Here is a 255,999-nt window from a genome sequence, read left to right as displayed (position 1 = left end):
GACTCGAGACAGAACAGCTGGGTTTGGGAAGAGACTGAGAAAAAAAAAAAAACACCCGATGTGTGCAGATCTATCGGGTGGTGAGTACTTACGGTGTCTGTCCACTCATGGCCCCTGATACAGCGATGCCCGATAGCACTCCTTTGGACGGTAGAAAGCAAAATACTGGAACTCACATTTTTACCTATTTTTAAACTCCTTTTGAATTTCCTGTTTTCACGTGTGTGTGGCAATGTAGACAATATACGAGTTCAGTAGTATCAGTTACAAATAAGTTAGTATGCCTGTATGAGGCGTCCAGTCTCAAAAAGCTTTTACTGTGACCGGTTCGTGATCAAAAACATTCAAAGAATCTTGATTTCGAGAGCCTACTTCCTTTTAAAGAGCAGGAAGGAACACCAAGCGATTTCACTTTTCAATAAAGAGAAAGGACTGAGCATATTTCCAGGGATGAATTTTGGGTATTGAAAAGCCACGTTAAGTAGGAGAAAAGAGAGGCCAGATTTGGCACGTCATCAGAAAGTCATTAAAAGAAATTAAAGGTGGGTTACAATTCACTATCAAGGGAAAGAAATTCCTAAAGGTCAGTGCTGGCCAGATGTATCTGTTGGGGTCACCCGGTCAGCAGCCACAATGACAGGCTGGAACAGCTGTCATTATGCGTTGAAGTTCACAAGTTCAGCTTTGAAAAGGCTCCATCGTGGGCACAAAAGTTGACCTTTCCACGGCTCTAATTTAACAAACAGAAGATTAGTAAGTATGAAAATTTAAATTTTGACCACTGCTTAACCTAACCCTAGCTTGGTCTGAGATAGCTCAAGTTGAAAACAAAAAACAGGGGTGCCTGGCTGGCTCAGTTGATGGAACATGCGACTCTTGATCTCGGGGTTGTGAGTTCGAGCCCCATATTGGGTGTAGAGATTACTTAAAAAAATAAAATCTTAAAAAAAACCAAAACAAAACAAAAATAAACCTCTTTGAATTGACCCTGAATGTTCAGAAATCAAATCAAAAAGCTTCACGGAGAGTCGTGGTCTGGGCAGAATAAGGACACTCTCCCCACTTGACCTGTCTCTCCTGCAGAAGGAAGCTATAAAAAACCTGGGCAGAATCCACGGAGCAGCTATTTGAGGACTGTGGCAGGCAGACCCAAGATGGCCCCCAATAATCCCCGCCTCCTGGTATTCATGCTCTTGTGTAATCCCTCTCCTTCAGTATAAAGCTGGATCTAGTGACCGACTTCCAGTCAATAAAATACAGCAAAGGTGTTGGGCTATTGCTTCTGTGACTAGGTTATAAAAGATTGTGACTTTCTGTCTTGCTAGCAGACTCTCTCTATTGCCTTCACAACTTGTGCGCTTTTGAGGAGGTAAGCCACCATGTTGGAGAGGCCTATGTGGCAGGACTGAAAGAAGTCTCTGACCAAAAGCCAGCAAGGAATGGAGGCCCTCAGTCGGACAGGCCTCAAGGAACTGAATTCTGCCAACAACCACTTGAGTTTGGAGGTGGACCCTTCTCCAGTTGAGCCTTACAACGACTGTAGCCTAGCCAACACCTTGATTACAACAGCTTGTGAGGACCCACGGAAGCCACGCCTGGATTCATAACCCACAGAAGCTGTGAGATCATAAGTGTGCACTTTAAGCTTCTAAAGTTTTGGGTAACTTGTTGCATAGCAATGAACAAGTAACACAAGGACCCTGAAAAGTCAGCAGCAGAAGAAAGACTGAAGAAGATGGTCAGAGTTTGAAGTACCACAAATCGGTACCATTTTTTCCCCCCGTGGTTCCCCTAGACTGGATTTGAGGAGGCAGAAATTCAAAGGACAGCCACTGCACACCCATTAGGAGAGTTAAAGACAATTTAATAATACCCGGCACTGGTTAGGGTGTGGAGCAACGGAGACTCTCACGCTTTGCTGGTGAGAATGCAAAAGGGTACATTTACTCTGAAGAAGAGTCCGGTAGTTTCTTATGAAGTTGAACACACACTCACTTTATGACATCACAAGCCTACCCCCGGGCATTTACTTTAGAGAAATGAAAGCTTATATTCACACAAAAGGCCTGTACCAACAGGCTCATATGGTCGAATACTGAAAACAGCCCAAAGGTCCTTCAGGGGGTGAATGTATACACAAACCGTGGGGCAACTTAACAGCTAAAAGGAGATTATCGACACGCACAACCTGGATGAATCTCAAAGGCGTTATGCTGAGTAAAAGAAGCCGGCTTAAAAGACCACGTACATTGCTATGACATTCTCAGAAAGTCAAAACCACAGTGATGGAGAACTGCTCCGTGGTTGCCAGGGTTTCTGGGTGCGGGAGGGTGTGAGTACAAAGGGGTGGCAAGAGCCAGTTTGGGGAGGCAGTGTTCCGTATCCTGATTGGGGTGGTGGTTACACTAACCTATCCATGTGTCTGGATTCGCAGAACTGTACAGGTCGATTTTACTGTACACGAATTTAAAAATTTTTAAAAAGCCTCAGAGTTGGCTCTGGTCTAGTGCCTTAGGGTCTGCAAGATATTAAAGTCCCCACGGACTGATTTTGCCAAGGGCCTCCCTAAATCACAGCCAGAAGCAGCGTCTTCCTACAATGGACCACGGGCACTAAGGAAAATGCTTGCTCTTCCCTCTGACTTCACTTGTAGCTCTCCACCCAGGGGCAAAACTCGAAAAACAGAGATCCCCGTGAGAAAACATAGCCCACCCATTCTCTATTCGACAGGTACTTCCCGAGCGTGTTCCAGCTACGAGGCAGGGATAAAAAAAATGAATACATTCTGATCCATTTCCCTTCCAGGTTCACAATTGAATGAGGGACACGGGTCTGTCCACAAATAATTTCAAGACAGGAGGCACAGGTACAGAGATATGCCCACGTACCGCTGGAGTGTAGAAGGATATTAGTTCTGCCAGGGCAAGTGAGGAAATACTTCACAGAACGTGCAAGATGGGAAAAGGCAGTCCAGGGAACACGGGAGCGCGTTATATTTGAGTAGTGCTTCCTGAGACTAGGGGAGAGGGGGTGTGCAAAGCTGAGGATGGGGAGGTAGGTTGGTGCCAATCATAACAAGGAACTCAGGGTTTTACTCATCGGTCAGGGATTACAATTTCGAATGCTTGCATGGGCTGGGGCAGACAATATAAATGAACAATACAACCTAGGTGGAAGTGATGGAACATTCTAGAGAGTTTTTTGCCTAAATGAAGCAGCTGCTACTTACTGGTAGCTCCCTCTTAGGCTGCCATCCAGAAATCCTGGCCCAGCGCTGCCCGGTGTAATTTTTCAAGAGAAGCCGAACATATTTTTATGTAAAAGTCTCCCTATTTTTAAATGTCACAATGGGTCTATTTCTGCAAATTTAAGATGCCATCGATTATCAGGTACATCATTGTTTTATGTACCAATATCAGAAAGAAAAAAGCCACCCATCGAACCATGACACCCCATCGATTTTAACACACATTCCAATCTCAGAGGTGCTAAAGTGTGAAAAACATGTACATCTCAGAATCAATGAAATGCAGTGATTCTCATCTTCTCAAAACACTGTGCAGACTCCATGGATTCGGTGGGAGGCGGACAGACTGTAAACTCGGTTTAAGTGAAGGGAAGCCTGAGGGTAATCTGATCAGATTCCAGCTTCAGGAAGATCACCCCGAGGGGCGGATGATGATGAACTGGGGAAAAGCCAGCCACAGGAAGACCAAGGAGGAAGCTCCCGCAACACCCCAGGAGATGCTAAGGGCTGGATTAAAGCGGTGGCAGCGGGGATGGAGAGGAGGGGCCAAATGTCAAAGCTTTTCCGGTAATAAATCCCACAGGTCCCAGCCTGGGTATAGGAAGTGAGGGAGGCAGAGGCATCAAGAATGATCCCGAGGTTTCTAGTCTGAAATCAGAGACGCATGAATCACTCCTTCAATATTTATTGGGTGTCTACCATACGCCAGGCATGACACTGAGTGCCGGGTGTAAAATGGTGGACAAGACAGACACGGTCCCTGCCCTCTTGTCACCTAGTCTGGTGGACAGTGCCATCAACTGTGGCAGAGTATTAACGGGGACAAGGGCAGGACACGAAGGGGAGGTGGAGGAAAATAACCAGTTCGATTGTCCCGTCGGCAGCAGAAGCCTGGGTTTAGGGCCCAGGAAATAAATCAGGTCTGCAGATTTTCATTAAGAGGTCGTCAGGTTACAGATAACAACTGAAGCAATTAGAGGGGATAAAACAGCCAGGGAGAGCTTGTAGAGAAAGAAGGCAAGACGGGTAAAAGCAGAAGCCCATTTAAAGGAAATGAGGAGGAGGGGGAGGGAACAAAGGAGACTATAAAAAAGGAACGATCTGGAAAGGAAGAGGCCCAGGAGAGAGGGGTATCTGCAAACCAAGGGAGCCAGGTATTATCATATAAGCCGACATACTTTTATCTATAATTACTGAATAGAAGTAATTTACCTTGGCAGTGTTCAATTCAGATCCTTCAGAGTTAGGGGTGTCTGGCACGAATGCCAAGTAGGCTTATCAGAACCGCTTCTTATTTAGAGTTGTGATATTTTTAAATATTGCCACAATCTGTTCCTTTAGCTTGTATGTGCTTGCGTTTTGCGTGTATCTCAGTTTGACATCTAGCATGAGTCAATGGCAGAGTAATGGTAATTTCTTACTTCTCCTTCTTTTCCTTCTTCAGGAGCTATAATCTGCCATTCGAAGACAAAAATAAAACAAGAATATACATTTATGCAACTCCCTTTCATACCAAAGCGCTGGGAATTGGGCAAAACTGATCTAGGCACACAGCGGAGTCCCCTCGCAAGATCATCGTGAGGCTCGCGGCCCAGAGCTCTGTCACAGGTGAGCCTGTGATGTGGTAAGGTCCTCTGGTCCTCTGGAGTTGTTCAGAAAGTTGTTCCTTCGTTCCATTGGACAGGAAACAAGGCCCAAAGAGGTTGGGTGGCCTCCCCAGCGTTACAGTCTTACGATTTGGTGACTACTACTCCTCCTACATCAAGGTGACCCAATTCTACCCTATAAAGATAGCCCCAATATAAATTAAAGTATGTAAATTATATGAAAGTATGTATAATATATATTAAAGTATGAAAACCACCATACACAAAACATAAAGCCTACAAGAGTTGGCGAAATAAACAGAGGAAGGAGGTTAACTTTCAACCACACGTTCCACACCAACCCAGATTTCATTCGACTCATCTGCTCCATTAAGAGATCTTACCCTTCTCTCCAAGTCCCGTCAGTTCTACACGGGTTCAAGGAAAACAGACTCCTAGATCTTCACTTTGTTGGCCACTGAATCTTTCAGCCTGACCTGCAGCCATTGTCACACTTAAAGGTCTTACTTAGAGAGAATTCCTCAGCCTCATCTGGAATTTTCCAGAGGTAGATTCTAGAATGATTCTTCAATAGGTTGTCCTGGCAACCCCACAATGTCAGATGCAAATATGACAGTACCTGCCAACAGAACATGAAGAACACAACCTAGATGAGAGGACCACTTCCTGTTTATTGGGAAGACAGCTTCCAGGTTCTTCAAGCTTTCTTTTTGCCACCATTTGCCTCGCTGTCAACCATTTTTGTGCTTATGAACACAGGAAACAAAGAACAGTTGGTTTCCTGGGGGCACGCTGAAACTATTAGCTAAAACAAAGCCTGGGAAAGATCCATGGCTTTCTTTTCAAAACCCTTGCTACTGGGGCGTCTGGGTGGCTTAGCTGGTTGAGCGTCCGACTTCGGCTCAGGTCATGATCTCACGGCCCGTGAGTTCGAGCCCCACGTGGGGCTCTGTGCTGACAGCTCGGAGCCTGGAGCCTGCTTCCGATTCTGTGTCCCCTTCGCTCTCTGCCCCTAACCCACTCGCATTCTGTCTCTGTCTCTCTCAAAAATGAATAAACATTTAAAAAAAATATAAAAAAAACCCTTGCTACTATTGCCTGAGATGACCAAGGGCTCATTGTGAAGCCTTTAGAAAAGTTTTTAGGGAATTGTCTTTAAGAGCACTTCTTCTTTTTTTTTTTTTAATATTGAAAATCTTTTTTATTCTATTTACTTATTTTTTAAAATATGAAATTTCTTGTCAAATTGGTTTCCATACAACACCCAGTGCTCATCCCGACGGGTGCCCTCCTCCATGCCCATCACCCACTTTTCCCTCCCTCCCACCCCCTCAACCCTCACTTTATTCTGTTTTTAAGAGTCTCTTATGGTTTGCCTCCCTCCCTCTCTAACTTTTTGTTTCCTTCCCCTCCCCCATGGTCTTCTGTCAAGTTTCTCAGGATCCACATAAGAGTGAAAACATACGGTCTCTGTCTTTCTCTGTAGGACTTATTTCACTTAGCATCACACTCTCCAGTTCCATCCACGTTGCTACAAAAGGCCAGATTTCATTCCTTCTCATTGCCACGTAGTATTCCATTGTGTATATAAACCACAATTCCTTTATCCATTCATCAGTTGATGGACATTTAGGCTCTTTCCATCATTTGGCTATTGTTGAAAGTTAAGAGCACTTATTCTTGTCTTGGTTTCATTCGTAGACTCATTCAACAAACATTTGTTGAGCACCTCTGGTGTGCCAGGCACTGTTCTAAACCCTAGGGATATATCAGTTAACAGAACTGGCAAGTCCCTTCCCTCGTGAAGTTTATAGCCTAGTGGGGGAAGTAAACATTAATTAAATAATCATAAAAATAAATGTGAAATTGCAAAGGAGAAGTACATGCATCATGAGAGTGAGTCAGGAGGTCAAGCAAATGCTTATCAGAGAAAGTAAGCTTTGAACTGACATCTAAAAGACAAATACTGATTAATGAGGTAAAGGTGTTGATAGGGGGAAGAAGTCAGGCATACACTTAAGACTAGTGACCTGGACTAAATAACTGAAGTCTATGATTTGGGAACTTTCAAAGGAGAATCTAGAGTTTAATATAGGTAGGTCTTAAGTTTACCAAACCTGAAGTTAGTATTTTCACCAATATTCCAAAGAGTACAAGATCTGTGAGTCTCATCTACAGAAAACCCTTAGACAGTGCTTCTCAAACTTTAATGTGCTTATAAACCACCTGGGATTCTTGTTAAAACACAGGTTCCTGGGCCCAGCCCCTAGAGGTTCTGATTCAACAGATCCGGAGTGGGGCTCATGAATCTGTGTTTCTAATAAGCTCCCAAGTGATAGAGAAGCATATGTCGAGTGGCACTGTTCTACAACACAGTATGATTTTTGTTTGTTTAAATCTCTATTTCTTTTTCAATCCACTCTTTCAAAACTTTTTTTTTTTTAATATTTATTTTTGAGAGAGAGAGGGACAGACACGGAGCATGAGCAGGGGAGGGGCAGAGAGAGAGGGAGACACAGAGTCCAAAGCAGGCTCCAGGCTCCGAGCCGTCAGCACAGAGCCTGACTCAGGGCTCAAACCCACGAACCATGAGATCATGACCTGAGCCAAAGTCAGAGGCTTAACCGACGGAGCCACCCAGGCGCCCCAGTCTTTCATAACTTTTAAAGTCAAACTACATCCTACCATGTTCTCGTGCTTCTTATGGTCAATTCAGTGGTTATTACCAAAACCACAACCAAAAAAATTGTGATATACAAATAAAACAATGCCATGAGCTAAAGATTTCAAATACTTGGAAAGAATGAGGAAAATAAAAATTAGAAGCAAACTGAGGTGCCAGTAATGTGAAATTTCACTGATTGACCCAAGTGAGGCGGATTGTTATTCTTACTTAGTGAGAAGTCCACTTTACAAAGCAGTTTTAAGGAAATGTCATATAAACTGACCTGATGTAACTCAGGACAGGAAATTTCTATATGTGTCATGGCCCTTGTACTTTAACAGGTACACTTTCATTCTTGAATGCAGCTCAGGATTTTGCATCACATGAGATGAAAGTAACCTTTGCAGAGGCCAAAGGCAGGCCACCCCAAAGCGTGTCACTTTGGCATGCAGATTTCCAGCTAAGAACAATCAAGGCCCAAAAAGACGCAGGAAGCAACTTCGGCCTTCCCTCTAACTGCAGAAAAGAATTTAGACAGAGGACCTGCTCCAGGAAGAGAGCTATTGCCATAGTAACTATAGCATGATATGAACTAGGTATGGTAGACGTGAAGGAACCTAGCAAGACCCGTTTGATCAAACGCCTCTCTATGTCCCATTGCTTCTGAGCGGCCAGCCAACATTGGTTTACCAACATTTTTTTCTTTTTCATCTTCCTGTGAATTGTTTCTCCTTCCCTTCGAATTCCCAGACCGCTTACCCCCTTCTCCTTGGTTCAGGATGACATATATCATATACCCTATCGTGCCTGTCTTTGGGATCTCATGTGGATTTTCGGCATGTTGTTATTTTCTCCTGCTAGTCTGTTTCATGTCAATTCAATTCTTAGACCAGCAGGAAGAACTTTGAGGAGCATAGAAAAAATTTTCCCCCCCAATACCTCCCTTTTAGGTGTGTTTCTTACTACCAAATACAATTCCTGCTAATATGTCATGTTCCCACCGGCGTGGCTATGTGAAAAGGACACTATGAAAAACAAGTTGGTGAGAGATCCAAGATTTCTACGGATTGTTTTCCCTGAGAAGGTTGTGAAATTAATACAGGGCCTAGAGCAAATTATTGCCATTTTTTAAAAAGTAAAAATGAAGTCTTCCATGCATGGAAGAGTAAAAGGATTAGGAAAGGGAACCAGGAGTCAGTTCTTGTTATTTCATAGAAATATCAGCTCTGCCACTTAACAGCTGTGTGTGAACTTGGGACAATTACACGACCTCTCTGTGCCTGTTTCTTAGAAAACTGGGATAGTGGGGCGCCTGGGTGGCTCAGTCGGTTAAGCGTCCTACTTCAGCTCAGGTCACCATCTCGCGGTCCGTGAGTTCGAGCCCCGCATCGGGCTCTGGGCTGACGGCTCCGAGCCTGGAGCCTGCTTCCGATTCTGTGTCTCCCTCTCTCTCTCTGCCCCTCCCCCGTTCATGCTCTGTCTCTCTCTGTCTCAAAAATAAAAGCGTTAAAAAAAAAAAAAAGAAAACTGGAATAGTGATAGTACCACCACACTTGGTTAAAGTAAGGAATAAATGATTTCACATAGACCATGGCAGCCTAGTTAGCTACCTAACCCATATCCATCCTCCCTTTCTTCCTTACCAATAAAATCTCAAGTTTGTTCTAGGTGGCAACGGGCTTAGCCCACAAGAGTTGATTGGCTAGGTCCCCTCGCAGTTAGGGGTGGTCATGTGGCACAGCTCTGGCCAAGATATAAGCAGAAATCTCCTGGCTGAGGCTCCCAGAGAAGCTATTTTCCCGATTAAAAAAAAGACAAGACTCGGCTAGCGTGAGCCCTCTCCTCTTTGCCCTTCCCCCACTCCGCCTGGAACCGGGACACGGCGTCGGGAGGAAGGGGCAGCGTCCTGTGAGCATTAAGAAGGGAGCCCCATGCCGGGAATGATAATGCAGAAGGGCCGAAGGAGGAGCCCGAGACACGGATGATACCGTGAAGTTGCTTCTTGCCTAACTTCATAGGACACGGGATAGAAAACAACCCCTCTGGGCCAAGTCCTTGCTGTTTCATTTGCCTTCTTACATGCAGCCAAACACATTCTCTAACCAGTATACCTATAAAGCAGTTTGAGTAGTACCTAGCTCATCATTAGTATTCAGTAAGTGCTAGCTGCTGTTTATTATTATTATTATTATTTGCTCAGCATTCTGTTCCTTAACCAGATGGCTAGTAAGTATTCCCCTTGCTTCCTTGTAACAGTACCCCAATTTTCCTTTTTGAAATCAGCCTCTGCCTATTCTCAGCTCTGCGACTTGCATGGGATTGACGGCGCCCCCTACTCTAAGTATAGGCCCTGACTGGCTTAAGCAAATGAGCGGGAGCCCACTTCCCAAACACCAGTGATCGTCAAGGGATGGGCCCATAACTCAGGCCCAAGGCGGCGAGCACAGCCCCTTTTCTTGGCAAGACGGAGTGTTTGGCTGGGCCTGTAGCTTAAGACTGTGGTGCTCTGAGCAAGGCTGTCACCGTGACGAGAGCCGGTGAGAGGGGCACAAGCGTTATCTGGAAAAGGGCGACCAGAGAAGGGCAGGGAAACATAGGGGGAGCCCTCCATTGTAAATCTCCACATGAAATGTTACCTGTGGAACCTTCAAGGCAGATTCATTGGAGACCGGTTTGGCTAACTTGGTTTGGATTCAGTCCTCTATCACTTGCAGCCACGAGATCCCTTCTGACACTGTTAAATGGGTGGGTGGGGGGAGGGGGTGGAGAAAAAGAATAAGGTAACCTAAGGGTTACGGACCTAAAAGAACCTTTCCAAACTCTTGCCTAGGACATCTAGTTAATCAAACCTATGGTCAAACACAATGTAAATTCATAGCCAAATAGTCTTTCCGAAAGAAAAGAACAGCGACGAAATCTACAATTTGCAATTGTGTAAATTCACTCGTATCTCTTTTCCAAAAGAAAAACTCGGCCGGTTGACAGTATCTTACTTTCGTTTTTTGTAAACATGTCCGGGAGAACTCCTTTAGGAACAGATGTGCATCTGGGTTTTAGAATGAACGCTGGACCCAGAGGCCGAAACTGGAAACCTATGACTAATATTGAAGTAATATTCACAGACAGTTGTCATGGCAGCATGCTCGTCCTGCACAAAATAGAAGCCACTGCATTTCAACAGCATTTAGCACAGGGAAGCTGCTCGCCTGCAGACAGCCTCTGACTGAGTTAAACAACCTACTAATTGGTTTGGGTTTTATTATTATTACATCAGCTCTCAGACTATACTCTAATTTTATCCCCCCCCCCATATCGCAAATATTTAAAATCACTAATTAAAAACCCATAATATAATTTCTGTTTAACACCGGCATCACTCTTGAAATCTTCCTGCCAGACGATGAGGAACAACTTAGAGGCGAGTCCCATTGTGCGCACCGTTGAATCTCCTTGCAAATCTAAAGGAGACAGTAAGTGTTGGGCAAGTAGAGGGAGTGTAGCCGATTTCATTTCCATCACCAATTGGCGCTGGCTAGATGCCGCTATCAGACATTTCCTTTCAAGTGGGGTTCTGTAGGAGCGGGGAGTGGCCAAATGGTTCTGTGCTCGGTTACAAAGTCCCAGGGGAGTGGCTTTAGAAACGAGTGGCATCTCAAGACATAAACGAGGGAGGTAGAGACAAAGTATTTTGAGCTGATCTGTTTCTCTCCTGGGCGGCCATCTCTATCAAATTTAAGCTCACCGGTTGTGACAGTGGGGGATTTGGGAGCCTAGAGATAGCTGCTGTTGAGAGGAATACCACACGAGACCATCTTTACTGTTCGAAAGGCTTTTGCACATCGTCCCGCCCGCCCCCCCTTTCCTTCTCCTCTGTTGAGTATCTTCTTTAAGAGAGAAGAGACAGGGTCTATTAAAATCCAATAAAATCCCGAGCTAGGAAAACCACATCAAACCATTATCCTCCATTAACAGGTGGGAACAAGTCAGTCCTTGGGGTAAATTAATGTTCTTCGAACTCCTTGAGATGAGGCCATGCCATACACTTTAAAAAACAAAACAAAACAAAAGAACTCCCACACTACCCAACACTGTGCTCCTAGACGTGTTGCAGCCATGTGATAATAGACAACTTGTATCAAGGGACTGCAACACGGGGAGTCCTTCGGGACGCCTTCCGCTGCAAGTACTAGTAAACCCAAATCCGGCTGGCCTAAACAAAACCAGGAATGCATTCTTCGAACAACTGAAGAGTCAACAGGTGTACTTAAGGCACGGCTTGGTCGAGGCTTTACAGGACAGCACCCAGTCGGTCTCTTTCTCAGCTCTAATCCCTTGCTCTTGGCCCCATTCTCAGGCTTCAGCAGGCAGCAGATGTCTCTCGTGCTTTGTGGTCACCCACCAACTTCTCCATTCGCCACCTTTGACTCCACTCCCACCTCCTCAAAGGAGAAACAAGAAAGTCGCTTTTCCAGCCTCTGCCAGAGACCTCAGCTACGAGGGCGACGCGAGGAGGCAAGGGGTTGCGAAAGCCGTCTTGTGACAACATTAGTGGCTCAGGGGGCCAGTTTTCAGAGACTTGGTGTCCCGTCACTGGCTCGAGTGTACTCCGTGGGGCAGCAGTGGGTGTCTCTGCCCGTGCGGCCCCACGGTGAGGTCAAGACACTATTCCTGGCAGGGCGCCTGGGTAGCTCGGTTCGATGAGCTTCTGACTCTTGATTTCGGCTCAGGTCATGATCCCAGGGTCATGGGACTGAGCCCTGTGTTGTGCTCCATACCCAGCGTCAATCCGCTGAGGATTCTCGCTCTCTGCCCCTCACCCTTCTCCCCCTCCCCCCCTTCCACGTGCTCTCTCTCTTAAAAAAAAAAAAAAGACAGCATTCCTGGCTTTGGAGTCTCCAGGGCCTTCTTGGAGATCTGCGAGCTACCAAATATCCTTTAATAAACTCATTTTCTTTTTAAAGTAGCAGGAGTATTGAATCCGCTTAGGTGATGTTACGCTCTGGTAACAATCGACCCCCGAATCTTAGCGGCTCACACTCATCAAGGTTTATTTTTCACTCCTAGGCCATGGCCAGTGCAGGCTGGCTGCGGTTCCATCTCGTGGGGTCTTCTCTCTCTCTCAGGCCAACCTCCCTCTCAGCGTTGCCGCTCCCACAGCAAAGGGGAAACGCTGAAGTAGCACATCACAAGCTGGCCCTTCACACTTTTACTCGCAAGTGATACACCTCACTTGTGCCCACATTCAGCCGGCCAAAGCAAGGCACTCCGTCGAGCCCATCCCTGGGGAAACGGCGTAAACCTCGCACATGGGCAAGAGCAGTGAGTACTGTGGACAAGAGGGCTCTGCCATGCACGCTAAGAGTCCGGCCTGAGGCAACGCAACAGAGGAGGGGCGGCAGAACCTCCAGCCTCTGGATTATCTCATGTTCAAGTCAAGGGTGAACTAGGAAATGTCTCTTGTCACGAGCGTATGCAAAGGCCCCAGGATTAGCTCTGATTGGGAGCAACTGACTTGGCTTGAGTCCTCCCCAGCCCTGAACAGATTCATTCAGGACGTATTTATTGGACACTTACTAAGCATTGGGCACCACATAGGCTCTGTGGAACATACCAGTGAAGAGAGCCAGATCTGGGCCTTCGTGGAATTTTCATTCTAGCAGATGGTGGGGGACAAGCAAATAAAGCAAATAAGTAAATATCTGGGAAATGAGATGGCGAGAAGCGTAGCAAAGAAAAATAAAGCGGGAAAGGGGGATACTGAGTTTCCAGTGTGAAGGAGAGAGGAAAAGGGTTAATTCTAAATAGGGCAGTCAGGAAAGGCCTCGCTGAGAAGATATTTGGGCAAATACCTGAGCAAGGTGAGAGAGTTAACAATGGGATGGCGGAGGGAAAGAGCATTCAAAGCTGAGAGAACAATGGGTTCAAAGGCCCTGAGGCAGGGGCTCCTGGGTGGCTCAGTCGGTTAAGCGTCCGACTTCTGCCCGGGTCATGATCTCACATTTTGTGGGTTTGAGCCCCACGTCGGGCTCTGTGCTGACAGCTCAGAGCCTAGAGCCTGTTTCGGATTCCGTGTCTCCCTCAATCTCTGCCTCTCCCCTGCTCACGCTCTGTCTCAAAAATAAACAAACATTAAAAAAAAAAAAAAAAAAAAGGCCCTGAGGCAGAGGAAGCCCAGCCCAAGCAGGCAAGTGTGGCTGGAGTACAGTAAAAGAAAAGGCAAAGTAACAGGATATATCATCAGAGAGGTAATGGATGGGTGGTCAGATCATGCGGGGCCTTGCAAGCCCCGGCTTTCACTCTAGTCATGGTGAGGAAATATTGGAGGTTTTGAGCAGAGGAGTGACAAGATCCAACTTGATTTTATTTATTTATTTCTTTTAATGTGTATTTATTTTTGAGAGAGAGAGAGAGAGAGAGACAGAGAGACAGAGCATGAGCGGGGGAGAGGCAGAGAGAGAGGGAGACACGGATTCCGAAACAGGCTCCAGGCTCTGAGCTGTCAGCACAGAACCCAACATGGGGCTCGAACCTACAGACTGCGAGACCATGACCTGAGCCGAAGTTCAACGCTCAACCGACGGAGCCACCCAGGTGCCCCTACTTAGATTTGAAAAGGATCACTCTGGCTACCGTGTAGAGAACAGTCTGTAGGGGGAAAAGGGCAGAAGCTGGGAGGCCAGGAGATGAGGTTTTTGGCAATGATGCAGGCAAAATGTGACGATGGCCTTGACCAGTGTGGTAGCAGAGGAGGTACAGAAAGTGATTAAGCATATTCTACATAGATCTTGAAGGTGAAACCAATAGGGTTTGCTAGTAAGCTTAGATCTGGGGAATGAGAAAAAGGAGAGTCAAGTGTGATTCTACGTTTTAGGCCTAAATAAGTGGCAAGGTGAGGAAGACGGGAGCAGATTTAAAGGTTTAGCTACAGATATGATAGGTCTGATATGCCTCTCAGGCATCTAAATGGACATGTTGAGTAGGCAGATTCGGAATTTGGGAGGAAAGTTTTGACTAGGGGTATAAATTTGAAAATCATCCAGGTTGTTGGTGGTGTTGCAAGCCTTTCAACTGAATGAGGTCAGCGAGGTGGTGAGAATGAATCGAGAAGTCGAAGTGCAAAGGCGACTGAGAAGGGGCAACCAGTAGGGTAGGAAACAAAAATCAGGAGAGGGCCGTACCCTGAAAGCCAGGAAGGGAAAGTGCTTCCGACAGGAGACGAATTGGAGAGAGTGTCTACAGACACATCTAAGAGGTCAGCTGTAAAGGAGAGCAGCAAAACAGAAGCAGCTCGAGGCAGAAATGGGATTAAGGTATTGTAATGACGGGAGAAGTCCCAGCATGTTTGTATGTCCGTCGGAACGATGTAACAGAGAAGGTGGATGATGACGTAGGAGAGAGGAGGCCAAGCAGGCGGAGGGCTGGACTCGGGTGGGTACGCAACCAGTCCATCGAGGGCAGGATCTCTCAACCACAGCACTCCTGACATTTCGGGACCGGGTCACTGTTCGTTGTAGTTGCCGTTCTGAGCATTGCCGCATATTTCACAGCATCCCTGGTCTCTCCCCACCGCGTGCCAGTCCTATCCCCAACCCCTGCACCCCAGTTATGACAACCAAAAGTGTCCACCGACATTGCCAAATGGCCCCCAAGACTTCACCCCCACCAGGGGACATTTTGGGTCGTTACAAGTCAGGAGAGGGGTGCCGTGGACATCGGGTGGGTAGAGGCCAGGGATGCTACGAAACATCCTACGGTGCACAGGACAACCCCCGCGACAAAGAGCTACTCGGGCCCAAATGTGAACACAGCTATGGTTGAGAAGCCCTGATCCACAGGAGGGGCCCTGGTCTAGAATCCACAAGGACCCACTGTTCTCTTCTGATGGCTTCCATCTCTTCACTGAAAAAAGCAGCACGTTCATCAGCGGCAAGTGAGGCTGGAGGAGGAGACACAGGCAGCTGAGGGAGAGAAGGTACGAAACTGCCCTTCAGGAGAGGTGGAGAATGAATGGACGGGGGAAACAGACACGATTCTGGGCCACATTAAGGGTTCGCTTGAGGTAAGTGGTCAAGAATCTAGAGAGTGAAACCAGTTGGCCTGGATACGTGTTCTTCTTGGGACCACAAACAGGGGCAGAGTCGGGAGAGAGCCGGATTTCAAAGACGGTGGTCTTGCCAACAAGTACAAGCAAGACGAGGGCAAACGAGTGGTAAAAGTGACCACAGAGTTTGAGCTAGGGAAGAGGACAGAGGGGTACCGAGGACTACGAAAAGGTAGGTGGGCAAAAAGGGCAACAGGTAGCAAACACCCATTCCAGTGGGCTAATTGCAAATGTTTTGAACACGAGCTGCAAAAGGGGGACAAGAAGGTAAGCTCTGACCTGCTAAGGTAGGGACTTATTTTCTCAGTAAAACTTGGGCAGTGGCTTATTTTTCTCAGTAAATACTGAGCACGCTCCTGAAGGACCAAGCACAACCGTTTCTAAATGAAATCGGATAAATTGAGCTTCCTACGTGAGGTCAGTGTTCGGGGAGGTGGTTTCTTTGCTTGAGCTGCTTTCCCTCGGCGAAGCCAGACCCTGGGGAAGCCACCTAAACATCTGAGAGATGACAAGAGTCAAAAGTCTGTCCTTGTTTACTAGTTTGTTGAGGTAGTTGCCTCACAGTTGCTCGGATGCTTACGGGCATCCCCGGCGGGGTGAGAGGCCTCACACATCTCACTGAACTGCCTGAAGTGCCCGGCAAAACTGTGGCCAAATGAAGGGATCTCCATGATGGGGACAGTTTCAAGGTCAAAGCCATCAACAGTTGTTTCCGGCAGGCTTTTGGTGCCTGCTTTCGAGGATTTCATTTTATTTCTTTATTTCTTTATGTATGTACGTATATATGTATGTATGTTTATTTTTTAATTTTGACAAAGAGAGAGAGAAAGAGAGAGACCGAGCAGGGGAAGGGCAGAGAGAGAGGGAGAGAGAGAATCCCCACACTGTCAGTGGGGAGCCCCACGCAAGGCTTGAACTCATGAACCATGAAATCGTGACCTAAGCCAAAACCAAGAGTCGGATGCCTAACTCACTGAGCCCCGCCATGTGCCTCGAGGATTTCATTTTAACATGACAAAAGAAAGAATAAAAGGGATCCATTTCCTCCCTGCATACACATGAAATATTATCAGAGAGCAACGGCACTCCTCCGGGAACAACGCATAGCCTTCACGCGGACATGGGTCCCGTAAATCACTTTGGTATCATAAGACTGAGTATAAGCCCGGCCCTGCTACTCACTGGCAGAAAGGTCTCAAGCAAGGCCTTCAAACTCGTCGGCTTTAACTTCTTCAGCTGAAAAGCAGAGATGGTAATACTTACCATGGCTGCCTCACGGGAATGTCTGCAAAAGTGCCTTGTAAACCATCTTGGGCTTTACTAACAACAGAGATCGTGACTACACTTGTAAGGGCAGCGGAGGAGTGGAACAAAAGCCTCCCTCCTCATCAGAATGGAAAAAAGAAGGGGCGCCTGGGTGGCTCAGTCGGTTGAGCCTCCGACCTCAGCTCAGGTCACGATCTCGCAGTTCGTGAGTCCGAGCCCCCAATCGGGCTCGGCGCTGACCGCTCAGAGCCTGGAGCCTGCTTCGGATTCTGTGTCTCCCTCTCTCTCTCTGCCCCCCACCCCCACTCACGCTGTCTCTCTCTCCCTCGAAAATAAACAAGCATTAAAGAATGTTTTTAAAAAAGATACTATAGAATGGAAAAAAGGAACAAGAGTTCCTCCCGAGGGGCAGAAACCGACGTGACATGCATCAGAGGTGAACCAGCTTCTTCTCTCTGTGAGGTAAGTGTGGGAACTTGGCTAAAGCCTGCACTCCCTTTAGAACGAGGGCAGACAGAAAGCTGGAGGGTCAGCAAACCATGCCCTAGAGAGAAACCGAAACACAACTCTGAGTGCGGTTTCAGGCCCAATTCGTGGCAGCCTTTTCTCGGGCATCCTGGGAGTCATGGTTCGCTGACTGGCAGGAAAACGGAGCTTTCATGAACCCAGCCTCCTACCCACTCACGGTCGTCTGCATCAAGCGCTCAAGAGGCCTCTCGAGAGGGATCCGCAAAAAGGCATTCTGCACCGGGCCCCATGAGGAATATCACAGGGAGCTAACTAGGACACGGGAAACCTGGCACGGGAGAACCCAAGCACTAGCTGCAGGCCTCCCTCTATTCCTGGGAAAAAACTTCCGTGGCCGTAACTGCCTCCTGCCTCCGTTTTCCCACGGGGAAAGCAGCCTTAACAGTGGGACTCAGAGGGGGAGTGGGGGCGTCTAACCCAACCCATGCATCTCACAAAGGAGGACACTGAGGCTTGGGAGGTGGCCCGAGGGTACTCTGCTAATGAGTAACCAAGGTAGGACCAGAATCCAGACTATGCCCCTCTCCCCGGACTTCCACCCACCTGTTTCTTCCAGGGGTCTTCCCAGGAAGACAGGAATTGGCTGAAGGGGTTGCTTTCAAACAATCAGTACCATTTCTCCATCATTCTGCCAGCTGCAGGGAAAGACACGGGTGGGGGGATGGGGGGAGACAGCCGCAGCCTTCAGCCATGTTCAACGTAGCACTTAAAGATCCACCACCCCCCCCCCCCGCCATGGTTTTAAGTAGGTTTTCAAGTCCGAGGATGGTGAGCAATCCTAGGACGGTGAGGAAGATCCTTCCAAAAGCACTGGGGAGGGCAAATGGCACTGACGATGAAAACCAAGAAGCGAGACCATACAGGAGCCCTTCGTAATAGCAGCGTTTGGTTACAGCACCTTCTCAGGCCCGCAGTCCTGGAAGCACAAGCACAAGTTCATGAGCCACGACCTGTGCAGTCGCAGGGACCTGCGCTGGGTTCAATGCTCTGCTGTCACCGTTTGGGAATTCTTAGTAACTCATGAACAGGACACCTGGCATGTTCATTTTGCACTGGGCCCCTCAAATCTTGTAGCTGGTCCTGCTTCATCACCCTCAGCCTTAAAGGGGTGTCCCATCTACACCGCCCCTCCCACCCCCACCCCAGCCCAGCCAAATAGGAGCAAACAAAAGCCCTGCGCCTCTCGGCCCATGTGGGCGCGGAGGGTGGGGGGGTGTCCGGGGTTCGGGAGAGGAGGAATCCTGTGACAATGTCAGAGGAGCATTAGGAGCCTACATCCTCGGGGAAGAGGCCCACTAACCAGGGGTCTCTTCCAGCCCTGACAACATACACGCCGCTATGACAATGACCCCCAGCCCACCCCCAAACCGCGTGCTGCCGGAAGCTTTGGTTCCAAGTGATGCTCCCGTCCGCCCTGCTCCGGACTCAAGGTCCCCAGTGCTGCCGGAAGCGACTCAGCGCGCCCGGGGGGAAACGGGGAGAGCACGCGTCCCTCCTGAGCTGAGGGAAGCTGCCAGAAGCTGCCAGGCCCGCAGCCTGGTCCGCTTCCGCCCGCTGGGCGGTCCCGCCGACGTCGCAGCTGAGAGAAAGTTTGGGACGGGTGATTAGCGGGGCGGCTCTCAGGAGAGTAATCCCAGCCCTGGCCTCGCCCTGGTCACAGAGGCGACGAATGTGGCGGGCAGGCTGCCCGAACTGCCCCAACGCCGCAACCGGAGCGCGGGACTCCGCCGCGAACACCCTGTCTTACAAGCGGGGCGGAGCCGCGGCGGGGGGTGGAGCTACCGAGATGGGGAGGGGTTTCAGCAGAGGCGTGGTTTCTGATGTGAGACTATGAATAAGCTAATGATGCCACTGGTCTACTGCGAAGGTTCCATAGTGTAGTGGTTATCACGTCTGCTTTACACGCAGAAGGTCCTGGGTTCGAGCCCCAGTGGAACCACGGGTGGAAGCGTTCTTTTTTTTTCTCTTCGACTTTTAATATCCTTTGAGTGCCCAGGTGAAAAAGCGAAAAGCAAGACAAAGTTCTTTTCTTTCCCTTTAAAAATAATAATTATTTTACTTTTCCATAGGGGACATTAATTTTCTTTCTTAATTTTTTTATTTTTGGGGAACAAGGGAGCATGCTTTATCGCAGAAGCGTAATGACAAATACCCTCTCCTCCCATCCCCGCCTTCCTGAGAAACCCCAGAGGTGGGAGCCCGGCCGGCCGTGGCGTAGTCGCCGGGACGTCCCCGCCTCGCCGGGGCCAAGGCAGCCTCGGAAAATCCGGAGCCCCTGGGAAGCAAGATCACCTGGCGAAGCCCTTTTCCTGCAAAGCCAGGACAGACCTGCCCCACAAAGCCTCCAACTGAAATATGGCCATGCAAAAGCGCTTAGGCTGCAGTTGAATTATTACAGGTTTATGATTATTATTATTATTAAAGGGTTAATGTTTCATTAAACTCTGAAATGCAGAGCAGGGGGAAAAAAGTCCTTTTCTTTTTAATTCGGCAGTAAGGTTTGTGGAATGTGACCTTCGTCTGTGCAATGACGAATCCATACACAGTATAGAATAAATGTCAGGCTTCTGGACCCCCAATAAATGCTGAGTAAATGACAACGTTTCTCTAGTTCCTGTTTGTTCCTCTTTAGAGTCCATGACAGTTTCGTTTGGGGGTGGGGGTCATTGTTATCCTTTTGTATTGGCCTTTTTCATCTTTGACAAGAGGAACGAAGGAAAGGTATCTGGGACCCTGGGGGCTGGAATAGTGGCGGCCAAAAACGAAAAAGGGAAGGGGAAACTCAGTGCTTTTCCCTGCATTTTTCCACATTGTTTTGCTCATACACTGTGTAAATTTGCGTCCTTTTCTGAGTCAAGAGTATAACACATGATTGTCCCTGTTATCACCATCGCTTCATTAACTAAATTTTTTTTATCATTATAACCATTTTTAAGTGTACAGTTCAGTAATGCTAAGTATATTCACATTGTTGTGAAAAAGATCTCCAGGACTTTTTTATCTTGCAAAACTGAAACTCTGTAGTCATTAAACAACTCCCATTTTTACCCATCGAATTTATTATTAATGGCTGTGTAATAATGAATTATGTCTAGCACTGCTTTAAGTATATACGTAATCGTCCCATTTGAACCTCTAACTCTATGAAGCAGGCATTGTTATCATCATCTTATAGATGAGAAAGTTGAGGCATAGAGACCTCAAGTGACTTGCCTAAGGTCACATAACAAGTGGTTGAGCTGACATTTGCACTCAGTCTGGCACGGGAGTCTGTGCTCTTAACTCTACGCTCAACACTGAACCCCCTAATCTTGGCCATGTAGATCGGTTCCTATTTTTTGTTATGATAAATAACACAGCAAGGTACCTCTTTGTGGGTAACTGTGTCCCCCCTCTCAAACTGAGTATTTTCCCGAGTGAGTGGGTCTGAACGGGAGGCCAAGTTGCTTTCTAAAAAGGGAATCCATGTCCCTTTTATAGAATTTGACAATGTCAACGCTTGGTTAGCAGGAAATTGCTCAAGGTCACCCGCTAGAAGATGATGGCAAAGAAAGGATTAAGACCTGGGTCTTCTGATTGTAGTTTCTATTGCCCTCCACGGCTTCCCTTAAATTTAAAGGTAGCATAAAATACCAGTACCTTCCTTTGCTACACAGCAACGTCAGTTGACATTAGCTTCTTCTCTGAGACTTCCTTGTTGAGGCAGGTAACTGTGTGGGTTAACTTAGTAGGGCTCAGCCAAATCCCTAAGAACTAAATGGAATAAGATGCTTAATGAGGCCAGTGCTCAAGTTAAGCTCCTGCTTCTGAGGAAACCCTCCACTTGGATAAGGTAGAGCTACAGCCAAGGACAAGGGGAGAATGCCACGCAAGATAGAAGGTTTCTTGTTCTTACTTCTCTTTGGCTACGAAGGTATGTGCTGCCCAACCATTAGCATTTATCGAATACTTAATAGTACAATTGAATGAATAATTTAGCTGGTTAATAGCAATGCAACCTGAATAATTAAAACATCATTAATTAACAAGGCATGTTAATTAACCAAGATGCATTGTTAATGAATAACGGTTGTCTTTATGTGGAAGTGATTCTCTTAGTCTCTCACCACTGGCTTTCTGGTTCTCCGAGGAGCCTCCTAAAGTTCAAGGGATGCTCTAAATGGGACAGAAAGAAGGAAGGGTCTCAGAAATCATAGAAAAGAGCTATAAATTGCCACGATTGATAAGGAAGTGTGGTGTATCCTTGAAAATTTTGAGGAGTCAAAATTAGAGTGATTGTAGAATTTAATCTTCCAAAGTAGGACGCCATCGAGAGTGGAAGACGATGCTATTAATAATTCTGCTGGGACAACAGGTGTAAACCAGGGCTGTCCCGGGCAAATCGGGACGTGAGGTCACTCTCGTTTAAACATGGATTAACATAACACGCCAAGTCCCACTGGACTCTAATAGAAAACATAATCCAACTGAGAGTCAGGAATCTCCAAAGACTCTGTAACACTCAGTCATTTTAAAATTTCTAAATATGGCCCTGGCAGGAGTAATATGCCTAAATAAGAAGAAATTAAAAGCAACTCTCTAAAATATCATCCAATTCGACGAGGAAATTCTCTCTCAGTCTTTGAAAATAACACTCTTCCATGCCTCTCTCAGGTCTCAAGGACCTGTTAGCTGAGAATTCCTTTTTAGGTTCATTCTGGACATTAGCAATTGGCAGGATGGCTTCTTTGGGTCATTGTGTATTTGTGTGTGTCACAGGAAGTAAGTAAGGAGGGCAGGAAGGAGGAGGCCTCTCCACTCTGCAAATGACCGGATACACAGTCATGATGCAACTCACGCAAGTAGAGTCAGGATCCCTGGTTTAAATCGCGCTCCTCTCTGCCCTCTCATTAGATGTTATTGCTAGAGTACGTCCTTTCATATCTCCCATTCTAATGACTTTTTTAGTCACCTTTCTCAGTATTTGGAAAGATCTGTATGAATATAATCCCAAGGTCATTTTACAAACCCAAATATATTTCTTTTTTTTTTTTAATTTTTTTTAATGTTTATTTATTTTTGAGACAGAGAGAGACAGGGCATGAACGGGGGAGGGTCAGAGAGAGAGGGAGACACAGAATCCGAAGCAGGCTCCAGGCTCCGAGCTGGCAGCACAGAGCCCGACTCGGGGCTCAGACTCACGGACCGTGAGATCATGACCTGAGCCGAAGTCGGACGCTTAACCGACTGAACCATCCAGGCGCCCCACCCAAATATATTTCTAAGTAGGGATCGTGTAGACCAATTGTCTGGGGTTTTTTTCCTCTCTGCAATGAAGAGTCAGTCAGCAACTTGTCCCAGTAACTCTCAACACTTGAAGGTGCTTCGGGCGGTTTGTTGCTTTTCCTTTAGTCCTTGCCCTTTCCTCAGCAAGAAAAATCTAAACAGAGCCTTGCAAGGCCTAGATTCCAATACCTCTGGTTGTCTGAGGGCCGTAGGCCTCCCCCTCAGATTTCTGTGTGATAGGCATTGAGATTCATCCATCCATCAATCCATCCATCCATCCATTCACTCTTTTGTCGGCTCCTTAAAGAACCCATCCCTGAGTTCCTGCTATAGGCCAAACATCGTGTAAGAACGCGGGGCAGATCTTTGTTACTTTCCCAGTGCTGAGCCTAACAACTGTGCTCTGTGACCCCCACGTGAGAAGAAGCCCTATAAAAGTTTACCAGCCCATTTTTATATTAGACCGGCCCTTTCGGGAGATATCTGTACTAAAACACACACTGTCCCAAGGCACAGAGCACAACATTAGTTCCTGTCCTAGAGCTTACCAATCTGTGTGCGCGGCTGAGGAGCTCCAGGAATTTCCACGAAGAGCAGAAAATACCATCTGTCTAGGCAGAATGGCATGTGGTCCACTGGGTGGTCTGGTGACCATTTTATGGTCAGTGTGGCTTGGCGACCTGTGCGTGCTCTAGCCCGAACTAGAGGGGTGCTCGAGAGACAGAGAAAAACTACAGGATGCGGTTGCTGTATTTAATCAGCTCACCATCCAGATAGAGAATCGAGGCCAACGCAGACGGGAAAGATGTTTTCTATTGCACAACTGGGAACCTGAAGACAAAGGTTCTTTGTCTCATTTATTCTTCACTGTTTCTGTTCCACGGTGGCAGCGGCTCCTTATTACAGTGAAATAAGATAAATAGATTGACTCCACTTAGGCGTCGGACGAAGGTTCATTTGGGAATGCACAAATGATCACAGCCCAAAACTCCGTGCATCTTATAACTGAGGCAGGCTTCTATTTATCTTCCGTTGGACATTTTGGATTCATTGCAAATGACGGTTTTTAAAAATCCATCTTATTACAATATATAGGTCTATCACTTGGTCGTGTTCATTATATATATAAAAAAATCAAGCCTCATCTTACAGGTGTGTCAACCATAAGGGACGTAGGGTTTTTTTTAAGTAGCTTTATTGAGATGTAATTCTTTTTTTTTTTTAATGTTTATTTTTTTTTCAACGTTTTTTTTTGTTTTTTTTTTTTTATTTATTTTTGGGACAGAGAGAGACAGAGCATGAACGGGGGAGGGGCAGAGAGAGAGGGAGACACAGAATCGGAAACAGGCTCCAGGCTCCGAGCCATCAGCCCAGAGCCCGACGCGGGGCTCGAACTCACGGACCGCGAGATCGTGACCTGGCTGAAGTCGGACGCTTAACCGACTGCGCCACCCAGGCGCCCCAAATGTTTATTTATTTTTGAGAGAGAGAGAACGCAGGAGAAGGACAGAGAGAGAGAGGGAGACACAGAATCCGAAGCAGGCTCCAGGCTCCGAGCTGTCAGCACAGAGCTCGACACGGGGCTCGAACCTGCGAACTGTGAGGTCATGACCTGAGCCGAAGTCGGACGCCTAACCGACTGAGCCGCCCAGGCACCCGGAGAGATGTAATTTCTATACCATTAAATTCACGCATTTAAAGTGTGCGATTCAATGGGTTTTAGTATATTTCTGGATGTGTGGAGCACACAATCCAATTTTAGAACATTTTGTCACCCCCCCAAAAGAAACCAGTAGACATTAAGCCCGTCTCCCCCTCTCCCCAGCCCCTGGCAACCACCGATCTACTTTCCGTCTCTGAGGATTTGCCTATTCCGGACATTAGGTTTAAATGGAATCATACAACATATGGTCTTTTATCTTTCACTTCGAAAATGTTTTTGAGATTCATCTGTGTTGAAGCATGTACCCATGAATATGCCTGTAGCCAAAAATAGCAACATTTTCACACCAGAACAGTTTCCTTCTTTCTCCTTCTTTGAGAGGGACATTGCCGCAGCCTGCCGTTTTCTTCCCGTGTCTTACCCTTATTTCTAAAGTAGATGGGAAGCTAGTTACTGACACTTTTTGTCATTCGTAATCTTATGCTTTTCTCCTCAGCTTCATCTGTTTCCAGGGGAAGGAAGGCTCTGTATTTAGTGACATCCATCAAAAGGACTAAAAGAGTCTTTCCTGCGCGTGTCTAATGCCCACTTTTCCTCTTGAGCTTGCAAGGTACACTTTGAGAAACAGCAAAGCCTCGAATTTTCTTGCTGTGGTAACGGGTTTCCCCACGGAGTGGCCCTTTGGGCAAAAGGGCGGCATGAGCCCCTGTTGCACACACCTAAGGTCGGTGCGTGGGGGACATCTCAGGCGCTCTAGTGGAAACCCGTACCATGGGGAGGAATCTCGAGAACAATCCACGTAGGGAGAAAAACATACAACCACATAATCAAAATCTTTTCCTCTTTCTCCTTTAAAGGCTGACCCGCTTTCTGTCGCTCATTCCAACAATGCTATTTTCTGGTATTATAAAATGTTGCAGCCAAACAGGCTTTTGCTTTGGTTTGCCAGCGTTTCGGTGATCAAATCATATTGGGGGCCACACAGCCGTGTCGCTGCTCCCTTGGGGGCAGCTTTTCCTGTCAAGCGCTTGTTGTCCTTTCTCTGCTCATTTCCGTAAGGATCCGGTGCCTCAGATCCCCAGCCTGTCTATAGACAAACACATTCCGCTTTCCAGGGGGTGGAGGCTGGGAGGGAAAACACATCAGAAATCTGCCCGACATCTGACCGAACACAGGAAGTGGCTCTGAAACCAGGTCTGCCTCTTAGGACTCTTCGTCTCCACAGGCAGACGGTGGCAGTACGTCCCCCTCCCTTCTTTTCGGCCTTCTCTCTTTCTGCAGAATGCAGAACCCAGAAGGCTCTTATCTGAACCCTGGGTTTGCTGAGTTGCGGCTGCTTACACCCACCTCAGTGACAGACGCAGCCTCTGGGCCAAATTGATCTGGTTATCAAGGCCACACTGTCAGTGACCCACAGGCTTTGCCTTTGCCCCCCCCCCCCCCGCCCCGGCCCCCAGAAAGAGGATCTTGGCACGACTGACATTGGCCCCACTGACAGGGCCTTTCTGTACCTCAGCCACGCCCAGCTTCGCTAGAAGGTGGGGTGGAGCCAAGTGTCTCCTGGATTAACAACCCCCAAATCGACTAGATGCCAATTGCTCGTGCGCTTTGCAGTTCTTGGGGAGCAGCTGCGAGACTAAGGCGGTGGCTTCACGTGTGCATTCACTCCAAGGGCCACGGGGCGCCACCGAGCCTGTCTGGGCTTTCCAACCAGCTGCCCGCTCAGCCTCAACGAATGGAACATCTTCGCGCCATTCCCCCCCCCTCCGCCCCCCTGTTCCTCCTGGAGCCTTCCCCGCGCCCAGTAAACGGCAGGTCTATCCTCCCAGTGCCTCAGGCCTTGAACCTCTCTTTCTGTCACACCCACGTCATCTGTCAGCAAGTACTCTTGGCATTGCCTTCCAAAGACAGAAGCCAGCCACTTCTCATCACCTCCATTGCCACCACCTGGGTCAAGCCCCCATCATCTCCCTTCTGGATGACCGCTGCTTGCCCCCTTAGGCTCTCCGCTTCCGGCCTTGCCCCAGACCATCCAGTCTACACCCAGCAGCCCGAGGGAGCCTCATAAACCATGATCTGTCTTGGGGGCGCCTGGGTGGCGCAGTCGGTTAAGCGTCCGACTTCAGCCAGGTCACGATCTCGTGGTCCGTGAGTTCGAGCCCCGCGTCGGGCTCTGGGCTGATGGCTCAGAGCCTGGAGCCTGTTTCCGATTCTGTGTCTCCCTCTCTCTCTGCCCCTCCCCCATTCATGCTCTGTCTCTCTCTGTCCAAAAATAAATAAACGTTGAAAAAAAATAATAAATTAAAAAAAAAAAATAAACCATGATCTGTCTTGTCCCTCCTCTCCTCGAACCCTCGTGAGGGCCTACTCAGGCTAAATGCCAAAGTCCTCACGTGCCCACAGGCCCTGTACTGATTGCGTCCCATACCCCCTCTCTTCATCTCCTAAAACCCTCTTTCATCCCCTGGCTCCAGCCCCAGAGGCTCCTTGCTCTCTCTAGAACACGCCAATTACCCACCCACCGCAGGGTCTTTACACTTAGTGTTCCCTCTGCCCAAAATGCTTTGCTCACAGGTGTCTCACTTCTTTCGGGTCTTTGCTCCAACATCACCTTCTCACTGCAGGACACTTCATTCATTCATTCATTCATTAGCCCTCACCACCCCCAGCCTAGTCTATATACACCCTATGAAGGTGGGTACTTTTCCCATTTTGTTAAGGGCTATATCCCCAACGCCTAAAGCCAGGCCTGGACTATAGTAGACACTCAATGAATATTACTTAATGAATAAACGCTTTGGGGCCAGTCACCATCAAGTATCTTCCATATCAATTTCTATAATCGTACAAGTGCTTAGATAAACCTGTGCACAAGAAAGGGGTGGGGCATAAAGGCCAGAGCAAGTGGTGAGTTGTACACGGGGGACAGAAAAAGTCCCCTTCGCGGGGAAGGGAACAAGCTGGCAGAAAAGTTGGGAGACGAGGGCCTTTAAAGCCAAGAAATCATACAAAGGCACGGAGGCATGAAACAGCCTGGCACGTGTGATGAGTTGCAGGTAGTAGAGAACGCAAAAGATGGATCTGGAGAGGCAGGCAGGAGAGAGATGATGGAGATTTCCTTGAGAGACACATCGTTATCATACTCATTTTAGGCATAAGGAAGTGGAGAGATGTGGCCATACAACCAATAAATGTCACAGATGGAGCCTGGACCCTTGCACCGGGGACCCGCCAAAGGGTTTGCAGCAAGAAGGTGGCACCATCCGGTCTGCGTTTCGCCCCACCGGCAGCGTGAAGGGTGGATGAGGCAAGGTCTCTCTTCAGCAGGGAGAGCATCCAGGGAGAGAGAGAGAGAGTAGGAGCCCAACACAGGCAGTGGCGGCGGGGGCAGAGAGGATAGAGGCCCCTGGGAGACGTTGGATATGGGGGTTTAGAGAGAAAGAAAGGGGACTAAGACACATCCCAAGTCTCTAGATGAGATGCTAAGTGAACAGGGAAGCCACTCAGTAGGATAAGAAATAAAGGGGAAGAACAATTTGAGGAAGGTCGTAATGAGCTGAGGTATAAAACAGAGTATTGAGGCAAGATATACATACAGAAAAGTACAGCCCAGTGAATTGTCACTGTCGAACACACCCGTATAACCGCACTCACATCAAATAGCAGAATATTGCCAGCCCCCGAATGGCAACCGTGGGCTTTCACCTTGCTGCTCCCCACGCCAGATGTGACCAAGACCCTGACGTCTAATGACATAGATACTTTTAAATGGATCCCTATGGTGTGTCCACTTGAGCAAGGGACCCTCCACTCAGCCCTGCAATGTGGTGGCCCACTGTATGAACTTGCCACGTGTACCCATTCTACTCTTGATGGGCATGCGGGTGTTTCCGATTTGGGGTTACTACAAAGACTGCTGCCGTGAGGAATCCAGCACAGGTTTTGGTTAGTTGGAGAACATATGCACGCGTTTCTGGTGGGTACTTAGGAGCAGAACTGCTGGGTCCTAGGGCGCATATACATTCAACCTTCCTATAGGCTGCCACGTAGTTTTTCAAAGAAGGTAGACCAACTTACATCCCCACCAGCAGCACAAGAGAGTTCAGGTTGCTCCATGACCTTGTCAAGACTTGGTTGTGTCCAAGTTTAGGTAGGAAGAGACACCTATGGGGAGATGCCCGGTAAGCCATTCAAAGCAAGAATTGTAATCTTGGGTTTAGCGACATTTATGAGGCGGGTAGAAGAAGCAGAGCTCTCAGAGAAGACTGACAAGGGTATTTAGAGTGATGGGAGCACCAGGTGAACTGTGTGATGGAAGCTAAAGGAAGAAGGAAGGGACCGAGAGCATATTGGAGCATGAAGACATAAGGTCAGTGTTGGAAAGAGTCCATTGGGTACGAAAATAAGAAGTCATTGGTAACTTCTTTTGCTAGCACAGGGCTTGGCCTCCAACCAAGATGGCGCTCCTAACCTTCATTGCTATCTGAGAGGATTAATTCTGCCCATAGCAGGTAGGCCAAGGAATCTCTAGGAATGAATAACCGGTGTACGAGGGCCCAGGAGAGACAGCAGTTTGGGGCCGCAGGGGAGGGGTAGCCCTCAACTGCTCTGACTAAAACATATGCTCCCCTTAACTCCCATTGCAGCCTATGCAGAACCCAGTGGAGTGCTCACCGTGTGCATCATCCAGTGGTCGGTCTTCTCATGGGTCCTCAAGCCCCTTGTGGGCAGAGAGCAAGGCTTCCATTTCAGAAGGCCCAGGCCCTGGGGCAGTGCCAGGCTCACAGTGGACACAAAAAAAAAGGGGTTTGCAGGAGAAGTAAACATGTATTATTTAAATGAAGGCACAGTTTGAAAAAGATAGCTTTTATAATTGTGATACAAAAGATGAGACCATTTCTCTACTCTCAGTAACAATCTGAAAGGGATGTGTGTGTGTGTGTGTGTGTGTGTGCGTGCGCACGCGTGGGGGGGGCATAAGATTCAACTTTTAGATAGGAAAGTGGTTGAGGGACTTTTATTTCCTATTGCCTACACTCCAGTTTTGGTCAAGATTTTTATAATAGGTATGTGCTGCTTTTGTAATCAGAAAAGAAATGAAGATATCCATTTTGTTGAAAATGGAAAACGGAGCTTTGGTACTTTAGCAAGCACTGCCTAATGGAATCTTCTGCCGTGATGAAAATGTTCTGTACCTGTGCTCTCCAGTACATCAGCCACTAGCCACATGCGGCCAGAAGCACTGAAATGTGGCTGGTGTGACCGAGGAATTGAATGTTTAATTTTATTAATCTTAATTAATTTGAACGCAAGTAGCTTCATGGGACTAGTGCTTATGCATTGGGCAGCAGAGTTTAAACAATCAGTTTATGCTAATGTATACAAACTCTTTTCCTACTAAATTGTGCATTCAGGGCACTCACTCTTAAGCGACCGACTTCAGCTCGGGTCATGATCTCATGGTTTGTGGGTTCTAGCCCCGCGTTGGGCTCTGTGCTGACAGCTCAGAGCCTGGAGCCTGCTTCGGATTCTGCGTCTCCCTCTCTCTGACCCTCCCCTGCTCGTGCTCTGTCTCTGTCTCAAAAAGAAATTTTAAAAAATTTAAAATTTTTAAATTGTGCATTCATTCTCTTTATTCGTACTTCTATAAAGATACTTTATATGTTAGTTTTATGTTAAATTTGACATAGTTTTCCCACATTACTTATACAGTATTTACACTTTGTGGTTTGATATTTCCTGTACATTACAGACAAACCTTAACAAGATTTTCTAAACAATTTGTTAATCCTAAATAACCTAAATGTGTCAAGTGCGGGGGTGCCGGGGCGGGGGGGGGGGGGGGGGGGGGCGGGGACTAGGAATCAGCTCCCGAATGGCACATAAGGCAGACCCTAGGGATCCTGTTGCTGCTGCTGATGATGAAGAAGAAGTAAGTAAAGGAAGAAGGTAGCACTTAATGTCAAATTTAACAATGTAAATTGTAAACATTGTTTAAATACTAGGTTCTCAAGTACGTTTTAAAAAACACACATAGAAAAAAGACTGGAAAGATTGATATGAAAATGTTAACAGTGTTGCCTTTGGTGATAAGAAATACGGGTGCTTCCCCACCCCTCTTTGCTACATTATTTTCCAAAATTCTATAAAGAATGAAAATAATACGGGCACCTGGCTGGCTCAATCGATGGAGCATGTGACTCTTGATCTCGGGGTCTTGAGTTCAAGCCGCGTGTTGGGGGTAGAGTTTACCTAAAAAATAATAATAATGATCCTTCTCTGTTTAATTTTACTGCCCCTGGTTTCTCAGGATCTGTGGATGTTTTTCCTGACATATATATTTACTTAGTTTGACTTCTTCCCGAAGGGGCTTTGTTAACTTTTATGTGACTATTTTCATTTCACTTCTCCTTGTTGAATTTGTTTCTTCTTTTAACTTGATTTTCTCCTCTCTTGTCCTTTTGCTTAGCCACACTGGGACTGTCGTCTACTGAGGTATGTTACAGTAAGAAGGCTGGGATTTACATGGATACTGTTCTTAAAGATTTTCCTAGCTCAAAATAATGTTTAGGATTATCCTTTTTTTTTTTTAAAAAAAGGTACTTTTTAAAGGTACTTTATTCTGGTGGTGGCAAGAGCCCATTTTATATGGGCAAGTTCAAGATTGGTGTTTTAATGAGAGAATGCAAGTGAACCAGGTCTTAATTCAGGCGGTGTGATCATGAATCCATTACCTTTTAAAACCGGATCCCTAAAAGGGACCTCCAGAAGTAAGCAGCCTGACCGTGAACCGGGCCCCGCCCCCAAACCCTGAAGGTAACTATAATGGGGTGAGCGGTGCTCCCCACTCGGTGCGTCTGTGAGATCATTAGCTGTCCATCCACAGTGGCGGACATTTGTTTATCTGGACTCAAAGATGAGTGGCAACTGTATGTCTTAAGCCTGGATTAGTATGCCAGTTGTGCTGCTCTTGTGCAAAAGCGGCCACAGAATACAGGTAATGAATGAGCAAAAGGTTCTTGAACACAAACTCTTCCAGTGGCTCTGGCCACGGTTGCCTTTGCCTGTGATCTTTCTTTCTTTCCCCTGAAATTTTCATACCTGGAGCATTCTCTGTATTTTTATAATTTTTTAAATGTTTATTTATTCTCGAGAGAGAGACAGAGCACAAGCGGGGAAGGGGTTACAGAAAGAGGGAGACACAGAATCGGAAGCAGGCTCCAGGCTCCGAGCTGTCAGCACAGAGTCCGACGCGGGGCTCGAACTCACAGACCGTGAGATCGTGAGCTGAGCCAAAGTCAGATGCTTAACCGACTGAGCCTCCCAGGCGGCCCTGCCTGTGACTTTTCTGACACTCCTTCCCCTCTGGCTTCCCGCAGGATGAGGGTGAGGACCCCTGGTACCACAAAGCATGCAAATGCGATTGCCAAGGAGGTGCCAATGCCCTCTGGTCTGCTGGCGCCACCTCCTTAGACTGCATTCCGGGTGAGTGTCTCCTCTGCTTAGGGCACCGGATCCTCGCGGTGTCCTGGGGAACGTTGTTTCTCCTTTTCCTTTCCGCCTGGCCGAGTTAACCCCCCAGCACGCTAGGCTCTGGGTTTCCTGCAGTTGGCCTCCGAACTTCAAATCCCACAACGGCCACTGCTCCAACATACCACACGGATGTCATTGTTCCGAAACAGCTTCCTGCCTCTCTCCCTGGCCTGGGTGAGACGGTGAGATGGCGCCTATTTTCAATGAAATGGACTAACGGAATTTGTGAAAATAAGTCAATGGTAGGAGGCAGGGCGTTCTGACAAGAGGACAGCCTTTTGAGTCAGAGAGTCCAGAGCTGGAATCCTGCCTGCCTCCCTTCTTAGCTCTGGGACTCCCCCTTGGGCCTTTTTCTGTCAAAGGGAGGTAATAGTACTGTGCCCGAGGGTTTACTGCTCAGCGAACAACCATGTTCTCCCCCACGTTCCAGCCCCTTTAGAGTGGCTCCAGCCGAAGCGAGCCGCGTCCCTTCCAAAATGAACATTTAAGGGCTGGTACTTGACTCTCCGGCTTTCCCTTCCCTGCTTGAGAAATGGTTCCTCCTCCAGTGTGGGTCCCAGGAAATTGAATGGAGCAGAAACCCTGCCAACCCATAACGGACAAGTCACCTGAGTGAAAAATAAACCGCTGTCGTGTTAAGCCTCTGAAATTTCCAAGACAATTTGTTCTGCAGCCTAACATAGCCCTTCCTGGCTAATACGAGCGTCTTCCTGTAAGGTTCCTGCCAGCAAACTTTGTAAAGGACCAGATGCTAAATATTTGTGGCTTTGCAGGCCCTAGGGTCCCGACTCCTCAATTCTGCCTTTGTAGTACGAAAGCAGCCGCTGACAATATGTAAATACGTGCGCGTGGCTGTGTTCCAATAAAACTTTATTTACAAAAACAGGCGGTGAGCCACATTTGGTTTAAGGGCCACAGTTTGCTGACCCCTGCTCTTAAGAGTTGTCACGAGGAATAGATCCTCGTAGGCATGCGGGGTACCCAGCAAACTGTAGCTTACGAAAGGTCCGCTCCTTTTCTTCCTGCCTCCTGAGAGCTCACACTCTGACTTTCAGGGACTTGGGGGCCCAGAAAATCCTTGCAACACTCAGTGCTTTGCACGGCTCAGAGCCTCTTTTGCTCAAAACTGTGCTCGTTACCCTCTGCAGGGTACATAATCACCTAATAATAGCTCCGCTAGAGACAGTATGTGTGTGCGTGTGCGAGCTTCTCTTCATTATTTCATTAAATTTGCATTAAAATAGCATATTGTGGGGGAGGCAGCGGAGAGTCTCCGACGGCCTTTGCTGCCTCCCCTTCCCTATTTACCGAAGGGGTAGGAAGTGGTTTGTGAATTCAGTCTATCGGAAAGGAACAGTGGGGCCCCTGTCATGAGGAAAGCAGCAAGTGCTGTGCAGTCTGGTGGGCTTCTACTGGATGCCCCACTGAGCTCCGCGGCAGGAGCTCCTGCAACCATTATATACTGGTGTGATCTGCCCAGTCAATATTGAAGCACCCTCCTTAATAATCCATTTAAAATTCAGTTCCACCCTTTCTCATCATGTGTCTATTATGTGCCAGGCACTGATGGGGAGGCAAAAAAAAAAGAAGGCATTATCTCCTCCCTGAAGGAGTTTCCCATGCAGTGGAAACAAACGTTCTCTTCACTAGAGACACGAAGACCTTACTGGAACTCCATTCCGAGTTCTAAAAAAACCCACCAACTTGAAAAGAGATTATTTATGCAGATTGATCCAATCAACTGTGAAGTTGAGGAGGGCTGTGTGTTTGGGGAATGTGAAGTCAACCGGGGTCCCCCGAGCTCTCTCCCCTAAACACTTGCCGTGCACTCGAAGTTCTGAAATCGGAAATTCTTTTAGTTCACGTGTTCTCCACTCCCCACCATCTTCTGTTTGTTTTTCCTCTCATTTTATTTTTTAATGGCACAGACATTTCCGGGAAGAAACAAACACAACCTAAGGGTTACACGGTTGATTCATTGGCGTGAATTGGTTTTTTTCCATGAAAGAGATGGTTCAGGGCAGCAGGACTAGACGCCCATCAGTGCCTCGGGTCCTCAATGGAATCTTAAGAACGCTGCTTGGTCTCTCTGGATCCTGAGACTCACTGCTTCCATCACAGGCCGCCTTAGGAGGGAAGAAGAGCCTAGAAGATACAGAAGGACGGGAGGGAAGGTCACTGGGAGCTGCCCGGAGGTACTCTCGGGTGCACACTGGCTGCTACTGTCTAGTGGTCCCACCCACAGAGGAGAAGGTGCATTCTGGCCTCCTTAATCTTCATCTTAACACTATCAAAACGACTAAAAGGTCTGTCCTCCACAGTTAGCTAAGATCACCTTGGCCCTCGGAGGGGGAAGAATAGGGTAAAGAAAATATCCAAGCCTAAGAAACCCAGTGATTCGTGAATGCTTTGCCTTTACTCTAGATTTTATACCTCTATATTATCTTCAAGTTTCTACTCCATTCTATAAACATTATTCTATGTTCCACTACATTGTCATATAGGTTCAAGCCTAATACATGTGCATGTTAATATTCATGTCTCTCTTGTCAAGAACGTCCCTGAACTTCCCTTGTGTTTCTCTAGGTAAATGTTCTTTATAACCATGTCTGGCTTTCACGCCTCCCGACCGCGAGATTATCTACTGAATAAGAAAGGCTAGTATGCTACGTATAGTTTGGATTCGCAGCACATTATGAACACGCCTTTATCCACGTAATATCCGTGCTTTATCCACTTGTACCACACACGATGTAGGTTTCTCCTTAAAATGAATGTACAAACGTTCTTTTTCTACTTAAGATGAGCATACCAACAGGCTTCAGAGCTACCCTAACAAACTGGCATTGGGCAGAAAACGTGGGAAGGACATATTCCGTGTAAGTCTGACGAGGATCCCCTTAATTCCTCCAGCAACATTATTCGTGCGGCTTAATCCTAGTTTATACTCAATTGACAGTTTCCTATGGCTTAGAGCAGTAGGTGTTCTCTGGGCTGGGCGACCTCGATTTCCTCCCTGAGCTTTCCGCTTCCTGTTTCTGCTGTCTTCTCTGCTTGCTCCTAGAGGCCACCCGAGACGGGCGATAATCTGTGTTTATCCCTTCATTCACCATCCAGTCAATAACTATCGAGTGCTTAGCATGTGCAGGCATTCTGCTCAGCTCAGAGGATACCATGGTGAGCCAGAGAGCCCAGAGGAGCCGATAAATAATGACAAGGATGGGGAATAAGTGAGAGGAACAAGGTGGCCGGCAGAGATCTGAAGGAAGAGCAGAGTTGGCCGGGGGAAGGGGGAAGAGAGGGGACGGGAGTGTCACGGGCAGAGGGAACAGCCTCAATGGAAGGCCTCCAGGCCCGCATGAGGACCCAAAGGGAGCCCAGCCAGGACCGTGGAAGGAGGAGGAGAGGGGAAAGGAGGAGTCGGGCAAAACAATAACATAACTTGACTGCAATTGACCCCACAGTCCGTAGAGCGTGAGAAATGCCACATTTTCTATTTTTCCAAGTTTAAATAACTCCAGTTTGAGTCCTCCTCATGGCTAGCGAGGAGTCTAAAGACAGGACTGTTAAAGGTCCTTCCTCTCTCCTTGGACTGCATCAAACTCCCGTGGGTTTGCAAGGGCTGCCTGGGGGCAGGGCGCAGACCCAGGCTCAGGCTCAGGCTCAGGCCAGGTGGCAGGCTCCCTGCCTGGCCCACAGCCCCACTTGAAGGCCAACACCTCACTGGGGGGGTCTTCTCCCTCTGAACCAAGCTCAGCTCAGTCCCAGGGACCTTCCCAAGTTTCCTGAGGGTGTCCAGAGCTCAGGGCTCCCTGGCCCCATCTGTGGTCCAGCCCCCTCAGAGGAAGCATGTCCCTGCTGAGCTCAGGCCCCTACCATGAGCACGCCCCTTTCCCCCAAAAGGGCCAAAGCCCAGATTCTCCAGTCCCCTCCTGTAGCACAATCAGCTAATTCCGGTTGGCACCTAGACCTTCCAAATCCATAAATCTGAGAGATGCTATGTGGTCTACAGCCTCTCCTCTCTCAAATCACACACACACACACACACACACACACACACATGAACACGTGCACACACAAACCCAAGAAGAGCCCCAACCCTTAGGAACCCTCTTTCTTGGGGAGATGTACAGGGGATGATGGGGGCAGGGCAGAGTGGGAGGGGGGGAGTTAGATTTCTTCCCGGGTGAGTCTTCGCCAGAAAGACAAACATGAAAAACTCAAGAAGACATCAATGTATTCCCACGAATTCACCCTATTACACCGATAGAATCTGTTGCTCTTGGCCAGCGACATCGTGGAGGCAGGTACTGCTGTGGGTCCCCTTTCACAGATAAGGAAATTGAGATCCAGAAAGGTTAAGCAGCTTGCCTAAGCTCACACAGAGACGGGGATCCGATCCCAGCTCACACTGACTCTAGACAGACATTCTTGACCTTGGCTGCCCATTACAATCACTTGTAGCTCTACCCCTCACCCGGGTCCTACCCCAGACCGATGACGTCAGAATCTCTGAGGGAGTGACCCCAACATTAGCACTTCTGTAACTCCCCCCCCAATGATACCCAGGTTGAGACCCATCAGAGAGTCTCTGCTTTGTGCCCTGGGCCACACCACTGGTTTCTGGGTTAGCAGCTGGGTAGCTAGAGGCACCAATACCTGACAGGAGCACTGTAAAGGGGCAGGCTTGGGGCTTGGATACTGAAGGGTACAGTTTGGAACATGTGGGTGTGAAGCATCTTTGGGTCACCCGGGTGGAACTGTTCACCTGGAAAATGGACAATGGGATAAGGCTTGGGGCCTGGGAATCAGGCACTGACTCCCAGACGCCAGGCAAAAGCCATGGGGATGGTGAGATCATCACTTTCCTGGAGAGTGTGGGCAGGGTCCGTGTCTGGACAAGCCCTCACCAGCCTCCAAGGCCACTGCCACTGGCTTCGTCTCCCTAGGTTTCCACTCTTAACCGTTAGATGGGCAAATCGGAAAGAAATGGCAAAAGAGATTTAAGGGAAAGACACAGAAAGAGCAAAATGCCAAGAATAAAGCCATCAGGAGTGGACTTTTCCTTCCCCTCTGCTTTTCCTTCCCCTCTGTTCCTTCCCTCCAAGCTGGTGGCCCTGGAGCAAGAAAAGGAAGGTTCAAGAAGGAGGGGCCTCAGAGACACCCACAGTTAGCATTTAAGTGACAACCTTGGGCCCAACTGAAAACCAGCTTTCTGATGCTGGGGCCTTGGCCCACCTTCTAGTGGCATGGGCTTGTCCGCCAGGTCGGAGGGAAATTGAGGAGGTAGAGGGGCCCCCAAGGCCATGGGCACCAGGCCCCTGAACCTGCCAACTGACAAATGCCTTCTCTCACAGGCCAAAGTTTCCCCAGTGTGCTTTGAAAGTGTGCTTGTTAAAGATGAGGCTGCTCTGGGGGTGGGATACTGAAAACTGCATCCTTAACAAGCCCTCCTGACGATTTGACCACATAAGGCACGATTGAGGGGCCCGTAAATCACTCCTGTCCTCTCTCCCAGGAATTCCCGTGATTTTAGTAGGCTCCATCAGCCTTGGGGACTTGATAAACCACAAGTGCTGTCCCCTCACTTCCAGCTCCACTGAGCTAAAACTAATGGCGGAGGTTGGACCTTTTCCTTTGGTGCATCGGGCAGAAAGGCAGTGAAGCCTCCCTGGTCAGAGGCCTGAAGCTGTCTTTCTGTCTTCACTCTCTGAGGACAGGGCATGACTGCCTCTGCGGGCATTCTGGTCTCAGGATGCATGGCATTCAAGCTTTTGCATGCTTCGTTCAATTTTAGTGACTTTTGGAAGCTATCCTCCAGAAAGACCCCAGCACTCGTTTCACTGTTGGAAAGGGATGATGCCCCAGTCAGCATGTTCAGCTCTTTGATCTGAACTCAGATTTGCACATGGACAAAAAATAATTTCACTTACTTGAAGTTTATTCTTCACAATCGGAAAACTAAGAGAATGTGTAAGTTTACCATTTGTTTTTTACAGAAATATAGCTAGACTTGTGTTCGGTTGTCAATAAGGGATCCCCTGAAGAGTGGCTTAGTGAATTACTTTTGTTTTGACTCCTGTAGTAAAAAGAGTAGGGGTAGGGAGTTGCTTAAGGATATCAGGGCTGAGGTCTCGGCGCTTCTTTTGGCCTTACCCCCGTTGTGCAAGAAGCCACTGCGCCAGCCATCAGGTCTTCTTTCTAGACAACGGGAAGAAAAAAGGGTTGAGCAAAAACGGATCAGAAATCCCCAGCAGACATCGTCGTATATCTCAGTGGTCAGAAATTGTATCACGTGGTCGCTTCTAACCGCGAAAGAGGCCGGGAAAAGATTTTTTCTAGCGCCTACACTGCTGCCTGACAAAGTTAGGGTTCTTTAGTCGAAAACAAGGGGAGAACGGATGCTGGGCTGGCAATCGGTGGAAGTCTGTGACCAGGTAACCCAACACTAAATGTGTTTAGAAATACGTGAGAAGCAGCCGACGGTTGACACGTAAGAACCAGCTTTGGCTATTCTTATTTGGAAAAAAACCAGTTCCTTTCAACTGTACCTTATTCAATAGTCACTCAGGTACATTTCACCCCCCCCCCCCACCACACACCTTTTTTTATTCATCAGACTAGTGAGAAGACGGCACTTTACGAGCGAGAAGTCAGTCTCAGTATATAATTGCCCTTCTTGCCTCTGACCATTGCTTTGTTCCTATAATTAGCATCATATGCTGCCCGAAGACAGCTGGGGCCCCTGACGTCATCACGCCGGACGGCTAAAAGTGTGTTAATGAGGAAAATAAAGAGTATGGCATTTAACTATGATATTTCCCTGGGAACCTCTTGGTTTTGCAAATGTCTAAGTTTGTGGAGGAGGTGAAGTATTTCTCCCTCCCTCCCTCCCCCACCTCAGGTTGCCATAGAGCCCCTTTCCTCTGCTTTTGCGAAGGTTGAGTCTCTATGGCAATCCTTTGACTTCATCTTCACTCTCTCTCATAAGAGCAGCGAATAAGTTGAAGACCCATTGTGGAGTGCGCTGACGAGCAAAACATTCTCCACCTACCAAAGCACGAAGGAGACGGTCTGACTTGGCACGTCAGTCATGTCGGGTTTGTGGAGTGTTGCGATGTGATATGAGTGTTTTGAGGTGCGTTGTTTTTCCCTTTCCAGAATGCCCATATCATAAGCCCCTGGGTTTTGAATCGGGAGAAGTTACACCAGACCAGATCACCTGCTCCAACCTGGAGCAGTACGTGGGCTGGTATTCCTCGTGGACCGCTAACAAGGCCCGGCTCAACAGTCAAGGCTTTGGGTAAGCAGGGCAGGTGGCTCAGGCGGTTTTTCTCATGTGATTTGAAAAATGTAGGTCTCTGTAAGAAAAAAATGGCAGAATGCATTTATTTATTCAACAAATATTGACTGAGTGCCTTCCGTGTGCTGAGGACTGTGGGCAAGGTGGCGGAGGTCCTGGCCTTCAAGAAGCACACAGTTTAGATGGGGAGAGGGACTCTACCTGAAGGGCACGGATGGGGATGGTAAAGGTCAGCAAAGTTAGGGCACAAGTGAGATAAGGCCAGAGCTCTGGTAGGCAGAAGTCAGATCTCAGATCGTGAAGTCACGTGAAGAATTATGGTAACTATTTTAGGCATAATGAGAGGACCCGGAATGTGCATTAGTTAGAGTACAAGTTTGTACTGCTGTAACAAAGAACCCCAAAGTACAGAAACTTAAATAACATAAAGGTTGATTTCTTGGTCATCTAAAAGTTTCACTAGGCCATGTAGTTTCATTGTTATGACGGCTGATGGTATCAGGGGTCCAGATTCTTTCTACCTTCTTCTGTCATCCTTCACATGAAGCTGCCATCTCAGGGCCCAAAATGGCCACCCTAGCTTCCACTAGCACATCACATTCTAGCCAGGGGGGAGAAAAGAGGAGCAGAGTGCACAAGCATAATCCTATTGGCTACTTCTGCCCACATGTCACCAATCAGAATTTAGTCAGGTTGTCCCACCTAGCTGCAAAGGAGACTGGGAAATATGAACTTTTCTGGGTGGCTGTTTGCCCAGATAAAACATGGTGGTGGTGGTGGTGGTGGTGGTGATGGTGTTCTATTGCTAAAAGAAGATGGGAAGAGGATACTGGAGGACAATTAGCAGACTCTAGCAGTTAAAGATTTAAAGCTGGGGAATACCACAATAAGATTTGTGTTGTAAGAAAATTCTGGCTCAGGACGCCAAGGTGGCTCAGTCAGTTGTGCATCCAACTCTTGGTTTCAGCTCAGGTCATGATCCCAGGGTTGTGGGATCAAGCCCCATGTCAGAAGCCATGTTCAGCAGGCCGCCTGCTTAAGATTCTCTCTCTCTCTCTCTCTCTCTGCCCCTCTCCCTTGCGCATATGCGCTCTGTCTCTCTCAAATAAAAGAAAAAAGAAAAAAAGAAAAGAAAAAAGAAAAATCTGGCTCTTGTGAGGAGAACTGTTTAGTTGGGGGAAGTAATTAGTGAGGTGAGCTAAAGTAGCAATCCAGGCAAGAATTGAGGATGATGTGGGTCAGGGCAGTGCCAGTGAAATGGAGAAAAGTAAATGACTTTGAGAAACACTTGAGATGGAGTCAATAGACGGATTGGATGTTTGAGGCAAAAAAGAGAAAGGGACAAAGATCTCTCTCGGATCGCTGGCATGAACACCCCAGAGGATGGGGGTAGCATTCTGAAAGATGAATATTGGAAGGAGGGGCTGGAGACAATTAGGAGTTTACTCTTGGACATGTTTCTTTGGGGATGCTGTACAGCACCTAGAAGTTGTCTAGACAGCAAATGATTCTCAGGTTTCGGGATTTAGAAAAGGTCTGGGATGGAAGTTAAGATTTCAAGAGCCACGCAAGGAGCAAGTCTGGAATTAGAAGAGAAGGCAGCCAAGGACTGAGTCCCGAGAAGCTAATTAATATGCAAAAAGTAAATAAAAACCTCAAAGGGGAAATTATAGGTTTCCACAATTCATGAGAGACATAGCTAAAAAACAAATCAGTTCCCTCACTTGTTGGTTTGCTTTATAATTGCCAAAAGCTCTTCCAGAGCCACTTGGATCAGTGTTCTGCACATGGGAGACACTCTCTGAAAGCCATGAATGACAGCACTGGAAGGAGACGCAAATATGTATAAAGGGACTGAAATTGGGGTGAGACTCATGGAGAAAGAGACATCAGGAGAGACTAATGAAAAGGGAAGGGAGCTGGTGAGTGCAAAAACCATGCATTTTCATGATTTGAAGACAGACATACTCAACCACACCCCAAAGGTGATTTCAGCAACACTCAAAGGCACTTCTTTGACAGATCAGTTGAATCTGGCCATTGTTCTTTGGTCAGTGGAGATGCTGGGAGAAAGAGAATGATACAAGTATGACAGAGGCTGCACACTTCTTGGAGACAGGCCTTTTGGTGCTTAACAGATTGCAGCTCAGACTGCCCGCGCGTTGCAGGGGTTCTTTAGGCACTGGCGACCCCTCAAAGGGCCGTGCCTCTCAGCTCTTTGGAGGCTCTCATAGGAAAGGGCTCCTGGTGATTTGCTGTGTTCCTGGCAGGTGCGCCTGGCTGTCCAAGTACCAGGACAGCAGCCAGTGGCTAGAGATAGATCTGAAGGAGGTCAAGGTGATTTCAGGGATCCTCACCCAGGGGCGCTGTGACATTGATGAGTGGATGACCAAGTACAGCGTGCAGTACAGGACCGATGAGAACCTGAACTGGATTTACTATAAGGACCAGACAGGAAACAACCGGGTAAGTTGGACTTACCCCAAACCACCTTTAGCTCATACTCTCTGGGACTTCCCTCCCGTTCCTGCCCTGTCACGCCACTGACTCCATGGCAAGGGAAGTCATCCGTGCTTCTTCCCCACAACATGGTCTACTCTCTGACAGGGCAGGGTCTTTTCTTGCTGTATCCTGGATGCCCAGCAGTTTGTGAGTGAGCACCACTCTTGCATGCAAAAGAAATCTTTGTTTGAATTCTCCTACCAGCTTATAGTTGCTCAAATGATCAAAACTGGCCATTTGGACTATTCCAAACTCCGTGGGCCATTGAACACTTTGCTGCATACATGTGACTTGACCTATTATTGATGTGGCTAGGCCCTTGTCCATTTATGTAGATATGGCCTCTCCTTACCATTGAGACTGACTTCCAGGAAGATCTGGACAATCCAGCAAGTTAGCCACTGAACTATGTAAATGATTAAAATGACTCCAGCAATGAAGACACAGAGGAACTTGAACCTTTGAGCAATTTTATATCCTACTAACCTCTAAAGGCCAAGCCCCAAGTCTTGTTCACAGTAGGCTCTTGATTAAGTGTATATATATTTATATATATATATGACCAATATTTTATATATATAATGTCTATTTGCAATGAATTAAAAACTCACTAGCTGTTTGGAACCGTTAACTGTCCTTTTGCCTGAGAGTAAGGACTTCTGAGGCTAATTTGGACAATCAGATTAAGCAGACACGTGTGGCTGAAAATCAGAAGGCTTTGTACCCTGTGATGACAAGTTGTACAGTAAGACAGCCACAGGTTGAGATTTCAAGGAGTTTGAATACAATAGGAGAGACCATCTTGATACTTAGACATTTTATTTCATTTTTGATCTTGTTAGCTGGCTTTTCAAAAAGAAACGGAGAATTCATTTTCAAGTCCTGCCTGCATTTCTGAAGGCCTTGACGGTTCTTTGCAAAGAGGTACTCCACTCAGGCACTTGGGCAATCTGCAGGAGCCTGTTCCAACCTCCCTCTTCACCTGTCCCAACTTGAATAGATTCAAGGGCAAACGGCAGAGAGAAGGGGATGTGGGATGTTGCTATTGGGAAGAAAGGCAAGATCATGGCACACGAGGTCCTTCTTGTTTTCTAGATAGATGAGGCCAAAGTGGCAGCCAGATTTTTTGCAGGAGATAATCCCAGAAAGAAATGAAACGCTCCAGTGTCATCAGGCAGAGCTCTACGACTCTAGAAAGACTGCCAAGAATGATTTCTTTGGAAACGCAGCCGAACAGCCACGGCACCTTTTTCCATCAGGGCCACTGCATCATGCTATGCTGCATCCCAAAACACATGAAGCAGGACCTTTTCCTCCCTACTTTGGGTACTGCACTCCCCCTTCCAGAATCTTCCCTCTAGTTTTTATGTCTTTTCTTTTCTAAAAGCAGTCTTCCAAGTCTAAAAAGTATTTGCCATTGGTATGGAGGTAGAGATACACACTTAAGCTTTGGCTCACAACTTCAGGGCCAGCTCACCAGTTTTTACTCGAGCCTCACTTAGGATCCCTTTGGAACAGAAGAACATTCCTCCTGTAAGTGCAATGCGGTCCTTTTCAAAATTGGTCAAAATGCAAAGAATCAGAACACAGAATTGGTGATGAGAATCAAGAGGCATTTTCCATCAGTGCCATCCAATAGAACCTTCTGTGACAATGGAAATGTTAGGATCTGCACTGTCCAATATGGAAGCCACTAATCACACACAGCTATTGAGCACAGGAGCCATCATCAGCGCGGCTGAGGAAGGAAATTGTTATCTAATTTTAATGCATTTAAATTTAAATAGCCACGTGTGGCTAATGCTCCCATACTGGCTGGGGAAGCTCTAGATGTCCCCAGAGAATCACTCGGAGATGCCTAGAACATGCAGGCCCTAACACACAAGTTCAGATTTCGGGCATATGCAATTCTCTGACCTTTGACCACTTTCTGAGATTTCCCATACTTCAAATTTGGGGCCAGCTTCAGATAGGAATTGTTCTTCCTTTTCCCTCCCCTGATGCGATAGTGATAAGATTTCCTCTCTCTTTAGGTCTTCTACGGCAACTCAGACCGAACCTCCACGGTCCAGAACCTCCTGCGGCCCCCCATCATTTCCCGCTTCATCCGGCTGATCCCACTGGGCTGGCACGTCCGCATTGCCATCCGGATGGAGCTGTTGGAGTGCGTCAGCAAGTGTGCGTGACGCCTCCTTCAGCTCGGCACCTGCCAGGTGGGGTGGAGGGCGCAGAGCAGCCTGTAGGGGAACATTGACGCGACCAGGGCTTGAACAGGGTGACAAACAGGGCTGAATTTTACAAGCTCTTTTCAATGAAGAGCTGGGCAGAAATAATTTCTTTTTTTTAAGACGTAGTTTCCAATGTCAATGAGAGAGAAAGAAAAATGAACTCATTCCCCACTCAGGGCCAAAGAAAATAAGAACAAAGAAAATGTCCCTAAAGACAATGTTCATCAAAAGCCTAAGTAGCAGGGGTAATTTTCTGCTCTCGGGTTTTTGTGTTTGGCCTGACAGTGTGAAAGGTGTGGTCTCAGGGAACACAAAGGAGCCCAGATAATTTAAAAACCCTTTTGCTTCACCACCCTGAAAACAGGAACAGAAGTTTCATAAAACCTTGATTTGAATGCAAATGGGTAGCAGGCTTGCGGTCTCTCCGGGGTTTTCACCAAATTAGGGCCTCTCACAACTTTAGAGCACCGTGTATGCAGACGGAAAGGATTTGGGGTGACTGGGGGGCCGAAAGGCATAGTCGGGAGCCTGTGTCCTGGTCTCCTGGAGGCTGGCACCATCACCCCAGGTAGGAGGGCCTCCCCTGCTCTGCGCCTTCACCCCCACGCACACAAGGACTGTGGAGCCACAAAAGCTCTCATCACATACAGATCCATTCTAGCAAAGTTTTCCCGTCTGTGGTCACTATTTGGGTAAATACATGGGACGGGCTGCATGTGTAAGTAGCAAAGTTTCTCTGTATTTAGGAACCCCACATGACCGAAGCACACCAGAATTTCCCTTCATCTAGGGCTACCATTTTTCAGCAGGATTCACATTTTAAAACCAGTTGGCACAGGAGCTAGATCACTGGCTACACGGAGGAGGCCCATCAGCTAACCACATGCTTTGCAGGAAGTGGGCAGACCGCAAGTCCTAAGAAGGGATGTGGATACGTTTCTTGTGACCCACGGTTAAACTTCACCCCTTGCCTTGCAACACACAAAACAGGCCTGCTCCTGAGGCTGAAACCTCCTTGGGAAGGACCGGGCCTGGCATGGGCCTGGCCTTCCCCCTCCTGGAGGAGCTCATGAAGCTGGGACCTTTCGGGAAGAGTCTCAAGTCTCCTGAGTTTTCAGGCCCTTCCCTGGGGAGAGGCTGATGACATGGGGAGTGGGCAGGAGAGGTATATGAAAGTAGGAGCTGAGAGGGGGTGAAACTGGGGGATGAGGGCCCTCTGACAAGACTGGGGAATCCGAGACTGTCCTGGCCCTGACACAGCACAGCCTCTACTAGAGGCTTTCTCCTGAGTTACTTTCTGTTTTCAAATGCCAAGCCGAGTGAAGACTCACACTAACATGATCCTGGACATCACATTCACCTTCTCTGTGAGGGGGAAGCCTCCTAAAAACCCCAAATCTCTTCCCTGGTGTTTTGTGCTTAGAACAGCTCTATATTTAACCCACCATCCTTTTTTTTTTTTTTTTTTTTAACGTTTATTTTGAAAGAGTGAGAGAGGAGAGAGAGAGAGAGGGAGAGAGCATGCATATGCACGCGAGCAGAGAAGGGTCAGATAGAGAGGGAGACAGAGGATCCGAAGCGGGCTCTGCGCGGTCAGCAGTGAGCCTGATGTGGGGCCGAACTTGTGACCTGTGAGATCATGACCTGAGCTGAAGTCGGACGCTTAACCGACTGAGCCGCCCAGGTGCCCCTAACCCACCATCTTTTTAATCCCCCAACTGTATACTTGGACCTGGAAAAATGCTTCCCTTGCTCAGTATTCTCTCAAATACAAACATATCAAATTCAAGGTAGGGAAAAAAAAATCCTTCTCTGGCCTTTGGACACATGAATAAATCCATTTAGAGCAGACGCCTCATCAGAGCCCCTTACTGAAAAGCTGAATGAACTTTCATCATGACACGGATTGTCAGAGAAAATGGTGGTAGCCTAAGAGCTCAGGTCCTCTACAGTGGTCACATCAGACACAGGAGGCGAGTACGGTTAAGAGGAAAGAAGAAAAGAATGAAACTGTGAGGCAGTGATAAAGGTTCTCCAACTAATTGTTCATGTTGGAAATGTTTGCTTTGTAAAGGTTTAATGAGATAAAGTCACATACCGTACAAATTTCAACCATTTCAAGTGTACAATTCAATGACTTTTAGTAGACTCAGAGTTGAGGAACCATTATCACAATTTTAGAAAAATTTCATCACCCCACAGAGAAACCCTGCACCCATTAACCATCACCTCCCAACCTACTCGTCCCCGCAGCCCTAGGCAACCACTGATGGACTTTCTGTCTCAGTAGATTTGCCTATTCTGGACATTTCATATAAATGGGATCATTTTCTGCCTGGCTCCTTTTGCTTAGCATAGTGTTTTTCCAAGTTTCATTCAGGTTGCAGCATGCACTTAATTCCTTCTTATAGCTGAATATCATTCCGTTATATGGATAGGTCACATTGTATTTATCCGTTCATCTGTTGATGGACATTTGGGTTGTTTCTACATTTTTGGCTATTGTGAATAATGCTGCTATAAACACCTGTGTACAAGTTTTTGTTTGGACATATGTTTTTATTTATCTTGGGCATATACCTAGGAGTGGAATGCTGGGGTCATATGGTAACTCTACGTCTAACCTTTTTAGGAACTGTCAATTTTCCAAAGGGGCCACACCATTATGCATTCCCACCAGCAACATATGAGAGTTTCAGGTTCTCTACATTTGTTATTATCTTTTTGATTAGAGCCGTCCTGGTGTGTATGAAGTAGCATCACTCTGGTTTTTGATTTGCATTTCCCTAGGACTAATGATGCTAAGCATCTTTTTTATGTGTTCACTGGCCTTTTGAATAACTTCTTTGGAGAAATGTCTTTTCCGATCCTTTGCCCATTTAAAAATCAGGTGGCCTTTTTATTAACGAATTGTAAGAGCTCTTTAATATTCTAGATACAACCCCCTTAGGAGATACATGACTTGCAAATACTTTCTCCTATTCGGTAGGTTATCTTCTTACTCTCTTGATGGAGTCCTTTGAAACACATTTTTAAATTTTGATAAAGTCCAATTTATTCTTTTTTGTTGCATGTGTTTTTGGTGTCATATCTGAGGTACCATTGCCAAATCCCGATCATGAAGATTTACTCCTATGTTTCAAGAGTTTTATAGTTTTACTTCTTACATTTAGACCTTTGATCTATTTGGGGTTACTTTTTGTATATGGTATGAGGTAGGGGTCCAACTTCAGTATCTGCACGTGGACATCCAGTTGTCCCAGCACCATTTGTTGAAAAGACTTTTTCCCCACTGAATGGTCTTGGCATCCTTTTTGAGAAATCAATTAACCATAAAGGTGAGAATTTGTTTCTGGATCCTCAATTCTATTCTATTATAGGTCTATCTTTATACCAGTACCACAGAGTTGTCATTACTGTAGCCTTTTTAGTAAGTTTTGAAATTGGAACAGGTTAACTCTCCAACTTTGCTCTTCTTCAAGGCTGTCTGGGCTGCTGAGTCCTTTGAATGTCCATATGAATTTTAGAATCACTGTGTCAATTTCTGCAAAGAAGCCAGCTGAGATTTCACATCGGAAATAGCTCCATACTTGAGAATTTAATAAACAATGAGATACTGAGATCCATAATACGTTAATCTGTAGGTAACCTGTGTATAACAGCATATTAATTATTTACTTCATTTAATTTAGAACAGAAAGTATAAAAACAAAACTTTTATTGAGGGGCATCTGCAGCCTAACAGAATCTTGCTATTAAACACATGAACTGTGTTTGGAGTATGATTTTTCTTTTTTTTTTTTTTTTTTTGGTGGGGGAAAAATCTTGATTAAATTACATATAGTGTAGCACAAACTCATTATTTTACCTTATGTTAACATGTTTACTTTTATTCTCACAAATGCTAGAGTGTGGTCTACACTTTCAGGAGATTCTTTTTGTTTTTTGTAATTTTTTTTTTTTTTTTTTACACTTATTCGTTTTTGAGAGACAGACAGAGCACAAGTGGGGGAGGGGCAGAGAGAGAGGGAGACACAGAATCGGAAGCAGGCTCCAGGTTCTGGGCTGTCAGCACAGAGCCCGACGCGGGGCTCGAACTCACAAACCGCGAGATCATGACCTGAGCCAAAGTCGGACGCTTAACCAACTGAGCCACCCAGGTGCCCCGTGGAGATTTTTTTTTTTTAATTACGGTAAAATATATATAACATATTGCAGGAAAGTTTTAAACAACTAATAACGTGCTATGAACAAAGAAGTAGCATTAAGGGTTGCCGAGATGAAAAACAAAAATCTGAGCTGATTTTGGTATGGAGTGTAGGAGAAGGTTACTTGGACAACGCAAAGGTATTTCAAAATAAAGGTACCACTATGAATTCAGTGTCCGAGGCCAGAAAATTACACCCCTAAGGTAAGCCTCTGAACAGGTGCTAACAGAAGCCCATCTTTTTGTTTACCTGGAGCGTGGGGTGCCAAGGCCTGCTGACAAATGTACAGCTGTAAGGGCTGTGGCTTCCCGTGACCCCAAGAACAGCTCCAAGCTGGGTGCTTCTTAACCCTGACAATTTTACAAGGCTGATGTAAATATCAAATAGGATAAATACATGTAAAGTGCTTAATGAGCTCTCTAGAACTGGCAGTCAAGGTTCAGGGACATTGCTTCTCAACTTCATAGGGCTGCCAACCGAGGCACAAAAAATAGCTAGCTAATATTTACCTAGAACTGATTAAGTGCCTTGCAGGTTATCATCTTGTTAAATCCTCACAATTCTATGAAGTAGGTACTATTATTATTTCCATTTAAAGATAAGGAAACTGAGGCACAGAAAAGTGAAGTAACTTGCCTACGGCCACCCAAGATCTAGGTGATGGAGCTAGGATTCTACTTGGGCAATCGGACTCCAGAGCCTGTGCTCTTAGCCACTTCACCGGGCCCTGGACCTCCAGTGACTTGTTTCAATGAAATGCTCGAATTCTCGAGTCAAATCAATTACCACCTGCCAGGAGATGAGAGGAAACATGCGTTGCTCCATGTCACGAGCCCCACGTCAGTTTTCTACACACGGAGATGCCGGAACTGCACGGCTTACTAGTTGTTTACGGGCGTGGGTTTCACAGCGAGCACACTAGGCTTCAAATCCTAGCCAGGGGACCTGGGGCAAGGTAACGTAAAGTCCAGCCTCAGTCTCCTCGTCTACAAACTGAGGATACTACTCGCCTCACTGCACTGCTGTGAGAAGTGAATGTAATAATAAAAGTGAAACCCTTGGCATTGTGCCCCGCCACAGTAAGTGCTGCAAACAGAAAAATTATAAGGCCTGCGTGCTTTGACTCAGTCTTTATAAAAATTATAGTTGAAATCACAGGCCACAATTTTCTGGGACAGTAAGGAGAAATTTGGGAGTAAAGAAGTTGGTGACACAGTGCTTTTAAGAATGCCAATCACTGGGTTTTAGCTCCTACCCTCTGTTTAGAAAGATAAAGAACACTGGAGAATATTTATACATGTTCTCACACAAGTGAAGTTCTTTCCCCCATTAACAATAGGACCCACTGAGCAAATGCCCAAAGACAAAAGCGAGGGCCTAAAATGGTCAGTATATCTGCCCCCCGCCACCTGTTTTTGTAAATAAAGTTTCACTGGAACACACCAGATTCATTCCTCTGTCTACTGCCTGTGCCGCTCTTGTACCACGACGGCAGAGCCGCGTGGAGGCAGAGTTGAGTAGTCAGAGACCTATGGCGCACAGAGCCCCAAATGTTTACTATCCGGCAAAAAGTTTGCCAAGCTCCTCCATCTTTGCTTTCTCCATCACACTGAGCAGGAGGCACACATCTTCCCATCCTCCCAAACCACCAAGCGAGCGTCTAGCAATGTGCAAAGGAGACGACACAACACCGAAGTGTGAAAGAAACCAGTTTTCAAAATGCCAGGAGGAGAAAAAAGCTTTATAAATCGGAAAAAAAGAGAATATCATCATTAAATAACAGGATTTGCCCTGCTTTAACATTACTTTCTGTCCCTTAAACTGCTTCCAACTTCAAAGGCCCATTATCCCCCATTTGAAATCAAATGAGTTCTTTACAAAGAAGGAACTAACAAGGAGCTGCTTGCTGTTCAAAAGCGAGGGACCACAGTGCTCAAGATGGGGACGGCCTGGCAATCACATCAGTCAGTGCAAAATCTGCATTTTATTAAAGACATTTGGGAAGATCCATTCAAAAATACATTGTGCTCAGTAAAAATTGACCATTTCATGCTGATAATTAAGGTTACCACGGAATAGATATTTGTATAATATTTACAGCAACAATAGAAATTTTACAGAAGTTTAGAATGGAATACATGCCAGAAAAAACTTGATAAGATGTACCAACACATGATACAAAGAGTTATATAAACACTTTACAAATGGTTCATAATTAGCTTGTGAGGAATTTAAATATTCAACACTTTAAATTCAGTTTGGATTCAAAAATTAAAAAGGTTAACACCACGTCACACCCTTGCCACAGTAAAAAGTATGGAATTACACTCTGTACTATGGATTATAAAGTCTGTGCAATTAAGAATTTCCACTGATTCTTCATCTACCACAAATTTGGATGTTACATCATTCTGGCTTATCCCTATTTTTTATTTCATGCATGAGTAGGGTTCTCGAAGTCACCCTGCCCTGTCTTCCCAGATACCCCCTTTGAACTTCCTAGAGATTGAAGAAGCTCAGAACAGTCTTCTAAGTATATACAGAATAACTACCTGAATTCAAAATGGCACAAAGCAATTCTTGGAGATAGGAATTAGGGGCAACTATTTTGTTTGGTTTTATTGTTTCTGTTAATCAATCCAAGTTTACAGTGAGAATCCACTTTTTGCGATCATAGCTTACCCCTCCAGCCTGACTCAATCAGTGACCAAGGAGGAAACAAGGAGAGGGAAAGAGACTGAGAGGACTCTACTCACTTGTGTACCTCTAGTGAAAATGGAGTTCATACGAGCTTTGCTTTCCATTTTGGAAAATCTAAGCCATGGTGGAGAACTTAAAAGTTCTCCAAGAGAAAAAGCTTCATTTTTTTTTTTTCTTGAAACTCTGAATGCTTTATAACTAGAGCTTTTGACGACTCTGGCGATAAACACTTTAATCCCTCAACAGGGACAAAAGTCAAGGCATCTACCTTTTCTATTCCTGGGCTTTGTCCGATTAGCCCTGAAGCAGGGCACTAGGACAAACTTGTCTATGCCTGAAACGAATCAGATCAGGCTTTTGGGAAAGTAACATCCCAAACCAAAGGAAGTCCTGAGGAATTCTTAGCAGTCTGTCAAAACGGAAGGGCTGGAGGAACAGATAAGGCCTCTTTCTCCCTGATACTCTGTGCTGGAAGAGTAGCAAACAAGGCAACTTCTAATCTGCATACAACATGGAAACTGATTTTTTTTTTTTTTTTAAGATTCCAAAGGAGGGTCAAAATACGACCCGAGGATCAAATGGGGTTCAGAGAGCGTAACCTTATGGGTAATGGAGGGCCTTAGAAGTGAAACCAGTTTCACTGCCGCAGTTCTCTGGCCCTGGAAATCCAACGTGCAGACTACTACAAATTTTTTCTGGCAAAACAAAAGACAAACTCCCTCAAATCTGGGAGTGAACAGTTATTGAATGAAGATACAATGTAGGTCATGATCATCTTTAATATCCTATAGGAAATACACAGAAAGGTGGGCCAGTGCCTGGAGTAGAGAAAGGTGGAGTCAGGACCAGGCCTAACGCTGATGAATCAACAAAGCACTAAGAGAAATGAATATTTACGTAGTAACTGACTTGGCACAAGTCTATGATCTTTTATAGTACATTCAGTTAAAAAAGAATAGAATAGAATAGAATAGAATAGAATAGAATAGGGCGGCAGGCCCAGAGTTTCCTCGCCACCTTACTTCTACCACATTGTGTGTATACAGACAGACAGACAAGGGACTCGCCCTGTCACGGCCTCATTTTCTTGCATTTACTTATGGTTTCGAAGACAGAATTTTTTACCCAGCTGATGGGTCACACCTCAAGATATTCTATATATCTCAGCTGGTTAAGATACAAAATGAAGAAATCAGAACCACTTACAAGTTTTTGTTTTGTAAGATGGTTCTTTAAGTCTCTGAGAGAACGTTCTTGTGAGATTCTGGCCCTGGAGATTAGCAACAGGACACTTTTCTGCAGGCCCTTTTAAAGAAACCATTTATTTATTTATTTATTTATTTATTTATTTATTTATTTATTTATTTATTTTTTTAAGTGTAAATCAGTTTTCTCTGCCTACACACTTTAATAGTGATGAACTGAAGGAGGCAAGGAAATATTTCAATATGCTCTGACTCGGTTCAGTGTATCACATACCACATCCCCAGCTCACAACAGTATGAGTCTGTGGATCTCAGTGCTCACATGGAGCTCAATATCCCACTATAATGTAGGAGTTAACGAACTTCTAGATATAAAAGCAGTGCTCTCCAGAAAAAATGTTGTGACCAGGAGAGAATATGCAGATTTCTGAGTCCCAGCTGAACTCTGGGAATAAGTCGCAATGAGCGATTGATTGCCCTTGCTGAAAGTTGGGTCACCACCAGGACCTTGGTGAACAGAAATGGACAGAGCCTTCTACACACTTGAAAAGTAACCCTCTGGCCGTTAAAAAAAGTTGTACACTTATTGAGTCATTCTCAATACATAGCTAGAAGAAAAATAAATGGCTTTTTTTCCTTATTTACTCTAAAAACTAGTTTAAGAAGTGAGGATACTATGACGTTAACTAAGATAAGGGGTGCTGGGAAGGGAAAATGGGATAGCATTTCCTAGCGAAGTCCACTAATTTTCAGATTAGGAACATGCTAAACTGGCTAACTCTACAACCACAACATACTTTATAATACATGACACGACTAGAAACTAACCAGCACAGCTCTGAGCTTAGAATTAAAGCACAACTGCATATGGCAAATCTTAAAGCAGGTTTTAAAACAGATTTAACCAAAGCGTACAGCACAAACACTCCTGTAACAGCCACATCACAACCACCAGTAAAGAGTTTTTTGCTTCTAATCGGTCTGTCATACGCCAATATTTGTAAAGAGCTATTAAATGACTTGAATAAAAAACAATGACATTTTCTTTTGGGAGACACAGCTAAAAGCCATGGATGCCTTTGAGCAGTTGGTAAAAATCATGCCAATCTGCCAGGCTGCTGCTTGCTTCTAAATATAAGCCTCATGGCTCTGTGAAAGATTTTCTAAAGATGGTGACCTAGAATTTAAGTTCTCAAACACCTATAAAGCCACTCTGGTCTCCTCCCAAAGAATGCACCGTTTAGCAGGCCCAAGACAATGAAAACAAACAGGATTCCAGGGATTCAAAAAGAGTGGTAGAAGATTCTTTCAGAGACTAGGATACTGAAGAATTCATACCCACGGTTTCTCCCGTAGCCTGGAGAGAGCCAGGACAGAGCCAAGCTCTGCAGACGAGTGGGCCTGGAGTACAGTAGAGCAGGGTTTCTCAACCTCCCCACTACTGACATTTGGGGCTCATCATGCTTTGTTTGTGGGGGGTCCTGTGTACACAGGATGTTCAGCAGCATCCCTGGCCTCCACCCACTAGATGCCAGGGGCCCCCTACCACTCCCAGTTATAACAACCAACCATGTCTCCTGACATTGCCAAACGTCCCAGGGAGGCAGAATTGGCCCTGACTGAGAACCACTGCTACAGAGACGACTCACTGGAGCTCCTTAGCACGGAGCACTTTTGATCTTGGGCTCTGAAGAGGCTAGCCCTCAGACTGAGACCAAGCAAGGTTCAGTAAAGTTCATCCAGGACTTCAGAGAAGAAAAACGAGGATGGCGACAGAGCAAAAGTAGAAAAAGAGCGAAGCAGAGTTTCTTTTCAAAAGGTGATCAGCAACACTTCTCTAACACAAAGTGATTCATAAGCCTTCATTCAGCCATAGTCTATCCTTTAGGAAGTAAGGGCAGAGAATAGAACGTGGACATCGTAACTTTCCCTTCCTAAAGGGAATGTAGACTTTCGTGACTTTAAATCAAGTCCTTCTCATTGTGGATGGCAATTTTTGTGAGGTCAATGATTCATCAACCGGAGGAAAACAACAGTTAAAAGCTAAGAGAGGGCCCATTAGATTTGAGAGAAAACTTGACCATCCCCCACAGCGAGCAGGAAGAGAATTATACATGCCAGAAGTGTGGATTGTAGTTCACTTATTACAGCTTACTGAGGTCGATGAAAAGTCAGAATGGACAAAAGCTGAGAAGAGGATAAAAGAGCTACCTCAAAAATACTAGTTGAAAACACTGTAGATATTTTCTGGCTCAAATCTGGGAATGTACGAAAAGTATGTATTGACTCTTCATCAGTTAGGTTTACTTTGCTCTAGGTAGAAGGCAATTATTCTAGCCCTTCTTTGAAGAACCATCATGAATATAAATGTTCTGCAAACATCTGAGATCCCAGTGTTAGCAAGGATGAAAACATGGGAAACCAGCCCCTAGGTGACAACGAGCCTCAAATGCCACAGCATGGCAATGTGACTGCGCAGTTCCTAAGCGCACAGCACAGTGAGAAGTCTTTCCGGAGGAAAAAATGTAGTTTCTGGTCTGCAAGGGGGGATACAAGGTACAAATTCAGTATGAAAAAGAAGAGTTACACACCCTTTCAGAGTCATTAGTGTCCAGGCGAAAACTGCTAAGGTTCGCGTCACTTATATAACTGAGCAGCTGCCTGGGAAAAGCCAGAATTCAGAGCTACTTCAACAGTACAGAACTGGTGAAAGAAACAAGATATAAAAAGAACTGAAGAGCATGCAGACTATTGGTTGGAATCAACTTGTTTTAATGATAGTACCCAGTTGAGTTTCATTTTAGTGCCTATTATACTTATTAAAACCAAATAAAAAGCACCTTAAAATGACCTCTATATATAATCAATACACATCATTATAGTAGTTATATAAAAATGTAATATGCACACAATTTAAGCTTCAAAGAAACGAAGACCTTTTCATTATAATCTTCATAATCATCAGAGCTGATTCTCAAAATCTCGGGGGAGGGGGAACAGTAACTCAGCACATTTCAATTATCCTGACTTGATTCAGGGGCTTATGCTCTCAGAATCCTGGGACAAGTAATAAATATTGAGAAGTTACCCCTTTGAGGGGTGTGGGATGGGGGAGCTTTAGAAATATTATTGCTAAGAGACTACTTCCAAAAATCTAATTCTCTTGATGGATGGCGTTGAGGTGATTTCTGTCAAGGATGGCCCAGAGACACTGGGCTATAACCCTTGCTGGCGAAAGGCCTTGATGACGCTTGGGGGTAACTTGGGAGTTGAAGGAGATCAAATGAGGAAAAGAAGTCCTGTTCTGACCGTGTGTGTGTATATACTGATGTACATGCTAACCTTGTTATAAATGGACAGTCCCAGGAAGAAAGAGTGAATACAGCAATTTTCTCTATATCTGGAATTGCTTCCGGAGCCTTTGAAATATACTGGAAAGAGCAACAGCAACAACAACAACAACAACAACAACAACAACAAAACACTTAGAAATAGAAATGCCGCACATGTATCTCACACCCCACCAGCCAAAAGTCTCCGGTACAGTGCACAGGATTCAGGAGCATAGAGCTGGTCTGCAAGACCTGCAGACAGGTGCCTCTTACGAACTTGCAACTAGGAATGTTCGCTGGCAAATCTTTGGTCTACACTCTACACTAACGCGAAGGAGAAGAGTATATTCTCTCTACGAAGACCCATGAGTCACCCTGGATCTGTTCTCCCCTCAGGTACAGGGATCGTCCCTGGATGCGAACAGGAGCCAACCGTGAGGACGGAGACGAGGCGTGCTGAGCTCTCACTGGCCTAGCTGGCTTTCTTGCCTGTGGGTTCGGAAGGAGATGCTGCATCTCATCTGCTACCAAGGACCACGTCTAGAGGCTACTGCTGGGGCCTAAAAGTTGAGCACGGTTCCCACTGTTGGTCACACAGAGCCACAATTCAATTCCCTTGATTAGAAGTATAATACTCACTTCATATCACAAATGTATAAAAATATGGCAGATAGTGTCATAACGATACTTTCTTTAAATGATTATATTTAGAAAACAGACAGATATTTACCATATATATATATTTATATATAGAATAAAATACTCCTGATGCAATATATAAATGTTACTGTTTAGTTTTTATAGAAACTACTGTAGCTGTCCCACTGCTTCACAATGTTCCAAACAGCTCAAAATAACTTTACATTTAACATAAAAGGTATGATTAGAACAGTACAATATTAATTATAAATAAATGTTACAAATCCTATCAAATATGGGAGTTTAGAAAACAATTTAAGACATACAGTTAGTTCATCTGCTAACCCTTCAAAGGGATATGCTTGGATTACAATAAACCCCACGTTTAGTTTAGGCAAAAAAAATCTGTGGTAAGGGCATCGGTCAACATGAATTCTTCTATCCCTTGCAGTACCAGAACATGCCCTGGCTTTCCCAAGTTCAACAGGGATTGCACTAAAGCTGGAATGTACAGGGGAGAAACTGGCAAGAATGTCTTCTTCCTCAGTGGCACATTCTATCCATTCTCACACGAGATCCGAGGGGACTGGTGGTCCCTAAGGAACTCCTGTGCCTCTGAGATCCCTGACTAGCATTTGTGGCCGTGAGGAGCCAGAGGGCTCCACACATACAATATTGCACTCACCTTCATAAAGCTGAAAATACTGGCTGACCACCCCAGCCCAGCCCAGCCCAGCCCATTCCCCACCCACCCACACCCTCCCGTCCCCTCTCCACTGGCTTACCTACCCCCCCATCCCCTACCCCAGCGCACACTACAAGGCTGTCTCTTTTAAATCATTCAGATTTGGCATTCGAGACCGATTTGTTCTGTTATAAGGGTGCCCGTTTGGCCCACTCTTGGCACCCAGCTGTTCAGAGTAGGAGGGCCCCTCTGTGGCACTCCGGCTCACAGAGGACACGTGCCAACCAGGGTCCATCTGACCTGGCAGCTGGAGGGCTGGCCGGCCCTTGGGTGTGGGCTCCTGCCGGATGTTACTGCTCCCGCCAGAGGCCTGGCTCAGGGGGTGGATCCGAATTTCTGAGAAGGAATTTTTGGCTTGTTGAGTTGTTAAGGGCTGGAAGCGGGGGTCTGAGGAAGCCGGGTGATTTGAGGCTGAAGAGAGATGTAACAGCTTGCGCAGTGATTTTAACGGCTGGCTCTGGAAGAAAAGAGGAGAGCGCACATAGGAGTTCATTTAGAGTAGACTGGAGAGCTGTGAGAAGTGAGCACAGATCTGAGATGACTGCTTGTAGCCAGCACAGAGGGCATGGGGAAGGAGGGGCTAAATCCAGCCTTATCTGTCTTTCTGTTCATTTTCAGATAAGATCAAAATTATTTATCTTTAATGACAACTAGCTAAGAAATCTAGAGCTGGTGTGGTGCCGGATCAAAGGCTTAGGCACCTTCTATCTGGCTGCATCCCATCTTCACAGGGAAAGGATCTCCTGCTTCAGCCAGCAGGGAGCAGCAGAAGGAACATGCCTCTCCCTTTTTGAGAAGACTCCCCAACAGCTCCGCATAAAGCTGCCACTTATTTTTCACAAGCCGGGACTCAGCCATTCAACCATATCTAGCGGCAACAGAGAACTGAAGAAATGTAATGTTTCAATTAGGTAGCAGCGTACTCAGCTACAAATTGCATATCCCCCTTCTGTTCTTATCTCCCCGATTTTCCCTTTCCCTTGACATTGCAAAAATCTAAACGTTCCCTTTCCACACTTTTACCTTTTGGGGGGTAGGGTAAGATTTGAACACTGAAAAGTGAGCAAAGCAGAGAAAAAGGAGCAAAAGCCCTACAGACGCTAAAACACAGTTCCCTCACAGGAGGTTCTGGATTCCTAACATGGGCTTAAGAGCTGCCCTGCTTGTCTGCTGCGTGGCTGGAACCCAGACCCCACTGGTGCTGTACTGCGGAGGGGGATTGTGCTTCAAGGCAGAAGGGAGGGTCCTGGCAGCCATCTGCCCCACACTGGCCAACTATTCTCAGGCAACTGCTGAACTGTGGGCTTCCCCACTGGCGAAAGGTGGCTCACTCCTTCTCCTCCTCTATGTGCTGTGTGATGAGGCTCACCATCAGAAGAGGCATGTGAAAGCATCCTGAAATTCAAGGTCCAGGGACCCTGCCATCAGGATGTAGCCCTAGCCTTGGGGCACCTCTGGCTGCCAACCTTCAAGGGCCATGCGTTTAAGGGCTCAGCAAAGTTCTAATAAAATGTCGATGATCTCAAGGAACAGAGCACTGAAATCAAAGGGAAATTGCTTGAGAATGGACTCAGGTAGAAACTGCTCCTGAGGAAGCATCCTCCGTGGCCATTCCAAAGTCTGCCTGAGAAAGCTCTGTGGTCCCCAGGGAAGGTGGCACAGTACGGTACACACTGTGTGTTTTTTGTTATTGAAATTGGTATGATAACACAATGAGACTCCTGGTGATTTTTATGGCCCTGACCACATGTAACTATCGAGCAATTACAATAATTTGGGTCCAGCTGGATATATAAGGTAACCTGAAAAGAGCATCTTAGCGAAACAAATGGCTACACAAAGAAGGTTCTAAAGCCCCACGTTCTTTTTTATAAAACTGGGAAGAGGATGTCAGGCCCTCACTCAGAGCCCTGTGCTCTTAATTCAGATACATGTCCAATAACATGGATATCTGGTTCCCTACACCTTCTCTGCCCCTTCCCTCCTCCCAGCCTATACTATGTTAGAAGCAGAAAATATAAAAGGTTGGGCAAATGCAAGTGAAATCTGGGAACTTGTGTCAGTGGCTCTAAGTAACAGTTAAAGAAAGTAAACAAAAAACCTATGCAAATAGACCCTCTTCCTCCGAATCACAGAAATCTGTGGCCATCTATAGGTACAAGAAGTCCTAGAGCCTCAAAAGCTCATAGAGGCTATCAGAAATTATAGTACAGAGGAATACTGGGTTTATAAAAATATTAATATGATCAAAAAACTAGTTAGATTATGTTACTGTGCTCATTATGGGATACTGAAAAGATGCAATATTAAAACACTCCTAATCAAAACAGTTGTTCAAAGGAGATAAACCTCAGTTACCTAAAAAATTTACTGATTGCATTTTCTGTTTATTCCCCCTATGGCAGATAAATGTGATTGCACAATACTGTCTAATATGCAGTTCCTAATGCAACTGCTCAATTTCTATCAAAAATAGTATTGATTTCATAAGTTTATTCTTTCAAGAAAGGTTATCATGTCTGTCTTTCAAGGCCTAATTCATATGCTACCACATTTAATGAAACCTTCATCTTCCCACTCTCACCTCCCCTGCATTTGATGGCATGTCTCACTTTTTACCATGAATGATGATTATTTATAGATTCTCTCTCTCTCTTCTAGGATATGTAGTATTTATGGGCTGGGACCACACCTTAATTATCCCTCTTAATCCCCTCCAACATCCACCCACCACGCCCAGCCTGGGCTAGCTGAAGGCTAATGGAATCTCACTTTTTTTCCCATGAGAACATGGGTCACTGAAACAAGATTCATTTGGACTCCCGAAGTGCACCTGGCTATTAGAGAGGGTATATTCTGAGGAGGCTCTCAGCCTTGTTGTAACACAGAGGCTAAATTCCTCAACCCTGCCCTCCACTCAAGACAGACAGCCACTGCAGAGTCTAAGAATCTAGGAGTGAGGCAGGCACCGCTCACTTGGGTCTGTAAATCAGAGATCTTGTCAGGACGCCACTCCTTTGGTCTGCTGCCCGGGGTGCTAGCAGAGTGAATGGCTTTCTGTAGTGTCAGAAGATCAGGGCCATCAGGATTGGGTACCTAGAGCAGAATATGGACAAAGATTCAGTAAGAACCCCAATAAGCCTAATTAAGATATGCAACCACACCCAAGAGGAGAACAAAAGCAAATCAAATGAAACCGAAACTCGACCCCGCCGCCCCCAATAAAAAAAAAGAAACCAAAACTCTCCCGACGTTCACAATGCAAGTGATGCCAGTTAAATTCTGCTGCCCTCTTAATAATTTTCCCTGCATTAGGAAAAATTGGCAGATGTCATGCAGCTTTGTTAAAACCTCAACCCTTAAAGCATTCCCATGCTGTTAGTTTTAGTCGCTGTAAGAGAGAGCAGTTAAATTGGGCTGTACCAGGAACTGCTGTCGTATCCTCATTCCATATTGCAGTTAGGTTATGAACCAGTTCAATAAAACAAAAATTTGCTCCTGCTGGGAAAATGATCCAAACACTGTATTTGGCGGTGCCCAAAGAAGGCTAGCAGGCTTTCAAGGATACCAAAGTGGGAAAAGTATGGTTTGAATCATATTCCCAAGACACCGCCCAGTAAATCTGGGTCTAGCGTTATACACTATAAAAATGTTGGAAATTTGTGCCACAAATTCCAGATGAATGCAATTGGTCCATTCACCGATTTTGGTGAACACAGAATAATGCCAAATGCCAAGCAAAAGCCCTGGCTTTACACTAAGTGACCAGCAAAAGCTAGAGCCAGGCAAGGAAAAAGCAAATCACCAACCAAGAGAAGGTGTTTTCATGGAGCCTGCTAGCTCACTCAATTTGGTCAACTCAACTTGGTTTCAAAGAACAAACTGCCAACCAAGTGTTAACAAACTTTGTGAGTCAAATGAAAAGACACTGTTAATTGTAAATGTTAATCAAATTCTTTACAGGAAATAAGGGATTTTATGAATGCCATCTGCCGACAAGTGGGTAACCAGACAACCCAAACTAGTTCTTCCACTAGTTTGTTTAATAGCTTTTTATGCTTCAACTTCCTTAACTGATTCAGAAAATCCAGAATGGCGAAGAATTGATATTTCAGTGAATTTATGGAACTGGCTCAGGTACTTAACTAGCACAAAGAGAATATGACCCCATGAAAATAAGACATGCTGTTGTCATCAGTAAAACAAGTTTACTGGAGCAGTTTTCAGGGCTACCATACATAAAAATGGGTACCATGGGTGGAGTGACTACAGGAAGCTTTTTCAAAGAAGAACTATGCTTTAAATGATTCTTTGAATTAAAAAGAGGAAAGAGGGATTTCTTGATGCTTGGATTCTCCCCGTTGGTGGAATCTGTCTGCAATATAAGATACAAATAAACTAATTGCAAAAAAAAAAGAAAAAAAAAGAGAAAAGAAAAAAGACAAGAAAAGAAAAAAGAAAAAGCAAAGAAAGAGAAAAAAAGAAAAGAAAAAAAGGTGTTCTTACTGAAACTCCTAGCCCTTGGAAGCCCTGATACTGTTAAATATTGATAGTCACTTAAGGAATCTCTGTGCTGTTGTGTGCACCTAGAAGTTCTGTGTCATTTCTCACTTGGACATGAAGATGCCAACAATGTAAATTCAAGACCTACAAAAACTTCAATGTATATAAAGAACATGTGGTCATGATCCTTACCTATAGTAGGAATGCCTAGAAACTTACAGATATCTATTCACATTGAGCTTAACAAAACATTTAAGGATTTATTTATTATCAGAAATACGATTATTATAAAGAACTATGTTTAAAGAGCTACTGATGAACTTCAGTCTTTTCCTAATTGCTAGAGAGGACTTCAGCAACTAAATAATTGACCACGTAATCTGCCTATAGGGGGAAAAAAAGAGAAGATACTGCAAACCCTTCTGAACATGGTCTATTGTTGAACCAGAAAACATCACTTGGAAGAGGAATTATCACTGTTACAGGATTCTACCATCGAGGAAGAAGCCTGGTTCCATGCTGTTAAAGAAATATTTACCCCATGGAAACTATGTGGCACAATTCAGAATACAGGTTTTCAAAGTGAAAAAACAAAGTTCAATCTTTAAATTGACGCATGATTACCAGTTGAGATACTAACTAACTAGGCTACAATTACCAAGTTGGCAAAGTCACCATATGCTCTGAGGGCTTATGCAACTCTGGATGTGGAACTGAGGCCAGATTTCCCAAGGCGGCTTCCAGATTTGCTTGAGTCAAAGCAGGCACCTTTACAATACAGAATTATTTTTTGGCACCACTCTTCCCTGTTTTGGATAGCTCAATTGTCAGAGATTGAGAATATATATGAAGGCATTCATACCACCTTGTATGAAGCCATTCAAGGAAGACAGCCCATGAAGGATTCTGTTCCCATGATGGGATCCCAGGGAAGAATTTAACTCACATCGCTAAGGAGACCACAAGAGAATTCCCAGGAATCAGCGGCCAGAGGCTCTCCACCAGAGATGGGCCTGTGGCATGGACTGAGTCTGGGCCTGTTATTTAGAAGACCCCACCTCTAGTTCTCCCAACTGATTATGTGGCTTTGGGCAGGTCACAACTGGCCTGGGTAGTCTTCTACCAGTGAAATAAAGGTGTTAAACTAGATTTAGGACCCACTGAGGTTTTAAAATGTCCTGTTTCTCTATGTGCACTGGGCATTACATTTCTTTTTTATTTTTTTTTTAATCTTATGCAAATGCCACAAAGCTTTAAATCTTTCAAAGCTGGTTTACCTAGTTTCCTTTTGCTGAGTCATAGAAAGTGAAAAACAAAACAAAACAAAACAAAAACAAAACAAAACAAACTACCTTTAATTCTGTTTCAATACTCACTTGAAGGAGACAGAGTTAACATAATGCCAGGCTTAGGAGCCTGAGATCTGGCAGGATATAGAGGGCTCTTTGGAAATCTTACTCTAGATACCAAAGTCCTTAAAAATTTTTCTTTTAATTAAAAAATGCAGCGGCACAAATAATTTTTGACTTGGAAGGCTTAAAGCATAGTGGCCTATACAGAGATATTTTGCAGTTACATTACATACCGAAAATGAAATGTATAAAAACCTAAAAAAAGTAAGTTCAAGTGGAGAGACTGTTAGAAAATAATTTTCTTATTTATACTAACCTATACTTTTTGAAAATCTAAAATTTAAAAATCTAGAATTTGAACCAGATCCTGAATAACAGAGTCAATCAACATATCAACTCAGGCCGTAGTAGGCCAGGGGCTTTAGGTTTAATGTTAGTCTAATGCAGACTGACATCAAAAGCCAAATCTATACACAAAACACCTTCAATTCCTTGGTTCCTGCTACGTTCTTCCACTTAATTACCCCACAGTGGCTACAGACCTGAGGTTAAGAACAAAAACAAAATCCTCAGAATAAAAATAACAGTGGTGAGGAGAGGTAGCCTAAGTTCAACGTTCATGATGGATAAGTATGTTCTACAGACAATGATAAAAGTTTTACTTTATTAGCACTTTAAATATTTTAAGCTCCTCTACTTTAAATAAATCTGGCCTATTTTATTCATCCAGTGTAAATAATAAATGTAGCAATATTTGAGTGGCATTTTGATTTAAGTGAATTTCAGTTAAAGGCACAGGTAGTGTTTTTTTTTCTTTTTTAAACACTTCAGGAATATTATGCCGCGATTAAAATGAAGATAACAAGATCTGTGTAGTAAAATATATATTGTGTGTATGTGTGATTGATAGATATATTTACTATTAAAAGCCAGGACACAAAACTATACTACAAGGATTACTATTATTTAAAACAAACTTAAAAACCACCTTCTTTCCACAAACATGCATAGGGTAAAAGCTAGGAGAAATATACCAAAATCTTAATGCTAGTTGTAATAGGGTGATAAGATTAGAAAGCATTTTTTTCTCAATTTTTCTACAATGAGCTCATTTATTTTACAATGAAATATATCAATTTAACAAATAAGCAAATGAAAGAATAGTCTAGAAAGGTAATCTAGAAAGATCTTTATTAATACTTCTAAAACATCTGTGATCCTTACTTTGGGTGTTCCATCCTTTTTCCTACTATCATCTATCTTGTTACTTACCAATGAGTCATAGTCCTAGAATCTTTTTCCCTTTTAAAATAAATGAAAGTCAATCATGTAAGATGTAGAAATAGAAACAAAATCATTTAAAATAGCTGACTCAACAAGCAAAGGGGGAAGCAGGCCTCACGTGGGTGAAGAAAGCTCCCGCTGGCCTGGAGGCCTCGCTTCCCCATGTTTCCTCACGTCACTAACCAGCAGAATCCTTGCTTGGGTGGTTCAGTGATGTGATGTGCACGGTTCCATGGAGCCAAACCTTGGTTCAGGCAGCGGGCTCCCAGGAGATAAGACTCGTTCCATTTCACAGTTCAGTCACAAGATAAACATGTCTTCCTACTAAAGCAAGCCCTGAAATGTCAAATACTATTCTCCTCTCTGTGATTAGGCAGCCCAGAAATGCATTTGTCAACAGGGGAACTGGAAAACCAGCCAGGGAAGAATAATGAATGATGGGTAGTTATAAACTTCCAGGATTTAAGCATAAACCAAAACCATTTCCTAAGTTTTCACATATCTTTACTCCCCAAAGAAAACTAAATCCTGTAGCTTCATAGTTTTTTTTTTTTTTTTACATGGATAAGGTGTTTACTGAGAGAGGTTTAAAGTGTTCTCTGTAATCCAAATTAAATTTCTTCTATTCTTAGAGATTCTGTGGAATCTGGAAAAGGCTCTTTGAGAGGAAAATAGTTGTACAGAATTTAGAAAGACACATATACAATGTATGTATGTCAAATCTCAATAAGAAAATAATTCACTTTGATTGTCACATACAAAATGTAAAGTACCCACAGACTAATGCAGACTCGTGTGTCACTGTATATAGAAAGTACCCATCTACTTACTGTTTGAGATTTCTTCTTTTTCTTTTTCATTGACCTGAAAAAACCTTGTTTTTCCTTTTCCTTGAGTTGTTCAGAATGACTAATGTTTTCAGGACTTTTCCTAAATGGGAAGACATTTTTATCATATTGATCTTTCAATCGTTCTCCTGCCATTATATGACAAATATAATGAAGACTAAAAAATGCATGAAACCAGATTCAAACAGCCATGAAAAATCAAGCACGTAGGTGAAGAGCCTCTAAAAAGCACAGGAGGAACTGAATCTAATCAACCATGGTTAATGATTAGCCTTTAGCACAGGCTCACTTTGAGCTATTATTACAAATGATCTGGTAACTGTGCTGCAGGACCATTTTCATGCTGTTGAAAACCTCTGAATGTGAGAGTCTGAAAAGCACACAGTTTAAAGGATGCCTTTTCCATAACCCTCCAAGGGAAATAACTGAAACATTTTCAATATCTTCATTTTTCTATTTACCTTTTAAAAACCAACTCAACAAGTTCATTATTAGTGGCTTGCCAAGATATTAAACATAAAAAACAAAACAAAGCAAAAAAAAACAAAAACAAAAACGGTGGTACAAAAGCATTGTAAATAAAAGCAAAAATTGCCTTGAACTGGAAAATTCCCTTATAAAAATGTTGTATTTATTTATTGAAACTAAATTGAAAAATAGATCAGGTAAGAAAAAAATATAGACAAGATGAATGCTTTAATACAAAGCACTCTTGGAAAAAAAAGCTTCTAACTGAAAATACTGACAACATTAAGCTTCATAGCACTGACACCACCAGGTATTTTAATACAAATAGAAGGTATGAATAGACAGCAAACGGGACATCTTGGCCCTAATAAGTTGGTGACTTGTATGTTAATAGGCCCTGTATTATTTAATTTACAGTCTTTAAAAAGCAACCCAACTGGTGTTGTTCAAAAAGACACATTCCATGGGCTCTACTTAAAATGTTAATATATGACTGTGGAAAGCCATTTTCTAAAATGATTGAATTCCTTCTATTAGCTGTTCCCTAAAATCAAGAGTAAAGCATTAAAGGCGAGAGTGCATTCATATTTATGGTTTTAGAACACCTAACGGTGAAGAAGTTACTAAAACTTCTAAGATAGTATGAGCAAAGCAGCATCCTTTACTTGATTAAATCTGTGTGAAGGCAGAAAACATCTATACAAACTATTACAGAGCCACATGATAAAAAATACCATGAAGCTATCAAAAATAAATCACATCTTCAAAGAATTTTCAGTCACCTAAAGAAATATTTAAACTATAATACTAGGTGAAAACCACAAGATTCAAAACTTCCTACATAGTGTGAGCCCAACTGTATTTTAAAAGGGGGGCATATATGTGTCTATACACACATTTTTTTTAAGGCAGGAATAAAATAAAATCTTAATAGCTATCATCTCTGGGTAATAAGATTATTGGTGATTTATTACTCTTCTTTTTAGTTTCAACATCAAACATGTACTACAGATATAATAAAAAGGTTGGACAAACCACAGAAAATTTATTTGAAAAATCAAAAACTCAAGATCTAAGACAATAAGGGAAGAGATTTAAAAAGAGAAACAGATAAAAAACAAAACAAAACAGGAAAACATGACTGAAAGAGCAACGATCATCTCTTCTTGTTTAGCTTAAAAGTTAATGGGAATACCGAGGAAGTAAAAACCCGTACTGTACGCCCAAGTGTTCCTGAAACTCATTAGGACCTGCAATTTTAAACATCAATGAGAGAGTTCCAAGCTCTGAAGTAAAACTTTCATAATACAACACAACCGATAAAAATAACTAGCACCGGAATTCAGAATAATACATTTACAATTTGAAAGCTAGAAAACCTCACACGATGGAATGGGTAAGGATGGAATAATGAAAAGTTTGATTCTAAGTAACACAGTAAAACAGTGTAGTTTGCTGGAATCACAAAAGTACAACTCTCAGGATTGAAAGGAACCTCAGAGAGCATCTAAACCAGCCAGCAATACAAATATTTTTACTGTCCTGTAACTTCCAGAAGTCAAAGAACTATTTGCTTATGATATAGCTTATATCCTTCCATAATGGGGGTCTGCACCCAACCTAGAAGCACAGCCAAGTATTCGGATTAACAGGCAGAATTTTTTACCAATCAGAATGTAAGTCTAACAAAACCTCAAAGGTATGCCGGGTAGTAAAAGTGCTTTCAGCCAATCCAGGAAATCTTTAAGGGGGACATGTTCATCATGACTGCAAGCTCAGGACAGGAATGGGCGTTACAGTGAGAATGTTAATGCTGGCATGAGAGCAAGAGAAGGCTTGAGACACTAGGCCCAGGAGGAGCAGATTTGGGAGGGGAAGAAGAGTCTCTATCCAGTAAGATGAAAGTGAAAGGGCCTTGTAAGGGTAATGAAAGAAAAGAAGGAGCAGGACAAAAAGCCCAGGGTTTGCAGTTCCTTGTGACCACAAAAGGCAGGGAAGATGAATTAGAGACCCTCTGCAGGGTCTGTCCAGAGACACTAGATAAACTAGAGCCCAGGGGAAGGGGGAATGATGAGGAAAACATCTTCAGACTGAAGCTGAGCAGAGATGGTGGGGCCAAGATTTACGCAGAGAAAGATTCCAGAGACCAAAACAGAAAAGGAAATAAATTACTCTTGGACTAGAAGATGAAAGCTAGGAGTGAAGCATGAGTGTGCATGCATCACAAAAGACACAAAAAGGAAGTCAGAGAGAAAGAAAAAGAGCACAAGTGTGTTGGGGGGAGACAGAGAGAAAGGACAGAGAAAGGGAGAAGCTACATGGAAAGACACACATGGCAGAGAATTAGAGAAACAAGGGAGAAAGCCTGGGAGACAGACTCAGAGAAGGGTGGACACGGACAAAAGCTGCCTGGAACATAGGCACCTGAAAAGCTGTGTGTTGTACAAAAGAATGAAGACAGAGACTTCATCATTTACAACCAGCACTACTACAAATGAGTAAGAGTGTGTCCCCATAATTATCTCACTTGTGAATTCTAGATCCTATGATACGATTCTGTTGGTACAGGCAACAGACAGGTCCAAGAAGAGCAGTACAAGGGAAGGGTAGGTGGGTGGTCACATCCATATCAGGGGCAGGACCGTTGAGAAGGACCACCCAGCTAGTCACCTGGCCCGTTATCCAGGGCTGATTACACAGTTGGTGGGGGGCAGCAACCTCCCCTTGCTCTGACATCATTTAACACAACAGTTGTTTTACAGGGGGTGAAGAAGAAAGAGAAAATTCAAGAGACTCTCCTAAAAAAGGAAGGAATGAAAGCTGACTGAATCAAAGTCAACCAACATTTACGAAGCACTGTGTAGGTGGTAGGTCTGGTGTCAGGTGTTGGGGCCAGAGAGAAAAAGAAAACAAGGAGTGTGACCTCAAGCTGCTCACAGACTCAAGGCAGGACACTGGCAGGTTGGATAGAGGGTCAGAATCCTGGCTCGTCAGTAGAATCCCTCTGGGAGCAGCATGATATTCCCTGCTACCTCCCCTCCCCTGGCCATGGGACTAAGGTGATGTCTGAGAAGAAAATAATCAGTGAACAATTTTCTGAGTTATGGTAGCAAGCAATAATGGATGCCAACATATTCCTAACTTAACCAGAAGAAAAAGTTTGGGACTGTGCAAGCAAGTGACAGCAATCCTTCGCTTACCTTAATCACTGGGTCTTCAAATTAATTTGGTTTACCATATAAACATTACTTTTAAACCCAATTTTGACAGTAGTCTTTCCAAATGTATTTATACACTTTGTCTTTCTTAAGCAAAGTAAGAGCAGCCTATTTTATAAATATATATATGCTATATGCATTATCTATTCTACATGTGAAACCAGAAGGGCTAAAAATGATACTGCCACTGGGAGCCCGAGAAAAGGCAAAAATACCCCTCACCTCTCCCTGGCTATTATTTGGAATCTTTCTCCCTCTTCACACTGTCTTGTTACCTGGCATTATTTCTTGCCTGACAACCTCCAGGGCCAACTGCTAAAACTGTGCATAAGAGTAAACAGGCTTATAGGGAGAGTGAAGGTGTTTTCTCATTAGTAAGGATGAATCTGACTGCATTAACCCTGTTTTTCTTGTTCTGAGATATTCTGGCTTATCTCCCAGTTTGTAACTGGATTCTGGATAGCTGAGATGGCCAAAATAACTACCCTGGATAGTATACTATGATATCTATTATTTCATGATTATTTTTTAAAAATTTCTTTATTTTGAGAGAGAGAGCATGTGCATGGGCACACAAGCAGGGGAGGGACAGAGAGAGATTGACATATTGAGAGAGAGAGAGAGACAGAGAGAGAGACAGAGAGAGAGAGAGAGAGAGACTGACTCTCAAGCAGGCCCTGCATTGTGAGCTTGGAGCCTGACGTGGGGCTCGAACCCACGAACCACAAGATCATGACCCGAGCTGAAATCAAGAGTCAGACACCCCAACAATATCTATCACTCTAAAATATGATCTAGTAACTCGATTCTTCCATTGCACGAAGCATGTCCGCTGTACAAATATTCTCTTCCCAAAAGAAATGTGAAGTACCACTGTCAAGGAGAAACAGACTGCCCTTAGGCAAGTGATAATTTAGAAACAGCGAGTCACTATGTTACCATAACAAGGCTCGTTCACGTTTTTGTAAGTTATCAAGCTGCGTTTCTCTCAAATATACACAGTATGGTGAACCAATGACATATCTTGTTCAAAGACAAAAAAGTTAAGGTAAGTCTCCCGAAGGACAAGTACATAGCAGTCTTAACATGAGGGGCAATGGAAACAAGAGAATACTGCAATTCAAGCTGCTAATTCTGAAATTCTCTGAAGCCTCATAACAGCAGAATCAGAGTAGGGGTGACTCGTTGAAGACGTGTCTAAAGTCTAAAGTTCAACGTCCCAATTATGTCTCTAATTGTTTTTAAAAAAAAAAAAACATCTGTTTCCAGGTTTCTACATATACCCTGGTCTAACCAAGCTCTACTCAAATGGACTATCAAAAAGACAGAAACAGGGGCGCCTGGGTGGCTCAGTTGGTTGAGTGTCTGACTTTGGCTCAGGTCATGATCTTGCGATCTGTGAGTTTGAGCCCCACATCAGGCTCTGTGCTGACCCCTCAGAGCCTGGAGCCTGCTTTGGATTCTGTGTCTCCCTCTCTCTGCCCCTCCCCCACTCATGCTCTGTCTCTCTCTCTCTCTCTCTCTCTCTCTCTCTCTGTCAAAAATAAATAAACTTAAAAAAAAAAAAGACAGAAACAGTATGTTGTTCATACTGCCTATCCCATGTTTGGTTTTGTTTTGATCTGACCTACCTAAGGTTGATAGAACCATGTTAATCTTTAATTGATGCTCTTTTAAACCATCACCACTCCATCATGCAATAACCAAGAGGAAAAACCATTTCTTCTCTACTTCCGTATTCTCACTAATGAGAGACACTACACTCATGGCTTGTCAAAGCTGGTAACTACAAGAAGTTGTAGTACAGAAGAGCTGGTCTACAGTCACATAGAAAACGTACCAAAGTTTATCAGCAAAGGAAGTGCAGGGGAGACACCTGACAAGTCATACCGAAGTCAGAAGACATTAAGGATATAAACTACTGCAGCTAACAGTAACAAGTCACGTTGTGCCACGCACTGCTTTAGGTGCTTTTGATGTTCTCCTTCATTTAATGATCACATTAATCCTCTGAGGGAAGTAGTATTCTTAGCCCTATTTTACAGATGAGGAGACTGAGGGACAGAGGTTCAAGTCACACAGACAAGAGTCCAACCTCTTAGCCATTAATGTAAAGACTTTCATTTAATAAATAAGGCAATGGACGTAAACTGTGCTTATAAAAGTATTTACAGCTTTAAAACCATCATTTTTATTATTATCTTAAAAATAATTAAATTGTTTTCACCATAGGGCACAGTAACACTAAGACCTCAATACAACCCTGCCAGCAGTGTGAAAATTATGCAACCACCTAGGGTCAGGAGTACTGAAGGACCTCAGACCCTTCTAGGCTTCTAGCAACAAACACCAGAGTTGAAATCTGACAGGATCGTCTACATTATTATTTTTTTTTTAAAGGTCCTTGGGGTGCCCGGGTGGCTCAGTTGGTTAAGAATCCAACTCTTGATTTTGGCTCAGGTCATGACCTCATGGTCTGTAAGTTCGAGCCCCGCATATGGTGCTGTGCTGTGTGGAGTCAGCTTCGGCTTCTTTATCTCCCTCTCTCTCTCTCTGCCCCTCCCCTGCTTGCTCACCGGCTCAGCTCTCTCTCAAAGATAAACATTAAAAAAAAAAAAAAAAAAAAAGCTTATAAAATAAAACAAAATGTCCTTATTCCCCAAACACATCTGCTGATGAGACTTAATACACAAAATAATTCTCTCCCTGCCTTTTTACTACATATGACGCAAAGGACATAAAAGGATAAGCAAAGCTGGCACGTCATTTTAACCTTTGACTACCATTATGCTTTTGTGGTGGCATAAAAGGTGTTGCCCTATTTCTATCTTTTCACCCTGAATGAAAGACAGGTGGCATCGAGGTGAAAGGTACAAGCTTTGGAGTCAGACCTCATCTAGGTCTAGATCCTGGCTCCCCTCTCCCTGCAATGGGCCGTCCAGCGCCAGGCAAGTGCTTTCCTTTTTCTAAGCTGCAGCTTCCTCACTTACAGACTGTGAGCCACCCCTGTCTCAAGGGCTAACTGTAAGAACCAAGCGAGATGGTGCACACAAAGTGCTAAGCAAAGTGTCCGCTATGTGATTCAACGGCAACGAAAGAGACAGTGAAGGACATCATTCCTATCAGAAGAATGCAATGGAAGATGTGAGGCATTTATTGACCCGGCAGATTTTTCTTTTACATGACATTTAATATAAACGCTGAACTTGAAATAAATCATTACAAATAATGGCAAATCATCATCTCCTTAACAAACACTCTCTCTTGAGAAAGAAAGCAAGCTAAAAAGTGTATTCCAGATTTCTTTGAAATCTACAATCTACAATTGGAAAAAAGAGTAAAAACAAACCAGAATACTCACCATGGATCGAATGCTGGTTGTCTTTTTGAGTGGTTAGTTCCAGAACTACTCTCTGATGGTAGGGAAGACACTCTGGTTGATACATTATTTTCATGGAAAGAATTGTCTGGACGAGGAGATGGCACTGAATAAAGAAAACATCAGTCACTGAGGTACTTTTTTGGCCAAAGCAGTTCTTAATTGATTCGATTGCATTGTCTCTCACACAAATAAAATTAAATAAATAAATAAATAAGTAAGTAAGTAAGTAAGTAAGTCAGTCAGTCAGTCAAAATCCTTCTCTGCCCTTTATATAACTTTTGTGTTTTCTGAGGGTGGAGGCATTCTAGGGAACATTCCCCTCCCCACCCCAACCCCACCCCCCTGGTAATTATCACATTAACCCACATGGGTCAGTTAATGTCAGGCAATATACATTCAAAACAGAAACTGACCTGTCAGCTGATTAACCGAGGAACATCATAGGATATTTAAAAGTATGAATAGGACAGCCCCCCCACCGCTTCACTGTTTTGACATTCTTTGAAGTGGAGGCTTTCTTACATCAAGACTCAACTATGCAAAATCTATTCTTAGTCTGAAGTGACTCTTAACAATATGTGTGCTGGAATATACTAACTGTGCTTTAAGCCTTACACTTGGGAGGCAGAGTCAATTTTGTATTGTTTAAAACTAAATTCCAAAGAAATTCGGTTATTTGCAAAAAATACTATTTTCCTCTAAGTTCTTAATCCAGGAATGAACAGAAAGACAAACCATAACATACATGAGTAAATACTTTCCTGCCCTTTGCAGTGGGGGTGGGGGCGTTAGCATCTTTTTCTGTCAATTTCTAAGCTTGGTCATAAATCAAAATATATTGCAAATTTCATCACAAAAGAAATATGCAGGCTGAATATCAAGATAAATGACACCATTTCACTTGACTTTTGACCAGCAGGACTGAAAACAGGAAGTATTCTGGAAACATCGGTCATTTCAATGATACCACTAAATCTTCATCCAGTTAGATTTAGTAGAATCATTGAAATGACAGATCTCTCCAGATGTTTCACCTAGTTAAATCTTTTCCTTTTACTTCTGGACTTTATAAAATAAAAAAAAAGTTCTACCTGCCAAACCCTGAAGTAGATTATGAGGAAGACAAATGAGAGGCTTTGCTGATATGAACCAATTTAATTTACTTGCAATCAAACTAAAACTGTCTTTCCTAATTAATCAAAACTTTGTGAACAATTTATATTAAAGTATATACCCCAGACACCTATAGAAATAACAAAGGTATGCTCCATTTTGGAAGTAAAACTTACAGTGAAAGAAGAAAAGGCATTTGCTCATATACACTAGAATATTTTAACTCACTTTAACCTGAATTAAAATTTTAGTCCCTTAAGATTCTAAAGTAACCATAGCATGAGAAAAAACAGAGTGCATTAAAGGTATATTTATTGCCCTATGCTCTTTTCAAATGCGGAGGTGGGAGGGAACAAGTAGCCTAATCAACATACATTTAGTCCTAAATAACACTTCCATACACTTATTTAGCTCAGGTTTTGAGTTAAAATGACCAAGCAGCTGTCTGTGTTCTCCCCCAATTCCTGCCCCTTTCCAGCTGTCTTCCCAAATCAACAGCATAGTGAGAAGCCAAAAGATGTGGGTGGGGGCGACTGTAGAAGGTCATGATGACTCTTGGAGGCTTTAAGAAGCTGAGCCTCTGGAACACCCAGGACCTTGCCCCTTCCCTGGTGGGCTTGCTGTTAAGTCTCCCCACTAGGGGCTAGGGCTCTGCATGGGCTCTCATTCTATTACTGCATAGCTCTTCAAAGAGGATCCCTTTCTCTGTCAACATCTCCTAAATCCATACAGCCTCCAAAGCATCTGTTTTAGTTGCCAGTTAACCATCAAAGTATATTTAAAAAACTTTTTTTTAGTTTTTATTTATTTATTTTGAGGTGGAGGGCAGAGAGCGAGGAGAGAATCCCAAGCAGACTTCCGCTGTCAGTGTCAGCTCGACACAGGGCTGGAACCCATGAACCATGAGATCATGACCTCAGCTGAAATCAAGAGGTGGATGCTTAACCGACTAGCCACTGAGGCACCCCTAAAGTGCATTTTTTTTTAATATTTATTTTGAGAACGCACACGCAAGTGCGGGAGGAGCAGAGAGAGAGAATCCCAAGCAGGCTCCACACTCAGCACAGAGCCTGTCTTGGGGCTTGATCTCATGACCGCGAGATCATGACCTGAGCAGAAATGCTCAGAAATGCACGAGCAGAAATGCTCAACTGACTAAGCCGCCCAGGCTCCCCTCGAAGTATACTTTTTAAGGCTGTGCAAGTGCACTTGAAGATTTTCTTTCATTCAATCAACAAATATTTATGAGGGGCATCTGGGTGGCTCAGTCGGTTAAGCATCCACTTCAGCTCAGGTCATGATCTTATGGTTAAGTGGGTTTGAGCCCCACATCAGGCTCTGTGCTAACAGCTCAGAACCTGGAGCCTGCTTCAGATTCTGTGTCTCCCTCTCTCTCTGCACCTCCCCCACTCATACTCTGTCTGTCTCTTAAAAGTACATAAATGTTGAAAACATTTTTTTAATTTATTAACAACAACAACAACAACAAATACTTGGAAACTGCTAGGCAGTGTGCTAGTCAATGAGGGTAAAAGAGGAAAATATGATAAAGGGGCTTGCAACCTTGTGAGAGAGAAATGTAGACAAAGAATCAGTACCATGTAGTCTGTGTCATGTTAGAGGCCTAGACAAGGAACCATGGGTAGAACAGAGAAGAACACACTGGACTTTGGGTGGAAAGGGAAGACATCATACAACAGAGGACTTCAAAGGAGGACCTTTAAAGGGACAGGAACAAGCGATCCCAGCACGGGGAGGAGTGTGTTTCAAGATGGAGGAGCAGCAGCTAGAGAGGATGGCAAGGGCCAGGGCATGGCATGTCTGGAAAGTCATCTTAGGGAATTCACATTTTGTTCTGATGTCAATGGGAAACCACCAGAGGACTCTTAGCAGGTAAGAGGTAGAGGCCTGGGGGCAGGGCGGGGGGTAGGGGCAGGCAATGAGTTGCCTTGCTCTATTTTTCCCCCTGTAGCATTTATTACCCTTTACTTTCTACATAATTATTACATTTAGTGTGGTTCTCTCCTCATTCTCGCGTAAGCTCCGTGAAGGTGGAGACCTTTGGCTGCCTTGTTCATTGACATGTTCTAAATTAGAACAGTACCAGGTACACAGGTGACATCAATAAATATGACTTAATTGAATGAATGAGTGGTATGGTCAGAACACAACTTCAAGTGGATCATTCCAAGGACTGGTTTGATGGCAACCCTGGGAGACAGGGAGATCAGGTGGGAGGCTACACAAAGAACCTAACTCAGAAGCCATGAGGGCCTGAACTAAGACAGTGGGACACAAAGCAGAGAGAAGTGTTGGAAGGCGGCAGTGCAGACAAGAATGGCACTGACCTGAAGTCAGGGCAGTGAAGTGTTGTGGAGGCCATGGGCTGGAGGTGTAGTGAGGGGGAAGGGAGAGAGGACCCCAGGGGGTGCTAGGGGCTGGGCTTACCTCGGTAGAAACTGCCAACTCTCCTCGGAACAGGATCATTGTACAGGTGTCTATTTTCTTTGGGGGCGGTGCCATCATCAGAGTGGGGGTCATGATATGCTCCACCCTGAGACAAGAAACAGGTTTATAAAAAGTAACAACAGAGCGATGATGATTTGGCCTATGAACTTACAACAGTGCCTAATTGATCCATAACTTACTCCAGCATCTTTTAAAGAGAACTCAGAATTATGGCATGAGGAAGACTACTTAACTTTATAAGCCCTTACATTATTTGTGGGAGAAGGACTATGAAGAAATTTGAAGAAATTTGAAAAGATAGGCTGTAATGATGTCACATGACCACTCTTTACAGACAAGTTTTAGGGTAAAAGTTAGCAACTGTGGAGAATTCAGACCTCAGACTTCTGCCTTGCGTGGAATGAAGAGGTGCCTTCTCTGGAGGATTCTTTACCGGAAGATCGAGCCACAGTCATCTCTGGAGGGAGCTGTTCTCCAGGCTGGAAGTCAAATTTAAAAGGATTTATAAGAGTGTCCTGTTCCTAGGGATGAAAATCACCTAACTCGCCATGGGCTTTATTTGGCATAATTACTACCTTCACCAGCTAAAATAAAAAATGTTAGTTGGCTAAAATACAAATTGTCCCATAAAAGAGTGAATCATCTGATGAATGTAAAATAATTCAAACAAATGTCACACAGATGGAAAGTGAAATTCTCATTAAAGTTAAGGCAAGCAGGGAAAGAATTACGCTGAAAATAGTTCAATTAATTATTAAAAACAAAATTATCTTCCCAATATCTAGTCATATTTCTGTGCAGCACTCTAATTAGAGATTCTATTAGTTAATCCAAAATTTCTCTAGCAGATCCAAAATTATTTTTCATGAAGAACTTAAATGGCAGATTCAGATATAATCAAATATTCTTTGGATATATCAAGGAATAGAATCAGCACCCTTAATAATAGGGCTTAAAATTTCCTACCTACTGTAATGTATGTACTTAAATTTTCTTAATCTTCCGTACGATAACGGTATTTGTATTTCGTGTATTCTCTTAATCATAATCATGACAGCACACATCTCAGGAGACACTACCTATTTCTCTCAAGGAAGTGAGACACAAGCTAAGAGCAGCCTTGGTCCACAATGGTGTGTACTGAGGGGAAAAGTAGCATTTTCCACCCTTGAAGAAAACAAGATTAAGGAACAAAATTACCAAGCCATGAGGAGGAGTTGGCTGCATTGTGTATTTGCACAACACACACACAGAGTATTATCTTGAGCCTTACGTGATGTATCAAAAACACTTTACTTGAATTTTAAATAGGATTCTCTCGGTCTTTGTCTCCCTCGCTCCCCAAATATACTATGAAAGAATATTTTGGGCAGGAAAATCATCCAATGTAGCCCTTCTTCCTACTTTGTGACAAGATCTCTTTTGAATTTTATCACCTGTATTGTTTACAAAGTCCTCTAGAAAAGTTTTTTTATTTATTTTTTTAATGTTAATTTTGAGAGAGAGGGAGTGACAGAGTGCAAGTGGGGAGGGGCAAAGGGAGAAAGAGACACAGAATCTCTAGCAGCCTCCAGGCTCTGAGCTGTCTACACAGAGCCCGATGCAGGGCCCGAACCCACAAACCGTGAGATCATGACCTGAGCCAGTGTTGGATGCTTTAACCAACTGAGCCACCCAGAAGCCCCTAGAAAAGTATTTTAGAAGACAAATGATTTACATCTAACCTAAACTCTTAAGTGACAGTGCTAGTTCAGTCCCCTTCCTCTTGTAGGTGGCTGCAATACTTTGTAAGAGAGCAACTCCCATTATTTACTCATGGCTTTAGTTACTTGTCAAGCCATCTGCCATCTTTGTGCCTTTAAACTTGTACTGTCTTGCAGGTTGGCACTGTACCTCCTGAACTGGAGTTAAAGTTCTGTAACAGTTGGATCTGTGTTGAGTCCACAGTAACCATTCATAATTAGCTCATCTCCACCAGGTTCACAAAGTCGGGGTTTTTTGTTTGTTTGTTTGTTCTGGAACTGTGAGAACCACTCCATTTGTCTTTTCTCCAAGTTATAGCTTTCTGTTTTTCTTACTTCTTCTCTATTTACACTATGCTTAGTGCCAACACACTTTACCTGGTTTTGACCTCCATCTAACATCTAGGGGAGGCTGCCACATTCTGGAGATCTTTCTAGGCCCTACAGATTCTCTCTAGGTGGACTCCTCTGACCACTGCTCTGACTCCAATCATGGCATCTCCCACCACGTGCCATCTCTTCCACGTGCAAGTGTGCATCTCTTCCTCCCCCTCTCACCTGGGCACCAGTCCTTCCAACCTCATGCAGAACAGCTTTGCTTACGGGCCCAGGGTCACTTCAGCCTCAACAGGTCAGCACAATGCAGTGCTAAGAATGCTGGCCCTGGGACCTAGACACTGTTCTCATGATCCCAGCTCTGCCCTGGACTAGTCGGGTAAACTTAGGCAACCCATCTAACTTCTAGGAGCCTCAGCACACTCATCCACGAAATGAAGGGACTGAATTAGGTGACTTCAAAAGTCCTCTCTTGGGGCGCCTGGGTGGCTCGGTCAGTTAAGTGTGTGACTTCAGCTCAGGTCATGATCTCGCGGTCAGTGAGTTCAAGTCCCATGTCAGGCTCTGTGCTGACAGCTCAGAGCCTGGAGCCTGCTTTGGATTCTGTGTCTTCCTCTCTCTCTGCCCCTCCCCTGCTCACACTCTTTCTCTCTCTGTCTCTCTCTCTCTCCCTCAAAAATAAACATTAAAAACAAAAAATAAAAATAAATAAAAATAAAAAAGTCCTCTCTCCTACTCTGAAAAGGAGTTCCTAGGTAAGGAGCCCGAAGGCTTCCTTCTTCCTGTATTTAATCCTTCAATTCACACATCCTGTTGCATGTACTTCTGAGGAGTCCTTAGGACCCATGATTTCTGTTTCCCACTGCAGTGACTTTGTCTAGAACATACTCCCATCACCTCATACTTGAATTATTGCAAAAGCCACCTCAAATCTTGCATTTTTCACTGCAGCAATATGGAACAAATTGCAATCCCCAGAGCACACCATGCTGTTTTACGTCCCTTAGCTTTTGTCTTTTCTGCCTTCCCTTCCATCCTCTTTCCTAACATCAACTCCACTTTCTCCCCCTAGGTAAGCCCCACAAATCTCTTCTTAGATGCCACCTTCCCTGGGAACCTTCCACAACCCCTGCCTAAACTGGGCCGTGCCTGTGCGTGGCACACTCACCTCTAGCACAGTGCGGGCACACAGCCTCACAGTTATTGCCATGACTGATCCCTGGCAAGTGTGCCCTAACATGCACTCCAAGAGGACAGGGACCATACCTTTTTCCTCTTTCTCAGGAGAGCCTATCATGGTGCCTCGGTCACTAAATACTCGAACACCATAAGAGACTCTTAAATACAGAGAACTAATTGAGGGTTGCTGGTGAGGTGCTGGGTGGGGATGGGCTAAAGGGGTGAGGGGCATTAAGGAGGGCACTTGTTGGGATGAGCGCTGGGTGTTATATGTAAGTGATGAATCACTTCATTCTACTCCTGAAACCATTATTACACTATATGCTAACGTGGATTTAAACAAAGTAATTAAAAAAAAATGTAAAAGAAACAAAGGAGAAAGAATATACTTGAACACATCCTCATTCTTTAGCCATCAAAAACTTCTCTCTACATCCTAGCTCGGGGCAAGACCTTTAGTTGCTCCCAAAGCCAATTCTAACTGCTCCTGTTCATGATCTTTTCCTGTTCTCAACTCCTATTTATAGCCAGTGCCACAGTAATTTGCTTCTTAATTATTTCATTGTTATTATGTATCATTTAATCTTCCCTGAAAGAAGAGAAGTTTCTCAAGGGCAAGAACCCCTACCTCAGACTCTTTTGAGTGTCTGAGAACACCCAGAATAGAGACAGTGTTAAATGTCTAGAAAACAGGTCCCACCATCACGGAAGTAGCAACAACTAAATTTGTTCAAAACCCTGTGCCAGCCACTGGACACGGTGCTTTATACACCATGTTTCAACCTCACGGCACCACTCAGATGAGGAATCTGAGGCAAAGAGAGATTATATCACTTTCCCAAATTGACAGTCTGAAGCAGACCGCAGAACGAGGATACAAACTCAGGTCGGCCTGGCTTCCCAGCCTGAGCCCTTGGCTATGCAGACTGCTCATTTACTGACAATCTCCACCCCACCTTCAGCACCCATCTCGCTAAGCCCCCCATTATATATTCCATCCATATTTTCTGGAGTTCTGACACACGCTGATGAACCTATTTTCACATCTTCTAAAAGGGGAGTACAGTACTTTCCCTCCATGAAACGCTTTTGTCCTTCCGATATTGGCTTATCTCTACTCTCATTTCTTTGATGCAGATGAATGTTTCATAGCATGAAAATATAATTGAAAAAACATGTGTTCTGTTATAAGAATGCTACTTCTCTTAAGCAGGTTAGTGTCAGCAGTTCTAGAGTCTGAAAATCAGTAAGATGGAGGAAGCATTATGATAAAAATATTGCCTAGAGATTTACAAAAAAATCCAAAAGACTGCAAATTAACATTTACCTTGGTCTGAAGTCAAATTTACCTATAGTTCTAGAAAAAATTGAAATTTTTCAATTCAGTGAAAATGAGTAAGGTGGAAGTAAAAAGGGTATGTTTTAAGCAAATGTGGTCTGGAGAGACTGAAGAAAATCTCCACAAATCACACTAAATTTTGAGAAAATTAAAAATGAACCCATATAGCTGATGAGTTCTGTAATAAATCAAAACAGGATTCTCTCAACAAAATATGCCAGAAAGGAACACTTAAGAATAGAAGCAAATTTCTAAAAACACGGTTTGTTTGTTTTTTTTTTTTTCAGTTCTCTTGAGTACTCAACAATTGGCTTAAATAACTAATTATTTAAAACAGTCCTTTAAGTATCGCTTCCCTAAATGCATTTTATCAAAAAAGTACAAGCTCCTACAGTAGGGAAACTTGCACTGACCCCATTCACACCCCTGCACCACCTTCCCGTGATGAGCCAACAGATCCAGTCAAGGTCCTAAGCTGTACCTGAGGTGATAAGAGCTGCAGGCTGTTGGCCCTGGCCGCCATTCCTTGCCCTACGCTCAAGTTTCCGTCCAAGCCTTTGGCTCTCACTTTGTCCCGGGTCACGTACATGGAATGCCTGTGTGGACGCTGCTGGGAGGAAAAGGGGCTAGTGTAACCCAGCCCATAAGAAAAAGATTCATGAGGTGCGGACAGAGAATGGGAATGGCTGCTGTCCATGTGCTCTGGCAGCTTTAATTCCTCCATCGTTTTAGAATGCCTGGTTGTGGTTCGGCGGGAGTCAAGAGTGCCCTCACTTCGATTATTTCTCCCCGAGGGGCTCAGCAAAGTTCTCGTGTCGCTGTGCCTGGTGGGGGTCGGGCTGGTGGGAGAGTTCAAGTCCAAACAGCTGGATGGGAAGTACCTACTGGTACTAGACTCTGCAATTTGGGCCCTGGCTTCAGAAAGGTTGCTCACAGACTTGGAGTCACTCAAAGCCCCGTGGCTTTTGGCCTTGGTCCTGTAGGAGGGACTCCTAGAGGACTGGGGAATAGTGTCAATGTAGCTATGCCGGCTCTGTTTTTCACTGGGCTGCAGCGTCCCGGCTTTGCTCTGAGAGCTTTCCATAAATGAGTGCCGGTTCTGCTGAGATCTGCTGCTTGACTTGAGGTACTTTGTGCCTGGGCCTTCCGAAGGCTTCGGGTCAATATTAAAATCAAACTCTGTCTTTGACTTAGCTTCTTTTGGGCTGAGAAGATGTGGTATATTGTTGTTGGTAAGATCTTTGCTGGTAGACCCAGGTTGGCTGCTTCCTTGATAGGTTTTGGTATGCATGGGACTAAGAGTAGCTCCAGCAAGATTTCCGTTTAGGAAAGTTTCATTGGCGGGAAGGCCTTCGTCAGCCCGGGGCAGACCCACACTTAGGTTCTGGATATCCTTGCTGTTGGATCTGTGGTGAGACTGCAAAGCAGTACTTTTACTGGCTTGATTTCTATGTTAAAAACAAAAGAAATACATCAGTTTCCTTCAATAGAACACACACAAAAAGTATTGTTTAAAAAAACACCTCAAAGACTAAAAACGTTAACTCACTCAAACGTGTCAACAAATCACAAGTAACCATAAGAAGAAAGCTGCTTACATCAAGTCAGTCTGCAACAAAGCACTGGTCCTGATGAAATGATTTTGGCATCCTTAAATGGTCAAGTAACTTGTTGCCAACCTCCTCTAACTGATAATCTGGGAAAGCATGTTTTTGCTATACTGGTGTTCACATGAGTGTTTGTTATAAGATGCCCGATAGGGAGAGAGCTAAGCTATAACAAACTCTTTGTAACTCTTTGCTTGAATATCAGAGGCAACGTTTAGATTTGAAGGTCATGATGTTCCATCCTTTTTATCTGTAAAACTTATTGCCTGCTTCAGACATAAATACTAACAGCACATACAGACATCAATATCTCTTTTTTAAAAAAAATATTTATTTATTTATTTGAGAGAGTGGGCGAGGGGCAGAGGGAGAGAGGGAGAGAGAGCATCCCAAGCAGGCTCCACGCTATCAGCACAGAGTCTGATGCAGTGCTGGATCTCACAAACCATGAGATCATAACCTGAGATGAAATCGAGAGGCAGACGTTTAACTGACTGAGCCACCCAGGCACCCCCATCAGTATCTCTCTTGTGTTTAGTCTGTATCATCAAAGACTGAAAATTCTTGCAATATACTCAATAAAATAAACACTCTAAAAAGAAATGTAAACTTTGCTGGAAAACACGATGATCAATGTTTGTTTTAGAGAAGTGGCAATACTTGGGGTACTTAGATAGCTCCTTTACACTAAACAAAAACGCGTCTCCAACTGGATCACAGGGATCTGGAGAGTTAATTTCTCTCTAGAAGACATAATTTATTCTCTTCTTCATCATCTCACATGTCATTATTCCAAACCGACTGAGACCTTCTTTAGGATTTAAAGCTTCATTTCCTATTTGGCTTAAAATACAAAATATGAATCCACAGGAAAACCTTGTCCTCCACTGGAAAGCTGAAACTGACCGCACAGCAAGTTCAGCTTGTTCTACTGTAACTATTTAAAGAATCAAATTATAGTTTAAGGTAGGATGTTTTTAAATGAAAAATAATTTACACAATTCCCTTTTTACTATGCATTCAGAAATTCTGCTGCAAATATTGCTATTGCTAAAGATGGTGTGATATGGGGGAGTTTTGTTCCCATCACATAATAACTGGAAGAAAAGTCAAATTTTTTGTCTGTATAATGGTAATCTGTGAAACTATGCCTTCCCATTTTCCCAGAGAATCCACTGCTCAGGCATCAAAGGTTAAGGGCTTTTTTCCTGTCCTCCCACCTTTCAGAGTGTTAAAACAAAAAACAAAAAACAAAAAACAAAAAGGGTATCTGATATCAAGCAAGTCTAGAACAGTTGTAGAAGGCTTCATTTCCTAAATGCACTCACTAATCTCTCCCAGTTCAGTCACAAGAACTGCAGCAGAAAATAAGGTCCCTTAAATATGAGCTAACTAGGGGCGCCTGGGTGGCTCAGTCAGTTAAAGTGACCAACTCATGATTTCGGCTCAGGTCATGATCTTGTAGTTTGTGAGTTTGAGCCGTGCTGACAGTGTGGAGCCTGCTTGGGATTATCTCTCCCTCTCCCTCTCCCTCTGCCTCTCCGCTCCTTGTCTGCTTGTATGTGTGCTCTCAAAATAAACACATAAACTTTAAAAAAATCTTTAAAAAAAATTCGCCAACAGCAGATCCCAGATCTACAAAGAAATTATAAAGAAATGAAAATTTCACTTTCTATTAAATGATGTCAACAGACTCTATCCCCAGATCAATAAGGGGCAGTTAACATATCCTAAGGGCATCAGGTTTTAAACCATCAGTGTCATTTGTCAACTTGTATCTTGGTAACTAAAATATCTTAGCAACTTTTCAAAAACCCAAACAACAATACACAAATAGTCTAACCCATAAATAGATCTACGTGCGTTGGTTATCCTCCATTTACCCAACCTCCAATCTGTTCTCCATTTCTCTCTGCCCCATGCAAGGCCTTAGAAGTCTAATGCTGCCTACTGCATAATCCCGGATCCCTTGCCACCTAACTCCCAGTTGGGCTTAACAGTGCAAGGGGCTGGGTGCTGTCTTCCCTACCCCTTCCCAGCATCAACACCCTAACTCAGATCATAGCTGTGTCTCTCCACATTATAGCTCTCATGGGATGGATCCTTCTGCCTAGCTGCCCTGGGCTCTCATACTCCTACTTCCTCCCCTTTCTCCTTCAGGCCTAAAGATGGTAATAGCAGAGGTAACACATGCAGATGTTAGGCAATGTCCGAAGCTCCAAAGAAAACCAGAAAAGGAGTGAGAACAGTGAAGACAACCGCTAGAGCTTTTTGAAACTGTTGGAAAACACTGCTCTCGAAGTAGAGCATAAACCTACATGTTAGGAAGAACCGATTCATAGCAATGTAAGATACAATTTCTAATGTGAAAAGGAAGGCTATAATGTTAAGGTAGAAACATTTATGAAAGAGTTAGGTTTCCCATAAAAGTACAAAGAGCCTAAACTGCTATTCTGAAAGCTTCTCTTAGTATTAATTTGAAGCCATTGAGCTTTGCACATAATTCTCAAGCAGAAAGGGCATCAAATTGTCTTCAAATTGGAGTTCTGCCAAAGCACAACAATAAAAAACTGCTCTGAAAATTCCATAGATCTCTTTGGCACACAACTGTAAGGAATCTGTGTTAAACTGCCAAGCACTTAAGAGGATTTTATATATAAACCCTTCTGAGATAGCTGGCAGGATAGATAATCTCTTTAGTTAAAATAACTTTTCAAAATAAACATCAAAGATGCAAAGCTACATTTTTATGGAGAAGGTTGGTGAGGCAGAAGTAGTGAGAGGGCAGGGCAGACTGAAGTACCATCCCATCATGTCCAAGGGAAGCAGAAGCTCAGGACAGTCTGAAGGAGACTTAGGCAGGGGCAAGGTAATGCATGGGTCCACTGCCTTTTCTACAGAGAGATGAACTTGGACAACAGAAGACAAGGTGTGTCAATGTGTCTTGGGGACGAGGCAGGGGAATGCATAAGTGGCAGCCAATGTGCTATGATGCTGTGAACACCTCTACAATAGTGCTGGGAAGTCCGAGTTAGCCATGGTTTGGGTAGAATTAGTGTCCCCAACAAGAAGGGATTCCTTAGTGAAAATATGAACCATAGACAAGCGGAGAGAAAAGGACATTTCCAGATACATGCAAATTGAGCTGAGATCATTCCTAGAGAAACCACTTAGGCCCTTTTCTTTAAAATTCTATACAATGTTAAGATCCAAAAAAAACAAATTCTTCCAGAGATTTTATTTACTGCTAATTTCTATTCTGGTCTACCTCAAAAGAAGATTTGGGCAAACTCCTTAAAGACCCATATAAACCATATCCTCATCACCACACACATCCTCCTGGACAGATTCCTAAAGGGGTTTCCCAAGGACAGCCTCGGATCCCCACCGGGGATCTCTCAAGGCCATGAGAGGACGAATACACAGGCCCCCTTTCATGGTATGGGTTATACCACTAATTACTATAGCATGAAGCAAAAATTTATCATCTGTCTACTGAAATTTACATCATTGGGGTCCTTTTTCTTTGGAAATGTAAACTAGGGGAATCAAGTGATAATTAAGGTAGAAGAAAGACAAAAGCACCTGAATGAGGAGTGATCCCAGATAAGACACAGGCATAATGTGAACTTCCTAAATGCAAAGGAGCAACTAAATGATGAATATTATTCCTTAGTGTGCTAAAATCTCATGGAAACAAACAACAAAGTGAACACAAACTTGATTAAACAGAATTTGAATCTGCTCTCAGGTCTCCTTGTGGGGGGGGGGGGAACAATATAGGATAAGTGGTTACTGCCAATTCATGGATATGCTCACAGATCTTGAAAAAGTAGCAGGTTTGGGACTTCCAAAATTCCAATAGATTAAGAATAATTGTTCTATGTGGAGAGAAAACTGCGGTAAAATGAGAAAAATTTATATTCAAAAAGCTTCATATTAAGAATTATCATTTTCTGTTTCTCTTTTGACAGTAGATGGGATAAACTATTTCCTATCTTCCAGAATCTGAACAATACCAGATGACAAGACCAGCTTCTTGGGAGAGGAAGGAAGCTATCCCCACCCTAACTCCCTACCCCATGACACCCGGAAAATAGTTTCTTTTTAAAGATTATGCTAAAAAAAATTATTTTAAGAAGCACCAATTTTAATCACTATCTACCAAACTGACTTTACTATTTCCATATTCTTATTCTTATGAAAAAAGAACTCTTCAAGTCAACGATTAAAAGAGCGACAGGGGCACCTGGCTGGCTCAGTTGGAAAAGCGTGCGATTCTTGATCTCAGGGACATGAGTTTGAGCCCCACGTTGGGAGTAGAGATCACTTAAAAATAAATAAAATCTTTAAAAATAATAATGAAAAATAAAAAATAAACAAAAGAGCAACAAAAACACAAGACCCTTCTAATAGAGTAAAACCTACTTGGTTCCGTTGCAAAGACTGTCCTAGGTGACTTCCTACCCACTTGTGTTTGGCATCCTCTTCTCCCCGAGATCCCTTTACCCTCACCCACTCTTTTTCCTCCAAGCATCACACCTGAGTCCCAGATACACAGACTCTTGTAGCTCACGAAGCTAGAAATCCTCTTAGTTGCTAACCCATGCTATCTTTCCCAGAAAATGCATAGGTTTCCATAATATACTTGGTTAAGAAAGTCTTTAAGACCCACACAACTCTTTAATTGTGGTTCTGAATCATGTAATAAGCATAAGGAAGATATTTTTGAATAAAGAGGGCTTTCCTTCTTTTCTCTAATTGCATCATTTAAGCAGCCACCTCCTCCACCTACGTGTAAGACCAACGCTGCATCTGTATTTCCTTAAAAGGGAATATTTACCTATTAGACAAAGTGCTGCTTTCCACGTGGTAAGGTTTTCTTTTTGCTGACCTTGAAGGGGAGCGATCCAAAAGCCTCTGGGTTTGAAATGTAGGGTGATTCAAACACTGTTCTGTCAGGTATCTGTCAGCTGGGTCCAACTTCAGTAAATTCTTAGGAAATAAAGTTAGGATTTAAAAGAACATTATAAAGTCAAATTTAAGTTGTAATAAAAACCTTATTTATTTTCTTATAAAAGAAATGCATGGTCATTGCAGAATATCTAGCAAACACAGTTTAGTCCAAAAAATGTTTTTAAAAATCTATCTAAATTACCAATTAATTTTACTATTGTCTTCTGGGAATAAGCCTTCTCAGCCCCTGTTTTGAATATCATACATACATATTTTTTAAATAAAATCTGGCTCATGTTATACATATAAGTTTTGGATCCTGCACTTTTCAATTACTAATAAAAAACATTCTTTAAAACATAATTTAAACATTTTTAGTATATTTTGCAAATATATATATTCACATGAAAGAATATACATTCATTTTTCTCCTGTCCCTCTCCTGGGAGGCAGCCCATGTTACTGGTTTCTTATGCATCCTTTCCATAGACACAGTATCTCTATATGTTCCTTTTATTTTACCCAAATAGTAGCAGACACACAATGGCCTATACTTAGCTTTACAATGGACGTTAGATCTTAAGAGGTCATTCCATATCGGTTAAAAGCTTTAACTCTATGGATATACCTTAGGTTGTTTTTATCAATTTCCTAATGATAAACATTTTGGTTGCTTCTTTTATCTTATTATTATGAACAATACTGCAACAAATAACTTTACAATGTTTTTAAATGACTGAAGAAGTTTATGGTATGGATGGGATGTACCATCATTTATTTCGTCTCCTCCTATTGGACATTTAGATGGCTGCCGCTTTTTCACTATTATAATTAATGCTAAGATAAACACCTGAAATCCTTGCATTCATCCACGATCTCTTTCATAGGATACAGTCCTACAGATGGAATTAGTAACTATGCAAACTTTTAAGGATTATTTTCTATGTGTTGACAAATCGACCCCTAGGGAGGTTGTCTAAAACGATACTCCTCAGTATGTGAGAATCTACCAATTTCCTGGCACCTGCATCAACAATAGGCATCATCCTTTTTTTCGTTTTTTTTATTTTAAGTACTTGTAAACTAGAGATTTAAAAAATGGTATCTAGAGCCACCTGGGTGGCTCAGTAGGTTAAGTGTCTGACTTTGGCTCAGGTCATGATCTCACAGTTTGTGAGTTCAAGCCCCACGTCGAGCTCTGTGCTGACAGCTCAGAGCCTGGAGCCTACTTCAAATTCTGTGTCTCCATCCGCACCCCCCCCCCGACTCTCTCTCTCTCTCAAAAATAAATTAACATTAAAAAAAATTTTTTTAAGTAGTATCTCATAGTTGTTTTAATTTACATCTGTGATTACTAATGAGGTTGAATATTTTTATGTTTTTTTGGTTATGTATATTCCTTCTTTTCTTACTTTTCTATTTGTATATCTATCCTAATTTGTAAGTGTTCTTTATATATTACGGTAGCTAACCCTTTTATGTTGCACATAGATGTTTTAATAACTAAAATGCTTTCTTCTAATATTATTTATCTAATTAGTAATTGGACAAGCTTTTAAAAGGTGAATCATTATAAAAACTGATTTTTGTTGGCAAATTAAGCAATTACATAAAACATAAACCATAATACCTAACACAATTCAATAGAGTACACTGGAATTTGCTGTGATGACATTCTTACAGCAAATTTCAGCAGCAGCATTCTCCCTCAGATACGGGAAGAATGTTGAAATTCCAGCATTCCCAAATCCATCTCTAGGCTACTTTCATTGGTTTTTCCCACAGTTAATCTCTTTTGATTCACTGTTGAACAGTGAGAGCAAACTCAGATTTGCTTCCAGTAAGCCAAAATTCAATTTCAGACAACCGTCTTTAACCTAGCACCACAGAAAATTTGAATTCTGATCCTATCACACACTGAAATATTCACTTTGGGTCAAAAGATTCTAGTAACCCACACTACTGCTTACATGCAAGTGGACTGACATTCATGTTAACTCAGACACAATTCTACAATTATCTCAATTCCTTCTTCTTCTTCAGAAAATACAAAAACTGTGGAGGTATATAAAATGATTTTGGTCTCACTGGCAGTTAAAACAGTTAACATCGAAGTTGGCTCCTGAGCAGTATTTTCAATTAGAAGTAAATATGACTTTTCACAAACCAAATATCTACTAGCAACAACATACTATTTTAAGATTATCAACTGTAGAAATTACTGCATATACACACAAAGAACAAATTTTATATTTATAAATACAGCTGTTAATTTTCAAATTACCCAAAAGGAAGAGGTCATCAATAAGAAAGTATAAAACTTACTGAGTAAATAGTTTCAAAACTCAGTATTTGGGGGTAAAAAAACCCAACATTTTTAAAAACTAAAATAGAGTCCACATAAATTATTTTAGGTTAGATTAATTCTGGTAACTTGTATCTCCCCTAAAATGGCTAATAGGTATAAACAGATGCAGGATGAGATGGCCAAAATGAATAAATCTGCTTTAGGGAACAGCATAGAGGATATAGGTCTTCATGAAAGGATAAATGATGTTATTTACTTGTCAAATTCACTTTAAAAATAGCTAAAAGACAAAAGGAATAATTGTATTTATATAATACTCAGTAACAAGGTGATATCATTCTTTGCTACAAGAACTCAGAATTATGGTTCTCAGGAGTGGGGAGGGGCAGGAGTATAGAGACAGGGAGAGGGTCATGAAGAGGCTTCTGGGTGTTAATAATTTTCTATACCTCAATCTTGATGTGGTTACATGGATATGTTTACATTATAAAAAAATAACCGAAATGTATACATAATTTGCATACCTTATGAATATACATTCCAATAAAAATATTTACTTAATGTTAAAGAAATCTGAGGCTAAACATATTAAATAAACAGGAATTGGGCTGTTTAACTTCCAAATTGGTACAAATACAGAAAGATTCAGGTTTCCTTTGTACTTTTATCTGCTATATTTTAACAGGTACCAGACGAATATTTGGTAATTACATTTGGTAACGATTTAACAAAGTTCAATTATTTTAAAAAAACAGACAAAAGCCAGACAACATGAAATTATATTTAATTCAGTTCTTCTACTTTATCCTATTTACATTTTTTTATTAAAAAAATTTTTTTTAAGGTTTATTTTTGAGAAAGAGAGACAGAGGCAGAGCATGAGTGGGGGAGGGGCAGAGAGAGAGGGAGACACAGAATCTGAAGCAGGCTCCGGGCTCCCAGCTGTCAGCACAGAGCCCAATGAAGGGCTCAAACTCAGGAGCCTCGAGATCATGACCAGAGCTGAAGTCGGACACTTAGCGGTCTGAGCCACCCAGGCACCCCCTATTTACATTTTTTAAGTTACCAAATCATTAAGCCCTGGTAAATAAATACTGATTGTGTCAAAGAACATATTGACAAAATCCGACTGATTTAAGAGACAATTTATGCCTAATTAACGTGAAAGAGACTTGAGGGCTATCTTTTTTTTTTTAAATTTTTTTTTTTTCAATGTTTTATTATTTATTTTTGGGACAGAGAGAGACAGAGCATGAACGGGGGAGGGGCAGAGAGAGAGAGAGGGAGACACAGAATCGGAAACAGGCTCCAGGCTCCGAGCCATCAGCCCAGAGCCTGACGCGGGGCTCGAACTCACGGACCGCGAGATCGTGACCTGGCTGAAGTCGGACGCTTAACCGACTGCGCCACCCAGGCGCCCCGAGGGCTATCTTTTTAATAGCATCTCTCAATCGGTGTTCAGAAGAACAGCAGTACTGTAGAGTTGTAGTTTTTTTTTTTAAGTATTCAGCATTTAATTAAATTTGGGAAATGTTGAGCGAGACAGAAATGCTTCTTCACTACGAGATTTTTGAAAGCCTTTATAAGTTAATGAATGTTATCTCTACAAAAGGTTATGTGGTATGTGACCTTTCCAAAAGCCATGCCCCCCACCCCACAGCCCCCACACCAGTCTGTACAGTGTTCCTTAGGAGAGAGATGAACATAATTTAAAGCACAGCAAAGTTCTGAGAATGCTGCTCAGCAATTTTCAACTGTGCTAAGTATACCTTTAAAGACTATGCACAGTGTAATCTTTCTGATTTTGAACAGTTAAGTAAATGGGCATAAAATAAAAATGATCCATTAACAAATGTTTTTTGAAGGTCTACTATCAAACAACCAGCACCTGCTTATGCACTGGCTGGCTGCAATGAAAGCTAGAGAAATAGGAGAAACTAGTTCTTGCTCAAGGGGCTGTCTACTGGGGAAGAAAACCTTGAACAAAAAACTGTGAGAATGCTTCCAGGAGTCCAGAGCAGGAAAACCTTCGGGACAGGGGCGCAAGCATGAGAAGGCATGCTCAGGTGTGGTAGGAGCAGTGATCCTGGTGCGTCAAAAAGGGTCAGAAAGAGCCTCTCCATCAGGGACAGAAGAGGCCAAATTTGAAAAAGGGCAGAACTACGTTCACTGACAAAATAATCTTATGAGAGGCCTTAAAGATCACGTTAAAAAAGTCAGAACTTCTTTTCTTTCAACATTCATTTTAAAATTTGTTTTGAAACTTTATGCCTGAGCAGCTCTTCAATGCTGAATAAATCTTTACATTATTTATCATTTATATTTAAACTGTTTTTATTCTATGGGCGCCTGGGTAGCTTAGTCGGTTAAGTGTCCGACTTCAGCTCAGGTCACGATCCCTCGGTTCGTGGGTTCGAGCCCTGCATCGGGCTCTGTGCTGACAGCTCAGAGCCTGGAGCCTTCTTCAGATTCTGTGTTTCCCTCTCTCTCTGCCCCTCCCCTGCTTGTGCTCTGTTTGTCTCTCTCAAAAATAAATAAACATAAAAAAAATTAAATTGTTTTTATTCTACCCATTTTAGGCATACGATTGAGGTATCTCATGGTCCTGTCTAGATGGAAAGTTACAATACCGGGTACTGCTGCTATTTTAAATAAACTGCATGTTTTTAACATAACATAGTCCCCCATGATTCACTATTATGCACTATTAACAAAATGTATGGTATTTCACAAAAGCAGGCTCCGGTCACGTGCAGACACAAAAAAAACCCCACAAACCAAAAGACATTTTATAGAGACATCAACTTGTCCCACCTTCATTAAGTCAAGTAAGACGCTATTTAAAATTCCAAGGTATCTTCTCTCCAATGTCTGAGGATGGTTAACAGCTGGAAACTGTAAGAATGACACAAGAGGAGAGTTAGCACAGGGAAGGGAATGTGTGTGCATGTGCTGTGAGCACCGGCAAAGGCAGCAAAAGAACAGGAGTTTCTGCCCTAGTGCCAAAGTCAAGTTTATTTTATCTATTAGTTTTGTGTCTATGTATTTGAGGTATGGGTTAATAGGACCAGGTGCTAAATAATGGGAAAATTCGCAGGTGAAAGACGGTATTAAATCTAGTCAATGAAGCATGTAAAATAAACCTAACTATAAAATTTTGAGACTGTATTTATACAGTTTATACAGTACTGTCTGTTTATACAATTTAGTTACAATATAGTTTATACAGAATTTGCTTACATAGACAATTCTTAAGCCTTTTTTACAACATCATTTACTCCTGAAAATTAGAGAAGTTAAAAAAAAAAAGAAAAAGAAAAAGAGGAAAAGGCAGAGAGGCCAGGGCCTGAAAGGCCACAGAAATAAAAATAGTGAATTTGGACCCACGTTCTATCATTGCTTTTAAAATACTCTTTTAATGACCTGTTTTCAATTCCTTCCTTTATATAAGTTGGAACAGAAAGCAAAGAGGCTCCTAAGTTAACAAATAAATTTTTAAATAAAATGAGGGAAGAAGTCACATTTATTTAGGTGCTCTGTCCTCTCTACCACCTCACATTCTGCAATATCCAACTGGATGAGAAAGTATTAGAGCCCAATACCATGTACTCTCTTGCAATGGGAAGGCTACTTTGCTTTCAATACATATTTCCTTTATACCAACATAAGAACATTTCAAAGTACTGGAATCTGTAAACATGTTAAAATAAGTGGATGGAAAGGACTAGTTATGGAGGAAAACTCAAACAAGGCACTTAAGTAGTGATTATGACATTATCTGCATACTGTGCTAGGTACGGCAGGAGATACAGCATATGGGTCAGAACTAAACCTCGCGCTTAAGCAACCCACAGTCTGGCTGGAACAGCACTCAGCACTGAAATGTGCAGCCAAAAATTCTATTTGAAGCTCAGAGAAAGGAGAGACCAAGGTGGTTTGCAGTTGGAGGAAAAAATGAATCCACAGATAATATTTGAAGTAATTTCTGAAAGATAAGAAAAATGGGAGGACAGAGAAAAGTAGGACAGCACCCCAGATAGAGGAAGTGGAAGGAATAACATGAACTTAACACAGACACACAGGCAATAACCTATAAGTGATTACGGAGGGAAGTGATGCTATACAAGGCATTTTAGCAATTCTTATTTTAGAGATGAAGAAGGTGACACTCACAAAGTTCAAATAACTGGTTCAAGGCAAGTTACGTAATTAAAAAGCAGAACTAATATTTGCACCCAGGGCTGTAATCCAAACCCACACTCTTTCTGAACCTAGGCACCTCTCTCAAGAGAGGTACAGAGGTTCTTGTGGATGTTGTTGGAACATTGAATATCAGCCCAAAGAGAGACACACCTGTCACGCTGTGATAAACAACTAGGTACTGCTACATTTTAGTTAATATTTTGCTTATGAGGTCTATCTTATGCTACCAGATATCCCTTTTTTTCTCCAGAAGTAACATTTCACTGGTAAGAAAATTATTGCAGAGTCAAAAGGTATAAAAAATATTATGATAAAAAAATGACCAAACTCCTAAGTTTAAAAAATTACTTTATGTGCTTTTGAATGAAATCTATTCTCATGTGATAATTTCACAAATAACCAAAACCCAACCATAGAAGTTTAAATTATATCCCAATGAGTAGCCAGTCTCCCTCCCTCCCTCCCTTCCTTCCTATTTGAGTACCTCTTTCCTGACCACTTACTATGTACCAGGCACTGGTATGCGCATTTTACATATAACATTTCATCTTCACAACAGCTCCATCGGATAGTACTTCTTCTATCAGCATTTTATACATGAAGAACACAGGCACAAGAAACTTGCCGAAGTCATTCATGTAGTAAATATGGAGTCGGGCTTTGATCCCCAGCAGTCTAACTCCAAGAGTCTATGCCCTAGACTATGGGACATCAATTGCTAACTTTTTCAAAATAAAGCATACCATTAGAGCAATATCTTGCCGGCTTTCCCATCTCTACACAACTGAATCAAAATGCCAGTAACAGCAGACTGGTCACTGGTGAGTTTGTTTCAAGGAAGTGACAGGTCACACGCCCTACATGCTTAGCTATCTGTCACAGATATTCTCCAACAAAATGACATTTCCCTCAAATTGCTAAACCTCCAAAAAGATTAAGCTAATTTAGCTAAAACACCACAAACACTTTCAGACTAAATTGTAAAAATATTAAGGTTTATTTAAAAATGTCACGGAAGCAGCAATTTCTCTGAAGGTTATTTATAAGCAGTGTTGTCATGTGCTATCTAGCATTTTACAGATACTATTTAGGGAGGAGGTCTGTGAACAAAAAGGACCACACACAAATGAGGAAAAGATATCCTTCGTTTGGCCTATCTAATCCAAATGCTCTTCATTCTTCAGTATCCATTACAAATTTCAAATCTTCCATACATCTTTCTCTAGTGAATCCAGACAACTATGATTTCTAACTTGCCAGAATGTTTAATACTCTCATGGTCTCAACTATCTTGAGAGATGTATCAGGAAACAGTACAATGCAGTAAGAATGAGGTACTTTATTATATACCATGCTTTATTATAAGTTATGCTGCTTTCCAATTATTTCATGCACAAACATCTTAATTCTTCAGCTAGTCTGTAAGTTATTAAGGCCAGGTACCATGACACATCTGTTTACACGCTCTTTGGAAAATCCAGCAAGGAGCCTCTTTAACCAGGCAAAGACCAGGCAGCCAGCAGGCCAAGCTTGATGTTCCAGAAGTTAATGTTAAAATCCCGAGGTCAAAGATTCAATCGTTCAATACCATTCAACCTTGTAGGCACTATGGTAGATGTGTGGTGAATATGATGGTGGATGGCAGAGTTCGTTTCCTCGAGGAGTTCATCAGGTCAGTGAAGATACATTTTTTTTTTTTTTTGAAAACAGCTATTTAAAAGCAACTGCAACAAATGCTACAAAGGTGACACGACCACAGTGCTACCGCAGTACAGAATGGGGAGTCACCCACTCCCTGGGGGGGTCTAGAAAGGCTTCCCGTAGGGAGAACACTTGACCTCAGTCTCGGGGAGGGAGGAGGAAGAGCTGCGTAGGAAGTAGAGCAAGTACTGGGAGCATCACAGAAATAAAAATACAGCACTGTAGAAGCAACACGTCAAGGAATTGGTGAGAAGTTCAATATGGCTGACAAGTAGGGAGCAGTGGTGGAAATGAGTTGGAGACAAGGCTGGAGGGCTAAGAGCAAGGGGTTCTTAATGCTACCCTAAGGAGTTTAAATGAAAGCAATCCTGTAGAGGCTTCTTAACACCAAGGAGAGAGAACTGAATGTGTAGCTTGAGGGAAGATTCTTCCAAAGGCAACGTAAAAAGACTGAAGGGAAGACGGAAAGCCGGAGAGACGCATTTAGGAATGGTTGTCAACAGTGCAGGTAACAGATGCTAAGGGCAAAAGAAGCATTAGAGATGGAGAGAAGGGAAATACAGTTGAGCTTGAGATGTGATGACACAAACTGGCTCAATCGATTGATCAAATATTCACTCAGTCCCTAACAAGATGTGCTGGGCTCTGCTATAGGTGCTGGAAATACGGGGATAAAATAGGTAATTTCTGCCACTGGGGAGCTTATACTCCAGTAGTTGAGAACTAGCCAGATAATAATTAACAAGTAAACAACACGACTACATCCTAGGAAGATAAGTGCTAGGAGGGAGAACAGCAGGATTGTGTGCCATGGGAGACACTAGGAAGAGGGAGGGGCAGTACGTTGGGGGCATGAGAGAAGGGACATTCTTGGAGCCGAGATTTACAAAGTGAGAAGGGGCCACACAACAGAAGCACCTTCCCAGATGGAGCCACAAATCCCAAATTCACGAAGCTGGAAAAATCTTAAAATGTTTACAGAAGTCAAAGAGAAAGAAAGACAAGCGTGGTAAGGATTTGAAGAGAGAGGAGAACTGAGAAAGGTATGAGCTGAGGTCAGGGATCTAGAAGGGCACGGATCAAGCAACGGAGATGGACTATAGGAAGGAGTTGGGATGTATCCTCAATAAAACAGCAATTTGTGAATTATGACTTTTTTTCTGAATAGATTTCACTTTCGACTGGACTGACGATAAGTCTTATTTATTATTTCCAGCATCTAGTATAAAGAATGTTCAATAACTTTTGAAGTATTTGCATCCTCAATTAACGGTTATAATTTGGGTAATTTTCACCTCACAAAAGCAAAAATAAAAGGAGAAAAGAGAAAATTGCCTCAGAGAACTCAGACATATGAGAGACAGAGAGAGAAGAGAAAGCAGAAAGGAGACGAGGAAGTGTATATGCTCTGTTCATTCATTTCTTCCACAATGAGCCTCACAGGAGCGGGTACGATGTCGGGCGCTCGTGTGCGAGGAGGGGTGCTCTTCAAAGTGAAACGAACCAAGGTCCAGAAAGTCAAAGGACAAAAGGAAGCGCTGTGCAAATATCAAGGAAACATGGTTTGAGAATCATGCCTTTGAGAGAAAGAAAGGAAGTGGTGGCAAGCTTATTTTATAGTTGTCACAATGGTCACCAACTGGCATGTCAGCCCTGAGTAGCTGAAAACTTACAAAGGAGCTTTTGGGGTGGATAGAAGAGAGAAGCAGCCTCTAACACACTACTCTAATAAGGTGCCTCTGCAAGTTGGCGGTCTCTCATCTGGGGAAAGTTTATACTTGAAGACCCTTTTTAGCATATTCTCCACAAACAAGCTTTGTAAAAAGTTAGCAAGTCTAGAAAAGGCTGCCCAAGACAATAGACTAGTTTGAAAAGAAGATGTGATGTTTCACTGTCAACAGACAGACAAGAAATACTTGCTAGAACACAACCTTCAAATCTGTGCAATGCAGGTACTCATAGTCTTCCTCAAATCATTACAAATTTGTTTGCGTAAATAAGAATCATTTATACATTTGTATATCTTTGGGGGATGCTTAATATTGTAGACAAACATTCTGAGATAACCAAAGTTTAGAATATAATAATGCATATGCTAGAAGAGGTTTTAAAAATTTGGAGCTTATAAATTAGGAAAAACATTAGCAACTTCCACTTTCAGACTACTTTAAAAAATTCACAAATATTATATAAGTTTCAAAAATATTATAATGGGGATTATAAACATTGTAATGGGAAAGGGAATAGTATTCAGTGGATGGCTTAGCATTCCACTGTGTAATGAACAATGATTTAAATACTGCTATATTGATTCCATCTGGAGTTTTAGTAAAGCCTCTTACCCGGAGCCCATGGAATCGAGGATTACTGTAGAAGAGCTTCATCTGCTCAGATGGAAGTGGTCCTAGCACCTTCTGAATAGTAAAAAGTTGGTCGATTTCACTTTCTCCAGGAAATAAAGGCTGTCCATCACTGAGCTCCCCAAGAATACAGCCCACTGACCACATATCTACGGACTTTCCATAAGGAGCTCTGAAAAGCAATTGGAGAGATTATTTTGGAAAATGAAGAAATATGTTTTAATAATTTCCAAATTATTATGAAAAGATTCATGACTTAAAGCACATTTGTGTCTTTTAAGGAATTAAAAGTGAGGGTGACAAAAGGACTTATGGATATCCAAGTAAAGACTCACAGCACAAGTAAATAAATCTATGCTAATAAAACCATCAGTTTAATAACAATTTAGTTAGTATACACCAAGTTGAAATCTATTCACATCTGGGCATATTTTGAACATGAATGGCTTAATAAACCCTAATACAGTGCACATGTCTGATGAGTTAATACTTCACTTGGAAAATGAAATGCTCCCAAGAAATGTATTTAATAGGTAATTATCCTGTAGCTCTCGAAATGTTACAAAGTTAACACCTCATCCATCTTTTGAGTTCAGTCTATTAAAATGTACTACTGACTTACAGGTCTTCTTGAACAACAAACACAGAATAACCTCTGATTGCACAGAGTCACGATTTCAAATACCTAAGAGTGTGCTATGCTCTACTGTATTATTTACCTGAAACTATTTGTACCCTATGTATAGGGGGCTTTATGTGATAACTGTTTGTCTCAAAGCATTTTTGCCCCCATTTCCTTAGGGGTTTACACCTCTCCTCTAGGATCTGAGTTTACCAAAGGGTTTTAGGAGTGTTACTGTTATTAATAAATGGAGGCTATCCGTGAAAATCTAACTTTTCCAAAACAATTTTACATGTATCTATAGCCAATATCTACAGCCTTAAATCAAATTATATGTGGCAAATTAAGAAACCATATTTTCTTTAGTTTCAAACACAAATAATCCAAGTTTTAAGAAGGCAAAGCCAAAATAAAGGATCTGAAAAAAAATATGGATGAAATTCTAGAATGCTATAATGATACGGCAGTAATACAAAACTTTTAACAAATACTCTAAATGAAAGCAATGTTAACCCCACACAGACTATGTTGCTAGGACAATAAATCATTATAACTGTAAGTTGGTATTTTATTTATCTCATGTCCTTCCCACAAAAACCTAAGGACCATATTAGGAAACTTCACCTAGATTTTTTGGGTAGCTTGTGGGGGAGGGAAGGATACTGACCTTTCTTTAAAAGTGCTAGATGAAGAAACCTATGGACAATCTCTACATAGCCAAATTGTGCTATTTTTCTTCTGTCAACGAATTTGAGTAATTTATGCAGCTGGAACTATTTTGAATGTCAAGGACAAAGTTTGAGGAGGTACAAAAATATAAATTCTTAATGTTACCCAAAAATCAACTGATTTCAATGGGACTTTGACACAAATAATATGGTTCTTCAACTAGTACCTGACAATCATTTAATTAGCAATATAGAATTTGGCTCAAATTAGTTGGGAGTCCCCATCTACTTTTGGTAGCTCCCACACATCTCTAAACATAACTGCAGTTTTCTGACAGGTATTATTAGGCAACAAATACTCTCTGAAGGTCTGCCCTAAGGCTGTCCTCAGAATGAACTCCTTGGGGCCATCTTATAGACAAAACTATATTACAAAAAGTCCTCTAGCATACTTGAATCCTCAGATGGTGTTCTAAGAACAATCTACTTCATACTCATTTCTTTGGCAAATCTGTCCAGTAAATTCAAATTTCAATCCCTCCCAAAAGAAAATGGACTATGCATCCCCCAATGAGTCCAGACAGAGGTACACAGAAAAAGGAACAAAGACAAACATAAAAGAAAATCACTCCTAAAACCAAGTTTAAAAATTAGCACAGAAATCCTAGGGGTGCCTGAGTGGTTCAGTTGATTAAGCGTCCGACTCTTGATTTTGGCTTAGGTCATGATCTCATGGTTCATGAGATCAAGCCCCACATTGGGATCCACGCTCAGCGAAGAGCCTGCTTAAGATTCTCTTTCCCTCTCCTTCTGCTTCTGCCCCTCTCTTGCTCTCTCTCTCTCTCTCTCTCTCCAAAAAAATAAATAAAAGATATTCTAAAATCTACCTACACAAAGAGAGATAATAAAGTGACTAACCATCATTTGTTTCCCAGGATAAAGCAAGCTTTTGATTTCAAAAAAAGAGTAAAGCTTTCCATAACTGATATCAATAATTCTTATAGGCTCTATGTCAGCAATGGATCAAGAATCACAACCAGATGGTTGATAGACAGTAGGAAATCAATTGTGAACATAAAAATAAACCTTCAGTAACTTAAACATATAGTCATCATGATCGTCAACAAAAGAAACATAGAAATTTATATTCCTACTATATAAAAAGTAACTTTTAAAAATTAAATTTCTCATGTACCCCAGATACATGTACAGCACACTAAAGAGATGAAACCTATAAATAGTGCACCAGTCACCATTACCACCATTTCTAATTCTATTTGTAGAGTGTGCCTTCTCTCTCCATTCTTGGATGGTCCCCAAGAAGGAAATACATCTAGGGAAAATAAGAAAATGCTACAACAAAGGTAAGTAGAGGATTATTAACATAACTATGTGATCGAGTTCAGGAGGATAGGCTCCTTCTGAGGCTCTCAAGTTAAAACAAACTAAAAAGAAAAGAAGAATCTTACCAGAAACCCTATCCTGGTGTTAACAGATGAATGAAAGAGCACTGAAAGTGGAAGGATGGGCACAAAGTGGGTGGATGTGGAGATATTGCTGAGAAAATCAACAGTGCAGTGTGTGTTTGAATAGCCATTTACCATCAAACAGGATTTCTCTATTCAGAAGAAAATTGGCAACTGGTTCGATATTTACATCATGTTTTTAGCAAAGTGGTTACATATAAGAGATACTTGGTAAGTGTTTGTTGAATAAATGAACGAAGGAATGAACAAACCAACCGACAGGCAGAATGTGAAACTCCTCTTAATGTGGAAGATTATTAGCAAAGGTGGAGGCAATAATTCCCCCTATTTCTGTAACTGTGCCACTCCTCCCATGAAGACGTGGAGTTTATTTCTCCATCCCTTGAATCAGGGCTTGGCCATGTAATGTGTTTTGGTCAGTGAGGCAAAAGTCATGCAATCAGAGGCCTGAAAACCACTTTTGCTTTGGGGCTTGCCCAAAAACAAGCAAAATTCTTGCTGCGGGGAGTTTTTCTGTTCTCACATGAAGAAACTAGGACTAGCCCACTGGACGATGAGCCTCCATGGAACAAAGATGGTCTGTCCCAGTTGAGGCCTCCAGATGATCTGCTGAGTGACGGTAGCTACCTGAGCGACTCCCATGGAGACCGGCGAAGAACAATTCAAATGAACTTCAATTACTGACTCTCCCAAATCACTGGCACCCAGAATTGTGAGCAAATAAAATGGCGTTTTGTTTTACACCATTAAGTTTTGGGGTGGTTTGCTACACTGCAATAGGTAACTGGTATTTAATTAAATAAAGTTCTTATCTTTCATTGATGACCCCAAAGCTAATGATATAGGATCAGCAGATACATAAATGGCATTTTATTTGGGGAAGGTAACTCACCCAAGTAAGAGTTCTGGAGACCGATACCACCTGGTGGCCACATATTCTGTATAATTAGCATTATTGCCTTCTGATAGATTCCGAGCAAAACCTGAAAGATAGAAAAACCCAAAGGTGTAACTTTGAAAAAGAAAGAATTTCATATTGGCAAAGTATTTCAGTGCTAGTAATATTTTATTTATTTATTTTTTTTCAACATTTATTTTTTTGGGACAGAGAGAGACAGAGCATGAACGGGGGAGGGGTAGAGAGAGAGGGAGACACAGAATGGGAAACAGGCTCCAGGCTCTGAGCCATCAACCCAGAGCCCGACGCGGGGCTCGAACTCACGGACCGCGAGATCGTGACCTGGCTGAAGTCGGACGCTTAACCGACTGCGCCACCCAGGCGCCCCGCTAGTAATATTTTAAAGGAACATCAAAAGAACATAATAACTGGTACTGAATGGGTTGTTTATTAATGGTGACTTCGTAATTTTCAAAGGTTAGTGTGTGCATACGTCACTTAAAACATGTAGTGTATTCACTAAAAAAAAAAAAAGTCTCCCCTTACACTGCAGAAGTCCATGTTTTTGAAGTTATCACATGGTTTTATAAGCATTCAGAGCCTACTTTTAAGTCAGCTCTCTCAATAAATGCAAATCTTAGAAACAAAATGAAGTCCCCACAAGAGCCCAAGTCAAAGCTAAAATACTTTGTCACAGATGGTCATCATATTCTGACACGTGGGACTTAATACAGTATTTGTATATCTACTGTTGCTGGTCAGTTCTAGCCATTATATAAGCAACTAAATAGTTGGTGATGATGGAAACTAAGCAGGCCAAAACTATTTTCATCTCCTAATGTGACTGAGAAGCATATTAGGGGTATCTAAATTACTTATACAATCTATCATTATTTTCCCTCCAAACCCTTTCAAAAGTTTTGGGGCCAAAAACTAAGCCACTAGGTAAGCTAATTAATTACCCACCTAACTCACCAAAAACATTATGGATAGTCACAGAGAACCAGAACATTAAAATAAGGGATAAAAATTAAGGTGTATATCAATTTTGAAAAGTAGAAAAATCATGTTTCTTAAAACAGAACTGTAAAAAATAAAAACCACAGCAAAAATCAAAGCCCTAACTCCAATTAATACTCCTTTGTAAGACATATTTAAAAGAAATATTCCTATTTTTGAATGGAATTCTTCAAGCCAGACAAAGGAGCTCATGTTGTGGGAAGAAAAGCAGTTCAGAAATTGTCACTGGGGATGCACAGGGCACAGAGTACCACACGCAGTGCTGCCATGTGAAACTTCCTCACCGCTAAAAATTGTCTTTCCTTTACAAAATGAGGCCAGACCAGGAATACTCTTTTCCTATTATTAACCATTCCACTGACATCTCTTTTGTAGTTATTACTTGTTTACAAATTTCAGTAATTTGGGGTTTTAAGCAGATCACCAACCCATAGAATCATGGAGGCATAGTCAAGGGTGCATGAGGCACACAAAGTGTCAGTATTTGGTGGTAGTCACAATTATGGATAGGAAGCCAGAAATAGAACCACAAATACTCCTTTTAAATAACTGTATTTCAGTATTTCTTTTTTATTCTCCTAAACACTTCTTAAGATGCTTAAAATATAGCAGGACTCTTCTTTGTAATATGCCTTACAAAGTATGAAGAAAAGTAAAGCTACCTGTGTTATATTAAAGATATTAATATTCAAATTCTTTGAAAGCACTGGGTGAAAACAGTTACACATGCTTCTAATAGCTACACGGGACAAAATTGGTCACTCACACAGTGAATTCTTAGAATGCTGCCATTTCCCATTTGTTTGATTCACCTTGGAGGTACCAATCTAACTTCTGCTTATGAAAGGACACAGTCTCATTTACATATAGAGGTTTACATTATATTTTTGGTTATATTTGAATACATGAAAAAATAACATTAAAAAAAGTCAAGTTGTTATTTTTCAGCATATGGATTAGAGAAAAGAATTTTTAAAAGTGACCTATAACTTAAACACCCTAATTTATAGTTTTATAACCTTTCTGAATTATTGTAATGTAAATTTTTAAGAGCACTTAATACATTTTTATACATATATGGAGAACAATACCCAATTTTATTTATTTATTTTTTTTATATATATGAAATTTATTGACAAATTGGTTTCCATACAACACCCAGTGCTCATCCCAAAAGGTGCAATACCCAATTTTCTATTAGGAGATAGTACAACTCAAAAGCTTCCTAATACACTCAACCAGGAGCTGGAATGTTAGACATCAATTACTAATCTCATTCACTCAACATTTAAAGGGAATAAATGGAACTGTTCTAAAAATGTCTTTGACCTGTACAGGTATGTAACTACTGTGTACACATGATACACATGTATTTACATAGGCATATTTTTAGTGTTTATGATTACACCTAAGATAATTTCTATCAACATTTAAAAATATTTTTAAAATATTCTTTTATCCTACCCAATACAGAAGGCCATAGTGGTATTTCGTAGAAAATTCTTTTTCTAGAGTCATTAAGCACTGGGCTTATGAATATACACACATGCTCATATTTGCTTTGCATTCTCATTAAGCAAATACTGCATTATGACTTTTTAAAAATGGTAGACAATACCATGCAAAGAGAGTATTCTCCCAACAATCAATTTTCCAATATATGACTGAAAAGAATATTCCTCTAATTTAAGTCAAAACATAAGAAATACTTTTAATAAGCCTTTAAAAAGCTACCTATGTGTTATATTAAATTAATTCTACTTATAAGTTTCCATTTCTTTTTAACTTACCAAAATCACACAGTTTCAAAACATCATTGTGGCTGATTAAGAGATTTTCTGGCTTGATATCTGAAGTATGAAGATTAAGAAACAATTGTTAAAAACTGTTCCATGTACTGCTGACTGACACTCTTGGATCACTATAACAGCAGCTAATTAGAAATATCCAGAGTAATTTGAATAGAAACCTGTGGCAGCAAAAAGCAGAGTAACACATTTTATACTGGTACATAAAAGTTTCAATTTGTTTTGGAGAAGCATGCAGACCACAATTTCAAAAATATTTTTTTGCTTTAAATCTTAAAGGTATTAATGGAATCTGTGAAAGGAATTTAAGAATCATTGAATCTAGGCCACCATGTCTCAAGGAACTATCTACTTTATAAAATACTAATGACATCAATTTTGGGAGTTTGAATATTAATTTTTTGGAGATAGAATATACATACATATATATATATTCTATATATGTATATTCTATATATGTATATTCTATATATATTCTAAAGTTCATGGGGTATCTGGGTGGCCCAGTTGGTTGAGCATCTGACTCATGATCCCAGGGATGTGGGACTGAGCCCCACGACAGGTTCGTGCTAAGCGTGGAGCCTGCTTAAGATTCTCTCTTCCCCCACCCCCCGCCCTTCTCCCCTGCTTGTGTGTTCTGTATTAAATAAATACACTTTAAAAAAAAAAAAGAGAAATCATTTCTCTTGTCATTTTCTATATAATTTCTATATTTATATCTCTCTTTAGCTTTCCTGTGTAGTTCACAATTATAAATGTCTAATGCTGAAGCTATACTGGATGAGTCAAGAAAAGATTTCTCATTTTTTCCATGGATGTTCTGAAGATGTGGTGGGAGCTAAGTAGAAATACACATAAAATGTTATTTAATTCCTACCCTGGGAGACATCTCACAATTCTATTTTTTAGAGTATCAATCATTTATATCATATGGCAGAGGTGAAAAAGGAGAAAGGGAAGACGGAGGAGTAAAATCTGTAGATTTCAGAATCATGGTTTCTTTTTTGTGTGTGTGTTTTTTTTTTTAATTTGAGAGAAAGAGAGAGCAAGGGAGAGGGGCAGAGGGAGAAAGAATCTTAAGCAGGCTTCATGCACAGAGTGGAGCCCAACACAGGGCTCAGTCCCCAACCCTGGCATCATGACCTGAGCTGAAACCAGGAGTCAGATGCTCAACTGACTGAGCCACCCAGGCGTCCCTCAGAATCATGGTTTCTACTGCGAATTCATAACCATTGATTTACTGTATACTTAACCAAATCACAGCAATACCACAGAACTGCAGCTAAATCAGTTCCTTATTAATATCCTCATATTGCAGTATACACTGTTATTAGAATCATTACCCCAGACACTAGATGTGCGGTTGGCTTGAAGACATACCTATACTACCAACAACCTTTTTTTTAAAATATAATTTATCGGGGCGCCTGGGTGGCGCAGTCGGTTAAGCGTCCGACTTCAGCCAGGTCACGATCTTGCGGTCCGTGAGTTCGAGCCCTGCGTCAGGCTCTGGGCTGATGGCTCAGAGCCTGGAGCCTGTTTCCGATTCTGTGTCTCCCTCTCTCTCTGCCCCTCCCCCGCTCATGCTCTGTCTCTCTCTGTCCCAAAAATAAATAAACGTTGAAAAAAAAAAATAAAAAAAAAATAAAAAAATAAAATATAATTTATTGCCAAATTGGTTTCCATACAACACCCAGTGCTCATCCCAACAAGTGCCCTCCTCCCTGCCCATCACCACTTTCCCCTCTCCCCCACCCCCCATCTACCCTTAGTTTGTTCTCACTCCTTAAGAGTCTCTTATGGTTTGCCTCCCTCCCTCTCCGTAACCTTTTTTCCCCCCTCCCCACCCCTCCATGGTCTTCTGTTAAGTTTCTCAAGATCCACATATGAGTAAAAACATATGGTATCTGTCTTTCTCTGCCTGGCTTATTTCACTTAGCATAATACCCTCCAGTTCCATCCACGTTGCTGCAAATGGCCAGATTTCATTCCTTCTCATTGCCAAGTAGTACTCCATTGTATATATAAACCACATCTTCTGTATCCATTTGTCACACCAACAACCTTGATATGGTAACTGGTATGAAAGTCAAATCCAAGAGAAATATAAACTTTTTCTAGATATAATTAATAGAAGTTGGCATTCTTCACATGACCTTTAAGCTATTCTTAAAGTGACACTATTTTTAAAGGGATATCCTTGTATGTCTGTACAGGTAAATTAAAAGGTAGTATTCATTTATTTGATAATTCAGAGACAAGAAGGAGATACTGTAACATTTTCCGATAAACATCTTTTAGCTTCATTATTTTATCAATATGTGTCCCATTACTGTAAAACTCTAGAATTCAAGCAAGATTATCAGCAGAAGATAAATGGTGTAGAGTCAAAGACAGTGCTGAACAAGTAATTTCCCTTTTATTACTATAAATCACTCACCTAACAGCAATAAAGGACAAAATAAAACAGTTTATGGAAGCATAATCATGACCTTTATGCAAGGTTGATCATGCCTACAACTTGCAATGGGCACTTTCCACTCATGGGTAGGGCAATTCAGGAGGTAAAGGTACATACCAGAGGTTGTTGGTCTAAGAGGGAATGAGAGGTGACAGTCAATGGGGGAGGTCAGTAACTTAGGGACCACCTTTAAAGCCTGATTCTGAGTGGTTTCACATTACCTGGTCTACCAACAGGACCAAAAGGCAATGGAGACTACCCCTTTGCTCGTTTCACCCCAAGTAAGCTTCAAAGTTCCCATTTGTTGAATTCTTTACATCCCAAGGCATTTCTAAAGTTGAGAATAGATCTGGTTATACAGAGATCTCACCATAATATCCAAATAAACTTGCAGTCTATCCTTTTGATAATTCAAAAGGAGACTTGGAAGGTAAACGATGTTCTCATATCCTGTACATTGGAAATGTACTTAATTCAAAGGGAACATCAGCACCCATGGAAATATTCTTAAGAGAGTAACATGTAAAATATTTCATTACATTCGATGTTTTCTTAATATTGTCCATTTCAAAACTTCCATACTTACCTCTATGTACAATATCGTTCTTATGGCACCAGTGAATAGCTTTGATTAGCTGATAGATATAACTTTTAACTTTTTCAGGTGGAACTCCATTTGGCATTTCTTCCAGCAGTTCAAGCATATTCTAAAAATTAAATAGGGAGCCATTAATCTCCACAAATTAGGCAGGCCATAAATCATGTAGTAACAATTTAAAAAAGCATCTTGGGGCACCTGGGTGGCTCAGTCGGTTGAGTGTCCGACTTCAGCTCAGGTCATGATCTCATGGTTCGTGAGTTCAAGCCCTGCATTGGGCTCTGTGCTGACAGCTCAGAGCCTGGAGCCTGTTTCAGATTCTGTGTCTCCCTCTCTCTTTGCCCCTCCCCCCCATCTCTCTCTCTCTCTCTCTCCCTCCCTCCCTCCCTCCCTCAGAATAATTTTTTTTTTTAAAAAGCATCTTGGATGATAATTCATCCAATACACAGCATGCATTTTAAAAAGCTGTTTGTTTTCCATCTACAACTTTTTTCATGAAAAAGCAGGATACTCTATTAAATCAAAGCTCTCTTTTAAGAGAAATTCCATTTTTACTATTCCTCAGTGCTGCCCCAAATAATAACCCTGGTACTTTCCACTCTCCCTAAAAATGTTTAAGGCATCATTTTAGAATATTTTCAAGGGAAAAGCAATACAAAGTAGAGAGAAGATGCTGTGATGTATAAAGGAGGGGGTAAACAAGCATTTTTAACACAGTGCACTGTGCATGTTTAATAGCACCTTGCAATAAAATCAAGCCTTGAAAATATTTCTGGAGGACCTGGAAAATATTCTTAAAAGAAAATGATCCTTAATTTTAGAAGTGATCCATGCAATCGGTACAAAAATTAAGATAGGCTAGAAAATGCTGTTGAAATAAACACAGACTTCCAACAAATCAATTTCTGAAACTCTTAGCCTGGAGTCAGAGATCATTCTAAAACTCACACAAAATTTTTTTACTAAGGAGAAACCCCACTTAACCAGTTTCACTGAATTTCCAGATTAACCACACATTTTCCATTCCCTCTGTAAAGCACCACATTAAGGCCCATAGCATTAGAGTTTATTGTTTGTAGACGACCATCTAGAAAAGCAGTTCTCAAAGTATGATCTGTGTGTGTCTTAGGGGTAGTTACCAGATCTTACAGAAGGCCCATGAAGTCAAAACTACATTCATAGTAACACTCAGCTTTTTGGCACTTTTACTATGTTTGCATTTACACTGATGACTCAAAGCAAGGATGGGTAAGCTGGTGGCACCCTAGCATAAATCAAGGCATTGGATTCCTCAATGCCACACTCTTACAGTTAAAAAGGAAGACAAAAAACCAATTTTTTGGTTTTTTTTTTCAACGTGTATTTATTTTTGGGACAGAGAGAGACAGAGCATGAACAGGGGAGGGGCAGAGAGAGAGGGAGACACAGAATCGGAAACAGGCTCCAGGCTCTGAGCCATCAGCCCAGAGCCTGACGCGGGGCTCAAACTCACGGACCGCGAGATCGTGACCTGGCTGAAGTCGGACGCTTAACCGACTGCGCCACCTAGGCGCCCCAAAAAACCAGTTTTAGTTAAGGATGTCTTTCTTGGGGCGCCTGGGTGGCTCAGTTGGTTAAGCATTTGACTCTTGATTTTGGCTTAGGTCATGATCTCACAGTTTGTGAGATCGAGGCCCCCCACTCCCTGGGTTGGGTTCTGTGCTGTCAGTGTGGAGCCTGCTTGGGATTCTGTCTCCCCCCGTCTTTGCTCCTCCCTGATATGGGCGCATGTTCTCTCTTCTCTCTCAAAAAAGGATGTCCTTCTTTGATTAAGCAGTAAAAATTATTACTTGTATTAAATTTCAACTCGAGTACATGTCTTTTTAGGAATCTACATGATAAAATGGGGAATACACATAAAGCACTTCTACTGCATAACAAAGCATGATGGTTATCTTAAAGAAAATCACTTGGGTGACTGAGTTGAAAGCTGAACTAGCTGTTTATTTTTGATAGAATACCATTTTTTATTTGAAAGTATGACACATAAATGTAGTTATGTTAACATGTGATGGGATTCTTATTGTTATTTTTAAATGAATTAACTTTATATTGTTCAGTTCTGACTTGTAATATGATAAATATTAATAGATAAAGCCCAAATAAATAATAAGCTTTTAGGGTTTCTAAAAATGTTAACAGTGTAGGAGTCCTAAGGACCAAAAAGTTAGAAAACCTCATACTTGCTCTAATACAACCTCACAATTTTGTTCCCACCAGTCAAGCTGCATATAATCAGTTATTCATAACACTCCCATACCTATTTGTAACAGATGCACTTCTTTTAATACAATTAAATATCATATAAACCAATGAAATAATGTTTTAAATAAAGAGATTTGCTGTTTATAAGAAAGCAAAATTTAATACTTTGGAAAGACTGAATGAAGGACAGCCACTAAACATACTGCTGTCTAATGGTATGTGAGTGCAGCAACTAAAAAATGCTGGCAAGGGACAGGTGGTGATGGTGATAAGGATTCTGCACTGAGATTACTTTTTAATGTTTTTAAGCTTTAGTTTGGGTTTACAGAAGCTCTCACAGGCTATCATAGTTGATGCATTATGGGTATGATGTATCTAAGAAAGACTCATCAGAACTCCAATCAGAAGATCAATGCTCCAAAGGCCCTGACCCTACCCCTAAGGAGTAGGAAATGAATATATACTGATATATTTTAAGTTAAAATGTTTCAAGTATGTATGCATGATTTTTTAATGATTCTCCACTCGAGTTGCCTTTTTCAATTAACAAATGCATAGGAGCTCCTAAATGCACATGAAGAATAAGAGGGCTTTGCAATACAGAAAATAAATCGTATGTCTCATTTCATATCATGTTCTAAATCTGTCAGTGGCAGATAGGAATGCCCCTCGATAGCCATTCTTCCCTTTAGTCCACAGTAATACAATTTGTAAGTCGATACATAGGTGCTCAGAATGAAGAGTATATTTCCCCTCTGCCTTGCAGCTTGAGACGCCATGAAAGTAAGTCCTGGCCAAGGGGATGTGATAGCTGGAGTGTGATCTTGACCTTGAAGACAAGGGCCACATCTCAAGGGTGGCAGAATGGAAAGGCAGAAGCAACCTAGGTCTCACACAGCTGTGGAGCAGAGTTACCGTACCAGCCCTGTACTGCCTACCTTTGTATTTATGTGAGGAAGAAAGAAACTTCTATTTTGTTTAAACCACTGTAATCCTGTATGTCTGTAACAACCCCACTACCCCTTAAGAGCATCATTTTCTTGCCCTCTTGAGACTCTTTGTTAATCTTGTTAGGCGCTGTTGCTGATGGGAGGTCACCTTCCACGGAAAAACCACAGGGTCAGGCCAAGAACCCCAGGTCTGGGGGACACAAGACAGAAGGTCTGGTAGCAGCTCTGCCACTTATTGGTAGAGAGATCTCAGACACGACAAAACGTCTGGTACACAGAGGTGATTTCCCCATGTGTTCATAGCAAATTGTTATTAATCATGAACCATCACCATGAACAGAACAGAAATAAATAAGACAAACCGAAACAGATCTGTCAGAATTGCATTACTGGCAGTGAAAATGGTAAACTGCATGATTATTCTTGCAACTAAAAAATAATATAAAGAGCATCCGATTTTTACAGGAATCCTTTTTTTATAACTTTTTATAAATATCAAATTTCAATTTTGGTAGGGAAGGTCCTTTAGGAATATACCTAAACCGACAAAGAAAAAGAAACCTTTAAGCAGATTTTGGAAAAGAAACACAAAACAGCGTTTTATTTTTATTTTAAGTTTCTTTCTTTGTTTTTGAGAGAAGGAGAGCAAGCAGGGGAGAGGCAGAGAGAGAGAATCCCAAGCAGGCTCCGAGTTGTCAGCACAGAACCTGATGCAGGACTCGAACCCACAAACTGTGAGATCATGACCTGAGCTGAAACCAAGAGCTAGACGCTTAACCAACTGAGCCACCCAGGCATCCCCATGAAACAGTGTTTTAAAATGACAAAGAAACTTGTAATACGTTTCAAGTTTTGCTTGAATTGAAATTCCTATGTATATTTATTTTCATTAGAAAAATAATTTGTAGGGGCACCTGGGTGGCTCAGTCGGTTAAGTATCTGCCTTTGGCTCAGGTCATGATCTCACAGTTCATGGGTTCAAGCCCCGCATCAGGCCCTCTGCTGTCTGCGCAGAGCCCACTTTGGATCCTCTGTCCCCCGCCCCCACCCCCCACCCCCGCCCCACACTCTCCGGCCCTCCCCACTCATGCATTCTGTCTCGAAAGTAAGTAAATAAAAAATTATTAAAAAGAAAAAAAAAAGAAAAAGAATTTGTAAAGGCTGAATTAATTCAGAAGCCACACTCCTGGGTCATCTTGGCAACACTGCTTTCTATTTTGTGATGATGATGGTGGTGGTGACACTATCATTTATGACATAGAAGGCATCTGACAAACATAACCCTCCCCAGCCTTCATGTTCATTAGAAAGCCTCATTTTATCATGTACAAATTCCTGATTTTATCATGCAGATTCCTACAAAGACATGTACTCAAGAAGTGAAATATAATAAAAGTAGTAATTTTTAGTGTTGTTTAGCTATTAACAGGAAATCAGGAACCACATATTTATTCATCAAGGAAACCTCTAAAAGGTCCATCTGGCACCAGTTTATTCTACTCCTGTAAAGGTACTTATTTAAGTTTTGGACAATAACCAACCACTGTAGGGCAGCTACCCTCAAAGAAATTCAAAGGCCCACCTATTGATTACTGCAGCATACATTAGCCCCTAGGCCACACATCATTAAAACTGTCACTAATCATTACCAATTAAAAAAAAAAATACCAAGGCAAGTATACAGATAATTTGAACCGTGTGTGCTTTTCTTCTTTTCTCCCATGCTTCCAATTCATTATCTGTGGCCTCATCTACCTCCTCAAGCCTCACCTTATGCCTCCTGGCACATCTTCTTCCCTCAAAGCCAAAGCACTGACATTTCATAAAAGGTTGCTCCATGAGCCCACTCATTCACCACCTTAGGTCTGATTTAGGCAGCCACCCTAAGCTCCCAGGCTGCCTCACACATACCTCTGTCATCTTATGCCATCACTGTCAACTTACTTGTCTCTCCCTCAGAGGCCTTGCCTCGGTTTAATTTAAATAAAGTACATCTAAAAATTACCTGTTGAACACAGATTCTAAGATTTTAGAAGCCAAATCAATACACTGTTGAAATTTAAGATGAACTCCGTACAGTTAAATTGCGCAAAACCCTTCAATATATTTCAGGGCTTCTAATGATTATGGATAAAAAATTCATTTTTAAAGTACTGAGATTATGAGTACACTGACAAATCATACTAGACAATAATACTTCCTTGAACAGTGTCAGAAATGACCCTACATAAAAGAATCAGGCAAATTCCATACTATCAATTAGTGACTTACTTTTTCAACATATTCAAACACCAAGTACAATTTCCCCCTCCGACGAAAGGCTTCCTTCAGCTCCACGATGTTTTCCTGCTTGAGAGTACGCAGCATTTTAAGCTCTCGTAAAGTCGTTTCCTTGACTTCTTCATTTTCTAGAATGTAAACAATGGTGGAGAAGAGTAAAATTAAAGCTTTCAAACCACTGTTGAAAAAATTCTAAAAACAATGAAAACATACCAATTTTACTTTCCACTTTGAGTACTTTCTGCATAAGAAGTTCAAGGATGGAAGAATAAATATCACATTTTCTTGTTGAAAGGATCAAGAACTAGCCACTTAAAGAAGAAAAGGCTTACTTGACCAGCATGAACCTAATTTTCCCCTTATGTTTTCTTGTACTCCGTATTGCAGAGGGTATGTGTAAACACAGACTTACAGATACAACATATCAATCTACTGTCATTTTAATTCTAACACTTCCTACTGACAAAGGAGGAGTTTAAAAGAGTAAAAAGGAATCGATGGTATCAGTGTGCAGAGCAGCCTCTAGGCAGCATCTGTAGCAGCTGATGTTTTTAACTCTAGCCGGAAGCTTTGGCTTAAAAGAACATTTTATTTCTCCGGCTGCATGTGAGTCACCTCAGTGAGCAGAGGTCATATGCCAGGCACCCACCATGCAGCTCGTAGTCAAGTTGCAGGGAATTCTAGGAGAGTCTGATCTCTCTGAACAGCAGCTGCTATAGGTTCCTGCTGTCCTCCTGTGGCATGTCCACCTGTCCATCCCAGATGGTGTAGCTGTACTGGGACGGAGAACTTATGCTGAACCAATATAGCCTTCCATATGATCAACTTCACTCACGATAACCCCCACAGGCATGGAGGAAGGACAGAAGTCACATTAACTCTAATGGATGAATTGGCAGGGGAGTAAGGAAGGTAATACTTTTCTTTTTTAGTGAGTTTTTATGATACCTTTAGGTGTAGCCTGGAAATGCTAACTACCATGTTTACATATATACACATATGAATGTGTACACACACACACACACACACACACACACACACACACAAGAATACAGGTTCATAATTCTTTTATCTGCAATTTCAAAAATCCATCTAAAAACTGAACACTTTCTCCAAGTATATGGCAAATCTCTTTAGAGGTAAAATCTAAACTGACATGAGACCACCTAGTCTTTGTTTATCCCACTTAGTAAGAACATTCAGGTGCTTGCTTCAGAAATAGTGTCTTACTGGGGCGACTGGGTGGCTCAGTCAGTTAAGCGTCCAACTTCGGCTCAGGTCATGATTTCATGGTTCGTGAGTTCAAGCCCCACGTCAGGCTCTGTGCTGACATCTCAGAGCCTGGAGCCTGCTTCAGATTGTGTCTCCCTCTCTCTCTGCCCCTCCCCCCACTAATATTCTGTCTCTCTCTCAAAAAAAATGAATAAACACTAATAATAAAAGAAACAGCATCTTATTACAGGGTGCTAAAGTAGCATGCCATATTTCCATTCCAAAACCTGGAAGTTGTGAATTCTAAAACACATTTGTCTCCAACATTTGGGGTCAGAGTCAAAATCCTAGCTTGAGAATCCAAGTTTTATGACCCTCAGGTTCAGGTATATTCAACCTCCTTCAGGTTCAGGGAAGAAGAAAATGAGAGTTTGGGGATGAGGATGAGAAAGATTAAAATGCCTTCTAAGAAGAAATGCCTCCTAAAGCAAGGTACACAAGAGGAAAAAGGCTGATGGGGCTAAATGGGGAGAGAAGATTCTAAATTAGGTGCCAGGAGTACTTCTCAGATTATTTTCTATCCCAGCCTATCTCCCAGCCCCCATTGAAACGGAGTTTAAAGAATCAAGAGACTGTAATAAACGCAAGGGCTTTGTAGCACAAGAGTATCTGTAATAAACAGGGAACAGAAAGTCAACACTCCTTTGTGAACTGGTTACACAAGTGAAATATTCTCCCTACTTCACACACACACACACACACACACACACACACAAAAAAAAAAAAAAAACACACAAAAAACACAACTGTTGGGGAGCCCTGGAGCACAGATTAGGAAAGGACATAGAAAGATACTATCAGAAAGCAAGAAGCAGCAGTAGGATAGGTTGACAGTGGCATAAGCAGTGAGCCAGCCCAGCCAACATCAGGAGGGGGGACGACTGGGAACTAGGGACTCACAGGGCCCCCATGAGGGGAAAAGAGTATGACACCATGGGGGTCACCTGGCAGTAGGGGGAATGTGATCAGGGGACCTCCCAAAGTGGCTTACAGGAATGTGGTGGGACAGAGGTCCAGCTGTTCTGCAAAATGGGGCTGAGCCAGATAAGTGGTATTTGGTGACTTTTAGAATTACTAAAACACTAACAGCCTTTAGTCTTATGAGGAAGGCTACCCCATCTGGGTTACTTTTGAGACTGAGGTAATCAAACCAAAGTTCACCTATCTCTAAGACACAGAATGCCACAAAGGTCTCGATACAAAGCAAATGATCTTCTAACTAAAGGAGATAATCCAATACAAATATAGTGATTACTCACAACCTGGTTCCTGTCTGCTTTTCCATTCCCCATTTCATATCCTTCCCACCCCACATTAGTCTTTCAGTTCTCCAAATAGCCCCAACTTAGTTTTTTCAACCTTAGGGCCTTTTAACTTGTTCCCTCTGCTTGGAACTCTCATTCTACAACCCAGACTCCTTACAGGGCTGGCTCTTCTTCAGGATTCAGTTTGAACAGCACTCCTCAGAAGCTTCACCCAGATCACTAAACCAAAGCAGGCTTCCACCCCTATTATTCCTTACCACACTGAACCTATTCTTTTGCAGACCAAGAGCTGCTATTCTTTCTGTTAAACCAAGAGCTCTAGGAGGAGAGGCCCAAGTTCTGCTGTTCAACAATACACACTCAACCACCTAGGACTGCACCCGGCACAAAGAAGGGATCAATAAATACTTCTGACACAAACACATCCACTGATGTCATGAGGAAATCTTCACTCCTATGTGGCTAGCCCTCATTCCCTTAAGACGTGGGAAGCAGCGATGTGATGGCAAACAAGAGGCACTTTCCCTCTCAGTTTTGAGTACGGTACTTTCAATCTTCTCTCTAGAACGTTGAGAGGGCAGCTTTTCGGGCAGTAAGACAAACCAAATTTCTTTTTCCCTATATACCACTATGCCTGGTTGTCTTCTACAATATGTGATTATAAAAAATGGGGCTCCAGAAAACTTAAAGTACTAAAAAGGGTCACGAACACATATATATTTAACCATTCATTAATAACATCCGTAAGCTATACTGGAGCTGGGTACAAAAAAATCTTGCAACTAAGTCAAAAGTAAATACAGCTGGTGTATCTTTTCTAGTCAACTGCTTGGTGAATTCTTGGCACTCGAAAAGCAACTGAAAAAGAGAGCTTTGAATTATTAGCAACTTGTGGCGATTTTACTTTGCTAACAGATAAAGCTACCTCAGAATGGCTGAAGTAGAATGGTTTTAGAAGAAGGAACACTGGAGTAGGATTTGGGAGACCTAGAGTTTGGATCCCGTTAAATAACCAACACTGTGACATATGATGTTGGGCAAGCCACTTAACTTTTCATTCATAAAATAACAAAATAAATGGGCACACTCCCCGTCTACACACACCCTAAAAAATCCCATGGCTTTTTCCAAATCTAATAACCAATGATTTCTTTCCATTAAAATCTCATTGATTATGAGCCTAAACCTCACCGAATTTTGATGCTTTGTTATATAGACATCATTCAAATCTATACTGACTCTACGTAAAAATGGCTAGAGAGAAAAGAGAAATTAATCTTGAAAAAGAAGTTCACAAAATCACTTAGCATGTGGGGCCAAAACCACCTCATTTGAGCTGCCTATCTTTTTTAGGAAATGAAGGCTTTACTCTAATTTATGCCTGTCATAGATATCCAAAGTTGAGGTAAGCACTTCAGCACTAAGAATGTAATGAATGGGAACAGACAGGAAGCAGAATTATTAATTCCCTAAGTGCAAGTAAAATGCACACTCGTCATTACTTGGTATATCCTATCATTTTTGTTTCTCTAAGTACTTTTAAGGTTCCTGGCTTACCCTGTACTTTGATGAAATTGCAGCACTAAACGATCGGATGATGAAGAAAAGGAATATACTTTCCACTTACACATGCTTCTCACCTCAGAGGTTCAGAAAGTAGCCAAGCTCTTTAGTGAGGCAATTTTTTAAAGGTGCTGGCACAGCCTACTCAAGTGAGCACAAAAATCCCTGCCTTCCAGTTGAGATAATCCTGTGGATTCTTTACATAGGCAAGGCTCCTCCAGTTTACAAATGAAGAACCCAAGTCTATAAAGAATAGCTTCCTCGGGCTGAGGGAAGGGAATGCCACACTAAGTAGAACAAAGGGACACAGGCAACACGGTAGATGGTAGTGAGCAAGCTTTAGAGAGTCAGTCGAACACCCAGGTCCGGGTCTACACTCTGCTACTGCTTAGCTGAGTGGCAAAGCAGCATGGTATGGATGGAAGAAAAACTCAAAGATCCTGAGGCCTGCATCTTTCCCAGTTAATCACATACTGACTGTACAGCTTTGGACCGTGGGTTCCTTGGCTATAAACAGGAATTGGGCTTCTACTAGAGGATTCGAAGGTCCTTGCAGCTCTAAGACCCAGTGCATCCGAGCAAGTCCTGCTTATGTGCATGCTAATGGGCTTGGTCGTCAGTTTCCACTGAGGGTGTTTACCTTAGCACAGGCAGCAAGTCTGACAATGTTACATAAATTTTTTTGACTGATGATTAAATGGCAGGGTAGAAGAAGGACGTTAAGTAAGAAAAAAACAAAGAACTAACCTGCTTTTAGCTTGCCAATTAGGCAAGTTAACACACTAAGAATCAAGAAGGGAGATTCACTAAAGTTAAAAGAAAAACAATTTTTAAGAAAAAAAAGTCACAGGAGCAAAAGTAATGCAAAGTAATAAAAAGAGAAAAACCTAAAGATGAACAGAAACTCTATTGTAACTCTATTTTTAAAGAACTGTGGGCTTGGAAAAGAAACCCAGAAATAGCTGTAACCTACTTTATGAAATCATAAACCTGACATTCTTGTATAGACAAAGAGGCCCCCCAAAATGGACCTTTAAACAGGTACAATGGGAGGGGGAAAAAAAGCTAACCCATCCTTGTACAAAATCATCAGGATACCATAAGGGTTGCCCTGACTGAAGAAGGAATACCAACAAGAGGGCGATTAACACGGCCAAGGGGGTTTGAATGGTGGTGCTGCTATCATATATACTAAAAAAGATGAATTCAGCAGAGACTGGGTAGAGCACAATGGAAATGTATTAAATTATGAAGGGTGCAAATGTTCATCAAATCCTAGAAGAACCCCTGAAGCTTGAAAGAGATCCATTTTGGACATTAAAAGAAAGTCTGGTGAAATCATGACTGGCCAGAATGTTCAAGCTTAGTTAATTGAATTCTGTTTAACCAAAGGTGGGAAAATTTGTTTCAAGGCCTCTCCTACAGAGAAATCAAGTTCTTGAATTTAAGGAGCAAAGACTATGAGCTCTTGTTTTATACCATTATGCAAAAATGTGACCAGAATTCCCTCAATCCAGAAATCAGGATAGAGCTTTCTAATGTCTGAGTAGAGATAAGGATGAAATAAATTGGAGGAAAGAATGGATGACCAATTACACATTCTCTCATGTTTAAAAAGAATATGTCCGGGGCGCCTGGGTGGCTCAGTCGGTTAAGCGTCCGACTTCGGCTCAGGTCATGATCTCACGGTTCGTGAGTTCAAGCCCCGCGTCAGGCTCTGTGCTGACCGCTCAGAGCCTGGAGCCTGTTTCGGATTCTGTGTCTCCCTCTCTCTCTGACCCTCCCCCGTTCATGCTCTGTCTCTCTCTGTCTCAAAAATAAATAAACGTTAAAAAAAATTTTTTTAGGGGCGCCTGGGTGGCGCAGTCGGTTAAGCGTCCGACTTCAGCCAGGTCACGATCTCGCGGTCCATGAGTTCGAGCCCCGCATCGGGCTCTGGGCTGATGGCTCAGAGCCTGGAGCCTGCGTCCGATTCTGTGTCTCCCTCTCTCTCTGCCCCTCCCCTGTTCATGCTCTGTCTCTCTCTGTCCCAAAAATAAATAAACGTTGAAAAAAAATTTAAAAAAAAAAAAAATTTTTTTAAATAAAAATAAAAAGAATATGTCCATTCCAAGAGAAAATGTATTTATTTACAGAAAAGATAAACAGCGGGATATGAAATGCAAGCCTTTTAATTTGATATAAAAGCAGAGATACAACCTAAATTCCATCTTAACTGTGGACTGCTATACAGCTCCCTGAGAATCAGCTTCCTTGCCATGTAACAAGTAGGGAGGATCCCTCCTCACCCCATCACCCGTACTTTTAGGGAAAGACTGAAAAGTCCTAAGAAGCAAAAGATGTTGTCACACCAGAAGATGCAAATATACATCAAAAATAAATCCTAGGGGTGCCTGGGTGGCTCAGTCAGTTGAGTGTCCGACTTTGGCTCAGGTCATGATCTCGTGGTTTATGGGTTCGAGCCCCGCATCAGGCTCTGTGCTGACAGCTTGGAGCCTGGAGCCTGTGTCAGATTCTGTGTCCCCCTCTCTCTATGCCCCACCCCTGCCTGTGCTCTGTCTCTGTCTTTCAAAAATGAATAAACATAAAAAAAAATTTTTTTTAATAAAAGATAAATCCTAGATCACAGGACCTCCTCAAGTAAAGGATGAGCAGACAACATTTTTAACTCTTGTTCACTCAAATCTATCTTTTCTAAATCACTGCTCTTGGATTATTTAATAAATTGAGAATGACAGACATCTGTACACGTGTGCGCATGAGAATGCTGGTCCAACAGTGACAGAAGATTATCATTCGGACATCAAATCTCATTGTAGACAATTGTAGTTATAGGAAGGGGAGATGAATTAGGCTAAATCTATCATTATACATAGTCCAAAATGTATCTTTTAACTAAATAATCTCTAGTACCTTTTTAGTCTGGGGTCATTTTTCTCTTCTCAGAAAACCCAAATACTGAATAGAACTAATCCTTTGAAGACTTCTGGTTGGTTAGGTGTTTATAGTTAATGTTTCTCTGTGAGAACTTACATTAATAGACAAACTCATAATACTATATCACTCAGGGTATCATTAAGAATTCATTATCTGAAACTCTGCATTTATAATGATGTATAAAGAAGCAAAAGTCAGGGCACCTGGGTGGCTCAGTCGGTTAAGCGTCCGACTTCGGCTCAGGTCATGATCTCACGGTTCGTGAGTTCAAGCCCCGCATCGGGCTCTGTGCTGACAGCTCAGAGCCTGGAGCCTGCTTTGGATTCTGTGTCTCCCTCTCTCTCTCTGCCCCTCCCCCACTCCCTCTGTCTCTCTGTCTCTCTCTTTCTCAAAAATACAAACATTTTTTAAAAATATTTTTTAAAAGCAGCAAAAGTCATCAAAACAAAAAACTATTAACTAATGAAGTGATCTCAGATAAAAGTGTCATCACTCACACAGTACTCATTTTTAACATGAGGTTTTAATCCCTACCCAGTATGTAGGAGAATCATAGACAAAAGATATGGATATTTATCCATATTGATAGAGTTCTAATAGCTAACAACTAGAGAGCAAAATACTGACAAGGATGTAGTCAGAAAGACAGGGACATACAAAAATAAAGATAAAACTGACAAAGCTTTTTGTATATTTTTTAATAAGCCTCTTTTTATCATTATGAAAGTCATTCATTGTCCTAGCCTATAATTTTACTGCAAAAATTACCCCTCCCTCAAAAAAGTTAACACTGGATTCTTTTTTCTAAGAAATAGCTATTATAATCTAAATTGTGTTAACTATAAAATGAAGTAAACGTATTTTCATAATTTTTGTTCCATTTTCTCAACTTAAAAGTCCCAATCTAACCTTTTATTTACTATTTAAGGTTAGTTCCCATTTTAGGTAGTGATCTATTATCCTGGGATAACAAGGACAGCTTGAACAAAATACTGGTCCTACCTTATGTAGTTTCAAAAACATTTTATAAAAATGTGTTGAAATATTTACAAATTTAACAAGAAAATAGGACATGATCATAATCTTTTAAAGCTAACAGAAAGTAATATATACTCATAAAATATCCCTTCATATCATCAGTATGAGAATACTGGATTAGCTTGAATGCAAATCAGACCAAGTTCAGATCCTATTTCAGTGTAACAATGTTTTTACAGGATTATTTCATGACCTTCACAAAAATTTTTAAACACTGGGTTTTAGAAGGGTCATAATAATATCAACAGAATATTTTCAGAGAAACTAATAAAAGAGATTAATGAGAGCTATATGACATTAAGGATATTCTGATGAAACTCTACTTTTTATTAGAATTTTCCTGATTGAAATTTAAGGTGATAGAATGGTTCAGAATTAAGTGGTTTACATAGGGGTTGAATGGACATTCTCATCTGTACTAAACTATCTACATACACTTCACATTCCAAAAGGATTTTTCACCACACATATTCCACTAAGCAAGATTCTACTCAGGCAGTGGGGTGCCTGGGTGCCTCAGTCAGTTACGCGTCAACTCTTGGTTTCAGCTCAGTCAAGATTGCACAGTTTCTAAGTTCAAGCCCCGCCTTGGGCTCTGTGCTGACAGCAGCACAGAGCCTGCTTGGGATTTCTCTCTCCTTCTCTCTGTTCTTCCGGTTTGCCTTCTCGCTCTCTCTCAAAACAAACAAACAAAGAAACAACTATTTAAAAAAAGCTCTTGCTTCCATGTTAACAACAACAAAAAAAGATTCTACTCAGGCAGGAGGGAAAGGGTTAAGACAGAACAGAGAGTATGATATCTCCCAGGGAGAGCTAGAAACAGTTGAAAAGTGTGCCTAGAATAGAACTGGAACTAAAAAGTTATGAATAATTGCATGTCTTTAGATTCTATCACAGTAATGTTTAGGAAGTATCCAGAAGTATATATGGGCGTACCTACAAAGGTGTCCATCTGCAAGGTGGATGGGTGACAAGGCTGCAATGCCTGTAAGGTATGGTAACTGATAATGGTCTGGCAGAGAGGAGGGCAGAGGGGATTCATGCTTTGTCAGTGCACAGCAATAAGGGCTGATCAAATGTTTCCTATAATGTCTACACTATTCATACATTCCCAGGATACCACAGCTAGAAACAATGTCTCTTGCCTCAAAATTAAACAAATTCATTCAGGCACTGACTGCTTTCTACTCTGTTTTACTGCTATTTACTTACAGGTCTTAATTCTACTAAGCTTCTTGAAATCACCCTGATTTATTCTTCAGGGCTTTCATAGCACCTGTCTCAGGGCTCAATACATTTAAACAGATGTTATTGATTACCACTCTGAAGATATCATCACAACAGGTACAAACACATTATTTAACTGAAGCTAAGAAATGGTATGAACAGAACAGAGATTGTGAAGAATATGGCAGGTTTTTTTTTCTTTAAAGCAATGGCATACGTGGCCTAGTTTGTACTGCTTTTCAAAAACTTCATGACAATTATTATTTTTGGTGGTTAACTGATGCTTGACGACGTGCCTTACAAGATGAATGCACAGCCAGAAGTCTTTACATGAAGGCAAAGGTTATGCTTTGATCTACTGTTGCAACCACTCTTTTTAGTAGATCACCATTTGTCTCTTGGACACCTGTGGTCAGCCCAAAGCCACTGCTCAAAGAGCTCATTTCCAATGGTCTCAGAGTGGACTGGCCTGGGGCTATTGCTTCCTGTCAGACTACAGGTATATCCTTTGAAGCAAGTCCCCCCCCCCCCCACCGCACTTTAGAACAAGCTAAAAGCTTTTTTTATTGCATTCTCTTTAAGGCTGGCAAGACAACGGCTGCTAAGGTTTCCCAGATGATGCGTGTGCTCCACATAACCAGCACATCAGAGTTGGGATATATCAAATACTACTGAATCTACACCAGGACATTGTTAGTGAGCCCTTTTTGTTATTTAATGTTTGCTAAGTGTCTAAAGTATGGGTGATGAAACTGTTCACAAATATAGAGGCTTACGGTGTGTAGTCAATGTGTGCTGATAAAGGTAGGCTACGACTGCCATTGTCATACTTCCAATTTGATACAAAAGTTAATGCTATGCTAGTGCCTCTTACCCTGGGGCACTATTTTCCACAAGGCAGGTTATGATTCAGTGGTAAAATCGATGTTATCTGATGCCACAAATAGGCATTTATGTGAATTTATATGAGCAGGAAACAACAAAAAATGAAGAACCTTCCATTAGTAAAATAGTTTTGTGATACTTTTACTTCAGTTATATATAGGACATTATGTATGTGGATACTGGATTAGGATGTAAAAAAAATATTTCTGTGGATCTCTGTAGGAAGAAAATTGGCAAAATGCTGCCTAGAGCTTCTCAAAGGCCATGCATGTCTTCGTGGTAAGTTTTTCTACTAGGCTATCCTTAGATGGCCAATAATCTAGATTTAAAACCTAATCAACTACTGAAATGCTTTATTTATTTTTTGTACATTTTTTTTTTTTAGTGCTTTATTTAAAATTTTCTTGCCCAGCATAGGGTAACTTTTTTAACGTTTCTTTCTTTTTTAAAGTTTACGTATGTATTTTGAGAGAGAGAGCTCGTGTGCATGTCCATGCAAGCTGGGGAGGGCCAGAGACAGCGGGTGAGAGAGAATCCCAAGCAGGCTCTGTGATGTCAGCGCAGAGCCCCAGCACAGGGCTTGATCCCACAAACTGTGAGATCATGACCTGAGCCAAAATCAAGAGTCAGACGCTTAAACAACTGAGCCACCCAGGTGCCCCAGCATAGGGTAATTTTAGTACTCCATCTGAAATGGTCTGGACGTGTGACCAAGAACCCCAACTATGGTATTTCTTCTTGAAAAGCTTTTATTCTTCCAATGAGTCATTTTAAATACAAAATCACTTTCTTGATACCATTTACATACTACTTATCCTTGTATTTCTAAGAACCGAAGATCATAGTAATCAATACCAAAGCCCTTCACACAGCCCTTCCTACTTATGTGAACTCACAAAAATATTTATTTCAAATCAGTTTTCTCATTTTAATAATATTTATAAATAGCATGCCTTCTACCTAGCATTTGAAGCAAGATTTCCAGTGCTGACTGTACCTTAAAATACATGATAAATTTTCTTTTTTTTTAATTTTTTTTTTCAATGTTTATTTATTTTTGGGACAGAGAGAGACAGAGCATGAATGGGGGAGGGGCAGAGAGAGAAGGAGACACAGAATCGGAAACAGGCTCCAGGCTCTGAGCCATCAGCCCAGAGCCTGACGCGGGGCTCGAACTCACGGACCGCGAGATCGTGACCTGGCTGAAGTCGGACGCTTAACCGACTGCGCCACCCAGGCGCCCCTACATGATAAATTTTCTAATATCATGAGATTTGATTTACACAGGAGGAGCTAGATGTTTCAAAGCAAAGCATGATAATAAATATGCTATATTCACTTTCTGAGATGCAGATGTTAAAATTTCAGGAACAAAGGCTAATCAGCTAGATCCCATCTCTTCTACATTCTGTTCACAAGGACTAAATACAAAAAGAAAAAGACAGATACACACACACACACACACACACACACACACACACACGTATACCTTCACTGTCCTTGAATTTCTTGATTGCCACAATTTCATGTGTTTCCTGCAAAGGAAAAAAGAGGCAGAAAGTCATTCCTCAGTGTCTTTGAAACTGGGAATCCCATCAGTGTCGGGGTATATTTGGAGACTGAGGGCAAGAAACCAGAGAGTGTAAAAAAAAAAAAAAAAAAAAAAAAAAAAAAAGATCCTCTTCTTTCCCAGCCCCTCATTTCCTGGTTCCAAAACTCTCTTTCTAAGCACCCTGCAGACATTGTCAGAGAAGGGAAAAATAAAGGGAGAGAGAAGGGAACCGAGAGCAGAGATGGCAATAGACCATGAATAAACCATATAAGTGTTAATGTCTGGACGCTAAAAAAAAAGTGCCAGGATGACTGATATAATATAATATTTACCATCATCTGTAGTTCCTTCTGAAACTCAGGGGCACATTTTAATTAGGCTTCTATAGCAAAGAAAAGGCTTCTACAATACTTGGTAGTTGCGGGTAACAGAGTTCCCCTTCTGAGTCTCCGCCCTTCACTTTACTTTTCCTAACAAGCCTAGTTCCCCAGTTCTTCTCTATGGATAGTCATTTCAAACCCAAAGAGAGACAAACATCTGCTGCCAAATACCAATCACTACCCCCACTCTTGCCTTTATTTCCTTCTCCTGAACACAAGTGGGTTGTGAGCAAAACCCCACTTTAAACGGAAACATTGCAAAAAAATTTTTGTGTGTCTTTTTTGGTTGGAGAAGAAAATGAAGGCTGGAAAGGAAATAAAAATGCTCAGAGCTAAGTACCACGAGGTTAAATAACTCATGTGTTATTCTGGTCTAAAAAAGGAATAAAAAAGCTTTTGGCAAAATAATATATACATTCTTCAAAGCCAATATGTTATAAAGAAAGGTCTTCTGAATGACTCAGGTCTGCTCTTTTGTACTCTAAGTGGCTATACTTTCAGATCTGTAGGAGCAAATCTTTTAATAAAAGATTGTCACTGCATCAAAACAAAGTCTTTACAAATGCATGCACTAGCAGGCAATAACCAACAAGGTACAAGGTATAAGGGAAAGAACACGCCCTATTGGGAAACTCTGCTCCCGGCACAAAGAAAGACGCAGCACTATACACGCATTCAGGGAGAGTCAAAATGCTCGCATTGCAGGGCAGAGTTCTTCCAGGTCATGCTTCATCCTATACTGCACTCTAAATGGAGACCCACAGGCATCATTTTGTTGCATCCTAAGTATTACCTTTGTCTGATTTTATAAAAGGTCTCACTTAGTTCAAATTTGCTTATGATAGGACTACAAATTTAAACTGACAACGAACTTATTTACATCACCTTGAAGAAAGAAATGCATTAATTTCTGGCATCTCATAAATAGAATTCACTGTATAAAAGTTACTCTTTCACCAATATCATGGAAATCCTCTCAACTCTCTCTCTCTCTCTCCCTCCCTCTCACTCAATACAGTTTATATATTTACTTAAAGAATGAAGCCAAAGAGATGAAGTTTTCTATATAAAATCACTTCGATGTCTGGTGGAAACTTACATGCACTTAAGAGCAGAAGGTGCTGGAAAGAATTTAACATTTCACTTTTATTCAAACTGCTTATAAAAATAATGCAAACTCATTACAGAAAACCTAAAATATAAAAGGCATAACCCTTGCTAGTATTTTGGTTTGTTTTCTTCCAGTAAAGTTTTCTCAAATTGGAATTGTAATATTGTATATGGTGTTACATGTTGCTTTTATTTCACTTGATACTGCATGAGGTACATTTTAACCTGTCATTGAATAATTTTTAAAACCATCATTTTTAATGTATCGTTATTTAACTGTTTGGTCAATGAACATACTTTAACATCTGCTTCTTTATTTTTCATAGAGTAAATTCGGCGAGTGATATAACTGGGTCAAATGGTATGAACATTAAAGGCTCCTGATACTGCCAAAACTGATACCCAAAAATATATCATTTCACAGATCACTTCAGCAGTATATAAGAATACCCATCCTATGACCACAGCTAACAGTAAATACAATCATTGGAAAAAGTCTTTAGACATCAGTGAGGTCAGAGAAGTTTCCTTCTATCAACTGGTAAGTGAAAAAAGGTCTACTAAAGTTAATATTTTTCTTGTTGATTCATGGATGTGAACCTGTTGCCAAATTTTGTTACAAATATTTTCCCTAGACTAATGTGATCATTGAATTATTTAGGGCTTGGTTGTTGTTGAAAATAACTTATTATCACAGTCACATTTATTGATATATGCCTTTATGTCCACTACTTTTGTGTTCAAAGTCCTTACTTAGCCTCAGTATGGTTAATATTCATCCACAGTTATGTCTCAATATTCTAATGATTTCTTTCCTTAAGTCTTTATCCACCTATAATTTATTTAATCCACCTGTAATTTAACATAGTGAGGGAATCTATATTCAACAGAATTCTAAATACTGAATCAATTTTCCCAATACTCTTTACCATGGATTTTTAGTTCTTTGTTGTTTCCTAGCATTCTTACATACATGCTCTAGATTTTCTTTCAGAGTTTTCTAGTCTAGTCTACACTATTGATCTGTTGATTCTTATATCAGAACCAATTTAGACTGTTGTGACCTGAAACTGTTTTAAATTAATCTGGGATTATAGACCCTGGTTCTTCTTTTACCATTTTGTTAAATTTATTTTTGAGAATAGATTTGGCTGTTGTATTTAATTTGTAATTATACACACATGAGCTATTATATGTAATCTGTATTTCTTTACATATTTTATTAGCTTCAATCTTTACCTCCAGTCCTTTTCTACTGTGGTTTTCACACTTGTTTAGAGCTCAATTTGCATGAAGATTCTGCTCAGTGTGCATCTTTGAGTAGCTTTCTGAGGAAAGTCATGACATATGTCCAAGTTCTCTCACACACGAATGGCAACTTGGCAGGCACAGAATTCCTGGGAAGGCGACCTTACGTTCTCCACCATCTTCGGGGTCCCTATAAAATCTTATGCACTGCAAAGCCCTGCAAAGTGCCATGCACATCACAGACATTGTACGTTTGTACATTTATTAAAGCAACTTTCCAGCACATAGGAGTAAAAAGTCTCTAACAAAATCCATGTACTTCTTCTCCATACACTTTCTTCTCACAAGAAGAAGAAAATAAAGTCAGGGGCCAATTTGATTTTTAACATAGGTAACTTTGTTTCTGCCTAGATCCTGTTAGGACTTCTTTTCTTTGGAATAAAAATTTTAAATTAACCAAAGTATGTCCAGAAGACAGTATCGGGGGGGGGAGGGGGAGGGGGAGGGGGAGGTTTTGAGCTAGTATTACCTGGAAATCAATGAACTTAGAAAAGTTTTCTTCTAGCAACCTTAAATGTTGTTTCTAAACCTATTTTCCTAATATTTTTTCACCAGAAACCTTGTAACTTTTAGGTTGGACCTTTCATAATTGCCTTGTATGGTTTATTCACTACTGCGTAAGTGCCTAGAATAGCAGGCACATAGTAGGTTCAATAATATTTCACGAATGACTATTTCACGAGTGAATTAATCAAAACTGTTGCATCAATTTTGCTCTTTTACTTTCTTCATTTCTGGTTTATCTTCTTATTTCAGCTGGCTTTGATAATTTTTGCCTTGTTTCAACTTGTTCTCACCATAGAGGTCATATCCTTCTGGCTCTCCCTCAGGAGTGTTCATCTGCTTGTTACAAAAAACCATTTTTAGAACTACGTGTTGCTTCTAAATCTTCAGAGCAGTGTTTTGTTTGTCTTGCCCTATCTTTTCATAAGGTACACCTCCCTGCCTTTTTTTTTTTTTTTTTTTTTTTTTTTTTTAAAGATTGGAAGAGATGCACTAGGCCTGGCATCTGACAACCAAAAAGTTAGTTGGGTTTTTCAGCTTCCCGAGCATCAAAAGGCCGACTGATGCAACCGAGCCCAATTTCAAAACCTGGGTTCCCAGCAAACACTCCTCTGGTTGTGTTGGCTGCTCTGAGGCTGGATCACCTGGGGAAGGGCTGCCAGAATAAGTTGTTCGCTGGACCCACACTTCCTAGCACATCCCGTTCCCTCTACTCTACACTCACTACACCTTGCCATGGGAGTCTGTGAATCCTACGACTCAACTTGCTGCCTCCAGCCCTTCTCTGCTTCATGCCATACTGTATTTGGGGTGCTTCGTTGCAGGAAAATTCTGGCAATACAGGTACTGATGTAGGCTAGTTGGGGGACAGAGAACTCCAGCTCCCTCAGGGTCAAATGACAATTACCACCATGAGACGGCTACCTGTTTCCAGCTCCAGCAGGCATGGGCGCTACCCAAAAGCAGTATGTGTCCCACTCCTTTTTGACAGTTTGCCCTATTCTGGTTCAGAAAGTAGAATAAGGAGCATGATGTTCAAGGCTGTGTTTTTCAATCCATCTCCCTGGACTTGGCCAACAACCAATTTTTAGCTTCTTAACAGAAATTTTATCAGTTTTTGGTTATCTTTTTAAATCTCTTCATGGGTATGTAATGGAGAGGTAAGAGGAGACACACCAAGTTTTATTACTTGTACTACCACCACCCTGAGATGCTACACATCATATAGGTATAGACAAAGAAGAAAAATATATGAAAAATAGCTCTGAAAAACTGTTTTAAATTCAATTTATTCACAAAAGCATGCCATTGCCCCCACAACGTCTGCAACAGAATGTCACCAGCTGTAGTCAGCATGATAGGCATAATTTGCTACTTGTTTCAGTATCTCACTTTGTTTAAACAAGGAGTTAGTTAAAAGCTGACATTTTGAACAACAAACTAAGGATGTGATAAAATATATAAGTAAGTTATTAATGGTAATTCCATACCTCACCCTTAATTTTGTCTCAAAATTACAATTATATGACTCTGGAATGCAAAAAGAAAGAGGTTCCTGAACTGTACTGCTATCTCCATGTGTGAACAAGCTATACCAAGGCATTTAACATTTACCAAAATAAATTTCCTCCGTTGAAAAAAATTTAGAAAGAGAATGAAAAATAAATTTTATGAGTAGTAAAAAATAGAAAAATATCCAGAGGGTCTATATTTCTTTCATCATTCGCAAGATCTCTACCCTACAAAAATCATGCCTCAATCACTGAACAACCATCCTGAACACAGAGACTTGTAACCCAACCTTACTCCTGCTAGTGACTCTCTAAGGCTCCCTAGTCAATGGTTTATGGCCAGAATCAACTGTTCCCTCAGATGTTGGCAAAACATGGGACACCTGAGTGGCTCAGTAAGTTGGGCATCCAACTTTGGCTCAGGTCATGATCTCACAGTTAGTGAGTTCAAGCCCCATGTCCGGCTCTGTGCTGACAGCTCAGAGCCTAGAGCCTGCTTCGGATTCTGTGTCTCCCGCTCTCTCTGCCCCTCCCCCGCTCATTCTCTCTCTCCCTCTCTCAGAAATAAAAACATTAAAAAAAGATGTTGGCAAAACAACTAATTGGTATTAACAATCATAAAATTTACTAAGTTATTTAAAATATAGTTACATAACTTGATTTAATTATGCTCTGGAAAACTGAATTCTCTAAATTGGTAATATACTTTATAAGGAAGCATCGGGAATCTTTTTTTTTTTTTTTTCCATTTTATTTATTTGAGAGACGGGGGAGAGAGAATGGGGGAGAGGAGCAGAGGGAAGGAAGGAGAGAATATCAAGCAGGCTCTATGCTCAGAGTGGAGCCCGAGGCAGGGTTCAGTCCCAGGACCCTGGGGTCATAACCTGAGCCGAAATCAAGAATCAGGCACTCAACCCACTGAGTCACCTAGGTGCCTCAGAAATCATTGTTTTAAATGTTTTGCTCTGTAATTTAAATACCCAACATGCATTATAAAGGAGAACAGAAAAAAAAATAGCGATTTGATTTTACTATTCATGGATTCCAAAGGTTATACTCTACAATTCATTTTGTAATTAATTCTTCCCTGAGGAAGCCATACCTTGGGAAAAATTCTTTATTTCTTCATCCAAATAGCAGGAAATACAACTTGATACTTAAGTATTTTAAAATACTTCAATCCACATTTTTTGTATGCAAATATCCCAAATGTCCTAAGTGCTTTTACACAATGAAATGCTCCTCCTTCAACAGAAGCAAAACCCTACAAACACAGACATTGTTACAGTATAGACCGATATGGTACCTGAAAAAGCAAGCTTTATTTTAGGCTATTTAAGTATTTTTGTGCCAGGCCCTGTGCTAAGTGCTTCCCATGTATTTAATTCTCAAATCACACTCTGAAGAGGATCTTACTTACTTATTACTTACTTACTTTTTTATAGATGAGGATATACTGAGCTGTGTGGGGTGGGGGGTTGAATATAGTTTGACATACAATGTTACATTAGTTTCAGGTGTACAACATACTGATTCAACAGTTTTAATGAGGTTCTTTCTATATTTTACCCCAAGATCATACAGCTGAGAAGTAATAAAGCTAAGGCTTTAAACCCATGAAATCTGATTCTGGAAGCCATTTCTCTCTCATCCATGGTCATGCTCTACCACCTTTGCAAGCCATGTATGTTAAGTTCTGTTGCTAAGAAGGATATATTTTGAAACATACACACCTCCACAGTGGGGAGACATCATTATTTCTCATCTGTGTTTTTCTCAAAAATACATGCTATCACCAATAAAAATTTTCTAATGGTTTCCTAATGTCTGCTCTATTTTCATCTTTATTCTGACTCTTATTTCATAGAAACCTTCTAAAATAAATGATTAATTTTTACATTATGAGCACACATAAAATAGGAGTAAATTCAAGCACAGGATACATTCCATGGCAGGTAGATACAATGGAACTAACATGTGTTTGCCAAGTACCATAGAAATACACATTTTTAACCAGGATACACAAGGATAAAAACTAGACTGCTTTCCAAGAAATCTCTTTTCCTATATTATCTATCACCTATAAACTACCATAGTTTGCCAATATTAAAAGTTAGATCAACTACTAAATTGAAGTACTTCAGACCATATCAGGAAGGAAAACAATCTATAGCCAATAAGAAGAGCATTTCAGTCAGTCATCTAAGAACAGTTTATTGGGCCCCTGCTTTACATGAGGTTTTATGTGACATCTTAGGTTTGACATGAGTAAATGAAACATCTCACATACACAGAAGTGTATACGTTGGTAATAATGTATGTCAGTAAATTAACGTTTATGAAAATAGTTTAAAAGTACAACAAATGTTAAATGATAGGCCGCAGGAGTTCAAAGCACATTGACCATGTAAATATACAGAAAACAGGTCAGATTGAAGTCGATAATATGTTGGTTTATTTGCTTCTGATCACTCTCTCGCGCTGAAATGTAAAATGTCATACATATACCTTCATTCATTCCCATTCCTTCTCTCCTCAGAGGGAACTTCTATCCTGAAATTGTTATGTAGCACTCCCATGCATGTTTTTATTTTTTTTTAATTTTTTGAAACATTTATTCATTTTTGAGAGACAGAGACAGAGTGTGAGTGAGGGAGGGGCAGAGAAAGAGGGAGACACAGAATCCGAAGCGGGTTCCAGGCTCTGAGCTGTCAGCACAGAGTGTGATGTGCGGCTGCAACCCATGAACCTCAAGATCATGACCTGAACCAAAGTTGGACACTCACCCGACTGAACCACCCAGGCATTCCCCCATGCATGTTTTTATTATCACAAATGGATTTACCCATAAACGATTTTACTGTTTTGAACATTGAAAATCACGTAAGTGGCGTGTTACTGTGAGCATCTTTTTGCAACAGCTTTTTGTTATTTATTTATTTATTTATTTATTTATTTATTTATTTATTTAACGTTTATTTATTTTTGAGACAGAGACACAGCATGAACGGGGGAGGGTCAGAGAGAGAGGGAGACACAGAATCTGAAACAGGCTCCAGGCTCTGAGCAGTCAGCACAGAGCCCGACGCGGGGCTTGAACTCACAGACCGCGAGATTGTGACCTGAGCCGAAGTCGGACGCTTAACCGACTGAGCCACCCAGGCGCCCCAGCTTTTTGTTTTTAAACACAACATTGTGTTTCTGAGATTTAAACATAAACCTAGTGCAGTGGCACTCAACTGGGGACAACTGTGCCCCTCCCCTTGCCTGGGGACATCTGGCAATGTCTCTAGACCCTTTTGGTTATCACAATGGGGTAGGGTAGGAGGCTATTGGCATCTACTGGGTAGAGCCCAGGGCTGCTGCTGAACATCATACAGTGCATAGGACTGCCCCATGACAAAGAATTACCCGGCCCCAAATGTCCAAAGTGCCGACAATGAAACACTCTGCTCTAGTTTATTCATTTTAACTGTTTTGTGGTGTTCCACCGTTAACACTCCCCCTTAAAAGAGACACTGGCCACTTTGAGGCGATCAAGTAAAGCTTTAAAAAAGAATTATAGGGGCGCCTGGGTGGTGCAGTCGGTTAAGCGTCCGACATCGGCCAGGTCAGATCTCGCGGTCCGTGAGTTCGAGCCCCGCGTCGGGCTCTGGGCTGATGGCTCGGAGCCTGGAGCCTGTTTCCAAGTCTGTGTCTCCCTCTCTCTCTGCCCCTCCCCTGTTCATGCTCTGTCTCTCTCTGTCCCAAAAATAAATAAAAAACGTTGAAAAAAAAAATTTAAAAAAAAAAAAAAAAAAGAATTATATAGGGGCGCCTGGGTGGCTCAGTCGGTTAAGCATCTGACTTTGGCTCAGGTCATGATCTCGCGGTCCGTGAGTTTGAGCCCCGCGTCAGGCTCTGTGCTGACAGCTCAGAGCCTGGAGCCTGTTTCAGATTCTGTGTCTCCCTCTCTCTCTGACCCTCCCCCGTTCATGCTGTCTCTCCATGTCTCAAAAATAAATAAACGTTAAAAAAAATTTTTTTTTAAATAAAAAGAATTATATACCGTGAAAAGAAATTTTAGGTGAAAATGAGATGATTAAAAGACTAATTCTTCAAAAACTAGTAAAGCTATTAATCATGGGACTAAAATGTCTGCACTCATCTCATTTTCACAAAATGAGATTACGTTTACTTTTATAATAACTTTTGTAACATGGCCCCATTTAAACATTATACAGTGAGATATACCAAAAGATAGATGAAAATATATTATTTACTTTTTGTTAAAAATTCAGTGATGCTTTTCAGTCGGCCAAAAGCAATTTAGCAGTCACACAAAGTCTACACCAATAACTAGCAAAACTGCTACAAAGGTTTACATTATGGGGATACTGTCACAGGAAATACTGGTGTAAATTCTAAACTGTCTATGATTTGTATGCTAAGAGTACTTCACAAAAATGCTTACATCTTAAAAAGTATTACAAGGAAAACTCATAATGAATTTACTTCATGCTTAGCCTCTAGAAAGAGGACTGTCTCATGAAAATATTAATACATTATCAAGAACACAAGACAGCAAGCAGCCAAAAAAGGAAGATGGGGGAAGTGGAATCTTAAGACTCACATAGAAAACAACTGCCTTCAAGCCAAGTCAGTAGTAAAATTCCTCTGTAACAAAATCTAGTTTCTCATTTATTTCCATAAAAAAATTATTTCCATCAAATCCCCTTCTACCCCCCTCTGTGCTGGAAATGCCCTCCATAAATCTTTATTGAGATATAAGAGGACAATAAATGAAGTATAAAATATCTAGGAAGAATGCCTAACCACTCCCTCTTTTCCTGGTCCTGGCTCCTGTCCCCACAGCTCAGTGACCAGATAAATATCTAGCTAGATATTTAGAGTCACTCTTGATATCTCCCTTATCTACAACCCCAAGTCTACTCAAGTGCTGTTGAATTTAGCCTCCTAAATAAATCTTTCCCAAATCAGTCCACAGTTCTGCTCTACCTGACTCCCATTCCAATCCAAGCCTTTTGCATTCCCACATGGAGTACTAGCCAGCCTTCTAACCCTTCAAATATAAATGTGTCTGCCACTGGGAAAGCCAGGTGGCTATTTAGAAATGGAAATCTGTTTCCACTCCACCATTCCCCTTAAAACTCTAGTAAAACTCCCTTGCCCTTAAAGACTATGTCAAAGCCCCTTCACATAGCCAGCAAGGCCCATCAAGGGATCACTCTGGGCACGCTCTCTAGCCTCCTCTCCCTAGGTCCTCCTTGCTTGGTGAGCGACAGCCATCGTCCCCAAGACCTCCCCTACTATAGTTCCCTTTGCTCCTAAAAGCTTTGCCCTCCCCTGCCCACTCAACCCTAAATTACCTCTCTCTCAGACCTTGGCACAATTCCTCACTTCCTCAGGGAAGCCTTCTCACAGCCTTGTGACTAAGTCTAAAGCCCCATATGTTCTCTTGGCAAACATCTCTTCGTAATTTTTACTAAAGTGACACTTTCACATATTTTATGACCACTTGGATAAAAGTCTGACTCTACCACTGGACTACAAGCATGTGGGTGAAAAATAATGTATGACTGGTCCCAAAGTGTACCGAACAAGACAGAGGAAGACCCAGTGTAAATGTCTCACTGTACGGCAGCACCAATTCAAAATTTACATCCTGCTGGCCCAGGTCATCCTTATTTTTGGGCATCATTTACTAATCCCACTAGAGCCTAACAGAGAAATAACTTTTCCTAGCACAATTAAAAAAAAAAAAAAAAAAAAAAAAAAAAGACATTCTTTGGTATAGAGGGACTTTTTTCAAAGTTAATAAAACATGAGAACACAGAATACAAACATATGCATTTAAGTTTTTAAAAGAACAGTATATCCCTAGGAGACATATTAAGATAGAACTGTTTGTTTCTTTCTTTAAAAAGTTTCAAAAAATGAAGATAATGAAACATAAGACTCTTTAAAATTTCATCTGGCCCTCTCCAGAAGCCCTTTAGTAGGCAAGAATTTGAATAAGCTCTTAAAGTTCAGAGGGAATTACAGTATCTTGATTAAAAACCTATTTTGCTATTTGCTATGCTAGCCTCCAACAAATCACAAAAATGCACTGCAAAACTGATACTGCATTCTTTCTGTTAAAAACCTCTTCTTTAGCATTACTATATAAAATGGTTGCAGTTACAAGGTTGCCAATTTATCAAGTTATATAAGAAGCCCTACAAAATTAAAAAATTAGCACTTATTGATTTATTTCTCCACCTGAAACAATAAAATAAAGATTGTTATCCTTCACCATCACCTCTACTCCATTCTATGATAAAACTAGTGAGATTTCCTCCAGCCTGAAAAAACATAGTATAAAAACAGAGATGTCACATAACTACTAATATCTAACATTTCTAGGACATGAAGCATTCCCATGACAGAAATAGTCACAGATCTGAGAACTGGCCAACATGTTGCTTATGGTCCTGTTTAGTAATGAGGTCACCAAATCCTTAGTGGAAACATGCCACAAACATCCAGTCATTTTGTATTAGCGGTGCTTTGGCAAAATCAAAGAAAAGCGGTAAAGCTTGGGTCCATGTGGAACAGAAAGAAGGGAAGAGCCTCTAGAGGTGAGATAACAGACCATGAGTTTTGTGGGAAGAGAAAATCAAAAGGGAGGCTCTCCTGTAAATGTAAGCCATATTCTTAAGGAGGCCGCTGGAATTCCTACAATAAAGTCTTCAACGACTTTTATTTGAACATTAAAAATGAACATATCCTATACTAGTGTGAGACTTAGAGCTACCTAAATGGCCAACAATTGGGTGCCATAAATATAAGAATAGAAACCATAAATGTCTACAAACATTTACTTGATAAATACAAACAAATCCACATATCCAGAAAGGCTTTGTAAGTACATCTAACAAGGCCCAGTATGACTGTTAGTGGATCAGTGTCAACCTGGACACTGGATAATAAAAATGGATATTTCTATTGGAAATTTACAATTTCCAATCTACATTGGATATAGAAATGTACACTTCAAATGGGTACATCTTGTTGTATATATGTAAAATATACCTCAATAAAGTTGATTTAAAATGAATTATTTAAAAATAATTCACCTCATAGTTATAGACCAATATGAATTTGCTATCCTATGTTAATATTATAGATTAGATAATACAAAGTTCAAAAAATAAAATGCAGTTATTAAGAGGAAAATTTAGGCATCCAAAGAACAATTTTCACTAACCTCTATGGCAGGGCAAATAGCAACTCTTTTCAATAGAAAGGGAGAGACTTTCAAAACAATTTAGCTCCCTATTTATAGATCATACAAAATTCAAGATATACTTAATTTTCATAGAACTCTTTCAGACATTATATACAGATGCTCTAAAACCACTTTGTCTACACCACACTCAAACTGTGGTTGTGTCTGAAAATGAAAGGTAATTTCAAAGAGTACATGGTAATGATGCCTGCCAGACAGCAGCATTTCAGTTTAGTAATGTTAACTATCCTGTCCATACCACAGCTGTTGCACAACTGTGTAGAACTTTATTTCATTTTGTCCTTATTTTATAACAATAAGTAGATAATGAGAAAATAAAAAACTTACTTCTAGTGATCAAATGAGACAGAACATTAATTAGGCATGCCAACTGTAGCAATCTACATCCCCAATCAGATAATCATTGACTTAAGTTGTGCTCAATAATGAACAAAGAGTACAAAATTTAAATTTAACTTTGGAAATATATCCTCAAACTCTAGATCTAAGATGTGCCAAGAAATTGCAGCTTTTTAACTTTCTATAACTTTTAACCTTTCTTTACTAGCTCTGACCTTGATTTAATTTGCATTCTGTGATACCTCAGTCTTTTCTGGTTTATAGTCTCTTTGATTTTTTTTATTTTTTTACATGAAATTTATTGTCAAATTGGTTTCCATACAACACCCAGTGCTCCTCCCAACAGGTGCCCTCCTCAATGCCCATCACCCACTTTCCCCTCCTTCCCACCCCCCATCAACCCTCAGTTTATTCTCAGTTTTTAAGAGTCTCTTAAGGTTTGGATTAATTAGTTGGCCATACTTTTGTGGGTCCAATTCTAGAGTCTCTATTCTACTGGTCTATGTGTCTGTTTTTGTGCCAATACCATGCTGTCTTGATGCTTACAGCTTTGTAGTAGAGGCTAAAGCCTGGGATTGTGATGCGTCCCGCTTTGGTCTTCTTCTTCAATATTACTTTGGCTATTCGGGGTCTTCTGTGGTTCCACACAAATTTCAGGATTGCTTGTTCTATCAACAATAGCCAAATTATGGAAAGAGCCTAAATGTCCATCAACTGATGAATGAATAAAGAATTGTGGTTCAGCGCCTGGGTGGCGCAGTCGGTTAAGCGTCCGACTTCAGCCAGGTCACGATCTCGCGGTCCGTGAGTTCGAGCCCCGTGTCGGGCTCTGGGCTGATGGCTCAGAGCCTGGAGCCTGTTTCCGATTCTGTGTCTCCCTCTCTCTCTGCCCCTCCCCCGTTCGTGCTCTGTCTCTCTCTGTCCCAAAAACAAATAAAAACGTTGAAAAAAAAAAATTAAAAAAAAAAAAAAGAATTGTGGTTCATATACACAATGGAATACTGCGTGGCAATGAGAAAGAATGAAATCTGGCCTTTTGTAGCAACGTGGATAGAACTGGAGAGTGGTATGCTAAGTGAAATAAGTCATACAGAGAAAGACAGATACCATATGTTTTCACTCCTATGTGGATCCTGAGAAACTTAACAGAAGACCATGAGGGAGGGGAAGGGAAAAAAAAGAAAGGTTAGAGAGGGAGGGAGCCAAAACATAAGAGACTCTTAAAAACTGAGAACTGAGGGTTGATGGGGGTGGGAGGGAGGTGAGGGTGGGTGAGGGGTATTGAGGAGGGCACCTGTTGGGATGAGCACTGGGTATTGTATGGAAACCAATTCGACAGTAAATTTCATATTAAAAATAAACACTAAAAAAAAAAAGGATTGCTCGTTCTAGCTTCGAGAAGAATACTGGTACAATTTAGATTGGGATTGCATTGAATGTGTAGACTGCTTTGGGTGGTATTGACATTTTAACAATATTTATTCTTCCAATCCATGAGCATGGAATGTTTTTCCATTTCTTTCTATCTTCTTCAATTTCCTTCATAAGCTTTCTATAGTTTTCAGCATACAGATCCTTTACATCTTTGGTTAGGTTTATTTCTCGGTATTTTATGATTCTTGGTGTAATTGTGAATGGGATCAGTTTCTTTATTTGTCTTTCTGTTGCTTCATTATTAGTGTATAAGAATGCAACTGATTTCTGTACAATGATTTTGTATCCTGCAACTTTGCTGAATTCATGTATCAGTTCTAGCAGACTTTTGGTGGAGTCTATTGGGTTTTCCACGTATAATATGTCATCTGCAAAAAGTGAAAGCTTGACTTCATCTTTGCCAATTTTGATGCTCTTTCATTTTTTAAAATATAATTTATTGTCAAATTGGCTTCCATACAACACCCAGTGCTCACCCCAACAAGTGCCCTCCTCAATGTCCATCACCCACTTTCCCCTCTCCCCCCATTCCCCATCAACCCTCAGTTTGTTCTGTGTATTTAAGAGTCTCTTATGGTTTGCCTCCTTCCCTCTCTGTAACTAATTTTTTTTCCTCTTCCCCTCCCCCATGGTCTTCTGTTAAGTTTTGCAACATTCACATATGAGTGAAAACATGATATCTGTCTTTCTCTGACTAACTTATTTCACTTAGCATAATACCTTCCAGTTTCATCCATGTTGCTGCAAATGGCAGGATTTCATTCTTTCTCATCGCCAACTAGTATTCCATTGTATATATAAACCACATCTTCTTTATCCATTCATCAGTTGATGGACGTTTAGGCTCTCTCCATAATTTGGCTACTGTTGAAAGCGCTGCTCTAAACATTGGGGTACATGTGCCCTATGCATCAGCACTCCTGTATCCCTTGGGCAAATTGCTAGCAGTGCTATTGCTGGGTCATAGGGTAGACCTATTTTTAATTTTGTGAGGAACCTCCACACTGTTTTCCAGAGTGGCTGCACCAGTTTGCATTCCCACCAACAGTGCAAGAGGGTTCCCGTTTCTCCACATCCTCGCCAGCATCTATAGTCTCCTGATTTGTTCATTTGAGCCACTCTGACCGGTGTGAGGTGGTATCTCAGTGTGGCTTTGATTTGTTATAGTCAGTTTCCCCCTCAGATTTTCTCCCTGTTTCTACCAAGATGGCAAATGGGTGTATGGATGTGGGTGGGATTACAGAACTTCACTGTAAGGGAAGGGTTCTCAGACAAATACACAGAGGCCCTTATACTGTCCCCTGAGACTCTGCTCTCCAGGACAAGATGCCTTATAGCCTTGGACCCCAGACATTGGTTGATAATGCTGTTGGACCCCATGGGGACTGTAGACTCAGGTTATGTGTGGGTGTCTGGCCTGGTTGTTTGGCTCATTCACTGCTTTAACTGAGGGTGAAGGCATCCAGACTCTCATTTATACCCACAACCTGGCTATCAACTATAGTGCTGTTGGCTTGCCCCTCAATACAGCATCCCACTGACAGGTTCATTGGCTTTCAACCCAGCTCCCTGGAGTGTGAAGTAACTTGGAGATTCCTTAGGGGCCAATCACAAGCTGAAGGAGACCCAGGAATCCTCTCTCCACCTAACCACAGCATGCCACATTTTACCCTGCTGTTGCTGCTTCCATTGTGATGAGGCAACTTTGCACGGCAGTTTCCTCAGTTCCAAAAGGGGAATGGAGCATAAGCTTCCTACACTTTTGGCTTTACCCTCAACCTACTGTCTCCCTAAATCCAGAATTTCAGTTCCTTGAGGTAATGGGGGCCGGGGGGAGAAAGTCAAGACTTGCCTGCCCTAACTCTGCCTGTTCTGCTCACATATATGTCTTTGGCACCCGGAAAGGGCCTGCCTATCATTTCTCTTTTAAGTCTTACAATAATTTCCCCTACACAGAGGCATTCACCCTACTCTCTCACCTGGAACCAGGATAGAAGAAAAAGTCAGGAAAAAAAAAAACAATTTATTCACCAAAGATATATCACCAGGTATTCCAGAAATATTACCCCTGTTAAATAAATATTCAGATACAATGACGGGGGGGGGGGGGGGGAAAGAAAGGTTTAAAGTTAAACAGACTGATGATCAACATAAAAAACTATGGTCCAAATGAAGACAAAAATCTACTGTCCTGTTGAACTAGTGATAGACAAATAGCTTGCTACAGATTCCTTTACTGAAGGAAGGAATGACTGTGCCTAACTTTCTTAGGGCCAATTTTTTCCAAGAAATTATGTAGATACTATTGAAGTCAGCAGACTTAAGTTTTTCAGACATCGGTGGGTAAACAATGTATAGAATGCTAATAGTAGCAGAGCTACAATAGAGGCAATTTGCTCACTGCTTCCTGGAAGTGCTAACAAAAATCAGGCCCATGAGTATAAGCTCACACCTGCTGCTCAAGTTAGAAACAGTACTGCTAAAATGACTGTAAAACCACTGCTTAAGAATGTCTGATTCTTGGGGCGCCTGGCTGGCTCAGTCAGTAGAGCCTGTGACTCTTGATCTCAGGGTTGTGAATTTGAGCCCCACGTTGGGTGTGGAGCTTACTAAAAATTTAAAAAATATGTATCCAAAAAAAAAAAAAAAGAATGCTTCATTCTATTTTCCTTTTATTCATCAATAAGCTGATGGATCATACATGTATATATGAAATATGAAATCTATAATCCTTGATTTGGGGCCCTACTTTGACATTTTCCTATAAAGAAAAATGGTAATACTGAAAACTGGTAAAGAAAGCCAAAACAACATGTTTTTTTCTGACTCATGAGAAATATGCCTGCATTTTTGGACAGAAACATGCTTAAGGAAACTCCAAAGTTTGGGGCACCTGGGTGGCTCAGTTGGTTACGTGTCAGGCTCTTGATTTCAGCTCAGGTCATGATCTCTCATGGTTTGTGAGTTCAAGCCCTGCATTGGGCTCTGTGCTGCCGGTGTGCAGCCTGCTTGGGATTCTTTCTCCCTCTCTCTCTCTCTTCCCCACCCCTACTCATGTTCTCCTTCTCTCCCAAAATAAATAAACTTAAAAAAAAAAAAAAAAAAGGAAACTCCAAAGTTCAAAAGCAACAGAAATTATGTTCTGTATAACATCTTTAGGTTCCTAAGGCATAAGGTCCTTCAGTTTACTATAATGTTGCCAAAATGTGAAAGACTGATAGGGAGAGTGAGAGAAACGTAGAAGCTCTCTATTCAAACAACTGAACTGGATTACCTCCAGGGACCATGTGATCATACATTCTGATAGACATGCTCACACATATGCCGACAAAGATGGTATAACTAACATCTGAAACAAGCTCCAAGTCCCTGCTTTTTGCCATAACCATATTCATGTAGAGAACTGAAAATTACATTCAACATAGGTAGCAAGTTTTTCTTAAAAACTTATCTTCCAAGTATCTAGAGTTAAGTTAGTTAAAATTTGTTTTATCTTTTATGCGTTGTGGAGCAAACTAGAAAACACCACATTCACTTTCTCTTACCATGGAAAGAGATGAATATCAAACATAAAACAACAGCCTAAATATTTTTGAAAGAACTAAGTCTGGTTTGCCTTTATAGACAAGTACTCAGCACTTTATCTTACATATAATAGGTATGTAACAAAAACGTCCACAGAAATGAACTGTACCACCTTGTGATACAGGCATGGAACTCTTTACCACCATCACATAAGGAAGCTGGGCCGGCCACCTTGAGTGCGAAAGCAAAAGAGGAAAGGACAAAAATCCCAAAAGTGACCATGCTTTTAAACTAACTGTGGAAAAGAAGTCTCAAACTGTTCACTTTTTCAAGAGAATTAGCCAAGAAACACTCTATAAAATGAAGAAAATTATTGTGTGGCTAGTTATTTGATGCCAAAAATATCACTCAAGCATTCTGGTTGAAATCCTCTTCTAGTAAGATTCTCCAAGACCTCAGTGAGGTCATCAGTTTGCACATGATAGATATTTCAAACATACTCTGTTGTCAATCACCAGATTGAGGAAAAGAAAGATGTGTTACATACCATGCAGCCTGGCAGCTTTCCAAGGTTTCCAGTATAAAGTTTTAACTCCATGCTTCATCTCCTAACTTCAAAAAAACCAAAAACCAAAAACAAACAAAATGCCCCCGCTCCTTAACAGCTAATTATTTGCAATTTCTCAAGTGAACCTTCCCAGTACTTGCTTACACTCTGCCTCTAGCATTCATCCTTTCTTCATTGATTCATTTATTCAATCAACAAACATTTTCCAAGCTCCTACCAGGTAAGAGGTACTGTGCAATTCAGTAGAATATTTATTTGGGTAAGGAAGTACCCATGAGGTGACTTTATTTTTTTATTTATTATTTTTTTTAGCTGCTACTTAAATCACAAGAAGCAAACCCTGCTAATTCTAGTTAATTCTTTTTTTTTCCTTTAAAACTCTCCTTTGGGAAGCACTTCAAGATCCTCCAGGTTGTTTTGTGGTCCCTAGCACTACAAGCTCTTACCACAGCCGCAGTGGAATCTGGGATATGCCATTCAGCCTCACGTCCCACCTCAGACTGGAATTAAGATCCATCAGCCCACACACTTCACATAACTCTATGCCCCTAAGACCTAGCAGAAAGATACTCCAAAAGGGTAGGCTAAATGAGTTAGGCACTTTAGCTGCTCTAAGTACCTCTTAAGAATCTTACAGGGACCAAGAAGAAATGAAGCAATGGACACAGAGAGAATAGAGATATGTACATTTTAACTAAAAACATCACAGAAAATAAAGACTGAAATATTATCTTGTTAAAAAGACCAACCACCTGAGTTTTGAAAGGAATGACCTAGTTGTTTCTTTTTTTTTAATGTTTATTTATTTCTGAGACAGAGAGAGACAGAGCATAAGTGGGGGAGGGGCAGAGAGAGAGGGAGACACAGAATCCGAAGCAGGCTCCAGGCTCTGAGCTGTCAGCACAGAGTCTGACGTGGGGCTCGAACTCACAAACCGTGAGATCATGACCTGAGCTGAAGTCGGTCACTCAACCCACTGAGCCACCCAGGCTCCCCCCTTGACATTTTCATTCTGACAGCCTATGAACTCTTCAAGGGCAGAGACCACATCTTTGTGGTCATGTGGTCAGAGATGAGGTCTCTGAGGCATGTCCTGGGCCTTCTCTCTATGGGCTCTCCACAATCATGCATCATGCCCTTTGTATTCTTTATTCGCAACATCCAGCAGGACTCACCACAGCAGGCATGTCTGCTTAATGAATTACTTTTAAGTTTTCTGTGGCTTCTCTTGAGCTAGAACTAACAAAGATCCCTTTATATATCAACTAAGAACATATTTAAATGGCATTGATGATTTTTCTATATGAATTTGAAAGATATTTGATTCAGGTAAGTCACAGAGTGGTTAAATGCCTGTGGAAATTTAAGCACCGACATCCATTTTGAGTTTATTTTTGTGTATGGTTTAAGAAAATGGTCCAGGTTCATTCTTCTGCATGTCGCTGTCCAGTTTTCCTACCACCACTTGCTGAAGAGACTGTCTTCATTCCACTGGATATTCTTTCCTGCTTTGTCAAAGATTAGTTGGCCATACGTTTGTGGGTCCATTTCTGGGTTCTCTATTCTGTTCCATTGATCTATGTTTCTGTTTTTGTGCCATTACCATACTGTCTTGATGTTTACAGCTTTGGAATACAGCTTGAAGTCCGGGATTGTGATGCCTCCTGCTTTGGTTTTCTTTTTCAAGATTGCTTTGGCTATTTGGGGTCTTTTCTGGTTCCATACAAATTTAGGATTGTTTGTTCTAGCTCTGTGAAGAATGCTGGTGTTATTTTGATAGGTATTTATCCAAGGGATACAGGTATGCTGTTTCGAAGGGGCACACGCACCCCAGTGTTTATAGCAGCACTATCAACAATAGCCAGAGTATGGAAAGAGCCCAAATGTCCATGGATGCATGAATGGATAAAGAAGATGTGGTATATATATACAATGGAGTATTAGTCAGCAATCAAAAAGAATGAAATCTTCCCATATGCAACTACGTGGATGGAACTGGAGGGTATTATGCTAAGCGAAATTAGAGAAAGACAAATATCATATGACTTCACTCATATGAGGACTTTAAGACACAGAACAGATGAACACAAGGGAAGGGAAGCAAAAATAATACAAAAACAGGGAGGGGGACAAAACATAATAGACTCTTAAATATGGAGAACGAACAGAGGGGTTATTGGAGGGGTTGTGGGAGAGAAGATGGGCTAAATGGGTAAGGGGCATTAAGCAATGTACTCCTGAAATCACTGTTGTACTATATGCTAACTGACTTGGATGTAAATTTGGAAGAAAAAAAAAAGCACCGACAACATGAAAATTGCAAATTAATGAATTACCTTAAGAGAAATTATACATTATTCTCTAACAAAACATGACAGAAATTTTATATTCAACACTGTGTTTATAAGGAATAGAAAATACTATGTTTATAAGGAATAGAATAAGCTGTTAGGTTATATTACCTGGTACACAGAATATGCATGTGAACGAAACTTGATTCCACATTTATATGAATGAGAAAATTTAAATTTTCACTGAAAAAGCAAGGTAAAGGGCAGCACAAACCTCTTCTGAAGAGGAAAACCTGACTACATTTTAAGTACTTTACAATAAGTCCCTAAAGTAGAATTTAAGTCTAATGGCATGGATAACATTAACATGATGACTCGTGAAGTATATCCTTCTAGTTATTCTACTAACTGCATTTGAACAAAAAGGCACCTAAGGCAACAGAAAACATCATAGATGTATAAATAAATGTGACAAATGATAGATGTATATAATAAAATATAATCTGGCTAAATTTTCTCTTGAACTCTGAACAACTGAAAAAAAAATGCAGAAATTTCTAACAAAATAATTATTTCCTACTGTCTGAAACAAACTAAAAAAAAATCTGATTATTAGAGGACTATACTCCAAACAGTTTAAAATATAAGATATGTACTGGTTATTTTTCATACTCTCAGTGCCAGATCTATCTATGTGATTTCATAAGAAAACTAAATGTGTTTCTAAAAAGGGGTCACACATCTACAAGAAGGTTAAGAACTTCAGATCTACAGCCAAACTGCCTGGATTTCAATCATGGCTCTACCACCCACTAGGTGAGTGACCTTTGGCAAGTTACTTAACTTCTCGGTGCCTCAATTTCCTTTTCTGAAAATTGTGTCTAGTAATGTCACTTACTCCTGAGGCTATTAGGATTGACTAAGAAGATACAAGGAAGATCCAAGTAAAATGCTCACAACACAACATGAGCCAAATGTTGTTGTTATTATTACTATCATCAGGGATAAAGTTCAAAATACTCTACTTCAGACACTCCCAAATCACCAAAGCAAGTTTCCAGAGGAACTCAGAGAGCACGGGGTTTGTCCCTGGGAGCAGAGCAGAGGAGCGGGTTCCTTCTCCTATACCTAGGGAGAACTAACGGTTCTTATTATTATAAAGCCCAGACTCACAAAGGCAGTGGAGCTGAACTTCTCATCCAATAGGCTAATGTCAAAGAGAGCTGATGTCCCTCCAGGACTAAGAGGGTCACAGGGCTGGGGCTGCTGCATGAGGCAGAGGGCTGTCCAGGACTTCAGACAGTGGTGGTACTTGGAGAGATTCCTCCAGTCCGATCATGAAGCACCACAGCCTGGAGAGCTGGGGCCAGGGGAACAATGCCCACTGGAGGGTAGTGCCTGGCAAAAGGTTTAATGGTAACCCAAGTAACACAATGATAACCATGAGAACAACAAGGCACTTAAGGGTTAGGCCCCTTCCCCATTTGCCTGGTACTTCATAAACCAAAGGCAGCTTGTTTCAGCCAATGGGAAGCAAAGGAGCTTCCATAATACCACAAGCCACATGGTGTGGAGCTAGATTTCTTTTCCTCTCTAAAATAAAGAATTGTTTTCTACATGAGTGTCATGAAGCAAAATAAAATCTATTTCACAGGTCTTTGAACTCTACAAAATGGCAAAGTGTGCGAAGGTAACGACAACATCTCAGTACCATCTGTATAGTCCCCAGGGCCAATCACAGTGCCTGACACGTGGTATATTTCAGGAACAAATTGATATTATCATATAAACCAGTGTTTGCAGAATTTTTACACACGTGGAGACTTGTGTTTTGGTAAAGATGGAGTAACCCTGTTTCTCCCAGGTCCTTCCTCTTAAATCTAAAACTCCCTGTATATAACACACAATCAAGCATAGGAAGACAAGGTGGCAAAGAGGAAGCTGACAGCCTCAGGACTTTGGGACTTGAGGAACATTGTGGCAGGAATTCCCTGGGTTTCCCCACTGTTTCCTAGGTATCCCCAATAGAGTGCTGCAGAATCCTCCAACCTAGAACCAACAAGAGGCGAACATAAAAACGTGCCAAGAAAAGTCTACTCTTAGAGCCCAAAGAGCAGGAAAAGGATGGGCCAACAGAAAATCTTTTGGGCAATACTCCCCCTACTCTAGGCAAACATAAATGGAAAAACTGCACTACCATCCCACTGAGGTTTCAGGGGGGCTGAGCAGGCAGGCACTCTGTACTGATACACACATGCATGTGCGCACACAAGCTCCAAAGAAGCAGGCAGCAGGGCTCCAACTCCCTAACTTCCCACCTGGTGCTGTCCCTGAGCGGGGAGCTAATCTCCCATTTCCTGCCTGACAGAAGCAGGCACAGCTTCCGTTCCCCATCTTGTCATATTGGCAAGTCTGGTCAGGGGCTGATCTTCCACCTCCCTCCAGGTGGAAGCAGCCAACAGTACTCTGGCCCCTCTGCCACAGTGGTGTCTGCAGGACAGAGCAGAGGCAATAAGGGCAGTGGAAGCACTGGTCCACTTTCTCTGGGAAGGGGTGTCAGCAGGGCCAAGTGAGGTAAACATCCACTTCCCCCCGCCATTCTGCAAGGAGGCAGCACAACTAAGAGCAACACCTCCTCTGTGGAGGTAGGGGTGGGGGGCGCCACGCAGGAAGCTGCACCTAGCCACCTATCATGCTAACTACCACTCAACAGGGGGGCTGCCTGAACAAAAATAAAATAAAATAAAATAAAATAAAAAAGAATCTAGCGTCTCATAATATCCAAACTGCCCAGGATACAATTAAAAAAAAAAAATCACATCATACCAAGGGCCATGAAATTCACAACTTGAATGAGAAAAGACAAGAGACATCACCACAGAGATGAATCAAACTGGAATTATCTGACGACAATTTTAAAGCAACCCTACTAAGACTACTTCAAAAAGCAACCCAACTAAGACTACTTCAACAAGCAACCCAGAAAAGCCCATGGGCACAGATTTAAAAATAGCCCCAACAAAAGCCTGCTCTCCAGGTAAAGGACCAGGCAAGGAGCAGCCTAGGCAAGAAAACTTTTAGACAATAACCATCCACTCTACTCCAGCCAAATGAAAAAGTGGCTCCATCCACACCAGTAAGGGCGGAATGGGGAGCATGTCTAAGCCCCTGCCAGGGGATTGTCAGTGGAGGCCACTTAAGAAGCCAAACTCCCATCCACACCAGCAACAAGGAGCCCCTCCCCAGTGGGTATCAATGGAGGCAGAATTAGCAAAATGAACTACCAGCCCCGTCTGTGGCCGTCACCTTACCAGAGCAGACCAGATAGAAGATTAAGTAAGATACAGAGTCTAATGACATAATAACCAAAATGTCCAGGTTTCTACAGAAAATCAGTCATCATACTAAGAACTAGGAAAGCCTCAACATGAATGAGAAAAGACTATCAAGAGATGCTAACAACGAGATGGCAGAATTATCTGACAAGGATTTCAAAATAGACATCATGCAAAGAGAAACTCTCAAAGGAAATTTTAATTTCAAAGAACTTAATGAAAATACATTAAATCAAAACATGGGTATAACTAAAGCAGTACTAACAGAGAAATTTGTAGCACTAAATGCACACATTAGAAAAGAAGAAAGGTCTCAAATCAATAATCTAAATTCTTACCTCAACACTGGCAAAAGAAATAAGCACAAAACAAGAAGGAAGGAAATATTAAAGGTAAGAGCAGAAATCAGTGAAATTTTAAACAGGAAAATAAAGAAAATTTTCTTAAAAATTTTTTAATTTAAAAGATTAAATCAATGAAGCAAAAACTGGTCCTGCTAAAAGATTAATAAAATTGATAAACTTCTAGCAAGATAAAGGAAAGACAAAAATTCTCAACATCAGGAACAAAACAGGAGAGAGATCCCTAGAACCCTACAGCCCTTACCACGAACTTTACACTCCTAAATCTGACAACTTAGAAAGAATGGGCCAATCCTGGTAAACCACAAACTATCAAACTTAACCAAGATGAAATCAACAATTCAAATTGTTGCATAATTATTAAATAATTGAATTTGTAATTTTATTTTTTTAATGCTTATTTATTTGATGAGAGAGGTAGTGTATGCATGTGGGGGAGGGGCAGAGAGAGAGAGAGAGAGAGAGAGAGAGAGAATATCCCAAGTAGGCTCCCCACTGTCAGCGCAGAACCCGACCCAGGGCTTGATCTCATGAACCATGAGATCACGACCTGAGCCAAAATCAAGAGTCAGATGCTTAACCAACTGAACCACCCAGGTGCCCCTGAATTTGTAATTTTAAAGTACCCAATAAAAGAAATTTTCAGGCTCAGATAGGTTCACTAGAGAATTCTATCAGACACTTAAAGGACAATTAACATCAATTTTACACAATCTCTTCCAGGAATGAGAGGAAGAAGAAACACTTCCCAACTCATTTTATGAGGCTACTAATACAATGATATCAAAACCTGACAAAGACAGCACACAAAAATCCAAAAACTATATAGACCGGTATCTCTTAGGAACTCATGCACAAAAACACTCAACAAAACATTAACAAATCAAATCTAGCAATGTGTAGAAAGAACTGTACACCGTGACTGGTTGGATTTATTCTACATATGCAAGGCTGATTCAACATCTGAAAACCATGTCAACAGGGTAGGAGCACCTGGATGGCTCAGTCAGTCAAGCGTCTGACTCTGGATTTCAGGTCAGGTCATGGGATTGAGCCCCAAGTTGGGGTCTGTGCTGAGCATGGTGCCTGCTTAAGATTCTCTCTCCCTCTCTTTCTCTCTCAAAAATAGGAAGAAAGAAAGAAAGAAAGAAAGAAAGAAAGAAAGAAAGAAAGAAAGAAAGAAAGAAGAATGTAAGGTATCTCAATACTTAAAAAAAAAAAAAAACCATGTCAACAGAGTAAAGAAGAAAAATCACATGATCATATGAACTGATACAATAAAAGAACTTGACAAAACCAAACACCCACTTATGACTAAAAGAAAAAACCTCTGGCAAACAAGGAATAGAAGGTAAGTTCCTCAACTTTATAAATACCATCCATAATACCCTATAGCTAACATCATATTTAACGATGAAAGACTGAATGCTTTGCCCTTAAGATCGGAAACATGAAAAGAATGTCTCCTCTCATCACTGCCACTGAACACAGTGTTCAAAGTTCTAATCAGAGTAACAAGCCAAGAAAAAGAAATAAAAAGCATACTGATTGTAAAAGGAATAAAACTGACATTATTTGTAAATGACATGACCACCTACATTAAAAAATTCCAAGAATCCACCAAAATCTCCTAGAACTAAGTTTAGCAAGATTGTAGACTATAAGGTCAACGAACAAAAATCAATCACATTTCTATATGCAAGTGACAAAAATGGGAGACAGAAATTAAAAGCAAAATATCATTTACAATTACTCCAAGGAAATGAAATAGATATAAACAATGAAATATGTACAGGATCTGTATCCTGAAAATTACCAAATCTTGATGAAAAAAACATGAAGAAACCCTAGGTAAATTGAGAAACATACTGTACTCAGGTATTAGAAAACTCAACAAGATGCCAATTTTCCTCAAATTGATAATAAAGGTTTGATGCAATTACAACAAAAAAACCCCAGCAAGTGTTGTGTAGATATAGGCAAATTTATTCTAAAATGAAAATGGAAAGGCACCTGACCTGGAATAGCTAAAGAAATTTTGAAAAAGCAGAATAAAAATGGAAGGAATCATCACACCTGATGTTTAGGGTTACTACGGAGCTACAGAATGGTAATCAAGACAGTGTGATACTGGCCGAAGGATAAACACACACATCAATAGGGCCATGCAAATACACCTGATTTTTGCCTGCAAAAGTAATTCAGTGGAGGAAGGAGAGACTTTTCCATAAATGGTGGTGCTATAGCAATTGGACATCCACAGCACCCTTTCCCCCCCAAAAAACAGAGAGAGAGAGAAAGAAAGAAAATGCCTCAACCTAAAATCTCACAACTTAGACAAAAATTAACTCAAAATGGATCATGAACTTTAATTCAAGATCATGGACTTATATTTACTTATATGTAAATCTATAAAACTTTTAGAAACAAAGAAGAAAATCTTTACGATATAGGACTAGACAAAAAGTTCTTAGACTTACCACCAAAAACACAATCCATAAAAAGAAAAATAAACGACCTTATCAAAATTAAAATAATTAGCTCTGTGAAAGACCTTATTAAGTGATGAAAAGACAAGCTACAAGCAGGGAGAAAATATTTTCAAACATATCCAACAAAGGATTTTAATCCAGAATAAATATATGTATATATCTCTCTCACTGAAGAGGATACACAGATCCCAAATAAGCACATGAAAAGCTACTCAACATTATTAGCCATTAGAGAAATGTAAATTTAAACTACAATGAGATCACCTACATATCTATTAGAATGGATAAAACAAAAACCAGTGATAATACCAAATGCTAGGGAGCATGTAGAGAAATGAAATCACTGACACATTGCTGATGGGAATGTAAACCACTCTGGGAAAAGAATATGCCAGTTTCTTACAAAACTATATATTCATTTACAACTCAGCAGTTACACTCTTGGGCATTCATCCTGGGGAAATGAAAACTTTTGTTTACAAAAAAGCCTGTACACCAATGTTCATGCAGCTTTATTTGTAGTAGCCAAAACCTGGAAACAATCTTCAACAGGTCCTTTGACAGGTGAATAAACAGTGGTACCTCCATTCTGTGGACTACTACTCAGCAATAAAAAAGGACAAACTAGTGATTCACACAAAAACTTGATGGGTCTCAAGGGAGTTATGCTGAGTGAAAAAAGCCAATCTCAAAAGGCTATACAGTGTATCATTCCATTTAAACAGTATTCTTGAAATGACAAAATTATAGAGATGAACAGACTAGTGGTTGTGAGGAGTTAGGGAGAGGGGAATGGAGGGGTGCAGCTGTGGCTATAAACAGCACAAGGGATCCTTATGATAAAACTGTTCTATATCTTCACTGTGGTGGTCACATGAATCTACACAAGTGATAAAAACTATACATATGCATGTGCATGCACACACACAAATATGAGTGCACACAAAATTGGTGAAATCTGAATAAGGTCAATGGATTATATCAATGTCAGTTTTCTGGTTGTGATATTTACTATAATTATGCAAGATGAGAAATTAGTTGAAGAATATATGGAATCTATTATTTCTTATCGTTGCATGTGATCTGTAATTATCTCAAGATCAAAATGTTAACAAAGAGGGGGCACCTGGGTGGCCTAGTAGGTTAAGCGTCAGACTCTTGATTTCAGCTCAGGTCATGATCTCGCCGTTTGTGAGTTTAAGCCCCATGTCAAGGCTCTGTGCTGACAGTGTGGAGCCTGCCTGGGATTCCCTCTCTCTCTCTCTCTCTCTCTCTCTGCCCTTCCCCCACTCACACTCATTCTCTCTCTCTCTCTCTCTCTCTCTCAAAATAAACAAACTTAAAAATTGAGGGTGGGGGGGCACCTGGGTGGCTCAGTCGGTTAAGCATCCGACTTCGGCTCAGGTCATGATCTCACGGTTCATGAGTTGGAGTCCCACATCAGGCTCTGTGCTGACAGCTTGGAGCCTGGAGCCTGCTTCCTGCCTCGAATTCTGTCTCCCTCTCTCTCTACCCCTCCCCTGCTCATGCTCTTTCTCTCTCTCTCAAAAATAAACATTAGGAAAAAAATTTTTTTCTTAACAAAATCAAGCAAGCAATTATGTGAAAATCAGTGTGAAACACGAAGTGAGCATGGCAATGTCCAATCCAAGGTTTCAGAGGTTTTCCAGTGCCCCACAGAAACACACATCCCATTAGTAAATAACTGTGCTTATTCCTCACGAAATAATTTGTGAGAAGGAAATCTGAACAATTCTTCAATGAACCAAGAGACTGGGTTTTACAAATGAGACCATTTGCAATGTCACAGCAAGAGGCTATTGATTGGCAGGTTTACCATTTCAGTTGTCCCTATCTTCCTCCTTCAGAGCCCTGTGGGATGGGAAGAAGCTTCTGATAAAGAGTAGATCAGTTAATGGGGCGCCTGGGTAGCTCAGTAGGTTAAGCGCCCGACTTCGGCTCAGGTCATGATGTCACGGTTCATGGGTTCGAGCCTCACGTCAGGCTCGGAGCCTGGAGTCTGCTTCAGATTCTGTGTCTCCTTCTCTCTCTCTCTCTCTCTGTGCCCCACCCCCACTCTCACTCATTCACTCTCTCTCTCTGTCTCAAAAATAGACATTAAAAAAAAAGAGATGAGTTAAAAGAAAAAAAAGAAGCTACATTTTTTTGCACATCCAAGTAGTGGGTATATCTCTGATCGTACTACATATAACTAAAGATGCTGATACTAAAACCTTCTGTAATGGAATCACTGTAATTCCATTTCTAAAACTCTGCAGTAGATTTTGCTTAGATTAAGATATACTGAATGAAGAGTTCAAAAGACTAGGAAAGATGACTGCAGCCAGAAACTCTCAGAGGCAGACATGCAGGCTGTTCTCTTAAACTTTACTAAAGAACATTCTCTAGACTATATGATGGACTAGGTCTACATTTGCACTAATAAAGCTGAACATGACAGTAGTCTAATGTGAAATATTAAACTATTTAGTGTACAAAACTGTTGATGTAGCTGTCGCACAAGAACAAAGTATTAAGCTCGGCATTTTCACCAACCATCTGTCAGTTTTAGAAAAGGTATTTGAAGAAACAGATTTCTTTAGTGTACGTTTCCAACACATTAGTTACATGGGTAATATTCAAACCTCTTTCAACCTTTCCTGCACTCCAAATCTCAGTACAAACATCAAAAATGCCAGCCACCCCAAAAGACTGCCCGCCAAACTCATAACAGAATACAAGTTCTACAATAATGCTTGTTATGTAAGGTTTATTAAGTAGAACAAAGCCAAGAACTATCAGTTACTGCAAAATTCATGTAAGAACATTTAATAGTTCAGCTCTATTCGTTCCTTTTAAGTTTCTCACATTAATGACTGCTGTTCACAGAACTAAAAGTGTATCATTCAAGTATCAATGATTACATTTCAGAAAAAGGACATTATTCCCGACATCTTTCTACAAAAGAAAAAAATCGTAATGAACAGAACCGGTGTCCCTAATAGAATAAAGTGGCTGAAGGGGGGCATCTGAGTGGGGGAGGGAGGAGTGCTTCACTTTCACAGTAGGAATTATGTAATGTAAACATCATATGGCCCATACCACAAAATCTGTGACAAAGGCTCAAATTTGAACACTGCATTATTTTAATAATCCATGTTCATGAGTTTATACTGTGTCTGTACCAACACATCACAAATATCTATCACTCCTTCATATACACTGAACCATTCTTGGGGAATATGGGAGACAAAGTCTTTACTTATGTACCACCTGATGGAGACTTTATTTAAAATGTAAATTCTTCGAGTCAACCATTTTAAATACCAAGATGTTCCTCTGATTAATTAATCCCTCCCCGTCTCTCCCCTCCTATCCCAGATACTCCAAAAGAACCCTTTATGTCCACTAAGCCTTGTGACTGACAGTGTTCGGTACTGCTTCCACTGGAACAAAAGTACACTCTCCATTGTACCTTCCTTTTACTTTAACAATTGAGCAAAATCATAATGCTTTCAAGCATGTGTCTAGATCTCTAGGTCATCAAGGCTGCTGCTGGCATGACTGCTGGCTTTGCAGAATGGCTGCTGTCTACAATGGCTACTGCCCAGTAGCTAGGGTTTTTGGGTTTTTTTCCCTCAGAATCTGCTTATCATCAGGGAAATTAAAAGGCTGCGTGAGCGAGTGGAGAGGCGGTGCTTCTTGCCTGCCCCATTAAACCTTGCTATGCACTCTATTTAGCACGGTTTTGCTCATTTCCTTGTTTGCTGTAACTGAGGCAGAAAGAACTGTTTGCGTTTCCGGGAACAAGCTTGTTCCTGGGAACGGACATGTCAGAGAGAGCAACAACTGATGAACTGTCTTTGGAGGGACCCAGCACACCAGATATAACATAGTAAGACTCACTCTCTGAATCCTTCACACGGTCCTTAATGCTCTTGACGAAGACAGAGAATAGCTCGACGATGTTCAAAGCAAGAGACACCAAGGACACCACTAGCATGAAGAGAATGAAGATATTTTTCTCTGTGGGGCGAGAAAGGAAGCAGTCCACTTGATGCGGGCAGGGGTCTCGTTTACAAGTGTAAACCGCGTTTAGACTGAATCCATAGATGTACCACTGGATCAGCAGGAAGGCCACCTCGAAAAGAGACTTGAAGAAGATGCTGACGGTATAGATTCGCAGCAAGTCCCTTCTCATTTTCACCTTATAGTGTTCTTCAGCGCTGAACTTGAACTTCTTGATTTCGATTCTGATTTCCTCCACGTTGACATCATTGGTTTGAGCAACTGTCAGTTCCTCCCCTTTCCTTTTCGAATTATGTTCCTTGCGCAGCAAGTAGAATACATGCACTAGGTACAAAAGTGAGGGGACAGACACAAATATGATCTGCAGCACCCAGAGGCGCACGTGAGAGATCGGGAAGGACTTATCGTAGCAGACGTTTTCACAACCAGGCTGCCGAGTATTACAACGAAAGGCAAACTGCTCATCATCCCAGGCTGACTCAACTGCTGTCCCCAGGAGCAGGATTCGGAATACGAAAAGGATGGAGAGCCATACCTTCCCTCCAGGGTTGGAGTAGGTTTGAACCTTGCCGAGGAGCTGGCCTAAGGAACCCCAGTCACTCATGCTGCCTGTCCGCTGTTCTTTCGCTTAAAAGAAGTGAAGTAGGCACACCAAGTGACTGTGCTCCTTAGAGGATGAAGTAAAATGAAAAAGTAAGTTCAAGCACTCAAAACCCTGTAAAGTTTATAAAAGTTGGCTACACCCTTTGGTACCTTCCTCACTCTTCCTCCTAATGAAAGACAACTGCTGATACCCAATAAAAGCTTATGTGGGTTCATTTTCATACATGGTGAGTAAATACTTTTAAATAAAGATGTACATGTATCAATAATAGGAAGAGTTACAAAAATGAGGGAACAAAATAAACGTATCTAAAGGTTTCTTCAATTCCAGAGTAAAGCCATCTCCAAAGATAAATACTGAAACAGAGAAACTGAATTAAAATTTCACAAGCAGGGATGCCTGGGTGGCTCAGTCAGTTGAGCATTCAATTCTTATTTTTGACTCAGGTCATGATCTCACAGTTCATGAGTTTGAGCCCCACGCTGGGCTCTGCACTGACAGTGTGGAACCTGCTTGGGATTCTCTCATTCTCTCCCCCCGCCCCCCGTCCACCTCCACCACTCGTGCTCTCTCTCTCTCCCCCAAAATAAGTAAAAATTAAAAAATTTTCACATGCATATATTGACCACTTCGTCTTCAAACTTATTACAGCCATCATTTCCTAAATACATAATGATAGGGGCACCTGGCTGGCTTAGTCGGTAGAGCATGTGACTCTTGATCTCACGGTGCTGAGTTCAAGCCCCATGGTGGCATGGAGCCTATTTAGAAAAAAAATTTTTTTTTTGAAAAGGGAACAACCAAATAAATAATGCCATTCATTTGAGCATTATTTATTCAGGGCCTACTAGGTACCAGGTACAGTACTGGACACTGGTCCCTATGAGTAAGTAAAACAGAATTCCTGTACTTGTGCCACTTGCAATTAACTAGGGGAAACAGAACGTTAAAAGTACAATATTTTATTAAATCTAAGACACAAGTGATTGTAAGATACACTATTACATTACTTACCATTCAGAAAGCATTAAGGGCATCTAGTGTTAAGATGAGCCTCAATTTCAGAAATGTGAGCAGAAATGTACATCTTAGAATCGATGAAAAAGGCTAAGTAAGTGAATGTACAATTGCAATTTTACATAAGTACTAAGAAGTAAACAAATAGGCACTGACAGAAATTAACTCAAGGAAACCCAGATCAGCCTGAGCACGATTAAACTGTGATGCTGGGGCAAGACTGAAGCTGAGGGAGAAATTACTAATGGCAGTTCAGGATCTCTAGGGGACAGTGGGAAGATTGGGGGAGAACATAGGACACAATTGAACAGTACAGGGATGATGGTTCTGTGCTAAAATGGGCAGCCAGTGAGTTTTAGTGGTGACAAAAGTAGAAGAGGATGTCAAGAATCATGGGGGTGATCCTGAGAGTCTCTCACCCTGGAGAGGGAAACAATCCTGCCACTGTGGTCCTGAATGCTGTGATGAATGAAGGGACATTTTTGCAAGGGTGGCTGCCAACCCAGTTAGCATAGAGGAGCAAGATCAAAAAGAGAGAGAGAGAGGGAGGGAGAGAGGAAGAGAAGAGGAGAGGAAGAGAAGGGGAGGGGGAGAGGGAGAGGGAGAGGGAGAGGGAGAGGGAGAGGGAGAGGGAGAGGGAGAGGGAGAGGGAGAGGAACTTATCTGGAAATTGGAAGTCAGGACCCCGCCAACAAAGGTCTCAATTTAAAAACTTATTTACTAAATATAAATCATTATCTCAGTTGAACTGTTAGCACATAGAAGCTTTTTTTGGTAAGACTAAAATACTGACATACTATGTTAATGCATGTGGATTTCTTCTAGGAGATCGTTTTATCAACAGGTGTTTTGGGGGTTTGTGGGGGGTTTTGGTTTTATTAAGTTTCAGGAGGAGCAACATGGATACTGACCACTAATCTATTGAGGCTGGATGTGACTTGGCATGGGGCACAACACATAAGTGTGCCACTACTGAAGACCTGCTCTTCTCTCTCCATTTTCTCCCAACAGCCTATTTCTTTATAAGAAATGTCTCTAAGCAAAAGCCTAAAGAAAGACTTCTGCCTCCAATTCAAATCATGCTAGACAAATGGATCTTCTTTTGTTGTTTTTTTTTTTTAAGATTTTATTTTTATTTTATTTTTAAGTAATCTCTACACCGAATGCAGGGCTTGAACACATAACCCTGAGATCAAGAGTCACATGTTCCAACAACTGAGCCAGCCAGGAACCCTGGATCTTATTTTAAAACAAATCACAGCTAATTGATTATTACATGGCAAAAAATAATTACTTTCAATCAAATTCTTTCAATACAGCATGAACTCATCATTTCTAAAAAAATTTATTTAGTGTATTAAGGTAAAATCCATAATATATAATATTTTAATTCTCCCTCCTGAAAAACTTTAATTCCCAAAGACAGATATTCATTTTAAGCAATTAAGAAAATTAAGAGAAAAATATTTCTTAAATATGACATGAGTTTGCCAGCTAATAAGCAATCTTAAATACCATTCAGCTAATTTGTTTCTTGGTTTAACAGCTATTCTTCACAGTAGATTCGGTGAGAAAAATAAAAATTAAGAATGAAACCTAAAAAAAGGGCAAGGTTAATGCAATTTACAATGCCTCAATCGCCCAAGGTTCTGCAAGGGTAAGAACTGAAGGCTCCCAAAATGCATTTTTTTTTTTTAGCAAGCAATCAAATTATACGGCTCTTAAGTATACACCATACTTTCTCAGTTCCTTAAATAACACATTTTTAGCCAAACTGCCCTCTATCACACAGATTCTAAAAGTGATTCTATTAGGCTAACGTCACCAAGATCTACAGTTTATAATTAATACATTCTTCAAGGTTAATTGAAAATAAATCACTGGCAGCGTAAGAGTTAGGCATTTATTGTCATTAGTTTTTCAAACTTAAACACTGGCTTCGTCTCCAGAGATTTCAAAGTGCCTCAGAAAATTGAGTTACTTTTTCAAAAACAAGTGGGGTAAAAACACTAAGTGAAGGTTAAACACAATAATCCCTGAAACTACTTTAGCATGGATTCTAAAAGATACCTGATTAAAAAAAAAACAAAAGCCAGTGCGGGGCGCGGGGGAATCAATAATTCCAGTTAATTTTGAGTAAAGTTATTAGCAATTTTCTAGAACTACAATAAGTTCTTAAGTTTTTCAAATATTTTGTTCTAAAAAAGTTCTTGCTATAAGCACTTTGAAAATACACATATCTGAAAATTCAAAGGGATGAAAATAACTAAGAATGAGTCATCTCAGCTAAGCAAATGGTTCACAGAAAAGTTAAAAGCCTCTTGCTGAACAATTATTTTTAAACTGGACAAGGTATTTCCAATTTTAAAACATAAACGTAAGACTTCAGGTTTCAGTTCCTACAAATAAACTGCTTGAATATTGTCACTCCTGTCCTTATAACAAGAGGAAAAAAAACTGAAAATCAACTTTCCTTAGGCTTATCAGAGAATTAAGGACATAAAGCAAACTGAACTCCTGAAATCTGGAGAGAAAGGCAAATACAGAGAATCACACCCAAGAACAGCTTACCTGGAGCAGAAGGTGCTAGAGAAATACACTGGGGAGAAAACTTAAACGGTAATTTCAACAAAGGCTTGCAAGTAAGAACTCCAACGGACCCAATCCAACGAGAGCCCTCCACAATCTTTTGCCTTTACCCTCCAGGACTTCACGAGGTTCTGAACATGAAGATCCAAGAATGATCTCCTCCCCTTTTTGGTAAGGGGAGGAGAAAAGTAACAATGCCCAGGATAAAGATCCAATAAAAACCTTCTCCCTTTTGAGGAAGGGGAAGGAGAACAGAACCCTTTGGAAAAACATCCAGGGGAAAGTAATGGTTTTGAAATAAGCCTGCACTGTTCTCCATGACAAAAGCCAACACTCCAAGGGAAAATTTACCAGAGCCTTATATGCTGTCCTGGGAGAGGGGAAATTAGCCAGCTACAGCCCCTCTACCCTTCTTGTTTCACCTGAAAAGAAGGGGAGGAAAAGGCCAAAAAATATTTGTGAGAGTTGCAGCCCAGGACTCCAGCCCACCAAAAGACTAAGATTTGGTCCTAAGATTATAGAACACTTCCTCGTCCTCATACTCTACCACCATGTCACCAGGGTTCTGGTACAGTAACAGTGGATTTCAACTGAACAAGTTGCAAGAAACAAACTATTTAAAAAGGAATTCTTGGGGTGCCTGGGTGGCTCAGTCGGTTAAGCGGCCGACTTCAGCTCAGGTCATGATCTCGCGGTCCGTGAGTTCGAGCCCCGCGTCAGGCTCTGTGCGGCTAGCTCAGAGCCTGGAGCCTGTTTCAGATTCTGTGTCTCCCTCTCTCTCTGACCCTCCCCCGTTCATGCTCTGTCTCTCTCTGTCTCAAAAATAAATAAACATTAAAAAAATTAAAAAAAAAAAAAAAAAAAGGAATTCTTAGGGAAATACAAGGACAATGGGGGAGAAAAATAAAACAAAAAATAAAGACACTAGAGGAAACTGAAGCCTCTGGCACCTACCCCTACAACAAACATTTAATGGCCCAGACCCTAGTCAAATTAACATAAAACATTACACTAAAAGCCTATTTACCTCAGTTCCCATTACCCAACATATCCTGGCTTTTAAAAAACAGTAAAAAGCATGCTAAAAGGCAAGATAAAAGGCAATCTGAGGAGACAAAGCAGGCATCAGAATTAGACTCAGGTATGGCACAGATTTGGGGGTTATCAGTAATAATTTCAGATACAGAATATAAAATAACTATGATTACTATGTTAAGAACTCTAATGGAAAAAGTAGACAACATGTAAGTACAGATGGGTAATGTAAGCACAACTCGAAGAAAGAATGAAAAGAAAATGCTACAAATAAAAATCACTACAACAAAAATGAATAATGCTTTTAATGAACTTATCAGTAGATTGGACATGGCCAAGCAAGGAACCAGTGAATTTAAAGGCATTTCAATAGAAACTTCCCAAACTAAATGCAAAGGGAAAAAAGAATTTTAAAAAGCAGAACAGAATATCTAAGAACTACAGAACAATTATAAAAGGTATAACCAGAATACCATAAGGAAGAGAATGAGACAAAGGAGAAGAAATATTTGAAGAAATAATGTCCAAAAATCTTCCAAAATTAATGACACCAAACCACTGCACATCAAAAAGCTCAGAGCAGACCTAGCAAGATAAATACCAAAAAATCTACACCTAAACTACATCATATTCAAACTACAGAAAAATAAACATAAAGAGAAAATCATGAAAAAAGCTAGAGGGAAAAAATATCTTACCTACAGATAACAAGGATAAGAAGTACATCCAACTGTTTTCAGAAGCCATAAAGTAGAATATTTAAAGTGTTGGGATAAAAAAATTATTCATTGAAATTACCTCTCAAAAGGAGAAATACTTTTTCAGATAAACCAAAACTGAGTGAAGTTTTTTAACAGTGGATCAGTCTTGGGGCACCTGGGTGGCTCAGTCAGTTAAGCGTCCAACTTGGGCTCAGGTCATGGTTTCACGGTTCATGAATTTGAGACCCACATTGGGCTCTGTGCTGACAGCTCAGACCCTGGAGCCTGCTTGGGAATCTGTGACTCTCTCTCTCTTTCTCTCTCTGCACCCCCTCCCCTGCTCACGCTCTCTATCTCTCAAAAAAATAAATAAACATTTAAAAAAAATTAAAAAAAAAAAAACAACAGTGGATCAGCCTAGTAAAATCTTTTAAAAAGTTCTTTAGAGAAGGAAAATTATACAGGTCAGCAAGTCAGATCTAAACGAGGTAAGAGCACTGGAGAAGGAATAAATGAAGGCAAAATAAAATGTGTTTTTCCTATTCTTAATTAATAGATAACCATTCAAGGGCACCTGGGTGGCTCAGTCAGTTGAGCATCCGACTTCAGCTCAGGTCATGATCTCATTGGTTCATGAGTTCAAGCCCCGCATCGGCATCTGTGCTGACAGGTCAGGGCCTGGAGCCTACTTCAGGTTGTGTGTCTCCTTCTCTCTGCCCCTCCCCACTTGTGTTCTGTCTCCCTCAAAAATAAATAAACATGAAAAAAAAAATAGATACCCATTCAAAGAATAGTAACAGTGTATTCACTGATTATAGCATAGGGATAAGTAAAATGAACGAATGACAGCAATGTTACAAGGGGGATGGGAGGGAGGAATTCAGAAAATTCTAGTTTAAGGTACACATACTGCCTGAGAAGCAGAATACAGTTATCTGATAGCAGACTTAGAGACCAACGTTGTATGAGGCAAGCTCCAGGGCAATGACTAAAAACCTTTTTTTTTTTTTAATGTTTATTTATTTTTGAGAGAAAGACAGAGAGTAGGAGAGTGTGAGCGTGGTAGGGGCAGAGAGAGAGGGAGACAGAGGATCCAAAGCAGGCTCTGTGCTGACGCAAAGAGCCCAATAAGGGGCTCAAACTCACAAACCGTGAGATCATGACCTGAGCCACCCAGGCGCCCCTGACAAACTCTTTTTTAAAGAAGTATGATGGACATGCTAAGACAAGAGAGAAAATAGAATCACATAAAACAGTCCATTAAAACCAGAAGGAAGAAAAGGAAAGAAATGTTTTTGTTAAAAAAAAAAAAAAAGGGTGGGGGGGGGTTGCCTGGCTGGCTCATAACCCCTTGATCTTGTTGGGTGTAGAGATTACTAAAAAAAAAATTTTTTTTTAAATAAAAAAAGAAGAAGTGTAACAAACAGAAAAGTTACAAAAATGGTTCATACTGATCCAAATATATTAATAATCACCTTAAATGTGAATGGCCTAAATACGTCAATTAAAAGAGATTGTGAGAATGGATTTTTAAAAGCCACTTTAAATAAAGACACAGATAGGTTAAAAGCAAAGGGATACAAAAAGGTATATCACGTTAACACTAAAGAAAGCTGGAAGAGCTATATCAATTTTATACAAATCAGATTTCAGAACAAAGAAAATCATCAGGAATAAAGACGGACATTATAAAATGATACATTCTCCAAGAAGACATAATAATCCTTAATATGCATATGCACCAAACAAGAGGACATCAAAATTCATGAGGCAAATATTGACAGAACTGCAAGGAGAAACAGACAAATCCACCATTATAGTTGGAGACTTTAACACCCGCTCCTCAACTTCCAGTAACTGACAGATCCTGCAGATAAAAATTGAGTAAGGATATGGGTGAACTGAACAGCACCATTAACTAACTAGACCTACCAGACATTTACGTAATACTTCTTCCAACAGAAGCACAACACATATTCTTCTCAAGCTTATATCAAGCATTCATCAAAGTGGACCAAATTCTGGGCCATAAAACACAACAAATTTTAAAGCATAAAAATCATACAAAGTATACTCTCACAACACAATGGAATTAAACTAGAAATCAATAACATAAAGCTGGGAAATCTCAAAATATTTAGAGATTAAACAAGACACTTCTAAATAACACACAAGTCAGTGGCTCCTGGCTATCTCAGTTAGTGGAGTAAGTGACTCTTGATCTCAGGGTCATGAGTACAAACCCCACATTCAGTGTAGAACTTACTTAAATTTAAAAAAATAAATAAATAAAATAAAATAACACACAGGTCAAAAAGAAATCTTGAATTTAAAAATATTTTGAACTAAATGAAAATGAAAGTATAAAACAAAATTGTGTGATGCAGCAAAAGCAGTGTATAGAAAAAAGTTTGTAGCATGGAATGCATATATTAGAAAAGAAAACAGACCTAAAATCAGTAACTAAAAAAAATAAATAAAATCAGTAACTAATCTTCTATCTTAGGAAATAATACAAAGAGGGATAACTTAAGCCTAAAGCAAGAAGCAAAGAATAATAAAAATAACAGAAGTAATCAATGAAATTGAAAACAGAAACTCAACAGTGAAAATCAATGAAAACAAAAGCTGGCTCTTTTAAAAGAACAGTAAAATTCATAAACCTCTAGCGAGGCTAACCAAGAAAAGAGAAAAAACACAAATTATTAATATCAGATATGAAAGAAGAGTCATCACTACAAATCACATGGACATTAAAGGAATAATAAAGGAATATTATGGAGGAATATTATGAACAAATCTATGCTATAAATTTGCTAACTTAGGTAAATGGACCAACTCCTTGAAATATACAAACTATCAACATTTATCCAAGGAATAATAGTCTGAATAGGCCTGTATGTATGGAAGAAACTCAACCAATATAACCTTCTAAAACAAAAGTCCCATATCCAGATAGTTTCACTGGTGACTTCTACTAAACACTTAAGGAGAGATTATACTAACTCTCTACAATCTCTTCCAGAAAAATCTCTCTCTTCCAGAAGTAGAGGAACACTTCTTAACTCACTCCATGAAGCCAGTATTACCTTAATACCAAAACCAGATAAAAACATTAAAATAAAGGTAAGCTACAGGTGAATCTCTCTCATGAACACAGATGTAGAAATCCTCAAAAAATATTGGCAAAGCATAAACAGCAATGTATAAAAAGAATGATACACCATGACAACGTGGGATTTGTCCCAGGTGTGCAAGGTTGGCTCACCATTCTAAAATCAATTCATGTAATCTACCATCATCAGTGAGCTAAAATAGAAATGTCACATCATCATATCAATTGATGCAGAAAAGCAATGACAAAACCCAAACCCATTTGGATATAAACTCTTAGTAATCTAGGAATAGAAGTTCCTCAACTTAATAAAGAACATCTACAAAAATCCTACAGTTAACATCATGCTTAATGGTAAGAAACCACATGCCTTCCCACTAAGCTCAGGAATAAGGTAAGGATGACCCCTCTTACCACTTTTTTCTTTTTTTAATGTTTTTTTTTTTTTTTAATTCTTTTCTGAGACAGAGAGAGACCAAGCATGAGCGGGGGAGGGGCATAGAGAGAGGGAGACATAGAATCAGAAGCAGGCTCCAGGCTCTGAGCTGTCAGCACAGAGCCCAACGCGGGGCTCGAACTCACAGACCGCGAGATCATGACCTGAGCCGAAGTCGGTCGCTCAACCAACCGAGCCACCCAGGCGCTCCCCGTCTTACCACTTTTATTCAACATTTTATTGGAAGTCATAACTAATACAATAAGAAAAAGAAATGAAAGGTATACAGATTGGGAAAGAAAAAATAAACTGTTTTGTTCACAGATGATTGGCTTGCCCATGAAGAAAACCTCAAAAAACCTACAATGAAAAACTCCTGGAACTAATAAACAGTTCTAGGTAAGTCACAAGTTACAAGGGTAATATACAAAAATCAACTGCTTTCCCACATACCAGGAATGAATAATTAGAAATAAAAATTAAAAACAATACGATTTACATTATCACACACACAAAAGTACTGAGGTATAAATCTAACACAACATTTGCAAGATGTGTTATGCGAAACCCTACATAACTATGTTGAAAGAAATCAAAAGATTTAAATAAATGGAGAGATATTCTGCACTCATGCATTAGAACACTCAGTATTAGGATGCCAATTCTTCTCAACTTGATCTATAGACTCAGTGTGATCCCAATTCCAGTAAGCTATTTATTTTCTGGATGCCAACAAACTGATTTTAAAAGTAACATGGATGGTGCCTGGATGGCTCGGTCGGTTAAACATCTGACTTTGGCTTAGGTCATGATTTCATAGTTCGTAAGTTCAAGCCCCACATCGGGCTCTGTACTGAGAGCTCAGAGTCTGGAACCTGTTTCGGATTCCATGTCTCCCTCTCTCTCTGTCCCTCCCCCCACCTCCAAAATAAACAAACATTAAAAAGATATTTTTAATAAAAATAAAAGTAACATGGAAAGGCAAAAAGAATAGTTAACACAAAATTGAAAAGGAACAATAAAGTTGAAGAACTGATATCACCTGATTTTAAGACTTGCTATAAAGCTATAGTAATCAAGACGGCATGATATTAGGTGAAGGAAAGACGAATAAATCAATGGAACAGAACAGAGCCCAAAAACAGACTCAACACAAACACAACTGATTTTGACAAAGATGCAGAAGCAATCCAATGGGAAAAAAAAGGTCTTTTCAACAAATGGTTCTGGACATTCATATGTAAAATAAAGAATCTAGACACAAACCTTGTAACTTTCACAAAAATTAACCCAAAGTGGATCACAGACCTAAATACAAAATTACAAGACTTCTAAAAGGTAACCTAGAAAATCTAGATGACCCTTGACTTTGGTGATGTGATTTTAGATACAATGCCAAAAGGACAATCTACCAAAAAAATTGTTAGGTTGGAGATCAATGACTGGGAGAAAATGTGTGCAAACACAGAGTGATATCACCAAAAATGTCAAAATAGGGAAATCTAGGAATCCGTCCTTTCACAGAAACAAACAATGGGCTGGAAAAAGTATTAGAATCAGTTTCTAGAACTCTGCAACTAGTCAAAACCTTAAAACGACCATGAAAAAACTTGATAAAAGAGGTAACTACTGTGTGATATGAGCTCAATGTGCATTTTAAACTGTGTACCTACTTTACCCTACACACCATATCCATGATGGACAAGCAGACAATAAATAGAAGACAACTTCCTCAACCTGATAAAGCACATTTATGAAAGATCAACAACTAACATCATGCATACTCAGTGATTTAAAAGACAGAAAGCCGTCTCCCCAAGATCAGGAACAAGGTGAAGGTGTCCACTTTTGCCACTTAATAACACTGTACTAAAAATTCTAGCCAGAACAACTAGGCAAGACAAAGAAATAAAAAGTTTCCAGATTAAAAGGGAAGAAATAAGGGCACCTGGCTGGCTCAATCAGCAAAGCACGCGACTCTTCATCTTGAAGTTGTGAGTTCAAGCCCCACGTTGAGTGTAAAGATTACTTAAAAATAAAATATATAAAAAAATAAAAATAGCACACCTGTGTGGTTTAGTCTGTTAAGCGTCCCGACTCTTGATTTTGGCTCAGGTCACGATCTCATGTTCATGAGTTCAAGCCCTGCATCGGGCTCTGTGCTGACAGTGTCTGCTTGGGATTCTCTCTTTCTCCCTCTCTCTCTACCCCTCCTGCACCTGTGCACTCTTTCTCTCTCTCAAAATAAACTTTAAAATAAAAATAAAAATAAGTAAACAAAATTTTAAAAAGGAAGAAATGAAACTACTCTCATCCACAGATGATATAATTATAGAGAGAAAATCCAAAAGAATCCACACCTTACAGCTAACAAATTCAGCAAAACTACAGGATAAAAAATCAAAACACGATAGCCAGTAGTCTACAAAATGTTAGACACATAATTACATTTGACCCAGCAATTCTATTCCTAGGTATATATACAAAAGAATTAAGAGGAAGGACTCAGATACTTGTATGTGAATGTTCATAGGAACATTATTCACATTAGCCAAAAGTGGAAACAATTCAAGTGTCCATCAACAAATGAATGGATAAGCAAAATGTGGTATATACATACAACAGAGTATTATTTCGCATAAAAAGGAATGAAGTTCTGACACATACTACAACATGAATGAACCTTGAAAACATTATGCTAAGTAATAGAAGCCAGACACAAAAAGACAAATATTGTATTATTCCACTTATACAAAGTATCTAAAATAGGCAAAACTGTAGAGACAGAAAGTAGATTAGAAGTTGCTACATGCTGGGGGTAAGGGGGAATGGGGGAGTTACTGCTTAATTGCTACAGTCTCTTTTGTGTAGGATAAAGAAAATTGGAAATATATTGGTGATGGTTACACAACACTGCGAATGCGATGATGCCACTGAACTGTACACTTAGAAATGGTTAAAATGGCAAATCTTGTTATACATATTTTACCACAATAATAAAAAATCAGTAGTATTTCTCTATACTAGCAACTGGCAATCCAAAATGGAAATTAAGAAAGCAATTTCATTTAAAATAGCATCCAGGGGCACCTGGGTGGCTCAGTAGGTTAAGCATCCAACTCTTGATTTCGGCTCAGGTCGTGATCTCGTGGTTCATGAGTTCAAGTCCCACATGGGGCTCCATGCTCATAGCATGGAGCCTGCTTAGGATTCTCTGTCTCCGTCTCTCTCTGCCCCACTCCCCACTCATCTCTCTCTCAAAAAAATAAATAAACTTTTTAAAAAAAGAGCATCCAAATGAATAAATACCTAGGAATAAATGTAACCAAGCATGTAAAAGACTAATACATTGAAAACTACAAAGTACTGATGAAAGAAGTTAAAGAAGACTTAAATAAACAGGTCTTACATTCACATTTACATTGGAAAAATTTATATTGTTATGGTAAGAATACTATGCAAAGTAATCCACAGATTCAATGGACTCTCTATCAAAATTCCAATGGCCTTTTTTTTCACAAATGGAAAAGCTAATCCTCAGATTCATATGGAGTTGCAAGGGGCTCTCAATAACCAAATGAGTATTGAAAAAAGAAGAAACAAAGTTGGTGGATTCATACTCACTGATTTCAAAACTTACTACAAATCCACAGTAATCAAAACAGTGTGGCACTGACATAAGGACAGACACACAGACCGATGGAATAAAATTGAGAGTCTGGAAATAAACTAATATACTGATGGTCAATTTATTTTCAACAAGGGTGGCAACACCAATAAACAGGGAAAAAACTGTCTCTTCAACAAATGGTATTAGGACAACTGCATACCCAACATCCAAAAGAATGAAGTTGGACCCCTATCTCATACCACATATAAAAATTAACTCAAGGGGCGCCTGGGTGGCGCAGTCGGTTAAGCGTCCGACTTCAGCCAGGTCACGATCTCGCGGTCTGTGAGTTCGAGCCCCGCGTCGGGCTCTGGGCTGATGGCCTGGAGCCTGTTTCCGATGCTGTGTCTCCCTCTCTCTCTGCCCCTCCCCCGTTCATGCTCTGTCTCTCTCTGTCCCAAAAATAAATAAACGTTGAAAAAAAATTAAAAAAAAAAAATTAACTCAAAATGGAATAACCACATAAATATAAAAGCTAAAATTAAACTATTAACTTTTAATTTTTTAAATGTTTTTATTTATTTTTGAGACAGAGAGAGCATGAGCAGGGGAGGGGCAGAGAGAGGAGACACAGAATCCAAAGCAGGCTCCAGGCTCTGAGCTGTCAGCACAGAGCCTGATGCAGGGCTCAAACTCACGGACTGTAAGATCATGACCTGAGCTGAAGTCGGACGCTTAACCAACTGAGCCACTTAGGCGCCCCTAAACTATTAAGTTTTAAAAAGGCATAAGCCATCATGACCTTGAATTGGGCAGTGGTTTCAAAAACATGGGCAATAGAGAAAAAAAATAAACTGGACTTTATGCAAAGGACACTATCAAGTAAACAGACAATCTACAGAATGAGAAAAAATACTTGCAAACCACACACTTAATAAAAGACTTATATCCAGAATATATAAAGAACTCTTGCAACTGAACAATAAAAACCCAATTTAAAAATGGGCAAAGAACTCGAAGAGACATTTTTCCAAAGAAGATAGGCAAATGGCCAACAAGTACAAGAAAAGAAACTCAACATCACAAATCATTATGCACTTGCAAATCAAATACACAATATGCTACCACTTTATGTCAGCTAAGATAGCCACAACAACAACAAAAAAATAAGAAAACAAGTGTTGGCAAGCATATGGAAAAACTGGAACACTTGCATATTGCTGGTGGGAACATAAAGTGGTGTAGCCACTGTGGAAACAGTTTTGTGGTTCCTCAAAAAGTTGAACATAGAACTTCCATATTACCTAGCACTTCTACTCTTGGTATACACCCAGAAAGAATTGAAAACAGGAATTCAAACAAAACTTGTACATGAAAGTTCACAGCAGCACTGTTCACAATAGTCAACAGGCGGAAACAACCCACATGTCCAATGACAGACGAATGCATAGATGCATAGACAAAATGTGATATATTCATACAATGGAATATTATTCAGTCATAAAGAGGAATGAAGTATGGATACATGTTACAATATGGATGAATCTCAAAAACATTATGCTAAGTGAAAGAAGGCAAACTACAAAGGTCACACATTGTATGTGATCCCATTTACAGGAAATGTCCAGAATAGGTAAACCTATAGATACAGAAAGTAGATTGATGACTGCCAGGGATGGGGAGGAGGAGACACGGGGAATGGGCACTTCATGGGCATGAGGTTTTCTTTTCTTTTTTAATGTTTATTTATTTATTCTGAGACAAAGAGAGAACAAGTGGGGGAGGGGCAGAAAGAGATGGGGAGAGAGAATCCCAAGCAGGCTCCATGCTGTCAGCACAGAGCACGATGCGGGGCCCTATCTCACAAACCTTAAGATCATGACCTGAGCCCGTATCAAGAGTCTGACGCTTAACCGACTGAGTCACCCAGGTGCTCCACGAGGGTTTTTCTTGAGGTCATGAAAATACTTTGTACTTGACAGAGATAGTGGTTGCACAACACGGTGAAGGCACTAAATGCCACTGAACTGTATACTTTAAAATGACTGATTTTATGTTATGCCAATTTTACTTCAATTTTTTAAAAAAATGATGGACCTAAAATGTAGCTTAATTCCAGGCTCTTCCACTTCCTAACTTGTATGACCTTCAGGAAATTAACCTATTGAGGATCAGTTTCCCCCATGTAAAAAGAAGGTAATATTAATTTATAATTGTTAGGAAGATTTAAAGTAATGAAAATAAGGCATCTAGCATAATACCTAGAAGTCAAGAGGTACTTGAAACAGAAATTACTACTATTTCTTGTTAACTTCTCATTTATTTTCACTTGAATTATATTAGGAAGATACCTCCTGGCTTTAGTCTCCAAAGAATTTTACTGTTCATATTTGTGAGAAATCTCTTTCTCTTAAACTCAAGTATTCTTTCATAGTCTCAGGGAAGACTGTTTTATTCTTTGTATTCACCTTTGGGTGAAAAGAGTTACTCGGGCCAGTGATGGGACATAGTCAATGTAAATACGCTGTGTCTCTGTATGCCCAGTCCCTAGCAAAGTTCACTTCTGTGACAGCTGAAATGTGAGAGGTAAGCAATACAAAATTTCCTACACAGCCATCCCAACAATTTACCCAAGCCCAGCTCAAGGGAAAAGCAATTTTCAGTGGAAGTCTCACACTTTATTAACTCTATTTCTCAGGCTCCAAGAGCACAAAGGGCAAAGAGACAAATAGAAATTGAGATGGATGATCCACCGAGACCACTATGCAGTCCACCGTATTTTCCCAGTTGGGGCTTGTTCAACATCAGGAGTCAGCAAGCTCTTTCTGTTAAGGGCCACAATAAAAATTGTATGCTTTGTATGTCATACAGTCTCTGTCGCAACTACTCAACTATTATTATTTTAGTACAAAAGCATCCATAGGAAATACAGAAATGAATGAGTATGGCTGTGTTCCAACACAATTTTATTTGTCAAATAGGCAGTGGGCCACATTTGGAGCACGGGCAGAAGTTTGCCAACTCCAGATCTACACTGTCAGGGTAGGCACTCCTGCCCATCCTAATATGGTGGTCCTAAAGGAAATGGCCTGGGCCACGTGGATCAAGTTTCAGCTGTGCCATTTGGGGAAGGTTCTACAATCCATCAATACTCCGCCTAGGATTCTGGGCCCTCTGGCACTCAGAAGTAAACAAAACTTCCCACTTGTACCATTCTTATTCAGCTGCCCTCAACTAATAGCACTACCTCCTAATTTATTCCCATTTTTGTGGTAGTCCTTTTACGGGGTTCTGGGAAATACTGATTTCTTTTCTTTTCTCCTTTATTACTGACATGAGTTTTTTCCTAAGCAGGCTCTAATGAAGAATGTATTGAAAAATGGGGGAAAAGCTTTCACACTATCATTTCCACTATAATCTTCTCTCAAATTATCCTCTTCCAATTTATGTGTTAAGCTTCCTGACAGAAGTAAACATGATCTTGTATTTGTTGATTTATAAATACTAGACTAAATTCCTCAAAAGTAGGAATTATTTATTGATTTCTACAGAGCCAGTTCCAAGCAGAGTACCTGACATTTTGTGGGCACTCAACAGATTTTTCTCAAACAGATATTTGATTGAATTTTACTTTATAATGCCATGCCTAGAACACAGTGCTTTCAATACAGGAGATACAAGAAAATGTATTTAACTGGATGTTTTAAAATGAAAAGGTTTGAACATATGAAACAAACCTTTAAATTGGGAAAGAGTAAAGCTCAAAAGCATTTATAGAATATAAACTGTAGCTTCTAATAGTATTTCAGGGTTGGATTACTATTTATATAGAAATAGATCACTGTGTACTACTTTCCAGCTAGTGATTTCAACAATTGTTAAGCTTAACTACTTAAAAGTATCCACCATACGGGCATTTGTTGAGACGTTCCTTTTCCTGTATTACCAGTGAATACATATTTCAAGGCTGTGTGAAAAAAATTATTTACTTTCATTTTTGCTCCTGAAGTTTTGAAAAGTTGCATTAAAGAGCTAGTATAAATCCCTTAAGCACAGACATGTATCAGAGGCTAACGAAATTACTCATCTGAAAAAGGTATAGAACATTGTTTTCTTTGAACTAATTATGTTTTTACAATTAGCATACAAAGAAGACTTTAACGTCCATCTAGTGCCCCAGCCAACTCATCCCCTGGTTGGGAGGTGGAGGAGTGTGTGCAGGAGGGATGGACAAATCATTTAGGAGTTGAGTCACTGTGAGAAGGATGAACAAACTAAAGTCTTCCTTGTGTAGACAATGCATGCATAGTTAGTACCTGCCAGTTCTAACAGGACCATTTTTTTAATCCCATTTACTAAAAAACAAACAAACAAACAAAACAAATCTAGATTAGGATGATGAGGATAAAGATAACCATGAAGCTGGTAAAAGCTAAAAATTCTTTTAGTTCCTGGAAGAAGTTAGACTCACCTGGAAATTGACACATAAGCCATTATTACTTTTATTGATAACAAGACAACAAAAACATAGGCAGTTTGTCCCTTATCAAAAGACTAGCAGAATTTAAAATGCAAAATATTATAATACACAGAAATATGATTTTGGTAAGACTGCTGTAGTGTTCCAGGAACTTTTCCACAATTAATTGATCAGTAAGAAAAAATCGGTCAAGAGAGGAAACCACACAGAAGTAATGGTTCTATATAAGTGCATCTTTAAGAGTAGACAGAAGAGGTCTTCCCCAACTGATGATTCCTATTATCTTTGTTACCGACCCAAAGCCCATTTGAACATTGGCATCTCGTTAATCTCCATAACGCGCAATAAATTAAAGTCATTTAGGGAAGTGTAATTACTTCAAAAAATGATTATGGTGAATTAATACTTAAATATTTCCAGCTTCCTATAATCTTTATTAAAAACCCAAGCCTCTCTCTAATTTTCTTCAAATGCTAGAAATTTTATAGACAAGAAGCAGGAACACACATCTTACTTTTATTTAAATAAGGGGGAGGGGCACCTGGGTGGCGCAGTCGGTTAAGCGTCCGACTTCAGCCAGGTCACGATCTCGCGGTCCGTGAGTTCGAGCCCCGCGTCGGGCTCTGGGCTGATGGCTCAGAGCCTGGAGCCTGTTTCTGATTCTGTGTCTCCCTCTCTCTCTGCCCCTCCCCCGTTCATGCTCTGTCTCTCTCTATCCCAAAAATAAATAAACGTTGAAAAAAAAAATAAAATAAAATAAAATTTAAAAAAAAAAGAAAAAAAAATAAATAAATAAGGAGGAAAGTAATGACAAAGAAAATAATCCCATATATTCAATTTCTCATTGTTGATTCATCTAAGTTTTAATCTAAAAACTCAATTCAGGGGCGCCTGGGTGGTTCAGTCAATTAAGCGTTTGGCTCTTAGTTTCAGCTCAGGTCATGATCTCACAGTGTGTGGGTTCGAACCCCACATCAGGCTCTGTGCTGACAGCTGCAGAGCCTGCTTGGGATTCTCTCTCTCCCTCTCTCTTTGCCCATCCCCTGATCGCTCCCTATCTCTCTCAAAATAAACGTTTAAAAAATTTTAAAAACCTCAATTCACATGTAAAACTTAAATCTAAAAAACAATTTAAGACTTGTTTCATTTAATGTGGAAAAAAACTGAAACAAAGTTTATTTTGTTTTAGTAGAAAATAACTGTGTAGTTTTAGATGGTGGACTATAATCTGTTAAATTGGTGATGGTTCATGGACTTTTCCTCAAGTATCTTCTTTAAAATAGTTCGTTGTTTTTTATTTTTTTATTTTTTTATGTGACCAAATCATATTCAGCTTTTTGGTGGAAAACAAAATTAATGTGAAAAAGAAAAAGAGGAAATCACTAATTCAAAATACATAAAGCTTGCTAAAAATGAACTCTTACAGCAAAAGACAAACTGCTCATAGTAAATGATAACAAATAACCAAAGAATGGCTTTTAGTAGGCGAAAATATGGGTATTGCTGAGTAGTGAATTTTTATTAGTATATATATATATTTTGCGAGAGAAAGAGAAAGAGCGTGAGAGGGGGAGGGACAGAAAGAGAGGGAGACAGAGGATCCAAAGTGGGCTCTGCATTGACGGCAGTGAGCCCGACACAGGGCTCAAGCTCATGAACCTGAGCCAAAGTTGGATGCTTAACTGACTGAGCCACCCAGGTGCCCCTGCTGACTAGTGAATATTTAATCAAAACTATTCCTCCTAGTACTCTCAACCTCAATTTCTCAACTCTCAAAATGGAAAATGGCACAATCCAGATTTTTTCTGCTTACTCTCTCCTTAACCTCTGATTTCAACGTACCATTTCACTTAAAGAGGTCATTACTAAACAGCAACGTTAAATGAAATGGATTTTCTCACCCCTCAATCCTTATCATCATGCATCCTGTTATGGATTTTTACATTGTTAGTGAATACCATTTTACAAAATCTTTCTTCCTTGCTTTCTAGAGGTGCACCTCCGTCTCCTTTCGGTAGGACTATTTAAGGATGCCCTCAACTCTGCTCTGTACTCACTCTTGGAAGGTCCGTAACATTTCACAGTTCCACCCAGTTCATGTTCAAGTTAGCAATTTCTGATATGAGACCAAATCCTGGTTCTACCACTTCTTGGCTGCAAAATCTTGGCCCTAACACATAACCTCTGTATAATGCCTCAGCTTTCTTATCTGTAAAATGGGTATAAGAGTAGAAATGTTGTAGGGAGTAAATGTAAAGCATCTAGCAGAGTTAGCCAGCATGCGTTAGATGCTCAATATGTGGTACTTATTACCAGGTTTGGTATTCTGCTGCCATTTTACACTCTTTTTTTATGAAAGCTAAACTCATTATTTCTCCCTCTAAACTTATATTCTTTATAAGTTTTTAAATCAGATAAATTGATACCAATGATTTTTCACTTTACCACAAACCCTTGGGATCATCTCTAATCTTTCCACAGGAACCTGGTACTCTGTAACAGCTCTCAAAAGTGCCCTTCATTTTCGGTTCTGTAATTTAAGTCCACTTTATTATTTATTAAATATTTATAGGCTCTACCCCCAACACTGGATTCTACATGGCTTTGTATAACCAGTTATCCCAAGAGCATATCACCTACTAATTCAAAACAAACAAAAATTTCTCCTGTGTCAACCCCAGCCACAGGAAAGGAAATACATGAATCGGCATTTCCCTGTCCTAGAATCAGTTAGCATTGCCCTCCAACCTCTCAAACAGGTTGCACAATCTATCATCTCCAGTTCTAATCACATCTCCCTATGTCACTGCATTCCATTTTCCCTGCTTTAAGGATGACCTCTTTGAGCTTCTGCAAAGAAAAGTATGCAGTAAAACATGCCTCCCCTCTCATAAGTACTTCAAAGCAGACATGCAAATAAAAAGAAAATCAGCACTGCATATCTGGAGAGCAAAGGTCCAAACCAGAACCTAAGTAGTCCTGAGGTATCATAAGTAGCCTAACACTTAATATATAAAACTCCAATGTGTGTGTGTATATATATATATACACACACACACAATAAACAGAAGCTGTGGAAAAGAGTACAGTTGCATTTTTCTTTTCAATTAGGCAGCATTTCAGTAAATTAAGAAATATGGTCTTTGGTCTGGAATAGCCCAAGATCATATTGTGTTCACAAAAGACAAGATACATTTGTTTATAAACATGACCTCTAAATTTCTTGCAATAGGACCCAGATTAAAACAGTAACTTTCGGGGCGCCTGGGTGGCGCAGTCGGTTAAGCCTCCGACTTCAGCCAGGTCACGATCTTGCGGTCCGTGAGTTCGAGCCCCGCGTCGGGCTCTGGGCTGATGGCTCGGAGCCTGGAGCCTGTTTCCGATTCTGTGTCTCCCTCTCTCTCTGCCCCTCCCCCGTTCATGCTCTGTCTCTCTCTGTCCCAAAAATAAATAAACGTTGGAAAAAAAAAATTTTTTTAAAAAAAACAGTAACTTTCTTTCATATTTGCTCAAATATACAATGTCCTAGGAATTATTTAATTATATATACACCCATGGCCGACCCTCTCCAAAAGATGGCAAATTTATGCATAAGTGATCGCACATACCTATGCACACATAATCACACAGACCTGATTTATACATTTTATAAGCATTTCCCTAAATTTGTAAAAGCTATGCAAAATATACAGGCATGATCATTTTACATATAATGGATACAACAGGGAAGATGATACCCATTTTTAACTATAACATGAGATTTCATAGTAATCCATTTGATTGATTCTAAAGGATAAATCTTAGAAGCATCAAATTCTCTACTTCTGGATAATGGGGTAAAGATTTGAAGGTCTGATTCTAGCTGAAAAAAAGGATATATCTATAACAAGTCTAATGACTAAACAGCTGCAGATTCTAAAAAGAGTTTTATATTACTCTGAGTTAGGCACTAATTTATGCTTTACATTTTCCACCCAGCAGTATCTTTTTAGATGCATGAAAGGAAAAAGCAACAATACTTCGAGCTAGTCTGCAAATCTCTCATTTAGTGAAGGGTCGTAAAAAGAGATACTTTTTAGATGCAGTGTCATTTGCAGAAACCTCTTGGGTTATTTTTTTAAGTATCTATTATTCTACCTCTTTAGACCATAAGCCATACAAAAGAAAGAAAACTATGGTTTATTCATCCTTATAACTAAGTGCCCAGGAATCAGAGGTCACATTTAGAGTTGGCTTCCCAAGAGCAGAGATACCTATCTATCCTCATGTACTTTCACTCTGGGCCCATCTTGCTGGCACTAACAGTGTGTATTATGAGAACCAGGTACAGGTAACAAGCGTATCTTCACAAATGAGTAAACCAGACACGTGGGAAGGTAAAAACATGTATTAGTTGAATATATTCAATTAATAAAGTTTATTTTTACATAAAAGGCAGAAAGAGAGCTTAGATAAGGTTAAAAAAAGCATAGGGGGAACAGTCACAGGAAGAAGTGTGACAAGACTGAGAGAAAACACTGTTAGAAGACTTGCATTATGTATCAGAAATCTTTCAATTTTAAAACTCAAAGATTAAAATTAAGAACTAAGGCTTCCATTAGCTATGCCGTATCAACAGAGCCAAGGTATAAGAGGAAGTATTATGTTCATGAAAGAGTCAAATTTAACTTGGAAACGAACAACCTATTTCCCTTGAGTAGTATCCACCAAGGAATTTTATTTTTTTGAAGCTTCAGAAATTTAGTATAACTCAAGGCAACTCATTACCGGTATAGAAATTCATTAGAGAGCTTTCCACTTGTTTAATTTCCAACTGCAGTAATATTTCTTAATGAGGTATTCAAGGTGCTAAATTTATTTTGATTACATTTATTATTTTAAATTCTTAATCATCCTGAATCAAAAACCACAGTATTCCACCCATTTTTTTGAGGATTTACTGGCAGACATCTTCAGATAACTATTACCAACATAAGATGCTTTGAACACTCAATTTCAAGAATAGAAAATTCATTGAACCAAATTAAGAGACTTATGATCTAAATCCCAAATGTACATCAACTGCCATGAAGACTTAAATCTAAAACATACGATTTTGTACAACAGGAAAGAAAAAATAAACATAAAAATGGTATCCTCTTTATTTACACATATATACACATACATATATGTTATGATAAATAGATTTGAGAATTTAATTAAATGAGTTGGACTAAATTGTTAAGCTCATCTCAGACATAAATTAAACCATTAGAAAATACCACAAAAAACTTTAACCTTTGGTCTTAACAAAATTATACACATAATAGCAAGAGGCCAGATTTTAATACTCAGACTAGGTATATCATGACAGAAAAATATTTAACCTAACATTTAAAATTGTTACAGCTTCATCAACACTTGCCATGTTAAAGTTAGTCTCTGAATAAAACACACTTACCTCTGAGCAACAGCTGTGGGAAACTTGAAATAACTTCCCTGAATAATTGGTGATTGGTGTAACAAATAATCTATATCATAAGATCCATCACAAGGTTTTACAAGTGTGATCAACTACAACCAGTAATGATAATCATGTACTATTATCCAAAGCCCTATTTCATACCAAACACCAATCCACTACCTTTCAAAATCTGGATTCAGATCCATCAAGCAATCTAAGTTACTGGCTCCATGCAAAAAATACTGACTGAATACTCCTTCTTGCTCTTAAGTGCTTCAACATAAATCTGTCACTGCATTGATTTCTTCTCTGTCACCTTTTCTCTCTTCCCATTAGGAATCTTTTCACCTATACACATAGCTCAACTGAGAAAAAAAATACCATATGACCACAAATAACTAATGACTACCTAATCATGCTAGAGCTTGTCCAAAAGTACTCTCCCTTTTCTGGGTTTACATGTTCATTCCACTTTATTAAGCATCATTATCATAGCCAACAGTTTTAATTATATGCCCACATGCACAGAACAATATGTTCATTTCTAAACAGTTAAACATATACAGTATTTTCTTTTTAAAAACCATGTACTTGCCTTGTGTCTGCATTTAAGCACAACTCCATAGGCTCCTATAATAAAAAGAAATAAACAATTAGGGGCACATATACAAACTATAGCTCTTAGAGAAATAAAAGTTCTATTATATTTACATTGGTTATCAGTAAAATGTTATACTATCTTGTTACAATAATGAATGCTAAAATGATAGTACTCTGCAGAAATTATGCTATGAGCCACATACAGAGAATGGTTATTTATGTTTTTTTATAAAACAAGAGTATAAGCAACCCATTTTCCCAACAAGTATTCTTAAATTGTTTCTCTCTTTTTAAAAAATTGTTGTTATTTTGAGACAGAGAGCGCGCAAGTAAGGGAGGGGCAGAGAAAGAGAGAGGCAGAAAGAGAGAATCCCAAGCAGGCTCCACACTATCAGTGCAGAGCCTGATGTGGGGCTCAAACTCACAGACCATGAGATCATGACCTGAGCCGAAATCGATGTTTAACTGACTAAGCCACCCAGATGCCCCTGAATGTTTCTCTTTTTAAAGAACATTTCACTTGAGACATTTTAATTTAAGCTTAAAAGTTCTGGAGACAAGATGTGGACCTAAGAACTTTAAGAGTAAAGGAAAATTAACGCAAAAGATTCTAGAAAACTTAAAATTTAAAAGCTAATGACCTCAGTCTTAAGAGACATTTAAATCCTCTTCTAGGATACCTGAATGTCTTTCCTGACTGGCAAAATAGTATAGGCTTAAACATTCCAATTAATAACTAGTAGGAATTGCTACAGTTTTGCCATAAATCAAAACTCAGTACAAGGGGCGCCTGGGTGGCTCAGGTCACGATCTCATGGTCCGTGAGTTCGAGCCCCGCGTCGGGCTCTGTGCTGACAGCTCGGAGCCCGGAGCCTGTTTCAGATTCTGTGCCTCCCTCTCTCTGACCCTCCCCCGTTCATGCTCTGTCTCTCTCTGTCTCAAAAATAAATAAACATTAAAAAAAAAAAAAAAAAAAACTCAGTACAAGGACACAGACCACAAGCAGTCCAAGGCTTTTTGGCCATTTATAGTCATGGACTTCTACTTTCTTCGGTATATTTTGATGAAATTCATGACTACCTTTTGGGTTATTCATCCTCTTTTCTAGCCAAAAAAACTACTTCCTCACAGGCAGAACAGAGTCAACAGCAAGGTACCCAAGAAACTGAGGTTAGAGTTATATTGTGACAACCTAATTAGTAAAATCAACATGTAATGTATGATACTTGAGGTGTGTATAAATGTCAATAACATTAAAAGACAGGCAAAGCCTGCACACATCTATGACAAAGGGACTTAAGAGAGATGAAATTGGGAAATGTGTCTTGAACAGAATCTAGGGAACGAGAACAAGTTTCCCTCACTTTGGTAGAGATGGATGAATCGTATTATCAGAGTCAGGATGGAATCAGCTACTACAACCATCCAACTTAATTCCACCATCACCAGGCAATCCTTTAATCCAGATTTAACTGCCCATGCCATTTCACTACAGAGTGAAAATGCACTGGGTAGGCTATGAGTGAAAATGCACTGGGTAGGCTACAGGAATGTAGAGTTTACTAGACAGTTTTTAATTTACTTAATATATATGTATTTCTTAGCCACTCCAGATCTTAAAGCAAGCACCCAATGATCAGACTGTATTTTGTTTCTATTTATTTGAAAAGGATTTAACTTACTATCTAGAACAGCTTTATTGTTCACATAGGTAAATCATTAAAACTTAACATTCACAATTTATTTGAAAATTCATAAGATATAAAATTTTTATAACATTTGCTTTAAAGATATAAATGCTAAGAAACCATAATTATAATCACTCATACCCTATTAAAAGAATCATTTCTCAAAATCCCCATAAAGTTATCTTTAAGTCAAAAGCAAAAATTACTAAGAAGGAAAATTCAGGAAGACTTATGAAAAATGAATTACCATATTTCATCAAATTAATGATGTCACTGATCATAAGCATTTTATGTACTAGTGGGGGGGGGGGATGCTACCAATTAAACCATGACATGCTATAAATTATAACACACATCCTGATTTCAGAGATGTTAAAATCTGATCAAGTTGTGAGCCTCAGAACTTATAAAAATGTGGTTTACCATTCTCAAAGACAAATAGAGAACAAATAGATAAGTAATTCATTTATTTACCGTGTATTTAGTAAAATTTAACTTCTAGAAATAAATTTTAAATTATTCAAAATAAGACTGATATAAAAATAAAATGTAACAAAAAACTATAAAGAAACCATAATTGCTAATTAACACAATGAAATGAAGGCAGCCTTAAGAAATCTCTAATTTGGGGCGCCTGGGTGGCTAAGTCGGTTAAGTATCCAACTCTGGATCTCAGCTTAGGTCATGATCTCAGTTTGTGAGTTGAGTCCCAAGTCTGCTCTGCACTGACAGCAGGAAGCCTGCTTGGGATTCTGTCACGCCCTCTCTCTTTGCCCCTCCCCTGCTTGCTCTCTTTCTCTCTAAATAAGTAAATAAATAAATAAATTTTTAAAAAGAAAAAGAAAAAGAAAGAAATCTGATTCATTAAATTTTAAAAGGTTTTAAAATGTTATTAACTTTCAATCGGAGAGTAAAACCCGAATAGTTTAAGCACAATTTTATTTTTTATATTTTACTCAAACACATATCTCAATAAATATAGGTAAAATTAATAGGATCTGAAGTAGTAACTTTTGTAGTGGTAGGTATAACTACATACATTAATCACAAACTCAAGGAATGCTAAACTTACCTTCACCTACAACCCCAAGGATCTCAAATTTATTCATCACATTACCAATGTTAGGAATCTTCATGAAGACAAACTCCTCTTTTGATGCAAGCCACAAAACATGGCATCAAAAAAGAACTGAGAAAGTTGTGCAGTAAATAGAAAATGTTGAAGGAAGAAATTCTCACAGGTTGGCAGGAACTTTCACATTTTGTTGTAATGTGAAGTATTAAATGATTCCCTGAAAGAAAAAAAAAAAGCCCTAAATTTTATATTCAGCACTCTAATAATTTATCCTTTGTGTACATTTTTAAAAAATCATGTTAATGTTTCATATACTAAAAAAAAAAGAAGAAAAATAATAAGAGAGAAGAACCCAAAATGGAACAAAAACAAATGTACCTAACTGTATTTGAAATGAGTAACATAACCACTCTGCAAAGGGGTCAAGGGAAACAGAAACGACTCCAGGTAACTTCTAAAAACAATGTTTTGGGGTGCCTGGGTGGCTTAGTCTTTTAAGCTTCCGACTTCAGCTCCGATCATGATCTCACATGATCTCACAGTTCCATGGGTTCGAGCCCCACATCAGGCTGTGTGCTGACAGCTCAGAGCCTGGAGCCAGCTTCAGATTCTGTCTCCCTCTCTCTCTACCCCTCCCTTGCTTGTGCTCTGTCTCTCCCTCTCTCTCAAAAATGCATAAACATTTTTAAAAAATTTTTTAAACCAATGTTTTAACTACATACTCTCTTTAAGCTATAAACAAAAAAATTTTTTTCTAAACATATACTTAGATACTTGTTTTTACACAAAGATATGAAAACTCTTTATGTGTATTCTTGGATTGAGCAAATAAGTAAATAAATACATTGTGGATGATGAGTTTGGTTTCTTATTCTCATAAAACGAAGTTACAAATGGGAAAAGGGTGAAGGCTTGGAATTAGAGCTAAACACATCAGCTCAGTTCTCAATACATAGATGCAGAAATAGATACAACTGTGTATGGAAATATATATAGACATATACATATATTCCTTAGCTCTATCTGCTGAGGGGGCCTAGAAGCAATGACACTCCAACATTCATGGGCACAGCCAGGGCACCAATGAAAGGAACCAGGGTTCCTCAGAGAAACGGCTGATTCCCAGGCAAGAGCAAGGAAAAGTACACTATGGGACCAGGATATATTTTTGTGGTGCCAGAAAAGAAGGTAATGCTCAAAGAATGATGGGGGCATGTCTAAAGGACACAGGAGTCAACTTGAGCCACTTCTGTTCAAATGAGAAACATCTCAACAGCAAAATTAATAAAAATAGATTATAATCCACAGAATAAAATAAAAACACACCAGTCCTTACTTACATAAATAAATGAAGGGAGAAGGAAAAGCTCTGAGAGTATAATTCCAAATAACAAATGTAGTGATGGAATTAGAAAATCACCATTTGGCAACCACCTTGGTAATAATTATTTCAGGCAAGTATCATCAACATATGCTGAAACTAGTGGTTGAAAGTCTGATGGAAAACAGGATATTATCTAGTCGCAAAGTAGCTCCACTACAAAATACCCGTTAATTAAAAGGGGAAAAATAGTAATTTCATAGTGTAGAATTCTGTCAGACACCACCTTAATTAAATGATCAAAGTTAACATCATCAATAATAGGACAAGCCAACATCATATGCCTCCTGATAGGATGCAATAAAACACTTCTGTGGCATTCCTTCCAAAAAGGTAAAACCTGAATCTAACCATAGGCCGCAACAGACAAGTCCAAACTGAGGGACATCCTACTAAATAACTGGACTATATTCTTTACAAAATGTCTAGGTTATAAAGGACAGGGAACCAAGTAACTGTTAAAAGAAGCTTAGGAGACATGATAATTAAATATAATGTATGATCCCAGACTGGACTGAAACCTGGAGAATAAAAATATTTTTTTTGCTATAAACTATTATGACTGATGTACAACATGTGACTGTAGTTAATAATTCCTTATTGTCTATTTGAAAGTTGCTAAAAGAGTAGATCTTAAAGGTCTCATCACAAGGAATATGGGGCGCCTGGGTGGCTCAGTCTGTAAAGCGTCTGACTCTTGATTCTGGCTCCAGTCATGATCTCACAGTTCGTGGGTTCGAGCCCCGGTCGGGCTCTGCGTTGATAGTGCAGAGACTGCTTGGGATTCTTTCACTTTCGCTTTTGTTTTTGCTCTCTCTCTCTCTCTCTCTCTCTCTCACTCTCTCTCTCTCTCTCTCTCTCTCTCTCTCTCTCTCTCTCCCCCCTCATCCCCTGCTCGAGCTCTCTCTGAAAATATATAAACTTAAAAAAAAAGCAGCTCTCATCACAAAGAATAAAAATTGGTAACTGTGTGTAGTGATCAATGTTAACTAGACTTACTGTGATCATTTCACAATATATACAAATATCGAATCATTACATTGTACACTTGAAACTAATATAATGTTATATGTCAATAATAGTTTGATTAATATTAATAAAGCACCCCAGAATCTCTAGAATAAGACAGTCTATTAAAAAATTTAACAAACAAAAAAAGAAAGAACACCAACATTTTTAGAGATAAAGTTTGCAACTTAAATCACTCAGGGCAAAGAATAAGTACATGTGTATGGAAAAAGAGAAAAAGGATGATTAAAATGTTAACATTTGGGAAATCTGGGTCAAGGGTCTATGAAACACGAATTTCTTTGTACTATCTTTGCAACTTTTCTCTAAATCTGAAATCATTTTGTTTCAAAAACTACGCTATCTTTATGAAAAATAACAGCTGTGCTAACACAAAATATTGGTTTCAAATGAAGAAATAAAAACCAATAAAGAAATTCTTTGTTGCCTATAAAATTTGAAACTTTTCAAAAATCAGTACCCATGCAGTGTGGAAAAGTACTGACTTGAAGTATGCCTTGTCATATGCTGACGTTAGGAATACAAACTGGCACAAACTTTCTAAACAGCGGAATGCCCATAATTAAATGCTTTTAAAATGTTCATATCTTTTTTTATATAATTTTTTAACATGTTTATTTTATTTCTTTATTTTTAGACAGAGTGTGAGCAGGGAAGGGGCAGAGGGAGAGAGAGAAAATCTCAATCACACTCCACACTCAGCGCAGAGCCTGACATGGGGGCTCAATCCCACAACCCTGGGATCATGACCTGAGCCAAAATCAACAGTCAGATGCTCAACTGGCTGAGCCATCCAGGGTACCCTAAAATGTTCATATCTTGATAAAAGTATCTGACAAAAACCTACAACAAACATCATTCGTAAAGGCAAAATCTTAGACACAGTCCATTTAAAAATTAAGAATATGACAAAAAGTCCTACTTTTAATGCTTATTAACATTATTATTATCCTGATGAATTATAGCCATCTCATTATCCTGATGAATTATAGCCATCTCAGTAAAATAAGAAAAAATAAACGAATAGAAAGAGAAGCAAAATGGAATTTACAAATATTACTGCCTACACAGAAAATTCAAAAGAATTTACAAATCACTTGAATGATAAATGTTAACAAGGTAGCTGAGTACAAGCTTAATATACAAATATCAATTGTATTCATAAACATCAATAAACAGAAAATGTAATTTAATTAAATTAAATTTTTTAAATTAAAGTTTTTTAAACCACATTTACAACAAAAGAGGCACTACAGATTCAGCATAACAAATATATGTGTGTATGTGTGTATATATATATATATGTATATATAACTTTTTTCAAAGGCATCAGAGAAGACCTAAATAGAGTTATCTCAATTTTAAGGCTGGAAGAGTCGATACTATAACGATGTTAATTCTCGGAATGCCTGGGTGGCTCAGTCAATTAACCAAAACTTCGGTCTGGCTCAGATCATGATCTCACCATTCGTGAGTTCGAGCCCTGCATCGGGCTCTGTGGTGACAGCTTAGAGCCTAGAGCCTGCTTCAGATTCTGTGTCTCCCTCTCTCTCTGCCCCTTCCCCGCTCATACTCTGTCTCTGTCTGTCTCTCTCTCTCAAAAACAAATAAGCATTAAAAAATAATAATTATCAATGGTAAATGGCAATGACATTTAAAATGAAAAAGATGTCAACCCTCTCCATAGTAATCTAAACCATCAACAAAATCCCAATCGAAAACCCAACAGGGCTTTCTGAGGAATTAAAACAAGCTGATTCTAAAATATATATGGAAGAACAGAGTTCCAAATACTGCCAACACCCTCCTTATAAGAAAAGTAGGAAGACTCGATGTTGAGGGTAGGATCTGGAAGAATGTCCTACCAAATATATTCAGGCTTAGAACTCAGCTATAGAAATTAAGACAGGATGAGGTGCCTGGCTGGTTCAGTCAGTTAAGCATGCAACTCTTGGTCTCAGGGTCATGAGTTCAAGCCCCATGTTGGGTGCAGAGATTAAATAAATAAAATGTAAAAGAAATTAAGATAGGGTGGTCTTGGCACAGAGATAGACAAATTTGCCTTTGAAACTGATGTGAGAGCCCATAAGTAGACATACTTCAATATCCCTATGGCTCCACACTCACCTATCCCTTCAATCTTGGTCTCCACACAAAATCTTTAGAATAAGTCACATCATGTCACTGCTTTGCTCAAAACCCTCAAATGGCCTCCCACATTATGAGTGAAAGTCAAAGTCCACATGAGTCACAAGGCCTTTAAACTCCCTTCCTCTGACATCCAACTATTCTCTCCCCCTTGGCTCACTTCACTCTAGCAACACTGACCTCCTTTCAGTTCAATATAAAATAATAATGTTTACTTTAGGCCAAATTCTTATTATCTGATTTTTCATTCAATATTTACAAATAATGTTTTTGCAAATTAGAAGCAAAAGAAAGCAGATACTATACTTGTTTTAGAAAACTTTAGTTTAATGGAATAATAAATTTTTAAAGTACTACTGACATTTATGGGGCACCTGGGTGGCTCAGTCGGTTAAGCGTCCGACTTCGGCTCAGGTCATGATCTCGCGGTTTCTGAGTTCGAGCCCTTCATCGGGCTCTGTGCTGACAGCTCAGAGCCTGGAGCCTGCTTCAGATTCTGTGTTTCTTTTTCTCTCTGCCCCTCCCCCACTTGTGCTCTGTCTCTATCAAAAATAAATAAACGTAAAAATAAAAAATAAAAAAAATAAAGTACTACTGACATTTAGAGAAAATGTCACAATTTCAGAAAAATATTTTTTTTAACATTTGAGAAAGAGACAGAGAAAGAGGGAGAGGGAGAATCCCAGGCAGGCTCTGTGCTGTCAGTGCAAAGCCTGACACGGGGCTTGATCTCACGAACCATGAGATCATGATCTGAGCCAAAATCAAGAGACTGATCCCTAACCAACTGAGCCACCCAGGCGCCCCAGAAAAATATTAGTAAGTATATCATTCATTGCTTAAATAAATAATTACTGACTGCCTAATACATTTCAGAGAATGGGTAAATAGGACACATAAGATAGCAGTGAACAAGATAGACAAGGTCTTTGCCTCATGGGGCTTCATATTTTGCTGGGGTGGGGGAACAAGATTATCATCAGATACTAATATTTGTTAGGAAGGGGGAAAAAATGAATGACTTTTTTTTTAATTTTCTTTTAACGTTTATTTATTTTTGAGACAGAGAGAGACAGAGCATGAACGGGGGAGGGTCACAGAGAGAGGGAGACACAGAATCGGAAACAGGCTCCAGGCTCTGAGCGGTCAGCACAGAGCCCGATGCGGGGCTCGAACTCAAGGAACGCGAGATCATGACCTGAACAGAAGTCGGACGCTTAACCGACTGAGCCACCCAGGCGCCCCAAAAATGAATGACTTCTCAGAGGCCTCTCTAAAAAGGTGATATTTGACGTGAAATAGATCAGTAACAAGAAGGAGTCAGCCATACGAAGATCTAAGTCAGTCACATTACAGGTAAAAGATGCTCAGAGTGCTTATGAGAATGAATTATTCTTTCATTTTCTCTAGCTTATTTGGAAGAACACCCAGGAAACATTTAAATATCCAACTCTCTGACAATAATGGCATGGCTCATTTCAAAGTAAAAATTAAATCATCCACACTAAGAAGACCTCGCCCCCCCCCCAAAAGTGATGCATATAAGTATATACAAAGAAACATTAGGTCCTACCTATTCTCTGTAGAAATCAAAATTGAGTAATACAAACTGGAAATCAGAATTCAAATGTGTGAGTAAATGTATAACATAGGTGTTAAGAACAGTCTTTTAACTACCAGTATTCATACAGAGAAAAAAACTTAATGCCAAATTGAATTTCACTATAATTTTATATGAATAACACTGAGTTTTTTGGGGAGAGAGAGAGAGAGAGCGTGCACACGAGTAGGAGTAGGGGCAGAGAGAGGAGGGAAAGAGAATCCCAACCATGCACTGTGACCATGAGATCATGACCTGAGCCAAAATCAAGAGTTGGATGCTTAACCAACTGAAGCCACCCAGGCACCCCTGAGAATTTTTAAGACCTAAAAACTCAGACAACCTTAGCTTCAAATAACTAAGTAACTTGGATGAAATGTCCTTTTGAGGACAAATACAAATATTGGAGGAAGTACTTTTTTTAAATGGCCTAAAAATCCCAAAGACAAGATCGTAAAGTATTAAATGGCTGAAATCAAAGCAAAAGAATAGGACCCAGAAAGGTAATCCAAACCACCCAAAATGGTTTCAGCTCTCAGGCACTTGAAGATCCAGAAAAAATGGGAGAAAAACAGGCTTGCTCTTGAAATCCTTACAAATCCAGGGGCAAAAGTCAAAGGCAAGATTATGCCACAAGGAAGAAGTTTAATAAGCCACCACTCAAAGTAGAAACCTCAGAGCTACACTCCCAGGATAAAGGAAAACAGAAATAAAGCAATCCTTGGATAGACTTGAATTCTAGTTTCATATTATCTGAGTGACCAAAATAAACCCAAGTTACTGAGGTGGTCTCACATTCAGACTGGTAATGTCACCAGCTGTCTGGTGTTCAAAAAGGGGGGATGTGAAAAAAGGCAAGTCTCTGCAGGAAGATAACATCAACCTAGGCCTCACAATATTGCTACAGATAATTTCTCATTTACAATGAGCAGTACATAATATGATACCAAGAACAAGAACCAATAGAAATGTGTGAAGCAGAAAATGATCCAGAAAGACATATAATATTAAAATTATCAGGAATAACCTATACAACTATAGGGTTGAATTAATCAAAACACAAAGGTTGGACATTTTGACAGAACTGGTAGGTCCAAAAGGTAGAAGACCAAATTTGAAAAATAAATGAGAATTCTAGAACTTAAAGACTGAGTAACAGCAAAGGAATTCAATAGATAGTTTGAAGAGAAAGGTATCAGGATACAGAAGATTTTGAACATATTTTTTAAACTTGACCAAATGAACACTGTAGACTGTAGCAAGACTGTAGCAAAGAACTTCAGAATGCCTTTCTTCCCCCAAGCACGCACAGAACATTTACAAAAACTGATAATGTGCTAGGCTGTAAACCAATTCAAAACACACTACAATCATTGAAGTCTGAAGATGTTCTCTGAGCACAAGGCAAATGGGCAAGAAATCAATCACAAAAGAAGGAACTAGAGAATATTTGTATGTTTGGAAATTAATACAGTCTTAAAATAATCCATAAGTCAAAGAACAAATCACAACAGACAATTAAAAATAACAAAAATACTGGGTGTCTGACTGGCTCCGTCAGTAGTGCATGCAACTCTTGATCTCAGGGTTGTATGTTCAAGCCCACGTTGGGCTTTGAGCCTACTTAATTAAAAATAATAATAATAGTAACAAAAATACAAATTTACGGGAAGAAGCTAAAGCAATGCGGGGGGGGGGGGGGGCTGAGAGGCATACATGCAGATATCACAAAATATTAAAAAATTAAAATTAATAAACTAAACATCAATAAAGAGGTTAAAAAAAACAGTAAAATAAATCCAAAGAAAATATAAAGATAGAAATAACCAAGAGCAGAAGTTCATGAAATAGAAAACAAACAAAGAAATTTAAAAAAAAAAAAAAAAAAAGAGCTGGATGTTAGAAATCAACTTTGGAACTAATCAAGGAAAAAGAGAACTCAGCCCAGCCAACATCTGATAACAGGCTTATGATATCCTAAGCCGAGAACCAAGCCACACCATGCCCACTTTTGACATATAGAACTGTGAGCTAATATATGGGTGCTATTTCAAGCTGCTAAGCTTGTGATAACTGATTACAAAACAAGAGAAAACTAATGCAAGAGTATTGTTTCATTTATACCATTTTAAAACAGGCAAAGCTGAACTACAAACTATATTGTTTAGCTACTTATATAAATGGTAAATCTATTTAAAAAAAAAAAGAAAAGAAAGTGACCAATGAAGGGTTTCTTATAAAAATCAGGATATTACTTACCTATAGAGAGGAGTTGAAACCAACAAGAGATAAGATAAATAGAGGGCTTTCTGGGACACTAGGAATGATCTATTTCTTGACTTGAATGATAGTTAAACAGACATATCCATTAGAGTGTACCTTTATGTTTTATGTACTTCTAAGTTGTTATATCCCTCAATAAAATAATTTTTTAAGAACTCGAAGAGTTAATTCTGATAGTGACATCATCTATGAATAGTTTCTTGGTCATCTATATGGAACTAAAAAATAACTTTTTATCAAAGATAAAGCACTTCGATATGACATTAACCAAAAAAATTTAACTGAAGTTTTTCTAAGGTTCAAACTTCACATAGTATACAGTCTCGAGTGTTGGGTATCAACAAAACCAAAAACTCTCAGTGATGGATAACGTGGATGGCGACCACACTCCAAAACTATGCCAGATAAAGAGCTGGTAAGAAAACTGGGCAAGTTTGATTTTGATTAGACTGACATCTAAATGTCTGAAGACTCTTTGAAAAAGAATAGAGCAGATGATTTGAGTTATTTTAGGGAGAAGAACTAAGATCAGTGGTACAAGTGAAAAGGAGACAAAGCTCAGTAGTGACCGAACAACAATGAACCATCAATGATTATTCATGCATTCTATAAATATCTGTCAGATACCTACAGTGGGCCAGCCCACTGTAGATGTTTCAGGATACAGCAGAGAACACCATAGACATGGCCCCTGCTCTCATGGAGCCTAATGAGGGGAGACAAACAATAAACAAACATGATCATTCCAGGCATTGATAAGTATTATGAAGAAAAGAAGACAGTCTTTGGATAGAGTTATTGCGGGGGGGGGGGGGGGGGGCAGGACCTCTTTTAGATAGGGTAGCCTGGGAAAGACCTGTCTGAGGAGTTAAGATTTGAGTGAAATCTGTTTAATGTAAAGAAACAAGGCACAGGAACAAGGATAAGTGAAGAGCGAGCGCTCAAGGAAGTACAAAGACTCTTAACAGAGCTTGATACATTCAAGGAACACTGAAGACCTATAATCTGAAGCATAGCAGACAAGAAGGGGACCAGCAGGGGGCAGAAAGAGGCTGCTGGAGGCAGTTTGACCTGGCCATGGTAGAGAAGTCATGTACTAAACTAGATGTCCTCTAAGGTCCCTTCCAACATGAATATTTTAAGAATCTCTAAAAAAAATCTTTGCAGTCTTTTATTACTATTAACTTTGTAAGCAAATAAGTAAGCAAACTTTAACATGACTGTGTTCTGCACTAAGAAATACACCTGGAATTAAGCAATCTTGTCTCTGCATTGGCAAGCAAGTACCTACAAGAACTGACATAAACAGAAGGCTTATAATTTATTTCATATATTATTAGTATCGAATTTAAGAGGTGCCTGGGCCTTAAATGTTTCCTTTGTGCTGAAATTATAATCTTCATCTGAACGGGTCCTTTCTTCTTCCCAAAGAGAGTACAAAATAAGTTGAATCATGAGTTTTATTCTCGTCTCTAGCATTGTTTTTATACATACAAATGAGAGAACCATTTTGTCACTGAAAACTGCATCGGAATGAATTTGGTACATGAAAAAACTTGTTATAAGAGAGTTTTAATAGTTTGATAGCATCTTAAAACTCATGATCCATGTATAGAAAGAAACCATGTCTATGAAAAGCACAGCCTTGCAAAAAAAATCCTAATTACAATCTTGTTAGAGAATTTCTCCATGTTGCATATAAGTGAGGAGAAAATGCACTAGTTTTCCTCCTAGATGTGACCACATGACCCATAAGTGATAATTCTGCTTTATTCTCTCAAAAGTGGAGAGAGTAATTTATCAATCCATTCTCCATAAACCAGTTCCCATTATTAAATCCAAGTGACATTTGACTATCATAACATACACAGTTTAATAGCATAAAAATAAAACTTCCAAATATGTAGCTTACCTTCCCACTCTTTACCTTTAGAATCCTTCCACGAGGTAGGAAATCCAGTAACAACTCAATGGACCTCCTACCTAGCTACTTCATCTTTTGCCTAAGCACTGCCAATCCTACAAAACTCTTTAGTTTTCTGAGAATTTGAGCGCTTCAGGATTGACTAAAAAAAAAAAAAAAAAGCTAAACCCTGTTCAGAGTAATTCAGGGTTCCTACTATTGGAGTTCTTTTGTTTTTTGTTTGTTTGTTTGTTTGTTTGTTTAAGTAATCTCTATACCCCACATGGGGCTCAAACTCATGACCCTAAGATCAAGGGTTGAATGCTCTTCTGAATGAGCGAGCCAGGCGCCCAAATGTTGTACTATTTAAGACATACTGTTGGTTAAAAAGGTTTTGAAGGTACCTGCATGAAAATATAATTATTAAATTATCATGGTTTCCATGGGATAATTTGTTCTGGTCTCCAAATTCCAAATAATTGATTTTAAAGTAAACTTACAAAAGTTGGGAACCACCTAGATTTTGCTGGGTTGATGTGGATCAGAAGATGGATCTAAGTTATTGTCCTTTACTCAAAAACAACAACAACAACAACACTAACCTTCAGCTGAAAAATCGATAGAAAGAACTGAAGTCCACGACTGTTGAATACCCAGAGGATTTAAATGAATTCAAAACCATTGGCCTAGATACATTTCATCCCTGAAAGACTTTGGAGATCAGATTGCTGAACCTTAGTGGTCTTGGGCAAGTCCTAAAGATGAAAAAGACTGGCCTAGAGCAAATGTAGTCATGTTTTTTCAGTAAGGGTAAAATGGTACATTCTGTAAACACTACACTTGAAAACTTTTAATTAAACAATCATTCAATAAATGTCTTGAGAGCTAACTATATGCCAGGCACTGACTGGAATAGACACTGGGAACATATCAGTAAACAAAACAAAGACTCCTTAGTTCATGGAGTTTATCAAAGAATCACACAATAAGCATAAAATTGCAAATATAAGTCCTATGGGAAAGAGATATAAGGCACTATAAGGGCTTCTAACAGAGGGTTCCCACCTAATTAGGGAGGGTTGGCTTTTCCAGAGAAAGTGTCCAGTGAGCTAAGATCTGTAGGACAATTAGACATCAACTTATGGAGGGGGAGGAATGCTCCAGGAGAGAACGATTTATTTGAAAGTCCCAAGTCAGGAGGGAACATGACACCAAAGACTGAAAGGTGGCAGGGGTGGGGTAGTTAATAAGCTAGTATCAGGTAAGACTGGAAAAATAGGTTGGGTTATTTTATATAGTTTTATCTTTATCATAAGACATAAGGAGCCACAAGAGGGTTTTGAACAATGGGAGAGGTGGGTTCAGGGAGTGGTATGACAATCCGATATTCTGTGTTTGGAAAAAATCATGTAAACTATGAAGCAAATGGCTCAGTACATGGAAGAGGAGATGCCAGTTTGGGGGCAGAACAACTAGAAAGCCACTGCAGATACCAAGGTGAAGGATTAGGGCAGAATGGACTTAGTTGGGGGATATAAAGAAAATGAATTGATTCAAAATATATTTGGAGGGGAAACCAATACAATTCAGGATGGATTAGAGATAAGAAGTAAGGATAGAGAAATCAAGGATGGGACACCTGGCTGGCTCAGTCAGAAGAGCATGTGATTTTGGGATCATGAGTTCGAGCCTTATATTGAGGGTATAGTTTACTCTTTGAAAAGACTGCAAAGCCTCATTCCAAATCTCTGTACTCTGTACCACCCCACTGTGCCAATACCCAAAAGGGAGTAAATCTTTTGGAAAAAAGAGAGAGAGAAAGCAAGGATAATTCCTTGGTTTAGAGTTTGGAGTAATTGAGTAAACGGAGGTTGTTTCTTCATTTAGGAAAACTACAAGAAAAGCAGGTTAAAGGAAGGGAGGAGAGAGGAAATCCAGGATTCCACTTTAGCCATGTTAAGTTTGCATTTAGACATCCATAAAAATGAAACAGGCAAAAACCAAAGGGAAAAGAGAAGTAAAAATCTGAGGAAAAGAATTCACAAAGTTAATATCCTAACACATAAAACATTCCTACTGCTCAATAAGACAGGAAGAAAATGAATTTTTTTTAATGGGCAAAGTGCCATGAACAAATAGTTCACAGAAAAGGAAACACAAACAGCTCTTAAATGTATAAAAAGTTCCTCAACTTTACATATAATAAAAAAGTGAAGATTAAAACTACACTTGGGTGCCTGGCTGGCTCAGTTGGTAGAAGATGGGACTCTTGATCCGGGGTCATGAGTTTGAGCCCCACGATGCGTGTAGAGATTACCTTAATTAATTAACTAATTAATTTTTTTTTTTAGTTTATTTATTTTTGAGAGAAGGAGAGAGAGACACAGAGCACAAGCCAGGGAGGGCAGAGAGAGAAGGAGACACAGCATCCAAAGTGGGCTCCAGACTCTGAGCTGTCAGCACAGAGCCCTTACATGGGGCTCAAACCCACAAACCACAAGATCATGACTTGAGTCGAAGTTGGATGCTTAACCGACTGAGCAACCCATACTCCCCAATAAAAAAATTTTTTTAAAAACTACACTGAGATTCAAGTTTTTGAATTTTTACTAATTAGTGAAAACCAAAATTAGTAAAAACCAAAAATAACATGCCATGTTGCTGAGAGCATGAGGAAATTATGCTTATTCATACAATGCTGGTGGGAATGTATATTAATACAATTTTTGGAGGCTAATTTGATAATATCTTTCAAAACTAAAAATAAACATATCCTAATGACACAATTAGATTTCTAGGAATTGATCATCAGAAATACACCCACAGAGAGATAAGCATACATGATTCACAGCAGTATTGCTTGTAAAAGCAAAAGAATGGAAATAACCTTCAAGTATGCATCAATAAGGTCCTGGTTAAATGATGTGTGGTACATCCATTCATTTTTTTTAAGCTAGAGACAGAAATGAAATATGTACATTTCACATTTGAGTTTTTACTACTTTTCCAATAAATCAAAATTATACTTAAAATTATATTCTAATTAAATACCACTTACATCAGTTTTATAAACTGCTCCTACGTAAACTTATATTTGAAAAAGGATATTTAGTGGCACCTGGGTGGCTCAGTCGGTTAAGCGCCTGACTTTGGCTCAGGTCATGATCTCACGGTTCATGGGTTCGTGGGTTTGAGCCTCGTGTCGGGCTCTGTGCTGACAGCTCAGAGCCTGGAGCCTGCTTTGTATTCTGTGTCTCCCTCTCTCTCTCTCTGCCCCTCCCCTGCTCATGCTCCATGTCTCTCTCTCAAAAATAAACATTAAAATAAAATTTGTTTTTTAAAAAAAGGAAAAGGATATTTATTGCTTTTTTTCAGAAGTTTGAAAAATCTACTAATTGAAAAGTATAAAAATACATGGTTGAGTTTATTGAACCTGAAAACATCAACTGATTTCAAACACTGCCAATAATCTGGAAAATTCACAAAAGCTGCTTCCAGGCTAAATAGCGTTAATGCTGTCACAAATTGACTTTCTTATCATGTCTCCAGATTCCTGGTCCTTGTAACTATAGACTGGAGATTACATCAAACAGACTCTGAATCCTGGGTTACTCTTATCAAGGCAAAGTATGAGATTTATAGTTGACTTTGACACGTTCATTTCCCTGGTTAAAAAAAAATAAAGCTCCTCTGTTGGATAATCTCTGAGGTCCCTTCTAGCTTTCATACTTTTATACTAGTATAGTATACTAGGATAAAATACATATACCCTACCCTCTCTCTTTTCATTATGGTTCTAAATCACTTACCAAAGTAAGTTGCAAGAGCAATTGAGTAAAATCAGCTTAGAACAAGGGAAGGAATGGCATGATTACCTTTCAGCCTATTTCAGAAAAACTGCAAAACCAAAATAAGTGGAATGCTGCTAGCCAAACATCTGGTGATTAAACTATTTCTGGGAGGGTCACTTTTGTTAAAGGGAAAAACAAATAGTAATAATAACTAAACAGCAGCAACTTCACAAGGCATGAAGAAGTCTAGGATATTTTCCAAATGGGTTGGGAGAAAGTTATTTTCACTTAGAGATATTTGTGTCCTATTTAAAATATAGAAAAACTGAAGAAAATCAAGATAAATATCTTACACTTCCTTAGTCAGATGTCTGTTCTAATTTTAGAAGAGTAATAATACTTTGACCAAAAAGGTAACAGTCAAAATTACAAGCATTTTATCAAGGTAAACATTAACTGATTATTCAATTAAGTTCAAGAGATCTGAACACATAACTAGTAAGTAATAAAAATTTAATATTTTAAAATGAAAGATACATAGGTTCTTTCCTTTAGGGAAATTACAATTAAAAACATATGGTTAGCCAGGTCTTTTGAATTATAGCTCTCCCACATAATGTTGAACTGAAGCTTTGGTTTGTTTCCACTTATAAACTGGGATTAAGTGACCTTGACACCAAATATATGGCATCTTTTCCAACACCAATTCTCTGACACCAACTGGGTGTCCCTACAATTTATTCTAACACTAACTACCCAGAGTTAACATCAGACCCCACAGATTTAAAGGCCTGGTCCCACAGACTATACTTTAGACACCAGTCACAAGTCCCCAGTCCCCAGGCCACCTGCTCTTCTGTCCAACTTGGCTAAAAATGTGGGGATTCCCACCAACTCCTCCTCAGGTTTGGTAATTCCTAGAATGACTCATAGAACTCAGGAAAACACTTTACTTACCATTGCTAGTTTATTATAAAGGATATAACTCAGGAACAGTCAAATAGAAGAGATGAATAGAACAATGTATGTGGTGCACAAAGGGATTCCATGCCCTCTTACGGTGCAGTGTACCACACTCCAAGCACCTCGGTGTGTTCACCAATCCAGAAGTTCCCCAAACCCAGTTGTTTCTTATGAGGGTTTCATTATGTAGGCATTGCTGATTAAATCACTGACCATGGATAATGGAACTCAATCTCCAGCCTCTCTCCCCTCCCCAGTGATGGAGGTGGGAGAAGGGGGCTGCAAGTTCTAACTTTCTAGGAGCTCCTGGCTGGCTCGGTTGGTAGAACATACGTCTCTTGATCTTGGGGTCATGAGTTGCAGCCCCACATTAGGAATAGAGCTTACTTTAAATTTTAAAAAAGTAAGTTCTAACCTCACCATGACTTATCCTTCTGGTGGCCAGTCCCCATCCAGAAGTTAGCTAGGGAACTCTCATTGGAGTCATCCATTAGCATACAAAAGACACTATCACTCAAGAGATTAAGGTAACATTTTTAAGACAAGAACATAATACTTGAATAGACAAAGGGTAAGGCATTCTAGGCAAAGTGTGCTAATATAGGCTAAATAAATAAATAAATAAATAAATAAGGACTGTTTTCATTCTGCTTCTCTGAAATCCAGGGCACAGGTGTAGGAATGGCAAGAAATGAGGCTGGGACTAAGGCCTTATATGCCAAGCCACAGGTATGTTTCCTTATATTTAAAGAAAGGATTCAACTACAGTATAAGAAGTTTGAAGGCCTCTGCCACAAACAACAGTAAATCAAGAGAAGACTTTTAGGTGAATATTTATCAGTGTTGTTTTAGAAAAATCATCATGGAGACAGGAAGAGGGTTAGGGCAGAGACACTAATCAGAAAGCTACTGATTGATAGACACAAAGCACAAACTGAAGCACCAACAGTAAGAACAGAGAAAGGAGGATAAACTTAAGATATTTAGAAGATGTATTCAAAAGATACAGTGACAATCTTGGGGCGCCTGGGTGGCTCAGTTAAGCATTTGACTCTTGATTTCAGCTCATCACTATCAAACAGTTGTGAGATGGAGCCTGGCTCGCGTGCGTGTGTCCCTCTCTCTCTGCTCCTTCCCTGCACATGCTGTCTCTCAAAATAAATAAATAAACATTAAAAAAAAAAAAAAAGACACAGTGACAATTTTTAAATAGTTGATGGAAGGGGCGCCTGGGTGGCGCAGTCGGTTAAGCGTCCGACTTCAGCCAGGTCACGATCTTGCAGTGCGTGAGTTCGAGCCCCGCGTCAGGCTCTGGGCTGATGGCTCAGAGCCTGAAGCCTGTTTCCGATTCTGTGTCTCCCTCTCTCTCTGCCCCTCCCCCGTTCATGCTCTGTCTCTCTCTGTCCCAAAAATAAATAAATGTTGAAAAAAAAAAAAATTTAAAAAAAAAAAAATAAATAAATAGTTGATGGAAGAGAAATGGTGAGTGTAAAGGCCACTTTTAGGCCACCAACTTGAACAATGGAAACCTCAGTAAGGTAGAAAGGTCCACAGTAATCACCTACCCCTGGCTGAATGCAAACAGGCCCATTAGATGACCTACCTCAAAATATCCCTAAGTCCTAGCTGACCAATGGGTTACTTACACCCAGACACAGGTACCAAAAAAGGAAAATTCTTTATGTTCCCATACCTCCTCACCTTCGCCGTTAACTACAGCCCCCTACCACTGCCTTGTGACAGACAATATCTCCTTTGCTGTCCTGCCCATAGCTCCCTTGCACTGTATTCGATAAACTCCCATCTCTTTTGTTCTGCCTCAGGTGAACTCTTTCACCACATGGCCTGTGAGGCCCCACAAAGAAGTCTAGATTATTATAAAACTTCTGCCTTGACTACTAGATATATTGGAGGCACTGCTAGCAATACAAAAGAGCATTAAGGAAACAGTATTACATGTTTGACAATTATGGGGCCTTACATATGGGAAGTTTTGTGTTGCACAATACAGATAAGTCATGGATAGCTGAATGAATACAAAGTTGAACTTTAGGTCAATAGTAAGGAATATATATAAACTGAAAATATGAAAAACTCAAGGCTTAACGTACTTAATTTCCAACTTCAGGCAACCTCATAAGGAATATAACCTGCTCTGAGGGTAAAACTGCCTGTCATGTATTCTCAACCTCGATTTTTTTTTTTTTTTAATTTGAGAGAGAGAGAGAGAGAGAGAGAGAGAGAGAGAGAGAGAGAGAGAATATCTTAAGCAGACTCCACGCTTGGCATGGAGCCTGGTGTGGGGCTTGACTCCACACCCTGGGATCATGACCTGAGCTGAAATTAAGAGTCAGACACTCAACGGACTGAGCCACCCAGGCACCCCCTCACCCTCCATGATTAAGTCATTTTTCAGATGAATACATTATAATCACATCCTTATAGACTCCTTAGATGCCTTGGAAAGAGATTGATTCAGGTAATCATGGCACTTTGATCGACACAAAGCCAGAAACTTTGGAATCATTTAGACCAGAGGTTCTTCAACTATTTGCATTAAAAGTCTGCCTTGTTTGGGGTGCCTGGGTGGCTCAGTCAGTTAAGCATCTGACTTCTACTTTGGCTTAGGTCATGATCTCACCGTTCATGAATTAGAGCCCACATCAGCTCAGAGCCTGGAGCCTCCTCCAATTCTATGTCTCCGTCTCTGCCCCTCCCCCGCTTATGCTCTCTCTCTCCCTCTCTCTCTCAAAAACAAATGTTAAAAAAATTTTTTTTAATAAATAAACATTTAAAAAAATTTTTTAAGTCTGCTTTGTCTTTCAACCCCATATAAATTGTATTGTAAAGTACAGTAAAAATGGTGTGGCAATGTTAAGTTATCATGAGTTTCTAAACTCTCACTCTCACTTTTTAAATACTTTTAGACAGAAATACTTAATACTTTTAACACTCAATATTTTAAGTGTTAAAAGAACCCTGGGAATTCATAATCCAAAAAGGAATCCACTAACTCCAACAAAGAAACAAATTTAAAAACACATAAGCATTATTTATAGTAAGAGACCGTGACTTCCTCCTTTTACACTAAGGTTGTTACATCATTTTACTATCAAAAATTTAATTTCCCACTGCCTACCCAAAAAAGTCTAAATTCCTAAGGCACTAATGTCAAGGAAAATACGTAAAGACATCTCTTTCACTCATTCACACACATTTATTCATCATTCAACAAATACCTACTTAATACCTATGAAGTAGATTAGAGATCATCTCATCTGACCTTATTTTAAAGAGGGAGAAATTTAGGGGCGCCTGAGTAGCTCAGTCAGTTTAAGCAACCGACTTCGGCTCAGGTCATGATCTCACGGTTTGTGAGTTCAAGTCCCGCATCAGGCTCTGTGCTGACAGCTCAGAGGTTGGAGCCCGCTTCAGATTCTGTCTGCCCCTCCGCCACTTGCACTCTGTCTCTCACATTGTCTCAAAAATAAACAAACATTAAAGAGGGGGAAATTTAGGCTCAGGGTAATCATGTTACTTAATGTAAAATTAACTATAAGCTTTGGCAATTGCTTTCCTGTGCATTTAGCACAATCTTTGGCAATCACCCACCTTCCCCTCTATAAGAATCCTTGGCTCCAAACCAACTACACTTACTCATCAACACCTAGAATATGCCTTTCACTTTCCCACTTGTGTACTTTTGTTCAGATCATTTCCACACCCCTAGCCCCAGTCTTTGCTGACTGAAATGTTAGCCATCATTTTTTGGAAATCGAGTAAATTATAACTTCCCCTCTACTTAGCACAGTTAAATGTTATTCTTAAAATCTATAAATTTGGGGGTTTTTTTCTTTAGTTAAGATTGATAGATTCCTAGATAAAAATTCAAAAACTTCAAAAGAATAGTCTGTAAATTCTTACAGCATTTACATGACTTTAATCATATATTTAAATACTTATTGTTTACATACATATCTGTATCCCTTAGGTTAATCAAATTTTGTAGAAATTAGACACCATACCTCTACTAAATGCTGTGTCCAAGCCATGCATATAAAATAAGTACTGTACTCAAAAAAAAAAAAAAAAAATCTTTTTCGGGGCATCCAGCTGGCTCAGTCAGTAGGCATACGACTCTTCATCTCAGGGTTGTGAGTTCAAGCCCCATGTTGGGTGTAGAGACTACTTAAAAAATAAAATCTTTAGAGGCACCTGGGCAGTTCAGTCAGTTAAGTGTCCAACTTTGACTCAGGTCACGATCTTATGGTTTATGAGTTCAAGCCCTACACCAGGCTTTGTGCAGACAGCTCAGACCCTGGAGCCTGCTTCAGATTCTGTGTCTCCCACTCTCTCTACCCTCCCCAGCTCATGCTCTGTCTTTCTCTCTCTAAAATAAACATTAAAAAAATTTTTTACATAAAATCTTTTAAAATATACATTTTTTAAACTTCTAAAGCAAAACAGAGAAATAAAACTCAGGTACTTCCAAAGCTGGGGAAGGGGGGAGGGGACAGTTTCGTTTTCATCCCTATCAAATCATTTTATGAAGTATCAAAATAAAAATCAATCCACATTTCAACTCTTTTCTGCCTGTCAACAGAAAAAGAACTTAATAATGATCCACATTTACAAAAATAATTAAGAACTGACTATGCATATTTAAAACAGTAACTGACAGAAACTGAATTTGTAAACAATATTACAGTCAATTACCATCTGTATGTGGATTATCCATAGTAAGTTTTACTTTACAGACCCATAATACCTAACTAACTTAATTACTTGTGTTTTTAATTTCATGCAAATAATATGTAATGCCCTTTGAAATACAAACTACCATCTTTCTGTTCAGGGAATCATAGAATCAAAAACTAAAATAAACATCACCTATTCATTATATAAATTAGGAAACAAAGCTTATATCCAGGTCTCCTAATTAGCTTATTAAGGAGGAGCTCTGTTCTGGCTTGACTGAAAGGCCATTGACAGAGCAAGTGGGAAAACTAGAGAGCTTTCTGGTGTCCCCAGAGCCTGCTTTTCAGCATGTTATCATCATTTTCCTTGAAGTAGCTCCCAGTTTACTTAATCAGAGACACAGGACTCAGTACTTTAAAGAAACCTTGAATATTCAAAATTTAAATAGTCCCTATTATCTATTTTGAATTATTCAAACATGTTTGACTACATTAACATAAGTTAAAATATGCAAATAATTTTAAAAATCAAAAATGAGTTTTTAGTTTCTACACCTTAATATGTCTTCCTTAGAAGATGAAAATTCATTATTTCAATAACCCAAGACCAATTAGGATGATGAAAAAAATCAGGCCCAGTGCAGTGCTGGTTGGCACAAACCCTTCCTCTACCTGGACCCTCTTTCTATTCTCTTTCTATTCTTCTCAGAATACACACCAGAGTGTCAGCCCTGAGTGACCATGTGACTATGGACAAGTTACTGAACCTTTATAAGCCTGTTTTCTCATGCTCTAAGAGGGATGGATACCACCTACTTACAGGCTAATGGGGAGGATTCGAGGTTATATAAGTAAAGCCTCTGAAGCATAGTAAGCACATAATAAAAAATAACTATTATTAGCAATTAAATAACAACACTAATTTGACATAATAAAGGAAATAAGAAGGCTAATAACTCTAGAAAGTGGGATTTACCACCTCAATTATGAGCCTGCACTTGAAGAAATTCCCCAAATGAGACAAGTAATTTATGTCAAGACCCAAAAAGAATAGATTCATGAAATGTTATTAGCATTTTTAAGAGCAATATTTTTGTTGAAGTAAATAAGACATTTTTAAGGCAAGCAATATCTCAGTCTTGCCAGTTCTGATGGCAATTACATTATTTGCAAAGCACTGTTATTTTATTAAGTTGCATAGTATCACTGGAAAATTTTGTACTCAGCCTAAACAATTTAGGACTATGCTAACTCCAGAACCACTTCTGAAACTGCATTGTACTATCAACATTACTGATAACGTATGGAGTCTTATAAGTGAAGATACCTTCCATTAACTGTATAAAGTAAAACCCCTTTCACTGTGCCAAGACAAAAACCGAGAATTGGCAGATTGAGAAGCATCGATAAGCAGAAGTGCTGAGGCATATTTGTAAAGCATATGATTTGGAGTAAAAGCAAATGTACTTCAATTATCTTTAGCTGAAAAAGGTTTCATGAAAAAATCACAGAAATGAGACAAACATAAAAGGTATAGTTAGTGGGAGAAGTGAGATGATTCATTTTCCGAAATACCAAATAAAAGCTGTGCTGTCTAGTTACAACCAATAGGTTGTAAACCTATTGGAAATATGTATTAACCCCCCACCTCCCCACACACAATGGAGTCCCAAACCCTTAGACACTTCACTTCATGGTCCTTCTTCCCCTCTCCATTTCGTGGCCTTAATTTTCGCAGGCTTTGCAATGAGCATGCGCCAAAGAACTTAAGTCTCTGCATCACCTCAAGGAATGTACATGTGTTCCAATCAGACTACTTTTTGCCTTACTTGGGCATAGGCAACTTCCGGGTAAGGCTGTAACTTCTGTAGTGTTCAGCCAATGAGGATTCAGGGGAGGGACTTCATGCCAGGAGATAAACTGCCTGCTGTAACTGCTTCAACTGTGCCTGTCCATCATTCACCCACTCTTGCAAGAACGTTGATTAAAGCCTCGCTTCACTGTGCTCTGAGTCCCTGCATCCCTCCTTTGATTGGGTCAGTGGGCTTATTTCTCACAGATACTAATTCTGTGGACTTCAGTAAGTCACTTCCATTTAATATGCAATAAAAGGACCTTGACGATAATACTACAGGGTATTAGAAATTATTGAAGGTTTTATAGGGGAGCAAATGTTACCGCCCTAAAAATATGCTTCTTTGGCATATCATTTTAAGCTGGTTATTTCTGAGAAACCGCTAACACAGAAGAAGCTTTAAAAACAAAGGAGAAGTTACCCTTTTGTAAGAGACATTTACAAGGGTAATCTCCATTTGTAAATGTGTCTCCCAGGCGCCACCCAAAATCTCTCTCAAAAGATCAGTTAATTATTTGAATATGGAGATCTAGAGTTTGTATCTCCACTTCTGTTTTGCCCACCAAAAAATATCCTTGGGGGGGGGGGGTATTTAGCATATATTTTTTAAATTTTTCAATTTTATTGAAATCCAAGTTAGTTAACATATAGTTTAATAATTTTTCTTTTTTGGGGCGCCTAGGTGGCTCAGTTGGGTAACCATCTGACTTCTGCTCAGGTCATGATCTCACGGTTTGTGGGTTTGAGCCCTGCATCAGGTTCTGTGCTGACAGCTCAGGAGCCTGCTCCGGATATTTCTCCTCTCTGTCTGCCCCTCCCCTGCTCACACTCTGTCTCTCTCTCTCTCAAAAATCACATTTAAAAAAAAATTTTTTTTAAAGACTCTTGAACAATTTTTCTCTTTTTTTTAGGTTTTAATATTTATTTTGAGAGTGCACGCGTGCACAAGGTGAGTGTAGTAGGGGCAGAAAGAGAGGGAGAGAGAGAATCCCAAGCAGGCTCCATGCTGTCAGCACACAGCCCAATGTGGTGCTCAATCCCACAAACCATGAGATCATGACCTGAGCCAAAATCAAGAGACACTTATCAGACTGAGCCACAGGCAACCCTCTGCCCCCACCCCCGTTTTGTTTTGTTTTGTTTTGTTTTGTTTGTTTTTTACAATTTTTCTGATACCATACTTGACCATGAGGTGGATAATCACTGCCAGAAATGCCTATAAAAATGGACAAAATCTAGGGATTTTGTCAAGGGAACAAAAATCATCATTTTGGGGGTGCCTGGGTGGCTCAGTCAATTAAGTGTCTGACTTCAGATCAGGTCGATCTCATGGTTCATGAGTTTCAGCCTTGCATGGGGCTCTGTGCTGACAGCCCAGAGCCTGGAGTTTGCTTCCGATTCTGTATCTCCCTCTCTCTCTGTCCCCGCCCTGCTCATGTGTGAGCGCTCTCTCGCTCTCTCTCGCGTGCTCTTTCTCAAAATAAATATTTTTTAAAAAAATTTTTTGAAGATCATTTTAATACATAGAGATTAAAGTTCCTTTGATGGCCTATTTTTCTGTATATGATCCTCTCCCTCTAGGCCTTTAAAAATTCAACTTTTTAAAGACCACAATTCTTACGCTTACAAAAAAATTAATGTCAGAGACTAAATTAGGCAAGAAGTAAAACTGAAATTTTGTCTTAAACAAAGGAATTTTATTTATGGTTAAAGAAGTAAAAAGCTTTGGTTTCATACACCAAATTATAACTAGGATTTTTCTGGACCACTAAGATACTGAGATGAAATATTGGGGGTGGGGGCACACAAAACTTTTTTGTATAGTATCTTATTCTACTTCCCTCTTTGAGGTCACAACAACAAATACCATGAGGCATCTTCACAGTCACTAAGCAAGGGGTCCTGGCTGCCTCAAGAGCTTTTGGTTTAAAAGTGTATAGGTATAGAGTTGATGCCTGAACAACATGAGGACTAGGGGCACTGAACCCTGCACAGTCAAAAATCCATGTGTGACTATGACTCCCCAAAAACTTTAAGAGCCTATTGTTGACCAGAAGCCTTACCAATAACATACAGTTGATTAACACATTTTGTAGGTTCTATGTATTATATACTGTATTCTTATAATAAAGTAAGCTAGAGAAAAGAAAATTTTATTAAGAAAATCATAAGAAAAAAAGAAAATCATAAGGAAAATACATTTACAGTACTATCATCTATTTATTGAAAAAAATCTATGCGTAGGTGGACCAGTTCAAACCCATGTTGTCCAAGGGTCATCTGTAATTCACAATTACCTGCCTTATATATTCTAGTAAATAGTCTTTAATTGTGTGCACAATAAAAAATAAAGTGTGTTAGCTTTATTTTTCCTTTTTGCATGAAAGCATAGAAGCATCTGTCCTATTAATTCAGTTTTGATCTGCATATAAAGAAAATTTTCTAACAACCCATAAGGAGTACTACTTATACCTCTTAATACACATTCCTAATTACAACCAATAGGTCTATCCACAGGGAGAAGCCCAAGAAACATTTCCAAAATTCAGAAAATAAATTTAGTATGGAAGGCTACTTCATTGCCAACTTTATCCAAATTGTTTCAGATTAAGGTACCAAATAGATACTACACCTTATTATCTAATGAGATAAATATAAAAGGAACAAACTCCTTATCTTTCAATTTGTATCATCACTTGTCCCATCTTGTCAAATAACAGAAATTACATTTTTTAAACTACATGGTGTATATAATGATTCATGGATTTATAGGATATAAAGGCTTATGACCTCACACTAAGACACTATGAGGACTCCTGTAATATTTCAAATCTTTTACTTTTTCAAATGTTACAAAAATTAAGGAACCACTTGACCGTAAGAGGAAAGTATTAACACATTTCAAAAAACCTTGATGTCTTTTTGTCTGTATAAGATGCCAATCATTATTTCCACCACCACCACCCCCCCACCCCAGCCACATTCTTTAAAAAAAAAAAAAAAAAAGAATTCCACCCATGGTCCCAGAAGCCAGTCCTACATATCATAGGACACTGGTCCTTGGCCAGAGCTTATTGGACTAGAGAAAAGCCTCATGCTAAAGCTGGGAACTATTATATTCTCTTTTCTGGGAGATGGGAATTCAAACTCTGAGACCAAGACAGTAATTAGCTATTAGAGAACTGAAGAAGATCCTATAAACTCAGGGGCTTAGGCTACTATTTTGAGGCAACTGTAATGTACTACCAGAAAGTGAATGAGTGAGAAATTTGAAACTGACTTAAAGAGAAGCAATTCTGAGAGACAAAGGAGGCAGAAACAATTGCTTGATTATTTCCTGCAATTGAGTCCAAGAGATATGCCAGGTTTTTACAGTAAAATCTCATTTTACTTATGTTAAGGAAGTTTCTATTCCTTAAGATACTGCTTAATTATAATATGAAGCATATCACATTAATATGTTAATATATGTATTAGGTAGTCAATTTGGTTGCTCTAACAGAGAGACCCAAAATAATAGTGGCTTAAATAAAAGAGAAAGTTTATCTCTCTCATGTAAAAGTCTAGATGAGTGTCTACTGCTTTCTGGCTCACAGACCAAGATATCTGCTTCATCTCTCACCATGTTGCCTGCATCCCAGACACAGGAAAGAGGAAAAAGTCAGGTACAAGGAGGGTAAAACTCCTTTCTTCTTAGGGAACACCACAAAATATGTACCCAGCACGTCCCTTCATATCCTATTGGCCAAGACTTAATCCACACTTTGCTGCAGAAGAGACTGGGAAATGTAGTCTTTATCTGGGTCACAAGTGCCTGCTAAAAAACACCAATTACTATTATAGTAAAAGTGAAGAGATATTGGAAGCTAACTTAAAATATATTAGTCTAACACTATGTCTAAGCAGTACATCTACCTCTCCAAAATACTTCAGTCATTATCAGTAAATGTTCTTAAAGGAAATTAGAAGATTGTCCAACGCTTGAGAAGAAAAAAAGGAAAATTAAATGGGAAAGAGACAAATGAACCACCCACACACACATACATTATGGATGCAGGAAGGAGATAAATGAAAACTATTTTCAGCACTTTCTATCTTTTATCATGTCCTTACCCCTTTACCCTTTCAGATCATCCATTAAAAAAAAAAAACAAAATCCAGGGTCACCTGAGTGGCTCAGTCGGTAAGCGTCCGACTTCAGCTCAGGTCATGATCTCACGGTTCGTGAGTTCGAGCCCCACATCAGGCTCTGTGCTGACAGCTCAGAGCCTGGAGCCTACTTCAGATTCTATGTCTCCCTCTCTGCTCCTCCCCCACTCACACTCTGTCTCTCTCTCAAAAATAAATGAACATTAAAAAAAAAAAATTAAAAAAAAAAATCCAGGGGCGCCTGGGTGGCTCAGCTGGTTAAGTGTCAGACTCCTGTTTTCAGCTCAGGTCACAATCTCACCGTTCATGGGATCAAGTCTCACATCAGACTCTGTACTGACGGTGCAGGGCCTGCTTGGGATTCTCTCTCTCCCTCTCTCCCTGCCCCTCCCCCACTCGTACTCACGCTCTCTCTCTCAAAATAAATAAATAAGCTTAAAAAAAAAATCCGGAACTAGCAAGTATGTTACATGTGTACTGCAGAAGACAGAGGCAGACCTGGAGTGCAAAGGATGCAGCAGGGGTCTGAAAATAGCATAGCATACCACTAACTTTGCTGGCTGAATGTATCAACCTAGCTGACAAAATTTTGAGGCTCTGTATTTCAAAGAACCTGGAAGTTCTCAAATTAAAATCTCTTGCAAAAGATCTCCTTTTAATTACCATTAGTAAAGCATGAACATTTTAGAAAGTCGACAATCTTAGGACACATTTGGTTAGTTTTAACCCCACATCCACCAAAGACTATGTCGAATATTCATATTTAAATTCTGTACCTGTTTTCTTTCCCAAAACTTGAAGATTTTCTGACCTGGAATTCATTTACTGGGATAGTAAATTTTTTTAATTTTTTTTTAATGTTTTATTTATTTTTGAGAGAGACAGTGAGTATGAGCGGGGGAGGGGCAGAGAGAGAGGGAGACACAGAATCCAAAGAAGGCTCCAGGCTCCAAGCTGTCAGCACAGAGCCAGACGCAGGGCCCGAACTTGTGAACTGCGAGATCATGACCTAAGCTGAAGTTGGACGCTCAACCGACTAAGCCACCCAGGCGCCCCAAGGGATAGTAAAATTTTAATTACAACAAGACAAATCAGTGAATAAAGAGAAATTACATCATAAAATACATTAGGAAAAGGCCATGCTGGGTGTTTTTTTTTTCAGTTTATTTATTTTGAGATAGAGCAGTGCACATTCGTGGGGAAGGGCAGAGAGAATCCCAGGCAGGCTCCACAAGAACCATGAGATCATGACCTGAGTCGAAATCTGAGGCTTAACCACCTGAGCCGCCCAGGTGCCCAAAGGCTATGCTAAAAAAAAAAAAAGTTAAAAAAAAAAAAAAAGTTATTCAAAGTACAGCAGTTTAAATGCTCAAATGATGACAGCATATGAACATTTCCTCAGTAAATACCGTAAGAAAATGGAAATCTTGAGGCTCAAAATCTAACATCCCCACCCTCTACTGATGAAATGAGGCCAAAAGAGATGTCCAAAATGGGAAACTCAGTGTATTAGATCATTCTGTTGTGAACCTGATCCAGCTGGAAACTTGTTTCCCAGAATTCCCTTCCCTGTATGTACACCAAGTTAGAGATGGCCAAACTCTTGGAAGGTAATCTTTATGGTTAGACATGGTAAAGACAAATGTAGATGCGCCTGGCAGGTTTCAGCTTGTCCTCACCTTCCTCTTGTCCCTCTACGTCTAGCTCTTCTTCCTCACCTGACCAACAGTGGCCCAAGACCCATCAATTATAGACAGGCTATAGGCTTTGGACCTACTGAGGCAGTAGCTACAAGAGGAAATAGCCTTCCACAGACCTCTCCACAATCACGCTCTTTGCATTCCCACTTAGATGGCTGTACACATATGGCTTATTAAAATTTTCCCAGTAAGCTCTGACTTATACACCTGTACCAGTGCTTCAGGAGGATCTGTTATCCCTCCCTTTCCTGATTTCCACATCCCCAGTAACTCCTACAACTGTATAGTCTGCTTACTAATTATAGTAATCCCTTATCCCAGAACACTCACAGTGGTTCCATTTCTCAGAATGAATCCTGACTAATATACTCAAAATTCAGCAATTTATAATCCAGCAGTATTGACAAAAAGGAATTAATTACTGAAAGCCATTTCCCTGTTACTACTAAGCTCAGTTTTTTCCTGAGATAACCAGGTTCACTCCACCAAATTACTTCTTTATGTGAGAAATGTTTGTTGTTTTCTATCAAGTAATTTCTAAAGGACTGCTCTGTGACTTTTATCTTTATTTCCCTACATATAGCACATTAAAAAAACATTTTAAAAACTTATCAAATAATCCAAATTATAGTATTTATTTTGACTTGTTTTCATAAGAATGTTAATATTTATTTTTTAAGTGTTGTTTAACCAATTTGTCATTTGAGAACTTGCTAAGAGACAAATGGACTAAAAATTAGCAATTTTTAAGAGGACTTCTCTGAAAAGGGCCCATGAAATCTAATAATAAAATAATAAAAATGCCAAACTTATGGGGTGCCTGGATGGCCCAGTCGGCTAAGCTTCCAACTCTTGATTTCGGCTCGGTTCATGATCTCACGGTTCATGGGTTCCAGCTCCACATCATGCTCCAGGCTGACAGTGTGGAGCCTGCTTAGGTTTCTCCCTCTCTTTCTCTCTCTCTCTCTGCCCTCCCCGTCTCAAAATAAACTTTAAAAAAATGCAAAACTGATGAAGTAATCATCAGAAACATCTCTCCCACTTCCCCCACCAAAAAGAATATATATACTAAGCACTCAAGTCTTGAACTGCACACTCACAGGTCTCATTCAATGATTCTATTCTTTTTTTTTTAGTTTTTTTTTTTAAGTTTCTTTATTTATTTTTGAGAGAGGCAGAGACAGCACAAGTGGGGGAGGGACAGAGGGAGAAGGAGACAGAAAACCCCAAGGAGGCCCCACACGTGAGCGCAGAGCCTGACGCAGGGCCAGAACTCCACAAAACCATGAGATCATGACCTGAGTGAGCCAAAACCAAGAGTTGGATGCTTAACTGACTGAGCCACCCAGGTGCCTCAATGATTCTTTTTTTTAAGTCACTTTTTCTGAAGATTTCCCAAGCTCAGGGCACCTGGGTGGCTCACTCTGATGAGCCTCCGACTTCAGCTCAGGTCATGATCTCAAGGTTAGTGAGTTTGAGCCCTACATCGGACTTGTTGCTATCTACCTGTCAAAGCACATAGCCAAAAATATAAAAAAAAAAAAAAAAATTAAGATATGTCCAGAATGCATAAAAATATATGTACATACTAGTCTGTTGTATCATTTACTAAATATCCACAAATCTAGTATAAAAAGTTAAAACTTACCAAAACTTATTCATTCTCGTCTTACAGACGAGATGTACTGCCATTCAGTTGAGAGACATGTAAAGATGTAAACAAATGTAAAGATGTAGTATTAAGTAACTGCATAAAAGTAACTGTAGTACATACTGTACTACTATAATTTCCTAGCTACCTTCTTTTGCTTTTGTTTTTGAGGTGAGCTCAACTGCAGTATCTTCTTAAAATGCTATGTGATACTAAATATCTCTGTGTGAGCAGTTCATCCCTTCAGTAAAACGCTTATCACAATAAAAAGTGATCTCTCACACTTCTCACGTGGTGTTTAGTTCAAGACCGTGAATAACACCACGGGACCCATACAAAGTGTCACTAAAGTGCTTCCAAGAAGCAGAGAAAAGTCATGACATTAAAAGACAAGAGTTGAATTGCTTGATATGTACCACCCAGGCTGAGGTATGCAGCTGTGGTTGCCCAACATTTTAAGAAAAATGAATCCGGCATTGAGGACCATTCTAAAAAAGGAAAAGAAATTTCATGAAGCCATCACTGCAGCTAAGCCAACATGCACAAAAACCTTGCACTTTTTGTAAAATAGCTTTTTATCTCCTATGGAAAATGCAGCTTTTATGTGGGTGCAGGATTGCTAGAGATTCTAATATGATTCACGAAAAAGCAAAATCATTATATGACAACTGAAAGCAAAAGAAGGTAAAGGATCTAATGTTGAAGATTCTTTGCCAGCAAAGGATGGCTTGGTATGTATACATGTATGTATGTATTAATTTATAAGAGCTTTGGCTTTAAAAATGCCAAGATAACAGAAGCAGCTTCTGTCCATCAAGACACAGCAGACGAATTCCCAGATGCCATTAAGAAAATCACTGAGGATTACATATAAGGGGCATGGGCAGTTAGGATCCCACCCCCTTTTTAAAAGTTGAATATAAACAGGGGCCCCTGGGTGGCTCAGTTGGTTAAGCGTCTGACTTTGGCCCAGGTCATCATCTCATGGTTCATGAGTTCAAGCCCCACACTAATATGCGGAGCCTACTTGGGATTCTCTGTCTCCCCCTCTCACTCTGTCCCTTCCCCACATGCACTCACACACACACACACTCTCATAATAAACAAACTTTAAAAAGTTGAATACAAATAAACTCATGAGCACTTTAGCAACTTGACAACTTATTCACATGGAGAAAATAGTTCTTTCAAGTTATGCGAAAAAGAAAAAAAACAGTAATTCTGGGTATATCCTTACAGGTGGGTTTATTGTTCACAGTAATGTTGTCAAAAAGACTGAAGAAACAGACTAGTCCAATGGTACAGAACATAATAAAAAGCCTTCTGAGCAGAAGTCCTATGTCAGTTCCTTTCCTGTATATGTTAGCAATGTGTAGCTGAACTCTTGGCATTGAAACCAGAGAAGCCAATAATAGAGGAACATGCACTTTTCAGTACTGGGTGTAGGATGTGGATCATAAGGTAGATGAAGGATGCAGAGTGCTATATTAGAGTGGCAGAAGTGTTAAGTCATTGAGGGAAAAGGTTAGCGAAAGAAATCTAGATTCATGACGATGACCTCAATTTTCTTCTATAAAATGGAGATAAACAGTAAAGGTTGGGTGGGTGGGGCCAGTACTGCTTACTCACCTATTTTGGTGATAAAAATGAGTCTATCATTAATTTCATTTTAGGAGAAGGTTGACAGACATTGGCCCTTGGATTCAGTGTTCATGGTCATTGTTAAACTGGCATAAGACAATCTAGATTATTTGTTTACTTCTGTACCTGTTTCCTGCTAGAATTAGAACATAAGCTTCACAAAGACAGGCATATTTGTTGAATTACAATGAAGAGGGTTGTGGTGGAGATTAAGAAATGCACGTAAAACCCTCACAGCTGACCATAGGCATTGCTTAACTAAATGTAAGATTCAGTTCACCTATAGCCAATATGAGTACCTGGCAGATTTGAACTTTTGCATGGACTCTTGTCACGTGTAAGTTTTTGAAAACTTTTGAATAAATTATAAGAGAAAAAGAAGAATCATCGAGGAGAAAGGATATCTGACTGAACAGGCTTTTAATGAAGACAAAAGTGCCCTCTTCTGGAAAACAAATACCACAAAGGACATTTGTTAGTAAGGAAGAGAAGCACGCACCAGGATTTAAGGCAGGAAGGGATAGGCTAACTCTGTTTTATAGAAGTGCGGTTGGGTATATGACCAGGACTACTCTTACCTATAAAGCTGCTATCTCCCATCCTCCCACCCCTGCCAAGACTTGAAGGGAAAAGATAAACACCAGCTGCCAGTCTTCTAGCTGTACAACAAGAAGGCCTGGACAATGAGAACACTTTTTCTGGACTGGGTCCATGGATGCTGAAGTCAGGAAGTACCTTGCCGGGAAGGGACCACCTTGCCTTTTAAAGTTCTTCTGACACTGGACAATGTGCTACCCAAAACAACATGAGTTCAACATCAAAGGCACTGAAGTGGTCTAGTTGCTCCCAAATACATCTCTATGTCAGCCTCTAGATCAGAGGGTCATAAGGATTTTCAAGGTTCGTTACACACAGTATTATACCGAAAAAATTGTCAACAGCATGGGGGCAAGCCCTGATAGACATTACATCATGAAAGTCTAGAAGGATTACCCTACTGAAGATGCCACCATTATAGAAAAAGCCATGAAAAGCATCAAGCCTATAAAAAAAAAAAAAAAAAATTCCTGCCAGAGAAAACTGTTGAGATGTTGTACATGACTTCACACAGGCTTTATGACAGGGCCAATCAAGGAAGCCATGAAAATGGCCAAAAAAAGGTGGGAGGTGGTGAGGGGCAAAGAGTTTCAAGATACAGATCTTGGGGAAATTCAAGATCTGATAAACACCACATCAGGGGAATTAACAGAAGACAACTTAATGGAGACAAGTTGTCTGAACCAGTGCCAGATGATGAGGAAGATGTAAAAGAAGCAGTACCAGAGAACAAATTGACATTAGACAATCTGGCAGAAGGGTTCTGATTATTCGAGTCTGCTTTTGATTTACATCACAGACCTTTCTATGATATGGGCACTAAAACTAAATCGAACAGCAGATGAAGGATTGGTACCATATGGAAACGTTTTTAGGAAAGTGAAAATGCAACAAAGTCACCAAATTATGATATATCTCCATAAAGTTAAACACAGAGTGTGGCTGCCTCTCCTTCCATCTCCTCCACCTCTTCCGCCACTGCCACCCCTGAGACAGCAAGACCAACACTCCTCCTCTTCCTGCTCCTCTTCATCCTCCTCAACAGGAAGACCATAACAATGAAGACCTTTATGATAATTCACTTCGACTTAATGAATAATAATCACCATGCCACACTGTTAATAAACTTCTCTATTGTGTGTGTGTGTGTGTCTTCACAGGAAAATCTAACAACCGTATGTCAGGAACTGTAGGAGATGTTTTGTGTCATCATCATTGCCTAAGTAGAACATATATGCAAGACTTGTGCAAGACACAAGGTGAGTGATGTGGGGTTTTTTGGTTTTTTTTTTTAGTTTATTTATTTTGAGAGAGAAAGGAAGAGAGAGAGCAGGGGAGGGGGATAGAGAGAGGGAAAGAATCCCAAGCTGACAGCATGGAGCCTGACGCGGGGCTCAGTCTCACAAACTATGAGATCATAAACTGAGCCAGCCTAAATCCAGAGTCTGATGCTTAACTGACTGAGCCACCCAGGTGCCCTGAGTGATGTTTAATATAAAATTAATAATCTGTTAGTTTTCTTACCAGTTTATAACTGTGCTTTCAAAAAAGTACATTACTGTACAGTATTGCCTCTCCCCCTCTCATAATTGGAGAAACTGCCCATTAGCCTATCAACACAGGTAAGTGGTTTTTTTAAAAAATGTAACCATGTCTCCAATACTGTATATCTGTTTTGTCTCATATAAGATAATATTAATATAAGTACTGACACAGATGACTCATCCTGTAAACAGATCATGTAAATTTGCAGTATCAATAAATACAGTACAGTACTATGAGGGTATTTCCTCTTATGATTTTCCTAACATTTTCTTTTTTCTACTTTAAGAATACAGTATAATACATATAACATACAAAATATGTGTTAACTGACTTTATGTTGTCAGGCTTCCTGCCAACAGTAGGCTGTTAGTGAAGTTTTAATTTTTTAATGTTCATATTTTTTGAGGGGAGGGGAAGATAGAGTGCGAGCAAGGGAGGGGCAGAGAGAGAGGGAGACACAGAATCCGAAGCAGGCCCCAGGCTCTGAGCTGTCAGCACAGAACCCATCATGGGGCTTGACACTCATGAACTACGAGATCATGACCTGAGCCGAAGTCGTATACTTAACCGACTGAGCCACCCAGGTGCCCTAGTAGTGAAGTTTTGAGGTAGTTACAAATTATTAAGAGGATTTTTTACTCTGAGGGGATTGGTGTCCCAAACTCTCATGTTGTTCAAGGGTCAACTGTATATATGAAAACCCAGTCCTATATGTAGCTAGAATATGTACAGAGGGAAAGATTAGGAGATATTCATGCTAATAAAAGAACCCTTATTTTACAAAAGGCTTTGCTTCATAATTTATTTGAAGGGAAGATTCCAAAGCGTGTTTAAAATTATTCCATCTAGAAAAACTCTGAGAAACAAACTATAAGATAGTGTTATTCTATAAAAACACATATAATTATAAAAGCCATCACTTGTACTTACCAAAGTCTCACTATTGAATCCCTACCCACAAAATAGTATATGGTTTATATTTTGGCTGGAAAGGATTTAAGCCCCTGCTAAATTTCCAACTCAAGAAAGGCACATACAACTAACAAAATGACTCAGTAAACCACCACTGGGAAAAACAATAGTAAGTAGCATTTGACTCTATGTGGCTTCCTAAAGAATCCTGAAACATATACTATATTAAATTTTACAGTGCCAGTACATTTTGAAATGAATAGAGGATATTCTGAATTAATTAAAGTCACAATTTTTGTTTTTAACTTAAACCAGTCTCACACCCCATCCATTTGCTGTTTATAATTACAGCTATATATTTTTTCAAACTGGAAAATTGCAAACTGAATTTAAATATAGCATGCTCCAAACTTAGAATAAGATTCTCCTCTATACTTGATCTTTAAAAATTTTTAATCTAGAGGAATAGTGAAATTATTTACCCTGCTAAATTGATTAAAGATACTAATTTTTTTTAATGAGCACATTTGGAGTGCTAACTTACAAGCCTCAAAAAGTTTTCTAGTGTCTTAATGACAGTTCACACACATATGACACTGATTGAATACCTACCATGTGTAACGTGTAAAAGCACTGCAGAAGAAATGGGGGGGGGGGGCAGGTTCATTCCACAATGCTAATTACAGTTTCAGCCTCTGTTTGTCCACTCCCATGACTGACAAAACAGTCAACAGAACCCTTGTTCATTATAAGTGCCTTTTTTGCTGGTCCATCCCTACAGCTCCATTATGTTACTGTTAATATTCCAGAACCAGGATGACACAGACTCCCCCATGGAGATGTCCCTGCAAAAGTTGACTGAAGTGGTAATCACTTTCCCAAGCTTGATCAACATCTGTTGACTCCCTTGATGATAGAAGTCCACAGAATCCCGCAGCTCACACAAGCATGTGTAACAGTGCCAGAGAACAAACTACAACAAAACTCTGATACCTCAGTTGCAATCAGTCCACCAAGTAGTTAACTTGGAATTTTCCTCTATGAAACACTATGTGGCACTTGCCCACACTGACCCCCATATGCCACTTCTCTCCCCACACAGTTTCAAGAGTTCTTCCCACAGTTATCTCTGTTGGCACCACACAGCACTACCTGAGCAAGCCAATGCCCTCTGCAGAAGTGGAGAACTCCCTGGGCTATTTCTGGTACACAACTTCTAAGATGATGCTTAAGAAAAATTAGTACATCAGAAGTACCCTGTGACTCTACTACTTCGAGGAATTCTTTAAATTACTTATAAGCTTTCATATATACACAAGTCCTTGGGATACATCAAGAGTTATCACCATCACAATTAAATTCTAAACATTTAAAGATTTCATAAAATTTGTTTATACAGGCCTTAGGAACATTTATGATGTCTCAAAAGATACTATTACCTTTCACTGGGCCTCATGACTTTTGGGTTTAAATTCAAAGATAATTCAGTCATGAGAATGGGAAATAGTTTTAATTTTTCATTTAGGAAGAATTTTTGCTTCCAATAATGCTGACTGTATAATTCAGGCAAACCCTTCCACTACAAACAGAAAGCTGGGCAAAAAAATGACAACTGAGAATGAAGGGAAAAAACTATCACTAGTCACAGACTACAACATATAGAAAATCCAAAATAATCTACAAATAAACTATGAGAAAAAAATGAGTATCAAAGCTGAGGGATATAAAAGTTAATATTCAAAAATCAATTTATTTATATATACCAGCAATAAAGTTAGAAAATGAATTTTTAATACCATTTACAATACCATCAAAAAATACCAAATTTCTGGGTGCCTGGCTGGCTCAGTCGGTAGAGCATGTGGCTCGTGATCTCAGGGCCGTGAGTTCGAGCCCCACACGGGGTGTAGACACTGTTTAAATAAACTTAAAAATATATATATCAGGGGCGCCTGGGTGGCTCAGTCGGTTAAGCATCTGACTCGGCTCAGGTCATGATCTTGAGGTTCGTGAAATCGAGCCCCGTGTCAGGCTCTGTGCTGATAGCTCAGAGCCTGGAGCCTGCTTTGGATTCTGTGTCTCCCTCTCTCTCTGCCCCTCTCCCACTCATGCTCTGTCTCTGTCAAAAATAAATAAACATTAAAAAAAATTAAAAAATATATATATCAAATTTCTAGAAGTAAACGAAAAGTGGAAAACCTTTACACAGAAAGGTGTAGAAAACAGTATATTACAAAATTAAAGGAAACCTAATAAGTAAAGGGATATTCCACGTTCTTGAGACTTACCATACTTAAAGATGTCAATTCTATCCAAATTGATCTAGAGACCCAATACAACCTCAATCTGAACAAGTTTGGTTTTTGTTTTTTTTTTTAACATTTATTCATTTTTGAGAATGAGAGAGACAGAGCATGAGCCGGGGAGGGGCAGAGAGAGAGGGAGACACAGAATCCGAAGCAGGCTCCAGGCTCCAAGCTGTCAGCACAGACCCTGATGCGGGGCTTGAACTCATACCGCGAGATCATGACCTGAGCTGAAGTCGGACGCTCAACCGACTGAGCCACCCAGGTGCCCCTGAACAAGTTTTTTAATGGAAATTTGCAGGCTTATTCAAAAATGTATTTAGAAATGCAAGCAGCCAAGGAAAACAAGACACTCTTGAACAAGAACACAAAGACTTTCTCTTCAGGTATCAGGACTTATTATAAATATAAAGCACAGTCATTAAGACACTATATTAGGCAAATGGATGAAAGGAAAGAACAGAAAGCACAGAAATAAATTATATATGAAATGAATGGATGCTTGTTGTACAACAAAGTTGGCATCACAGACCAGAGAGTCAAGTTCAATCTTTGCCAATAAATGGTGCTAAGTCATTTGGATATGCATAAGGAAAACAAAATCAAACTTAACCTCTACCTCATAACATACATAAACATTAATTTCAGGTATGTTCTAGATCTGAATCGAAAAGTGAAAACATAAAGCTCCTAAAAGATAATGTAGACTAATATTTCTCTGTACATACAAGCACCAACCATAAAGGACAGCACAGATAAACTGGACTGTATTAAAATTAATAACTTCTGTTCACCAAAAAAAGAATGGCAAGGTAAGCCACAAAGCAAAGCAGATATTATTATACAGTTTTTTAAAATGGTCAACAGGGGGCACCAACTTCAGCTCAGGTCATGATCTCATGGTTTATGAGTTCAAGCCCTGCGTCGGGCTCTGTGCTGATAGCTTCAGATTCTACAGCCTGCTTCTCTGTGTCTCCCTCTCTCTCTGCCCCTCCCCTGCTCAGGCTCGCTCTCTCTCTCTCAAAAATAAACATTTAAAAACAATTTTTTTAAAGAAATTTAAAATGGTCAACACATGATAATGATAAAAAAACAGACCAACTTTTAGTCAATAAATTGTATTGTTTTTAAATTCTCTATAGAAAATGCACTCAATTATTGTCTGAACCTGGAGCAGACCATACCCATCACTCCCAGCCCTTGATATACCACTAACTTTTAGAGATTTACAAGGTTTAGGTCTTCACCTGGATCAAGTTACAGAAGTGTTGGCTTTGTGAAAAATACACTGTGGTGTTCACTGATGTCTCATATACCTTGTTAACTGTTTATCACGCTTCACTACAAAATAGTTTAAAAAGTCAAAGGGTGAGTATGTATACCTCCTGATTTACAAAATAAAAAAAAAAAAAATGAGACAAAGATTGTAACTTCCAATCAACAGCCAGTCAGTCAGAAGCCCAAGTGACCATACCTGAACTTGGATTGTCCTCAGAAGGGGATGATGGTGGGGCACATGGCGGTAATCTTGTAGGACTGAGCCCTTACTCTATGGAATCTAATGGTATCTCCAGGTAGATAGTGTCAGAATGGAGTTGAATTCTAGAACACCCAGGTGGTGTCTAGACAACTGCTTGGTAGTGTTGGAAATACACAATACACACACACACACACACACTGGAATGTGGTTAAGAATCCTTGTTGATGATCTGAAGTTGGAATGACCCCAGAATTGTGGTTAGCGTCTTACAAATCTTCTTACAAAAAGACAGATATAAACAGGCCTTTAACAAAACAAATATAAATACCTAATAAATCTATGAAAAGCCGTTCACTCTCACTAGTAACCAATTAAATAAAAAAAGAGACACAGTGAAATCATTTTTAACCTAATATGCTGGTAATGATTACAGTAACAAACATCTCATGTTCTTTCACAGGTATGGGAATAGGTGAATTCATTCATTGCAGGTAGGAATATAAAGGTTTCTGGAGGGTAATCTGGCAATAAGTATCAATATTTTAAATTTATGAGTACCACTGGATTTAAAAACCCATCTACTACTAGAGATTTATGCTAAGGAGAATATCAAATGGGCAAAAATGGATACTACAAAGGTTGTATACTAGTTGTATACTACAGCAGTGCTGTTCACAATAATCAACAATAAAAAAAAACCCAATGTTGTCAATGTAGGATTGATAAAGTAAACGATGTCACAGAATCATGCCACTATTAAAATTATTTAACTAGGGGCGCCTAGGTGGCTCAGTCGATTAAATGTCGACTCTTGGTTTCAGCTCAGGTCATGACCTAACATTTGCGGGTTTGAGCCCCACATCAGAGCTCCACACTGACGGCTGAGCCTGCTTAGGATTCATTCATTCTCTCTCTCTCTCTCTCTCTCTCTCTCTCTCTCCACCCCTCCCCCACTCATGCTATCTCAAAACTTTTTAAAAAGTTTTAAAATTATATAACTATATTTACTGATATAGAAGAGCTATAATATCTTAAATAATCACGGTATAGAACATGGTATATTCTGTGAATGAAAAAAATTTTTTTCACAAAAACAAATGAGCAAACTGTATTCCACAACTTCACTTGTTGCTTAGGAAATTCACTGGTATTTAGCTGCCTATTTAAGAGGAGAATTTTGGGGGCGCCTGAGTGGCTCAGTCGGTTTAGCATCTGACTTCGGCTCAGGTCATGATCTCATGGTTTGTGAGTTCGAATCCCACTTCGGGTGAGCTCAAGCCACACCTCAGGTAAACCATGAGCCCCACTTTGGGTAAAACACAAGCCCTGCTTCAGGAGCCCGGCTTCTCTCTCTTCCTGACCCTTATGGGATTCTCTCTCTGTCCCTCACTCACTTGCGCCCTCTTTCTCTCAAAACAAAACAACAACAACAAAAAATAGAAGTGCTTTACTATTTAAAAATAGTAATAATGAAAAAAAAAGGAAAATTGTGTAACTTGGTATTGAGTTCCTATGTATAAGACCATGTTATGCCCAATACTAATTGATTCTTCTAAGACACCAGAATAACTTTGTTATTCTAATAAGCGCCATAATGTTTCATCTCCAATATAGTTGGGGTTCTTCTTCCAAGACTGATGTTGGCAAACAGAACATCTCATACTGTTTCACCATAGATTTCCTCTGTAACACCTGATATGGAGAAGATGTTTTTATGACCATGTGAAATGAAATTGCCATCTTTACCAACTAGCTGCTCCTATAAACATGGTTTCCAATATACAAAATCCATCAATTTCTAAACATACATTAACCTGTATATAATCTTTCATATGTGAAACATTGGCAGGTGTTCAAGATCAATTTAACTTGCCTAAGGAATTTTGTTTTCAAAACTGTATAATTCCATGTATACAAAACTAAATTTAAATCGATACTCAAATATTTAAACAGAAAAATGTACTGCTTCTAATGTGGCATTTGAGGGGATTTTGCTTTCTTCTTCACCTTCCCTAGAGTGTCTAAATTTCTTGTGATGGGTCTGTATCAATCAAGAGAAGAAGCTATCCATTTTTAGAAAAAATGATCTTCCTCCATACCCTACTTCCTGTACCACGTGGCATCTCCACCTTCTGCCTGCACTACATCAGGAGGCACCACTATGCTCTCACCTAGCACCAGGTTCAATGCCTCAGCTTCTTCTCAGACCATTGCCTCTGTCTGGACACTTACCCAGCTGGCTATAAAGGCCCAGCCATATCACTCCTCAGCAGCAGTCTCCTTTCAATTCCCAAGATGACTCCTCCCTTTAATTTACCTCACAGCTTCCAGTATCTTTTTTTTTTTTTAAGTTTATTTATTGTGAGCGTGACAAAGAGGGCAGGCAGGGAAGGAGCAGAGAGAGAGAGGGAGTAAGAGAATCCCAAGCAGGCTCCACACCACCAGTGCAGAGCCCAACGTGGGGCTTGAACTAACAAAACTGAGATCATGAACTGAGCTGCAATCAAGAGTCACACACTTAACCAACTGAGCCACCCAAACGCCCCTCCAATATCTTTTAGTTTTAATTCACCCTATAAAAGTGTGTCAGCTTACAGATGCTCAACATTACTAATCAGGGAAATGCAAATCAAAACCACAATGAGATATCACCTGACACTAGTTAGAATGGCTAAAATCAAAATGAGAAAAAAATAAGTATTAGAAAAGATGTAGAGAAAAAGGAACCCTTGTACACTGTTGGTGGGAATGCAAATTGGTGCAGCCACTGTGGAAAATAATATGGAGGTTGCTCAAAAAATTAAAAATAGAAATACCATATGATCCAAGAATTCTACTACTGGGTATTTACCCAAAGAAAATGAAAACAATTCAAAAAGATATGCACCACTACGTTTATTGCAGCATTATGCACAATAGCCAAAATATGGAAGCAACCTACATGTCCATCAATAGGTAAATGGATAAGGAAAATGTTGTGTACACACACACACAACACTAGAATATTACACAGCCACAAAAAAATGGTGATATCATGCCATTTGAGACAACACAGATGGACCTAGGGTATTACACTAAGTGAAATGATTCCGACTGAGAAAGATAAATACCATTATGAGCACTCATAAATGAGGCTAAAAAAAAAAGAAGAATCAGACCTATCATTGCAAAAAACAAACTGATGGTTGCCAGAAGGGGGTGGAGAGGGCTTGAGCAAAATGGGGAAAGGAGAGAGGGAGATAACAAGCTTTCCAGTTATGGAATAAATAAGTCACAAGAATAAAAGGCACAACATAAGAAACACAGTCAATGATATTGTAATAGCAACATAACAGGACAGATGATAGCTAAACTTGTTGTGAATATAGCATAATGTATAAACTTGTCAAATCACTAAATTGTACACATACTAATGTAACACTGTGTGTCAACTATACTCAAAAAAAGATAATAAAAATCAAATAACAGTTGTCATGAAAAGAAAATAAACAAACAGGGGCGCCTGGGTGGCTCAGTTGGTTAAGTATCTGACTTTGGCTCAGGTCATGATCTCACGGTTCGTGAGTTCAAGCCCCGCATCAGGCTGTGTGCTGAGAGCTCAGAGCCTGGAGTCTGCTTCAAATTCTGTGGCTCCCTCTATCTCTGCTCCTCCCCTGCTCATGCTCTTTCTCTGTCTCAAAAATAAATAAATATTTTTAAAAAGTAAACAAATAAATAAAAGTCTGCCAGCCTACTCTCCCTAAAGTAAGCTCCCAGGATGTCCCTTAACTAAAATGATTCCCCAGCCCCTGCATACTCACACTCTAGTATTCAAGGTCCCTGCTATAATCCAGCCTTCTTATTCTCATCTACTACCTTTCTTAAACCTTACTCTCCAACCAAAAGGCAACTGACTATTCTCTGACCAATCAAGGGTAGACCAGTGGTTCGCAGATTTTAGTACATCACAATCACCTGGACAGTTTGTTAAAACCCACATTTCTAGGATCAACTCCCAGAGTTTCTAGTTCAGTAAGCCTGAATGTGATGCTAATGCTGTCAGTTTAGGGATCATACTCCAAGAACCACTTGGTATAAATTATAGATGGCCCCCAACTGACAACAATTCAACTTATGATTTTTCAACTTTACAAAAGCAATCCAAATTCAGTAAAAAGTGTACTTTGAATTTTGATCTTTTCCTGGGCTAGCAATATGTGGTATGATACTCTCATAATACTAGGCAGCTACAGCAAGCCACAGCTCCTAATCAGCCATGTGATCACAAGGGTCCACAAACTGATACAACCATTCTGTTTTCCACTTGCAGCACAGTATTAATGAGATATTCAACACTTTATTATAAAATAGGTTTTGTGTTCGATGACTTTACCCAACTGTAGGCTAATATAAGTGTTTTGAGCACATTTAAGGTAGGCTAGTTGAGCTATGATGTTCGGTGTAGGTTAGGTATTAAATGCATTTCCTACTTAAAATATTTTCAACTTACAATGGGTTTATTGGGGGGGGGGGGGCTGGGTAGCTCAGGTGGTTTTGGCTCAGGTCATGATCTCATAGTTCGTGGGTTCGAGCCTCGCATCGGGTTCTGTGCTAGCAGTGCAGAGCCTGCTTAGGATTCTCTCTCCCTCTCTCTCTGCAGCTCCCCTGCTCACACTGTCTCTCTCTCTCTCTCAAAATTAATAGTCTTTAAAAAATTTTTTTTAATAAAACAAAATAAAATAAAAAACAATAGGTTTTTACTCCATTGTAAGCCAAAGAACTGTAAACTTTCCTGCTCCATGACTCCATCAAGCAATTCCCTTCCCCTGGCATGCAAACCACAGCAACTGAAATCCTTTCAAGATTGACTTCATACACCAACGCCGCACCCCCCACACAAAGCCAAACATGGTACCTTCCTCTCTCTGCAACCCAAGCTAAGAAGTGATATGCTGTGATATGGAGGTCCCACAGCACTTTATTTATAACTCTAGTGACAATATATTTGGTCTTGTATCATTATGTGTGTCTCCTATATCCATTAGACTAGGATTGTGAGGTTTAGAGACTCATCCTTATGGGTCTTTCTTTAGATATGGAGATGCCTAGGACAGAACCTTGCAAGTATCAAGAACTCAGTTTGAAACTTTCTGAATTGAACTAAGAGCATTTCAAAAGGATCTTGTTCTTTATTCAACTACAAACTTCACACTGTAGGCCCTCAAACAGTAGCTAGTCATATCGATGCCATGCAAAGTACACTAGTTCCCACAGCAGACAGCAACAGGGAAACAGCACTCAAAACAATTTACAAAGGCAAGAACCAGTTTCTTCAAAGAACTATGTGTCTTAAAAGTCAATCAAGATTGTTAGCAAAGGAAGGCAGAATGCTTAGTTTTTGTACTCTTTTAGGGCCATCTGAACGATATGAAAGATCTGTATTATTTTCAGATTTATTTGGAAATGACCCCAAGGGTTCATGACATGTAGTGATTAATGACTTAACTCACACAGGCTTGGGGGAAATAGAACACTTAGACAGTAAATATACCTAGATGACAAACTTTAATCTTGTGTGTGGTATCAAAAAGAAAGAAACATTAACTGGTATAGCTACTTTAGAAAGTTGTTTGGTATTATGTACATATGCTATGGCTTGGCAATTTTCCTCCTAGGTGTGTACCCAAGAGAAATGAAAGCATCTGCCCACAAAAAGACGTACATAATAGTTTATTTGCATTAGCCAAAACCAAGAAACCACCTAAATATCCATTAACAAGAGAACGGATAAATTGTGTTTTACCATAAAATTGAATTTTCCATAAAATGGAAAAAAAAGATTCAGGAAACTTTTGCAGCAATCAGTGCAAAACCACTCTCACTGAGAAATCCATGGGAGTGAACGGTTCACAGAAATGTTTCTATCTATCATGTCCAATTATATCTTCCCTGAGAAATGACATGTAGTACTGAAAATACCAAAATTAGAAACCTGAAAATTTTCACTGGAGTGCATCCCATCAAACCATAGCCTTCTAACAGAATGGGTCACCTGCTGAAACCCACTTGCTAAGTGGTAAGATAATAATTTCAATATGATGAAATTTCTTTTAAAAATCCTCCAAATCCTGGGGCACCTGGGGTTGGAACCCCACATCAGGCTGTCTACTGTCAGCACGGAGCCTGCTTTGGATCCTCTGTCTCCCTCTTTCTCTGTCCCTCCCTCTCCTCAAAAATAAATAAACATTAAAAAAAAATCCTCAAAAAAAATTAAAAATAGAACTACTATACAATCCAGTAATCTCACTTCTGGGTGTATATCCAAAGGAAGCAAAATTAGTACCTTGAAGAGATATCTACATTCCCATGTTCACTGTAGTATTACTTAAATAGCCAAGATATGGAAACAACCTAAACATCTATCAGTGGATGAATGGATAAAGAAAATGTGGTACGGTTCATGAGTTGGAGCCTCACATCAGGCTCCACGCTGACAGTGCAGAGCCTGCTTGGGATTCTCTCTTTTCCTCTCTCTCTGCCCCTCCCCTGCTCACACGCTCACTCTCTCTCAAGAATAATTTTTTTGGTGGGGGGGGGCACTTGGGTGGCTCAGTCGGTTGAGCGTCTGACTTCGGCTCAGGTCATGATCTCGCAGTATGAGTTCAAGCCCCACGTCGGGCTCTGTGCTGACAGCTTGGAGCCTGGAGCCTGCTTCGGATTCTGTGTCTCCCTCTCTCTCTGCCCCTCCCCCGCTCATGCTCTGTCTCTCTGTCAAAAATAAATAAACATTAAAAAAAATTTTTTTTAAAGAATAATTTTTTTTCTTTAATGGTGTGTATATACAGTGGAGTAGTATTCAGCTATTTAAAAGAGGGGGAAGGGGCACCTGGGTGGCTCAGTCAGACTGAAGTGTCCAACCACTCAGGTCATGATATCGTGCTTGGTGGGTTAGAGCCCCACATCAGGCTGCCTGGAGTCTGCTTTGGATTCTATGTCTCCCTTGCTCTCCACCCCTCCCCCGCTTGTGCTCTGTCTTTCAAAAATAAATAAACATTAAGAAACTTTTTAGGAAATAAATAAAAGAGAGGGGAGGGGGCAGGAGGAAATTCTGCAGTTTGCAACAATCTGGATGAACGTAGTGGGCATAATACTAAGTGAAATAAGCCGGAGAAAGACAATACCGTATGGTATCACTTATACGTGGGATCTTTAAAAAAAAAAAAAAGTTAAGTTTGTAGAAACAGAGAAGAACAGTGATTGCCAGGGGGTAGGGAAATGGAAACATGTTGGCCCAAGCATACAAACTTTCAGTTATAAGATAAATAAGTTCTGAAGGTCCAGTGTACAGCATGGGTACTTTGGTTAATAATACTATATTGTATACCTGAAATTTGCTGAGAGAGATCTTAAGCATGCTCACCAAAACAAAAAACAAACAAACCAAGGAACTGTGAAGTGACGGATGTGTTAATTAACTTGACTGCGGTCATCACGTCACAATGCATACATATATCATCACATGGCACACTTTCATTATATACAATTTTATTTGTCAATTATATCTCAATAAAGTGGAGAGGAATAAAAATAAGTACTCTGCTTTAAAACAAAATCCCTCTTTAAAAAAGGACACCAGGATACACTGAATAAAACCAACGAAGCTACCTCCTGTAGGGGAAAATGCAGAGGCTTTCCCCTTTTATCCAAACTCTTCAACTCCAGTTAAACAACTCCAGTTGTTTTTTTCTGGGTACCTACTACTTACTATCCTATGCCCTGAGGTAAAACCAAAGAAACACAGAAGAAAACAAAGAAAAGACAAGTTCCCTGACATCCTTGAAAGAAGAAATACATATGAGAGCAATGCCAGCAAGTAAATGCCTAAAGCTTCTCCAACTCCACAACTCCCCAGGTGTAACTGTGGAACCACACTCCACAGTTATAATCATAAACATTCTGCAATGGTGGAGATATTCTATACCTACACTGTCCAATACAGGACCCACTAATCAAACAATTGGGTACTGGAATTGTGGCTAGTGCGACTGAAAAACCAAATCTTCATTTTATTTAATTAACCTTAAATTTAATCAATTTAATGTCTAATTACAGTTTAAGTACCCACATGTGGCTATAAGCTACCATATTTGACAGCACAATTCCACACATACTTCTATCATAATACTTACCATTGATATACAGTACAGTTCCTCAACTATAAGGTTCTACTAGTCGTAAACACCATCAATTTAAAAGCTCTTGAAAGGAGAATAAAAAACTATATTAAACCATACATGCCTGGCTTAAGACTCATCTGGATTTCAGAAATGCTAAAGCCTGGGAGGAAAATGCACATTAGAACAGAGGATATCCAGGAGCTGTTGTTTTCTAGGCCTCTTCCCCCTGGAGTTGAGCAGCCTGTGGAAAAGGACTCCATAATACATTCATGCTACAACAGCACCCAGCACAAAGAAGTGTTCAATAAACACGGTCTCAAAAAAGTGCCAGATGAACTCTCTCTTTCCCGCTGGTATTCTTACAGCAAGGACTAATCTGTAATACTTGTATTTCTAGCACCTATACAGATATAACATGCACTCTGTATTTGGTTTTTTTTTTGTTTGTTTTTTTTTTTTTGACTGGCATGCATTGATGAAAGTGATAGGAATGGTGTGGCTACAAATAACATTTTGAAGACAGAAGCAGCAGAACTTCCTGACCAGAATGTGGAACTAAAGGCAGAACTCTAGGACCATGAACAGAAAAAAGAATGTCTGAAAGAGGCGCTGAGTTTGGGGAAAGAAGCTAAATTTAAAAGATAATGTGGTACTTACTACTTAAAAAACTATATACTAGATATTTTTAGAACTACAAAGATGCAACTTGCTCACAGAAGTTACAGTCCAGTAGAGGGTATGTACATATATAACTATAGTGCAGAGAGAGAGAGAGAGAGAGAGAGAGAGAGAGAGGGGAGAAATGCTATAAGAGGAACAATGATGAAGTGGTGTGAATGTGCAGAAGAGACAAAAGCATTATTTCCAGAAGTTCAGGTTAGGGTTAAAACAATAAAGCACTACACCAGGGCAGAAAGAGGAAAGTGGCCAAAGGCAGAATGTTAAATAAAGCAAAGATACTGCAGGGGAAGAAGGCTAGAAACAGGAGGAGGAAGACTGGGAGCGTGTGACAGAAAAAAAGCAAGAAGAGTTTTAAGGACATCCAGACTACCATCCAAATGCCATAAAGCAATAAATATGTGCTTAAAAGCTCTAACTGGTGTTAGCATTCACAGCCCAATTCAGGTACTATCTACCTTGAACACTGCACAAATTCCTCCAGCCTCTAATTACTCTTTCCTCTCCATATAGTCCCAGGGTAGTACTAAAATACATGTCCACAGACAAGAACCAGTATTATTTTAATTTTTTTAATGTTTATTTATTTTTGAGAAACAGAGACAGATCACAAGCAGGGGAGAAGCAGAGAGAGAGGGAGACACAGAATGTGAAGCAGGCTCCAGGCTCTAAGCCTTCAGTACAGAGCCCGACCCAGGGCTCAAACTCACAAGCATCAGATCATGACCTGAGCCAAAGTTGGACACTTAACTGACTGAGCCACTGAGGCGCCCCAAGAACCATGTATTATTAAACTCAGTGCCTTTGTAGACATAGTACAGTACATTGCACGTATGGAATATAACATACTCAGTTGAGTATAATTATACTAAAATATTTTCTGAACTAAATTTATAGATACTAATGGCTTATTTTCTTATAGCACATCAATGAAAATGGTATCTCCCAGCAAGATTGGGTTGTACCATCTGTTTAAATGGCCAGAACTTCTCCATTCAATTTGTTGGGCACCAACTATGGATCAGACATGGTATGCAAAAGTTCCTCAAAGGAAGAGCCTGTGGAAGAGGCAAAGAGGTGAATTAACTATATGTGAGAAATGTAAAAAAGGTATATGCAAGATGTTTTACATGCCCAGAAGAGGTAGAAACTATCTATGTCCAGGAGAAAAGGAAAACTCTATTTGGGGAAAAGGTTTCATGGCAATCTTATTTGTACAGAGTTATTTTCTCCAGGCACTCTAAATAATTCAGTTATCTTTGTTATATTGTTTTTAAAAATGTGTTATTCATGGAAAATGGACTTTCTGAAAAGTATAAATGTATTACAAAAGCCCATTTGCACCGTTGCGCTCAAGCCATATTGGCCTCCAGCATTTCTCTTAACAGACCTAACAGTTACCAACTCCCCATCACTTCTGTGAAACAGACTGGCTAATGCCATCTGCACCAATGTTTTTGGCTAATAACTGTTTAGTCCAACTTCACACTTCTGCTCCCTGAAATGGAGCTGCTGCATGCTTAGCATTCAAAAGTCAGTTGCATTTCTTCCCCAAAACGACATCAACTCCTCTTCTAATAGCCATTGCATGGTTTTCAACTAACTAGTATATAAACCAATTAAAAGAAAGTTGCAGTTGCTGTGAAAATTAGGTTGGATGCTTTGGTAAGATGTGATAAAGGTGATGGGTCACTTTAAAAATGTGAGTGGGGGGAGGGGCGCCTAGGTGGCTCAGTTGGTTAAGCGTCTGACTTCGGCTCAGGTCAGGCTCAGGTCATGATCTCGCAGTTGACGAGTTTGAGCCTTGCGAGTTCGAGCCCCACATCGGGCTCTGTGCTGACAGCTCAGAGCCTGGAGCCTGCTTCAGTTTCTGTGTGTCTCTCTCTCTGCCCCTCCTCCACTCATGCTCTATCTCTCTGTCTCAAAAATAAAACATCAAAAAAAATTTTTTTTTGGGGCGCCTGGGTGGCGCAGTCGGTTAAGCGTCCGACTTCAGCCAGGTCACGATCTCGCGGTGCGTGAGTTCGAGCCCCGCGTCGGGCTCTGGGCTGATGGCTCAGAGCCTGGAGCCTGTTTCCGATTCTGTGTCTCCCTCTCTCTCTGCCCCTCCCCCGTTCATGCTCTATCTCTCTCTGTCCCAAAAATAAATAAACGTTGAAAAAAAATTTTTTTTTAAATGTGACTGGGGCACCTGGGTGGCTCAGTCAGTCAAGTGCCCGACTCTTGATTTCAGCTCAGGTCATGATCTCACTATCATGAGATCGAGCCCCACACTGGGCTCCTTGTTGGGCATGGAGCCTGCTGAGGATTCTCTCACCCTCTCCCTCTGCCCAGACCCCACTTGCACATGTGTGCGCTCACTCGTTCTGTCTCAAAATAAATAAACTCAAAAAAAAAAAAAAAAAAAAGTGACTGTCAGGGCACCTGGTTGGCTTGATTTCAGGGCCAGGAGTTAGAGCCCCACATTGGGGGCAGAGTTTACCTTGGAAAAAAAAAAAAAAAAGTCATATTGGGTATGAGTTAGATAATGTTTTAAAAAAAAAGGAAAAAGCTATTAAAATCTAAAATTCTGCACTAGACTGTTTCATAAGTTGTCTAAATTACTGCTCCACTTTCAAGAAATCAAAACTAGACCCACTACACAGATAGAATGGCCTAGGAGTACGGTTCATACAAGACAGAGGACACTGGTGGCAACTGGCTGGCTCAGTCAGGAGAGCATGCAACTCTTGATCTCGGCGTTGTCAGTTTGAGCCCATGTTGGGTGTAAAGATTACTTAAAAATAAAAATTCTTAAAAAAAAAAGACAACAGGCAAGATTAGACAATGCAGGTTCATGATTACCAAATAAACCATACAAGTCACAATGGCTATAAATGTTCAAAGAAAAGTGTGCTTGTTTTAGACTGGAGAGGTTATGTTTTACATAGGAAAGTGGATCTGAACTAGGTCTGGGGAAACGTATGGGGTTACAGTTGTGTGAGCCAACAGAAGAGAGCACATTCCAACAAAATTTGGTTAAAAACACTTAAGGATTATTATAAATAATGCTGATGATGATATTATATAATTTGCAAAGTGCTTTCATGTTTACCATTTCACTGACTGGATATCACAACAACCCAATTAATTAATTCACAACCCAGAAGTTCATACATCTGAAATGAGATAGAAAAAGGATATCTGGTCAAAACCACATTGTAAGCGGCACCTGAGTGGCTCAGTCAGTTAAGTATCTGACTCAGGTCATGGTCTCACAGTTGCCTGAGATCAAGCTCCACCATCAGGCTCTGTGCTGACAACAAAGTTGGGATTCTTTCTCCCTCTCTTTCTGCCCCTTCCCAGCTCACATCTCTTCCAAAATAAATAAAGGGGTTTTTTTTATTATTATTTTAATGTTTATTCATTTTTGAGAGAGAGAGCGAGAGTACATGAGCAGAGCAGGAGCAGAGAGGGAAACACAGAATCTAAAGCAGGCTACAGGCTCTGAGCTGTCAGCACAGAGCCCGACACCGGGGTCAAACTCATGAGATGTGAGATCGTGACCTGAGCCGAAGTTGTTTAACCAACTGAGCCACCCAGGCACCCCAAATAAATAAACATTTTAAAGAAAGAAAGAGCAATGGATCTTACATTTGGTAGTGTTTTCTTATTTCATGTTAAAAGCAAAGAAATGAGTCAACCCTACAAAGAATTTTTTAAAGCCTTTAACACGAAAAGAAAATGTACAAAGTACAAATGGCCAATAAATAAATTTTGTAAATGTTCAATCTTAGAAGTATTTTTTTTTTAATCCAACGATAAACAATAAGGAGAAATCATTTGATCACGTTGGCCAAAATAGCAAACATTTTTAACTGGCAACCTTTCCTTTAGGTGACTCAGCAGTGTTTCCTTCACAACCTTCACAGGTATGGCACAATCTCGTCAGTGTTATCTATCACCACCCCCAGTGATTCTCAAGGGATATCTACGACTAGTGTCCTAAGAACATGATCAAAGATACATGCAAGGATTCACTTTAAAAGACATTCTTGGGGCCCCTGGATGGCTCAGTCAGTTAAGCGTCTAACTCTTGATTTCGGCTCAGGTCATGATCTTACAGTTAGTGAGTTCGGGCCCCACGATGGGCTCCACACTAACAATGAAGACCCTGCTTAGGATTCTCTCTCCCCCTCCCTCTCTCTCTGCTCCTCCCCCACTTACTCTCACTCTCTCTGTCAAAATAAATAAACTTAAAAATTTTTTCAAAAATAAAAGACATTCTTTGCAAATAAATAAAATTTAATAATAAAAGAGATTCTTTACCATGATGTCTACAATAGAGGAAAAAAGGAGAAACCACATGAGGTACAGAGTAGTGAAGTTCTGCTGCAAAATGGCTGACCAAACACATGTTTACCTTTCCTTCTACACTAAAATCCACTTAAATAAGGGGGAGGGGGGGACAAAACAAAACCCCAGAGCAGCCCTGGCCCTGGGAATGCAGGAAGTACCCCCAGCAGGCAAATCAGTGAGGAATTCTAAGGAGCTACAAGGCAGCAGGTTAAGATTTTACAGGTGGCAAGGGCACCTGGCTGACTCAGTTGCAAAGCATGCCATTCTTAATCTCAGGATAGTGAGTTCAAGCCCCACACTGCGTGTGGAGCCTACTTAAAAAAAAATTTTTTTTTAATTTTTTTTTTCAACGTTTATTTATTTTTGGGACAGAGAGAGACAGAGCATGAACGGGGGAGGGGCAGAGAGAGAGGGAGACACAGAATCGGAAACAGGCTCCAGGCTCTGAGCCATCAGCCCAGAGCCTGATGTGGGGCTCGAACTCATGGACCGTGAGATCGTGACCTGGCTGAAGTCGGACGCTTAACCGACTGCGCCACCCAGGTGCCCCTAAAAAAATTTTTTTGAATGGGTGGCAAACCCCAGTAGAGCTGAAACACCCACATCTTCCTGTAGGACAATAAAAGATATCTCCTCCAAGAGATACATTTTTCCAGAAGAATCCTTGAAAGATAATAAAACTACAGGTAGCAGGGACTAAGAAAAGAAATGGCTTAATAGTAATCACGTAATTGAAAAGCTGTAAAAACTACCCGTACCCGTTCCCTGTCCTCTTTCTGCGAGACTAATGCCACCATTTACCCAGTCCTGGACCTCCAAAATCATAGTTCAGACAAAGAATATTCAATAACATTGAGGCCAGTGAAGTGGGGAAAGGTGCCAATTAACTGTAGCTTCCATGAGGAATAGGGAGTCCCACCATCCACAGAGGTAGCAACTCTACAGAAAACCACTGCGTTCCAAAGGAGAGAGCACAAGCAAAGACAGCACATTTGAAACAGAATTTTATGGGGAGCTCTCCCCGTCAGAGCATAGTGTTTGAGGCTGACAGGGAAAGGATGTGAGGCTGGAGAGGTAGGTAGGCAGAGAACATACCAAAGAGAACCTGACAAGCCATATAAGGGAATTGAGTCTATCCTTTCTCCTTCTGTCAGCAAGAGAGCACAGTTGCAGGCTTTCAAGCAGATCAGTGATATGATCATAATCACATTTTGTATCATATTAGCAACTCTAGATAATGTATCCGGAGTCTGACAAGACCCAGCTAACCACCTTAGGAGACTAAGTGGACGATGGAACCACTAAGAGATTTTTTTCTTCAATTAAGGAGGACAAGTTCAAGGAAAGGATGCTGTACTTCACATTAAACATGCTCAGTACAAGGTACCTGTAAGAATGCTGAGGTGTAGATTTCCAGAAGGTCATTAAGAAGGAGTCTGAAGCTTGTAGGGAAAAATGGGGGAGGAATTTAGAAAAACACCTGCATATAAGTCAAAGTGAAACTCTGGATGTAATTGAGATAATGACCTATGATTACACTTGGCCAAGAAGTCAAACCCAGGTAACAACAGTATATAAGGAGTAACTGGACTGGGACAAGCCAACAGAGCTTATAGACAAAGAAATGTAAGAGTAGGACATGGAGAACACAGACACCAAGGGGAACACACTGCTTCAAGGAGATAGTGATTAACGGTGTCAGGTGCAACAGAAATGTCAAGTAAAATCGGAACTGAATGAATCTACTAAATGGAGCACACAAGAGATCACAGGTGATCTCAGCAAAAACAGTTTAAACAGCGTGAGAGTGGGAAGTCACAGAGCAAGAGCTGAAGTTTGAGAAGTGAATGAGAAATGGATAGACTACATACAGACCACCCTCTCAGAAGTCTGGAGAAGGGGAGATTAGGTAGATAGGAATGGGGAGGGGACCTAAGCAGTTTAGGGAGGGTTTTCAAAGACAAGAACCTTAGGAATAAGATCAGAGTAAAACAAAGAAGTCAAAAAGCGAGACTAAGGATGTAACAAGGTTACTCAACTTCAGCACTACCAACAACATTTTAGAACAGATAATTTCTTTGCTGAGGGGGCGGGGGGGGGGGGGGGGGGGGCTGTGCTGTGCACTGTAAGATGTTTAGCAGCATCCCTGGCCTCCGCCCACCAGATGCTAGGAGCATACATACCATCACCCCCACCCCAAGTTGTGACAACCAAAAATGTCTTCAGGCATTGCAAAATGTCCCCTGTGGAGCAAAAAGGCCCATGGTTGAGAGCTACAGGGATATAAGATGAGGAGGAAGAGGGGGAATAACTGATGGAAAAACACTGCTAATGCAGCAGCACTGAAGCAGAGGGCACCAGGCAAGGGACTGGCCTGGAAGAACAGAAGCACCTCATCTTCTGAGACAGGAGGAAAACAACAGCTCTGGAGAGAGAGGGACTGAGAAATTTGTAGATGGAGCCAGAAGCTGCAGAAAACCTGCCAAAGGGCTCTCAATATTCTCAGTGGAGCAGAGGCAAGGTTGTGTGCTGAGTAGGAAAGGAGATGATTTGATGGCAAGTTTGAGAACAGTGGCCAGACTTTTTTTTTTAATGTTCATTTATTTTTGAGAGAAATAGCATGTGCATGCACATAGGCAGGGGAGCAGCAGAGAGAGGTAGACAGAGGACCTGAAGTGGGGCTCCGTGCTGACAGCAGAAAGCCCGATGTGGGGCTCGAACTCATGAACCATGAGATCATGACGCAATCACAACCTGAGCAGAATTTGAACGCTTCACCAACTGAGCCACCCAGGAGCCCCCAGTGGTCAGAATTTGTAACAATTAACAGGCACTGGTAGCTGGCAGGTCACAACCAGAGAAGACCAAATCAGGTTGGTAACTACCAGACTCCCCTCTCTCACTGAGAATGTTAAAATGCACCTCCCCACAAAAATCACCTACTACATACTGACTACAATCCCAAAGAGCGAACATGTCTATGTGAATTTCAACTACATCATGAAAAGAACAGACTCCTAAGGGTTACCTGGGAAACTAACCCATTTTTTAAAATAACATGCATAGTTCCTATCAGAGAATATGAACTGTTCTACACAATCAATGTATAAATGCACTTCTGGTGAATAATCTATTCAACTTAGAGGATGCCTGTGGTTGCAATTACTTCCTAGTTCTTACCTGGACAAACTATTTCCTGACCAACAGGGAGACCAGAATAGAAAGGAGTGGCTGCATAAACAAGGGCTTATTAAATGAGATTCTTCCTTAACATAGGACAAAGGCCTTTCTCTTCCTTGTCACAAGACAAAGACCTGCTCACTCCTGCTGTCTAAACCAATGGCTACAAACTCAAATGATTAATCAGGACCAGGAAACCAGAGGTTATCCATAAAGTCTGTGCATGGGAAAGAAGCTGGAAGTGAACCACCAGCATAAAGTCAAGAGATACCAAGGGCTATCCTTGGATGTATAAGAAAAAAAGAGGGACGCCTGGGTGGCTCAGTTAAGAGTCCAACTTCGGCTCAGGTCATCATCTCACAGTTCATGAGTTTGAGCCCTGCATCGGGGTCTCTGCTGTCAGCACAGAACCTGCTTCAGATCTTCTGTCCCCCTCTTTCTCTGCCCTTTCCCCACGCAGGCATGCATGCACTCCTCCTTTCACTCTCAAAAATAAATAAATATTTTTTTTACCTTTTTTAAAGAAAGCAAAAAGAAAACTTACACACAGAAGCCTAGGGCTGTGTGTTGTAGGAATGACCAAAGCAAAAGGGAAAACCCAAGTCTTTGCTCCACCACAGACAGGGAGTCCAGTTCACACCACTCTCTGGATTTCAGAAATCTGTCTCAGAATAGTTGGAAAACTCTCCTGGAACAGTGACCCCAAAGAGTCCCATCAGAGACAAATGCAAAACCACTCAAAAGAAGCATCCCACAAGCCAGGAACAAGCAAATAATTCCCAAAGTGTCAAATGTAGCAAACTCTGACAAGCAAAACTTAGAGGGAGAGCGGGCAAACAAATCAGAGATCTCACGCCTCAAGAACTACAACAATCCAAAGGAGACAAACATAATTATATTTTCAAATGTTCAAAAAAAATAACAAGGAAATGCCCTTATGAAAACCTAAAAGTAGACTTGTACAAACACAGTAATTTTTATATTTAAAAAAAATAGCCAAGTGTTTTTAATGAAAATTCTCAAGTAATGGTTTAACCAAATGACTAGACACAGGTAAAGAGAAATTAGTCAATTGCAAGATGGGTGTCAGGAAATCACCCAGAAATTTAAAAAAGGAAAACACTAAAGCAAATTTAAGCAACAGGGAGGATACAATGAAAAGATACAACACATTATCTAAATAGTTCTAGAAATGGAAAATGGGAAGCAAGAATTTAAAAGCTAAAGTCTAAGTTGTTTTTTTTTTTTTAATAACTGAAGGCATCAGGAGTCTTCAGACTGATGGAGTATGCCAAATAAAAGCAGAATAAAAACAAATCCACAGGTAGAAAGATCACAAAAAAACGGCAGATCAAAAACAAAGAGCAAAATCTTACAGGTATCCCAAGGGAAAAGATAATTACCTACATACAAAGAAATTATACCTGAACTGACTAAAGATTTCTCATTAACAAGACTTGTCAAAACACAAGATAATAACATCAAAGTGCTGAGGGAAAATAACTATCAACATAAATTCTGTACCCAGCTCAACAGTCATTCAAGAGAAAAACTGAAGTCAAGATTTTCAGAAATACAAAGATCAAGTCTATTACTAACAGGCCTTTAGTGAAAGAACTACACAAAACATTCTTTTTGAAAAAGGAAACTGAGCCCACAATGAAGAAATGGGGTGAAGAATGGTAAAAGAAAGAAATTTGGAAAACATGTTGATGAGTAAACATACACTATTTTTATATAGGCTTAAGGTGACTTAAGCAAAACTAAGGTATAAATAACTAACATGGAAGAGGGGATGGGGGTTAAAAGGTAAGCCATTCTAAAATCTTTGCCTTATTCAGGAGGTTAGGGATAATAATTAAGTTTAGACTTAGTTAAATGTGCATGTTAAAATTTTAAGGGTAACCAAACTTGTCTTCCACACCAGAATAAGAAAGCTGGAAGGAATACAGCTGCCCACCCCTACAATGAAAAATACCTGGACTAATTTCAAATTCATAACTTTTTTTAAACCCATCGGAGAACAACCAACTGGCTCAAAATCTCGGGAGATGGTACCTGCAAGGAGACAGGAGACAACCTTGTGCTCACCTGGGGTAGACTGCAACTGGACACTGATAAGAGGAGCGCAGCTAGAATAATTGGCAAGTTGATAAAAACCCGATGTGGCTTAGCTGAAGGGACAGTGTGAAATCACTGAGGGGGTCACAGAAATTGGGGAGACCCCAACCTTCAGCAGGATCTTCCTCCACCAACCCCACCAGGCACTCACAGAGAGTAAAGGGCACTGAGGACACCCATTGTGATGCAGACCTGGGGGAAGGGAAATGCAGCTGTGCCTCAGAAGCAAGAAAACACCCAGATCCTTCTCTCCCTATCTCCACGAAGGAAGAAAATCCCTCATCAAGGCAAATAAGTGCTTCTACCCTTACAGCATCGGTAAAAACTCACTGCAGCTGGGGAAAGGGGTGGGCACCCTACTTCTAGCAGAGGGGCAGGATTCCACACTGAGCCCACCACAATAGCTAAGGGTGGGGCAAGACTGTGGGACACTGATGCAAGCCTAAACCTGAGGTTTAACCAGAACAAAAGATGACACCCCACCATCACTCCCCACCTCCAAGCTAACCAACTTCCAGTGACCAACTTCTAGTAAACGAAAGAATACTACTGGCAGAGGGACAGGAGAAGAACAGGGCATATTGTTCCTCCCTAAACCACAGTTCAAAAGGAACACCTGAAACTCAAAATAAACCAACTCCCACCCTAATCATAAACTGTCTCTACCAAGAATCTGAAGCCTGAGGTACACTAAGGGTAACCATAGCAACAATCAGACTCAAACCCAGCCCAAATCCTAACTAGACTAACTCAAATCCCTACACCAAAGGCCTAGCACAGGAAAGATATGCCCATTTACAGACATAAAAGTTATGTACCTCAGTCTTTACTGTTCTACAAAATAAATCAGGCTTGCAACAAGGAAAACAAATCACAAGGCGTAAGAAAAGGCAAAGAAAAAACAACACTCAGAAAAGACAAAGAACATATCAGATCTACATACAGAATTACATTTTGGAAATATCCACAACGAAATTTAAAATATTATGGGTAACATGTTTACAGCTCTAACCTAAAAGAGAACAACATGCAAAATCAGGGGTAATTCAGACCAGACATGGAAACTGTAAGAAGCAAACAAAAGTGCTAAAAATGAAAAACACAGTTAAAAGAAATGAAGAGTTGTTCCTTCAACAGGCTCTTCACTAAACTCAACTCAGCCAAGCAAAGAATCCATGAACTTGAAAATTAGCAGAAATTACCCCAACCAAAACACTGAGAGAAAACAGAGTGAAAAACCAAACAAAAACATTCAAGAGCTGGGGGAAAATATCAAAGTTTCTAACATATTGATAAACGGAATCACAGAAATAGGAGAATGGGAGAGAAGAAATATTTAAAGAGATAATGGCTGAAAATATTCCAAAATTAATATAAGACATCTAACCACAAATCCCACATGATCAGAAAATATCAGAAGATAAATACCCTCCCCTCAAAAAAAATCTATTGCCACTACTCAGCACCAAAATCACTTGAGACTGAATTCCATAAGCTCTGCAATTGCCACTACTTTAAAAAAAAAAAAAAAAAAAGAAAAAAAATCCGGGATACCTAGTTAGGTGAGTAGGAAGAGTATGGCTATTCTTGACCTTGGGGTTGTGAGTTTGGGACTCATTTTGGGTGTAGAGATTAAATAAATAAAACTTTAAAAAAAAAAATCAAAACATCTCTGTCAATATGATCACTAGACCATCAATTCAACTACACATGATGGCCACCTCACAAGGCTCACTTCCATATACAAGTCTCACTCTGTCTAAAATGACTGTTCAAACCTAGGTCAGAAGCCCGTATCCTACCTGTAAAACAGACTGGGGATGTGAGTTTTCTGAGCAGGTGGGACCCAGATTACAAGAAATTACCAAAATGTAGACAGAAACTGTATTTAAAAGTCTATGACAGCATGCTTTAAAAACAAAAACAAGAGCACCTGGATGGCTCAGTCAGAAGAGCATGTGACTCTTGATCTCAGAGTCAGGAGTTCGAGCCCCACATGGGTGTACAGATTACTCAGAAATAAATCAACTTGTTTTTTAAAGTTATGTTTAAAAAACTAAAAAATAAAAACAAAAACAAAACTCTTCATCTAATTAACCAGCTAATAGTGTATAGTGAATTCCTTGATGAAGTCACTGCATCCCTAGAGGGCCTTTCTGTAAGGCACATATTTTTATCTCCCTATGGGAACACATTTATTTATTTGTTTGTTTTTATGTTTTTATTTATTTTTGGGAGAGACAGCAAGCACACGTGCAAGTGGGGGAGAGGCAGAGAGGGTGACGCAGGATCTGAAGCAGGCTCTCCGCCAGCAGAAAGCCCGACGCAGGACTCAAACTCACCAACTGTGAGATCATGACCTGAGCCAAAATCAGACTCTTAAGCCACTGAGCCACCCAGGCACCCTGCTATGGCAATACATTTAAAACCAGCCTCCCAGGGTGCCTGGCTGGCTTAGTCAGTAGAGAATGCCAGTCTTGATCTTGGGGTCTCAGGGTGGTGAGTTCAAGCTCCATGTTGGGCATAGAGATAACTTCAAAAAAATAAATAAATAAAATCAGTCTCCCAATCTGAGAGACATGAGCAATAATCTGGAGGTGTGTGAAGCCACAGTCATGGGATCAGGCCCCGCGACAGGCTCTGAGCTGACTATGGGGGCTGCATAAGATTCATTCTCTCTCTCTCTCTCTTCTCTCTTCTCTCTTTCTCTCTTTCTCTCCCTCTGCCCCTCTCCCCTGCTCACGTGCTCACTCTCTCTCTCTCTTAAAAAAAAAAAAACTCAACACCATGCCTGTAGGAGCTTACAGTAGAAAACGGATACCATCTGCTTATCCATTTTACCAAAGGTCCATTCCTATTTAAATCCCTGGTTTCAGTATTTCCTATATATAAAACATAGTATTTTCCTATGTAAAAGTGAAAAGTCAAAAGATGGCTATAAAGAAAATCAAGAGCCTGGGATGTAGATGAAGTAAATGCATCAAAACAAAGCATGCAATAAATAAATCCATGTTACTTCTTGCTATTTTCCCAATTTTATATGCTCGTTCTTAGACCCATGTCTAAGGGGAAAACCCCTTCCCTTCACTTGACATTCTGGGCCTCCTTTAAGACTCTTCACACTCGGGGCGCCTGGGTGGCGCAGTCGGTTAAGCGTCCGACTTCAGCCAGGTCACGATCTCGCGGTCCGTGAGTTCGAGCCCCACATCAGGCTCTGGGCTGATGGCTCGGAGCCTGGAGCCTGTTTCCGATTCTGTGTCTCCCTCTCTCTCTGCCCCTCCCCCGTTCATGCTCTGTCTCTCTCTGTCCCAAAAATAAATAAAAAACGTTGAAAAAAAAATTTAAAAAAAAAAAAAAAAGACTCTTCACACTCAAGAATCACTGCCTTTCCCAGTCCCCATAAGTCTGCGCTAAGGGCACCTCTTCTGGCCTAGAGTACCAGCACCCTGTATTTCCATCTGAACATGCATATCATCCTGCACTTTACTGGTGGCTTTCTGCCTCTTCTACTGGATTACAAACTCCTCAAGAGCACAACACCACAGCCTGGCTTTGTATCTCCATCACCTACCATGATGCTGACACCAAGATACCCAAATCATCACCCTATCTTAAAGTCAACCGAAAACAAATACGGCCTTACTTTACCCACCATGAGCAGGACGACAGACTCAAAAGCACAATTCCAAATCAAGAACAATCACTTTGAATGGTAGAGAAACCAGTAGCATAAAAACATCACTTCCAAACTCTAAAATCTAAAATGAGGCAACTCTAAAATAAATGTCCTGGGCTGAACAGGAAGCAAAGAAAGTAATGCAAAAACCACTGCAAACTTCACGTTACCAGCACCAGGAAAAGAAAAAAAGTGATTAAAGCAACAAGGAAAAAAAACACAGAGCAGGTACAGAATGGTTCAGAAAAGCCTAAGAACTCAGGGCCAAAGTGAGCTATTTAGAGGCTATATCAAAATAAATTTCAAAGGAAATACTTGAAGAAGGAAGTGATGCTGTGGCTATTCTTTGTATATATGGATGGTGAAAGTGCACAACAGCATTCTATACAGGCACAAACTAACAACTTTACACCAAGGAAAACCTAAATAAATGCTCATTATTTAATCATAAAGACAAGTAAATATTTAGCATGGCTGACGATTTCCAAAAAAGAAGTGAGCATGTAAGGACACCTAACTGTAGGAGAAAGAAATCAACATATGTAAAATAAAACCTTTGTAGCACTTTTATACACATAAGCTCACTTGAACATAAGAAGCTCAACAAAGACCAGTTTAATATAAAAGATAAGGTCACAGTATGTGAACCAGATTTGAAAAATGGCACTTAGACCAAAGAATCCTATTTTTTTCCTTTTTAATGTTTATTTATTTTGAGAGAGAGAGAGGGAGCATGAGTGAGCAGGGGAGGGGCAGAGAGAGAATCCCAAGCAGGATGCGAGCCGTCAGCGCAGAGCCCAATGCAGGGCTCAATCTCACAATCATGACTTGAACTGAAATCAAGAGTAGCACACATAACTGACAGAGCCACCCAGGTGCTCCCAAATATTCATACTCTTAAACAATAGTAATAAAATTCTCTAAAAACATTACAGGTGTCCAAATGAGATTTCATAAAATATGAAATAGCATAAATGCTGAGAAATATTAAACTAAACCTAAGACATTGTATTAAAAAAAAAAAAAGAATAGAGGCGCCTGGGTGGCTCAGTCTGTTAAGCGTCTGACTTCAGCTCAGGTCATGATCTCACAGTTCGTGGGTTCGAGCCCTGCTTCAAGCTCTGTGCGGACAGCTCAGAGCCTAGAGGCTGCTTCAGATTCTGTGCCTCCCTCTCTCTCTGCCCCTCCCCTGCTCCTGCTCTGTCTCTCTCTCTCTCTCTCTCTCTCAATAATAAATGTTAAAAAAAATTTTTAAACAATAAAGCAAATTTAATGCTCATATTTAATGAATCATTTCATTAAAACATTAAATACCTTGAGCAGATTAAGGGGAAGAGGGCAATGAGGAATTTTAAGTTTAAATATGGAAGAGAGCTAACACTATCAGAAAAAAATTTAACTCAGTTATAAATAGAAATGACATCCCTATATAAGGTTAACAGAATGGTGAAGGATATAAGGAGCTTTTAAAAAATTAAAGGTAATTTCTACAAAAACAATGAAAAGAGTATCGCAGATGACAATCAAAGAAGCAATTGCAAAAATTTTACTGAAATAAGGGAAGAATATTTTACCTTGCACAGATTATGGCCTTTTTGGTAAATTATCAAGGTTCCATTGAACTAAAACTCTTGGTTTTTGTTTTGGGTGTGAGGAGCATTTCATTTCATATCATACCTTCAATAGCTTCCCAGGAGACTTAGGACAAGCTCAAAAGTCCAGTAGACAGCCTACTAAGCCTCTTCAGGACCTAGCCCCTGCCTAATTCTGCTTCATCACCTGCTTCTCTACTTTCCAGCCATTGTGGATTTCTCTCAGTTTTTTAAAAGGTTGTTTTTCAGAAGCCTGTCTCTCTCTCTCTCTCACCCTGCCTGAGGGCATTTGCACCTTCTGCCAGGAAAATTTATTTCCCCTACTAGACCGTCTTTCTCATCCTTTAGGTCTCACTTAAATGTTAACTCCTCAGTGTGGCCTTCCTGCCTGCTCCCCCCAGGACAGATCCCAATCTTTACCCAGCTACATAATCCCATAGTACCTTATACTTCCCCTGTGACTCCAACTCAAGACTATAAATTCTTTAAGGGCAAGGCCTCCTTACCTTTTATCTACCACTCCATCCAACCTCTATCATAGTTTAGTACACAGCAGACACCCAATAAGTATTTACTAAATGAAGGATAGATCCACAGGATGTAGGACAGGGTTATTTTAGAAAGAAATAATTGAGAGGCACCTGTGTGGCTCAGTCGATTAAATGTCTGACTCTTGGTTTCAGCTCAGGTCATGATCTCATGGTTCCAAGAGTTTGAGCACCACCCCAGGCTATGTGCGGTGGCACTGAGCCTGCTTGGGATTCTCTCTCTCCCTCTCTCTGCCCCTCCCCCACTCTCAGTGTCTCTGACTCTCTCAAACAAAAAAAAACTTAAGAAAAGAAATAATTGGGGCGCCTGGGTGGCGCAGTCGGTTAAGCGTCCGACTTCAGCCAGGTCACGATCTTGCGGTCCGTGAGTTCGAGCCCCGCGTCGGGCTCTGGGCTGATGGCTCAGAGCCTGGAGCCTGTTTCCGATTCTGTGTCTCTCTCTCTCTGCCCCTCCCCCATTCATGCTCTGTCTCTCTCTGTCCCAAAAAATAAATAAACGTTGAAAAAAAAATTAAAAAAAAAAAAAAAAAAGAAATAATTGATACAGTAGGAAACACCAATTTGCACAAAATTAGATTTTGTCTACCTCAACTATTTTCAATTATTAATAATTAAAATAGAACTTTCTTGGGGCGCCTGGGTGGCTCAGTAGATTGAGTGTCCATCCGACTTCAGCTCAGGTCATGATCTCACAGCTCATGAGTTCGAGCCCCGCGTCGGGCTCTGTGCTGACAGAGCATGGAGCCTGCTTCGGATTCTGTGTCTCCCTCTCTCTCTGCCCCTAACCCACTCACATTCTGTCTCTGTCTCTCTCAAAAATAAATAAAAACATTTTGTAAAAATTTTAAAAAGTAGAACTTTCTTTTTGTCTGCAATTGCTAAACTTAAATTGTAGTGGTAATATTACTGATAACAATTACATAACAGCAGGGTGCCTAGCTGACTCAGTAGCTAGAGCATGCAACTCCTGATCTCAGGGTTTCGAGTTCAAGCCCCACGGTGGGCATAGAGTGTACTTTAAAAAAAAAAAAAAATGTGTATATATATATACATACACACACACATATATACACACACACACACATACATACATACATACATACTAGTAATTAAAGTTAATATATTCTATGAGAGGCTAACAAACCAAGAGCGGTGTGTGCATAAAGTCTAGGATATGTCACACCTGAAACAACTTTTGTAATCTCTGAAAAATTCTATTCATCAGGAAACAAGTTTCCACTTGGCCAATATCAGGGTAATTGGGCAAAGCCAAGTCAGTAAGTTGTGCTTCAACTATTACTTATCACCATTTTTTATCTGCCATATCTTCCACAAGTGAATGTGTGTGTGTTTAATCCGTTTATTACAATATGATCTTACACTGCCAAGAACCTAATCTTTAGGCATAATATAAAATCTAAAATGGAAATCTAAATTTGCAACTTACCTAGGGGGCGCCCAGCTGGCTCAGTCGGAAGAGCATGCAACTCCTGATCTTGGGGTTGTGAGTTTGAGCCCCATGTTGGGTATAGCAATTATGTAAATAAATAAACTTTAAATAAATAAATAAAATTGCAACTTACAAAAAAAAAAAAGGACTCTTTAAAAATATTCATCCATATGTTTTGTTCACTTCCAGAAAGCAAAGTTGTTACTTTCAAAAGCACTATTTCCCTCTAAATCAAAAAGGTTACAGTGTCAGAAAGCACTTCATAAGTTACTGCTTGATATTAGGCCTTTCTCTTACAAAGGATACAAAGTAACAACAGAATCCTACAGCCATAGCTGTTAAACAGTTTAAAAAAAAAAAAAAAGTAAACCTATATCAAACCAGTTATGATTGAATTTACAGTAAACTATTATTATCAGAGCAGTGCTGTGTCCAATCTGTTATTAACAATCCAGACACAATCTACCACACAAGGAGTTATTGATTTACCTACCTGGCACTTGTAAGGGTCACTTTCTATAGAGAAACATTCATCTAAAAGCAAAGAAAGTTAGACACAATTTCCAATACACTTAACTTCCAACCAAACCAGTGCATTCTTCCCTTATGTGTACCCAAAAACTAATAACCCCAAGCTATCCTATCAGCAATATCCATCTACACATGCAGTACATTGAGCAAAGGAGAGCAAGTGGGAGCATGGAGATCAGCCTATACTGTACAACTCGTTCCCAAGGTAGCTTTACTCCCACACCTACCCTTAAGGGTAACTAAAAAGAAAATGATGCAGGCAGGAAAACAGTTGTAGCTACAGTACCTTGCAGGGTAAGTGTCTAAATCCCACAAAAATCCAGTCTGAAAAAAACACAGAAAGGAGACAATGTGTTTGAATACCTGAATTTAATGAAGCCTGCTAGATGGGCATGCATCATTGGCATGAATTTCTCAAGGGGGATTAGAGGTCAAACACTAAAATGCACAATGTTATTGGCTTAAAGTCAAGAAAACCAATTATTTTACCCATGGTCTTAAATCTTAAAGGCATTTTTTTTTCTTGCCCAACAATTATTATTACTTTTACCTTGATTTGTTTGTTTAAGTAATCTCCATGCCCAACTTGGGGCTTGAACTCACAACCCCGAGATGGAGTCTCATACTCCATGGACCGAGTCCGTCAAGGCACCCCTACCTTGATTTCGTATTCCTGCTTTTCCAACATATCACTAAGAACATTATGTTTTATCTGCTAGTTTAAAAAAGACCAAAACAAAATCAAATCAAAACCACAAAGACAAGGTAATTTAATACCATTAGCAGTATTGTCCTTTATATTCTGCTATATATTATGTTTAGGCAAAAACTTTTAAGTTCTTATTTATTTAAGCAATCTCTACACCCAACATGGGCCTTGAACTCACGACCCCAAGATCAAGAGCCATAAGCTCCACCAACCGCTCCACCAACTAGACCAGCCAGGTGCCCCTAGGCAAAAGCTTTTTAAAATACAAAAAGCAGTGAGAAATTGTAATATATGTAAAAAGATATTTTTAAAAGACCTATCTTTTAAGATCTACATCATTTTGTTTATCAGTGTCTGATGATAAAGAGATCTAGGTGGAAGCAAGTACGTAAGATTTTTTAAAATGCACTTAGCAGGAGGGTTCTTTTTAGGGTGATGGAATGTTCTAAAATTGGACTGTAGTGATGATTAGACAACTCCATAAATTTATCCAAAAAAAATCACTGAATGGTACACTTAAACAGGTAAATTTTATAGTATGTAAAGTATACCTCAATAATGCTGTTTAAAAGGAATACTGAAAACCTACACTTGGTAAAGAAATAAATCCACAAGAATTTACGTATAGGTCCCATCTTCATAGAACAACTGTCCTGCTGTGGCCAAGATGATTTCTAGCCCTGAGTTTCTACAATATTTAGACTGTTTCTAACTTTGATAAGTGACAAAAGTGATTCTCATCAATTACAGAATAAAACATTAAGTCATTTTCCTCCCTCATATAGACCTCTGAGCATTCCTTTGGGCTAAGCAACTGTTTAGCTCTCTGAATGATGGGTCTTGTTTTAAAACCGACACACACACACACACACACACACACACACTCACAAGAGGCTTTAAGTAGCAGAAAATTCTACTTTCAAGTAGGAACATTTTTGTCAGAGCCCAACTTCTATGTATTAAAAAGCAACACTAACACACCTCTGTGAACTTCATTCACCTCCAGGTTTTATTTCACTTAAGTCATTACAATTACAGAAGAGATACCCATCTGCAAATTGCAATGGCTGTCATTTAGAGTGCATCAAAACCACAAAATTGAATTCAAGGAATATCTTCATCGCCGTCATTAGTGTAGCAAATTTAATCAAAGTCAGTCAAAAGTTAACAGTGGAACATGCAGAAACATGAAACACCAAGTAGTTAATTAGAAACAACTACCTCATTTTGGGTGTAAATAATCATGTACAACCTTCATTTATGAACTAATGACTCTGTTAGAAAACTGTGCACTTCCAGTTGTCCTATCTAGCAGTGCTGATGGACCTGAGTCCAGCTTCCCGTGTGACTAAAGGTCAGGCAGCCTTACCAGTGTAGCCTGTGAACTCCAGGAGGCATATTCATACCTCTAGAACCTCCCCAGGAATGACTTTACAGTAGGACCTCAAAATATGTTTGGGCAGTCAGATTCCTAAAGAGAAGCAGAGAGAGCATGGTTTTGAAGAACAAGGGTTCAAGTCAGACCGGTTTGGATAGTAGTTTTGCCTCTGCTGCTGACTAGCTGGGTAATCTGTGCATACTGTTTTCTCTCTCTGAGCCCATTTGATCAAATGTGTTGGGAAAGAAGAGAAACCTCTACCTCATACAAGTGTTGTGAAAACACACTTTGCATCTATCCATGCAAATGAATTATTTGGTATTCAGTACCAAATATCTGGTATTCAGTAAGGCTCAAAAAGTAGCATATTATAGTTTAATTATTATAAAGACTGCCCAAAACAGAGACCACTCCCAAAACTTGACCTTAATTAGAACTGTCTTGAACACAAATGTTTCTGAGAGCTTAATTCAAATGTTGACAACCAATTTCAAAGACCTGAATGGGCTAGATCCTTTTAACCTAATAAGTAATTTTCTGTTAATTCCCAAATCCTAATTTTCTAAATGTTACCAGGCTCTTTACATAGAAAGTCCTCACTCTCAGCTTTCATACCCACTGACACAATTGCACCCAAGCTCATGTCTCAGTATTATGAAGTAAATGTACAAACTCAAATGAGAAATGAGGCCAAACCTTTGAGTAATCCAGTCATCCATGCACTGCTCCATATGAAGGAAACATTCTAGAAACTATCAAGAATTTAAATACAAACACAAAAGTGACGTATTGTCAACAAAAGATTTCTAATGTTGAGTTTAAGATAGAAAGTAAATTGGAAAACCCCTCCAAACAAGAGTTTAAATTTAGTCTTTTAATTGCAGTATTTTCATAAGTTGAAATATGTGACCCAATTGACAATATCAGAAGATAAAGAACCTTTGAGATTCTATCTCCTCCTCTACTAAGGAATTTGAAGTTGCAAACAAACAAACAAAAAAAAGAAACAAAGAAAGAAGAAAAAAACTACCTTTGGAATCTAAAACTATCAAATTCTGAGTAAACAGCCTTTTCTACTTTAGAAAGCAACTGAATACTTAAAAATCTGCTATTCTTATACCAAAGTTAAGGGTTACCTAAAAGATTTCCCTTACATTTTGGGTGTGTGTGTATGTGGGTGGATTCATTTGTTGTAAATATCTTAGTATTTGGTATCAATTTATTACATGAAAAAGTCTCATCCCCATACTTACTGCCAAAAATAAAGTACTATGCTAGTGTACCTTCTAATATCTAGAAGAAATAAAAGAGATAACCACCAAAGTTATCAAAATGGAAGGGGAAAAAAGGTGAACTTTTAACAGACACGCTGAAGAAGGCTTATTTTTCTTGGTTCACTTCCTTACAAATTTCCTATAGCCGTATTCTTAGATATAGCTGAATTTTCTATCACAAAGTAAATTGAAACGCAAATCATAATAAAAGGTTAAATTTCTGCAACAGAAGCCACTGTCATTTCCAACAATGCAACTATTGTTGACAGAGAGTCTCTCACAGATTCTTGGACACAGTGGTGAAGCAAGGCTGGGGGGAAAAAAGCATACTTGAAGCAATTTCTCCACCTCTGTATTTCAGTTTGTAATGGAACAACACTGCACCTTCAAAGTAGAAATACCATATAAAATCTGGTTCTCATTAAATGACTGCTTTAACCCCATGCAGCATATTTGGAACAGAATGGATCTGATTCGCAATCAGTCAACCTTCTATTACTCATCTATGCGAGATGGCCCAGCAATTTCCCTCAATGGGAGCCTTTTCTTTTAAAACCCCGGGGAATACTGTAAATGCCACACTCCAATTTAAATGACTACAAGAAAATTACAATGAAAATAATGGCAGATTTAGTCCAGGGAACTCATATTAAGTAAACATCAAAAACCTGAGATAAGGGGCAAAAAACCTTTCTACAAGCCCCTAAATCATGACTAAATTATAAATCTGAGCAGGAAAAAAGAAATCTTCTCTGAAGAAAGAATGTTTATTTGTAATGTTTTTTAATATATCAAGTTTTGTTTCCAAAAAAATGAGGGTTAGGAAACATGCTAAATAAGCAAAACTAGTATACAAAACTTATACACACACACACCAAATTAATCACTGTATTATGTTTAAAACACAAGACAATTTAAAAAGATTTGACACTCCAGTTGAAGACCCTCCAAACTCCTCTGAAATGGTAGATTATTTAACACTCTCGGGATGATTAACTTTATTTAGCATGCCTCTTCTGGAATTCTATTATTTAATACAGGCAAACTGAATTTTTTTTTTTCATCCTAATTAGGTTTCCTTGTACTTGTGAAATGCTCAGCATACTCGGTGCTGGCAGCTTTAGTTCTGCAGCTTCTTTCTTCTGGCTCCTTCTCCACCCCCCCCAACACCCCTAACCCCCCCCCCAAAAAAATATTTCCTTCCCAAATGTTCTCTTCTCTGCATTTGTCAACAGAAACACCCACTGGTGGTGTCAAACTGGTAATACTGCTGCAGGCTTCCTTACTCCTGTTCCAGTGTCAAAGCCAAAAATGCCGAAACCTAAAATAGTACTTTTAATAAAGAAATTAAAAGAATTGCTAAGGTATTCAAGTACAATGTTCTCAAAAAGAGGCACACCTTTAAAAAAAATTATTAATGAACCCTAATTGGGTTGTTAAATATAAAATTATACTACCCCCCCCCCGCACTAAACATACAGAAACAAGTAAACACGGGTTCTTCACATTTTATGAATAAAATATTTTAAAACACTTAAATTAAAAACAAATTTACATCTAAATGTCATTCACATATAATTCCAAATAGCCTCTGTAAAGATGCTTTTGTAACCCTACAGCAAGAAAGGAACAAGCCGGAAACGTTACCTAAAACGATAATCGTATTCTATACATATTTATGTCTCTTGTTTTAGTCAAATGTTCTCAAATTAATTTGTGTAATCTTTTACATTAACTACATAAGCATTACGTCCAAACAAACCTAATTCAGATTCACGGGAAGAAATTATTCTGTGTCTGCAATACTTACTAAAATCAGCCTAAATTTCAGCCAATTAAAATAGATTGTGTTAACAGAACACTGATCTGCAACTACTTAAATATCACAGCATCCGTCTAATCTCACGGTGGAAATACTAAGGTCAGGCTTTTCTTATTCGGGCATCTGGGCTTTAACACTCAAGTGAAGCGAAGAAAAAAAAGAAAAAAACACCTCAAGGAAGATCTGCCTTTTTACACAGAAATACGTTCAGGTTATTTTTTTCCCCCAACGTGGGCATAAAACGTGTCAACGCGAGCAGGACCTGTTCGTTTGGAAATGGTTCCAAACCCTAGGATTTAATTTCTATGAGGGTCCAAAGGGTACGAAGGTCTGGGAAGGGGCCAATTTCTGCTTCTCCCCACTATGCCAGTGGTGAACTTCATAGCAACGCCCGAAACTTGTTGGGAGGAAGCTGGAAGAGCCGCGGGGCAGGCGGTGGGTCACTCGCCCACCCTCGCGGGCAGCCAAGGTCAGGCAGCAGGGCCGGGGCTCCGGCCCCGGGCTCGCAGCCCCCGGCGGGTCCCCGACTCTCTCGGAACTCGGGCTGGGGGCTCCGGCGCGCAGGCTCCTCCTCGGCGCCGGCGGGAAGGGGCTTCCCTCGCCGCAAGCCCGGGGGAGCTCGCGCCGCGGGGGCGGCGGGGCGGGGACGCCGCAGACCCGCTGCTGAGGGGAGCCCCGCCGGGCGGCCTCGACCCGCCGCCCCTCCTCACATCCTCCCGTCTCCCCACCCCCCAAAATACAGTCCCAACCCCTCGCTGGGGAAGCCCTTCCACTGGCGCAATGGGGCGCTGAAGAGAGGCCACTCCAGGCTGGGGCGTCCTCGCCGCGTCGCCCTGTTCTGGAGGAGACCCGCGCCGCCGCCCCTTCTCACGTCTGCCCGGGGGGACCGGGTGGGTCCCCTCTCTCAGGAGAAGCTGGGTGGCGCGGAGCCAACGTGGGAACAGGAAGGCCTGACGGGCGGGTGGCGGCGCAACTACTCACCCCGCCGAGTCTCCCACCTCCAGCCGGGGACCCCACAGCTCCTGAGGCCGCCGTCGCCGCTTTACCTTTCCCAGTGGCAGGGACAACTAATGGAAACCTCCGGCCCCGCCCTCTCGCAGAGGCGAACGCGCAGCCTAATTTGCTAACTGGCCCGCCCCGGCCGTCCCGTTCGGGCCAATGAAGAAGCTTCTAAGACTCCGCCAGGTCCCGCCTTCGCCCCGCCCACTTCTGATAGAAACCAATGCGGAGAGAGCGCTCGTCCTCGAGCGCGGGCCCGCGCGCCCCGCCCGCGCCGCTCGTGCTCGGACCCCAGAAGCCGAAGAAGGCTCGTTCCTTGTATAAACTCGCCTGAGCGCGCACGCGCGCGCCGCACCACCTCGCGGGCCAGGTTTGGTTGCCCAGCCAGGCCCTAGCAACCTGGACTGGGTGTCTGGGAGGGGCGGGGCCCGAGCTTCGAGCGTTCAGGGGGAGGGGGGTCAGGGGGAGCTGGGTGGGGGGAGGGGGGAGGGGCGGGGAAGATCGTGACTAAGAAAGGGGCGGCTGACGGGGTGGAGGGCCGTAGAGGCCCGGGAATCCGCCTCTCACTGCGGAAAAAAAGGGGGAATCCTCCCTGCAGCTCAGCCAGCCTGGCCTCACTCCAGAGGGACACGTGCGGAGGGTTGAGGGGTCGTGGAAGAGGGGGAGAACACATTTGGGGCGGGAGCCGAGGCACTGCTTGGAAATAAAGGACGGAGGACGGTTTATCTCTGTCTTTGGTAAAAATGATATCGAAGTCTATTGCAGCTGCTGCCCAACTGTTGCAGCTGTGCGTGCACACGCACATATGCACACATTCACAAATTCACACGTACACTCATCCATCAGCCTGCGATCCCTTGGGTGAATTGGGAGCAAAGAACTAGTAGCCTGAGGATTCCTTACACGGCAGCTGGATGCATGCGAACGGCTGTGGCGGCAGCGCCAGCGGCAGCATCAACCCACAGCTCTGCTTTGGTCCAATGCTCCGCCACACAAGATTCCCCAGCTGGCAATGAAGTCATCCCTCCACCGGTAGAAATGGAAAGCTCTCAATACCTACCAATAATCAGGTTTCCAATGAGGATGAAGAGGTGATGAAATGGAAGGAGATACATTTCCAAAGCCACTTTTTGAAAATTAAGAAAAATAATAATCCTGTTTAAAGGCATTGTGGACAAATCTATGAAAAACTGCATAATAATTTCCACTTAAAGCAAAGAGGGAAAATGGGGTGTTTTTTTCTGGTTTTTAGGAAAAGCACGGAAAATAAGTGTGTGAGGTCATAGCAGCTACCAAATTAGAAATAGATATCTTGGATTAAATCCACTTAATCTATTCCTGTCGTGAATCTGGTAACAATATGTAACAATATGCTGGTTTTGACCACTTGGTGCCAAGCCACTAGGGTTTTCTTTTTCATAACATGGTGAATATTTGATGAGGAAATGAAGGTGCCTTTCTCTTCAGCTTTTCAGGAAGCATATTAGAAATTTTTTCAGGTAGGAACAGTGAATTAGCAGTGAGGGAAAATGGAGTCAGAGGCAACAGCAGGGCTTTGCAGAGTCTCCTGCCTCCTCCAAGATGCAAGGTAACAGTGCCGTGACCTCAAGCTTCACCCATGTGGAGCCAGCATTCCTGGGCCAATCATGCCATTTTCATCCCTGAGCGTTAGTGCCTTTGTGCCAGGAATTGCAGCAACATTACTTCTGGACCAAATGAAGAGTGGTTTATCTGTGTAGGTTAAGAAAAACCAATAACCGAATATTCATTGGTAGAGGTCCAATTTAGTTCTAGGTAGTAATATTGAAAGCTTTATAATGTGCCATCCCATATATATAACTATGACCTTCCACTTGGGGACATTTGCTTTGATCTGGTTTTGAGGAGCTGGCAAAGGGTTTCTTAGAATCACATCCAGTTCAGTTCATTTCAATTTTGATCAAAAGCGTGTATTTTCTAGGTCAGTAAGAGTTAAAAAGTACCATGCCACCATTTAACTGAGCTCCTTGTTTATGAAGAAAGAACACTAATACTTAACCACTGAATGAATGCCTGCTATGTGCCAAGAATTTTCCATACATTTAGAGTTGCCAGATAAAATACAGGAGGCCTGTTAAATTTGAATTTCAGATAAGCAAAAAGTAATTTTTTAGGGTAACTATGTATTTTTATCCTGGATATGTGTGGAACAAGGGTTGAAGACTAAATAAGCTTTCTAATCATTGTCCAAAAAAGCATTTTTGAAATTGCCCCTCTGGGCCCAGAGCTCATAATGAAATCAGGATCTGGGAGAAAAGCTTAAGAACCAAATCATTGTGCAAATGTGTAATGTTTGTAGAAAGAGGTGCACATACTTATACTAAAAATTTTTTTGGTTTTTATCTGAAATTCAAATGTAACTTGGAATCCTATATTTCTATTTGCTAAATCTGGCAAACCTACATACATTATCTCTGAGGCTTCAGATTCTCTGAAATGTTTTCTCTTAGGTCACCTTTTTCCAGATGAAGCAATAGCTTCAGAGGCTCTCCAGCATCTATTCTCTCCATCCTCCTTCTAATAGAACCCCAACAGTGTTCAGGTATCCCCACTTCCAAGGTGGTGGGTGCTTATTAGTCAGTCAATCAATGACTAGGGCCCATTTAGACTAAAGGAAAGGACTTAACATCCTATGATTTGAGGGAGAGGTTTTCCCTTCTATCCTGCTGGATGAACAAGGAAGCAAGTACCCAAGTTGCCACTGGCAGCCATTTTGTGACTAGAGGAAAACTATCCTTAGGCCAAAGCCTGTGCCCTACCTAAGGCAAAGCTGAAAATTAGAAAAAACAAGCAAAAAACCTGGGTTCTTGATGATAACACCTAGTTACTTAATTAAACAAATTCTGCCTTTTCCTTGCATTTAAGACAGTTTGAGTCAAAGTTTCTATTAGATGCCTCAAAGTGTCCCACTACAGAGCCCATGTGTGCTACTCATGATGGGTCTCAATAGTAAATAAATAAATGGCCATGAAGATGTAAGACATTTTTATCCTGGATACACGTGGGACAGGTATGGAAGACTACATAAGCCTCCTAATCATTGTCAAAAAGCATTTAGGATGATACTTACCTACCAGGGAAGATATCATGATCACGAAGGTGGTTCTCTCAGGGTAAGTCTCATCCACTGCACTCAGGTCATTCTGACTCCATCAATTTCCCCAAATACGGAAAACGCGACAGCAATTTCGGTTAGTGAAAGGCTACATTTGCGGGGTGGGGGGCGGGGGGGGGAAGCATCTATAAAGTGCCCACTGGGTTTAGACTTCATAATGCAAGATCTAGGAGAGGTGCGCCTGAGTGGCTCAGTCGGTTAAGCCTCTGACTTCAGCTCACGTCATGATCTCATGGTTCAAGAGAACCATGTCAGGCTCTGTGCTGACAGCTCAGAACCTGGAGCCTGCTTCAGATTCTGTGTCTCCCTCTCTCTCTCTGCCCTCCCCGGCTCACGCTCTGTCACTCTCTCTCAAAAATAATTTTTTTTTTTAATTAAAAAAAAAAAAGATCTAGGAGAAAAGCTTAAGAATCAAGTCGATATGGAGGCACCTGGGTGGCTCAGTTAAGCATCTGACTTTGGCTCACGTCATGATCTCACGGTTTGTGAGTTCGAGCCCTGTGTCAGGCTCTGTGCTGACAGCTCAGGGCCTGCTTGGGATTCTCTCTCTCTCTGCCTCTCTCAAAAATAAATAAACATTAAAAAAAAAAAGAATCAAATCAATGTGTAAATTTCTAGTGTTTGTAGGAAGGGGTGAGCATTAGTTGTTCCTTGGCCCTAATCAGAGCTTAAATCAGTCTGTCAGATCTTACATGTTTTCATTTAAAGTTCATGCCATTTGAGAAAATGTCATTTTAGAAATGCGAGTCCAGTACCTCATTTTAAACTATTAAAACCTCTATCCCTATCCTCTAGGCACTAAGTTTAACCACAAACAGTGTAGAAAGAACAGAAATGTCAGCCTCAAAAGACCCAAGAGGGAAAACCACACCAGAATAGAATACCATATGAAAGTGGATGGTTGGCAAGGCAGTGTAGTTTAGTGGCTAAAACCATAGACTTAGGGAGCCAGATTGCTGTATTCAAATGCCAGCTCTAGTTATGGCCTTGGGCAAATTATTCAACTTCTTTGTGCCTCAGTTTCTTCCTCTGTAAAATGGGATGATAATAATAGTTCTCACCCAGTAGATCTGTGTGAGTGACTGTGAAATGCTTAGAGTACCTGGTCCGTGGTAAGGATTTTATAAGGATTAGCTGTTATTGAGCAGGCTCAATTCTGTGGAATATAAACTTGAAGCAGTTTATTTTTCTCCAATCACTACTTTGAACCATGTATTTTTCATGTGTAAGTGACATATAATATCCCATTAGTTTCAGGTGTACATCATAGTGATTTGATATTTTGATACCTTGTGAAATGATCACCACAATAAATCTAGTTACCATCTGTCACCATACAGTTATTACAATATTTCTAGGAGATATATATATGTATTTCCTATGCTGTACATTACATCCCCATAACTTATTTGTTTCATAACTGGAAATTTGTCCCTTTTTTAAAAATTTTTTAACGTTTATTTATTTCTGACAGACAGAGAGAGACAGAGCATGAGCAGGGGAGGGGCAGAGACAGAGGGCTCCGAAGCAGGCTCCAGGCTCTGAGCTGTCAACACGGAGCCCAACGCGGGGCTCGAAATCACAGACCGCGAGGTCACGACCTGAGTTGAAGTCGGACGCTCAACCGACTGAGCCACCCAGGCACCCCAGAAATTTGTCCCTCTTAATCCCCTTTCCTATGTCACCTAAGAATCATGTTTTTATGGTAAATTTGCCTTTCATGACCCTTCACATGTCAGATAGTTTTTCTGACTTTTTAGGTCTTTTTCAGCTATTAAAAATCAACCCAGTTTAAAACTCGAATGTTACATTTTCTTTAAATTTCATTTCCCCCACCTGTTTCCCACCATCATCACCTGCCAGGCTTGTGGCTCAAGGCACCTGAAGTGACCAAGGGCCGTGGCCAGCCCTTTCACTTCTACCTCGGTTCCTCCAAGAGCATGGTCAGTCCCCTCGCCAAATCTAACTCCCCTGACCATAGGGGTTCCTAGGAGGTAGAGGGGAGAAGCT

General features: G+C 40.6%; 3 protein-coding genes and 2 non-coding genes across 6 annotated transcripts; 3 read left to right on the top strand and 2 right to left on the bottom strand.

Annotated features, from left to right (window-relative positions):
- The first annotated feature begins 19,280 nt into the window (after positions 1–19,280).
- Positions 19,281–19,353, top strand: TRNAV-UAC. Its single transcript has one exon. It is a non-coding gene; the product is annotated as a tRNA-Val (tRNA).
- A 10,864-nt stretch (positions 19,354–30,217) lies between these two features.
- On the top strand, positions 30,218–43,866 carry RS1 (retinoschisin 1). The gene is made up of 6 exons (XM_030306205.1): positions 30,218–30,278; positions 30,812–30,837; positions 31,722–31,827; positions 39,037–39,178; positions 41,449–41,644; positions 43,714–43,866. The coding sequence occupies exons 1-6, from the start codon at positions 30,218–30,220 to the stop codon at positions 43,864–43,866; spliced, it is 684 nt and encodes a 227-aa protein (XP_030162065.1).
- A 12,903-nt stretch (positions 43,867–56,769) lies between these two features.
- Positions 56,770–250,894, bottom strand: CDKL5 (cyclin dependent kinase like 5). Of its 2 annotated transcripts, XM_030305552.1 has the most exons (18): positions 250,818–250,894; positions 180,750–180,969; positions 177,985–178,019; positions 123,818–123,863; positions 112,133–112,269; positions 106,656–106,776; positions 103,591–103,650; positions 100,775–100,865; positions 97,088–97,277; positions 91,656–91,736; positions 86,421–86,572; positions 80,452–81,418; positions 75,752–75,853; positions 75,354–75,459; positions 71,772–71,895; positions 64,707–64,806; positions 59,714–59,833; positions 56,770–57,194 (listed from the first exon to the last, which is right to left on the bottom strand). In XM_030305552.1, the coding sequence occupies exons 2-18, from the start codon at positions 180,811–180,813 to the stop codon at positions 56,808–56,810; spliced, it is 2,883 nt and encodes a 960-aa protein (XP_030161412.1). In that variant the 5' UTR covers positions 180,814–180,969; positions 250,818–250,894; the 3' UTR covers positions 56,770–56,807. The 2 variants fall into 2 exon arrangements, with proteins under 2 accessions (XP_030161412.1, XP_032448063.1); XM_032592172.1 differs by lacking the exons at positions 123,818–123,863; positions 177,985–178,019; positions 180,750–180,969; positions 250,818–250,894 and having other exon boundaries at positions 112,129–112,174.
- Positions 153,104–155,168, bottom strand: LOC115507268 (gap junction alpha-1 protein-like). The gene has a single exon (XM_032592173.1). The coding sequence runs from the start codon at positions 154,961–154,963 to the stop codon at positions 154,064–154,066; it is 900 nt and encodes a 299-aa protein (XP_032448064.1). The 5' UTR covers positions 154,964–155,168; the 3' UTR covers positions 153,104–154,063.
- Positions 250,895–253,936: 3,042 nt separating the features above from the next.
- LOC115507990 lies at positions 253,937–254,093 on the top strand. The gene has a single exon (XR_003966898.1). It is a non-coding gene; the product is annotated as a U1 spliceosomal RNA (small nuclear RNA).
- Positions 254,094–255,999: the final 1,906 nt, after the last annotated feature.

Source organism: Lynx canadensis, chromosome X (genome assembly GCF_007474595.2).
Source record: "Lynx canadensis isolate LIC74 chromosome X, mLynCan4.pri.v2, whole genome shotgun sequence".
In the NCBI taxonomy this organism is placed as follows: Eukaryota; Metazoa; Chordata; class Mammalia; order Carnivora; family Felidae; genus Lynx; species Lynx canadensis.
Note: the sequence above shows the minus strand (reverse complement) of the source record. Positions and strands in the feature narration are given on the sequence as shown.

Coding starts and splice junctions, on each gene's coding strand:
- RS1 (XM_030306205.1), top strand. CDS start 30,218: ATGGCACATAAGGCAGACCCTAGGGATCCTGTTGCTGCTGCTGATGAT. Junction 31,828..39,036: donor CTCCTTAGACTGCATTCCGG/GTGAGTGTCTCC, acceptor TTCCCTTTCCAG/AATGCCCATATCATAAGCCC. Junction 39,179..41,448: donor CTCAACAGTCAAGGCTTTGG/GTAAGCAGGGCA, acceptor TGTTCCTGGCAG/GTGCGCCTGGCTGTCCAAGT.
- LOC115507268 (XM_032592173.1), bottom strand. CDS start 154,963: ATGAGTGACTGGGGTTCCTTAGGCCAGCTCCTCGGCAAGGTTCAAACC.
- CDKL5 (XM_030305552.1), bottom strand. CDS start 180,813: ATGAAGATTCCTAACATTGGTAATGTGATGAATAAATTTGAGATCCTT. Junction 103,651..106,655: donor GAACGATATTGTACATAGAG/GTAAGTATGGAA, acceptor TTCATACTTCAG/ATATCAAGCCAGAAAATCTC. Junction 71,896..75,353: donor AGTTGGCAGTTTCTACCGAG/GTAAGCCCAGCC, acceptor TTCTTTATTCAG/TGCCATCTCCTCGTCCAGAC.